The sequence below is a fragment of the Acomys minous genome (assembly GCF_964271855.1).
Source record: "Acomys minous genome assembly, chromosome: 15".
NCBI classification, from domain to species: Eukaryota; Metazoa; Chordata; class Mammalia; order Rodentia; family Muridae; genus Acomys; species Acomys minous.
In genome coordinates this window covers 51,018,670-51,298,637 of record NC_140497.1, presented here as the reverse complement: position 1 = coordinate 51,298,637, position 279,968 = coordinate 51,018,670, and the positions used below count along the sequence as shown (strand labels likewise).

At 43.3% G+C, this 279,968-nt stretch overlaps 14 protein-coding genes and 1 pseudogene across 23 annotated transcripts; all 15 read right to left on the bottom strand.

Moving 5' to 3' along the window:
* Nucleotides 1-377: 377 nt before the first annotated feature.
* LOC311583980 (uncharacterized protein) lies at nt 378-67,573 on the bottom strand. 6 transcript variants are annotated; one of them, XM_084757970.1, is made up of 15 exons: nt 65,504-65,585; nt 62,803-62,891; nt 55,611-55,737; nt 55,353-55,413; nt 24,671-24,785; nt 23,728-23,901; nt 22,770-22,876; nt 19,887-19,939; nt 17,436-17,478; nt 15,499-15,560; nt 13,380-13,410; nt 8,671-8,743; nt 7,250-7,372; nt 1,138-2,260; nt 378-553 (listed from the first exon to the last, which is right to left on the bottom strand). In XM_084757970.1, exons 3-15 carry the CDS (start codon nt 55,642-55,644, stop codon nt 531-533), a joined length of 2,022 nt encoding a protein of 673 aa, XP_084614096.1. In that variant the 5' UTR covers nt 55,645-55,737; nt 62,803-62,891; nt 65,504-65,585; the 3' UTR covers nt 378-530. The 6 variants fall into 6 exon arrangements, with proteins under 6 accessions (XP_084614096.1, XP_084614097.1, XP_084614095.1 ...); XM_084757971.1 differs by lacking the exons at nt 62,803-62,891; nt 65,504-65,585 and adding an exon at nt 67,475-67,573; XM_084757969.1 differs by lacking the exon at nt 62,803-62,891 and having other exon boundaries at nt 65,504-65,602.
* A 26,095-nt stretch (nt 67,574-93,668) lies between these two features.
* Nucleotides 93,669-101,252, bottom strand: LOC311583994 (tripartite motif-containing protein 60-like). The gene is made up of 2 exons (XM_084757996.1): nt 101,093-101,252; nt 93,669-96,051 (listed from the first exon to the last, which is right to left on the bottom strand). The coding sequence occupies exon 2, from the start codon at nt 95,648-95,650 to the stop codon at nt 94,481-94,483; it is 1,170 nt and encodes a 389-aa protein (XP_084614122.1). The 5' UTR covers nt 95,651-96,051; nt 101,093-101,252; the 3' UTR covers nt 93,669-94,480.
* Nucleotides 101,253-118,965: 17,713 nt separating this feature from the next.
* Nucleotides 118,966-119,541, bottom strand: LOC311584165 (tripartite motif-containing protein 75-like; the record flags this gene model as incomplete). Its single annotated transcript, XM_084758282.1, has 1 exon — nt 118,966-119,541. One exon carries the CDS (start codon nt 119,539-119,541, stop codon nt 118,966-118,968), a length of 576 nt encoding a protein of 191 aa, XP_084614408.1.
* Nucleotides 119,542-126,563: 7,022 nt separating this feature from the next.
* LOC311584002 (E3 SUMO-protein ligase TRIM60-like) lies at nt 126,564-130,505 on the bottom strand. The gene is made up of 2 exons (XM_084758015.1): nt 129,544-130,505; nt 126,564-126,665 (listed from the first exon to the last, which is right to left on the bottom strand). Exons 1-2 carry the CDS (start codon nt 130,338-130,340, stop codon nt 126,662-126,664), a joined length of 801 nt encoding a protein of 266 aa, XP_084614141.1. The 5' UTR covers nt 130,341-130,505; the 3' UTR covers nt 126,564-126,661.
* Nucleotides 130,506-134,970: 4,465 nt separating this feature from the next.
* On the bottom strand, nt 134,971-270,658 carry LOC311583989 (tripartite motif-containing protein 75-like). Of its 3 annotated transcripts, XM_084757984.1 has the most exons (3): nt 140,277-140,464; nt 137,421-137,506; nt 134,971-137,332 (listed from the first exon to the last, which is right to left on the bottom strand). In XM_084757984.1, the coding sequence occupies exon 3, from the start codon at nt 137,023-137,025 to the stop codon at nt 135,613-135,615; it is 1,413 nt and encodes a 470-aa protein (XP_084614110.1). In that variant the 5' UTR covers nt 137,026-137,332; nt 137,421-137,506; nt 140,277-140,464; the 3' UTR covers nt 134,971-135,612. The 3 variants fall into 3 exon arrangements, with proteins under 3 accessions (XP_084614110.1, XP_084614111.1, XP_084614109.1); XM_084757985.1 differs by lacking the exons at nt 137,421-137,506; nt 140,277-140,464 and adding an exon at nt 270,643-270,658; XM_084757983.1 differs by lacking the exon at nt 137,421-137,506.
* Nucleotides 148,743-150,637, bottom strand: LOC311585017 (tripartite motif-containing protein 75-like; annotated as a pseudogene). Its single transcript has one exon. The product of its transcript is annotated as a tripartite motif-containing protein 75-like (transcript).
* LOC311583984 (E3 SUMO-protein ligase TRIM60-like) lies at nt 162,245-164,061 on the bottom strand (the record flags this gene model as incomplete). Its single annotated transcript, XM_084757976.1, has 1 exon — nt 162,245-164,061. The coding sequence occupies one exon, from the start codon at nt 164,059-164,061 to the stop codon at nt 162,607-162,609; it is 1,455 nt and encodes a 484-aa protein (XP_084614102.1). The 3' UTR covers nt 162,245-162,606.
* On the bottom strand, nt 170,144-172,266 carry LOC311585016 (tripartite motif-containing protein 75-like; the record flags this gene model as incomplete). The annotated part of the gene is made up of 2 exons (XM_084759811.1): nt 170,144-170,667; nt 170,715-172,266. The coding sequence occupies one exon, from the start codon at nt 172,264-172,266 to the stop codon at nt 170,854-170,856; it is 1,413 nt and encodes a 470-aa protein (XP_084615937.1). The 3' UTR covers nt 170,144-170,667; nt 170,715-170,853.
* On the bottom strand, nt 172,655-185,943 carry LOC311584000 (tripartite motif-containing protein 75-like). 2 transcript variants are annotated; one of them, XM_084758012.1, is made up of 2 exons: nt 185,060-185,943; nt 172,655-172,740 (listed from the first exon to the last, which is right to left on the bottom strand). In XM_084758012.1, the coding sequence occupies exons 1-2, from the start codon at nt 185,668-185,670 to the stop codon at nt 172,674-172,676; spliced, it is 678 nt and encodes a 225-aa protein (XP_084614138.1). In that variant the 5' UTR covers nt 185,671-185,943; the 3' UTR covers nt 172,655-172,673. The 2 variants fall into 2 exon arrangements, with proteins under 2 accessions (XP_084614138.1, XP_084614137.1); XM_084758011.1 differs by lacking the exon at nt 172,655-172,740 and having other exon boundaries at nt 184,803-185,918.
* LOC311584005 (tripartite motif-containing protein 75-like) lies at nt 183,488-184,830 on the bottom strand (the record flags this gene model as incomplete). The annotated part of the gene is given in 2 exon segments (XM_084758019.1): nt 183,488-184,611; nt 184,615-184,830. Coding segments are annotated over 2 exon segments (558 nt in total), but the record flags the coding sequence as incomplete, so codon positions are not given.
* Nucleotides 197,521-203,553, bottom strand: LOC311584164 (E3 SUMO-protein ligase TRIM60-like). Its single transcript, XM_084758281.1, has 3 exons — nt 203,484-203,553; nt 198,158-199,358; nt 197,521-198,027 (listed from the first exon to the last, which is right to left on the bottom strand). Exons 2-3 carry the CDS (start codon nt 199,130-199,132, stop codon nt 197,677-197,679), a joined length of 1,326 nt encoding a protein of 441 aa, XP_084614407.1. The 5' UTR covers nt 199,133-199,358; nt 203,484-203,553; the 3' UTR covers nt 197,521-197,676.
* On the bottom strand, nt 219,827-220,907 carry LOC311585015 (tripartite motif-containing protein 75-like; the record flags this gene model as incomplete). The annotated part of the gene is made up of 1 exon (XM_084759810.1): nt 219,827-220,907. The coding sequence occupies exon 1, from the start codon at nt 220,883-220,885 to the stop codon at nt 219,827-219,829; it is 1,059 nt and encodes a 352-aa protein (XP_084615936.1). The 5' UTR covers nt 220,886-220,907.
* Nucleotides 232,670-234,280, bottom strand: LOC311583983 (E3 SUMO-protein ligase TRIM60-like; the record flags this gene model as incomplete). Its single annotated transcript, XM_084757975.1, has 1 exon — nt 232,670-234,280. One exon carries the CDS (start codon nt 234,278-234,280, stop codon nt 232,826-232,828), a length of 1,455 nt encoding a protein of 484 aa, XP_084614101.1. The 3' UTR covers nt 232,670-232,825.
* Nucleotides 253,868-258,190, bottom strand: LOC311585014 (E3 SUMO-protein ligase TRIM60-like; the record flags this gene model as incomplete). Its single annotated transcript, XM_084759809.1, has 2 exons — nt 258,074-258,190; nt 253,868-255,545 (listed from the first exon to the last, which is right to left on the bottom strand). Exon 2 carries the CDS (start codon nt 255,317-255,319, stop codon nt 253,868-253,870), a length of 1,452 nt encoding a protein of 483 aa, XP_084615935.1. The 5' UTR covers nt 255,320-255,545; nt 258,074-258,190.
* Nucleotides 264,696-265,999, bottom strand: LOC311585013 (tripartite motif-containing protein 75-like; the record flags this gene model as incomplete). The annotated part of the gene is made up of 2 exons (XM_084759808.1): nt 264,696-265,402; nt 265,605-265,999. The coding sequence occupies 2 exons, from the start codon at nt 265,997-265,999 to the stop codon at nt 264,826-264,828; spliced, it is 972 nt and encodes a 323-aa protein (XP_084615934.1). The 3' UTR covers nt 264,696-264,825.
* Nucleotides 270,659-279,968: the final 9,310 nt, after the last annotated feature.

Sequence of the window (279,968 nt, the reverse complement as noted above, 5' to 3'; positions counted from 1 at the left end):
GTCTTCTCATCCCTTCAAATTCTTTCTTGCTCATACCTTTTCTCACACATCTACTCCTCTTTATAAACATATCTCTTCGTCTTTGTCTCTATCAATAAGTCTCCCTCTGCTTTTTCTGCTCCTTTCCCCCTTCTCTCTGTATCCACCTCTGTCACTGCCTCTCTCTGAACTCTTTCTGCTTGTATTGTGGCCACATCCAGCCTGCTGGTTATGTCCAGCCAACTTCTCACTCTGCTCTGCTCTGGACACAGCAGATGCCTCTGTTTGTTCTTACTCTATAATCAAATCTTTACCCTTAACCCTACCTCTGACCAGTAATGTCATAAGTTTATGTAATTCTAAGAAGAAGCTTATAATTGTTTTATAATGAACTTTAATGGAAAATATTACAAAGTTAGGTACATAATTTACTATATAATGTCCTCATTCAGAGAAATATATAACTTTGAAATTTCTATATTTATATAATTCTTCATGACAGTTTACGTGCTCACTTGATGGTATGACATGATCCAGTCGGCTTCAAGGGATTAGTGAGCAGGTGCTGGAGCCACTAGAAAGAAAAGCAAGAAGTATCAGTAGTGTTACCCAGAGCATCATTGGTGGCATTGTCAGCATCATCAGTGTCATTATCAGTGCATCTTAGGAGTATCATCAGTATTCTTGTAATGAGAAAGAGTGAGAAGGTGGAGCCTTATTTTATTGCTTTGATTCTCAGAAGCTGCTTCTTTTGGAGTGTTTGTTACCAAGGTGATCCTATCCTCAGAAGTCTCAGTTCATGGAGACAGAAAAATAGACATTAACATTTAACAGTATTATCTCTCTGCTTAGCCATTTAGAAAACACAAGTTTCTCACTGGGATTAAAAATAATTACCTTATTCAAGAATAGGATAAAATTAAGAACCAGCCAGCATTTCTTGGTCAGTTTTGCTGGTCTAAACTGATTTTGTTATTTATGCCAAGTATTTCCAATAGAACTGCAAAAAGGAAACAAGAGTTTCTGGTTCTAGATAATGCCTAAGTAGCCTTTCATAAAACATGAAATTTATTAATCATAAGTACTAATACCAAAGAGAATTAAATTTCTGGTACAAAAATCTTCATCTATTTAACCCACTACTATGGTCTAACTCACCCTGTTCATCCTTTTTGTTACTGGGAGCTCTTTGGTAATTTTCTCCATTTTGCACTTGTCCAATTCGGTTTATCATCCGTGCCACTAAGAATAGGAATGTTAAAAGCCATAACAACAGCACTACCAGGAATAGTTGCATCTGTGGTTCCAGAAAGGGAACGGGTTTAATTTTGATGTCTCTGGTAGTGTCAGTGTGGTCGGATGGATGTGCAGCATGCAAAAGAAACTGATCTTCCTGAGCAGGGTCCAGAGATTCTTCTGCATCATGATCAAGAGCTGATCGCTGATAGGTAGTGAATTGATCATGCTTCTCTTCTGCTCTATAAGCTTTAAGAGCCAGGTCTTCATCATCAGTGCATTGACCAGCATCGGGCTGAGAGTCAGCATGTTTAGTGGGAGTTGCATCTTCAGGGCAAGCAGCTGTGGGGAGTGTGACATCCATGTTGGTGTCATGCGTTGCTCCAAAGTCATTTTCCTCATCGATGTCACCTGTGTCACCAGCACAAGCAGAAGGAATTGGCCAAAATTGAGTAGTTGGCCACCGCACAAGATTACTACGTGCATAGGGTACATGTGGTGCACCTATTGCATCCTCATTACAAGCGGCTGTGGGGGGTGAGTCATGCGTTGCTCCAAAGCCATTTTCCTCATCGATGTCACCTGTGTCACCAGCACACGCAGCAGGATTTGGCCAAATTTGAGTAGTTGGCCACTGCACAAGATTACTATGTGCACAGGGCACATGTGGTGCGCCTATCGCATCCTCATTACGAGCAGCTGTGGGGGGTGTGACATCCATGTTGGTATCATGCATTGCTCCAAAGTCATTTTCCTCGTCGATGTCACCTGTGTCACCAGCACACGCAGAAGGAATTGGCCAAATTTGAGTAGTTGGCAACCGCACAAGATTACTATGTGCACAGGGCACATGTGGTGCACCTATCGCATCCTCATTACAAGCAGCTGTGGGGAAAGTGACATCCATGTTGGTGTCATGAGTTGCTACAAAGTCATTTTCCTCATCGATGTCACCTGTGTCACCAGCACATGCAGAAGGAGTTGGCACAGTGTCACTCTGTGCAGAAAGTGCATATGGAAACTTCACTTTCTTCTTTTTATCAGCCTTTAAGGAAATTTTGAGATGTTAGTTTTCATTAAAAGTGCCACTGATTTTATTTGTTTTATCACCTATCTTATAACGTCAGAATCTTGATTTACAGTCCCCAAATGTTTGTGTGCTCAGTCTAATTTTGTCACTAGTCACTGATATTGAGAAACCTCTTCTTCCGTTCTGCTTGAGTAGAAGGCCAAGAGTTTCTAAAAACCTTAGACAGGAACATGGCCACAGTTATATCTTTCTTTCTCCTGCTTTTTTGCTACCTGACATCATCATTCTCTGTAAAATAGGAAGATATAAAAAGAAGCAGACATAATGTATCCTCTCCTGTCCTTACGACCTGAAGTTTACAATGCAGCCAGAATAAGAGAAAGCGCCAATGTGGGGCTTCAGGAACAAAAAGAACCTCTTTCTTCTGCGCTACATTAATCCTTTCCCCATGGCCTTTCACAAGTCCCATTAGGTTCTTGGGATAGCAGAATGGTGAGGATCATTTTGAAATGTCTGAGCCAAGTCTGCTACTACCCACAGCAGAGGGGACCTGCTGAGTGGCAAGTATGGATTCAGGAGCTGCCTTCCCAGTCTCACTCCTCAGCTATGATTGTTGATACATCATACTGTACATGTACCTGCTGGCCTGCTGCAGCACCCCTGTGCAGCTTGCATGAGGACAGTTTCAAAGGCTCATATATTTGAAATCTTTGTGTCCAGATGGTGGAATTATTTGGGGAATGAGTAGTAGGTGTGGCCTTTTTAAAGGAGATGTGTCACTGGGGTAGGCTTTAAGGTCCCAGAAGACTGATGCCATTTCCAGTGAGATCTCGGTTTCCTGTGAGTGTCAAGATGTGATCTCTCTGCTGCTGCTCCATGTTAATCTGCATGAACTATGATGACAATGGAACTGCATATATGCAATTGGAACCTTAAACTCCACTTCAAATAAACCCTTCCTTCTAGATGTTGCCTTTGTTCTGAGGGGGTGTTACACAGTAGGCCATGTCACAAAAAAATAAGAAAATCCCATAATTCTGCATTAGATAGACACCCAGAACACGCATTGATTTACTCAGATAAATTTGGGGAGACAAATATTGTCTCCATGTCTTTGTCATTCATTACACCTCAGTGAAACTCATGACTTAGAAGTCTACTTTTGCCTCTTAGTACCAGGGTTGAGGATGGTGTATGCTAATTAAGTGAGAGACTCGTACATTCCAACCCTTACCCAGCATCATCAAATAACATAACACCAAGATGATTAAGCAAATTAGCTTAAGAAACACTGTTGATCAAAGCAAAAAGTTAAGGAGGTATCTATTTTACATGTGTGTTCAAACTGTTCATATGGATCATGTCAGAATTTAAAATTCATAGATTTTATTGGGAAAGATGAACTTGAGCACAATATGTGATATTTGCCAGACATAGACATGTTTTCATATGGCACATGATTTTCCATTGACTGATTCCTACTCATTAACTAATTATGCTTCATCCAGTTAGCAAAAAGGAATGGAAAGGCCACATGTAAACAGAAACACTAAAGACAAATGAAAAGGTCCTAAAGATAGGTTTCTGAATTGTTATGTACACAACAGGACTAGTAATGACTATATGGACACCACTTATTTATCAGAATACACAATTTCATAGGATTCAAAAAGTATTATTGGGGTGTGTGTACATGTGTGTGCACATTTCTATACTTGTTTGTGCTGTTCTGGCATGTGTATGTGTGTGTTTGTGTGTGTGTGTGTGTGTGTGTGTGTGTGTGTGTGTGTGTGTGTGCCAGAGGACAACTTTCAGGAGCTGGCTTTCTCCTTCCACTGGGTTAGACAGGGTCTCTCATTGTTGCTCTGTGTGTCCCAGGATGGATGGCTTGCGAGTTATAGGACTGTTCTACTGTCTCAGCCTTTAATCTGGATTTAGGGGTGCTGGGGTTACATATGTGAGAAATTTTATGCTTATTGTGTTTTGTGGGATGGAACTTGGGTCATTAGGCTTGATAGGCAAGTGCTCTGACCCACTGCGCCATCTTGTTGGTATATGTATATATGTATATATATAATGTGCCTGTTTTTGTTTGTTTGTGTATATGTACATGTGCTTTAATTTTTAAATAAAAGATGAAAGAGAAACTGGAGAGAGAGAGAGAGAGAGAGAGAGAGAGAGAGAGAGAGAGACAGAGACAGAGACAGAGACAGAGACACAGAGAGACAGAGAGACAGAAACAGAGACAGAGACAGAGAGAGAAAGAGAGAGGAGAGAGAGAGAGAGAGGTTGGTTGTTAGCAGTTCAGAATGGAAATAATATGGAGACAACTCTGAACTTCTCATTGGAATGCAAGCTTTTTTTCCCCCCAACCCAGGCACAATCCTTATAACATGCCTCTGTCAATGTAAACCTTGTCTCTCGGTATCTTTTCATAAAGATTTCTATGTAGTATTCTGTTAGCATGTGGTGCAAAACTGACATTGTCCAGCTCAGGTCTGTAATTTCACACTCATTACACTGCAATGGCTAGGGAATGGCTTCTGTGAAAATTTTGTGTTAGTTGGGTTTTATGCAAGCTTGATATCAGAACATTGAGGTCTATTTTTATTTAAGTCACATGAGTTCTTTGAAAAATGAAAACCACTATGCTTTTGGGCTCAGGTATTGTTAACATCTCATTGCTATTAGTGGTGTTGTGGTTTGTATTCTAATTATTTGTATATCAAATATGTTGGTTCCTTTCATGCCAACTGTAACTACTCCATGGCCACCATACCCATCACCATTATTTACTTCTTGTGTCATCCTAAAAATTCAATCAGTGTAAAAATTCTTTCATATTTAGTATGTTTACTTATATTCTTAGGAGATGACTGGCAAGTGATTTTCTGTTTATTAAAAGTACTTGACATCTATCTGTTTGTTTTGTACTTGCTTGACTAATACTCAATGATCACATATAGTATTTAATATTAATTTGGAAACCAAATTGAATTAGACTTAAAAGAAAGAACATTTGAGTTTGGTTTCCGGCAATAGTAATGTTACAGTTACTAGAGGTTTCCTTAGGTGTAAGAAGCAGGTCTAATCTGCTCATTTTGCTCCTAATGATGAAGTTAGATGCTTCAATGTGTTTAGTAAGTCATTAACAGTCTGCAGTGGAGATAGCAATTGCTTTAAGTAAGATCTGCAAACAGACTCTTGTGTTCACTTTGTTCCTTCTGAATGGGGTTTAAAACAGAAAAGAGGGATATTAGTTTTGTAGTTGCTTTTGTAGCTGCCATGACGAAATATCTGACAGAAATTCTTTAATGGAGGAAAGTTCATGGCTGCAGGCCATGGAAAAGGAAAATGTAGTGTGTGTGGGGGAATGGGGTGACTTGGTTTGTGGATTTGGTCTGTTGCTTCTCACATAGCGGGAGACCGGGAAGCAGCTAATACAGAACTGGTACCCAAAGTAGTCACGCCCATCAAGACCCATCCCTGACAACCTTCTGCTTGCTAGGCTGAACCCCAAAAGTTAAACAATCTCCCAAACAGTGACAAAATGTTCAGACACATGATCCCCTTCTCACTCTGTTCCTCCCCCCCCCTCTCTGAGTGTGTGTGTGTGTGCGTGTGTGCATACGAGCATGTGTGTGTGTGTGTGTGTGTGTGTGTGTGTGTGTGTGTAAATTACTAAAATATTTTCAGTCAACTTGTACATCACAGTGCCAGTGAAATGGCTAAGTGCATAAAGGCTCTTGCCAGCATGATTGACAACCTGAATATGATCCCTGAAACTGAAATAGTGGAAGAGAGAACTGACTCCTATAAATTATCCTTTGATCTCCACACTTCTTCTATGGCACACATGTGCCTTGCCTTCTCCCACCCCCTGAAATAATTTGAGAACATTGAGTTCCTGAATTGACAGAGACCAGCCTGCCTCTGCTTCATGAGTGCAGGGATTAAGGGTGTCCACCAACTTTTCCAGCCTCCCATTGTGTGCTTCCTGCCTTTATGTCTCTGGATTTCAATGTGTAAAACTGGCAAGATATTGACACCTGGGGTCTAGGAAGATAGGAAACATCTTGAGCCTGCCTATTAAATCCCACTTATTAAAACTTGGCTTATACTTTAAGTATTTACATTATCAAAATTATTCATTCTGAGGGCTGGAAAAATGGCACAGGAGTTTATAACACTTCTTGCTCTTTCAGTGGACCTGGCTTGGTTCATAGCACCTACCAGTTGGCTGACAACCATCTGGAACACCAATTCCAGGAGATGAAATCCCCTCTTCTGGTGACTGTGGGAAACACACACAGAAACACATATACACACACAGACACACACACACACACACACACACTCTTAAGGTGCACAAAAGAATACATGTGAAACATTCATACACATTAAGTAAATCAATATTTAGCACACAAATATCTTGGTTACTTTCATGTTGGCCAAAACTATCCAGTGGTCTATATTATTTATTTGCTGTAGTTTTATGACTTCTCCTTACTACTATGAAAAACATGCTCACTTTTTGGTTTTTCTTTTGATTCCATAGTCTACTATCACTTAGATTTTAGGGCAGTGCTTCTCAACCTGTTGGTTGTAACCCATTTGGGGTGGTGGTGGTCATAGGACCCTTTAACAAAGATTGTTTAAGACCTTCTGAAAACACAGGTATTGACAATACAATTCATAACATTAGCAAAATTACAGTTATGAAGTAGCCACAAAAACACATTTACAGCTGGGAGTCACCACAACATGAAGAAACTGCATAAGGGTTGTAGCCATTATAGGTTTCACTAGGAAGGTGGAGAACCACTGCCTTATCACGTGACTGGCAAGGGTATTTCCCAGGAGTGTGGTATGAAGGAGGCAAAGAAAACGTTCAAGGCTGGGTTTCTCTTCTCGGACACTGCTGCAATACTGAAGACATACACCAACAGACTCATTCGCTTCACAACAAGCACATATGTTCCTTTTCAAATTAGTGCGAATTACCGTCAGGGGCGTTTCTTCTTCCCATGGATCAGGTATTGGCTCTCCACTAGAATGCGCATTCAGTTGAGACTTTCTAACAACTGCTTGCGCTCTTGCTCTTTCCTTTATTCTGCAGTACAATCCCTGCAATTAAAGGTAGAGGATTAACTTTTTGGGTTTTGTTCTGAAATTAACACTTTTGCTTTTGGACACATACTTTCAAATCTACTTTCTTCCTTACTAGTTACAGGATGTTGACTAGTTGAAAAGAGAAACTATTACTCTAGCCTAGATTAAAAGAAAATCATGAGTGGAGAAACTTGGCTTTGCCTTTTAGTTGAGACTAAACTTAACTATTTTAAAATTTCTAAATCGTGTATAAATGTTTATTAATAGTAATAGGCCTCTTTGAACAGTCTTTCTCTTCCATGGTTAGGAGGCAAAAAGGCCTATTATTTTCCACTTTTGAATAAACACTGATTTAGTTACTAGAGTCATTCATATCAAGTACCTGTGAAACTGCTTTAGAGAAACCCATTTGTCTGTTGAGTCACATCAATATTTATTAAAATTCCAATTATTATTCACACAGGCCCTCACTCCAGGGCTGCAGGTTACACCAACAGGTTTCCTAACCTCCTGCAGCTCATAGAGATGAAGCAGCTTTAGTAGGATTGCATAAGGATCTGATTAAAACCCTCAGGTATCTTAAGTGTTTCAATGTGGCACAAAGGGTGGGAGTATACATTATTTTCACATAAGAAAACCACCAGATTGTAAAGTGTTACTACAAGATATTGCATCCTTGCTTTAGAACTGCTGTCTAGTTGTGGGGAAAGACCCTTACTGTTTAACTAGATGAGGAGTTTTAAACATACTCTTAGTGGAAGCAAACAGAAAACACCGCGTAAAAACTCGACAAGGCAAATTTTGATGAACAGATTGCAAATGGCTTAATTTCCACAGTTTCCTGTTAGTCTAAATACAGAAGCAAAGGCAGAAACAGAGGAGATGCTCTTATATGTGATCCTGAAATAGGAGTGTCCAGGGGAAACCAAAAGCTCCCTGCATTTATCCTGAGGATAAAGGCAGCTGGGAGATTCCTGGATCATAGAAATAACTGGATCAATTAAAATATCTATTATCACAGCCATGTTTTAAAATCACGTTGATGTGTATTCATTTTTGCAAAGAATCTTTTTTCAAACATCAAGCATTTTTACTATGTGAGAACTGCACTCAACCACCCACTCACCATGAGTTTCTTATTGGGCCATGAAGACCTTTCAAAAACTTATGGCTCATTTATAATTGGTAGAAAGTTCTACATCTACAAAATGTTTTCCTCTGACCAACTTTCCATATTAAACTGAGGTAGGTTGACTACTGTTACATTTTAACAAAATTGATAAGAAAATAAATTTCACAAAAGAGACTTTTACCTTGGTAACAGAGATACTGGCATCACCTTGTATTGGACTCCCAGGAATATCAGGGATAGGTTTGTCATCAAGCCTTTAAAATAAAAACATGCCATAATGGGTGGGTTTGGTCATTTGAGCAACACCGTTGAAGATATATATATATATCTTCAGCCAATTCTGCATTCGTGTAATTTGAAGACAAGTGGTGTCCTAAACCTTTTGGTTGTCTTTATGAATGTTAACATCTCAATCTATATTATTGGTGGCTATGGTTAAGGGTGTTGTTTCCTTAATTTCTTTCTCAGCCCATTTATTATTTGTATACAGAAGGGCTACTGACTTTTTGCTGGATTTGGTTGAATTTTTGTGTTCACTTATGTATAGTATCATATCATGTGTGAATAGCAATACTCTGACTTCTTCCTTTCCAGTGTGTACCCCCTTAGTCTCCTTTAGTTATTGCTCTAGTGAGGACTTTAAGTTCTATTTTGAAGAGATACAGAGAGAGGAGGCAACCTTGTCTCTAACCAAGGAAGTGAATGAACAACCTTTATGACAAGAAATTTAAGCCTCTGTAGAAAGAAACTGAATAAGATATCAAAATATGGAAAGATTTCTCATGCTGATACATAGGTAGGATTAACACAGTAAAGAAAGCCATCTTACCAAAAGCAATCTACACAGATTCAAGGCAATCCCCATCAATATCCAACACAATTCCTTACAGACCTTGAAAGAGCAATTCTAAACTTTATATGGAGAAACAAACAAACAAAAAACCAAACCAAACAAACAAACAAAAAAACTGAGAATGGTGAAAATAATCCTACCCTATCAAAGAACTTTTGGAAGTAGCACCCTCCCTGATTTCAAGCTATACCACAGAGCAATAGTAATAAAAACCACATGGGATTGGCATAGAAACAGACTGTTTGATCAATGGAATCAAACTGAAGAGCCAGAAATAAACCCACACACCTATAGACACTTGATTTCTGATACACCCAAAACCATATAATGGAGAAAAAGTAAGCATCTTTAACAAATAGTGCTGGTCTAACTGGATGTCTTCATGTAGATGAATGCAAACAAATCCTATTCATCACCCTACACAAAATCAGGTCCAAGTGGATCAAAGATCTCAACATAAACCAGATACACTAAATCTATTAAAAGAGAAAATGGGGATCAGCCTTCAAGTCATTTGCACAGGAGATAGTTTATTGAACAGAATCTCAACAGCTCAGGCTCTGAGATTAAAAAATTAATAAGTGAGCCCTCATGAACCTGAAGAGCTGTGAGGCAAAGGACTCTGTCAGCAAAACAAAATGGCAGGCCAAAGATTAGGAAATGATCTTCACTAACCCTACATCTGACAAATGGCTAATATTCAAAATATGTAAAGAATTCAAGAATTTTAACAGCAAGAAAGCAAATAATCCAATTAAAAATGGAGTACAGTGCTAAGCTGAGAATTCTCAATAGAAGAATCACTAATAGCCAAGCAGCGCTTAAAGACATACTCAACATCCTTAGTCATCAGGGAAATACAAATCAAAATAACTCTGAGATTCCATCTTACACCCATTAGAAACTTGAGTGACAGCACATGCTGTTCAGGATCTGGAGAAAGTGGAATGCTTGTTGATTGTTGTTGGAGTGCAAACTTGTACAACCACTTGGCCAATCAATCTGACACTTTCTCAGCAAATTGGGAATAATTCCACCACAAGATCCAGCAATTCCACCTCTTGGTATACAATCAAAAGATGCTCCACTGTACCACGAGAACATTTAGTCAGCTATGTTCATAGCAGCTTTATTCCTAAGAGCCAGGAACTGGAAACAACCTAGTTGTCCCTCATCTGAAGAATGGATAAAGAAAATGTGGTACATTTATACAATGGAATAATACTCAGCTATTAAAAACATGGGAAGCATGAAATATGCAGTCAAATGGATGGAACTACAAAATATTATCCTCACTCAGGAAAATGACACTACAACCCACATACACAAGAAAGCTAAGGAACAAAGAGGATCCCAGTGGGGTTCCTTGAATCTCACTCGAAAGGGAAACAGAAGAGACATTGGAGTGAATGAAGAGACAGTGCAGTGTGGGTAGGAGATGATGTGGAAGGGAAATGAGGGTGGGTGGGGATTGGGCATGAGAAGTGAGAGGGCTGGAAGAGAGAAAGGAAACCGAGGGGGGTTTCCTCTGTGACAAGCTTCAGACCTACGACAGCGTAAGCTCCTGGGAAGATATGGGGGTGACTCTAGCTGAGGCTGTTAGCAGTAGGGTACATGGAGACTTACGTGGCCACCTTCTAGTCAGGCAGGACTTCTAGTGGAGGGAGGGGAACACCAACACACACACAACACGGAGCAGAAAATGAGGGAAGATCCAACCAATGATTGGCCTAGCCTGAGACCTACCCCATGGGAGAGAGCCAACCCCTGACACTATCAATGATGCTCTGCTATGCTTGCAGAAGGGAGTCTAGCATAGCTGTCTTCTGAGAGGCTCCACCCAACAGTGGATGGAAACAGATGCTGCTATTCAAAGCCAAAGATTAGGGGGTGCTCAGGGAGCCTAGTGGTAGTGTGGGGAGAAGGATTGAAGAACTCACAGGGGACAAGAATCCCACAAGAACACTTCACAGCCAACTAGCCTAGGCCCATGATGGCATACAGAGACTGAATCACCAACCAAAGAGCATGCATGCACTGTATGTAAACATATGTAACCAATGGGCAGTGTTGTCTTAAATGGATGCCCTAGCCAGCGGATCAGGGGCTGTCCCTGACACACACTCTTGTGGCCTGATTCTTCATCACTTCCCCTTATTGGGGTTGGCTTCCTGGCCTCTTCCTGGAAGAGGATGGGCTCAGTCCTTAAAAGGTGGTTTGATATGGAGATGGGCTTCCTTTTTCTGGGAAGAATGGAAGGGGGAAATGGGGTAGATGTTAGGAGGATGCGAGCCAAAGTAGAGGAGGGTGCAGGCTATGTTAGGGATGTAAAGGGAGTAAATAAATTTATGTAAAAATCCATAAAATAGCTAAATTTCATATTCAAATTAATAGCCTGTAATTTGTGAGATGCTGTAGTAAATAAGTACTTGCTGCCTACACACAACAACCTGAGTTTAAATTCTCAGCATAAAAAAAAAAAAAAACAAAAACCAAAAACCAAAACAAAATACCAAAACAAAAAAAAGCCCAAAACAAAAAAACCCTGGACACGGTCGAATGCATTTCTAAACACAGTCCTGAGGGTGGCAGAGACAGGGCATTATTTGGGCTTCCTGCTAGTGTAGCTCCAGTTTTAGCGAGAGTCTTTATGTATGTATGGTGAGTAACTTAGGGAACCATAGAACAAGACATCAATATCCTCTTCTTGTCTTCATCCCTGCACATAGACATATGCAAAACAGGCAACCTGAGAGAGAGAAAGATAGAGATAGATAGATAGATAGATAGATAGATAGATAGATAGATGGATAGATGGGGGAGGGGTCTTCCACACACCTGATGATTGCAGTCACTAGTAACTGATGGCTTTGTATTTATGTGCTCAATGTACATAATGTTCCTACTTCATTCTTCTTCCCACACGCGTAGGGAACCATGGCTGCTTCTCTGTCTATACAATTATTAGGCATTTCATTGAGTATCATGGTCTCTCCAAAGAAGTTGGTTTGGTAGAGCATGAAATTGACTATCTCTGAGCATCCATTTGCCAATGACCTTAGAAGCCATCACATTTTTGGTGATTTGAAGCTTCTTTTTGATAGTCTATCCACAAATATGTGATGAGACTGACATGACAATTTTTATGCTCACTTCTGTGTAATGCTTAATCTTTATAGTAACTAGAGGGCAAGTAACACTGTGCCCTCAGCTCCACCCTGTTCTCACTACAGCCAACAGCTCCAAATCTCAGGGCTTCTGGTTGGTAAACTTTGGACCAGCCCTTCTGCTTTCCTACTTTCCACAAACCTTGGGTTTCACCGCAGTTTTGGAACTTATTGAAGTTCCTGTTGAATAAAAGCATGTACATAGCCCATTCTGAAGTTGTTTTCAGCAAAACCTGGGGGAAGTCTTTAACTCACACTCTTCTCAGCAGACAACTCATCCCAAACATACTACTGACCTGAATTGTTGACATGAAAACTAATATTTTCAAATATTATATGCATGGCATGTTAAGTGCAGTGTATTTGTATGTGTGTGTGATTTTAGGTACATGCATTCCAGTGTGCAGGTGTGGTGATCCTAGTACAGACGGGGGCATCAAGCATGGCCTCCAACCTTAGTTTTGTGTCTGGGTCCCTTATTCATGAATGCAAGCCTCAGGCTAGCTATCCAGTAAACTCCAGAAGATTCTCTGTCACCACCTCCCATCTCACTACAAGGAGCACATGTGCACAGGAGACCATCAGGCAGCATGTGGATTCTGGGCATCTAAACTCCCATTCTCAAAGATGCTCACCAAGCATTTTATCTACTGAATCATCTCCCTGACCCTGGATTCCTAACAGTATTTCAGGCTGTATCAGAGGTGTAATCAGAAATTGCAACGTTGTGTGCTCCACAAATAATTATTCATCGTGTGATGATGGAATAAATAAAGGAGAAACTGTCTTACCAGAGGAAAACAGAGTGCCAGTTTCTGAACTCTACATTTTCTCCATACTCACTGTATGTTAAAATGCTCACACACTTACCAGAGTGAAGTTCTGTCTGTTTCACCAGCTACTAAAGAGAAAGGCATTGTTATTAAAGAACTGTAGAGAAGATGACGATTACATGGCAAGGCTAATCTTTTGTTACCACATACACTTGACACCAATTATGGATAGCTTTTAGAGTGAATATTGATTTTTAAACAATAACTACATGGCAATCTCTTAATTTGCATTTCTTTGTATGTTTAAAATTCAAAGAGACAAATTTATTAGAAGTTATTACTTATAATTGTTGACAAAGCACGTATGATCCTGAGCAGTATCAGGCAGAGGAAGTGGCATTTTAGCCAGGATTGTTGTCTCTGGACTAATGGTGCTGACAGAATCTAAGTGAGTGTACTCCTGCCATACAGAAGTGGAAAGGGTTTCAGGAAGTATTGAGTTGAACTTGCTCCACTGAGGATGAAAATTCCTGGCACAGGGAAGCTCAGTCTATGGTGACTGTTCTTGCAGCACAGCCAAACACAGGAGACACAAGGAGACCCAGGACTTAAACAGCTCTGTAAAGAATCTCCAGCTGCCAGGATGGCAAATACCCAGAGAGGTCAGTGTGTGTGCTGTTCTTGACCATTTCTGAGGAAGATGCTAAAGGTCCTTCAGTTCTAGCTCTAGTCCCTAGCTCATATGCAGTGCAAAGAAGCCCAGCGTCAGTTTCCATCGCTTTTCACGGTAAGAGCTAAAAAAGACTCCTCATCGTAGCAGTTGTGCACCCTGAACTGCATCTCCAGAGAGAGAAGCATAAAAGAACCTTGGGGATGGAGCAGCAATTCCAAGGAAGTAGTATCTCAAATGAAACTTTTGTTTCCACATATAAACCATTGAATGAATCAAGCTTTCACTGGGCCCTAACAGCCTTCTCTCCACAAAGGAAGAAAAACTAATCACGTTTACTTTACTTACAGTGGGTAAATCTCTAGTATACCTTTCCTGGCATTGCTCATGGGTGGGCCAGAACATTTGTCCCACAACAAATGTACTGGGAATGTGACTTCATGGTAAAGCCTAAGCTCAGCATGTGGGAGGCCTCAGTCAATCCTCATCACCACAAAGAAAAATCTACTGCTGAAATAATGTAAAAGAACGTCCTCCGGGTTGCAATAGTACTATTTCCTCTCACGCTTATGTGAAGAGGGTCATTCATATTTCTCTACATTATCCACTTGCTGGTGCTTTCAAAAGGCAATGTGGGGGTGAGAGATACTGTGATGACATTTGCTGAAAGCACAAACTGTAGTGTTGTCTCACTGTTACAATCTTATGCAGACCCAGTGGACCATCAGTGTTGTGTACTACAGAATGATGTGGCATTTTTCCCTGGAAATGATGTCTTGTATACTATATCTTATGCTAATTAGTAAAACTAAAGGAAAAGGGTGCTGGCAGATTATCCAACAGGGAGACCACTTGCTTAGAACACTTAGAATGGCGGTTTTCAGTCCCCAACACTGTCTACAAAACTCAAACTCCATTCACTTTTCAGAAAGTTGTTGAATTTGCCATTTATTATGCCAAGAAGTATTCACTTAAATGGCAGATAATCAAAAATAACAATAAAACAATATATGAATTACTTTATATATCTAAAGTAAGAAATTACAAAAAGGAAAAACCCAGATAACCCTAATCACATTTAGTCCTCAAAAACTTATTGAAATAATGAATATCGCATTTTCACTTTTTTTACATGATCACATTTATTGACACCGACATATATAATAAAATGTAGGAAAAACACAATGTGTTCATTGTAAAAACTGAAGTAAAAATTCATTTTATAACAAACCCAAATTGCTGTTATGTGCTTATAGAGGACACATAATGTGGACTAGGTTAAAAATACTTTTACTTATAAAAAGATACTACATGCACCAGTAGTGCTTGTTAAATAAACACGTCCCAGATGATATAATTTGAGATTTAAAAAATTTCAGAAACAAATTCTTAAATAATTCTGAATTCCCTAATATTTGGGAAGCTAACTAATAAAGAATAAACTACATTCATATTTTACTTTAGTTCTTTTTGTTTGTTTTTTGCAGAAACAAAACTTTTTTTGTAATTAGGGTAGACCCAGTAGAGTATTCACAGTCAGTCTTACCTGTACTGATCTGGGATGATATTTTCAGTATGGATTTTAGCGGTCTTGTTGGTCCCATTCCTCTGTGGCACATTTTAAAAAGTGATATTTTAACATTCATACGAAAACATTTACCAAATGCTTTGAATTCTTGTTGTTTTATTTGCTAACATACATTACATTAGAAGTTTACTATCAATTTTTACTTTGTTCTTAAACCAGCTGCTTATATTTGGTGATACTTTCCTTATATTTTTTTCTCATGTAGAAAAAAGGGAGGAATTTAGCCCACAAAATTAGCTCAACAATCAGCACACACAGACACAGACATGTATGTATGCGTGTGTGCACATGTACACACACACACACACACACACGTATGAAAAAAACACTAGCTTCTCACCACTCTTTGTTTTGATGGCTGTAGTAACTGATGGTTTTATATTCCTTTGCTCAATGTAACTAAGGACCCTGATTCTATTTCTCATGTCACTCTGGACCCCTAGAGCAGACAGCACCTTCTAGTTCACTGACTGTGGTATTACCTCCCAAGAGCTTGGTTTGTTGACCTTGAAATAGATTCCTGCGGCCAGGCATGGAAGATCAAACATGTCATCCCAGCACTCAAGGAGGGAGAGGCAGGGAGAGCTCTTTGAGCCCAAGGTCTGCCTAGTACAAAGAGAGTCTAACATAGCCAAGGCTATAAAAAGAAACCCTGTCTTGGAAAAAAAAATCGATTTCTATGTCTGCTAGCACTCTTACAGCCCACTGCATCTTTGGTTAGGTTCAGTCTATTCCTTGGGCCCATTCATGAGTGAATCCTAAAACCACTATCTGCTTGTTTGTATGGCAAACTAGCATTTCCATAGACTTAACAGGATAATATATAAGCAAATAATCATAAAAATTACTGGATAATTTTAGGTTTCTTTCTTTTCTTTTCTTTTTTTTTTAATTGTGAAACTGGTTAGAATTCCAAGTAGAACTTAAGATGTGTTTTTTGTATTGTATGTCTTAAACAGTTGTAGCTACTGGAAATTATAAACCTTAATTTTGGCCATCAGCTGTGATGACTTTTTTATATCTTTCAACTTGGAGTAACTAATCTATTTAATAATGTGTAACAAATATTTCATTGGTACATAGCTCCACCCATTGAAAATAAAACATAATTGTTCTCTATAATGGAAGTAACCAGTCACAGCGAACACAGAACTGTCTTGAAATAGAACTTTTCACTTTCTGCCAAAACAATGTCTGAGCTAAGCAATGGGCTTTCAGCCTCATGTTCACGCCTAACTGATATGGAAGATAAGGTGCTTTTTACACAGAGATGAATACTAGTTATGTTGTAGTTTGGCTCTCTATGTTCAGATAATCTGTTAGGAGTCAGAGAATTCATTACTGTGGAAAACAGGTCATGTGAATGGACAATTGATGGATGGAGCACTCGGATAGAAGGAAGACATGGAGGTCTCCCACCATCTAGGATAGAGTGCCACACCTCACAAAATGGGCCTTGGCATGGTAAGCTGGTGTAAACAGAGGAAAGAAATCTGCTGTCTTCTTGTAGTATGGTCTGCCAACCCAGAATGACTCCAAAGTATGTAAGCTCTCAGGAAAGACAAATGCCTGAAAGGATAACTAGACATGTGGGTCTGGTTTCATAAGATGATTTCAGAAAGATTTTGAAAAGGCCAGGAGTGTTAGTTGGACATCAGTGTTCATGGGTAACACCAAGAGGCTCATTTTCCAAAACAGAGAGTATAATCCTCATGTGCATATGAACAACACTGAGCAACATTTCAAGCTAAACATATATACATAATGCAGTGGGGACTGTGAGGCACAGGAAAAATTATGTATATAAAACAGTAAATGTTTCAGAGTACACCCAACAAGAATTAGCTTCTTATCTATGAATTTCCTTAGTATTAATGTATATTCTTAATCCTTACCTGCCGGAAGGTCTTTCTTCTGTACAATAATATATTTCTACAACTTAAAACAAAATATGTTTTATTACAAATCTAGAAAATGGAAGTTCTGAAATGACTAGACTCCTTGTTATTATCAGTGTCTTTGAGACTGATCTGGATACCATTCTAGAGTAAATGTTCATTTGTAGGAAACTACTCCATGTGGTACTCTTCCATTTTCTGTCTATTTCCAATAAAAAAGACAGTAATTTATCAAACAGTACTAGCTAAAAGTAAACACCCATAAGCAATTGTGGTGATCCTGAATGAACTGTTTCAGATTGCTAGAGAGTAGAATCCTTACAAGTATAAGTATATCAACTGACTGTGTCACAAAATAACTCTGGGCTAATGATAGTAGAAAAAAAATGTGTAGAACGTGAATCTCAGTACTCGGGAGGCAAAGCCAGGTAGATCTTGTGATTTTTAGTACAGACAGCTACATAATAGTGAGACTATGTCTCAACCACCAGCCCCCCAAAAAACCAGATTTGGAAAAGAAGTGGGAGTATATGCATATGTTTCCATCATGACAACAAAAGACCTCACCCAGTATTTAGTTGAAATTGTTCAGTTTATGATGAAAGTTTCTAACACAGGGACTACATGTATAGCTACTGTCGTTTGTACCAACAACCAAACACAGCAGAAAGAAACAGACCAAGAACAAAGACCATCACAATACAGCTCAAGGGTGGACAGCATGCTTCCTCTCCTTTTCCCTTTTGTGAGAAGAAGCTCTTTACTTCCAGCAGTGTTCCCAACGTTAGGATCAGCTTAATGGATGCTCATGAAAGCACCGTGATCTCTCGTGAAAAGAATTATTGTTAAGACCCATTCCTTGGTAGCAGTGCACCCTGAGCTTTACCTCACAGTGAGAGAGCAGCAGAGAAACAGCTATGGCCTGGACCAGGAAATTCCATGGGTCACCTTCAGACACAGAATCATTTTTGCATGTTTACACGCATAAACTATGAAACTATGAACTCACTCAGGCTCCTACTGTGCACCAGCAGTAGGCTTTCAGAGAAAATAAAAAAAATTTCATTTTCATCTTGTTTAAAGTAAGAGAATCTCAATGTCCTCCTCAGCATTCTTCATGAATGAAGAAGGGCACATGTCCTACCAACGAATGGGCTAGGACTGGGGCTCAGGAGTAAAGCAATGCTTACCTCATGGGAGCACTCAGTCATCCTCACCTCCAGGAATGCCAAGGACAACAAAATTCAGAGTAAAGTGACATAAAAAGTTACCTATATTACAATACTCTCTTCATCTTACCTTTTGAGGAAAGGTCATCTGAATTCAATACCTAGTGTGATTTCGCTATAAAAGACACTGTGAAGGCAGTTGCTGAAAGTACACATTCTGCAGAGTGTCCCACTGTCACAGAATCTCAATCGGGAAACAGTTAACACTTTGAAATACAGAATGACGTCATTTTCTCAATTCTCTTCTTGTCCATTTTCCCCTGCAAATAGTGCTTCACCTCACCCTGTTCTACTTAGCAAAACTAAAGGGAAGAGTTGAGAGTTCAAGGGCAAGCACCAGAGATGCCACCACAGCCTTGCCAGGCCACAGAGGAAGAGGACGCAAACAGTCCACATGAGACTTGATGTGCTGACGTCAGATGTTAGTGGAGGAGGAGGGCTCCCTTTCTGAGGACCAGGGAATGGGAGCATGGGACCTGGGGAGATGAAGGAGGGGTCTACAATCATGATGTAAATTGAACAGATTAAAAAGTGTGTGTGTGTGTGAGAGAGAGGGGGGTGGGAGGGAGGGAGGGAGGAAGGAAGGAAGGAAGAAAGAAAGGTGACAGGAAGGAAATGCAAACATGTAAGCATGGTAAGTGTGTCTAAAGTCTATTACACTCACTATGGCAGAACATTGCCAGCCCTAAATGGGAGGCGACTACAGAGAACAGTTGTAGAGTATGTGAAAACTGTCTAAATGAGAAATTGCAAACACATGTAAAAGCCAGGTGCTTTTAGTTACATCATTTGGTAAGAAGGAAATTAAAGTGATTATTCAAGTTATGTTTGTGGTGCATACCTTGTAATAATATGCCATACAAAGTACAAGGCACTTGTGATAAAATTCAAGGAAAAATCAGTATTTCTAACAATCCATTTGGCTATAATATGATTACGGAGGGTGTTGCCAGGTTGTTTTCTTATTTATTCAAAGACAGTACATGTATCAGGAGCAAAATCAAATAAGCAGCACACTGACAACATTTTCATAGTTGAAACTGCTTATCGATAATTTCCTGATTACATTTGATTTTTTGAGTATTAGGGGAAATTGAAAACAATATAACTGCATTTATACTTGATTTCCTTAACTCCTTTTGGGGAGCTAAAATCTCTACTCTTATTTTATTTAGGGTATGTAGAACTAGATTTAAGTAATTCACTATAAAAGTCTTACCTTTACTGAATCTAACGTGCTTCTCTTCTAGGTCTTCAGCTTGTGTTCCTTTACTGTGACATATGATTAAAAGTTATCATTTTACTATTATAAGAGAGCATCTAACAGGTGTTTTAAACACTTTATATTTGAGTGTTTACTATATCTTAGTTTAGATATTTACAACAATTTTTGAAACAGAATCTGTAGATGAATTTTATTTCAGAACATGGCTGCTCTGGCACAAGATCACATCCAAAATCCTTCTAGGACTGTGTGATCCAGCTCTAATACAGGCACATCTTTTATCCCAGGAAACAGAGGCAAGCAGATCTCTGAGTTCAAGGCCACCTGGGTACAGAGCAACTTTCGGGTATAGAAAAGCTTAGGTCCAGGTGTGGTGGTACAGGCTTGTAATCTCATCACTCAGGAGACAGAGACACGCAGATCTCTTTGAATTCTAGTCATTTCTGTTCAGGCAGCGTGGTTCATTCAGGCAGTGCAGTGAGGTTGAGTTTGTGGAAGCTCAGTTAGTGGAACTCAGAGGCATTTTTACTTGGAGAGTTTTACAGAGACAGGTTGAAGAGAGAACTTCAACCAAGTTAGGCACAGGTAAAGGCAGACCAAGGCATTGAATGAGAAGGAGCCAGAAGATTAGAACAGATTGTTAAAGTTAGTGAGGCCCAGCAGAGCAAATTCAGTGACAGACTGAGAGAAGCCATGTTGAATCAGTCAACTTGGAGAGGATTTTGAGCCAGAACAGCTGGGATGAACCAGCCAGCCAGAGTTCAGAAAGAGCTAGAAAGAGTGATCTTATTCAGCAGTAAGTCTCCGAGTCAGAAAACATTCTAGGCCTAGACTAGATTATATGGAGACTAGAAGCTTCCAGGACTAGGCCTAGGTTAGCAGACTGAGACAATAAGCCTCCAAGATGACAATTGCTTCAGCCAAATAAATGTTACTTTTACATTAGGTAGCCAAGCTATCCTGAAGCCCACTCCATGGACCATGATGCCCTTGAACTCACAGAGATCTGTGTGACTCAAGAATAATGTTTAGCTCTTTATTAAAACAATAAGACCAACACACATACACACAAGCACACACACACACATGCACATGCACACATACACACACACAATGTGGGCAGTGGTCCTTCTGTAGGTTTTGTTTTATGGCTGCAGTAACTTTGTATTTGTGTTCTCATGGAATTTGTGCTCCTGTTACAATCCTCGGCCTACGTCTCTAGGGTACCACAGCGCTGTCTCTGTTAGGACACTTTGGAGGCATTTCACTGAGGGCAATGCTCTCTACCAAGAAGGGGCTTCTGTAGATAATGAACATTTTTCTTGCTTCTAAGGATCCCTCTGCTTTCATTCTCAGAAGCTGCAGTTTTGATACCTTCCAGCGATTTTAAATAGTTCAAAGCACACCGCTTGAGTGGGCAATGGGAAGTTGTTGCCCATGAGGGGCAAGAGCAGTACAAGTTCTGCCACCACATGAAAAAAGGTGCTACACAGGATAGAAAGCAGTTTCTCAGGAAAATGTGGTGTGAAAGAAAGAAAACAATTCTAGTGTCTTTCCATAGCTTGATCTCATCATTGAGAATGGTGTTAATTCATGTCTATGGCCAGAAAAGACAAGGAAAAGCCTAAAGTTGTTCACTCCCCCTGAAGACCAGGCTCACACGTGCACTCCACAAAAGGTTGTGAATGTGATGATGAGTAGCTGGCTCAGTAGTGATGTCACCTAGCTGCTCATGCAGAAGAGGACCAAAGTTTGGTCCCAAGTTTGGTCGCCCATGCCAGATAGGTCATTAACATCCCTAACTCCAACTGCCCAAGATATGATGCCCTCTACTGTCCTCCTCAGATACTACATTTGGAGTACTCTTACATGCATGGACACACAGACACAGACACAAACTGACACACACACACACACACACCCTTGCACGCAATGCTGTTTTTAAAACATAAAAATTTTGAATAGGTAAGGGTTTGGTAGATTGCTATCAATAACGAGAGTGGTTAGCTTTAGCAAGGCTCATCTTAAAATACTGAGCTCTTACTTTGGAAATAATGGATAAACATAAAATAAGTACAATTGAACTAAAATGAAATTTTCAGCATGAAAAAGTGATTTCATATGGACTGAGGCATATGCCTTTGTAGGAACAAGCTGCTTCAGAGCTAAACATTAACAGAAATCGGGACAAGGCTTAAAATGCTGAAGTACCAGAATCTGCAGAAAGAAGCTAACTACTCATACATCCCATTTGAAAAGGTCATCTGAAATGGGGAGGAAAATGTGCACCTTGAACTTCAGAATAACGAAAGATTTCGGGTAATTAGAGGATGACGCTGTAGAGGACGTCACCTAGAGAAAGGTAGCTTTCTGTTGAGTTGAACATTACAAGATTCAAACGGATTTTAGGAAAACCCATTTGTTACATGTGATTACGGACTGTATAAGTCTAAAGAAATGGCTAATGCTGCAATCCTTAGAGTCAGACAGAGGTTATAAAATTTCTGGCTTAGGAACTGCGGATGTATATACATGGTAGAACACGTGTGGCTTTTTCTTTAGTGACACACACTGCCGAAAAGGCAGAAATTCTGCAGTGTAGCATCAAGCTACATTGATTTAGATCATTCTTTTGCTTGGCTGAATGCTCATAGTGTGAACTGGCTGATCCCCGATGCACACTGCTCTGCTGTGGTCAGAACAGCTCCTTTTCTAGCTCACACTCCATGTGTGCTAGGCATCCTCACTGCGTGTCTGTGGATTTCTGCCAACCTTCCTCCTTTCATTTTATGATTTCTGACTTAATCAATTATCCCCCTCAAGAACAGTACTGAAGAGTGGGGGGAGGAGGAAAAAAAGAAAAAGAAAAATCTGTACCTGTTCGGATCAGCTACACTATGTGCATTTGCACCTTTTGATGTTAAAAATTCTGCCATCTGGTGGTCGTTTTCACTTATGGCAAGCTGAATGGGCGTTAAGCCATACTGTAAAGGGAAAAAAATTTTACAAAATGATTCATTTCTCAACTGAAAATTCACCACCTATTTTGTAAACATATGTACATGCTGTAAAGAGTCACAAAGCATCAATGTTCCTAGAGCACTAGCGTACTTTCCCCCACACAGCAGCCTTCTTTCCTTTCACACAGCTTTCTCCTGTCCAACATGGCCTGTGAACACGACTCTTCTCCAGAATTCTCTGGAAACACTCACTGGTCAAGCTTCTTAGCTCTATGGAGGTGAGTTTCCATTTCCCCAACCCTAAAATATGGAGTAAAGGCTTGGCATGCCTCTGCTGAGTAGGTGTGCTCAGCAGGTGCCTGGAGCAGAGTTTCTGTCTCTATAACTCAAAATTTTTCTCTTCTTAACTAAGAATTGCCTACCAAACTCAAAAGCATTTCCTATGTTCACCAAAGAATTTTAAAAGTTACACAAATAACATCTTTTTGATATGTTTTCTTCAATGGTCACATGTCCAAATTTACTTGTGTGCCTGTTCCATTGTCCTTTCCACCCTCATCTCTGAACCAAAAACTATACTAGTAACTTCTACAAACAGATACATGAAAACATTTATTTATATTTGTAGCTGTGGTGTTTGACTGGGCCCAAATTCTCTATATTTTGAATTTAAAAATAAAGCCCAATTCTGAAACGAGATATGCTGTGTTTCGCGTTCTTACACTAACAACCAAAAATATGAAAAACACACTTGGAGACAAATGTTTTCCCGTGAATAGATTCAGTGAGACTGCTTGAGCTTTGGTGGGTGGAACATGGATCTGAGTGTCATGATAAGAGTGATTGGGAATAAAATGAAGTTGATTGATCTTTACCTCTGTTTCAGCTTCAATGTCTGCATTGAATTCAAGCAACTTCTCAACAGTTGTAGTGTTACCTCTCAAAACAGCATGGTGGAGGGCTGCATGCCCACTAAAATCTTGCACGTGGGGGTCAGCCCCCACCCACAGCATCACACATGTGCATTCCAGATTGTCTTCCTGGACAGCCTATGAGAATGGTAGAAAGGGACAGACCTTCAGTTCAAGGAAGTCAAGGTACTGCACGAGATAGTTACACTTAGATGAGACAAATTGTTTCAGGCATGCCTATCATCCCCTCTTTTTGAGACAGGGTCTTCTTAAGTATCACAAGCTTGCCTAAATTCATTCTCCTTAAATATACCCCAGCCTTGCCTGAATTTATAATCTCCCCACCCCAGCTTTCCAAGGGGGTAGAATTTAAGGAGTGTGCCAACACACCTAGATCATCTAAGCATTTAGATCTGTGCTGGGTGGGAGTTGTTATTGTAGACCAGAGGTTGTTTGTCCCTTTTTCCCCCAAATTGACCCAGGCTGAAAACACCTGGAAAGAGGGATCCTCACTTGAGGAATTGCCACTATCAGACTGGACTCTAGGCAAGTCCCTGGAGCATTTTCTCGATATGGATTCATGTGGGAGGGCCCACATTCTTAGGTATTGTGGCACATCCACACACATGCTCTTGCGTTGTATAAAAACTTAGCAAGCCTTGGAAAAAGCCATGGAAATGCAGCATTTCCCTGTCCCCTGTGGCCACTGTTTCAGCTCTTCCCTCGTGTTCCTGATTTGAGCTCCTGCCCTGGTTTCCCTCAATGATGGACTGAGATGTGAAAATTTAAGCCAAATAACCCTGCTCTTTCCTGGTTTGGTTTTGGTCAGTTCTTTATCACAACAACAGAAACCAAACAAGGACCAAATCTCATCTATTTCACACCAAAACTGATGGTCCACAGCTACCTTAATCAACGGTGTGCAGCCTTCGTCATCCTGGATATTAATGCTGCAGTCGTAGTCTAATAGCAGTGTCACGGCATCCACCTGATTGTTGGCACACGCGTAGTGCAGTGAAGTCCTACAGATTGGGAGGACATTTCAAGAAGTTATGACTACTATGTAAAAGCACATTCAGCTGTAAAGAGTAAATAGTATGATGTTCATTTCCTTCTCATATAAGTAGCTACTTAGCTGGAATTTCCTTATGTAATTCTGCCTCTACTCTTGTGCTCATTAGATATGCTAGGGATACAGTGCATGGCTGCCCCATTCTAGGTAAGTGCTCTATCACAACCATCCTCCCTGCTCACATCAGCCTGTCTGAATAACAAGAGAATACCTGCTTGATTTGAACTTTACTCTCTATTACTGACTTGCCTACGAGAAGTGTAGGGATTAAGATGGAGCAGAGACTGAAGGGATGGCAAATCATTGGAATGGCCTAACTTGAGATCTACCCCGTGGGTGAGAGCCAACCCCTGTCACTGTTAATGATATTCTAATATGGTTGCCCACAGGAAGCTAGCATAAGTGTCTTCTGAGAAGCTTCATCCAGAAGCTGAAGGAAACAGATGCAGAGACCCGCAAACAATAGGCAGCGCCTGGGGAGTTTTGTGGAAGAGTGAGAGGAAGGATAGATGGAGCTGGAGAGCTCAAGGACACTGCAGGAAGCCCTACAGAGTAAACTAACCTGGCACAGAAAGACTGAACCACAAAACAAAAAGCATGTATGGGCTGGACCCAGAGCCCCTACACATATGTAGCAGATGTGCAGCTTGGCCAACATATGGGTCCCCTAACAGTGGGGGTAGGTGCTGTTGCCTGACTCTGACTCTTGCCTGCCTTTGAGTCCCTTTCCCTTAGCTGGGCTGCCTTGCCAGGCCTCAGTGGGAGAGGTGGAGCTTAGTCCTGCTGTGACTTGAGGTGCCAGGATGGGTTGGTACCTCTTGGGGGCCTCCCCTTGTCTGAGAAGGTGAGGGGGACATGGGAGCAGGGGACAGCAGAGCGGGACTGGGAGGAGTGGAGGGGAAGGGTTGGTATCAGGCTGTAAAGTGATTAAACAAACAACAAAAATAAAGGGCCGAGGAAGAGACAACAGAAAAGGATTTGTAAAGGAGCTGAAGGTTTTTTTTTCCTTTCCTTATAGACGGCCTAGGAGCTGCCCTTCGAAGGTGTGTGGGTCCCCAATGCATAGGAGCGTAAAGCAGGCAGATAACCCAGGGGTCCGTGAAAGAAGCGACTCAGCATCCCTGGAAGGTCATGGCCCCGAGTGTCCCCACGCATTTTTGCCCTTCCCTGACTCCCCAGCCTTTTCAGAATGATTACCTGTTCTTCCTATCGCATTCATCAACATGAAAATATCTGCCGCTGAGGAGTTGCTGAAGTGTTTCGAAGTCACCCGTGCCGGCTGCTCTTTGGAGTGGCCCCACGGGGTTATAGCCAATGAGATGGTCTTGAGGTTTCTTCTTTTTGTTAGATAAGCACCCACAGCACAGGCATGCCCGCCACAGGCGGGTGTACCAGAGTGCTGACTTTTGGGCTGTAGAGGTCTCAGCAACGTATTCTATGTCCTCAAGCATGACTGAGCCTCAGGGCTGCCCAGGCCCGTCTTACCCTCTCTTCCCTCCCCTTTAACCTCCCTCTGACCCCCCAAATTCTACACTAATTCTTTGAAAAAACAGAAATATTTCCACCGAGCCAAACGCGCGTCCTGCTAGGGCAGGCACTTGGTTCAGTGTGAAAAGATCTATGCGTTATCGCTTAGAAGCATGGCTGCGCTGGCTCAGTCACCATGACAGGCTATGAGGTCACAACGATGCTTAGCAACTGAGCACCATGCCTGTGTTCTGTGCTTGCCCGGGTCAGACTCCAGTGACAGGAGCCTACCCTGCTCGGTGCATATGCAAAGCCAGGTCAATTGCCACTCTGGAGTGGACCTACAGGCATGGCGTCCAATGACAAAACACTGAGGGCAACTGGCTGATGGTTCAGATCTTTGTAGCCCGGCAGCCCTGACAATATGTGCCCCTGAGACTGGCCTGATTGCCCTAGGAAAAATAATCCTGAGTTAGCAAACCTCAACTCAAACACACAAATATTTTATGTTTTCTCCTTTCAGGATGGTAGTGTTTAAGGTTGTGATAAGGGAACTACAACCTGAATAGCCACAGAGGATTGTGACCTAGTAAGGATCAGCAGGGAGGAGAACATCTCCCTGGGAAGGGGGATTAACATGCACTGTTATGAAGAAATAAAAACTAGAACAGGAGGATTCAATGAGAGGAGGTGGGAGAGAAAGGTAAAGGAGGGGATCTGGGCAGGGACACCCAACACTAAGGGTCCTTTGAAAAACTATTTGGAAACTGAATACTCTAGAAGCTTCCCATACATACATGAAAGGAATCCAAATGGAGCCAAAATCTAACCAGGGAGGCGAGTCTCTAGCTGCACATCTTGGGCCACAGGGTTAACCTCCAGTGCCAGGAAAGGGTTTCAGCCTGCTGAATCATTAACCAAAAAGACACATGGAGAGCCGCAAATAGGCTATTGTCACGGCTATTGGTTGCTCTATGCAACCTGATGCTAAGTCCTGATTTCTGAAGGTTAACACTTCAGTTATTGAACTCAGGTAGGTTGATCTGGTGTTGAGCTAGACTATTGACCTTTCTAACCAGAGTTCATAGTACTGGAACTCTACATGCTACTGGAGGAGAAAAACAATCCTCAATATCTCTCAGCTACAAACCCCGTGACCTCAACATAACCCACATGGCAGCTCACAACCATCTGTAAATGCAGATCTAGGGAAACTAGAACCCTCTTCACAGACACCAGACATGCACACAGTGCTCATGCATGCATGCAGGCAAAACATACAAACACAACAAATAAATATAACTATTAAATAATAGCAATAATAGGTTTAGCAATATGCAATACACTTATGTAGTAAGTTCATTCTTTGGAAGTATACCATCTAATAGGGCTTACTTAGCATGTTATTAATGTTATGAACTCACCACCCTATTTGTTTTGAAAACATTTTTGCCATTTGAGAAGAACCCCTTTCCCCATTAGTAGGTACTCTTTATTTCTCCAGGCCCTCCGCCTTCCCCCACCAGCTAGTTAGGCACCAGCCCAGCCTGTTCATGATCAATGACAGAAGTGTTACCTTCAGAAGTCAGACCCATTCTTCAGGTTGTGCAGAGAAACCAATAGCCATGGTGTAGCCTTTTATATTCATGGTTTTCCATGGGTCTCTTTGGTTAATGACTAAACAGGCTGTAAACCAATCTAACTTTCTTATTTTTGTTTTGTCTTGTTTTATTTCTTTGTTCCTTTTCAGGCTCAAGAAGGAGTTTCTCTGTGGAGTCCTGGCTGTCCTGGACCTAGCTCTGTAGACAGCCTGGCATCAAACTCACAGACGTCCACATATCTCTGCCTCCTGCATGCTGGGATTAAAGGCGTGTGCCACCACCACCCAGATCATTCTGCGTTTTTAATAGAAATGAAATCACCTAACATAGAAATATCTCATTCTTATGGCATTTGGCTTCTTTCATAGTTTAATGTTTGTGATGTTTAGTCATGCTATAGGATGTATCAGTGTTCCACCTCTTTTTATGGCTGCATTCAAGTCCATTGTATTAACACACAATATTTTGTTTACCCTTTCCTCAAGCAGTATTATCTGGGGATTCTCCCTTTTGTCTTTTATAACTTCTGTGCACTTTTAGGTGCTAGAGGCTGTACTATTTTATATTGACAGCTTAAAGCAATAAAGGAAAGGATTGAGTTTCATTCCTCTCCATGGAACTGTCAATTCCCTATGTACTGTGGACTTCTTTGTTAGATGGCACATGGGTGTGTGGGTATAAATTTACGTATAGGTGCTTAACTATATTTCACTAGTCAATGAATCTTTTTAAAATATCAATACTACATGGTATTTTTTTTTTATTCCTAAATCTCTGTAGTCTAACTGGAAATCTGTGAAGGTAGTGCCTCAAGCAGTATTATTTTTGTTTGTGATTGCTTTGATTAATTTGGCTCTTTTTATATGCACCTATGAATTTTAAGATTTATTTTTCAGTTTCTTTGAAGTATTGTGGGATGGCACCTCTACCATATTACTCTTGCAGATCTGAGCATCAGAGGCCTTTCCAGCTTATTTTACCTTTTCTTTATTTTCACGAAGCTTAGAGTCTTCACTGTAGAAGTCATTCAGTTCCTTGGTCATGGTTATCTTATGATATTTGTGAGAATCTGTAAAAAATATTGATTGCTTCTTTATTTCCTTGGTGTGTTTGGTATTTTTATTTAAGAAGGTAACTATGTTTTGTGCATTAGTTTTTATTCTAATACAATGCTGAATATATTTATTAGCTGCCAGAGATTTTTGGTGGAGTCTTTAGTCTTTTATGTATATAAAGCTAACATGTGGAAATAAAGAGAACCTGACTTCTTCCTTTATTGTGTGTACCCCATCTAACTCACTCACTTCTGCTTTTATTCAAGGTACGACTTCAACTATTTTATTGGCCAATATGGAAGAAGAGACAAACTTGCGTTGTTCCTGATACAGCGGAAATACTTTGGGAGTTTGTTTGGGGTGGTGTTTACTGTGGGTTTTTCATATGTTATCTTTATTGTGCTGAACAGGATCCTATGCGTCCCTTTACTTCCAACTGTGTTTTCTAATAATTTCAAAAGTATTTTTGCATTGCATGAGTTGGTGATGTAATCCCTGTCCTTTATTAATACAGTAGATTATATTTAATACTTTGGGTATACTGGGGCCATGCCTGCCTCTCTGGGAGTAAGCCAACTTTATCATGGTGAATAATTATTTTGATGTGTTCTTGAATACAGTTTTGAAATATTTTATTGATACTTTTTACATCTACAGAAATCAAAGATATTTCTTATAATTATCTTATTATGATGATTCTTAGTCTGCTTTTGATTTCTGGGCAATGCTAACTTTATTGGAGGAATATGGGACTGTTCATCTGTTTCTTTTTTGCATAATAATTTGAGGAGACTGGTAAGTGTTGTTTTTGGGAGGTGTAGTTCACTACTACATGGCGTCAAGCTTGCCCTGCATTTTTGTTTGTTTTATTTTATAAACATTTTTATATATACATTTATATTATTACACATATATACAATAAACGACCTATAGCAAGAAGAACCATGACACAATCCGGAATCATATAATTGTTACATTCTTAGTTTCTGACTATTTGTATTTGACAGCCTTGAAGAAAACATCTTTCCTATCTTGGTGTGTCTAAAATTCTGAATGAAAATCAATCTCTATCCCATCTTGTCAACTTAAAATATCTATCTAGACCTAAAAATATCTTAACCCCTAAAGAACTAAGCTTCACTGTAAAAATAAGCGACCTGGTCATCAACTCGCTGAGAGACTTGAGAAGGAATAAACTTGATTACCTGAGTATGCCAGGAATGCAGGTAGTAGCTTTCCAAATGAGAAGATTTCAGAGACAGTTTGCTACCTGAATAGTCACCCAAAACTCTCTATTATGTTGGAGCATCTTCTTCAGCCTTCTGGCCCAATATATCTGACAGACATATTTGTGTGGCAGGAACTATTAAGGACCTTTTTACCCTGTCTTGGTAGAGTTTGGACATCGAAATTGCCTGCATCCAAGCTTGCCCTTTTTAAGGCAGAATTCTGTCTGTGGTAGAAAGGAGGACATTTTGCCCCGTAGCTTGTTTGCCACATTTGAAGCCATAGCCATAAGGAGGTTCTTTGATGCTCATCATCCTCTTTGATAATGAGGATATATATATATTGCCCAAGAAAGCAACCAAAAACCTTCCTGACCCCCTTTAAAGGAAATGTGGCATCATTCTCTTGAGGCTACTTCTGGCTGATTAGGGACAAATACTACCTAGTTGGGGCCCAAATAAAAGTGGGGAAATGGTCAAATAAGTTAGGAATCACATTTGTGGTCCAGTCTCTAAATGTGGAGAAATTCCAGGCTTAATTAAAGTCCTATGTGGGACAGTCTGAGATGCTGGACCAATTGGGATTGGAAGCTTTCTTTGAAAGTCTCCTGGGAGCTATCTGGTCTTATGAGGAACTGCAATTGAAGCACTTGGTGCTGGAACATAAAGGACACAGGATGTCAATGTCCAGTATGCTGTGAGGAATGCATCCTGTTATGTCTGATCCAATGTCAGTGTCCAGTCCTTTTTTCTGAAAGCATATAATTTCTCACAAGCATTATACAGTCCTAAAATTATAAGTGTATAAGGTGTGTGTGATGCACAGAACAATTAAGGCTGGTTTTCTGCTCTTTGTATGAGCAGAAAAAAGACATCTGTAAATTTTCATTCATGCCATATAAAGAATTGCATCTAATAGTAATTCATAGAGGTTCTGCAGCCAACAAGAAGCATTGTCTATGCCTAGACATTCATGTATCAGCCAGTCTCAGAACTATTCCAATATGCTGGAGTTAGCAACATAAGTTACCTGCTTGTTCTGCAATTTAAATTCTTCACATCTTGATTGTATCCCCCTCCCTCATTCCCTCCTGATACCCCTCTCCCTCTCTTCCTCTCTAAGTATTCAGAAAGGGGATCTGTCTTCCCATAACATCTGACTTTAGCATACCATCTCTCATCAGTACTACCCATAACTTCTTCCTCTGTAGCCCGGCGAGTGTGTCTTGACAGAAGGAAGCGATCTAAATTTGGCAGCCAGAGTGCATGTCCGAAGTAGTCTCTACTCTGCACACGTGGGATCCACAAGGAGACTGTGCTACCACATCTGAGCAGAAGGTCTAGGTCCACATCATACATGATCATTGGTTGATGTTTCAGTCTCTGTGTTGTAGTGTAGCTATCCTGTATTATGTGGCTAATGTCTGATTATCAGAGAGTATATACCATGTGTGTCTTTCTGGGTCTGGGTTACCTCACTCAGGATGATCTTTTTCCAGTTCCATCCATTTGTCTGCAAATTTCATGATTTCCTTGCTATTAATAGCTGAATAGTATTCCATTATGTAAATGTACCACAGTTTCTTTATCCACTCTTCAGTTGAAGGACATCTAGGTGGTTTCCAGGTTCTGGCTATTACAAATCAAGGTGCTATGAACATTGTTGAGCAAATGTCCTTGTTGTCCTTGTTGTATGCTGGAGCATCTTTTGGGTATATTCCCAGGTGTGATATGGCTGTATTCTGAGGTAGAGTTATCCCCAATATCCTGGGAAAGTACCATATTTATTTCCAAAGTGGTTGTACATGTTTGCACTCCCACCAGGAATGGAGGAGTGTTCCCCTTTCTCTACATCCTCACCAGCATGTGCTGTCACCTGAGTTTTTGGTCTTAGCCATTCTGATAGGTGTACGATGGAATCTCAGAGTCATTTTGAGTTGCATTTCCCTGATAAGTAGGGATGTTGAGCATTTCATTAAGTGTTTCTCAGACATTTGATAGTCCTCTGTTGAGAGTTCTCTGTTTAGTTCTGCCCATCACTTTTTAATTGGATTTTTTGGTTTGGTGGTGTTTAATTTCTTAAGTTCTTTATATATTTTGGATATTAGACCTTTGTCAGATGTAGGGTTGGTGAAGATCTTTTCCCAGTCTGTAGGCTGTTGTTTTCTTCTGTTGACAGTGTCCTTCATCTTACAGAAGCTTTTCCGTTTCATAAGGTCCTATTTATTAATGGTTGATCTTGGGGCCTGAGCTCTTGGTGTTCTGTTTAGGAAGTTGTCTCCTGTGCCAATGAGCTCAAGGCTCTTCCCCACTTTTTTCTAACATATTTAGTGTATCAGGTTTTATGTTGAGGTCTTTAAAGCATTTGGACTTCAGTTTTGTGCAGGGCAATAGATATGGAACTATATTCATTTTTCTACATGTAGCCATCCAGTTAGACCAGCACCATTTGTTGAAGATGCTGTCTTTTTTTCCCATTATATGGATTTGCCTTCTCTGTCAAAAATCAAGTGTCTATAGGTATGTGGGTTATTTCTGGGTCTTCGACTTGGTTCCATTGATCAACCAGCCTATTTCTATGCCAGTACCATGCTGTGTTTACTGCTATTGCCCTATAGTACAGCTTAAGATCTGGGATGAAGATACCTTCAGAAGATCTTTTATTGTAGAAAATCTTTTTAGCTATTCCAGGTATTTTGTTTTTCCATATGAAGATAAGAATTGTATCCTTAAGGTTGGTAAAGAATTGTGTGGGTATTTTGAAGGGAAGTGCATTGAATCTGTAGACTGCATTTGGTAAGATGGCCATTTTTACTATGTTGAGTCTCCCAATCCACGAGCACAGGAGATCTTTCTATCTTCTGAAATCTTCAAATTATTTCTTCAGAGATTGGTCTTTTTTCATACAAATCTTTCACTTTCTTGGTGAGAGTTACACCAAGATACTTAATATTATTTGTGGTTATTGTGAAGGGTGTAGTCTCTCTAACTTCTTTCTCAGCCTGTTTGTCCCTTGTATACAGAAAGGCTTCCGATTTTTTAAGTTGATTTTATATCCAGCCACTTTGTTGAAGGTATTTATCAGCTGTAGTTCCTTGATAGACTTTTTGGGGTCACTTATGTATACTATCATATCATCTTGAATAGTGATAGTTTGACTTCCTCTTTTCTGATTTGTATCCCCGTGATCTTCTTTAGTTGTCTTATTGCTCTAGCTAGGACTTCGAGTACTATATTGAAGAGATATGGAGAGAGGGCACAGCCTTGTCTTGTCCCTGATTTCACTGGAATTGATTTAAGTTTCTGTCCATTTAGTTTGATGTTGGCTATAGGCTTGGTGTATATTACCTTTATTATGTTTAGGTATGTGCCTTGTTTCTTTGCTCTCTCCAGGACTTTTTAACATGGATAGGTGTTGGATTTTATTGAATGCTTTTTCAGCTTCTAAGGAGATGATCATGTGGGTTTTTCTTTCAGTTTGTGTATATGATGAAGTACAGTGATGGATTTCTGTATATTGAACCATCCTTGCATGCCTAGGGTGAATGATAGTTTTGATGTATTCTTGAATTTGGTTTGAATTTTATTGAGTATTTTTTGCATCAATGTTCAGAAGAGAAACTGGCCTGAAATTCTCTTTCTTTGTTGAATCTTTCTGGGGTTTAGGTATCTAGGTGACTGTGGCCTCATAGAGTGAGTTCAGTAATATTCTTTCTATTTCTATTTTATGGAACAGTTTGAATAGAATTGGTATTAGGTCTTTTCTGAAGGTCTGGTAGAATTATACACTAAATCTATCGGGTCCTGGGCTGTTTTTGTTGTTGGGAGGCTTTTAATGACTGCCTCTATTTCCTTCGGTGTGATAGGACTATTCAATTTTTTTTTTTACCTGATCCTGATTCAACTTCAGTACTTGGTAGCTATCAAGAAAATTGTCCATTTCATTTAGGTTTTCAAATTTTGTGGCACTCAGAGAGAGGACAAGCAGGCTACTAGGATGACACTTGATAGGCTACGACCATATTTTGAGGAAAGAGGTCCCCTTCTGTCACAAACCTAGGGGAGGGGAAAAAGGTGAAAGGAGGTGGGAGGAAGCAAAGGGAAGATAAAAGTGAGGGGATAACAGTTTAGATGTAATTTGAATAAATTAATAAAATAAAAAAATTTGTGGTAGATAGGCTTTTGAAGTAAGACCTGATGATTCTTTGGATTTCCTCAGCATCTGTCATTTTGCCCCCTCTTCTCATTTCTGAATTTCTTGACTTGAATGCTCTCCCTCTGCCCTTTAGTTACTTTGGCTAAAGTTTTGTCAATCTCATTGATTTTTCTCAAAGAACTAACTCTTGGTTTTATTAATTTTTTGAATTGTTTTCTTTATTTCCAATTCATTGATTTCAGCCCTGAGTTTGATTATTGCTAGCTATATATCTACTCCTCTTGGGAGTGTCTGCTTCTTTTGTTCTAGAACTTTTAGATGTGCTGTTAAATTGCTAGTATGGGATCTCTCCAGTTTCTTTACAAAGGCACTTAGTGCTATGACCTTTTCTCTTAGCACTGCTTTCATTGAGTCCCAAAAATTTGGGTATGTTTTGTCTTTAGTTCCATTGATTCTAAGAAGTTTTAAATTTCTCTTTTTGTTTCATTCCTTACTGAGATGTCATTGAGTAGGGAGTTGTTAAGTTTTCATGAGTTTGTAGGCTTTCGGTTGTTTCTTTTGTGGTCGAGTTCCAACTTTAATCCATGTTGGTGTGATAAGATGCAAGTGATTCCAGTTTTCTTGTATCTGTTGAGGTTTGCTTTGTGACAAAGTATGTGGTCAGTTTTGGAGAAGGTTCCGTGAGGTGCTGAGAAGAAGGTATATTCTTTTGCGTTTGGGTGAAATGTTCTGCAGATATTAGTTAGGTCCATTTTTTTCATGATGTCTATTAGTTTCCTTGTTTCTCCATTTAGTTTCAGTCTTGATGATCTGTCTATCGGGAAGAGGGAGGTGTTGAAGTCTTCCACTATTAATGTGTGGGGTTCAATATGAGGCTTAAGCTTTAGTAATGTTTCTTTTACAAATGTGGACGTTCCTGCACTTGGTGCATATATGTTCAGAATTGAGACATTATCATGGTATATTTTTTCTTTGATGAGGATGTAGTGACCTGCCTCATATCTTTTTGAAAGCCTATTTTATTAGATACTAGAATGGCTTTCAGCTTGCTACTTGAGTCCATTTGCTTGAGTATTGTTTCCTTTACTCCAAGGTAATGTTTATCTTTATTGCTGAGGTGGGTTTCTTTTTTTCTTGCACTACATTTTAAAAATATATTTTATTAATTTATTCATATTACATCTCTATTGTTATCCCATCCCTTGTATCCTCCCATTCTTCCCTCCCTCCCATTTTCTCCTTACTCCCCTCCCCTATGACTGTGACGGAGGGGGATGAGGTGGGTTTCTTGTATGCAGCAGAATGATGGATCCTGTTTTCACATCCATTCTGTCAGCCTGTGTCTTTTTACTGGGGAGCTGAGGCCATTAATGTTGAATTGGAGTTTTCCTTCCAGTATCTTCTGTAGGGCTGGATTTGTGGTTAGGTACAGATTAAACTTGGTTGTGTCATAGAATATCTTATTTTCTCCATCTATCATGATTGAAAGTCTTGTTGGGTACAGTAGTCTGGGTTGGCATCTGTGGTCTCTTAATCTTTGCATAACTTCTGTCTAGGCCCTTCTAGCTTTCATAGTCTCTGTTGAGAGGTCAGGTGTAACTCTGATGGGTTTGTCTTTACATGTGACTTGCCCTTTTTGTCTGGCTTCTTTTAATATTCTGTCTTTGTGCTGTATATTTAATGTTTTGATTATTATATGATGGGAGGTTTTTCTTTTCTAGTCAAATCTGTTTGGTGTTCTGTAGGATTCTTGTATGTTTATGGACACTTCTTTCTTTAGGCTGAGGAAATTTTCTTCTATGATTTTTGTTAGAAGTGTTTACTGGGCCTTGGAGCTTGGCGTCTTCTTCTTCTATTCCTATTACTCTTAAATTTGGTCTTTTTATAGTGTCCCAGATTTCTTTGGTGTTTTGTGTCAGAAACTTTTTGGTTTTATCACTTTCTTTAATTGATGTATCAATAACTTTGATCATATCTTCCACACTTGAGAATCCTTCCCTTTTGTATTCAGTTGGCTTGGCTTGTGCCTATTATTCCTGTCCTCTTCCCTATGTTTTCCAACTCTAAGATTTCCTCAGCTTGTTTTTTCTTTGTTGCTTCTAATTCCGTCTTTAGGTCTTGACTAGTCTTATTCATTTCTTTCTCCCATTTGGCAAAATGGTCCTGTAATTCTTTATAGGATATACTCAGTCTGTTCAAGTGTATTTTCTTGTGTTTCTTTGAGTGATTTATTTTCTTCTTTCAAAGCTTCTATCTTTTTCATCACGTCAAATTTAAAGCCTTTCTTTGAGCCTCATGGGTATTCATATCTCCAGGGCTTGCTGTGTTTCTGGTGTTGTTATATGGTTCTGAGTTTTGTTGCTGGTCTTCTTGAGCTGTCCGCTAGCCATCTGGTTGTCTCTGGTGTTAGCAGGCCTAGAGTTTCCTCCAATGAGGTTGCTGTCTGTGTCCCACATTGGCTAGGCAGGATGGGAGAAAGTAAAGAGAGCTATAATCCTAAGGTTGTTTCCTTGGGATCCCCAGAGGCCTCCTCACAATGTTGGACAGAGGCTGTTAGAGTCTGTACTCAGCTCAGCTCAACTGGCTTTCTTGAATGTATCCCAGTTGGGTCTGGCAAGAGAGGAGTGGGCTGATAGATTTCTAAGCCCAAATTTGCTCAGGTGGCCTACAGTCCTTTTTCAGATGGCAGGGCTCTGTCTACCTGCTGTGTTCCAGATGGGCTAGGTCAGTAAGCATCTGGTCATGAGCGAGAGAGATTTGGGCTCAAAGTTGTTCACAAAATAGCATTTAATGCAGGGTGTGGCCCACACAGGTTTCTGCTCTGTGACCTGGGTGGAACAGGCCAATAGGCTGTAGGTGGGCGGGGTGAAATCAGAGGTAGAAGCTGCTAGCAGGATGGCAGCTAATGAGGATTGTGGCCCAAGCAAGTCTCTGTTCAGCCTGTTTATTTTATGTCTTAGCTGAGTCAGAACAGTATGCTTCAGGCAGGCAGGAAGAGACTGACCCAGTCCCGAAGTTGCTCAGAGGAGAGCAGCTAATGCAGATTGTGGCCTGCATAGTTCTCTGTTCAGCCTGTTTGCTTTGTGTCTTATTTTGAGTGAGCACTGTGCTTTAGGCAGGTGGGCAGAGACAGACAAAGGCCTGAAGTTGCTCTTAAGATGGCAGCTAAGTCGGACTGTGGCCAGAGCCTGGATTCAGCTCTGTCCTCCAAGGTCCTTCTTTAGATGGCAACACTACGCTTATGTGCTCTTGTAAGACTCATGTCAGTAATAAAGGAGAAAAGAAAAAAAAAAGAAAGACTCATGTCAGGAGAGTCTTTACCTGGTAATCCAATAAGAGACTGAGTTTGAGATCGATGCAAATGCAAGAGGCTTTTATTGATCCATCATGATGGAGTCTACCTGCCTTCAAGAAGGAGGAGACCCTGGGCAGCAAAAGCAGTGAGTATTCATACCCTTTACAGAAGCAGACTTCAGCAACAACGATTAGTACAAACTTGATTGGCTAACAGGGTGACTTTTAAGCTGATTGCCTAGGTGACCACATCTAAGCAAGGGGACCAGGGCCAGACTGGAGGAGGGAATTTTTCATTTGTTCTGGTCAGTGTGACTTGTAGCTCTGATTGGTTGGCCCCGGGGTGCAAGCTCCTAGGAACAGTTGCTAGCTCTGTGTCTGTAGCTCTCCCTGGAAACTCCAGGGGTGGGGGTGGGGTCAAGTGCTCAGGCCCTGAACACAAAATGTGTTGATTTGGTCTCTAGACTCTGTGATCCAGCTAGGCTAGGCCAGCAAGCAGCTGGGGTGCTGAGAAAGATCAGAGCTCCAAGGTGTTTGGGTACCCTGCCCTTTTTCTCAGGAGGCAGATAATGTGGGTTGTGTCCTGTGCTGGGATTCAGCTCTGCCTGTCTGCCACTCCCTGTCATGGATCTGGGAAGCAGTAGAAGGATGATGAGAGCCCTAGGCTGCATGGATCACCCACAGTCCTTCCATCCCAGATCCGGCAAGCAGCAGACAGGCTGGGAGAACCCTATGCTGCACGAATAACCCACAGTCCTTCCATCCCAGATCCAGCAAGCAGTATATGGGCTGAGAGAGTCCGAAGCTGCATGGATAACCCACAGTCCTTCCTAAGATGATGGTTAATGTGGACTGTCCCCTGGGATGTTTCTGTGGGCTAGCACCTGCCCATGCCCCACACAATGTGGATTCCCATCACCTGGGAATCAGCAGCACTGGTGTTTTGGAGTTCTCAGTTTGGTCTTTAGGTCGCTGTGCAGTCCTGGTTTTCCTGCTGATCAGATGCAGTGCGCGATCAGTACCACCATCTTAGAAACTTCATATTCTCTATTCTTTCTCAGCAGGAGAGAAAAACTCTAGGAACCTCATGAAATGTGATTCAGAGTTGTGTCCTCTCAATATGTTATTGTCTGATGTGAAATGATCTTCTTTGTTTCTCTCTGTTAAGCTCTTGCTTTTTGCCTCTATGTTTCAGTTGTCTAAACCTCACAGAAACAGTAATCTCTTGCTTGTCAGGTCCATCTGTCTGCTTCAGTTATGGTGCTTACTTCTATGTCCTCACCTGGCACTAGAGAGATATACATTCCAACACTAATCCTTACATAGAATGACCATCATTTTTTTTCAAGACAGGTTTTTTTTCTGTGTAGGTAGGCCTGTCCTGGAACTCACTCTATTGACCAAGCTGGCCTTGAACTCTGGCATAAACCTGTTTCTGCCTCCTACGTGCTTGGATTAAAGGTGTGTGTCACCACCATCTGAAGACAATACATTTTTTAGAAGGTAAAGATTTCATTGCATAATTTGGACAGAAATTTACAGTATCTTAAATTGGCCACTTTTGGCTTATATTTTCACAAACCAATTAACATGTTTATATGTCACTATTCACATGTAAAGTATTATCTAGGCTAATTCACTCAGTGTTTAAGGATTTATTGAGCAAATAGCATGAGTATGGCATTTTACCAGGTTGTATTAAGGGAGACTGTAGTACAGCCAGAGGAGTTCATTTCTTGTTAGGTGGAAATGTTTACATTTTAAAGTTTCTTTCTCTATATTTTCTATCTCCTTTTTACTTTAGATCATTTTCTACCTACATTATTTTCCCATTTTAGTTTATATTGTGCTTAGTGCCTTCTTATGGAGTCTTCTTGCACACAGCTTTCATGTCAAAAATATTACTCAACCCCCAAGATAATCAAACCACCAAAAGAACACTTCTCTGTTCTCTGCAGCATTTCTTACCTTAGTCTGTGCACACAGTGTTCTTCTAATTTCCTTGAATCAGCTGTCATGGGGATGACCAGAGACTTCTATCCCTGAGTTTCTCTTGCTATCCCAGAGACTTCCAGAACACAAGGCAAGAAGTTACAGATGTTGGCAGTAAACATTTACACTGGGAGGCCATCTTAGGTGGTTCCTCAGGTGATCTACGGTCCTCTGAACTGTAAAACCTCAGACTAATCGAGGAATTGTTACAAATAATTGTCTGGACAATACAAACTTTTCTCTTATTCAGGAGGATATGCTCATGAAAGCAGAACTCACTCTGTTGGTGTGAATGAGTCCCACAGACTCATGGACAGTGGCACTATTGTAGGCGTGGCCTTGCTGGAGGAAGTGTGTCACAGATGGGTGGGCTTCCAAAAGCTCAAGCCAGGCCTACTGGCTCACTGTCTCGTCCTGCAGACCCAGATGTAGAACTCTAGGCTTCTAATCCAGTACCATGTCTGCCCATCCGCCAGCAAGCTTCCCTCCATGATGATAGTGATGTAAACTCCATGAAACGATTTCCTCTGAAGAGTTGCCATGGTCACGGTATCTCTTCACAGCAGAAGAAACCCAATCAAGACACCTAGACAGGAACTATATTTCGTTTTTATCCTAAGATATGTGGTGACTGGCGTTTCCCCAATTATCTGCAGTTAGAGCTCACAATCTTATTGCCTCGGTGAATCTGAAGAACAGGAAATGAGGGAGGATTGTGGTAGTGATACTGCTCCAAGGAGAGAAGTGGCAAGCTCCAGGTCATAAAATATCTGGAATACAGGATAGAGCTTCTAAATAAACCCTGTCACTTACGGACCCACTGAATAGAACAGGCCACTACAAGTGAAGTGACTACTAAAAATGCACATTTATAAATAAATAGATCAGTGACATTGAGTATATATCAGAGAAACAGTATCAATAACATTAATATCAGAAAAGGATGGACAAGCTGGCTAAGGTGGCTCATGCTTTTAGTCTCAGAATTCAGGGAGCACTAGTGGCTAGTCACATGTTCAAACAAGGAGGTTAGTGTCACTAAGGAGAAGGCACTGGCTCTTCATTATAAGCATAGGAAAGACATCTTAAGGATAAGAGCCCACTCAGCTAAGCCTCAATTAGTAGAAGTAAAAGGCTAGCTGATTACTAGACACAAAATGAACTTCTTAAATCTACCGCTGCTCCAAGGGGAGCAGAGTCCATCCATACACAAATCCAAATATGGTGGGATCATCTGATTACTACTTTTCCTAGAAATATGAAAGATGTAAAATTTAAAGGTCATCAATTCTTCCTCTGTGGTTTCAGTTCAGCATTTTTGCAGCCATCTACAATTGACAGAGTCAAAGCCAAGGTGAGGAGAGACCCTGAAAGTGAATAGCACATAGTTGTGAGGATGAAGCCCAGGTTACATTTTGAGACCACGAGACAATTAGATAGCCAAGGTATGTTCTAAGACAGCTGGCATGGAGAATTGCGTATAGGTAGTGCAAGCAGTCAAAGAGAGAGTTGTATGAGAGGTTTTCTGGATAAAACCATCTAATGTCCTTTGAATCTGAAGCCTCAGGTATCTGAAACAAAGCTGTAGGATTTGGTATTTGCATTTCTGGGTTTCAATTTTCCCTGCATCTAATCTTTCCTAACTGTGTCTCCTGTCCTTTCCTTTGGGAAGGGAATGCATATTATGTGCTGTTTTATGTTAGAAAATAACAAATGTTTTACTGATTAAGTAAAAGAGCACCGTCAAGAGAATGGCATGCTAACCTAAATAATGTTAGTATCCATGATAAGCTAGGCAAAGTGTCCTTACAAAGAAATGGTGTAACAGTGCACATTTAGCCTCTGAGATGTCTGCATCCCACATATACAGTGCATGTTGAAGGAAGGGCTCACCTTAGCAGGGAGCTTGCTTAATGTTGAACAGAAGGCCATCAAATGGTTTTCTGCCATCATGACTTCTGAGCACATCAGGAAGGAAGCAGCTATGGAACTTGGCCTCCATTTCACTACTCGTTTCACTGAAAAGGTCAATAAAAATTGACCTCTTTGTTTACTGTAATGCCTTTACATAAGCAAGAATGGGGAAACCCATAAACATCCTGGTGTGCTTGAGCCATCAGGATATTACCACATTTATACTAAGAAGATGACACCAGATTTGCAGAATGTATATTTGGTTTATTTAATTTTAGACTTATTGCTTGATAAACTTTCTGGCTTCCATAGGGGACTGAAGAATTTCTTAGGAATATGCCTCCAGCACTAGCTAACAATCAAAGGAAGCTGACGCTTTGTTTTGTTTAGACTTGGAAGGCTCATGGGAATTTGCGTCAGCCTAGAGCCAGTCTGGGAAGCACACATAAAACAGAAATAAAAATAACAGATTGTTGGGTATTGCTACTGGGAGCTCTTACAGCTGGAGGTTGTAGATACAGGCTATGCTATACCTTACTGTGCTGTCCCATCCCCACGCTCCCTATGGATTCTCCCAGCCTCTTTTTTTTTTTTTTAAGATATTCAGGACTCTCGTGGTCCAGATCATTCTCTACTGTTTTATCTGCCAAGGCAGGCCAGGCAAACCCATGCTGTGATTTTTATCTTCAAGTTTCTGTGACACAAACATGCTATGGAAAAAGAACATGCTAATTTCTTTCTCCATTTTAGTACATTTTGTGTTTTCTGTGTCCTACATTCTCTGTCCCATAGGTACTTACTATAAGAATGCATATGGTAAATTATACTATGCATTCTCTAACTCACACAGCTTGACTGATAGAAATCCATCTCTAAAACTGGGAATTTAGCCTGAGTGCTGTCATTTTCACTTCTATTTAAATTGCAAAACATATCAAGTTTCAAAAGATTATAAATTTAGAGAACAGGGTTAAGAGGTTTAAGGGAAATATTAAAAGAATATTCTGCGAGGTGTCAACATTTTCCCAAAGTAAAATATTTAGAATTTTCCTCATTTGTTTGGCTTGTTGTAGAGGTATTTTAATGTAACAACAGGGCTACTCTGGCAAGTGATCACATCCACAGCCTTAGGTCTGTGTGATCTATCTGGAAGACAACCATGCTTTTAGTACACATCTTTAACCCCACGGCTGAAATAAGCATCCATAGTTCTTCTCGCTGGGTTATAAACATGGAACACCTTCAAACCATCTGTCTGCATTTGAGCCTAAACCTTTAATTCCAAACAATATTATCTATTTGAGTGATAAAGTAACGACTCAGAAAGATTTAACAGAATGAATGGTAAATTATGCATAATTCTCAGGAATGAAAAATATTTAAGAATAATGTGAAGAGAGAGAGAGACAGAGAAAGAGAGAGAGACAGAGAAAGAGAGAGAGATGGAGACAGATACAAGTAGACAGATTGAGAGAGAGACAGAGACATAGAGTGAGAGACAGAAAGAGAGAGAAGCAGAGATAGAGAGAGAGAGAGAGAGAGAGGAACAAACAGTCCAGTGTAACAGAGGAATACAGTAGGGTTCTTGGAGACAGCACAGTAGAGTTCAGGAGTATAATACAATTTAATGCAGTTTCATTCAGTTGAGTACATTTGAGTTTGTGCACTTGAGTTTGTGAATATCAGAGGCAGGTTTTCTAAGCAGAACAATTCCATATGAAGTAGAGAGAAGCCAGTTGAAATCAGTCAGCTTGAAGAGGAGTTTTGAGCCAGAACAGGGGACTTGAACCATGCAGCCAGAGTTCAGAAAGAAGTAGAAAGGGTCATTTGATTTTTCAGAAAGCCTGGGAGGCTGAAAACATTCTAGGCTTTGGTTAGCAGATAAAGGCTGGAAGCTTTCAAGGTTGAAGCCTGCAGAAGATTGGGTTTTAGGGATGCTAGAAGCTTCCAGGCTTTGGCCAAGCAAAGTCAGATAGAAACATGCTGAGTTCAGCTCAACCCACATACTCATAAGGCTTGGGTATGGCTCTCATTTCATCCCTCATCTGAGGAAATAAAAAAGTTCATAGTGTGTGAGTTTCAATTCATACATTCCAGAACACTTGCTGGATGAAGATACAGTGAAGACAGGCTAAAATCAGACAGATAAAAATTAAAGAATGTAGTAAGATCATGAGTATTATAGTCAAGTCTCTAGGAATAGATATTTCATACCGTCTGCAGCTCCTTTTTTACTAAGGAAGAAGAGAATGCTTGTACCCAGGCACGCACCATTAAAGCAGCTAAACTGGGAGTCATCTCTTTCTCAAGAGTAAGCATGAAAATAGGAATAGGAGCTAAGAACCTTCAAGAGGATGCTCTGGGAAATAAGTCAAAGATCAAGATGTTCCAAGTTACTTTTTCTCGAAAGATTGTTATTGGTCAATAAAGCTCCCCCTCACTGTATTTTTCACCATTTGCAAGGAGTGCTCTGGACCCTCCTCAATGCTGTGTCTGACCTCCAGTTCTCCCTGGGCGTTTGTCTGTATGTTACCAGGCAGGACCTGCAAAGTCCAGATTAGGGCACCAGATGCCCCGTGACTGGAATTACAGATATTTAGACGACGTATGAGTGGTCCTCTGCGATGCCACCCAATGGCCTTAAACACTGAGCCACCTCTCCAGCCACTCCTTTTTGTTCATTTTATTTTCATTCACTTTAACTAAAGTATAATCATGTATCATTCCTCCTTCCTTGCCACCATTCCACGCATTTCCAGTTTTCCAACTAGTACATTCTTCCTTGTCATTTTTGTATATACATGTGTGTTGCCAGCTGAAAAGATCTGTCAACAGACTCTGGGAGGAGATGTATAAATAAGCCAAAAACTGGAGGCGGGGCCTTTTTGGAGACTTCGAATAGTTTTGGCTGTTCAGCGCTCCACTTTGAGAGACTCCTAGAAGAAAACCACAAGGCTTTGGGACTCTGGCTCTTGCTGAGGTTCTGGGTTCTGGCTACTTCAGGTTCCAGCAGAGGAAATCCTGCTGATTTAACCAGGAGAATTGTTCCTCAGAAATGATATCCTTATGGTTTTGTTATTCCTTAATCCACTTTTCCTATTGTTTCGGATTCGGGTTATAAAGGACGTATGCTCGGTTAATAAATTTGTAACAAAATATATTGGTTAAGAAAATTGAGCCTACACATATGTCTGTATACATATGCAGAAATATATAGTTACGTCACACCAAGTTTTTTATTTTTTGATTGTGTGTATAAAGCTTCAAGACTTGCCTTATAACTACATACTGGGCAACCTGTTGGGCAATTAGTATCTGAATAAGGCTAAATATCCTATGTGATGGAGAATTCCACTCTTTAATTATGAACAGGAGTCTGATTCTCTAGTAACCTAGGCTGTCTTAGACAGGAAACATGGTCCAGAATAGAAAAATCAGGATGAAGAATTAGCTCAGCAGTAAACAGCACTGAAGACTCTTCCAAAGCATGCAGGATCCATTCCCAGGACATATACGGTGGGTCAAAACCACCTGTTACTCCAGTTCCAGAAGAATTGGATACATTTTTCTAGCCTCTGCCATTACCAGGCAAAAACAGGGTAAAGAGACATAGATACAGGAAAAACAACAATACACATAAAATAATAAAAACCCATTTCCTTAAAAAAAGAAAAGAAAAAGAGTAACTTGTAGTATACACTTATTTTTGAAGCCGGTCATGTAGTGCATAACTTTAATTCAAGCACTCAGAATGCAGAGGCATAAAGATAACTGTAAGTTTGAAGAAATCCTGTGCTACCTACACACACACACACACACACACACACACACACACACACACACACAGCTAGAAAGAAAACTGAATAGCAGGAAAAGGAACATTGCAGAATTTGAATAATACTTCTTAAAGCAGTTGTAAACCACTAGTTGCTGTATCAGCCATCACTTTCAAAAACAAAGTTTGTGTATAAAGTTAGTACATGCAGTTATTACCAGCACCTGGGAGACAGAGGCAGGCTCATCACCATGAAATTGAGGCCACTCTGGTCTAAATAGTAAGCCCCATCTCAAAAAACATACACAAAACTGTGACTATAAATTTGTGTCTTAGTCTGTGTTCTATTGCTGTGGAGGGGCAGCATGATTTTGGTACTCTCATAGAAGAAAGCATATAATTGGGGCTTGCTTATATTTTAGTCCATTACTGTCATGGCAGGGAACAAAGCAGACAGTACTGAAGAGTAGCTAAGAGCTAAGAATTCTACATCTGGATCCACAGCAGGCAGGCAGGCAAACACACACACACACACACACACACAGAGAGAGAGAGAGAGAGAGAGAGAGAGAGAGAGAGAGAGAGAGAGAGAGAGAGAGAGAGAGAGAGGCAGGCAGGCAGGCAGGCAGGCAGGCACAGACCAGAGACTCTGGGCCTAGATTGGCCTTCTGAAACCTCAAAGCCCACCTCCAGTGACATCCTTTCTCTGAAAAGACCACAGCTGATAATCCTTTCATATACTGCCACTCGCTAAGCATGGGCTATTTATCATGTTGGATTTTTGTGTGCAACTGTGCCCTGGTTGTTTCTTCTTGGAGAAAAATACTGGGTAACTTACTTTTCAGTTCTCTAGAGTTAGAAAACTGGATATTTGTCGGACGGCATCTGTAAAGGATCTCTGTCCACAGGCATTGCTCTCGTGCCCTTTGCTCCAGCATAAGAATCACATGAACTGCTGAGACCATGATGAGCCAAGATGATCTGTCAAGTACACACAAGGTCTTCAGACTTTCAGCATAAATACACTGTGGCCTCTAGGTTTAGAGTTGATTGTCCCCGCACCCAAGACAGAGAATGTGGGATAGAGAGATAGTAAAGCACTTGTCTAGCATGGCGAGGTCACAAATTCAATCCTAAGGCTGCTGTGCTATTGACTGCTACCCCTCCCGAACCTATCCTTTGTTCCTGACTGTTTCTTGCTTCTATTTCTTCTTTCTGTTCTTTTATTTTTTCTTAACCCTCACTCCCTGACCTAGGATCCGTTCGATGTTGTCAGAGCTGGCTATGGCAACTGGCGCCTGAACAGAGAGGGGAAGCCTAAACACCAGGGGTTCAGTAAAGGACATCGCTAGAGAAAAGTGAGCTCATGTCAAATAAAAAATAAAGGTGCAGTGATTATCTTTCATGAGTAAAAATGGGCCATGTTAATAGGTTCTTGCTGTTTGTACTATGCTAAAAAAATATGATCCAGGCTGGGGAATCAAAGGTAAGTCTACAACAGTTTTGTAAATTTTTAAAGTTTATAGAAAGTGCGTCCCCATAGCTCCATGAAAAAGAAGCAGTGTACTTAAAAACTTTGACAAATGTAAGAGGAAAGTTACAGGATCATTATGATACTTTTTGGACCTGAGAAGCTTCCTGTAAATACTTTTAGTTTATGGCCTTAGTTAGAGATAGTTCAGAGCCCAGACATAAGAGAAAAGTTAAACTGAGATTACAAGGGATGCCTCAAAGCTCAGAAAAAGTAAAACTAAGCCTCTGCTCTGCTGCCTGAACCTGTGTAACTTCAGGCCGCAGAGAACAAGAACAGCTTGAAAGGGGTCACATAGCTCCTGCTAATTCTCCCTGGCATCTGTATAGCTGCATGCTGTCAGTCTTGAGACACTTTTTGTTTTGTCTTCCCGTCCCACTGTCTCTCTTATGGCTGTCATCCCAAATTTTGTTTCTGTGTCTGTAAATGTGTTTAATTGTTTAAATGTCATTTTGTGTTTTATATTATAAGAAAAATGCCAAACTTTGCCTGCTGCCCATTAGGTCTAACTCATCTCTAAAATTAAAAAAAAAAAAGAAAAGAAAAAGAAAAAGAAAGAAAAGAAAAGGGGAAAAAAACCCTGATAAACACCCAGGCCTTTACATCTGGATGTTCTGGATGTTTCGTGACTAGATCAAACTGGCAAAAAGCCCAGTGCAGCTTGAAGGACATGCTATGAGCTCTGTAAGCCCAAAAGCCTCAACATACTAGGTACAAGGTCACTACCCACAACAGGGAGGACTAGGTGCCTGAGTAATGAGAGCTAATGTGGTGGGTCTTTCTGGGGGCATAAGCAGTGAGCAGAGGAAGCCATTGCTAAGGTCCCTTTCAGCCATAGTCATCCTTGCACTTCTTGGCAATGGGCTTTGCACAACTTCACTATGGGGGAACGTACTTGCTCAAAGCATTTACAACAAGGGCTTGGGTGTAGGACCATCCTGGGCAGGATGTCAAACTCAGCCCCAGTTTCTCTATTGTCTTCCACAACTTCTGCCTTTAGCATCTAACATTTAAGTGAAAATTCCATTTAGAGTTATACTGGGAAATTTAAATTAAAGAGAACTGTAATATGCTAACAGGCAGGCAGCAAGATGCTCCTCCCTTCAAAATACACCTAGGAAAAAATAAAGGCTTTGTCTGTTTTACTACACATTTGTTTCTGACTAGTCTTAAATTTACTGGGTTCCAGATATATTGGAGATATTATTGGTTATTGGATATGGTTAAAAATCTGCAACAACTGTTAACAAGATGTTAACTTAAACTCGTAATTTAAGGTTAAAGCCATTCTGAACAACAAATGGCATAAGTCAGCTAAAGTAAACAGTTCTCTATAGGTACTTTTGAATTAAGATAAATTTCTTATTTATTTCATGTCCTACTCGATTTATAAATAAGATTTAAAGCAATTTTTTTAGTCAGGTATTAGAGTTGCACCTCTAGTGTTGCTGACAGCCAAACTTCCTAACAAAATTATACAATTGGTATTGATTTTAAAGACACTAAATTGTTAACACTGCTAAAATTTGGTTTTATTTTATAAAAAAATATGGTTATGCTCTATGACTTCTCTCTTTAAATAAACTATATTTTTAGCTTATAGAAAAGTATTTTATTAACAGCCTGTACACATTTACATCATGTGTTAAAAAAACAGATTGTTATTGCTACACAAAAATTTAGCAGCAGCTCAAGTGGTTAAATTAATGGCTACGACAGCTGACCTTGTTACAATGGCTAATGCTTCTTTCAATTTATATACTGATAGGCAATATATAACTCAAGCCTTACAGATTTTAGAAATATTTCCATAGATTGAGACTCCTGATATTCCAATACAATTACTGTTCTCTCAAATACAGAGATGTTTACATACACGGATCCGTCCCAGGTATAGCAGTTATATTCAAGCTCATTCTAGATTTCCAGGTCCAATAGCAAAAGAAAATGATATGACGAAGCAAGCTGCAAGACAAGTGTATTTACTCAGGTTGAGCTTGCTCAAAAATCTCAGGCCTTGCAGCATCAAAAAACTCAAAGTTTAACAAGTTTCATATTACTGGAGAAACTGCTAGAGGAACTGTTGGACAATGTCCTATTTGCGCACAACTTCATTCCATTCATCCATATGGAATAAATACTAGGGGCTGGATTCCTAATAAATTATAACAAAACATGGTGTGCATATACCAGAATTTTAAAAATTAAATATGTACATGCTACCATATATATACCTATTCAGGGTTTATTATGGCTACTGCACAGACAGGAGAAGCAACGAAACATGCTGTTTCTAATTGCCTAAAGTGTTTCGCTATACTTGGTACACCTGCTGTTGTGACAACAAATAATGACACTGGGTATAAAGCCAAAAACTTCAACACTTTTTCTCGATTCTCAATCAGTCACAAGACTGAAATCCCTTGTAATCCCCAAAGACAGAGGATTGTGGGATGTGCTCATAGCACTTTGAAAATTGAATTACATAAAATTAAAAGGGTGGGTTTATACCCTCATTCACAACAGAATTCTTTAAGTAATGTTTTTGTTTTTAAATCTTTTAAAATGTGGATGCCCTTGGGCACTCAGCTGCAGAAAGGTTATAGCATCCTGAGTTGCAGGACACCGATGCTCAGGTTAAACGTAAACATCCTCTCAGTGGGGAGTGGCATGGCCCTGATCAGTGTTAATATGGAGACAAAGGCATGTTTGTGTTTTTCCACAGGATGCTGAGAATGCCGGATGGTTATGGAAAAAATGGTGCATTTTGCTGAAACTGAACATAAGATGGGCGATGGTATGGATAATAGGGACAATGTGTCACATGATGCAGGCTGATGGAGAGCTGTATTGGGTGTGCATTCCAGATCCTCCACTTCTACATCCTGCAGTTTGGGAGCTCAAGAAATCATAGTACTGGTGGATGACATGCATTTGTTGGCAAGACCTCCTCTAGGGTAAATACACAGCAACCATCAGGATTTAATTACTCAGATTTTGGAAGATGGTTACCCATCTGTTTTGCAAAATACACTTCTCTATCTGGTTGTGTTGGTGTATATAATTATAGTCTTGTTGGATGTGGAGGAATGCACACCAGAGCTGAACTACTTCTTCCCAAAGGTAGTCTGGTTGAGGAAAAGAATTCTCAGCAACTTTTTTTTTTTAACCACAGACATGATATATAGCATCCAACCTTTATTAGGGGAAAGGTGTCTAGGGGACAAATCATTACAATATAATGTGACTAAACGCAACACATTTCTATTGGACAAGTCCGGTAATCAAACAGGAAGTACTGAAGAGTAACCTCAAACATACATGGATACTTGGGAAAAACAGTATCTGCTGGACTGTGGTGGTCAGACTCAGGGCATCTTCAGATGTACATATGGAAAACTTGCTGTGGGCATGGGCCAAAGAAAGGACTCTTATGGAAACAACAGTTCTGCATACCCTCTATTGGGAATTATTAGACCATGTGTCAACCCACCTTATGTTTTGTGATTAGGGAACTTAACAATTGCTTTTCTTGATACATACTTTGCTAGCTGTGTTAATTGTACAATTACTACTTGGGTTTCTGAGATACCTAATGACACTCAAGTTATGGTATTTCAACAGCCTTCCTTTGTCATGGTGCCAGTTAAAGTTTCAGCGTCTTGGTATAGTGAACTGGGTTTACAAGTTTTGGAAGAGCAAAGAGATGCTTTACGTAGACCACAGAGAACATAGGATTAATTACAGCTGGGAGTTCTGATTTGATTAATCTTATAGCTACCACCCAGCACGGCTGCAATTGCTTTGTCTCCAGAAGGACAAACTGCTTCTTTCATAAATCAATTGTCTAGAAATGTCACTTTGGCACTTGGAACTCAAGAAGATATAGATGTTAAGCTAGAGCATAAATTGGAAGCATTGCAGGAGTTGGTACAACTTCCTGGAGATGAAGGTCTAGGAGTAAAACTTAGAGCTCATTTAAATTGTCCTACAGACTATGATTAGATTTTGTTACTTCTAAAGTGTATAATGAGAGTATATGTAGTGGGAGTTAAGGATCATTTTGGGGGATATGGAGTAGCACAAATATCTCCTTAGACCTGTTAAGGTCACATGAAGAAATTCTTTCTTTCTTTCTTTCTTTCTTTCTTTCTTTCTTTCTTTCTTTCTTTCTTTCTTTCTTCTTCAAGACAGGGTTTCTCTGTGTAGCCTTGGCTGTCCTGGACTCACTCTGTCTGTTCAGAGGCATTGCTCTCCTTCTCTCTACTCCAGCGTAAGAATCACATGAGTTAGTAAGACCATGATTAAACAGGATGTTCTGCCAAGTATACACTCAAGGTCTTCAGACTTTTACTTCTTCCAAATCCTCAGGATCTGATCGATTTTGTCAGCGTGCACTTTCGTAGATATTTTAAAGAGACATTGGACCTTTTCATTTCTGAAACACTGTTGTATTTTTAAATTTTGAACTGTGTTACTATATGTCATTAACATCTTGAGAATAAGGTGCAAATGACTGAATAGAATGTATGGTTTTCTAGTAAGCAGGGGTCAACAGTGATCACTAGGTTTTTGTCAACATAATAAATGCTAGACTTCTCTGGGAAGAGAAACCCTCAGGTGAGGAAATGCATATATTGGCCTGTAGGGAAGGTCGATGCAATTTCTTGAATAGGGTTTGGTGTGCTCATGTGGGAGTGCCACCCATGAGCAGGCAGTTTAGGGAGGTATAAGAACAGTCCGTAAGCATGAGTCTTCAGAGCAAGCCAGTAAACAGCATTCCTCCATAGTGTCTGCATCAATTCCTGCATCCAAAATTTATCTTCTGCTTGAGTTTCAGCACTGGCTTCCTACACTGATGGACCGTGTTCTCAAAGTATAAGCCAAAAAAATTCCTTTCAGCCTCAAGTTGTTTTGCTTATGCTCTTTATCAAAGCAATGGAAAGCAGAGTAAGATGTGACCTCCTTCTGTGTGTCGGAATGTATGTGTCAATGTGTGTTTGCTGTCAGGAAACATTTTATAGTTTGTCATTTACCAAGTGTGACACTAGTTTTTATATGTTGTCATCGTTTGTTGTGTATTCCCGAGTGGACTGCTTTCAGTTTCCAAGCCCTGTCACCTCTCACACTTCTATATTCCTGCAGGAGTACTAGGAATGGATATGTACACTACACTGTGTGCTCTGGACATGTGGTGTGTGGATCAAATTTGGGTTTTCAAACATTTGTTGTGAGCACATTTCCCACTGAGCTACATTCCCACTGAAGTAACCTGGTTGATCAGATGGATGTTCTTGGCCTTGGAAAGATGTGGAAAGAACACACTTTAGGGAATAACATTCTTTAAAACAAGGAGGACCTACTCTAGGAGGTGCTAATGATAAATGGTAGGATGTAAATTATTACCCAAAAGAGGTTGGATAACATTCTTAGGTTTCACGGCATGAGGTTGGGGATGACTGTGCAGTGCAAATGTTTTGCCACATTTACTATAGTCACAAACTTTCTCTTAAGCATAAGTGCTTTCATGTTCTCAGACATGAACCTCTTGTGAAAAAGCCTTCCACATCAATTACATTTATAGTGTTTCTCTCCCATATGAATTCTTTCATGATTTTGAAGAAGAATGTGACCTGCAAAGGCTTTACCATGTTGATTACATTTGTGAAATATTTCATGCCCTTGAAGAGTAGTATGAAATATAATGGCTGTACAACATTGATATTCATAGGGTTCCCTTTTCAGTATGAAATTTTCATGACTTTCAAGACTACTGTGATGAGCAAAAGGTTTGTCCCATTAACCACTTTCATATGGTTTCTCTTTACCATGCATTCTTTCACGTGTTTGAAGGATACTGTGATGTGAAAAAGCTTTAGCACATTCACATATTTCATTGGGTTTCTCTCCTGTATGACTTCTTATATGCCTAAGAAGATAACTGCGATATGTGAAGGCTTTACCACATTTGCTGCATCCATGGGGTTTCTCTCCAGCATGAATTCTTTCATGATTTAGAAGACTAGTCTGATAGGCAAAGGCTTTACCACATTGACTACATTCATAGGGTTTCTCTCCGGTATGATTTCTTTCATGACACTGAAGACTATAGTAATGTGCAAAGGCTTGACCACATTGATTACATTCATAGGGTTTCTCTCCAGTATGATGTCTTTCATGACGTTGAAGACTATAGTGATATGCAAAGGCTTTACCACACTGACTACATTCATAGGGTTTCTCTCCACTATGAATTCTTACATGCCTTTGAAGTTTACTGACACGTGCAAAGACTTTACCACATTGACTACATTCATAGGGTTTCTCTGCCATATGAATTTTTTCATGCCTTTGAAGATGACTGCGACATGCAAAGTCTTTACCACACTGAACACATCCATAGGGTGTCCCTCCTGTATGAACTCTTTCATGATTTTTAAGATTACTAAGATATGTAAAGACTTTACCACATTCACTACATTCATAGGGTTTCTCTCCAGTATGAATTCTTTCATGATTTTTAAGAGTACCGTGACATGCAAAGGCTTTACCACATTGACTGCATTCATAGGGTTTCTCTCCAGTATGAATTCTTATATGCCTTTCAAGCTTACTGTGACATGGGAAGGCTTTACCACACTGATTACATTCATAGGGTTTCTCTCCACTATGGATTTTTTCTTGCCTTTGACGATGACTGAGATCTGTACTACAATGAATATATTCATAGGGGTTTTCTCCAGTATGCTGTCTTTCATGATTTTTAAGAGTACTGTGCCATACAAAGGATTTACCACATCGATTACGTTCATAGGGGTTTTCTCCAGTAGGAATTCTTTCATAATTTTGAAGATTAGTGTTATGTATAAAGCCTTTATCACATTGGGTATATTCATATGGTGTATCTCCAGTGTGACTTATTTCATGCCTGTGAAGATAAAGTGCAAGTGTATGAATGTTACCACATTGATGATATGGATGAGTTTTGTTTTTTTATTCTGCATGATTTAATTTTACAATTTGGTCTAATTGTAGAAAGGAATTAGATCTTAAAGTTTTATCTCCCATCGTTTTACTCATAAGCTACCTCCTCATTTTGGGTTATTTTCTGTGTTTGAAAATACCTATGAACTATGGCACACCAGAGTCATGCAAAAGTCAGTCCCTACTCTCCACTAAACTGTGGAGAATGTCCTGTCCATTGGCTAGATCTGAGTAGGGGTTTGAAGTTTACTGCACGTATTGTCCTTGGCTGATGCCATAGTTTGAGCAGGACCCCCGGGCCCAGATCCGCCCGTCATAATGTCCCCTGGATGGGGAGGCCTGGTGGCACTCAGAGGAAGGATCAAAAGCTACCAAGAAGAGACTTGATATCCTACGAGCATACACAGGGGAAGGAGGTCCCCCTCAGTCACAGTCATAGGGGAGGGGAGTAGGGGGAAAGCAGGAGGGAGGGAGGAATGGGAGGATACAAGGGAGGGGATAACAATTGAGATGTAACATGAATAAATAAAAAATATATATGAAAAAAGAAAATACTTATGCACATTAGAGCATTTAGTACAAAGTTCAAACTTATAGCATCCCTTTTCTAGGTGGGTTTTTTCACATCTTTGAAGAGAACTGGTAGAACTCAGGGCTTTACTACAGTGATTGAATTCATTGCATTTTCCTGTAATGCCCTGACTCGGACTACATTTGCAAAGTGAACCAGGACAAATCAAAGAATATCCATATTCTCTCTACTCACAGGACTTTTCTTGCTGAGTGGTTTGTGGATGTATTACCAATGAAGTTGGACACTCAATTGATTGTGCACTTTTTATAACATTCACTAAGAATCTGAAAAGAAGATTCCCTCATATCTTCTAATCATTCTGGGCGAGAGGTCCTGTGCTTCTTCCCATATCCCTTATGCGCTCATGACTTGCATCTAATGTGAACTATAGTATAAGTATGAAAGTAAGAATACCAAGTAAATGCTATCCACACTGCAGTAATACAGTTTATTGTTTTGCTCATCATAGATATAATAGAGAGATTAGGCTTTCTCCACCATAATATTCTTGACTCCCATAAACTGCTCACTAAACTTTAGTAAGTCACTCCAAGTATATGAGTAACATGGGACTTACTACAAACTATTCGTATATTAGAAAGGTTTGTATATATATATATTTACTATCTAATCTATTTGTATGTCTATTGCAGTACTGGGGAAGCATAAAACTAAAGGAATTGGCAGTCTACAGAGTAAGTTTCAAGTGGTGAAGATTAAAACACTGATAGCTGTTAAAGCATTGCTTCTCTGTCTTGTTTCTTAGAGAAACACCTTGTAAACATGGATAATCTACTTGACATTGAGGTACATGGATTTGGAGAATTTACTAATCATCAGTGTACTTAAAGCTCTGCTTTTTTACACTGTTGCTTTTCCTTAAAACTTCCAGGATACATTCAAATGTCTTCAACGGTACATCTGTATCAGCTGGCACATGAAACTCACCTTCCAGGTATTTGAGAATTTTGAAAATGTTCTTCGATATTGTGGTCTTCCCATTTATGACCTAAAACATATTACCAGGAAATAAATATTATTGACAATTACTCAAAATTTAAGTTACTATCCTCAGTGAACCTTAGAATTATGCCTTATATCTCTACCACATTCTGCTTCTTTCTCAATCGAAATTACAGAATAGCATCAATAACCCAGAAAAACTTTCCCCCATATTTTAAAAAGTGAAAGGAAATTCAGTCTTACCTATAGCAGTAAGGTTTCTGTAGGTCTCCAGCATCACTTCTTTGTAAAGACTCTTCTGGGAAGGATTCAACAAAGCCCATTCCTCCAGAGTGAGGTTTATGTGAACATCGTCATAGGTCACTACATCCTAAAATATCCCATAGATGTGGACAACAGATAGCTTAAAACAGACAACATTGTGAACGTGCACATCTTTGACAATAAATGTATATCATTCTCGTGCTCTCCATACTTATTCATGATACCCAAGTTCTAATGTAATCACGAAGTCATTTTAGGACAAAACTTAAGAGGAGGTTTGTACACATCATTTCTAAGTATTTATATAGGATATAGCCTTCAGATAGAAATGCCTGTTAATAAATATATAGACAATACAGGCCATAAACTTCAAACCCATACCCAGATCTAGCCAATGGATAGGACACTCTCCACAGTTGAGAGGAGAGTGGGGTCTGACTTTCACACGTACTCTGGTGCCTCATATTTGACCAAGTCCCCTGGATGGGGAGACCTGGTGGCACTCAGAGGAAGGATAGCAGGCTACCAAGAAGAGACTTGATACTCTATGAGAATATAAAAGGGGAGGAGGTCCCCCTCAATCACAGTCATAGGGGAGGGGAGTAAGGGGAAAAAGGGAGGGAAGGAGGAATGGGAGGATACAAGGGATGGGATAACCACTGAGATGTAATAAGAATAAATTAATAAAATAAAAGTAAAAAAGTAAATATATAGATAGAGAAAAAGAAACATAAACCAATAAAACCAAGCCTACCATAATAAGTACTCATCAGAGAAATTGGATGAATAATTTACTAACTGAAAAAATCAACATAAAAGAAACAAAAAACCATAGGTAAGCGGGGTATATTGGTGCATGCATTTAACCTTAGCACTCTGAGTCAGAGGCAGATGAATTCCACTGAGTTGGAGGCCTGGCAGATCTGTGAAATGCATTCAAGGACAACCTGAGGTATATCTTAAAGCCTTGTCCTCACTCACCACCCCTAAAAACACCCAAACAATCAACCAACAAAATAAACAAAAAAGATAAGACAAATATTCTGAAGGTTTCATTGCAGTTCTTTAGGAAAAAACTTATGTGTTTCCTCCAGTTCTTCATATGTCTCCCAGAAATGTGAATTGTCACAGTTTATCATGTCAAACTAATAAGACCTTACAAAATGGAATGCATATGCAAACAGCTTGTGCTGAACAGATGAAAATGTAAGCAATACATGTGTGTATGTATATAGATATATGAATGTATGTCATTAAAATAATAACAGGAAAGGACAGGACAAAAGACATGGGTCGAGAATTAAGAATATTTTCTAGTATTCTAGAGGAGATGAGTTCAATTGACAGTACTTATACGGGGGCACACAACTATCAATTAGTTTGTGTTCAGAGGTTCTGAGACTGTCTTCTGACGATTCCAAGCACCAGACACAGAGCATCCATGCTTACATTCAAAAGATATATTTAATTTTTTTAAGGTTTCTGTGTTATTTATCTATGCAATAGTGGGTTAGGGGGTACGTGCTGTATTGTTTTATATGATTATTACATTTTTAATTATTATTTTTATTTTTACTTTGTTCACTTAATACTGGTAGCCTCATCTCTTTTCACTTCCCTGTCCAAACCTCACCCCCCCCCTGCTGCCTTGTCTCCTCCCAACCTCCTCATGTCCTCAGAAAGAGGAAGACCTCCTCCCCTTTCATCTGACCTCAGCCTATCAAGTCTCATCTGAACCGGCTGTATCCTCTTCCTCTGTGCCCTGGCAAGACCACCCCACCAGGGGGAACTGATCAAAAAGGCAGCACCAGAGTCCATGTCAGAAGTAGCCCCTGCTCCTCATATTATGGGACCCATAAGGGAGCTGTGCAGAGGGTCTACCTCCTCAACTATTCATGGTCCTTAGTTGGTGCATCACTCTCTGAAGCACCACCTCCTCCACCTGGATTTGTTGGCACCATTAGTCTCCTTGTGGAGCTCCAGCCCCCTCCAGGTCCTTCTATGTCCCTACTCTTCCATAAAACACCCTGTGCTCCACCCTGGCTGTGAGTCTCAGCATCTGCTTGGATGTCCTGCTGGGTGGAGTCTTTCAAAGGACCTCTATGGTAGGCTCCTGTCCTCTTCCGTTTCTTCCATGCTTTCTGGTGTATACCGTACTTGCCCTCCTGAATAAGAATTGAGCATCCTCTCCAGGGTCTTTGTTGTTCTTTAGTTTCTTTATGCCTACATAGTGTAGTGTGGTTATCCTATATGGCTAACGTGCGCTCTTAATTGAGTATATACAATGGCGTCTTTATGGGTCTCGATCACCTCACTCAGGATGATTATTTCTAGTCCCATCCATTTGCCTGCAATTTTCACATTCTCCTTGTTTTTAAGAGCTGAGTAGTATTCCATTGTTTAAATGTACCACAGTTTCTCTATCATTTCTTCTGTTGAGGCACAGATTCTGGAAACAATCTAGAGGTCCCTCAACTGAAGAATTGATTTTTAAAAAGCTGTGTTACATTTTCACAATGGAATACTACTCAGCTTTTTAAAACAAGGAAATTATAATCATTTTTAATAAAACATATGAAAGGTAAAAAGAATGTCATGTATCTTCAATCCAATGACATAGGAGGCTCAGGCAGTATTAATATGAGAAGATAGCAACCTCAGAAACAGGATGATATCTTCTGGTGAAAGTTGAAAATTCAAGAAGCAGGTGAAACTCAAGACAACAGCAAATGCTTGTCACCTACAAAATCCTGCATTAAAGGCACATCTTCCAAAAATATAAAAATAAAAAAGCCAGGCATGTGGTCTCACACCTTTAGTCCCAAGACTTGGGAAGCAAAATCAGACAAGTCAAGGACAACTGAGTCAACAGAGCTAATTTTAAGACAGCCAAATTACATGGAGAAAACTTGTCTTCAGAAACAAAACAAAACAAAATAAAAAGTAAAAAAATAAGGCTGTCAAATGACTTTACAGTAAAAAGCAAATGGTTCTAATCTACCTTATGTTATTTAGCAATACTCTATACTGGACCACAGAATGGATGCAGGCTTATCAGTTAAAATCACACACACACACACACACACACACACACACACACACACACACACACACACACACAAAATAGGCACCATGAACTAACTGGACATAAAGTGAGGCTATAGACAACTCCTATCCCCAATCCCTAAGTTTATCCAGAAATCTTTGCATACTCATGACCCATTAGCACCCCAAAGGAAGCCACCAATGAGAGACAAACGCTCAAACACATAATTCTATCTGGGTAGTATTTCACTCAATCTACTAGTATGACAAAAGTCACTATAGGCTTCTGGTCATCCCAAGATGAAAATGTGTTTAACTTCAAAGATCCTTATGGTCTATACCTGCCCAATGCTATTCAAATGTCCAAAATCTCTTATGAAAATCAAAGCAATCTCTTGACTGACACATCTTGTAGAATCTGGTTGTCTCAAGTATGGCTGGTGGTCCCTGTGGGACTCTGGGTTCTAGGAATACATAAAGGTGTGTGGCCCAGCATATGGAACTTTTAGGGGGACTAGGTGTAGCTCATAGCTACTGTGTTTACCTTGCAGCCCTGTTCTAGAAGGGTGCTGGCATAGAGCGATCTCACCTATCTTCCCCACGTGGCTGCCAAGGGCCAGCAGGGATCAGTGTGCTGGACCAGGAATTGAGTGCACAGGGAAAGAGGTGTAGAAAATACTTTGAATATAAAAAGTATCTACTTTTCTTATGATAAATGAAACACATCAGGTTTAAAAAAAAAACAGGGAATGATTTGTATTGTACACCTAAAGCAAATTGTTTTACACTAATTGCTGTGTAAGCCATAAGGACAATCAAAACATGTTTATCCACACTTTCATGTGTATGGTTGTATGTAAGTATATATCTTTATGTATATACATATGGATATATGTAGTCTATTTATATACACATGACACACAAAAGAAGATGGTGCCAGTTGGCTTGGATGCAGAGTTGCAGAAAATTATGAGATTCCTGATTGTAGTATTGAGATCAGAACTCAGGTAACCTCAAAAATAATAAGTGCTGAGCAACTTGCACAACCTCCATAACATTTTTATGCAATAAACCAAATGTCTTTTATAAATTAACAAAAATAGCAAACGTAAGAAAATAAAGAAGTAAATAACTGATCCTTGGGGATATTTTATTAATATCATCATTACTAAAATGTTGGCTACGGTCAATTTATCACATAAATGTATTGTAATGCGAAGAAAGTTGCCAATGATTTACTACAGGAAAGCTGATTTCAAACCCACACGGAAACTAATGCCAACTGATTGCTAAATAGGATTATTAAAAACTAGTACACATCGACAGAATATGATTTCTATTGTTACTACAGAGTTACAACAATAAAGATTGTATAGAATATTTGTGAAAGAATAAAGCAATGGAGACAGAAAGTCCTGAACAAAAGCACAAATGGACAAGTTTTAATCAAAAGTTCTAAAAAAATGTCAGACTGAAAAAATAGAATCTTGACCACTATTACCCAACTTACAGTGATTCTGTCTGAAGACCACTCTGACTCTCCCGTGTCTCCCAGGGAGACATCCATGCCTAGCCAGAGGCCATACCTAACAAAAATCTAAATAGGCCACTCATCCTAGACCGAGTACCCCTCCCCTCCTCATCAACACATCCTAGTCCTCAAGTTGAGTGGCCATTCAGGGCTTAACCACAGGACACACTGGCCATACAAGTCCAACCTCCAACTCAGCTGGAGACGACATGTTGGATCAGAGGCTACACAGGCCTGAAGAACTTCTGTCTCAACTCGGGTGGAGACCCTCTGTTCAAGCATAGACCACATAGTTCGGGAGACCAGAGATGAAACGTAAGCCAAGCAATATAACATTATTCCAAAAGAGACAAACCCAAAAATCAGCAACCATGTAAATAATCACCCCAAATGCAGATGCCAAAACACCAGGACACGAATACAGCGGAAAGAGCCAGGTCAGTAAGTTAACAGCTATTCTATTACAGCAAGCCATGGATGTACCAGCATAGCAGGATTACATGAGAAAGACCTTAAAACCACCTTTATGAAGATCATAGAGATCCTTAAAAAACTGAAAAAAACACTTAAGGACATCAAGTGAAAACAAATAAAAAAAAACCCACAAAAAATTGGAGTAAATCCCTTAAAGAAAGCAAAAATGAAACAAATAGTTGAATGAAGGAAATAAATGTGTTAAGAACCAGAAAAGGGAATTAAAAACAATAGGAAAACACAAACTGTGGGGATTACAGAAACAGACAATCTAGACACGTGAAAAAGAATAGATGCAAGAGGATCAAAGAGACAAAAGAGAATGTCATGTGTATAAGAGACTACGGGAAAAATAGGTATACTGGTCAAAGAAAATGATAAATCTAAAAAGATTCTAATGACAAACCATACAGAATATCTGGGACATCATGAAAAGTCTTAACCTAAAAATAATAGAAACACAGGAATAATAGCAGTTGAGTGGCACAGAAAATATTTTAAAGAAAAGATTACAATACCTAGGAAAATGTTAAATCATGAAAGATGGAGAATATAAGATATTCCAAAATAAGGTCAAATTTCAACAGTATTGATCCACAAATCCAGTCCTATAGACAATGTCAGAAGAAAAACTCCATACCAAGGAAGTTAACTATGCCCATGAAAACACAGGTCATTTCACAGCAGCAAATCTTAAATAAGGGAAATACACACACACACACACACACACACACACACACACACACACACACACACACACACACCCATACACACAATTACCAAAACATCAACAAAAAACACAGAAATTAACATACATTGATTGTTGACATCTCTAAACATCAATGGACTCAATTCCTAAAAAAAGACTCAGACAAACAGAATGTGAAAACACTTCCCATCCTTCTGCTCCATGCAGGAAACACACCAGAACATCAAAGACATTCATTACCTCAGAGCCACAGATTTCAAAAAGGTTTTCCAACCAAATGGACCTAAGCATCAAGCTGGTATAGCCAAATCAATGTCTAACAAAATAAGACTTTAAACCAAAGTTTACTGAAAGAGTATTCAAAGGAAAAATACATGAAACTGACATCTCAGTTCTAAACATACTTGCCAGAAAATGCAAGGACACGCACATTAGTTAACAAAACAACAAAAACAAAGCCACACTGGACCTTATGTAAAAAACCATAGATCAGCATCATTTGTTGAAGACACTATCCTTTTTCCATTGAATAGATTTGGCTAGAAAAATGCAATTAGACCCATTATTTGTCACCATGAACAAAACTCAAGTCCATATAGATTGAAGCCCAGGCCTTACGGTCAACTATTAACAAATGGGACCTCATGAGGTTGAGAAGCTTCTGTAAGGCAGGAGACACTGTCTAGAGAACAAAGCGACAGCCTACAGACTGGGAACAGATCTTCATCAACCCTACATCTGACAAAGGTCTAATATCCAAAATATATAAAGAGGTCAAGAAATTAAACACCACCAAACCAAATAACCCAATTAAGAAATGGGGCTCAGAACTAAACAGAGAGTTCTCAACAAAGGAATATTGAATGGCTGAGAAACACTTAAGAAATGCTTAACATCTTTAGTCATCAGAGAAATGCAAATCAAAATGACTCTGAGATTCCATCTTACCCCGATTAGAATAGCTAAGATAAAAAATTCAACTGACACCACAGGCTGGCAAGGACGTGGAGAAAGAAGAACACTCCTTCATTGCTGGTGGGAATGCAAACTTGTATAATCACTTTGGAAATCTATCTGGCGCTTTCTCAGAAAAATGGGAATAGGGCTTCCTCAAGACCCAGCTATTCCATTCCTTGGAATATACCCAGAAAATGTTCCACCACACAACAAGGACATATGCTCAGCCATGTTCATAGCAGCCTTATTCATAATAGCCAGAACCTGGAAACAGCCTAAATGTCCCTCAGTTGAAGAATGGATAAAGAAATTGTGGTACATTTATACTATGGAATACTACTCAGCTATTAAAAACAAGGAAATCCAGAAAGTTGTGCACAAATGAATGGAAGCAGAAATGATCGTATTGAGTGAGTTAACCCAGAAGTAGAAAGACTCACATGGTATATACTCACTTAAATTGCGCACTACCCCAAAAGACGTGTCCCATGAAAGTCTTCACTTTGCAGGAGATTGGGATAAACGTGAGGACATCCTACTGGGACTTTAGGTAAGAGAAATATAGGAGATGGGGAATTAGAAAGATCCAGATGATCTTAGAAACCTACAAGAAGAACATCGTGATGGGTGGGTTGGGGCCCAGGGAGGTCTGCTCAAACTATTGCATTAACCAAGGACAATACAAGTAGTAAACACCGAACCCCTACTCTGATCTACCCAATGGACAGGACATTCTCCACAGTTATGTGGAGAGCAGGGACTAACTCGAACATGAACTCTGGTGCCCCATATTTGACGACCTCTCCTTGGTGGGGAGCACTGGTGGCACTCAAAGAAAGAACAGGCAGGCTATCAAGATGAGACTTGATAGCTTGTGACCATAAAGTGGGGGAGTAGATCCCCCTCAGTCATGGACCTAGGGGAGGGGAGTGAGGTGGGGATGGGAGGGAGGGAGGAAAGTGAAGATAGAAATGATAGGATAACAATTGAGTTGTAATTTGAATAAATTAATTAAAAAATAAATAAACCATATATCAATCTTCACATACTGATAGTGGGATACTTCAAGATTCCACTCTCACTAACCAACAGATCATATACACAAACACCGGTGCTAACATGTTACAAATCAAATGGCCCTAACAGATATCCATAGAATACTGCACCCAAACACAAAAGAATATTCCTTCTTCTCAGCATCGTGGAGCTTTACTCCAAATTTAAAACACATGCAGTCACTTAGGTCGTCTCAAAGACACAGGAAAACTGAAATAACTGCTGGTATCCTACCAGTCCACCAAGATTAAAGCTGGACTTCAACAACAACAAAAGAACAAAAAGCCTACAACTCATGCAAACTAAACAACCCTCTTCTCAATGACTATTGGGATAAGACTGAAACAAAGAAGGAAATTAAAGACTTCCTGGAATTCAATAAAAATGATTGCACACAAAAATTCACTTATGGGACCCAATGAAAGCAGTAGTACAAAGAATATTAATAGCACTAAGTGTCTACCTAAGAAATGGAGCTACCACACGCCAGCAAATTAACAGCACTTACAAGAACTACAGAACAAATAGAGGAACGCACAACAGGAGGAGACTGCAAGAAATAATCAAACTTAGGGTTGAAATAAATGAAATAGAAAAAAAAGGATCATTATAAGTAATCACGGAAACAAAGTCTTGAGCCTTTGAAAAAAAAAATCAAGGACAAAGCCTTATCCAAACTTACCAAAAAGTAGAGGGAGAATATCCAAATTAACAAAATCAAAACTGAGAAGAAGGACATAACAAAGGACACTGAGGAAATCCAGAGAATAATCACATCATACTCTAAAAACTTGTTTACCATGAAATTGAGAAATCTAAAAGAAATCAACGCTATTGTCAAAAGATATCATTTACCAGTGTGAAATCAAGATGCCCCTGCCCAAAACCATTTAAATAGAGCTATAGCATCTAAGAAGTAGTGAGTAAATTTTTCCAAACAAATCACTAAACAAAATGCAAACAAACAAACAAACAAACAAACAACAAAAAAACAAAGCAAAACAAAACACCCAGGACCAGATGGTTTAGTGCACAGTCAGAGAAGCTAAGGGGCCAAGAGACACTGTGCAGGTCACCACACAGGGGGAACAACAGTCTGTTTCACATTCCAGTCCAGCACCTGGAACTCTGACAGCTCAACTGGCTGCTACCCCTGCCCTGAGTACAGTGGCCTCACATTCACCACGGTATGGCTGCTGCTCTCCCTCACAGCTTCCTTCTGCTAGTGCATAAGGTTGTTAGGCCTTCCCAGAATCTCTCCTAAACTAGAGCCACCCACTGGGCCACAGGGCAGTAGCACATCCCCTACTGGATGAGCAGGGATCAAATGACTAGGACTCACAGCCTCCTAGCTCAGCCACTTTATTCTATGGTCAGAAAAGACTCTAGTCTGAAATTTTTTATTTTAGTAGAAGTTCTTTCAGTCTCTAAAAGCACTTCCTGTTCATCTCCGAGGACACAGGGTCCCTTGTACACACGTGCCATTTCAAACACAGTATCTAGAGGAGCCATCCTGGCTTCACTGCTGGAAAGTCCTGCACCAAATCTTGGGTCAAATTCTAACAGCAACAATAATAAAAGCAAAGAGGTAATGAAATTTAATGCAAGGAGGAGTACGTTGGAGGGAAGAAAAAGAATTTTGAAAATGATACAATATAAATTTCAAAAAAATAATTTAAAGTTGAAACCTGTGGTATGGCCCATGTGCTCGAGGGACTAGCAATCTGTACAACAACACAGAAAGGATTGCTCCCACCTTTTCTCTCAGGCTGTCCATCTTCAGCCAGAAAAATAACGGTCCTGTTAGGCATGGCCTGAGTTTGGTACCCTGGCATCTTCTGATGCACAGAAAGCACTGTGATGCTGACTACAAGGTGTTTCTACACACAGCCCCTGTTCCCGATGCTCTGCAGAGACACAGAGCACAGAGCTCAGTTATGCTGAGGCCACCACTTCGGTCCAGGGAGTTGCAAGAACCACAAAAGACTTCACAGGACGCCAACGATAGCCACTGCTTCCGGCCCAGCGCCGGGAAGGACCACAGCACGGACACCAGAGGCTCAGCCGCCCACTCCTCGCCAGACAGCGCCCCACGCTCACCATATCCAGGCTTCTAGGACGCCCTGTGGACCCCTCACAGCTTCTTACAGAGATCTGACTAGCAGTTACTCAGCTTCAGAACTGAGCTCGAGACCGGAAGAGCCCGCCTCCTTTTCTGACTGGCAGTCCTCCTGCACCTTCTGATTGGCTAGTAATCCCTGACAGACAAAAGTCCCTCTCTCAGGATTTGAGTCTGCAGAAGGGACAGTTTAATCTGGGGCCCTTTCCAGCTTTGGGCAGGGATTTTGGAGATTTGCATTTCAGTAGCCCTGCCCCTGGTTTCCAATAGCTGACTCTTCTGTCTTTCAGCACTTACTAGGTGTTGGGTTGGGGAGGAAACTGAGAAAACTCACACCAGACGCTGAAGTTTAAAAATGAAGGCTTCAGGCAGGTTCTGTCCAGTGTGAAGGCGCTAGGGAGGGGGTGTGGACGGGGATCTGGTGGCTGGCTAGGTTTTCTGCACTATCCCCTCAGGCTGGTTCAGTTTCTCCTGAGAGCTTGGGAGTCCCTGCTGGGCTGTGGAGACTGGCAAGGCTTCCACAGGATTCCATTCCAGCGCGGTCAGATCAGCCCAAATGTGCAGGCACAGTCCCCTGGAGTGGCCAGCTAGGTTTCTGCCCTATCCTTTCAAACCTTGCCACTGTAGCCCCTGGGTCCCTCCGTGGATTAGCTGGATGATCTGGTGGGATCTGTCCTAAATAACACACTATTGGCTCCCCCTGGGCCAGTATGCACTGGCGCTGTTTTTCTGTGGACCACATTTCAGTCAAGAAGGCGGGGGGGGGGGGGGGGGGGGCCGGCAGCACGGGGGGGGGGGGAGGGGCGGCAGGGGGGGTGTCTCAGTTACTGCTGGGCAAGCTAGGCAGCACCAGCTTGGTTGCTGGCCCCTGGGGCTTTCTGTGGAGTCCATGTGTCTTTCACATGAATTGTGACTGTGGAAGCCAAACACTGTCAGCTAGGCATTTTACCTTTCAGTTTCCAGGCCCAAGAAGATGCTTGGCCCCATTTTATTCCAGTTGAGTATGCTGTGGGCAGAGATAAGAAAGTCTCTGACCTTCCACATGGGCTGAAATTTAAAACATTTGGAAACACATTTGTTGAAATAGTTCACCCTAATTAAAAGTGTGGCAGACTTTTGCAACCTGTTTACTCAAACAGCAGTGTTGCTTAGCATTACCAAAGAGAACCAGACTTAACCAACCCTTGATGGAATTCAGGAATAGCCACTTAAACACTGTACTCAGATTGATGGACGCTTATTTGAACAGTAAACAAGAACAGCAACTTTTGAGCCATTTTGAATGGTCCCAGGTAAGGTTTTTGCCCAAGGAAAAGAGAAGTTGTAACCAGGAACTGTAGCGCACGCCAATGGCTCCAGCTGCTCTGGAAGGCGAGGCAAATAGGTCACCTGTGCAGGAGGCGTGAGTTCTAGCTTTAGTGCTTCAAACAAAGAAATTCACATTTTTTAAAAGGAACCCTCCTCGCCAATGCCAAATCAAATGAAAAATACAGAAGAGGAGCAGGGCCGGGGCACAGGGCAGCAGTCCTTGTTCCAGGGGCAGCTGTGATTGGGCCTGACTGGATCAGGCTCCTAGTGACGGGTCTGCAGCTGAAGGGAGAGCACAGGTGAGCCTAGGATGCCAAGCGCTGCCCTACTCTGCCATGGTGGGGTGGAGGGCTGGCCCTGGGTGCTGGACAGGCTTCTGCAGTTCCGAGGAGAAAGTGCCGCCCAGATGCCAGGTGCTTATTCTCACGAGGTCACTTTAAGACCAGCAAACTGGCTTCAGGGAGCTAAGAGATTTTCTCCTCAGTCCCTCAGGCATCTGTGAGAAGTCAGGACTCCAGCCATGCAGCTACAGGCCCTGCTCCAAAAGGACCACCACACGCCACAAAGGGAGCCACCCCAGTTTTCTTGGCATCCAGCAGGTGAGCTCTGACCTGTATCCTTGACAACAGGAGTTGCTTACTCACCTCCCAGGAAGGATCCCTTTACTCAGGAGAGCCAGGCTGAGAGGATGAGGGCTGGCCAGGTCTGGACTATGCCATCCAAGTCAGCTTTCCTGCATCACATGGAGACACCTGGGCAGCGGGAGGACAGAATACTCCAGGGACAGCTTCTAAACGCTGAAAAGAAGCTCACCCCAACACCAGGCTCCCTACCAGCCACAGAGTCTCAAGGTTCAGAGACAAACCCCATACCTCCTTTCAGCATTCCAGCAAAACCAAGCGACCAGCACCCACAAGCCGAGGCAAACCTCATCACCCCCCGGGCACCCATGAGACCCAAGTTGGAGCGAACCCTGTCCCTCGATGATGACAAGGGCTGGAGAAGGAGGCGGTTCTGAGGTAGTCAGGAGAATCTGGCTGTCCAGAATGGGCCAGTCGGTGCAGGGGTTCCATAGAGGACTCTGCCGCCCAGTCTTTTGTAGATCTAGTTGGCCTCCTGGTCTTAGAGATTCAACTGTCTGAGCCTCCAAGGGCTGGGATTAAAGGCATGCAGCATGCCTGACTTGATTCCGTTGTTTCTTAAAAGTCACTCCAGAGTATAAAGAGAACAAATAGCTCACATTCTGTACTCCTATGGTTTCTGCACCTTGTTATGCTCTCATCAACCCTTTCTAAGCTCCTGCCCAACCAATGCACAGCCCAGTTTACCTGAAGGAGGCACTAAGGTAGCCCCAGGGAGAAGCTGAGACACACAGACCTTTCAGTGTCAGACAATGAATATCAGGAAGTGGGAGGGGAAAGGACCTGCGCATGCCCAGTGGGCCTAGATGAAAAGGAACACCTGCTTTTAGGAGGAGATCCTTGTTTGCATTACCAAGGACAAAAAAAAAAGAAAAAGAAAAAGAAAAGAAAAGAAAGTTGTCATCTGAGCACAACAAGTATCATGGTAAGCACATACTTCCTCACACCTCACACAAACAGGATAAAAACATTTTTTACAAAATTGGACAGGCTGGCCTTGAAATAACTCTGTAGCTCAGGCGGGTCTTTACTCTTTGGATTTTTCTGCCTCACCCTTCGAGGAGCTGAGATGTGCGGCCCTGCACTATGGATCTAGAAACGATCATGTGCTACTTTTTTAAAAATAATGTGAACATTATTTTGTGTGTGAGCATTTTCCTACATGTATATTTGTGAACCATGCGTGTGCAGTGCCCTGCAGAAACTGGAAGAGGCCTGAGGTCCTCTGGGACTGAGTAACAAATAGTTCTGAGCTGTCCTATGGATTCTAGAAATTGAACATTGGTCCTCTTCAAAAACATCCAGTGCTCTGAACCTGATAAGCCATCTCTCCAGCCCTTTCTTATTAGTGAATTTTTATTCCCAGGAACAATTTGGGCCTCAGGCCTAAACATTTCATGGGAGGCTGGTGGGTCTCTGTGAGTTGAAGGCCAGCTTAGTCTACATTGAGATACATAGGGAGACCTTGTCTCAAACAACAACTGTAGCTCACAGGAGGAGCTCGCTGAATATTCCAAAACAGCTAGAAGAATTAATTCTGAATATGAAGAAATGATGTGGGTCTGGGGATCTGAGGACACAGTTTACTCAGTAGAAGGCTACTCTTCTGGAGGAACCAGAGTTCAATTTCTCAGGGACACACAAAGATACCCTGTCTCAAAAAACCAAAAACCAAAAAAACCAAAAAACCGAAAACCAAACCCCAGAATGGTGGAAGGCAGCCAGGAATGGTGCATGCCTATAATCCCAGCACCCAGTGAGGAGGTTGGAGGAGCAGAAGAGGCAGGTTGATCTCTGGGGATCTGAAGTCAACATGGTCTACATAATGAGTTTCTGGCCAACCAGAGAGATGGGATGACCTTGTCTCAAAACAGAAACCAGCAACAAAATGAAAGGGTAAGAACCAACTTCCACAAGTTGTCTCCTTACCTTTACATACTCTCTTTCTCCCACAAACAAACAAACCCTCAAGACCTCCCCCTTCAGTGATCCACCCCTCCACTGTGACCCCACCTTCCCCAACTGCACCTTTGGGTGTGTCGCGAGCAGAGAGTTTACACTCAGAATCCGGAACAAAAGAGTCAGGCCAAGAGCAAGTGGTACGATTTAGCAAGAGAGGTTTATTAGCAATACAAAGGCAACTACAACAAAAGGCAGCGGCTAAGGCTCCAAGGCCAAGCCACCAATACCATTTCATTACACTCTTAAAACTATCTTAATTCTAATAGGAGTAGCATTTAGCATCTTATAATATCAATGTTCTGGGAGCTTATGCCATTAGGGTATACGACCTGATATCGCGAAGTTCTGTCGAACAGGTTCGCTGCTGCGACTTGAATCAGTTCTCGGGTTGTTATTGACAGCATGTCTGTCTGCTCAGTCCGGGGGGGGAGCGCCCCGTTGGCTGGCAGCATTTCAAGTGATCATGGTGGCAGAGAGAGAGAGAGAGAGAGAGAGAGAGAGAGAGAGAGAGAGAGAGAGAGAGAGAGCTAGAGAGCTGGCTGCTTCTTCTCAGGGTTTTTATACTTAACTTTAGCCTTACCCTCTCTAATTCACACATCTAGCTTTCTGCGTCACTCTTATCACCAACTTGCAGTCGTGGCTGTGTAAGACCCCCGACACGGCGGTCTTAACGCGGAGACCCCCACCAAGAACCAACGAGACCAAGGCTTCGGCTGCAACAAGCAAGAGGCTTTATTATTAAAGGAACGGGTACCCGGGCGTTTTAGTCTCCGGAGAGGCTGGCGCGCCCAGCGAGTTTTTAGGGGGTCCTTTATAGGGAGTTTGGCAGGAAGCTCGGTTACAGAAGCGAAAAGCATAGTTACAGGGCTCTGATTGGTAAATTTAAATGAGGCGAGGTTATAGTCCGGTCATTAGGTGGGCTTTGGGAACAGGGGAGTTTATCCGTTCTCTGGGCCAGGTGGCCATCCATAAATATCTTGTTTGACATGGAGCGAGGTTATGGCCCGGCCATCGGATGGGAACAGGGGAGTTTGCCCACTCCCTGGGCCAGATGGCCGACCATAAATATCTTGTTTGACAAGGACAAGCACGCTTTTATCTTTTTTTCTCTGAGCCCCAGGCCTTATCTTATCCCGGGAACCTATTATTCTAGTCTTGCCTTGCAAGATAGCATTACTGCTGCTATGCTTGCTATGTCGGGTGCACAGGGGAGGGGGTCTTACAGCTGCTCCTAGGTCAGAACTTACTACTAAGGTTTTATCTATCACTCACACATCTGGTCAGACGTCAGCTTTTTGGGCTGTCAGCTATTTTCTACGCTGGGCTTTGAAACAAGCCCTGGCATGTAGCTGCTTCCTACACTGGGCTTTGAAACAAGCCCTGACATGTTTATTACATTCCACCCCCTGACACCTGAAATGATGTCAACATGAAAGGTGTCATCCTGGTTAAGCCATCAATTGTTGGCTATTGACGGTTAAACAGTTGCCTCGCAGGGCTGGGGTTTACAAAGTCATAATGGCGCAAACTTCTAGTAATTAAAGTAAATGGTTTCCTCAACTTAGCTTCCATATGCAAATGTTTTAAAATTCTATATCTTCTATTCATTTCATACCATGTTTTAAAGGCTGCAAATTCTAATAACATTTCATCTATCATTGGTGCTATCAGGGCTCTAATTGCCCATGATTGTAAGCTATTTGGGGTATAAACATGTTCTACTGCACAACTACAATAATAATCTCCATATAATAACATTCTAGCTTTATAAGGGTCATGTCTTATCATTGCCTTACATAAACTATAATGAGTGTGAGATCCTTTCATAATATAACAAGATAATAAGCTTGCTAACATATGCACTATTTTTTCTACTGGGTGACTTCGCATATTATCCAAAGGGTGATGTACAAAATGATTCATTAAAAATAACAATTTATCATCATCCGAGGGGCCTGAAAGGAACATGGATGAGAATCTGTGTCGACAGAAATGACAAGATTCTTCTCCAATGTGTCCAGTTGCCAATCCCATTCTATGTAGAAGGTCATTGATTTGGTCAAAATGCCTGTGGTAGAAGTGTGAGATGAAAATGCGGGGTCCGTTGCACTGTAATGGGTCACACCGTCGTCCACTGGGTCCTTATCCGAAGTTTGGCATATTTTCTTCTATTTCTGCATAATAAAGCAAATTTTGCAAGAATAATGACAACAATAGCAATGCCTGCTACCATTACCATTTCTTTAAACCATTCCCACCATCCATATAGTGGGGAACATATCCTATTTTCCTGCTTTGTTTGCCTAGCCGCCAATAATGCTGCAATTACTTCTGCGTGTTGCGCTGACTTTCCAGTTCCTTGGTCAGTTATGACCTTACCATCTTCTGGCCTATAGGCTGCAGCTTTCCACTTCACTATATTATTAGTAGTTGTTGATGACCCATCCGTAAACCATGCATTTGGTATATTCTTAGTGCCCCACAGACCAATGATCTGATCTGGGCTAGGTTCAGCGCCCTTAGGTATAAGACTGGGTGGTATCAACCAGGTTGGGTTTTCTGTATTCCCTGATCTCAGAACTTCTTCTGAGGCTTGGGATATACAACCCTGGGTGGATACTTTATTGTGTCTGAAAAAGTCTGACAGGTACCACTTCCAGTGAAGTACTTTGCCTTCCATGGGTAGTCCTGCCCAGGCCTCTCCAGGTGCTTTAATCCAGTCTATAATGGGCATTTCAGTACGTATTATGGTTGGGTTATTCTTTATTAGTGAGTGGGCAGTTCTGCATGCCTCATATGTAGCCCAGATGGTCCTCTCAAATAGAGAGTATTTATTTTCTGACCATGGGAACTTTTTGCAGTAAAAGCCAATTGGTGTTAATCTACTTCCTTTTGCAAAGATATTCCAATTACCATATCCCTTTGTATACAATACTTCTATTATTACTGTATCTTCCTTATTAATATAGCCAAGGGATTGGTACTGTCTGATTAGGTCAATCATGGTTCTGACCGCCTGTTCCTGTGCTTCTGACCATTCAAAGTCTTGAGCTTTTTTGATAATTTTGTAAAGAGGCTGCAGTAGGAGTTGCTGATAAGGAATGTGTTGGCGCCAGTAGCCAAACAGTCCTATCAGGTGCTGCGCCTGCTTCTTATTTTTAGGCTGTTCCAGAGTATCTAGTTTACTAATAACTTCTTCTGGTATTTTAGGTCCTTCTGTGGACCAATGTACTCCTAGAAATTTTACTTGTTTGCTAGGTCCTTGAACCTTGGTTTGATTAATAGTCCATCCTTTATTTCTTAAATGTTGTATTAAATTTTTTACTGTGTCCTGAATTTTGTCTTTGTCCTGTCCATAAATCATCAAATCATCAATATAAGATACTAACTCCACCCCCTGACTATCAAAGTCCTCCAGGGTTTTCATTAGGGTGGTGTGGGCTATAATTGGACTGTTTAAATAGCCTTGAGGCAGTCTGAGAAATTTATATTGCTTGACTGCCAGGTAAAAGTTGTTATTTCTTGTGATGCTGGATGCAATGGTATTCCAAAGAACATATCTGAGAGATCTATAGTTGCCATCCACTTTGGTGCTGCTTGTCTTATTCTTAAAAACATATCCTCAATGTCAGGTAAGGTTCCTGGCATTTTTGGACTTAATTCATTAATTTTTCTATAATCTACTGTAAATCTCCATTTGCCATTTGGCTTTAATACTGGCCAAATGGGTGAATTATAATTAAAGCTTTGGGTAGGTGTCACTATGCCTTCTTTAAGCAGTTCCCTTAAGGTGTTTGTAATGTCCTCTATTCCCCCTTTTATAGGATATTGTGGGGTGAAGGAGGGCTTAATTTCTGGTAACCTTACGGGTTCTATTTTTACTTCTGCTAAATTAGTGAAAAAAATTTTTTAATGTTTTTGATTTGCAAAAATTTTGGAAAAAGCATCTTAATATGATCTATTCCTAAAACACTTGAGGGTGCAGTAAAGCTTGCCATGTCTAACTCATATTTTTTACCAAATAAGTCTACTGTTACCTTAATAACTGGTACTGTTTTAGTTAAATTTACTCCTTGTACCTGATTATTTTTGAATCCTTTATTTTGGTTTGGGTGACAGTTTATAATACTAATTTGACTTCCTGTATCCAGTAGCCACCTTACTGGTTGTAATTTCCCATTTATATCTATTGGGAAGTTAACAAATGGTCTGGAGTCTAGGTCCTGCCATTCTGGTTCCGTTGCCATTGTCTGACTTGTGCTTGTGGGTGAGGGGCCCTGCAGCCCCTGTTGCCTAAAAAAGGTCTTGTCCTCAAGGAAAGGTCTTATCACTGCTCTTGGGCGGTTGGAATTGTAGTTAAAAGGTCTTATTGGCGTGCCCCTGAAACTATTGAACATGCTGGACTTATTTTTAGGTCTTATAGGCATTTGGAGATTTTGTCTGCCAAAGGGTTTTAATTTGATATTCTGGAATGGTCTGAATCTTGGTTTTTGCTGTCTAGGTTTGACTTTCGCTTGGAAAGATACCACTCGTTCTTGTTCTAATTCTCTGAAGCCTTTAAAGAAGTTAATAGCTTCTGCCACTGTTTGGCAGCCCTGAATGCTTCCTGTCAAGCTCATTTTTAGATGTTGTGGAGCTCCTTTAACTATAATTCGCTTGAAGGATGGCAAAAATGGTGCTGCCTGGGGTGTGTTAGCCTCATTATATATGAACCATAGAATACCCAGTTTTCTGCAAATGTTAATTGCCTCTGCATAAGTTGTCCATCTACCTGCTGTTTCAAATTGTGTTAGATCTAGGGTGGGGAAAGCTAAGCACCAGGCTGCAGTTATCCAATCCAGGAGTGGGTGTGTGTCACCTTTAGCGGTGTCCAACACATGTTCCAATGCTTCATAGATAGACGGGTTCTCTATGATTCCCCTAATTTGTCCCATCTCCTGTTCTGTTAGAATGATTGTGTCAGCCCCTTTTTCCCACAATCTGACCATGTATTGTGCATCTTTCTGACCATTTTGGGCATATTCCCGTCTTAAATCTGCCATCTCCTGTGGGGAGTATGGTCTGGACTCTTTGACCTCTGTTCCCGGGGTATAATGGGGCTGTCTGCCATCGCTGAGGGGATTCAGACGACTGGCAATGTTCCTGATTGGAGTCCTTTTACTTGTGGTTACTACTGGGAAAGAGTATGAGGGTTCAGATGAACTGGCCAGGTTCTTCTGTTTCCTCACTATATTCATGGCTAGCCTTTTGCCCATAATTCGGTCCTTGTCTATATCCTGTATAGTTTTCACCAAAATTGCTGGTACTTCATTCTTAGGTGCCTGTTCACCAGCAGTTGCACTACTGATGGGTCAATAAGATCTATTTTTACATCAGTAGGTTTCATGCCAATTCTATTTTTAACTGCCTGGGCTGTTCCCAACCATTTCTATTCCTCTGCAGTTTCTGGGGGGCTTCCTGTGGCTGGATTTAGATGTAAACCTCTCGTTTTTTTAATTAAAGACTTCATTTCCACAGCTTATTTGCCAACCAGTATAGCAGTTTAATCTCTCTTTTCCTAAGGTACCACTGAAGGTTACTTGTTTGAGTGCTCTTGATTAATTTTTCAAATTTTAGATCGGCCAATCTTTCAATTCGTTTACTGAAAAATTTCAGCATTTGTTTGAATTTTAGTTGCCTTATATTGAGTTTCTTTCCTCTGTGCCATTAACCAGCTCTTTCTCTAGCGAACCAGAGTTGGCATCAGGCACTGAGTTCGTCCTACTTCCTCACCCTTAGGGAGGGTGGTGTTTTCGGACCCAGGCTTTCCCCGCTCCTATATCCCCGCTCTTCCTCCAGCAAAATAGCCAGAGTTGGCATCGAGGAGTCCGGTAATCACCTGGTAACTCGATATAAGTTTTCAGCCAGATTACATGCAAGCCTTTTGTAAATTGGGGAAAGTTAGCATAAACTAATCCTTTCCCTAGCCTTGTTCCAGATCCTGCCGACTACGCTAGCTGTCGCGAGCAGAGAGTTTACACTCAGAATCCGGAACAAAAGAGTCAGGCCAAGAGCAAGTGGTACGATTTAGCAAGAGAGGTTTATTAGCAATACAAAGGCAACTACAACAAAAGGCAGCGGCTAAGGCTCCAAGGCCAAGCCACCAATACCATTTCATTACACTCTTAAAACTATCTTAATTCTAATAGGAGTAGCATTTAGCATCTTATAATATCAATGTTCTGGGAGCTTATGCCATTAGGGTATACGACCTGATATCGCGAAGTTCTGTCGAACAGGTTCGCTGCTCAGTCCGGGGGGGAGCGCCCCGTTGGCTGGCAGCATTTCAAGTGATCATGGTGGCAGAGAGAGAGAGAGAGAGAGAGAGAGAGAGAGAGCGAGCTAGAGAGCTGGCTGCTTCTTCTCAGGGTTTTTATACTTAACTTTAGCCTTACCCTCTCTAATTCACACATCTAGCTTTCTGCATCACTCTTATCACCAACTTGCAGTCGTGGCTGCTCCTAGGTCAGAACTTACTACTAAGGTTTTATCTATCACTCACACATCTGGTCAGACGTCAGCTTTTTGGGCTGTCAGCTATTTTCTACGCTGGGCTTTGAAACAAGCCCTGGCATGTAGCTGCTTCCTACACTGGGCTTTGAAACAAGCCCTGACATGTTTATTACAGGGTGACACTCACATTCAAGCTATGGCTGCTTATATAATGTTTTTGTGAAAAACAGTTAATCTTCAATCAGTTATAAATTCTGTCATACAAGCATCACAGATGCAGTGTTTCCAGTTTTCCTGTTAGAGATGGCAGATTCTGAGGCTTACAGCAGGCACTGAGGGAATAGTGGGAGCTGCAGAGAACAGACCTAGGCCCATCCAACCACACCTGGGGCGTTCCTGCTTGTGACTGGTCCTGCCTGCACCATGATTGGCAGCTCCATGGCAAGCAGGCAGGGATTGGGACTGCACATGCCTGATACCCCTCAGCTTGCTGTGTGCCTGAAGAGCAGCAAGGGGCTGCCCTGGTGGACCAAGCCAAGGACTCAATCATTTACTTCCTTCTGGCAACCTTCTCTGAGTCTTGCTACACTGTTTTGTTTGTTTGTTTGTTTCAGGGCAGCCACAGGACCACCGTAAAGCTACAAGTAGATATAGACTCTTCCTTTGGTGTAGAATGACCATTTTCATTAATTCACAAAATAGACAAGAGCAAAGAGAGAGAAAAGGCATCCAACGTTTCAGAGAACATGGAGTTGTTCCTTTGACCACATAGATGAGATGGTTCAATAGAAATGCTTTGAATGTCATCATGGCAAGAGAGAAGGGTCTAAACAAGCTAAAGTTAAGGGCAGGATTCTTGCCAAGACCTTAGAGCTGATGACCTAGCTGAGCCAGCTTCCTAAAACAGGCGAGGGAACCTGCTAAGAAAGAAGCCAAAGAGAAAGGCTATTTGGCTCAGGTGGATGGCCTGGGCCCCAGAGACACACTCTACTTTGAGAACTAAGGGACACCCTAACTTGCTAGAGCCTATCTCTTGCCTTATGTCAAAATAACATGTAAAACAGCAAAGTAAAAAAGCCAGACTGTAAAAAAAAAAAAAGTTAAACCCTATTCTCTCAGAAGTAGAAGAGATCCCTGCAGCAAAGCTACTCCACACAGCCAGGAGTGCAAGGTAAGGTGATGGAGCAGGAACCAGGTGGCTGAGGTTCCATCTCAGTGGGCCACCTGGTGGGGCAAGATACTCCTTTGTGGAATTTTGATCCATTTCCAAAGTTCAGATTCACCAGAATTGAAGGATGATTATGACATGGTTGGAGAAATTTGGGGGTAAATCAAGTAAAGCCTGTAAAAAGTTTCATGGCTTCAAATAATTTAACTCCCAAAGTGCTGAAAGAGGTCCTTCACTCTCAGGAAGTAGGGACAAGCCATACACAGGAAATGTGAAGATGCTGAGATGGGTAAGTCAAAGCCTGACATTCTTCCGGGCTTTTGTTTAAATTCAGGACAATGAAATAATTTAAATATTATGTAACATCTGGCATTGGAGAGATGGCTGGAGCACTGGTTGCTCCTGCGGCGCATCCACATTGGCTTCTCATTGCCCACTGCTGAATCACACTACCCAGAACTCCAGCTCTGGGGATCTGATGCCCTCTTCTTGCTTCCAAGAGTGCCAAGAAGACAAATGGTACAGACAGACAGACAGCCAAAACACTCATACACATAAGTAGTGATAAATCATTAAACAAGGTCTCACTGTGTGTCCTGGAAGTTGATCTATAGATCAGGCTGGCTTGAACTCAGAGGTCTGTCTGCCTCCACCTCCTGAGTGCTAGGATTAAAGGCACTTACCGCCATACCTCAATGTATTTGAATCTTGTAAAGGATATCTAGAAAGAACTGAAAGAGATCTTTTGATACATTTAAAAGCCTCAAGAATCAAGACAGAGGTATGTAGACTTGAGTGAGTTCAAGGCCAGCCAAGTCTACATAGTGAGTTACTAGACAGACAAAAGCACACAGAGCTCCCCTGTCTCAAAAAATGTAAACCAAGATGATAAATAAGTGAATAAATTAATTAAAGCCACTAAGAAGAAGCTGGTGGTAAGCTGTTGGACAGAAAGATGTGTGAAGAAGAGAAGCAATGGTTTGGTATTGGTAAACCCTAGTTCTTCATATATGCTTAAGTGTGCAGGTGGGTGCTGAACATGTGGGGGTAGGAATGTAGGTCGTAGTAATCCGTTCTCTCCATCCACCATCCCACCATGTGTGTCCTTGGGACTTGGCAGCAAGTGCTTTACCAGCCCCACATACACTTCTTTTATGAAACAGATTCATAGTATAGACCTCTGGCTGGCCTGAAACTTGCTGTATAGAAAATCAGACCTCAAACTCATAGTGGTCTTTCTGCCTCCTGAGAACTGGGATTAAATGTGTGTTTGGAATATATAAAAGAAATGTTTGGAATATATGTATATTTTGGTGTGTGTATTTACGTCTCAGTACCTATCACTGAGTTTGCCCCAAGGTTACCTATTAAATTTATTTATTTATTATTTTACACTTTTATTTTTGTTTTGTACATGTAGGTGTTCTGCCTTACCTGTATGTCTGTGCAGCATGTGTTCATGCAGTACTTACTATGACCAGAAGAGAGCATCAGATTCCATGAAGTAGGAGTAACAGTTGTGAACCATTTAGATGCTGAAGAATGGACCCTGTATGGGAAGTAAACTTTGTATTATAATTGAGTTATATGGTTACAATATCTCATATTACAGTAGAAATATATATTATTTCTGTGCCACATGTGCCACAGCAACCCGTCAAATTCTTATGTAATAGCCTCAGAAGTGTTTATTAATAATTAGGGGTGGGTGCTTCAATGGTTTCTCTCACTCTGTAACTCGTACAAATAAAAAATTCCAATAAACTTGTGAATTTGTAAATTTATTTGGCGTTTGAGAAAAGGTGTCCTTATATTGCCTACGCTGGCCTCCAACTCCCAGCAATCCTCCTGACTCGGTCATCTAAGTAATGAAAGCACATGCGTACAGCACCATACCTGGCTTGGATTTATAAATTTCTTATCTGAAACTAAGTTCAGAATGTGTGTTATTCAGCTGTCAGTGTTTCAGTGAGTTCACACTAAGAACAAGAGTGATACTTGGAATCCTAGAAACCAGTTAATATGGAGAGGGGATAGTGTCCTCCATGCTAATCAGACACCTACATTCTGAGTGATGCTTTATTGCTTGTCTTCTCACCACCGGTTTTTACCCCCCTCCCCACAAAAAAGGAATGTACTATGGGTGTATCCTGGAAATTAGTTCAAGGAGCTGGTCAATTGCCTACAAAGATTCAGGCTGAGATTGACACAGCTTTCACTCTTGCCAGACAAGAATGAGACCATAATACTGATGCAGGTAAGGACAGGCTACGGGTCTCCCACCAGGTTCTCACGGGAGTGAGCCCCTGAGAAGCTGCCAGACAGCTCACAAATTTCTCTAAATTTAGCCAGATAGTACAGGGAAAAGACAAGAGCCCAGCAGCTTTCTTGGAAAAATTAATGGTTTCTTACACAGTTTACACTGCCTTTAACACCTCAGCTCAGGAAAACCAAAATGCAATTAATATGGCTTTTGACAGTGCCAGACCCACATACCATGTTGAGAAGCCTGCCATAGGAACAGGAAGCTACACAGGATGTCTTTAGGACATTGAGGAGCCTTCTTTGGCCTATCAAATGGCTAGCCCTCTAGCCAGCTCTTGTTTGCCTTTCAATGGCATGGCCCAGAAGGAGGCTTCAATAGACAGGTACTCTAGACCAGAATGCCACAAGGAAATAAGAATTCACCCCCCATCTTTGATTAGGCACTGCATGAGATCCTGGGTGAGTACATTCGTTGCCCACTACAAAGTCAGTCTCTTATAGACGGCCTCCTTTTGGCAGCTCCAAACCGGGAGGCTTGTCATCAGGCCATAGCAGACCTACTACAGGAATTCTCCTGGCTGGGCTATTGAGAGTCACCTAAAAAGGCACAAGTGTGTCAACAAGAGGTAATTGACCTTGGGTACATTCTTAAAAGGAGGCAATGGATGCTGTCCAGGCCCAGAAAGAGACCATCCTGAACATCCCATCCCCCTCCAAAAGAGGCAAGTGTGTGGATTTCTGGTGACAACATGTTTTTGTTGCCTGGGTTCCCAGGTTTACTGAATTTGCTAAATTACTCAACAAGACCACTAGGGGACAGGAAGACCTTGTGGGTTGGACACCTGAAGTGAATAAAGCCTTTGAAAAACTTAAAAACAGCTTGCTTGAACCATAGGCCCTAGCCCTGCCAGACATTTGTAAACCTTTCCACCGGAATGTAGATGAAAATCAAGAAAGGGAGTGCTGACACAAACATTAGGTCCCTGGAAAAGACCAGTAGCTTATCTATCCAAGGAGCTGAACCTGATGGTTAAGGGATGGCCACCATGTCTCTGTACAGTCACAGCCACTGCCCTCTTGCTTAAGGATACAGACGGAATTACTATGGGCCAGGAACTGATCACATTCACCCTTCACACTGTAGAGGGCATTTTGAAAAACCCTCTAGACTGTTGGCTATCCAGTGCCAGGTTAGCCCATTATCAGTCCCTGCTTTTGAGCCCACTTCACATCCTTTACAACCTTTCATCAGTCCTGAACCCCACTGGTTGGGAATAGTAGGCCATATGGCCAATGTTCAGCCATCTTGTCAGAGCCTAGGTTCCTATTTCTCCAGCACTCTGTCATTTACCAGAAACCAGCTGACCCTGTCATGGTTCGGCAGTTAGACTAAAGATAAGATTTAGACGGAGCCACCCTGTTGTAGTTTAACAGTTATTTTAGATAAAGATAGCAAAATATTCGGTGTGGGAGAACATTGTTACCTGTTTGGAATTCCTCGTATCTTGAGATAGCCTGCAGCTGGGTTGCCATAACAATATGCTTCCCTGCCTTCTGCCTTATAAAACCTTCTACCTGAACAATAAAGTCTGAGATCTTGATCAAAGACTTGCTCTTCTTCATGTCTTGTGCTCTGTCCCTATACAGGAGAATACTCCTGAGCATTAGTCGAACCCCAGCAGGCCGGATCACCGGTCGGCTACCAAACCTGGACATGACTATTGAGCATGAATGCTCCATCATACAACATGTCTGAATCTCCAGGCTACCTGACTATTATATCTTGGCTGGACACAGAAAGTATAACTTTCACAGATGGGATCAGCTTCATAAGTGATGGCAACAGGACTTTGTAGAACAATTTGTTCAGCAAATCCATCAAAACACTCACTTTAGCCAAAGAGATATCAAAAAACGAATGAGGGGAGCCACATATAAGGTTTTAGAATTATCAAAGATGGTAAAAAAAACAAACAACAAACAAACAAACAACAACAACAAAGCTATCACTGCCCCATCTGCCTGCCTGTTAATTCTAGCTCCAGTCAAAAACTTTCAAGGTCTCAGATCAGGAACCATCATCCTGGAGCTAACAGGGAGATAGATTACACTGAAGCAAAACCAAGAATATACAGCTATAAATATTTGTTAGTTTTTGTAGATACCTTTTCATGATGAGTGGAAGCTTCTCCCACCAAAAAGGAGACTGCTAATGTCATGGCAAAGGAAATATTAGAAGACATCACTCCCAGGTATGGATTTATACACTCTACTCGGTCAGACAATGGACCAGCATTCATCTCTCAGGTAACACAGTTTCTTGTGAATATGGGGACCATTTGGAAGCTACATTGTGCATATCATCCCCAAAGTTCAGAATATGTAGAAAAGATGATCAGACCTTGAAGGAGCCTTTGACCAAATTAAAGCTGGAGACTGGCTTGGCCTGGGTGACTCTTCTTCTATATGCCCTGTATAAAGCTGGAAATATCCCTTACTCCTTGGGTTTTACCCCTTTTGAGATCCTCTATGGAAGACCCCTTCCACTTCTACCAAAACTTCAGTCTGCACTTCTTGCTGAGTTTGATAACCAGAAGTTTCTAGTCCTTACAAGCCCTACACAGGACTCAGAAGAATCTCAGGCCCTTCCTGAGAGGGATTTAAGAGTCTATTCCAGCCACCAATCCCCATTTCTTTGAACTAGATGAAGAGGTCTGGATCAAGAGACATAACCATAGGACCTTGGAACCCAGTGGCCTTGACCACTGCTCTGGCTATAGAGGCAGAAGGGATCCTGACCTGGATACATCACTCTCATGTCAAGCCTGCAGGACTTGAAATCTCCCAACAGCTGAGACACCCCCTCGAGCAAGACTTCCAGAAGACTTGACAGAAGCCCAACAACAATGGAAACCTAGTGCCCACCCTACAGACCCACGGAAGTAGCAACTTCAGTTTTCATAGCTTTGCTCACTGACTTCTTGATGGCCCTGACCACCTTCCCTCCCCTGATCTCTCATGCCAAGAGCCGCCCTGTTGAGGGGGCTCACTAGGCATGTGGGCTGTCTAGGAGGTGATCTGGTGTTTGCAAGGTCTTATACCATGATGTACCCCGAAACTACTTCCAGCCTCTGACATGCTGTCAGGAGCCATTGATTTGGGAAAATCCAGGAAGCATGAGAGATCTCTGGAGGTGATCTGATATTTGCAATGTCTGTATCGTGATGTGCCCCAGAATTGCTTCCAACCTCTGACTACCCTGTCAATTGTGCACTGCTGCATCTCTCTGAAATCTGGCATTAGAGCCGGGCACGGTGGTGCGTGCCTTTAATCCCAGCACCCAGGGAGGCAGAGGCAGGTGAATCACTGTGAGTCTAAGGCCAGCTTGGTCTACAAAGTGAGTCCAGGACAGCCAGGACTACATTCATGGCCAGCCCGGTCTACAAAGCGAGTCCAGGACAGCCAAGATTACACAGAGAAACCCTGTCTCGAAAAACCAAAAATAAGTACATCTGGCACTGGTGTGAATTGTTATTTTCTGGGTACTGACCAGCTCTGATTAAGCAAACTTCCTAGAGGTTCTTATTGAAGATGTACTTTTTGTTATCCAGATGAATTAATCCCTGATTATGGAATTCCTGATTTGGCTCAATTAGTTTTAAAAGTTAAAGTTAGTTTATGGCTGCAATAAATACCTTTGTGGACCTCCAAATGCCTCACTAGGATAGCCTACCAGCAGATTTGTGGCTTCAGATAAGCCTCCACCGCAGATGGCACCACGAATCCTGGTATTTGACCATAAATATAGCCAACTTTGTTTAAACTCCATGTGAACCTATGTGGAATGAAGTTACCTAGAGATGTCTGAATTTACTCTGTTTCTTAGAATGAAAGACAGACAAAATTATTGTCCTGAGCTCATACGAACTAAGAGATAGCTGGATAATGTATAGTCAGGTCTATCCTAACTGATAAGTTGTATACTCTTGTAAGTTTCTGACCCTATTAACCTTAGACCCTGTCAACCTTTGTCATTCTGAACTCGCCATGAACTTATGTAATGGATACATAGATAAGAAATGTTTAGATTTAAAGCATGTAATCTGTTGTATTTTAGAATTCATCTGCTTTTGTAATTAATTGTACTCTTCTGGCTATGAGGTAATTCCCTTTTCTCAGAAGTATAAGTATGGTCTTCTACAATAAACGAGGAAGGAGAGAAAAGAGAGAGAGAGAAGGGAGAAAGGAGAGAGAAAGGAGAGAGCGAGAGAACAGAGGAGAAAAAATGAAGCAGCTCAACTTCAGTTGAAGTTAAGATGCCCGACTTCATTCACCTTTTCTCCTGATCCTCTTTTCTTGAATGTATGTGTGTGAGTGGTTTATTTTCTATCTCTCTCTTACTTCTTATTTCTCTATAGGTTAGCAAATAAGTTAGCAGACTCAGAGCCATCAGCCTTCTATAGCTATCAAGCCTAAGTTTACACCAACTTATTGGAGATCTCCGTAAAGAGGCCTATCCACAGATCAAAGAGCCTCCTTTTACGACCCCGTGCAGTTTCTAGCCAGAAGCCGCTTTTACAGCATCAGCCATAGGAAAAAAGGTGGTCAGTTTAAGTTCTCCTCAGCCGCGGTACAGCCAGTCCCTAGAGAAGAAACCTTGGGCTCTTTTTCCCTTTCCTTCCTTTTTCTTCTTTCAATCCTGATCGGTTGCCTGAGCCATCAGCTCTGGCCACCCTAGAGACAAAGTGAACAAGAAGGGCACCCGCAATCCAACCCAAGAGAGAATCTACCCTGGACCCTCACCAGAGCACCAGCCGGGCATTAACACTCTCAATAAACCTGCACAATTTTTCTTTGCCTTACTGGGCATGGGCAATTGCTCCCCATGGCATGTTCGACATCTGCCCTGGACACAGCATAAATAAGGCACAGAGGGGCAAATGTGGAGAGGCTTCAGATTATTTACAACCCACTTCTTATCCCAACTCAGGCCCACTGGAACTTCTAGAGGCAAGCTACCATGTCCTGGCATCAGCTAGCCCAGACCTCATGAGTACCTGCTGGTTATGTCTAAACACTAAGGCCCCCTATTGTGAAGGTGTTGCTGTATATGAAAACTATTCAGTAACGTCTGAGGTTTCAACCTGTAGATGGCAGCAATCAGGAAAGGGAAAAATTACCCTGAGAAGACCTGGTGGGCTTGTGCTTCTGGGGTAATTCCTTCTGTTGATTTCATAATTCTATATGGTACTGATGATTTCTGTGTTTTTGGTACTACTAGTCCCTAAAGTAATCTACTACCCTGAGGAAGAAATTTATTCTGCCCTTGAACCATCTACAAGTAGGATAAAAAGAGAGGTTGTTGCAGCCATACTTTTGTCGTCCCTCTGAAGATTAGGAGTAATAGGAGCCATTGGTACTGGATCTTCGGCACTAATATTACAAGACAAAAAAATATAGATTCCCGAGGTCAACCATAGATACAGATATAGAACAACTGGAACCATCTATTACTAATATACAAGGGTCTCTTTCCTTTGTATATGTAGTAGTACAGCTGTGGCAGTACTACTAAATAGAAGAGGCTTAGATCTATTATTTCCACAAGTAGGATTATCTGTGGCTTTGAGAGGAGAATGTTGCTTCTATGGCAACCAATCAGGGGTATTTAAAGAATCTATGGCCCTGTTCAGAAAAGGCTTCACGAAACACAACCAGTATGAGGACACCCTAAGGAGTGGTATGAGTCCATTTTTCATTGGTCCCACTGGCTAACACTTTAGTATCGGCCCTCGCTGGACCCATCATTCTTTTACTGTTTGCCCTTACATGTGGCCCTTGTAGTATTAATGATTTAGTTAAATTTGTTAAAGAACGCATTTCTACTGTATAGCTGCTGATTCTTTAGCTCAGTACCAGCCTCTGACTACCCCTCAAGGATTTGAGATGAACCATTTTCGAGGGGAGGAATGAGGAGGACAAGTTTTTTACAAGCCAGGCTGACACCATGTCAGACTTCAGTTCTCCACTAGGCCTGAGTTTCTGTTTCTCAGAACTCAGGAAAACAAATCCTGGAAACTCAGGCAGCCAATCAGCTTACAGATCAGGTTGACCAGAATCTATGTTTACATTACTTTATGGCATTGCTGTTCCCAGGCATGAACACAGCTGGCCCTAACCAATCAGTTTAAGAGTCATCACAAGACCCTTTGACTGTCTATAAACTGATCCTGTGTGTTCACTTTGGGGTTGCCATATTGTGAAGATGGTGACCTCTGCATGCTAGAACTCTCTGCAGAATAGGTGCTCTTTGGTTTTGGACACCGCCTGAGTCTGAGGATTTCCTCAGCAGCTCACTGGAACCCTAAAAGATTAGTGAATCAAGTATTTTCTCTTTACAAAGCTAATCTAAACAAATGATCACCTCCTTCCTATCTTTCTATCTTTTCTTTTTTTCCAAGACAGGGTCTTTAGCCCTGGCTGTCACGGAACTCACTCTACAGACTAGGCTGACCCCAAATTCACAGAGATCTGCCTCCTATGTGCTATGAGAAAGGTATGAGCCATCATGCCAAAACGCGCACTCTCTCTCTCTCTCTCTCTCTCTCTCTCTCTCTCTCTCTCTCTCTCTTTGAGGTCTCCTACAACATAGGCTTGTTTGTCTATGTTTCTGCCGCCCCTGCCTCTATCTCCTAAGTACCTACACTACAGGTCTGCACTACCATATCTAGGCCGCAGTTGATTTTAGATTTCATATTTTGAAAACAAAACAAAAATTCAAACATACAAAATTCAATCATTATAGGAGTCTGAACAAGTCTTAATATGTGGCCCAAGATTTTCTAGAATTCCCTGTGTAGATTAAGCTGGCCTTGAACTCAGGTCCAGCAGCTTCAGCCTCCACAGCTGAACTTGTACTCAGTTTTGACAGGATTTCCTGTATCTTAGGATGCCCTCACACTAACTAGCCAGAAGTAACCTTGAGCATTTTGATTCTCCTGCCTATGTTGTTCCACTCAAGTCTGGTGGCATGTGTGGACCACACATACATCAGTGTCGGCCTAGTACGATTTTACCATCATTTCTCATTTTATTCAGTGTTGGTAATTCAACTAGGGCTGGCCCCACTTTGTTCATGGGTGCTAGTGAAAACGTAAACTTTTCACCGTCTTGGGGGTGCAAAAAGATATAAACAAAGCAGTCTTTTATATCTATTGCTAACAAAGGAACATTGGCAGGAATGGCTGAGACACGGACTCTGACGTCACGCCTTCCCATCGAACATTTTTAAGGATGTGGTATCTGCGGACTCAATAGTATTTCTCTCTACACTTGGTTTGGCTCTCAGGATAAAATCAGATAAAGCATCTCCTTGTTTTTGTGGAGAGAGAGAGAGAGAGAGCAGTTAGAAGGTAGGATCCTGTGACCCTGAGGGTGGGGTTATATTCCAAGCTTGGAGCACACAGAAACTTGTCTGGTCAAAACAACCTGCTGGCAAAGGTTGCCTGTTGTGGCCCGGAAGAGCAGGGCCCCTGGCCAAAAGCTCATCAAAGCCTCATTAGGGCAGCACTTTGGTCCTGATTTCTGGAAACCTGTTGGATACATTTGTCTCTGAAATAGGCCTCCCATTGTAGAAATAGTGTCCCAGGTGGGGAGGAAGGACAAATATTTCACCAATCATTGGGTGTATTTAAGGTGGTGATAGGCGCTGTAAGAGCGATTTGGTCCAAGGTGCATGAATGTCATCTTCTCCTACTGCCTGAGCTCTTTTAGATCTGCAGGTTGGTATGGACTCCAGTTGAGTGGCTTGTTTCTTGTGAGGTTTATATTAACCAGGAATGCTTGGGGTTCTTGATTCTCTGGTTCCGAGTCAGAGACCCAAGTAGGGGGAGAGGTATCTTTAACTTGGGATAATTTTGTTATTTTAATAGAATCATGGCAATTACAAATCTGCTCCATAGTAGAGGTGGGGGGGGGATGAGAAGCTGTAAAGCTGTTTGGTTTTTGTTTTTTGTTTTGTTTTTTTTTTGGTGGGATTCTGAGGGCGGTGGTTTTGTTTATCAAGAGTGAGGAGTAGGTACTGTTCCCACTCTCGCCGCGGCAGGAAGTGAGGAGGGCTGTTAGATCTGAGATAGGCAAGGACTTAGGGTCTGGAATTTTAGACTCAGCTGACTGGAGAGGAGCGGCATTTTCTGTGGGGTCCGTAACTGGTGGTAAGCCTAGGAATTAGTTCTAAGGTGAACAGGAACTTGGGAGAGGTTATCATCCCCTGGCTGCTAAGAGCAGTAATCTGCGCCCATGCTCAAGAGCTGTAGATGATATTTGTGAATATGAAGGGTGCTGATTGGAGTACTTCCTCCCAAAACGGAGACATCTCCTTTTTGGTCACTTTTATGTCCCACCCTTTTAAGAGGTTATGAATTTTAAACCTAGGATCCTTTCCATGTGATGAACTGATTCCCATGGTGACAGAAAGAGATTGGAAGTGTTGCTGATGATGGTCAAAGTTCTCTGAACCATTTCTTGTGAGAGGGATTCGCCGTCTCACCAGACACAAGCCTAGGCAGATTAAGAGACTGGCGACTGACCCAGATGGCTTTTACGTGGTTGCTGAAGTGGATGAAGGAACAGACCTTAAACATAACTGAACAATATACAAAAGTTTGCATATAGACCTTGAGATGTACATGAAAGAGTTGAAGGTAAAACAAAGGAAATGAAAGTCAAAAGAATAAGTATAGAGTGAATTCCTAGCTCAACCTAGCAGAGTTGAAAAGGTAATTTCCCAGAGCCCTCTGCTCTGGGGCCAGAGCCATTGATCTCTTGCAGCTTCACTGTTCTTGGGGATCTCTGTAGATGTGGGAGCAGGAGACCCGTTTCCCAGGTGTTCTATGGTACCAAAACACTCTCTGGTCTCCAGGAGTTTGTTCATTTCTCAGTTTTGATATGGATACTGAAGACTGAACTGGCCTGAAAATCACTGTGTAGCCCAGATCTTGTACTTAGAGTGATTCTGCCTCTGCCTCTGCCTCCTCTGTCTCCCCTGCCTCCCCTGCCTCCTCTGCCTCCTCTGCCTCCAGTGCTGTGGTCACAGGCAGCACCATCATGCCCAGCTTTTGATACCTGTCCTTGTGTGAGCAGGCTTGCTTCCATTACATTAGTCATTCCTCAGGAGGTGGTTCTCTGGACTTCTGTAAGTTTGTTTGTTTTCTCCTCTCTCCCTCCTCCCTCCTTGCTTCCTTTTAGGAACTTTTTGGAACCTCTTAAGAACTCACTCATGCTAATCCAATTCTCTCTCTCTCTCTCTCTCTCTCTCTCTCTCTCTCTCTCTCTCTCTCTCTCTCCTCTCTCTCTCTTTTCTCTGAGACAAGGTTTCTCTGTGTAGCCTTGGCTGTCCTAGGCTCGCTTTGCAGACCAGCATGGCCTCGAACTCACAGCGATCCACCTGCCTCTGCCTCCTGAGTGCTGGGATTAAAGGCATGCACCACCACACCAGGCCACTAATCCAATTCTTTACCATGATCAACATCACCAGTCTCAGAGAGGTTCACACCAAGTCACTCTGGCTGGACTGGAATTCATGCTCACTCTGTAGTAGATATTTGCTTTTATTTTTGATCCCTCTCAACCTCCCTAACCCACCTCAACACAATGTTTCACTTTGTGGTTTTGGCTGGTCTCAACCACACCTGGATTCCCTTGTCCTGAGATTAAAGGCATGTTCCACCACACCTCATCCGGTCTATTCGGAAAAGCAGCAACTGCTGCTGTTGCCTGAAGGACACTGATTGCAATAGTCCTGATACTCAGGGCCATAGAGAGATCCACTCAATCTTCTGTGCTGAGTGATGTGGTAAGTTCCAGGCCAGTCTTGGCATCTTGAACTCTGACAAGGCTTTAGGAGAGAATAGTAATTTTCTTATTACTGCCTAGAGTGGTTTTAGAGCAAGATGATGAGGGGCAATCTGTGACACATGTCAGGTTACCCCAAAATAAAAAGGAGGGAACTCACTTTAAAAAGTAGAAACAGAAAAAAAAAAGTAGAAACAGAGGGCCACATTTTTATCTGACTGAAAAACTAAGGTTACTGAATTGTGTACAATTCAAGTTTCAAAAGCCCTATGTTTCACCTGCCTGTAGTCCCAGCACTTGGGAGGTAGAGCCAAGAGGACCAGAAATTCCATTGCAGTTTTGGCTAAAGATTACACAAATGCACAGCATCTGTAATTACTCTCAGGAGATACTGCACAAGATTGGGTTCCTTTAACCATTGGTCATGGAGGAAAGGAAGGGCTCATGTGGCTGGTCCTCTGTGGGAGGTCTACAAAAGGTTAAAGGAATGGCAGCAGGTTGAGATTTTATTGATGATCTTTTAAGCTGTGGGTGCTCCAATAGGGACACTCTTACCTACATGCCTGTATGTAACTTTAATTGAATTCATTGGTTGTTCAAGATTAGGGTGAAATTTTCTTTGCTCTGTCTGGGGTAAAAAGATGGTCTGTCCCTCCCCCCTATTAAAAAAAACAGAAGGCTTGATTTAGTAGAAAAAGGCATTTAAAACCAGCAGAGGCAGAGGGAGTTGGGTGTCTGAGTTAGAGGCACACACCGTCTATCTGTACCTCCCAGGTCAGCCAGGTCTGCATAGTGAAGCCCTCTCTTTAAAGCAAAGCCCAGGCTAAAGAAATGGCTCAGTGGTTAAAGCACTCACTGGGCAGTAATGAAGATCAAAGTTGAACATCTATAGCCCACTAGAAATATGGGTTCCACATACAAACACCTGGAGAAACGGGTACACATTGAGTGGAGACAGGAGGACGCAAAATCCAAGTCCCAGGTTCAGGCAGAGGGCACGCCTCTGAGGAAGAGAGAAAGAATAAAAGAGGATTCCTACTATCCTCCTCTGGTCTCTGCCCATGTATTGGTACACCTGCCACTCCCATAATGTATCCATACAGTGCTCTTTAAAGAACACTGCTTGACTGTATAACTCTACAACTAATATGATTTCAATGAGCATCCATAAATTTAAACAATGTGTCTCCTCTATAATGGTGGTTACTGAATATCAAATATAACGTATGAGTCCACACGGCTTGTGCTGGGAATCACACCAAGGTTTCAGAGATGTGAGGGAAGTGTTCTGAGTCTAAACTCTACCCACAGCCTCTTTCACGTACCTTGTCATGAACACATGGTACTACTCAGAATCATTCAGGGGGAGGCTGTGTGAGAGTCCCCTCCTCCCTAGTTTGGTGACTCTTGAGTATGTAGTTTTAAGACTTGGAACCCTGCCCCTGAGCCCTTGTGTGACCTAGGACCATGGCCTGCTGAGCTTCAGTTTTCTTAGCTAGGAGCTCAGGATTGCAAGAGACCTAATTCCTAGGTTTCAGGTTGGAAAGGCAGGGGCAACAGTCTAAGGTGCTCCACACCCCTGGCCTGAGATGGGGTTGCTCTCTGTCTAACTAGCCCAGGGAAGTGTTGTCTGGGATAATAGAACAGGATGGAGCTTGGGCAGGCCCAGTAGACCTCCAATTCCTTGCAGGTGTGTGTCTGGGTTTCAGCCTGTAGCTTTGAGATGCCTGTGCTCTGGGAAACACTCCTTAGTGCTCCATTGTGCACAGGACAGGGGCTCAGTGAGCACACACACTGCTGGCTCTGGGGCCTTACTCTGTACTTGATACTGAGTAAAATTAGGACATGCCTCACTGGGACATAAGTCTCAGAGGGTTGTGAGCCACCATGTGCTGCTGTAAAGGACTGGTTTTCTTTAAGCATAACCATTATCTTAACCCCAGAACCATCTCTCCAGGCACCAATTTCCAAGCATTTATTTATTTATTCTCTCATTTATTTTAAAAGCAGGGTATAAAATGAATGACTTATTCTGTATATATTAGTTAAGTGCAGGAAATTATTATAGCAGCAGCTATGTATAAACCACCTATTTTCCAAATAAAAGACATAGAAGTGTGTTAGATTCATAACTAGCCTTAAAATACTAGGGATGGGCAGATATCAGCCCTCTAAACGATCTTGTCTACTTCCATCCAAATTCCCAAATACTTGCACATACTCCATTTGGGCTTCTTTGGCTCCATTGTCCCAGTCCTCAGAGCAAGCTGATCTTGGCCATGTGCTGCTCCTGGTTATCCCATGACAACATCCTGTCTCCTCTCCATCTCTGGCCTCCTCTGGCTCCATCTTCTGTTCCTTCTCCTCCTCCTCCCTCATGGTCTCTGGACCCTAATCCCTGGAACCTAAACTCCATCTACCTGTCTTCTGCCCAGCCCAGGCTGTCAGGAACTTTATCAGGCAATTGGGGGGTAACCGGGGAGCATTCTTCACATCACATGGATACAGGAGATGATTCAATATACATAACAATGTCCATGGCAGGACACTAAGCAGTTCTTAGGTCACTGACCCAGCATCTGGAAACACAGTGCACAAGACCCTCCTCCAGCAACAGGGCTTTGGGTGGTAACACACAGTCTCCAGGTTCCACGTCAGACTTGGTACCCAATCAGATAATAGAAACAAAACAGTACAAAACAGGGTCTGAGGAGAACACTGGTTCTGGTCGTCTGAAAGATTTGGGTAAGCTGCCAGCCACACAGGTAGCTCACAAAAGCCTTTTAACTCCAATCCCAGGTGATCTAATGCTCTCTTCCTGCTTCTGTGGGCACTATATACTCATGGAGTATGTCCACACAATCAGGCAACACAGCCACATGCATAAAAATAATCTTGAAAAAATAAAATAAAACCAAGTTCCTGTTATGTTGCCCAAATTGGCCTCTAGCTCAAGGCATTCTTAGGTTCTGCGCATGTGCCATTGAGCAGATCCAACTGAAACTGGCTCTCAAAATTTAAAATCCATTCTTGAAGAGATATTTTGGTGTGCTGGGAATTGAACCTGGGACCTTACAGATATCAGGCAAGAGCACTACTGCTCAATAACACTCCTGGCTAAGAACCATGCATAGATAGTATCACTGCTTATCACAACAGCTTGGTGTTTTTAGGGATATACAAGTTTTGAGATTATGTAGACTCAGCCTCTCAATTACTGGGATAGCAAGGGTGTGCCACCAATGCTCAGCTTCAACAGTTTCTTTCCTTGCCTGGCTGTTGCCCACAATGGCTTCTAACCTGGGATAGTCCTTTAGTACCTGCAGTACCTGGGACTGCGAACTTCCCACCTGTAATGTAGAGTTTATTGTGTATCTACATGAACAGATGTAAGTGGCGATGAGAATGGTGAGTGAGCTGCTTTTCCATAGCAGAGTCAATAAAACAGACCAACTCAGTCCTCAGGACTGCAGCAGCAGCTCCCTGTGTTCAAAGCCAGCCTACTCCACACAGTGATATCGAAGGAGGGAAGAAAGGGAGGAATGGAGGGAGGGAGGAAGAAAAAAAGAAACAAAGGAAGGATGGAAGGAAGGAATAAAGGAAGGAAGGATGAGAGAGAGACAGAGGGAGGGAGGGAAGGAAGGAGAGAGAGGAAGAGAGAAAGGAGGCAGCAAAAGAAAAGAACTGGGAGTGGCACATATTTGGTGAGAAAAACTGAGAGAAACCAATGAATGGTGACAGGTCCTAACTTCAAATGCCAGCATATACCTTTCAATACAGTCCTTGGAAGAAACACAGGAGGATAACAAGCTTCTGACCAGCCTGGACTACATAGCAAGACCTATACAAAATGAAAAGTGACCACTTAAAGGAGCACATGTGTCGGCCATGAGTAAAGGGGCTTTCTTTACATTAAAAAAGAAAACTTAAGGTTCTATTTTTAATTACGTGTGTGTGTATGTGTGTGTGTTTGTGTCTTAATTCCCATTGTTGGAAATTATTTCATCAAACACACTACCCATATAACAATTTCATAGGAAAAGGGGGAAAAGATATTTCTATCTTTGGTTTTTTTTAGCTATCTCATGTAAATCAACAATTTATGGTACAGCCAGGCATATGCAACAAGTGACTGCAATGCTTGGAATACGTTGTTGTTGTGGTTGTTGTTTTAAATGAGTTGGTTTTTTTTTGTATTTGAGATTTTAAATGAGAAGTAGGACAGGGAACACTCTAAGTGATCATGTGGTAACTAGTCACCATTTAAAATGACTGACTGTAACACAAGTACAAAAACATTAATTTCAAATTTTGAAAATTCAAATAATCCCTTTAAAAAGGGGGAAGCAGAGACTTGCAAGTTTGGGCTCATTTCCCACCTGCTCCCCATCTTGTTGCAAATTACCTTTGTGGTTTTGCTGGAGTGATATATGGTACACGCCACCTGTGGGTGGCACTGTCTAACAAGGGAGGTGGGCCTGTTTCTCTTCTTAAAGGTGACCATGCTGAGATCCAAGGACAGGAAGTGGAAAACAGCTAGATCACAGTGGCCTTTCAAGTGACCTTTTCCTGCGTTGTTTTCTAGATACTTCATTAGACTTCTGCTTCTTGGCGTCGACCATTCTCCCCACCACCAGCTGCCTGCTTGCACACAGTTGCTCCATTCTCCACATCTTCCTCCACATCCTCCTCATCCTCACCACCACCTTCTTCTTCCTTTTCCTCAGTCTCACTGTCAGCCTGATGCTCCCCATTTTTCTCATTAGCCCTCCAAGTGGCAGGTGCATCTCCTCTTTCCTGTGCCTCCTTCATGCACTTGGTGGGGGAAACTTATAAATGGTGTCCAAACCTAGTCTGATAAACAACAAGTTCAAGGTCTTTGGTGAGGAGGAGATGGGTAGTGACTCTGACTGCCGAAGAGCGTAGAGTGAAAACACAGGAACAATGGAAAGATGGCTTTTCAAGCAGCTAGTGAGAGGCTTAATTTGTATTAAAGGGAAAAGATGTAGGCGATTAGTGTGGACTGACAACAATGAGGTCTTATCTAAGTTACCCTGGAGTGGGCCGTGCTTTTCAATTACTTTAAGCATCAGGAAAGCACTTTTTAATTGGGCCCATGCTTTATAAATTAGGTACTCTAACTTCTTAAAACTTCTTGAAGCAGATTAAAAACAGAATACGTATTGTGATTGATATAATGAAAACTAAAAACAACAAAATAAAATCACCCAGGCCTGATGACGCTATTCATTGGTGGTTCTGTCTTCTCATCATTTATGATCTGTGACTGTGCAGATCTTCAGAGGATAGACTTTATATCCAATGTAAAAATAAGGCCAAAATGTGCCATTAGGCAAGTCACTAAAACTGTACAGAGGAGACCTGTCACTCAAATTGTAAAATGAAACCTCATGCATTTTAGCATCTAAAAAAACTCCAATCCTGATAGGTGCTACATTTGGCATAAAGTTGACTTTCTTATGGCCCAATGCAACATAATTTTTGGGATATTCAAGAGCAACTCCCCAAACTCCATCCTGCACTGAGAACCCTTCATTTTTACTGGCCGTTGTCCTGCTCGTGGGAAAAGGCTCTTTACAGACTCCCAGGATCCATTTGAACTTTCCTTCTACATTTACCTCCCAGTATTGTCTGTCAGAACTGTATCCCTCAGACCCCAGAACAACTGGTTCCTGAAATCTTCTTGGGCTATTGGGTACCATTTGCTTAGAACAATAGTGCACAGATTTTCTATCTTCTGAGATTCGCAGATTACAGTTTGCTGTTTCAGGATCCAGAATTACATCAACTTGAAATCGCTGGATAATTCTGTCCAAGGCAGGATACTTTTGAGGAAACTGGAAGCCATACTCTTTCAAGGTAAATGGAAATATCCTAGGGCGTTTTAAGTCTTTGTATCTCTCATGTGAATCATTAACACTTGCCAGCAGTGCCAGGTCTGACTTTTCATACTCGCTCTTTACCTCTGCCAACATACGCTTTAACGAAGAAATGTGCTCTGAGAGTTTCGCTAGGTTTTCATTTTGTTTGGCTATGCCGTCCATCTTATCACTTTGTAACTGCCTAAGAATTTTCTCTCGTTGATACTGGATAGAGAACTTATATTCTATGTATTTAGCCTGAATTACTTCTCTTTTGTATGCCGATCTTTTTTTCAGTTCTAACAATGTTCGCCTTTGTGTGGCGATTGCTTTCTCAATTGACTCCCCTTTCTCCTTCCACAGATTAATGTAACACTCAATTTGTTTCCAATGACAGAGCTTGGCATTCTCCAGGAACCAATCAAAGTGGTTTGTGTGACGGGGGGAACAGCTGCTCTGTGGACTGTTAAAGTGGCAAGAAGGGCAGGAGAAACCACCCTTCGGATCCTTCTGCAATGCACTGAGGCAGGAGAGACAGAATTTATGCCCACACTCCATGGTCACTGAGTTCCTGAAGTATTCCTTACAGACAGGTCAACGAGACTCTGCTTGGAGGACAGCCAGCCCTGCTGTGAGCTCCACTGAGCCTTGAGAAAAAGATGAAGGGGAGGACGTGCTGCTTCTCAAAGGCCTGATGCTCCGTAGCTAAAACGAGCAATCACTTGTCCTCCCTTAGATCTGGAAGACTCACCACTACCTTGTTGATGTTGGCTTTGAAAAACCAGGGGATGCCTCTAGACCCTGGCACCAGAGGCAGCTGACAGAGTCTGGCGTCCACAGCCTCCTGTAGATCAGAATACACTAGCTAGGTTGTTGTTTTCCCAGCTGAGAGATCTGAAGACAAGCAATGTTTTTCTTATTCAAGAAATGTGCCTCACCTCCCAGGAAAGAAATCCTTCCTATGGGTGAAATAAGAGATAGTTTAAAAATTAGACTGTAATTACCAGTGTACCAAAACACCCTCTGTACATGGGACACTAGTTCAAATCCTGAGACCCACATTGTGGGAGGAACCCACTCTTTGACCTGCATAGTCATGCTCTTATGTGCATTTACCTGATCCAGAGCACACATTCACACATGTACTAAAAACATGTAAAAAAATTGGTGAGTACAAAAAGCATTGGGCGAAACCACTGAGAAATACAGGATATGTATGCGGCAGAGAATTAACTGACAAATACACACACACACACACACACACACACACACACACACACACACACATGCCTGGAAGTGGTGCCATAGCCTTGAACACAAGCACTTGAGAGAAAGAGGCAATTAGATCTCTGTTAGTTTGAGGGCACGCTGGACTACAGAGATAGTTCTAAGACAGCAGAAGCTACACAAAGAAACATAACAAAAAAATCTGTAACTCAAGCTGGTGAGAAGGCTCTGTGGTAAAATGGAGCATCTTTTGGGTATACGCCCAGGAGTGGGTCTTGTGGTAGATATATTCCCAGCTTTCTTAGAAAACTCCAGATTGATTTCTGCAGTGGTTTTAAAGTTTTCACACCCACCAGCAGTGGAAGAGTGTTATTTTTCCCACATCCTCACCTGTGCATATCCAATGGACATGGATGAAAATGAGAACAAGCTTTAATAAAGAGATCCTTGTTTGCATTAACAATGAAAAAATGTTGTTTTCCAACCACTGGAACCATCATGGTATGCACATGCCCCTACATATTTCACAAAACACAATAACTTTTTTAAAAAAAAAAATTGAACAGTGTGGTCTAGAAAAAATTCTGTAGCTCAGGCAGGCCATTACCTTTTGGAGTTTTCTGCCTCAGCACACTGAGGATTTGGGATGTATGGCACTGCTCCATGGATCTAGAAACGATAATGTATTTCTTAGTACTTTAAATATTATTTTGTGTTTGGATAGTTTTCTACATGTACATCTGTCCAGCACATGCGTGCAGTGCCCGGCAGAAGACAGAAGAGGGCATGAGGAACTCTGGGACTGCAAGCACATCACAAATAATTGTACCTCAAGTTCCTAAGGACCTAACATCGTCTTCAGGATTTCTAGAACATGTGCCACATACGTAGCTCACAACTGCCTGGAAGTCCAGTGTGTGTGCATCCATATCTTATGGCCTATGCAGGCCTTTGCATGCACACAAATAACTGAAAAAACAAAAAGCTAGTAGGAATAATCCAGCCCACGGAGTTTAACCACACCCAAGAAAACACAAGAAATAAAAAATTCCACAGCAGGAAAAACAGAAGAAGGGAATCACACACAAACACACATACTATCATTTCCAACATCAAATTAACAGAGTTAACAACCACATGTCATTAATACCTCTCAACCTCAGTGTATTCAATTCCCTGATTTAAAAAAAAAAGACAGACTAACAGAACTGAGGAGAAAGCAGGATCCCGTATTCTTCTGCTTACAAGAAACACACCTCAAGAACAAAGACATTTCTTCAGAGCAATCATCTGGAAAAAAGTTTTCTAAGCAAATGGATTAAAGAAGCTCTAGATCAAAATATACTGGCAAACCGAATACAAGAACATATCAAATATGTCATCCAACATGATTGCATAGGCTTCATCACTGGGATTCAGTGATGGTTCAATACATGAAAATCCATCAATGTCATTCACTGTCTACACAATCTGAAAGGGGAAAAAAGCCCCCAATGATCTCACCTTTGACAAAATCCAACACCACTTCATGATGAAAGCACTGGAGAGATATGGGATACAAGGCACATATCTAAACACAATGAATGCAATAAACACTTAGCCAATAGCCGATGTCAAGGTGAATGGAGAGAAACTGAAAGCAATTCTGCTAAAATCAGGGACAAACAAAGCTGCCTACTCTCTCCATCAACGTAGTGCATGAAGTTTTAACTAGAGCAATAAGACAACTAAAGGAGATCAAGGGAATTCAAACTGGAGAGAAGATGTTAAAGCATCCCTATTTGCAGAAGATATGATAGACAGCAGGAGAAGATAGATGGATAAGTAATTCACAAAATTCTGCTCCAGAACTCCTACCACAGATAATCACATTCAGCCAAATGATAGGTACAAAATCAACTTTAAAAAAGCCAGTATATCTTCTTGATACAAATGATAAACAGGCTGAGAAAGAAATTAGGGAAGCAATACTTCACAATAGCCACAAATAATATACAATATTTTGGTGTCACTCTAGCCAAGCAAGTGAAAGACCTGTATGGCCAAAACTATATGCCTCAGAAGGAAGAAACTGAAGAAGATATCAGAAGATGGAAAGACCCCCCATGCTCATGAGTCAGTAGGATTAACATAGAAACAATGGCCATTTTATCTAAAGCAATCTACAGATTCAATGCAATTCTCATCAAAATGCCTACCCACTTCTTTACAGACTTGGAAAGAGCAATTCTCAACATTTTATGGGAAACTAAAGGACCCAGGACAGCTAAAACAATCATGCAATAAAAGAACTTCTGGTGGTATCAACATCCCTGGCTTTGAACTGTACTACAAAGCAATAGTAATAAAAGCTGCATGGTATTGTTATGAAAACAGACAAGTAGATCAGGGAAACTGAATCAAAGACCCAGAGCTAAAACTAAACACTTATGGACACTTGGGTTTTGACAAAGAAGCTAAAAACCCTACAATGGCAAACCAATGACTGGCCCAGCTTGAGACCCTAGCCATGGGAGACTGCCAACCCCTGTCACTTTTAATGATGCTGTGCTATGCTTGTGACAGGAGCCTAGGACAACTCTCCTTTTAGAGGCTTCATGTAGCAGCTGATGAAAACAGATGCAGAGACCTACATTCAAAAATAGGCCAATCTCAGGTAGGGCTGTGTAAGAGTGGGAGGAAGGATGGAGGGAGCCACAGAGGTCAGGGACACCACAAGAAGACCTAGACGGTCACCTAACCTGGGTATATGTGTCATTTCAGAGACTGAACCACCAACCCAAGCCTTTGCTTAGACTGGGCTTAGAGCCCCTACACACTTGTAGCAGATGTGCAGTGTGGTCATCACGTGGTTCCTCTAATAATGGGACTAGGGGCTGTCTCTAATTCTGTTGCCTACCACTGGATCTCTTTCCCCTAGCTGGGCTAAGTAATCAAGCCTCAGTAGGAGAATATGTGCTTATTATTCCTGTGGCTTGAGGGGCCAGGGAGTGTCAATACCCCTTGGGGGCCTCCCCTTCTCTCTATATACGGGGAATAGTGAAAAAAAAAAGGCAAAAAAGTGGTGGTATAAACTTTAATAGAAACACTCTGAAGACAGAGGTAAGCAGACAGATCTCTGTCAGTTTGAGGCCAGCTTGGTCTACAGAGCTAGTTTTAGGATAGCTGGGGCCACACAAGAAACCTGTCTCAAAAAAATAATCAGCAAAATAAGCCACTGAGAGTTTGGTGGTAAGAGCATGTGCTTTAGCAGACGACCAGGCCTCAGTTTCTAGCACCCACAGAGTGGCTCAAAATCACCCATATCTCCATTTCCAAGGGACCACACTCCTTCTGAATTTGGGGTAGCAGCACACTTGTGGTGTGTATACATATATTTTAGCAAACCAGCTATACACAAAATAAAACCAGTAAATCTAACACAACAGGAAACAAAACAAAACACAAAATTCAGCATTATAAGCCAGACTTAGTGGTGTATTCCTATAACCCCAACACTTGGGAGCTAGAGACAAGAGGATTGGGGATTAGGCCTGCTAGACCATCAGGCCAGTCTACACAATCTTTCATTGCATCAAAAAATAAAATAAATAGAAATTAAAACTACAATAAGAAAAGATGTCTGTGATCTAGAAAACCTACAGTTACATCACAAGGGAGGTAGGAGGAGGAGGCAGAGGAGGAGGTAGAATTCCAGACAGCTTTGGCTACACAGTGAATTCCAGGACCACCTGAAGTAAATGAGACACTATCTCAAATAAACAAATCTGTAAAAATCTATAAACAGAGGCCCTGGTTCTGGCCCCTTCAGGTACCAGGCATTCACATGGTACAGATATATACATAAATGTAGGCAAAATACTTACAAACATAAATTAAACAGCAGAAACCCAAACAGCACAGGTGGTAATCTCGCAAGATGGCTGGGCAGGTTAAGGCACTTGCTGTCAAATCAGACAGCCTGTGTTTAATCCCCGAGACCCATGTTGTGGAAGAAGATGACCCACACCTGGAAGTTGTCCTTTGACCTTCACACCTGGGCCATGGTGTGTACGGATCCACACACATTTAATACATAAATTAATAAAGACAAATTTTAAAGGTGGAAAGCAGAGCTGACTGTGGCAGCCACCTTTTATTCCAGCCCTTTGGAGGCAGAGGTGGGCATATCTTTGACTTTGAGGCTTCCTTAGTCTACAGAGGTAGTTCCAGGACAGACAGGGATACACAAAGTAATTCTGTCTTGAAAAAACAAAAGCAAAATGGAAGGGAAAAAACCCGTAGAAGGCAGCCAGGTGTATTGCATGCCTATAATTCCAGCACCCACTTTGGGGGTTGAGGGAAGCAAAGGGGCAGGTTGATCTCTGTGGCTCTGAGATCAGCCTGGTCTACATAATGTGTTTCAGACCAGCCATGGAGACAGAGGGACCATGTCTAAAACAAAAATGAACAACAAAAGGCAGAATGTAACAACCGACTTCCACAAGTTTTCACATACCCCTCTTTGCCCCACAAACAAATGAAACTAGAGTGACCATGATCATGACATGGGTTGGACTACAAATCCTCAAGACTTGCACCCCAGTGATCCAACCTTCCTTTGTTACTCCACTTTCCACAACAGCATCCCTGGCTGCAGACTTAGTGTCTAAATACAGGAGCCTGTGTGAGACACATTCAAACCTCAGCTACCCACTTAATATTATTGTGAAAAACAGTTCATCTTAACACAATCGTAAGTCCTGTCAGACACACATAGCATTCCCAGTTTACCTTATAGAGATGGCAGGTTATGAGGCTTACACCGGATACTGCAAGGAGCAAAGAGAGCTGGTAGGAACAGAGCTAGAACCAACCAACTACATATAAGGCATTCTGGCTTGTGGCTGGTCCTGCCTACAACGTGATTGGCAGCTCATGGAAAGTGGGCAGGGATTGTGACTGCACATGCCTGGTACCCCTCAGCATGCTGTGTGCCTAATGAGCAGCAGGTGGCTGCCCTGATTAGTTAAGCCAATGAAGGAAACCTGCAATTCCTCCTGGTGACCTTCTCTGAGTCTTGCTACAATCTTTTTGTTTTTCAGGGCAGCCATAGGACCTTAGTAAGGCTGCAGGCTGATTTAGAAAAATCCTTTCATCTAAAATAGACATTTTCATTAATTCATTAAAAAGGCAAGCACAAAGTTGAGAAAAGTCAAGTGATTTGTGTTCTCTTGGCCTTGCAGTGAACATGGAGTTGTTCCTTTGTCCACATAGATGAGATAGTTCAAAAGGAATGCCTTGACTATCACCAGGTCAAACTGGAAGGGTGCAAACACGCTAAAGGCACAGGCAGGATTCTTGCCATGACCTTAGAGCTGACTATCTAGCCGAGAAAGCTTCCTAAAACAGGTGAGGGAAAGAGTCAAGAAGGAAGCCAAAGAGAAAGGCTATTGGGCTCAGCTGCATGGCCTGGGCCTATCTATTGCCTGATGACATACCTACATGTAAGAAAAACAGGACATAGAGTCAGACCATTAAAAAAAAAAGCTAAACCCCATTCCCTTAGAAGAGGAGATCCCTGTAGCAAAGCTACTCCACACAGCCAAGACTGCAAGTAAGGGGATGGAACAGGAACCCGGGGTGAGTTTCCGTCTGTGTGGACCACTGGGTGGGGCAGTCTACCCCTCTGTGGAATCTGATCCAGTCCAAACTTCAGATTCACCAGGGTTGCAGGGTGGATATGAAATGGAGAAATTTGATGTTAAATTGAGCAGAGCTGGCAAAATGCTTCCTGGCTTCAAATAATTTCACTCCCAGCGTACTGAAAGAGGTCCTCACTATCAAGAAGTAGAGACGAGCCCGACACAGGAAATGTGAAGACACAGGGAAGGACAAGTTAATGCCTGAGGCTCTTCAGGGCTTTTATTAAGATCAGGACTGTGAAATAATATAAATGCAATGTAGCGTCTGTGGTTGGACAGATGGCTGGAGCACTGGTTGCTGCTGTGGAGCGTCCACATTGGCTTCTCATCACCCACACGCTGGATCACACTACCCAGAACTCCAGCTCGACGGATCTGATGCCCTCTTCTTGCTTCCACGAGTACCAAGAAGACAAATGGTTCAGACATTCATACAGACAATACACTCATATGCATAAACAGTAATAAATCATCAATTCAAAATTAAACCAGGAAAAATTTTGTTGTGTAGCTTTGGTTGTCCTGGAAGTTGATCTATACATCAGGCTGGCTTGAACCCACAGGACTGTCTGCCTCCACCTCCCGAGTGCTAGGATTAAAGACACTTGCGTCATACTTAGAAATATTTGAATCTTGAAAGAACATGTATAAAGAACTAAAAGAGATCATTTGATACCATTAAAAACTTCCAAGAAGGCAGGCAGAGGCAGACAGATCTCAGTGAGCTCAAGGCCAGCCTGGTCTCCATAGGGAGGTCCTGGTCAGCCAAGGCTACATAGTGCACCCCTGTCTCAAAAACCAAAATAAAATAAAGAAAATAAAAGTTCCAAGAAGGAGCTGGCCATGAGCAGTTAGCCAGAAAGAAGTGTGAAGTCCAGAAAGAATGATATGGGATGGATAAAGCCCTGGTCCTTCATGTATGTGTCTAAGTGTGTGGGTGTGCGTGATGCACGTGTGGAAGTCAGAGCACAGCTTGTGGTAATCCGTTCTCTCCATCCACCCTTCCACCACGTGTGTCCTGGGGACTTGGCAGCAAGTGCTTTACCAGTCCTGTATATGCTTTTATTTTTGAGTCAGGGTCATACTCTATAACTCTAGATGGCCTGCAACTTGCTCTATAGAAGAGGTGGCCTCAAACTCATAGAGATTTTCTTGATTCTGCCTCCAGAGAATTGGAATGAAAGGTATGTGTGGAATTAGGGCACATCCATATATGTATGTATGTATATCTATATACTTACACATATATGTGTATATATGTATGTATATATATACATATATGCTGTAAATGATATTTGGCAAATGGAAAAAGGGCAGCTAACTACCACTCTGCTGTCAGTGGGTAAGAGGCTGGCTGTGGAACGTTCAACTCCAACCAACGCGCAAGCCCATCAGGGGAAAGCAGCAGCAGGTGCTGGACGCTCATCGCTCACGGAGGTTAACATCATGGTGGCACTCAGAGAAAGGATAAGCAGGCTACCAAGATGAGACTTGATAGGCTGTGACCATGTGGTGGGGGAGGAGGCCCCCTTCTGTCTCAGACCTAGGGGAGTGGAATAGGGTGAAAGAGGGAGGGAGGGAGGAATGGGAAGATAGAATTAAGGGGATAACAATTGAGATGCAATCTGAATAAATTAATTTAAAATGATATTTGGGTTTGGGCGTGTGCTTATTTTGAGACTAAGTCTCAGCATGTAGCCCAGACTAGCCTCAAACTTATCCTCTTAAATTTATTTTTTTATTTTAAAGTTTTATTTATTTTTGTTTTATAAATGTAGGTGTTCTGCTTACCTGTATGTCTGTGCAGAATGTGTCCATGCAGTACTGACTGAGGCCAGAAGAGGGCATCAGATTCCTTGAAACTGGAGTTAAGAGATGTGAGCCATTGTGTAGATGCTGAAGAATGGAATCCTGACTCTTTGGAAGAGCAGCAAGTGCTCTTAACCACTGAACCATCTTTGCACTCCCAACTTTATCCTCTTGCCTTAGTTTCCCATGTGCTATGATCACAGGCCTACCGCAGTGCACCTGGCTAACACTCAAACTGTCAACTGAACTAAAGCAATTTCTCCATCCCAGATGGCAAAACCCAAGGCTTAAGACCTCCATGTGTGTTCTGTGACTTGTGCATGCCCACAGATCTGCACATACACACAAAAGTAAATGAGTAATATTGTTTGCTAACTATAAAAATGACTTCAATCCAGGCAGTGATGGCACCTGCCTTTAACCCCAGAACTTGGGAGGCAGAGGCAGGCAGATCTCTTGAGTTCTAACCCAGTCTGCACAGGAGCTTGTCTACACATCTGCCTTTAACTCTAGCTCAGATCTGAAAATACCATAAATAATAAGAGAGATGATTTTATAAACATTTTAAGAATAACCTTACACCTTAAAGATAATTTGTGTTTTGTAGGTTGAATGCTGTCTTGGGGTGTGGTGGATAGGTGCTTGGTTCTATTTATTTACTTTTTGTTTATTTTTGAGGCAAGGTTTTACAAGTATCTTGACTGGCCTAGAACTTAAAATGTTGCCCATGCTAACTTGAAACTCAAAACAATGGTTCTGCCTCAGCTTCCCAAGTTCTGGGATTACAGGACTGAGCTAGTATGCCCAGGCCCCGAAGACTTTTAATCAAATTCTTATACAAAAAGAGTGTAATGATATTGCCAGGTTACTAATTTTCAGGATTTTTTGGGGGGAGGGCAGTGTTAAGGATGGTCAAGTTTAAAAAAAAAAGGCTGGTCAAGTTCTTAAAAAAAAAAACCAGAATATCTTTTATATATTCTTTAATGATTATTCTTATGTACAACCAATTCACATTTAGTATGGGGGTTGCCTAGGTTGGCCTTGTTTTTTTCATGAACTTCCTGAAGGAGCTGCTTCAGAGCTTCCCACTGACATGTGCCACTACAACCTGCCACAATCTTTATGTAACAACCTCTTTGTTAATAAGAGTAGATGTTTTAGTGGATGCTCTCATTCTGTAACCATAAAAAGCAAAAATTCTAGTAAATTTGTGAATTTGTAAATGTATTTGGCTTCTGAGAAAGGGTATCTTTGTGTTGCTACTCTGTTCCCCAACTCCCAGCAATCCTCCTGACTCAGTCAGCTAAGAAATGAATTTGCATGCTGTGCCACTGTACCTGGCTTGAATTTGTAAATATCTTATCTGAATCTAAATTAAGAATATGTGTTGCTTGGCCGTCAGTGATTCAGTGAGTTCACATTAACAACATGCTTGATACATGGGAATCCACAGAACCCAGTTAGTATGGGAGAGGATAGTGTCCTCCATGGGAACCAGACACCTACATTCTGAGTGATGCTTTATTTGCTTGTCTTCTCACCACTAATTAGAACCAAACAGAGCTGTGGGAATGATGGGCAGGCAGCTATGAGATGCAGATCTTACAGATAATTGTATTTACTCATTGACTTTAGGGAGGTCTCTATATAGTATTGCTGTTTACACTTATTTGTTGTTTATCAGTGAGTGTCTGTATACCATCAAGCATATAGGGATGTCAACTTGTAGGAATCTGTTCTCTTCTTCTAGCATGTGGGCCAAAAGTTAGAACTCATGTCCTCAGGTATGGTTGTAAGAACCCTTATCTACAGAACCATCTTGCTGGCACCTACACATTTTTTGGGGGGGGGGAGAGAGAGACAGAGATAGATAGATGATAGATAGATAGATAGATAGATAGATAGATAGATAGATAGATAGACAGAGACAGTGACAGTGACAGAAAGAGAGAGGGTAAGGCAGAGACAGAGAGACAGTGAGAGGAAATTGGGTCTCATTATGTATCACTGACTGCTTGTAACTTGCTATGTTGACTAAGTGGCCTCAAACTCAGATATCCATGTGCCTCTGTCTCTTGCATGTTGGCATCAAAGGTGGGTACCACATTTCCTAGCCTCTGGCACATCTCTTTTTAAAGTGTTTTAATGTCTTTCAAATATACATAAATGTATGTGCCTTTGTGTAGATATGGGCATCAGAGGGTAGATGTGAACTAACTATTTTGGCTGCTATAAACTGAATTTTTGTCTTCTGCAATCTCCCCAGACCCTAGGCTATTCACAAAATAATCAGATATAGTTTGCATTCCCACCAGCAGTGAAGGAGTGTTCCTCTCTCTCCGCATCCTCGTCAACATGTGGTGTCATTTGAGTTTTTGATCTTAGCCATTCTGATGGGTGTAAGGTGGAATCTCAGTGTCGTTTTGATTTGCATTTCTCTGATGCCTAACGAGGATGAGCATTTCTTTAAGTGTTTCTCAGCCATTTGATATTCCTCTGTTGAGAATTCTCTGTTTAGTTCTAAGCCTCATTTCGCAATTGGGTTGTTTGGTTTTGTGGTGTTTAATTTCTTGAGTTCTTTATATATTTTGGATATTAAACCTTTGTCAGATGAAGGGTTGGTGAAGATCTTTTCCCAGTCTGTAGTAGAAGAATGGACTAAGAAACTATGGTACATTTACAATATGGAGTATTACTCAGCTATTAAAAACAAGGAATTCCAGAAGTTTGTGGACAAATGGATTGACCTAGAAATTATCATAATGAGTGAGTTCACCCAGAAGCAAAGAGAGACAAACGGTATATACTCACTTATATCAAAACACTAGTCCAAGGGATACGTCCCATGAAAAACTTTACTTACCAAGAAAGTGGGTCAAAGGAGAGGACATCCTATTGAGACGTTAGGCGAGTGTAGCATGGAAGAATGGGGAAATAATAGGACCCACAGTGTCCTGGAAACCTACAAGAAGAACTTTATGACAGGCAGATCTCGGTCCTGGGGTCCTCCTCAAACTAAGGCACCAGCCAAGGAGAAATAGGCAGTAAACTTCGAACTCCTACCAAGACCTAGCTGACGAACACAATATTCTCCACTGTTGAGTGGAGAGTGAGATCTGATTATCACATGAACTCTGGTGCCCCTTTTCTGACCATGTCCCCTGGATGCAGAGGCCTGGTGGCATTCAGAGGAAGGATAGCAAGTTACCAAGAAGAGACTCGATAATCTTAGAGCATACATAGGGGGTGGAAGTCTCCCTCAATCACAGACATAGGGGAGGGGAGAAGGGGGGAAGTGGGAGGGAGGGAAGAATGGGAGGAAACAGGGGAAGGGCTAACAATCAAGATGTAATATGAATAAATTAATAAAAATGGTAAAAAAAATAATCAGATATAGAACAGAACTTCAAATATCTGGATATCTGAGTTGAGGACACTTAGTCAACATAGCAAGTTACAGAAGCTGAGAAAAAGGTTCTTGACTTCAAGGACATATGACAGGAGAAAATAGGAGTTCATTGACTTCTACATGAGTCTGGTGACATGTGTAGAACTTCAAGAGTATCAGCTATTGGCTTCTTGCCGTGTGAAGCGGCACACACTTATAATCGCAGGATTTTGTAAACTGAGGCAGGAGGATAAATGAGTTTGAGGCCAGCATAGACTAAAGTGACAGACCATGTCTCAAATACACAGGCTGGCAGAATAGCAGAGAAAAAGGTCCTTGCCTCCAAGTACAAAGAAGAAATAGAAAATAGAAGGTCCTTTGACATCTACATGAATCTGAGGATATGTGTAGAACATACACATAGACATAAGTGCATGCAAAATACATATTAAATATAAAATATTTAAAAAGCCATTGGCTTTTTTTGAAAAATAGCTATTTATTTTTGAGTTTCGCATGCATACAATGCATTTCAGTTATATTTGTTCACTATACCATTGACTTTTTAAAATTACATAAAAGAGCAAGAAATTAATCAACATTTCCATTTTGAAATAAGATGACATATAACTAATATTTTAATTTACTTTTATAACCTTAAATGGATATTGCTCATAAAACAAACATTCATAAGCCCTAAATAAAAACAACATAAAATGGTAGCAATTTTTATTTCAATAAAATAAATGAATCAACTATTTTTCTTTATAAAGCTAGTCAGCAAAATTAATTGCCTTTCTTCTCTCTCTCTCTCCCTTCTTTCCTTCCTTCTTTTCTTCCTAAAGACCTACATTATAAGTCTGCATCATGATATCTAGGCTGCAACTGATTTTAGATTTCACATTTTAAAATCAAAACAAAAAATTTCAATGTACAAAATTGAATAATTACAGGAGTATGACCTAAATTAAGTTTTAGTATTTTTTTTAATCTCTGAGAGAAATCTTACTACACACCCCAGGCTGCTCCAAAATTCCCTATGTAGACTAAGCTGGACTTGAACTCAGGTCCAGCAGCCTCAGCCTCCACATCTGAAGTATGTACATCACACTCAGCCTAACTCCTAGGTACTTGAGACAGGCTCTCCTATATCATAGAATCCCCTCACACTACATAGCAGGAGGTAACATTGAGTATTTTCATCCTCCTGCCTCAACTGTTCCACATGAGTCTGGTGGCCTGTGTGGACCCCACAAACAAACATTGGCATAGTAGGTGTTTTGCTATCATTTCTCTTTTTTTCAGTCTTGGTGATTAAACTAGGGCTTTGTGCACACTAGCCAGTCCCTATACTAAATGAGCTCCATCCACAGTCCTACTTGAGCTAATGAGATTTCTCAGCAAGTAAAGAATTGTTTGCAAGCCTGACAACTTGACTTTGACCTGTGTACCCCACCTGGTAGAAGGAAACTGGCTTTTGAAAGGTGCCCTTTGAGCTCCACACAGTGCCATAATACAGAAGCACCCATCCACAAACAGTAAACATAATACTAAAGAAGTAGTTTTCTATGCTGGTGAGGATATGGAGAGAAAGGAACACTCCTTCATTGCTGGTGGGAGTGCAGACTAGTACAACCACTTTAGGAATCTATCTGGCGCTTTCTCAGAAAAATGGGAATAGGGCTTCCTCAAGACCCAGCTATTCCACTCCTTGGAATATACCCAGAAAATGCTCCACCACACAACAGGGACATATGCTCAACCATGTTCATAGCTGTCTTATTCATAATAGCCAGAACATGCAAACAGCCTAAGTGTCCTTCAGTAGAAGAATGGATAAAGAAAGTGGTACATTTACACTATGGAATACTACTCAGCTATTAAAAACAAGGAATTCTCAAAATTTGTGGACAAATGGATTGAACTAAAATTATCATAATGAGTGAGTTCACCCAGAAGCAAAAAGAGTCAAATGGTATACACTCACTTATATGGAGACACTAGCCCAAGGGGCATGTCCCATGAAAGTCTTCACTTACCAGAAAAGTGAGTCAGAGGGGAGGACATCCTATTGGAACTTTAGGTAAGAAAAGCATGGGAGAATGGGGAAATAGAAGGACCCAGAGGGTCCTAGAAACCTACAAGAAGAATATTATGATGCATGGATCTGGGTCCGGGGGTCCTGTTCAAACTATGGTACTAGCCAAGGACAATACATGTAGGAAACTTCTAACCCTACGCAGATCTAGCCAATGGACAGGGCATTCTCCAGTGTTGAGTGGAGAGTGGGGTCTGACTTTCATGCAAACTCTGGTGCCCCATTTTTGACCACATCCCCTTGATGGGGGAGGCCTGGTGGCACTCAGAGGAAGGATAGCAGGTTACCAAGAAGAGACTTGATACCCTATGAGCATGTACAGGGGGAGGAGGTCTCCCTCAGTCACACTCATAGGGAAGGAGAGTAGGGGGAAAGCGGGAGGGAGGGAGGAATGGGAGGAAAGAATGGATGGGCTAACAATTGAGATGTAATATGAATAAATTAATAAAATATTTTAAAAAAGAATAATATTACCCAATAAAATCATTCATTTGTGTATGCCATTACCTAGAAACAAAGTCATCTTCGTGAGTGAAACAGACAATGAAGAAGGTGAATTGAAAGGGGGAAATACATATATGTAAATACTCAATGTACATAATGCATAGTCATGTAAATGTAGCCAATACACATGACATACATGTGTCCATAGTCAATGTATATGTTGTACTTGTATATATATATATATATATATATTGTCATTACACATGATGTACTTGTATATAAATACCTTTATGAAACCCATCACTTTGTATATATGACAATATATGAATATATGACAATGAAATAATGTACAGGAAAAGATAAGATATTGTTATACAGACAGCTGAATGTGCTTCAGCCTCGTCCATTTTCCATTCATGTTTCTTTCTTGACAAAGAAAATAAATCCAGAAAGAATAGTCTCTGGAGCTAAAAAGCCATCTGAGATACTATGAAAGCAAATTCTGTTGCATAGTCACTCCTGAGCTGCCAGACGGTTGCCATACTGAAATCATTTTAGGGTGGTTGTGTATCTTTCACGTTTTTTTTTTTCTCATCGAACAATCAAAATCAGAGATATTTTTCCTCTTTGGGAACCAATAAAGGAATAAACACAATAGAGTAAAAAATTCTATCTTACCTGTACTTAATTTTTATTTATTATCTTAAGCTATTTTTTATTTCATATTTTATGTGTGTGCGTGCTTTGCCAGCACATAAGTCTATGCACATGTGAGCAGTGCCAGCAGAAGCCGGAAGAGGACATGAAGCCAGCTGGAGGAAAGTTACAGGTGCTAATTTAGCATGCAGTAATCCGCTGATTCCGAGAAGGCACTGCCATATTAGGAGTCGGCTGTCTTATTTTAGCTTCTGACCTTCATGCTAGGCACACACACACTGTCCATCCTCAACATCTCCAGCAACGAGCTGGCTAATTCATTGCACAGAAACTGTTTCCTCCAACCACATGGGAATGGGGTATGTAGACGCAGACACTTGGATTCCCTGTTAGTGTCCAGAAGATGCCAAACAAAGCACTCAAACACCAATCTCAGTTAGATATGCATGGTTTATTGAAAACAACACTCCAAGACTTACCATGGTCAGGGACATAGTGGATTGGGGAGTCATACTGTGACATCAATGTGTTTCCCAGAGTCAGTTTTTAAAGATAATGATCTCTTACAGGGGGGCAGATGGTAGAATAGGGTGGTGGGCTATGACTCAAGTTATTTTGCTACCTAGCTATACAGTTCTAGTGAACCTCAAAAATGCGCCTGGCAGCTAGGGACAGCTACCTTTATAGCTGGGGAATTTCTAGGACCAACAAGGCCACAGAGTTTCTCACTGATCATAAACATAGTTTATGGCTAACTTGAACTTGTACAGTGACTCTTTTATGCCAGCATGAGCTAAAATGATGTGGCTTTGTGGAATTGAAGTAAAATAGATATAGTTATGGAACTCAAAAGAAGCAGGCTTCTGATTGCTGGTCTTTCTGGTGAGAGGACCCATGCTACGTAGAGCCCACCCTGACTAGCATACACTCTACTTGATCCTAAGTGTTTGCTATTTATAACAACACAATTCTATCGCTTAGGAAATCAAAAGGACTTACAGAAATTAGATAAAGATAGATAGATAGATAGATAGATAGATAGATAGATAGATAGATAGATAGATAGACATATAGACAGACAGACAGAAAGATTATAGGTGATAGGTATATATGTATGTATGTAGGTAGGTGGGTAGACAGATGAGAAAGAGAGAGGGGCGAAGTTATGCAGAGCAAACCAAAAAGAGCTTTGTGCAGACTGAAGAGCAGCATCCCATCCCTGTCTGTGTCCCTCCCTCCCTCAGGCAACACAGCACTTCTCCTCCTCCTCCTCCTCTGCCTGCAGCATTCCTTCCCTGAGCCCAGCTGGCTGTACCTTGAACTGAGTCTGCCCATCCTGGCCCTCTCAGATGATCTGGTCCCTGAACTGTCTCCTCTTCTCTACAGGTGCGAACACAAGGGAAGCAGGAAAGGAAGGCGCTGGCCTGTGACCTCTGCCTGCCTTCTTGCACAGTTGGAAGCGTAGCCTGGTATGTTAGTGAAAAACCTTCCCCCTTAGCTGAGGACTCCATTCGTACCCCTGTCATCCACTTCTGATCACTACAGGTCTTCTCTCCTATCTGACCAACAGAAAGAGAGAGACAACCACTTCCTGTCAATTTTCTTCACTTGTGTCACTCATAGACTTTTGGGACCTTTGAGCTGGAGAGATGGCTCAGCAGAGTACTTACTGCTCTTAATCCTGTTAGGAGGATCACAACTGCCAGTGACTACACCCTATTAGATCCAGTTCCTGTGGTCTCCTGAAAGCACAGGCCCATCCCCTTTCACACATGCATGTTATATTCAAATCTTTAAACAATAAAGAATTTTCAGCAGAATGAAGTAAAGCTTTCATAGAAAACAAACCAGCAAACTTGCTTCCTAGAAGGCATTGGTTTTCAACTGCCTAATGCTGCAACCCTTTAATGCAGTTCCTCACGTTGTGGTGACCTCCAACCACAAGATTATTCCATTGCTACTTCATAACTGTCATTTTCTACTGTGAAGAAGTGTAAGGTAAATATTTGATGTGCAGAATATCTTGTGACCCTTGTGAAAATGTCATTTGACTTCCAAAAGTGTCACAACCAACAGGCTGCGAACAGCTGCTATAAGGCAAGCAGAATGGCCTTGAACTCATAGCCAGCTTCCTGCTTCTGCCTCCCAATTGCTGGGATTATAGCCGAGTCTAGCAAGTCAGTTAGGCCATGCATGTAAATGGAAAACAAAGGCCAGGCCTGATGGCACATATATTTAATCCCAATATTTGGAAGACAGACACACATTAGTCTCTTTTGAGTTTGAGGCCAGCCCAGTCTGCATAGTGAGACCCTGTCTCAAGAAAAAGAAAAGAAAGATGAGTACCCATTTTATGAGGTAGTCACGAGAACAGAATGAGGTCACCTATCTAGGACAGTTAAGCTCATGTGTCGGAAGGACAGTGTCTCATGTGTTGTAAGTGTCACCTACTGCTGTTGTGATTTTGGTACTACTGATGATCTGCACACTCCCCGTGACTAGTCCTGGCTTAGTAGGCTTTGAAATGTGTATGTTGATAAATAAGCAGCAAACTCTTTACTTGGTATACAAGCTCATGTATATTATACATGCAAAAGAGTAACATATTATCCATGCAAAAAGAATAATTGATTAGTATAACATGAATAACTGAATATAGAAATTTCTGGAGATAAAGGTAACCAGAATAAAAATAATCTTATATAGTGAAAATTAGGAGGTTTAATATACCCAAGTCCCAACGTGATGTCCTTGAAGAAGAACAAACTGTATGCTTACCCTAGCCATATTGCCTCAGAGACTGGTTTCAAGTTAGGCTTGAATTGGCAGTGAAAATCTGAATTAACTTTCCCCTTCGTTTACTTTGTGGGATGTGCCTCTGACTCTACCTACTTGAGAGGCACCAGCAAGGTAGATTCCTAGCCAGACTAATATAGCAAAGCCTGGCCCAAAGTATTTTTTATGTTTTTACAAAGGCTGAGAATGTGGTAAGAGGTTCTATATTTGAGTATTAGGGCTCATCCCTAGTATCAAGAGTTCACACAGACACAAACCTTGGAGGCTGAGCTGACCCCAAGTGTGATTTCATCAGACAGAATGTTATTTCAGAAAAATAAGCATTTTCTTCCCGTATTGCAATCTTCTGTACTGTAATATATCCAACAATATTATTTTGGGGTTGTTTTAAACAGGGTAGTCTGTTTTACGTATAGAGTATGGAGTTCTGGCTGGCCCTGAACTCAAAGATCCATCTGGCTCTCTGTCCTTTCGGATCAGAGGCATCACCAGGACTTCCAGCTTTATGATAAGTTTTTTTTTTTGTTTTTTCACAAGGTTTCTTTGTGTAGTCCTGGCTGTCCTGGACTTACTTTGTAGACCAGGCTGGCCTCAAACTCACAGCAATCTGCCTGCCTCTGCCTCCCAAGTGCTGGGATTAAAGGCGTGCGCCACCACGTCTGCCTTATCATAAGTTTTTAATGTGGCTTTGTTGCTGAAATAATTAGATCTTTGTAATAGAGCTGGTGGACTGACCAGCTCAGCTTCCACCCATACCCAGAAAGAAGGACTAGAATTGGCCCACCCAAGCATATACCCCATCTCCAAACTACTGTGGAAAATGAAGGGACCAGTCCCGTAGATGCAAAGCTGCAGGCTCTCCATGACACAGGGCCACACTAGGGTATCTGAGTGAGGATCCAGTATTGATAGCGTAGAAGAAGGCAGATGCCTTGAACCAGACCTATGAGTCATTGCACTGAACAATTGCATTTAAAGATGTACGTACCAAAGTGAAACTCTGGGGAACACCATGACACACTACAGCTTATACAGGATGATTTGTTGTTGTTGTTTTCTTTTCGGGGGGGGGGTTGTGAGGGTGGAGACCAGATACGATGGAATAGGGAGATGAGGGGGATTTGGGTGCATGACATGAAAATCACAAAGAATAAGAAGTTTAAAAAAAAGTGATCATTCACTCCAGAGCAAAATCCATGTCAATTTTAAAATGAGCAAGCATTACTCCTAGAGACACAGAAGTTTATGGATGAAATATAATAGTAGACATTATATTAGCTTAGCTCTGAAAATGGCTTTCAGAGTTATAATGTAGATTCGAAATATGGATTTAACATGAAATTGTAATATAATTCACTGGATTGAGAGGATTGTCATGTGTGATGTGAATATGGAGCCGGGGAGAGGAGGAGCTAAACCGTGCTATTCTTTGCTTTGGTTTTAGGATTGCATCTCACTGTGCAGTTGAGACTTGATTCTAGTTTGCTGTGCTGCTATGTAGCTGAGGGTAGACTGAGACTCTTGATTCTCTTCCTTAGCCTCCTAAGTACTGGAAATCGGTATAGAGACCAGGCTGGCTCCCAACTCACAGAGATCCACCTACCACTTGCTGTGCAGCTGTGCAGGCCAGGGTGTGAACTCCAGGAGAGCCAGAGCTACTTATTAACTCTCTCTCTCTCTCTCTCTCTCTCTCTCTCTCTCTCTCTCTCTCTATCTATCTATCTATCTATCTATCTCTGCAGTTTTAGTAGACTGGCTTACAGGCTGCGGTCTGAGGAGTCCAACAGTGGCTGTCTTAGAGCACACAGGCCCGGGATCTGGTTGTTCAGTCCGTTAGACTGGATGTCTGGGCAGTCCCAGTCTGGTTCTGGACTCCAGTGAAGTCCTAGAGAGCTACTTGTTGTCAGTGCACATTGGAATCCTGAAGAACTCAGTTCCATGATCAGGAAGGGATGCCTCAAGAACAGGGTAGAAGCAGGCAGAAATCAAAAGTTCCTCTGTCCATGTTCTCTATGTGGGTTGCCAGCAGGAAGTGTGGCCCAGATTTAGAGTGGGTCTCTACCTCAAATAACCCAGCTGGGGAAAATCCCTCCTAGGTGTGTCAAGCAGCTTTAATTTTATTAAATTTGACAACCAAGATTGAGAGGCTGTTATTAGGGGGTTGTGGTAGGGGCTGAAGCAGGGTCTCACTATTTAGCCCTGGCTGTCCTGGAATTTTCTAGGTAAACCAGCCTGGCATTGAACTCACAGAGATCTGGCTGCCTCTGCCTTCTGAGTGCTGGGATGAAATGTGTACAGCAACATGTCCTGGTTCATATGTTGACTTTAAATTCTAAAAACTTTAACAATTTTTCTGGTTGGTCAGAAATAAAATAATATAAGTAAATGCACCACATACAAAACAGATCAATTCAGAGGGAAAAGTTCATTCATGAAAGACTGTTTCTGGAATAGATCTGCTGTATGATACCTCAGGGAAAGCACTATGACCTACTGAATGCACCATAGGGACAACAAAAGACATTACTAGCTGCTTACTGAAAGTGTGATCTGTTCAAACCTACCCATCAGGTTCACCACCTCCTGACAGCAGCAGGTCAGAGGCAAAGACCAGCTCCAGACTAGAGAGCACCAGTGTCCATGAGGGCTGCTACTGGTGGAAGCATTGGTGATGCTCTTGGGTCCTTTGCTGACTGAGGAAGTGCATATATTTCAAAATTATTTTATGTGTATGAGTGCTTTGTCTGCATGTATGAATGTGTGTGCGCCGTATGCATGTGAATTGCCTACGGAGCCCAGTACAGGGCATCCCACTCCCTATAACTAGAGGTAGATTCCTGGAGGCCACAAGGTGGAGGGAGAGAACTGATTCCAGGAAGTTGTCCTGTGTCCTCCACTTGGCTGTCATGGCACAGGGGCCCTCACATAAACACACAATATAGATGTGTTTTGGGTTTGTTTGGTTTGGTTTTGAGACAGGGCTTCTTTGTGTATCTCTGGCTGTCCTGGAACTAGCTCTGTACACTAGGCTGTCCTGGGATTCACAGAGATGTGCCTGCCTCTGCCTCCTCAGTGTTGGGAATAAAGTCCTGTGGCACCACCACCCAGCACTAAATGTAAAAGGAAGTTCATCTCTGGACTTGAGATACAGCTCAGTTGGTAGACTGCTTGCCTGGTATGCATGATGCCCCGGGGCCTGCACAGTGCATAGAGCTATGCAGGGTAGTACCTGCCTGTGATCCCAGCACATGATCAGTGGAAGCAGGAAGGTAAGCACCAGAAGCCACTCCTGCTCCTTCCCACAAAAAGCAATAAGGTTCTCCTGCTTCTGACTCCTAAGTGCAGAGATGCATCCTGAGCCACCAATGCTGGACATTTTAAGAATTAAGTGAAAAATTGTGAGAAGGCGAAAGTGATAACCCAAGACCCCGAGGAACAGTCTTCTTGCATACAAAGAGCCACTTTACCTTTATTAAAATTAATTCCATGGAAAAAATAATTTCTTGGATTAAAACAGTGCATTAATGGGAACCTTGTCACATTTCACCACATGAACATAGGTAGTGTTTACATCAGCTTACAACCATCTCCTCCAACATTTGTATCTTTCTGGTGACATCATCCCAAATGCTTTCTTGCAGCTTTTCAACTCTAAAGGACATTATCACTGTCTACACTCACCCCGCTTTGCACAGATACAGGGTGTGTCTTGTTTGATCTAGGTCTAACTGAGCAGCCACTCATCAGTCCCCTCCTTTCCCTTGTTTTCCTTCTCTATCAGAACCAATTTTAGGTCCTGAGATGGCTCAGCAGGTGAAAGTGCTTGCCATGCAAACCTGATTACCCAAATGCAATCACGGGGATATAAGATGAAAGAGGGGGAGTTTTCCTCACCTTCACACCCTCAACTCTAGTCTGTCTGTCTGTCTGTCTGCCCCCTCACATACAGAAATATTAATTTTCAAACAACAATTGATAAAACTGTATTGAGGCATAAAGACATTTGCCTGCAATGCCAGCTACTTTGAAGGCTGAAGGGTACGAATGACAGGTTCAAGGTCAGCCTGGACACCTCAGCAAGACTACATCAAAATCTAACAGGGCTAATGATGTTAGCTCCCGGAACCCATTCCCCAGTCCTGGAAATGGGAACAGAGAGAGAAGGAGGGAGGGGGCAGCAGGTAGAGAAGGCAACACTGATTACTTGATTACTAAAATGAAAGCCCAGGAACATTTTTAAACATTGTAAGACTCTACTATTGTCATCTTATTCCTTTTTAATATGTAAAATGTTTCTATGACTATAGAGAAACTAAGGAACTTTTTACAGATTTCAAAGTTTGGGCAATCATAAGACAGAGGTTAGGCCATTGGGAATTCAAGGTCAGCCTCTGCTGTGTATCAAGTCTGAGGCTACCTTAGACTACATAAAATCCTATTGGTTATAAAGTAGATAAAAAACATTCTTAAACCACCTATCACTTCCTGAGGAAGGTGGGGCTACTGATGCAAGCCTGTAATGCCAGCTACATGGCTTGCCTGGTTTGCTTAGCAAGACTGTCTCAAAGTTGAAAGGGCTGAAGTATATAGTTCAGGCCTATATCATTGCTAGGCATGCGGTACAATGGCAACATATTTTTCCAATATAAGAATCAGAAGTTTAAAAACGCATCTGCAGCCCAGAATAAAGGAAGCTTTGAAGAAAACATTGCTGACAGGTGGTTTCCAAAGCAATCAGCATACAAAACTCCAGGTTAATGGGGCTTACATAGCAAGAACATGTCTCAAAAAAAGTGTTGAGTACAGATACTCACAGCCATAATCCTAGCATTAAGACAGTGCAGAGAACCACACATTCAAAATTCTCTTCAGCTGGACAGCAAGCTAGTGGCACATCTGTGTTGGGGGCAGAGGCGTTTAGAACATGAACAGACCTCATAAGGCCACCATGTGGGGCTTCACTCAGAACCTGTGGCAGAACAGAGTCTAAGAGGTTCTGAATGAGGTCCTAGGTAGAAATAAGGACGAACAGGACCAGTAAAAATGTCCCTGAAGGTGTAGATGTGACATCTCTCAGGCATGCAATAGAAGGAAAGCTCTCCCAGTTCACAGTCCAGGAAAACACCAATGGCTCTGGCATGCTCAAATTGAGAGTCAGGGTCAGCTCCTGAGATATCGAAGTGGTCCCCCTGCCAGACAATCCTCCAGCATCCCTGGGGGATAGAGGACTGCCTTTCCCTGATGGGCAAATCAGCCTTGCAGATACCAACAGCCCATTCAGCCTTCTTTCCTACCTGCACCTCCCAGAAATGTCTCCCAGAAGAAAAATGAGGAAAGCCCAACACAACAGGGCACTTGGTAAACCTTTTTGAAGAAGCAGAACCACATTGTCTTTCCTTCACAAATGTTGCACATTTCTTATCTTCAGAAACAAGCAGGATTGGATGGGCTGTTTCCAGGTCTAGAGTTACTAGCTCTGTAAATTGCTCTATAACTTTTTCTAGTGCTGAATACTGGAGAGGAAAGTTGTAAGTGTCTCTTCTTATATTAAATGAAAAAACAGGTGGGCTGATGTGGCTCAAATTCCAGCAGAAATCATTGAGTGTGGTACCTGAGGGAGCTTTCTATTAGTCAATACCTGGCTCAGGAAAGCCCCCTAATCACGGAACCAGTTTTGTATTGCTGCTTTCTTTTCACACAGTTTCTATTCAATATCCATCTCCTGGTCCTCTAACCTGGAGAATGCTGCCCCATGTTCCTCATCTAAAAATCAGTTCAGCTGCTCAAATTCAGCAGTCAGTTTCCCCTTCTGAGCTTCTGCCTCCTCACTCAGGGTGAAGGTTCTTTCCTTCTGAACGCTGATTGACTCTTCAGCTTCTCTCATTTGAGACTTCAGCAGCTTGATGAAACCCTGAAGCTTCTCCCTGTGGTGATATGCAGCCTGTGCAATGGGTGTCACCTGGCGGCCATTGTGACTAGCAGGCCCAATGCACTGGTCACACAGCAGCTGCAGGTCATCCTCACAGAAGAGGGTCAAGGCCTGGTTGTGCTTCTTACAACTGATACTGCTCTCCCGCCCCTTCCTTTTGTTCTTCCTGCTATGGAGCTGCTGGGCAGCTTCAATTATCCTTCCAAGCTGGGCATTGCTTCTGAGGTTCCTCTTCAGGCACTGGTGTCCGCAGACAGGACAGGAGAACTTGTCCAACAGCTCTGCCCAGAAGTCCTTGATGCAGGAGTGACAGAAGTTGTGTCCACATTCGACGGTGACTGGGTCTGTCAGGATATCCAGACAGATGGGGCATTTGGTCTCTGCCTGGAGTCTGGCCAAGGCTTCTGCCTGAGCCATCAGATTGGGAATACAGGAGTGGACTCTGGCCGGCTTCCTTCTGAGGGTTGGCTCTGGGGTACTGTGCAGGGACAGGCACACTCCCTTGTCCTTCAGTTCTCACAGTCCCTCCTGGAAGCTGCTGTTAACTCATTGATGTCTCCTGCTTTCCCTACAGTGGTGGAAGCTTTGAGTTGTTTCCACTTTTAGGCTGGATAATTCCAGCTCCCAAGAAGGTTTTTTGCATGGGCCCACAGCCAGTGACAGCTCAGGTGGACAGCTACCTTTGTGGACCCTGGCAACTCAGTTGTTTTGAGAGAAAATAAATTTCTTTAAAAAAAAAAAAAAAGAAAGAATTAATTACTTCCCACTCAATGCCTGGCTTCAGTTAAACCAATAGCTGCATCACACCTCCCAGTCTGTCCTTCCCAAGCCTGTCAGTCTGAGCCCTAGCTCCTCTGCCCACTTGGCCCCAGAGCCCATCTGCTCACCAGTCCCTCCAACAAGAGCTGTGGGAAAAACAGAGAATAAACCAGGCACAGAACAGCCCTTATTAAATATCCCTTCCTGTAACCTCTGACCATCAGGCTTCCACCCTCCTCATGCTCCAATCAGATGGCTGGGATCACAGAGCCCTGCTGGGGATCAAACCCAGGACCTCATGCATGCTGAGCAAACACTCCATAAACAGATTTATCCATAGCCTGTTGTTTTTTTCTTTGGATTTGATTTTTCAACACAAGGTCTCTATGTAGCTCTGGCTGTCCTGGAGCTCTCAGTGTAGACTATGCTGTCTTGACTTCACGGAGACCCGGATCTTTTGATAAGGTCTCATTCTGGTTTTGCTGGGTGGTTCTTGAGCACGCCTTTAATCCCAGCACTTTGGAGGCACAGGCATCCAGTTCTCTGCATTCGAGGAGAGCCTGATCCATTGAGTGAGCTCCAGGACAGGCAAGGCTACACAGAGAAATCCTATCTTCAAAAAGGAAAACAAAACAAAAAAATAGAACACACAAGCCTACAAAAATATTTTCCATGTTTGTTCTCTCTCTCTCTCTCTCTCTCTCTCTCTCTCTCTCTCTCTCTTTTCTTTTTCTTTTTTAACCTTCATATTTTTTATTTTATTTTTAAATATATTTTATTAATTTATTCATATTACATCTCAATTGTTATTCCATCCCTTGTATCCTCCCATTCCTCCCTCCCTCGCATTTTCCCCTTACTCCCCTCCCCTATGACTGTGACTGAGGGGGACTTCCTCCCCCTGTATATTCTCATAGGGTATCAATTCTCTTCTTGGTAGCCTGCTGTCCTTCCTCTGAGAAACTGTCGTACATTTACACTATGGAATACTACTCAGCTATTAAAAACAAGGAATTCCCAAAACTTGTGGACAAATGGATTGAACAAGAAAGGATCATAATGAATGAGTTCATCCAGAAGCAGAAAGAGTCCAATGGTATATACTCACTTATATCTGGACACTAGCCCAAGGGGCAAGTCTCATGAAAGTCTTCACTTACCAGGAAAGTGGGATAGAGAGGAGGACATCCTACTGGGACTCTAGGTGAGAGAAGCATGGGAGAATGGGAAAATAGAAGGATCCAGAGGGTCTTAGAAACCTACAAGAGGAACATGATGATAGGCAGATCTGGGCCCAGGGGTCCTGGTCAAACTATGGCACCAGCAAAGGATAATACGTGCACTAAACTTCGAACCCCTACCCAGATCTAGCCAAAGGACAGAATGTTCTTCATATTTGAGTGGAGAGTGGGGTCTGACTTTCACACGAACTCTGGAATCTCTTTTTTCTTTTAAACAGGGTCTCGTTGCTTGCTTCCCTGGAACTTGCTATGTAGACCATGTTGGCATCTGCCTCCCCAGCGCTGATCTTAAAAGTGTACAGCACTATGCCCAGCCTAAGTGTTTACAATTAAAATGCCACTACCTTAGTGGTGTTGTTTTTCAGGGAGTAAAACAAAAAATGTAAAGGCTGACCTTGGCTATTTACTGAATTTGAGGACAACCTTGAGTACTTGAGACCCTGTCCTCACCAAAACAAAGACAGTTAGATGTGGTGGTTCACAAATGTAGTATCAGGACTTAGGAGCCAGGGGCAGATAGAGAGAAGCTACTTTACCTAGTGTTCACATAGATTTCCAGACCAGTTAGTCAATGTCTACATAGCAGACCCTGTCCTGACACCAAAACTACAAACTCATCTAGGTTTCATTTTGATCCAATTAAGGGGACTCGTCAGGGTGCTGGCTGGCTTTAACACATGCAGCAGTCTTCAGAATGGAGGGTGCCTCAGTTGAGAAAATGCCTCCATAAGATCAGGCTGTGGGCAAGCCTGTGGTACATTTTTTAAAATTAGTGATTAAGAAATGGGCCCAGCTCATTGTGGATGGTGCTATCCTTAGGCTGGTAGTCCTGGGTTCTGTAAGAAAGTAGGCTTAACAAGTCAGGGGAAGCAAGGCAGTAAAGCAGCCTCCCCATCAGCTCTGGCCTCCAGGTTCCTGTCATGTGTGAGTTCCTGCCCTGACTTCCTTTGATGATAAATTGTAATGTGGAAGCAGAAGCCAAATAAACGTTTTCCTCCCCAGCTTGCTTTTGGTCATGGTGCTCTTCACAGCAACAGTAACTCTAAAATAATCAGAGTCCCCCTTTTGCCAAAAATATCATTCTATATGTCAAGATTTGTTTCTTCACTAACTATCCAAACAGGAACAGCATATGGCTGACAGTAAGAATCATACACAGTCCAAGGCCTGACTTCTGGTAGGGACTAGTTCACCATTTCTTGATGCAGCATGGTTACACAGGCCTAAAGTGCCAGTGCTTGGGAGATTAAGGCAGGAGGATTATAATCTTGAACACAGCTTGGCTATCTGGCAAATGATAGTCTCAAAAACAAATGGTTGAGCCAGGAGGTGGTGGCAAACGCCTTTAATCCCAGCACTCAGGAGGCAGAGGAAGGGGGATATTGAAGTTCAAGCCCAGCCTGGTCTACAGAGTGAGGTCCAGGACAGCCAAGACTACATAGAGAAATTCTGTCATGAAAAGTAAAACTAATTTAATAGATAGGTAAATGTTTGAATACATATGTGTCAAATTTGAGTTTTGGTGAATCATGTTTTTGGCATTCTATGGGTTGTGCAGTCTTGGACAAGGTGCTGGACTCTACATGCTTTAGTCTGTCCTTTGTAGGCAACCACAACAGTTACACTCAGAGAAATGAATCGAGACTCGTCAGGCTCTTCAGACACAGCACCATATCAATTAGCACCATGTTAGGGCTCTAACCCTACCTCCACCCTCTCTTCCTGGCTGTGAACAGAAATCATGCCTCTCTGTAACCTCCTGGAAGAGGGATCCAGCCTCCCTTCACCGAAGCCCTGAGTGATGCTGCCTCACCTCCATTCAACCTTTCAGAATTCCTGAAGATGTCTTTTAAGCATTGAGGTGCCAAAAGCCACAACAAACAGCGTAAGGTTTAAACAGATTCCCTGGAGAGGCAGATCTTATTTTACCCAGCCTCCCCCTCCCACTTCACCCCAGCACCCTACTTATTTTGAGGAGTCCTCCCAGGGCAGCCCCATGGCTAGTAGCAGAAGTGATGTCCTGGTGTTTCCACATACACTTAAGTAAAAGATGCCAGCAGTGAGGACTCCATCCAGAAATAAAGCAGTGCATCCTGGGAGTGAGTGTGAGGAGGGGCAGGGAAAGAGATGTTGGTGTGAGTATTATGTGAGTTATTGAAGCTCAATCAAAGCTAGAAGCTGTGTTCTTCTTCCTACCCCAGTCTCTGGGATTAGAGGCAGGTTTACACAATGCTAGAAATCAAACCATGGGTCTCTTCTGTAGGTGCACGCTACTAGGCAAGCACTGCACCAGTGGAGAAGCATCCCTACTCCCCTCTAAGAAATGTAAGTGCTGCACACCTAGAAGCAGGCAGCTCTCTGAGTTCTGGGCCAGCCAGACGACAGAGCAAGTTACCTACCAACCTTCATTTAGTATGGGTCTGTTCAGTTCTTTTTGGCTTAGGGAACAAATACAAATCTTTGCCCTAAACTTGCAGTCACCTTGGATTCCAGGAAGAAGAAAACCTCCCAGGGTGGAAACCCGACCCCTACATACCAGATGGAAACAGTACCTTCCAGGATGGTGAGAGGCCGTACCCTGGGGCATGACTCATCATCTTCCAAGAGCCACATGTGATGAGATGACAGTTATGAGACTGATTTTGGAAAAAAATATTCTCTCTGTTTCTGTTTCTGTCTCTCTGTTTCTCTCTCTGTTTCTCTGTCCCTGTCTCCCTGTCTCTCTGTCTCTCTGTTTCTGTCTGTCTCTGTCTGTCTCTGTCTGTCTGTCTGTCTGTCTGTCTGTCTGTCTCTCTCTCTCTCTCTCTCTCTCTCGTTGTGTGTGTTTATGTGTGTGTGTGTGTGTGTGTGTGTGTGTGTGTGTGTGTGTGTGTGTGTGTTGGGGAGTGGTAGGTGTGCCTAATGTCATTCAGGCTGACCTAGAACTCACATTCCTGGATGACCTTGAACTTCCTACCCTCCTGCTTCCATCCATCAGTCCTAGGCATGCACCATCACATCTGTTTCACTTAGTGCTAAGGACTGAAGCCAGGGTTCCCTGCATGCTAGACAAGCTCTCTGCCAAATGAGCTGTACTCCCAAGCCCTTGTAAGCACCGTTTACCTACATGTACTTCAGGCCACAGATATATAAGATTTCCTCACACCAGCAGGTCTCTTAGTACTGTCTGTCTGTCTATAATTTAATCGACTTCTGTCATTACCTGGAAAAAGTTAGATGCCACTAAGTGTTAGACCACAAAAAGCCATCGCTCAGGATGCCCATTTTATATTCACATGTCTTATGCTGACCAACCAAGTGTACATGAACTCTGGGTTTTGCTGACCTTCTCCTAATGTCTAACTCCTAGGACAGCACGTGGGTGTTAGGGAAGCAGTAGGGAGTGCTGCCTTAGCTAGGGAATGCCTTACATTCCCAGTTCATCGAACAGTCATTGGCGATAGCACAGACCATTACAGATCCACGTCACATTGTTCTGGGGGATGTTTTATTTTGTTTTTTGTTTTGTTTTGTTGAGTAGATTTTTGTTTTTGTTTGACCTGGAACTCCAAGCAATCTTCCTGCCTCAGCCTCCCAAGTGTTGGGATTAGAAGTGTGTGCTGCCATGCTTAGCTTTTTACTCTATATCTGATCTACATCACTGGACTGTGGCTCCTTTAAAAATATCACAATGAGCACACTTGTCTTTGGTGAAGGACTAGCAGGCAGTGAAAGCACAAGTGTTCTGTCTTCAATCGTGGATGTTGGCTGTGTTAGCTTTCCCTCAGGTGAAGTGAACCAATAAGTCATCAACCTAGATAAACCAAAGAATTGATCTCACCGAAGTCTCTCTTGGAGAACCAATCAGTTTGATGGGAATTATATTCAAAGCACAGGTAACCCACAGGCAGCTACACCATCAAAGAAAATAAATTGTTATTCCAGCAATGAGGCTAACCACTGACAGACACTGGGAGAGCAGCTGGACCTTGTGAACTTACAGAGTTGCCACTGAGACCTTAACGTGACCTCCTGTGTCTGCCACTGCCCCCTCGCTCCCCACAAGAGAAAGCTCAGGGTAATCCTAGCTGCTTTGATTTGAACACAGCAATGACCATATCATGCCTAAAGGATAATTTCACTGTATTGTGTGCTCAGGTGCTTTGTATTCACCATCTGAATTATACAAAATATCCTCTGATTTTATAAAATTACATTTTACTTTATGTGTATGTGTATCTGTGAGAATGTGCATGGGTGGAATGTACACGGGTGGTATGAAGGCCAAAGGTTATCCTCTGTGTTCTCCACATGTACAACATGGAATGCATGTGTCCTATACAACATACACCTGCTGTTGAGGCCTGCTTTGTCTACAGGAGACTGCATCAAACACTGAATTAAAAAATGAGTTGTGGGAGGTTGAGGTGGAGAAAAATCCATGTATGATAACTCATCTATTCAGTGGCCTCTATTTATATTTTTGGTCATGATAAGGCTTTGTAAGAGCTTTAAAAAAAAAAGATCTCCAGGAGAGGTGAGATATAAAACAAGGGCAGCTGCCTAGGGGAGGCAAATGGAGGAGAGAAAGGAAAAGCCACACTACTGAAGCTGGAGTGGAGGTCAGATTCATGGCTGGCAGGCAGCGGGGCATGAAGAGCAAGAAGGGTTTAGAGAGAGCATAAGGAGGACTGAAATGATATAAAGGAAGCAGAGGGTGTGTGTGTGTGTGTGTGTGTGTGTGTGTGTGAGTGTGTGTGTATAGGCAGGACACAGGAGGTGAAGGGATGTTGCTGCAAGACAGGGTACAATGACCATGTCACACACACACACACACACACACACACACACACACACACACACACACACACACTCAGGCAAACACAAACAAACCTAAACTGTTAAAGACCAAGTACTTACAATACAGAAGAAAGAGAAGTTATACTTTTCTATGCTATTCAGATAACTGGGCAAACTTACAACCTCGTAGCCCTCTAAGATTTGGCCTGTGGGTATTTTTTACTTTTTATTTTTAGAAAAAGAGTTGGGATTCAATAAAAATATTTTAGGGGGCCAAAAAGATGGTTTGTTGGTAGAGTGTGCTTGTTCCTCTTGCAAGTGTTTGAGTTCAGTTTCCAGCATCCATGCCTGGTGGCTCACAATCACCTGTAGTAACAGCTCCAGAAGATCTGGCACACATATCGTCTGAGCTCTGCACACACGGCAATCTCTCGCATGTGTGCACATGTGTGAACATGCTCATATACAAATGGAAATGCTGAGGACTAAAAGGCACTCATAAGTGACACACACACACACAGGAAATCTGAGTGTGACCTTCCTGAGAAGGCAGATGGCATAACGTGTGTCAAGTGTGGGTACAAACTCATGAAGTGAGAGATGCCCAATTACACTGCTTGTTTTCAGATGAAATCTTCTATGTAGCCCAGGCTAGGCTGGAAGTTGCAGCAATCCTCCTGCTTCTGTATCCTGAGTGCTGGGATTAGAAGTGCACTTCATGTGTAACCCATCTGCTTCACCAAATGCATTTCTCAAGTTCACCTGTGAAGTAAATGTGAAATGAACACAAGAATCTGACAACTCTGTCACTTTTTTAAAGGAATTTTTATTTAGTTTTTGAGATAGGGTCTCACTATGTGGTCTCTACTTTGACCAGGCTAGCCTCTGACTCAGACATCCACCATGTCTGGCACATATGGTTTTTTTTAAAAATAATCTTTTTTGCCCACCAAAGTCATACATATGTACAGAAACATGAAGAATACATTTGAGTCCAGCTAGTTTATCATGGAAGACCTAAGTCTGAGGACATGACCACAGTTTAAATGTAACTGCAATTACCATCACTTGCTGCCCCATTTCAGTCTCAAACTGCAGGATCAAAATATTTACCCCAACAATTACAAGTGACCTTTTGTTTACATTTTTAGAGCCAGGGTCTCCCTCATTCTAGGATGGCCTGGAACTGGCTGTGTGTCTAAGGAGAGCCTTCAAGTTTGGATCCTCCTGTCCACACCTCCATGAATGCCAGGAACATAGGCTTTTATTTTATTGTATGCATTGTATTTTATAGGATGTTGATACAGAGCCCAGGCAGAATTCCTGGGACTTTCTAGCTCTAGTGTAATTGTGCAGGTCCAGGCCATAAGAGACCCTCTCTCCAAGGAGGTGAACAAAATCCCTGAGAATGACAGTTGTGGTTGTCCTCTGGCCTCTATATATATACACTTACTTACAGGTGCTCATCCCTTCATGCCACACACAATAAACATGTCTGTCAGAGGACAACATATAGAAGGAAGAATACACACTGAATGGACCAGTTATAGGAAGAAAACAGTGACTCAGGTGAGAGATGCTGCTGCCCAGTTGGGAGACAAATTGAAGATGAGGTGGCTTGACTTGTGTGAATGGACCATTCACACAAAAATAATCACTGTAATGTAAGATGGTAGAAAAAACCATGCACCATGTGAAGGATTAGTGGTCGAGATGATGGGTTAGAAGAACCAGTAAGAGGCCAGGTGTAGCTCAGGGGTGCAGTGCTCTACTTCTTTATGCCCTGGTTCCAATCACTCCGTACTGGGGGGGAAAACTCAACAGGAGTTTGTGTGGTTTTTTTTTTTAAATTCTAGATACCATGCCAACACGTGGGATGCTGGGAATATTGCTTCAAGTTCTTCAAACTAGTTACAGAGTAAGAATCTGTCTCACAAACAAAAGGCTGGTAACATAGATCTGAGGACCTGAGTTTGATATCTAGAACAACTTAAGAGGGATAATCAACTCATAAATATTCACCTGACACCTGCACATGTGCTGTGGTGCTCTCCAATTCCCCAAAAGCAAAGAAACACAAAACCATAGGTTATCTCAAAGAGAAACAACTCTAGTAAGCATTGACCTTTATGCCCGGAGACTGGGAAGGAGTGGCAGGAAAACTGGGAGGTCCGTGTCAATTTCAACCTTTGGTTGGTTAGACGCCCATGCTTTAGCTACATGAAATGACCTCAAGTGTCAACAAAGTGATACTGAAAACAGGGAAGAAGATTAGTGAGGAAAGTGCTTGCCTTGTGTGGTCTGATGCCTTGTCCTCAGGTAAAGCAAGACTGTAATGTGTGTCTGTAAACCCAGGAAGAGAAGAGAAGGAGGAAGGGAAAAAGGAGGAGGAGGAGGAAAAGGAGGAGGAGGAGGAGAGCACAGAGGAGGAGGAGGAGATCATAATCTGAAAAAACTCACAAGCTCACAAGGCAGCTAGCTGGGATAGGCTGTGCTAGACAAGGGACCCTACCTCAGACAAGGAGGAAGGAGAGGGTCAGTGCCCGGTGGTTGTGCTCTATTCTACCTCCACATGTGCATGGTAGCATGTCCATGCACACACACACACACACACACACACACACACACACACACACACACACACATTAAAAATTAAAAAACATTTTTAAAAAGAAAATATGAGGTCTCTCGCTTTCTACTTTGGATGTCCTGATCTTTAAAAATGAAGGTTAAAAATAACACATGTCAATAACTCATTTCAAATCTGCTGAGTAGCTGAGAGGTCCTTGGCTGGTCTGTCTTACTCTTGAAAGCTAAATCTCCTGGGTGCTGGCATGGGGCAGGTGTGTGTCACACTTGTGGCAACATCATGTGTCTCAGAGCTACTGAAAAGGAGAGAGAAGAATGCAGTCTGGTGTGTAGTGGTTAAGCTTAGAAGATTTGTGGCTCTTGTTGTTGGATCCTGTCAATTGTTTGCTTAATTGCTAGCTTAAATGTGCTACCTATGTTAGGCTAGAATGAAGATCCTGTGTCTGTCGACACAGTGGTAAGATTTTAAGAGGTTCAGAATCTGTTCCTGTGTAGAAGTAAGGCCAAAGGATGCTGGTAAAAGTAGTACTGAAAGTGTAGAGAAGAGACCTGTCATCCATATTATAGAAGGAGAGCTCACCCAGTTCGTAATCCAAAAATATCCCGATCTTGCTGGCCCACACCACTGGCAGAAAATCCATTCTTTGGAGCTCAGAGGTGACATAGCCACTGTCAGTGTCTCTCCCAATGGGGCCTGCTCCAGGCCCCATGAAGCGAGTTTTGAGATATACCCAATGCCCAACTAGGCTTGTTTCCCACTTTTACCCCCCAGAACCATCACCCTGAACGAAATCCATTCCACCCCTGGACAACAGGCAAGAAGTCAAATCCCTCAGCGCTAGCTTGAACACTTGGTCCTCTTTCTTTATAAAAAACAGATTTTCTATCCTCAGAAAAAACAAGCTGAGGATGTGCGGTGTTAACATCAAAAGTCACATTTATTTGAAATTGCTTGATGATCTTATCCAAGCCAGAATACTGTGGTGGGAGGCTGAGGCCATGTTGCTTTGCCCCAGATGACAAGGGTTTGGGACATGAAAGGTTTTTGAACCTGTGGTAGGCTCTGGGAACTGTTGTCAAAAGTGTGAGATCTGATTCTCCCTGGTTGGCCTCTGCTTCCTTCAACAGATCGTTTAATGTGGAAATATGGTCTGACAGGGCTTGAAGATATTCATTGAGTTTTGAGAAACCCACCAGCTCCTCAATGTGGATCTCATTTAGAAGTGCCTCCAGCTCATTCTGCAGAAACAGCTTCATTTGCCTAAATTCATAACTTATCTGTTGTTTTTTATATTCAAATGTCATCTTCCATATAAGAGGGATTCTGTCCTGTGGAGCTACCATGTGCTCACTTTCCTTCACTTTGATCTTCAGAAGCTCAGTGACCATGTCCAGTATTTTCCTGTGATACAGGGCATCTTTCTCAATGGGGCAGGTGTAATGGTCCTGGTGTTCCACAGAGAAGCTACACTGGGCACATAAGACTTCTAGATCCTTCACACAGAATAAGACCAGAGGCTGATTGTGCTTCTGACACGGGGCTTGTTCTTCCTGCTGCTTCCTCTTGCTCTGTGTCTCCTGCAGGAGCCTGATGGTTTCACTCAGGTCACGAAACTGGGAGTTCCTGCTGAAGCTTCTCTGTGGAAAGCATGTCTTGCAGACAGGACAGAGGAAAATGTCCTTTACGTCATTCCACCGCAAACTGAGGCAGGCATGACAGAAGTTGTGCCCACAGGTAGTGGTCACTGGGTCTAGGAAGAAATCCAAGCAAATGGGACAGGCACATATAATGTGCAAGTTCTCCAGGACTAGGAAGTCCATTTTTCTAAGAGGAAAGTAGGTGGACATGGTCCTGTGGCAGGGTCTGTCTCCCAGGAGCTTTGAGTTGCTGTGTCCTTCCAAGTCTTTGTAGGCTTCCGTGGCCTGTTATAGCGATGTTGGCCACTGATAGCTAACCGAATTGCCTTAACTTAGCTCAGAAGATGAGAGAGATTCAAAGTTTGCAACTGTCTCACAAACTACGTCATGAGCTTGGGTTTAGAAAGCAGACACATGTGTAATGAATCTGATATACCTGTGGATGAGAAAAAATTCCCTTTAGATTTCTTTTTATCATTATATATTACATGTGTGTCTGCATGTGGGAAAGGGAATATTACTGCAGTTGCCAATGGGGCTAAAGGCATCAGATCCCCCTTGGAGCTAGATTGACAGGTGGTTATGAGCCCCCCAAAAGCATGCATAGATAGCAGAGAGCCAACAAGATAACTCAATGAGTCCACATACTTGAGGCCAACACTGGTGACCTGGGTTCTATCCACAGAACCACAAGATGGAATGAAGGAATGATTCTATAATTGCTTCTTTGGGTCACACAGGTGGGCTATGATATGTGTATAAGTACACAAACACACATACACTCTCCAAACAACTATTTTAAAATAAAGTAAAAGTAAAAGGTGGGTGCCAACTCCAGAAAGTTGTTCTCTGACCTCCAAATGCAATGTCACTCAAACACCTATACAGCTCATTTTAACAGTGTGTAAATATGCAATATAAATTTATTAAAACTATGGGACTATGTTAAAGAAAACTACAGTCATGTTCTTACTGGCTTTACTTTCTTCTTCAAAACATCTTTTCTTCACATAGAAAAATAAAATCTAAATTAAAAAAATCAAGGCGACAAGGCTGACAAATCCAGCCCACAAAGACCTGCATGAACTGATGCCCCAACCAAGGATGTTGGAAACAGAAGACTGGGGGGGGGATGGGGCATAGGAGCTGAGTGTAAGGCTGGGGTGGGGGAGTATGGGGCACTGGAGCTGAGTGTAAAACAGGAGCGGGGGAGTGTGGGGCACAGAGGCTGAGTGTAAGCCTGGGGCAGGGGAGTGTGAGGCAGAGGAGCTGAGTGTAAGGCTGGGGTGGGGGAGTGTGGTGCACAGGTGCTGAGTGTAAGGCTGAGGTGGGGGAGTGTGGGGGAACAGGTGCTGAGTGTAAGGCTGGGGTGGGGGAGTGTGGGGCACAGGTGCTGAGTGTAAGGCTGGGGTGGGGGAGAGTGGAGTACAGGAGCTGAGTGTAAGGATGGGGTGAAGGTGTGTGGGCAACTACAGCTGAGTGTAAGGCTGGGGTGGGGAAGTGTAGGGCACAGGTGTTGAGTGTAAGGCTGGGGTAAGGGAGTGTGGGGCACATCTGCTGAGTGTAAGGCTGGGGTGGAAGAGTGTAGGGCACAGGTACTGAGTATAAGGTTCAGGTTGGGAAGTGTGGGGGCATAGGAGCAGAGTGTAAGCTAGGGGTGGGGTTTGTGTAACTATGTGGTGTGTAAGATAGGGTTGGCATGTGTAGAGCACACCTGCAGTCTCAGCACTGGAGAAAGACACTCACACAGAATCCTTGCCAAGATAAAGGTTTAGCTGGCTTTCCTTATGAGACACATACATTTTAATTGTTTTTAACTATATTTATTTCTTCCCTGGATTCTATGGCCAGGGCCATGCCCCTGTCATTGTCCCTATATAGATGACAGATGACAAATAGCAAGAGTTGTCTCTCTCTTTCCACAGTGTTGACCCTGGAGATCCAAGTCATTTCCCAGAGGTCACAAAACCAGGTAACGGGATAAAGTTTGAGGGCACCAAACACTCAGACTTTCCTGGAATCACACACCTTCTTTATGACCATAATTCTCTTAGTCAGTCACCTCTACAATTCAAGTCATGTTCAGCCCCAAGTGGATTCCTTTCCCAACATCAATAATATAGTAAGATCTGTCTAACTCATTTGACCCAGTCTTCCTGAACACTGACATTCTCCAACTCCCAATCATTTCTACACGGTCATACATTTTCCTAAAACCTGTCTAGTACATTTCCACATTTCTACCATGGAACAGCTTCTCAGGAGGGTAAGAGAATAAGATAATGGGCATCCGCACAACACAGCCTCCTCACAGACCTGATTTTACTTGCGTCTGCTTGGTTAAGAATACCAGATTGCCCAGTTCATTACTTAAATACTCTTCACAGCTCAGTGTTTTTAACAGTATCCCTTCCACTCTAGCATTCTAGAGACAGATATGGGCAAGGTTATTCTGAGTTCCAGGTCAGCTAGGAGACTAAGTGCAAAGCTGTGTCAAAAGCAAAGCCAACTAACCAACAAAAAAGAGTGCAGAAGTCAGATAGGTTGGGCCAAGGACATAGCTCAGGGAGTAAAAGTGTTTGCAGGCATAGGATGAATAGGACCACCTGAATTCAATCTCTAGGGTCCACCTAAAAGCTGCAAAGAGAGACTACACAGAATTTTATTTCAACCTCCATAAGCACCACGATAGATAAATGTCCCCACCACACACACACACATCACATAGACACATTAATAAAGTGGCTTTCTTTTTAATGCTGCCCTTGAAGTCATTATGTGTAATTCAAACTGGCCTTTGTTTTCTCCTGACTCTACCTCTGGAGGAGGTGAGATCTGACCTGGAGGACTACAGGAAGATCCACAAGTGATCATGTCTTAATTAGTTAATTTATCTAGAGACCAGGTCTCACTATTAAGCCTAGAAGGGGTTGGCCTGAAACTCCTCATGTAGACCAGGCTGGCCTCCTGGCCCCAGAGATTCATCTGTTTCAGCCTCCAAGTGTGTACCACCAGCCAACTTGATTCTGTTTTTTCTTAAAAGCCACTCCAGAGTCTAAAGAGACCAAAGAGTACACAATATGCACCCCTAAGGGTTCTGCACTTAGTTATGGCCTCATCAACTGTTTATATGGCACCCCACCACACCCCACTCCTACCAACAGCCCAGTTTACCTGCAGGAGGCACTCAGGCAGCCCCAAAGAACAGCTGAGACCAGCACAGAGCACACCGACCTCTCACTGTAGAGATTGCATATCCGAAAGAGGGTGGGGAAAGGACCTGCACATGTTCAATGGGCCTTAATGAAATGAGCACCTGCTTTGAAGAAGTGACCCTTATTGGCATTAACTGAAAAAATAAATTTGTGTCCAACTTCTGCAAGCATCATGGTATGGACATGCCCTTCACACATCTCACAAAACCTAGTCTCTTCTAGTCTCTGCCTGAGTTGGTTCACTTCCGTCCTCCCCTCCCTCCCCACTGACACTCCCATAAAATATACATGCTGGATTCTTTAAAGAATAGCTTGACTGTATAATTCCACCTAACATGATTTAAAGGAGACTTCACACATTTAAACATGATGTCTCCTGCATAATACTGGTAACTGAATATAAAATACAACTTATGAATCCATGCCAATTGTTCTGGGAATCACAACAAGGTTTCACAGAGGCCAGGCAAGTACCCTAAGTCTAAACTCTATCCACAACCTCTTCCATGTGTCTTACTGTGAACATCAGAACTATTAAGCCGCAGGCTGTGTGGGAGTCCCCTCTTCCCTCATTTGGGGACTCTGGAATATGGATCTTCAAGACATTGAACCCTGCCCCTGTGCCTTCGTGTGAAATAGGAACCTGGCCTGCTGAGCTTCAGTTTTCTCAGCCAATAGCTCAGGACTGAAAGAGACCTTACTCCCAGGTTTCATGTTGGAAAGCCAGTTGCTACGAGTCCAAGGTGCTCAATACCATTGACTTGAGATGGTGCTGCTATCTGTCCTACTGGCCCAGAGAAGTGTAGTCTTATTCTGGGATAATAGAACAGAGAGGAGCTTGGGCAGGCTCAGTGGACATCCAATCCTTGCAGGTGTGTGTCTTGGTTTCAGCCTGTAGGTTTGAGATGCCCCATTACGGAGCCCCAGCTGACTTTGAATTCCATGTGTAACCAAGGTAGCTCAATCTCTTTAACAACAACCTGTAGACCTAGTACTGGGGCTCTAGCTCAGGGACATAGTATTTGCCTGGAGTAGTCAATCTAGAAGTTAGGGTATCCCAGTACTACACAGTCATCAATCAGAACATCAGCCAGAGGACCAGAATGCATGTTCACCCTAAAGGCTGTACCTGTCCCCAGTAGCGATATCAGGTGACTCACATCTGCCTGCTGGACCTCTAGCTATAGAAAATCTAACAAGACTGTCTGGCCTGACACATGCACATACCTAAACACAGATGTGCCTACCTATACATTAATAAAAGTAAATCTTCTTTCACAGAAGAAATTCATGGGACCTGGGCATCGTGGCTCCAATCAATGGTCTCAGCACCCAGGAAGCTGAAGCAGGCTTGCTGTGGGTCTGAGGCTAGCCTCTCCCAAAGTGAGCCCCTCTCTCAAAACCAAGTCACAACTAAATACTATTTCAACCCAGCCTTGTTGCCCAGGCCTGTAATGTCATCATGTGGAGGTTTAAGAATCTTTATCATCCTAACTATACAGTGAGTCCAGAGCCAGAGTGCAGTGCAGAGATACACCCTGAGACACCAAGCCTGGACATTTTAAGAATTAAGTGGAAAATTGTAAGAACGTGAAAGTAATAACCCAAGACCCTGAGGAACAATCTTCTTACATAAAAAGAATCACTTTACCTTTATTAAAATTAAATTTCATGGACAAACAAGTGCACTAATGGGAACCTTGTCACATATCACTACATGAACATATGTAGTACTTACATCAGCTTACAACCATCTCCTCCAACATTTGTCTCTCACTATTGACATCATGCCAGATGCTTTCAAGCAGCTTTTCTACTCTAAGGGACATTACCACTGTCTACACTCACCCTGCTTTGCAAAGATGTAGATACTTCTTGTTTGATCTAGGTCTAACTCATCAGTTCCTTTCTTTTCCTGGTTTCCCTTCTCTATCCAGAGCCAATTTCAGGGCCTGAGATGGTTCTTTAGGAAAAAGGGCTTGCTGTGCAAATCTGATTACCTAAATGCAAACCCTGGGACATAGGATGAAAGAGGGGAAGTTTTCCTGACACCCACATCCTCAATTATAGTCCATCTGTGTGTCCCTCTCTCACACACATACACACACACACACACACACACACACACACACACACACTAATTTTTAAATACAATTTGATAAAATATATTAAGGCATAACAAGGTATAGCAAGCTAGTGGCACATCTGGATTGGAGGCAGAGGAGATTAGAATACGAACAAATATCATAAGAACATCATTTGGGACTTCACTCAGAACCTGTGGCAGAACAGAGTCTAAGAGGTTCTGAATGAGGTCCTAGGTAGAAATAAGGACAAACAGGACCAGTAAAGGTGTCCCTGAAGGTGTAGATGTGACATCTCTCAGGCATACAATAGAAGGAAAGCTCTCCCAGCTCACAGTCCAGGAAAACACCAATGGCTCTGGCATGCTTAAACTGAGAGTCTGGGTCAGCTCCTGAGACATCGAAGTGGTCCCCCTGCCAGACAATCCTCCAGCATCCCTGGGGGATAGAGGACTGCCTTTCCCTGATGGGCAAATCAGCCTTGCAGATACCAACAGCCCACTCGGCCTTCTTTCCTACCTGCACCTCCCAGAAATGTCTCCCAGAAGAAAAATGAGGAAAGCCCAACACAACAGGGCACTTGGTAAACCTATTTGAAGAAGCAGAACCACATTGCCTTTCCTTCGCAAATGTTACCGATTTTTTATCCTCAGAAACAAGCAGGTTTGCATGGGCTGTTTCCAGGTCTAGAGTTACTTGCTCTGTAAATTGCTCTATTACTCTTTCTAGGGCCGAATTCGGGAGATATTCAAGAGGAAAGTTAAATAAGTCTCTTCTGAACTGAACACAAAAAGGTGGTGGGCTTATCGCAGTCTCCAAATTCTGGTGGAAATCCTTGACTATCGACAGTAGTTCTGCTTCAGAGAGTTCCCTCTTAGTCAACAGTGGGCTCAGGAGATCTCTGAGCTTGCAGCCATAGTTTTCAAATGCTGCTATGTTGTCAAGCAGTTTCTGCTCAGTATCCCTCTCCTGGTCCTCTAACCTGTGCAATGCTGCCAGTTGTTCCTGATATAAAACCTGGTCCAGCTGCTCAAATTCAGCCGTCAGTTTCCCCCTCTGTGCTTCTGCCTCCTCACTCAGGGTTGCGATTCTATGATACTGAACACTCATTGACTCTTCAACTTTTTTCACTTTACACTCCAAGAGCTTGATGAAGCCCTGAAGCTTCTCTCTGTGGTGAGATGCAGCCTTGGCAATGGGTGTCACCTGGTGGTCGTTGTGAATAGCAGGCCCAATACACTGGTCACACAGCAGCTGCAGGTCATCCTCACAGATTAGGGTAAAGACCTGGTTGTGCTTCTCACAACTGGTACTGCTCTCCTGCCCCTTCCTTTTGTTCTTATTCATGCTGTGGAGCTGCTTGGCAGCTTTAATCATCATTTGAAGCCGGGTGTTGCAACTGAGGATTCGTATCTGGCAGTGGTGCCGACAGACAGGACAGGAGAACCTGCCCTGCTGCACTGCCCAGAAGTCTTTGATGCAGGAGTGACAGAAGTTGTGTCCACATTCGATGGTGACTGGGTCTCTCAGGGTATCCAGACAGATGGGGCATTTGATCTCTACCTGGAGTCTGTCCAAGGGCTCTGCCTGTGCCATCAGACTGGGAATACAGGTCTGGACTAGACTGGTTTCCGTTTGAGGGTTGGCTAGGGTACTGTCCAGGGACAGGCACACTCACTCCTCCTTCAGTTCTCACAGTCCCGCTTGGAAACTGCTGTTAACACATTGATGTCCCCTGTTTTCTCCACAGAGGTGGAAGCCTTGAGTCCTTTGTGGTTTTAGGCTGGATAATTCCAGTTGCCAACAATGTCCATTTCGGGGGGCCCACAGTCAATAACAGCTCTGGAAGAGGGCTAGTCTTCTTGACTCTGGCAACTCAGTTGTTTTGAGGGAAAATACGTATCTTCAAAAAAAAAAAAAGAAATAATAAATTAACTTCAGATGTCCCCACTCAATGGCTGGCTCCAGTTAAACCAACAGTTGCATCATACCTTGTTCTTCCGAAGCCTTCTGATCCCTAGCTCCTCTGCCCACTTGGTCCCACAACCCATCTGCTCTCCAGTCCCTCCAACCAGAACTGTGAAAATAAACAGAATAACCAAGGCACAGAACAACCTTGGTTAAATATCCTTCCCTGTAACCTCTGACCATCAGGCTTCCACCTCCTAAGTGTTCAGATCAGAGGGCTGGGATCACAGGGTGCTCCCTGGTATTGAACCCTGACCTCAAGCATGCTGAGCAAACACTCTACAAACTGAGATACACTTTAGCCTTTTTTGGTTGGTTGTTTTTATTTGGTTTTTGTTTGTTTGTTTGTTAGTTAAATACTGGGTCTCACTATGTAGCTCTGGGTACCCTGGAACTCACTTTGTAGACTTGGCCATCCTGGACTACACAGAGATCCTCCTGCCTCTGACTCCAGAATGGTGGGCTTAAAAAGCTGTGTACTCAGCTTTGATCTGTTGACACAGTCTCATCCTGGATTTCCTGGAAGTTGTTGAGCATGCCTTTGATCCTAGCACTGGGGAGGCAGAAGCAGGCAGTTCTCTGAGTTGGAGGCCAACTTACTCTATAGAGTGAGCTCCAGGACATCCAAGATTACACAGAGGAACCTTGTCTCTCCAGAAATAAAAACAAAACAAATATGTTGTATAAACAAGCCTAGAAAAACATTTTTTATTCTATCCCTGTCTCTCTCTCTGTCTGTCTATATCTGTCTCTGTCTCTTTCTCTCTCTGTCTCTTTCCCTCTCTGTCTCTTTCTCTCTCTGTCTCTCTGTCTCTGTCTCTCTGTCTCTGTCTCTCTCTCTTTCTCTCTCTCTCTCTCTCTCTCTCTCTCTCTCTCTCTCTCTCTCTTTCCATCTCTCTCCTTTTAAACAGTGTCTCATTAAGCCTTGCTTATTCTCTGGAACTTGCTATCTAGACCAATGGAGGCATTTGCTTCCACAGTGTATGCCACCACTACCTGGAGGATGCAACTTTATAGGGAGAAAAACCACAAAATGCAAGGCTAAACTTAGCTGTTTACTGAATGTGAGGACAGTCTGTATTAATTGAGACCATGCCCCCACCACAATAAAAACAGCTGTGTGTGTCGAGTCAAAAATGTAATATCAGGTCATAGGAGGCAGGGGCAGATGTATACTAGCTAGTTCAACTGAGTGTTCATATAGACTTCCAGACTAGTTAGTCAATGTCTACATGAGCAGACCTTGTCCTGACACCGAAACAACAAAAGCTGCCATAATCCATGAGGAAATAATACCTACAAGTGGGCAAGGCTCTTGCTTCTGAGCCTGAGGGCTTGAGGTCAATTCCCAGGACCCACAAGATGGAAAAAATGACGCTCACCAAATGGTTCTGACTTCCGTGAATGTGCAACACTTGTCACTAAACATGAAAGCCAGAGTCCTGGGGATGGACATCATGGGTACAGCACTTGGGCTGAGCATAGTCAAAGCTCTGGGTCCCATACCTAACCCCTCCCAAAAACATCATGTTAGAGACAGAATCCCTCCCTGTTGCCCCTGATCTACAACTCCCTTTGTAGCCCAGACCCATCTGGATGCTGGGATTACAGGAATGTACCACCTAGTCAGCTTGATAGGTTCTTTTAAAATCCCTAGAAGAGTCTGGGAAGGAAACCTACTCAAACAGAAGCGCTAGTGTCAGACCGTGCCAGGTACAGTGCTACAGCCCCAAAGGCCAGATCTACCCGGACCTGTTCCTTTCTAGTCTCCCTTCCTTCAGCGCTCACTCATCCAGGTTCCCTTTTGATCCAACTAAGGTCACTCATCAGGGTGCTGACCCGACTGAACACAAGCTACAGACTTCAGAATGGAGGGAACCTCAATTGGGAAAATGCCTCCATAACATCAGGCTGTTGGCAAGCCTGTGGTACATTTTCTTAATGAGTGATGAAGAAATGGGCCCAGCTCTTTGTGCATGGTGCTATCCATGGACTGGTGGTCATGGGGTTCTGCAAGAAGGTAGCCTGAACAAGCCAGGAGAATCACCCCATCAGCTCTGGCCTCCAGGTTCCTGCCATGTGTGAGTTGCTGCCCTGACTTCCTTTGATGATGAACTGTAATGTGGAAGTAAAAGCCAAATAAACCGTTTCCTCCCCAGCTTGCCTTGGTCATCGTGTTCACCAAGCAACAGAACCTCTAAAACAATCAGACACCCCCTTTTGCCAAAAACTAAGAATATTTACGTCAATATTTGGTTCCTCACTAACTATCCAAACATAAACAGTGTGATCTGTCTCACAGTAAGAATCGTAATTAGTCCAATGCCTGACTTCTGGTACAGACTACTTCAACATTTCTTGACGCAGCATGGTTACACAAGCCAGAAATGTAAATCTGAATGCAGATTGGCTATGTGGGAAATGATAGTCTGAAAAATAAGTGATTGATCCACACTTTTGGTACATGTGGCTTTAATCCCAGCACTCAGAGGAGAGACAGGGGCATCTTGTTGAGTTAGAGTTCATCCTGGTCTACAGAATGAGTTGCAGGACAGCAAAGGCTACACAGACAAACCCTGTCTCAAAAACTAGAATAGAAAGAGAGATGATAGATAGATGGATAGATAGATAGATAGATAGATAGATAGATAGATAGATTGATAGATAGATGGATGGATAGATAGGTAGATAGGGAGAGAGGGGAGGAAAGAGAGAGAGAGAGAGAGAGAGAGAGAGAGAGAGAGAGAGAGAGAGAGAGAGAGAGAAATGGATGGATTCCATGGAGAGGCACATCTCCCCCTTCTCACAGAAGCCTCAGGAAACCCACATCTTATTTTACCCACCCCCCACCTCCCACTTCATCACAGCTCCACACTTACTTTGAACAGTCCTCTCTGGGCAGTTCCCTGGCTAGTAGCAGAAGTGATGCCCTGATCTTTCCAAACACATCTAGATAAATGATGCCAGGAGTGAGAACTCCACTGAGAAAATAAGCAGTGCTTCCTGGGAGTGGAAGGGAAAGAGAATTGAGGGTAAAGTCCTGTGAGATCTTATAACTCAGTCAACCTTAGAAGCTGTGTTCTTCCTACCCCAGCTTTTGCAATTAGAGGCAGGTGTATGCAATGCTGGGAATCAAACCATGGGCTTCTTCTATAGGTGCATGATACTAGGCAAGCACTGTACCAGTGGAGAAGCATCCCTACTCTGCTCTAAGAAATATAAGTGCTGCACACCTAGAAGCAGGCAGATCTCCGAGTTCTATCCCAGTCTGGACTACAGAGCAAGTTACCTACCTCCCTTCACTTTCTATCTGTCTGTCCGATTCTCTTTGGCTTAGGGCCTAAATGCAAGTTTTTTCACTCTAAACTTACAGTCACCTTGGATTCCAGGAAGAACAAAACTTGCCAGGACAGAAACTCCACCCCTACATACCAGATGACAACAATAGCTTCCATGATGGTAAGAGCCCATACCCGGGAGCATGAGTCATCATCTTCCAAGGGCCAGATTGGGTCCCTTCAAGAATAAGAAGTGATGAGAGCTTGTGACCACATTACACAACCATGACTGATTTCACCAAGAATACACACCTCAACTAGGACCTATTGGTTATGCCTGCCTGTCCCCAACCCTAATTTTTCTCTACTGAGACAAGGGCATGGCAAGGTAGCAGCCAGCCTGAGCTAGACTGAGAGAACTTGTCTCCTAGCAAAACATCCTCCACCACAATATGCCACCAGGCCACAATACTCAAAAATTTGTGGTCATTCTAGACTACGTAGGGAATTTGAGGCCAGCTTTATATACATGACACCTTCTTTAAAAATAGATAGATAGATAGATAGATAGATAGATAGATAGATAGATAGATAGAAATACTAGCTGGAATTGATGATACTAATATATTTGGCTCATTATCCTTTTTTGTACTCATATATTACTATACAACTTTCAAAACTAATACTGAGCCAGGTGGTGGTAGTAGCAGCGGTAGCCATGGTGGCAGCTATAGTGACGGATTCCTTTTAGCCTAGTATTTGGGAGGCAGAGGCAAGTTGATGCCTGTGAGTTTCAGGCCAGCCTGTTCTACAGAGCCGTTTTAAGGACAACTAGGGCTATTACACAGAGAATCCCTGTCTGGAAAAACCAAAATAACTTGTTTGGATGTTGTATCAGGGGAGTGCCTCTACTTGTATACCCGTGACCAAAGACCTATCCTCCTCAATTAATGGAAGGTCATCCTTTTCTACTGAATATGCAGCTTCAAGGGGAACTCAGATGGATCTAAAATGGAGTAAAGGGACCCTTACCTAGCCAGCCAGATGAGCCAAATCAACCCTGGTGATCCATGAGGCAACAGAATCCACTTCCAGATAAGACCAACAAACCAAAGAACCCAGTGAAAAATGGGGTGTAGAGCAAAACAGACAACGTTCAACAGAGGAATATCTAATGGATGAGAAGTACTTAGAGAAATGTTCAACAGGCTTAGACATCAGGGAGATTTCTAAGAAACTTTGAGATAAATCAACTTCAAGACCCAACTATAATATTCCTGGGCATATACCCAAAAGATGCTCCACAAAACTACCAGGGCACTTGCTCAACTAAGTTCTTAGCAGATTTATTTTTAACAGCCAGAAACTGGAAGCAAGCTAGATGTCCTTCATCAAAGGATGGATTTAAAAAATATGTGGTTCAATTACACACTATTATACTGCTCAGTATTGCAGGCAAATACATGAAACTAGAAAGAGTCCTCCTGTATGAAGTATCCAAGACCTGTAAATACCCACATGGCATGTACTAAGTTATAGGTGGATATCAGCCAGGTGAGTTGGGTCATGCCTGTAACCCCAGCACAAGGGAAATCAGAGGCAGGGGGATCTCTGTGAGCTGTAGGATAGCCTGGTGTACAAAACAAGTCCACGTCTATAAAGTGAAATCCTATCTGAAAAACAAAACCAAAAAATAAATAAATAAATAAATAAATGAACAAATCAAACAAATAACAACCTCAAGTAAATAGACATTATCAATGAAGTACAGGATAACCATGCTGCCAGCCACAGACTCAAAGTAGTCAAGCAAGGCCCAAGGAAGGATGCTTGAATCTTAGAAAAGGAAAGAAAACAGACACCTGAAGTAGATGGAAGGAGAGAACTGGTTGAGGAGGGTAATAGGGGTGGAGATCAGGTGTGGGGAGAGTTAGAGGAGAGGGTATGGGGGGAGCATGGGGGAAGAGAATGGAATTCAGTGGCAGGGAGCATCTCTGGTCAGAAGACAGCATGTAGAAGTAGAAAGGGATCTTTAGCTTTTAGCTCTTTAGCTCTTAAGCTGAGCTAGTGAGCCTTATGGGCCATTTCTATAGGGAGGTGAGCACAGTAGCAAGATGAGCTGGGATCTTTCTCTGCCTCTCTGACTTAGGAGGGTTTTCAGCCCAGCTTCTGGCTCCTGATTTAATTGATAAAACAGAAGAATCTGGGATTTTCTTTTAAAACTGTTCATGCCACACACACCCACTCTCTCCATCCTCACAGTCTCCAGCAACAGGCTGCTCATTCCATTCCATAGAAAGTGTCTCCACATACCACATGACAATGATGGATATAGGGGTTGACACTTGTAATCCATACACTTGAGAAAGTGGTGTCAGTAGGAATTCAGGGGACTGTAGCCCGCCATTCTAATCCATCTGATGCACTCCAAGCCTGTGAGAACCCCCGTCTCAATGAAGATGGACAGTGTTCCTGAAGATAACAATTATGATCCTTCCCCATCCTCCACAGGCACATGTAGGAATGTGCTTGTGCACTCCCACAAAATTACACACATACATACACATACACTGATTGTTGACTCAGTTTCCTCTTTTGACCTTAGAAAATCTGCTTGGGTTCTACTGAATGAATGTGTCTTGTATATTCTGTTAGGGTGTTACCAAAGGGAAACCACAGGCTCATCCACTCCCCAGAGGCTCAGGGAGCACACTACAGTACAGAGAATACAGTGAGGACCCCAGAGCTATTGATGGAGGCTAAGGGAGCACACTTCAGGAGAGAGAGAAGACACAGTGAGGATGGGTGACCTCTTGTTTGTTGTTTGGTTTTGGTATTGTTGTTTTCCAGACAAGGTTTTCCTGTGTGATAGCCTTGGCTGTCCTGGAAATCACTTCATAGACCAGGCTGTCCTCGACCTCAGAGAGATCGACCTGCCTCTGCCTCCTGACTGCTGGGATGAGTGATCCTCACAGAGCCTGGATGGGTGGGCAGAGCTTCTTGCTCACAGGCTCCACCAGGGGAAGTTTGTGGGTTCTAACTCCTGCTTTTTGGAGATGAGGGCTCATGGAGGAATGTTGGCTTAATCCTCCTGCCACTACCTTATGAATTCCAGGGTTACACGTCCAATCTTTGATTTCATGCAGTTCTGCAGGAAGAACCCAGTTGTCATCTATGTTGGACAAACATTCCACAGGCCAAACTATATGGGCCATCATCCAGGTTTTACTAATATTTTTTTAAAAAAATAAAATTTCTATTCTCTAGGGCAAGTGGAGTGGAAGTTTCAAGCATGTGATTTCTGGTCTTTCTGGTAAGCAGACACATGCTTAGGCTATGTACAGTGCATTCTGATTAGTATAAACTCTTGCTTAATGTTAAGCATATGTTATATATAACAAAAAAATTCTATCACTTAGAAAGTCACAAGTGTTTAAGGTAATTGGATAAACATAAGACAGATAGATAAGTAGATGATATATAGATAGATAGATAGATAGATAGATAGATAGATGATAGATAGATACATGATAGATAGATAGATAGATAGATAGATAGATAGATAGATAGATAGATGAGAGTGAATAAGATAGGGAGAGTGACAGAGACACTGAGAGAGACAGAGAGAAAGAGAACAAGCTAGGGAGAGCAAACTGAAAGGAACTTTGTGCAGACAGAAGAGCAGCATCCCAACCCTGTCTGTGTCCCTCCTTCCCTCAGGGAATACAGCACTCCTCCTCCTCTTCCTCTGCCTGCAGCATTCCTTCCCTGAGCCCAGCTGGCTGAACCTTGAGCTGATTCTGGCATCCTGGCCCTAGAGATGATTTGTTCCCTGGCCTGTCGGCTCTTCTGTACAGGTGAGAGTGGAAGGGAGCCTGAAGGGGAGCCACTGTCCTGTGACCTCTGTCCCCTCTCCTGCACAGTCAGAAACATACCCTGATATTTTAGTGAAAAGTCTTCCCCTTAACACTGTTGTCATGCACAGCTGAGCACTTCCAGTCTTCTCTCCTTTCAGACCAACAGTGAGTGAAAGACAACAACTACCAGTCAATTTTCTACATTCCTGAATTTCATAAGTTATTGGTAACATTTGAGCTGGAGATGTAACTCAGACATTAATAGTTTTTACTGTTCTTAATCCCGTCAGCGGGCTCATGACTGCCTGTTATTACACCTCAGGTTATCTGGTGCCCTTGGCCTCCTGAAAGCCCAGGCCCATACCCTTACACACATGTGTATGAAATTAAAATCTTTGAATAAGAAAGAATTTTCAGCAGACTGAACTAAAGCTTTCACAGAAATCAAAACAACAAGCTTGTTTCCTGTTCCATTCTAAAGACTCCTGTTTCCCTTAAATACAGCCAAGGCTGTGACTACCTACAAGGGTTCTTCGTCCAAGATGAACATGGCCATGCCTTCTGCTGGTAATGTAGGTGAATCACCAAAAACAAATAACATTCCCATATGGAAGCCATATGTTAACAGTTCCCAGGGTCTAGAAAGGAGGCTCAGTGGGTAAGTGTGTGTACAGAGCTTACAGAAGATGGAGTTCAGTTCCCACACCCAGGTTGCCATTTCTTATGACTATGAATGAAACTGGTACCTAATCCAAAGCTGTGGCTGTTCACAACTCTCTTGTGATATACATCCTAAACCCTGTGCTCAACTTTCTCCTGCGATATTCTTGTGTGATATTATTTTTGTTGTTGTTCTTGATACATGCAGCATGGTCTCATGTAGCCTAGGCTGACCCCATACTCCATATGAACCCAAAGAATGACTTTGAACTTCTGATCCTTCTACCTCTACCCCTCAAGTGGTGGAATTACAGGTGATCCAGATCCTTGTCCACTTTGTGGAATAGGAATAGAACTCAGGGATTCCTGCATGCTACCAACTGAGCTACCTCACCAGCCCCTGTATTCCTTTTCTCTTAGGTTGGTTTTTAATTTTAATTTTCTATGTATAAATATCTACCAGCTAATATGGACGTATAGTGTGCATGCCTGTTGACAGAGCATACCAGAAGATTCAATCAGAACTCCTGGACTTGAATTGACAGGTGGTTGTGAGTCACCAAGTGTGTGGTGAGAATCAAACCCAGGTCCTTTGGAGGAGCACCAAGTGCTGGTAACCACTGAGCCATTGAGCCATAGTCTGACATCAGAAGGTCTGCTTGTGAGCATCCCATATATCTCCCTCTCTAAATGTTTATATCTTAACTCACCAGCCAGAGGTCTCTTTTATTGTAAATTCTTGTTTTATGGTATGGGTCTGGGTGTTTTGCCTGCAGGTATGTCTCTGCACAGTGTGCATATCTGCTGCCTGATGTGTCCCTTGATGAGGAAGCCCCTCTAAAGTGGGGCCTTAAAGCCTAGGGTAAGACTATACCCCTAGGATTCATGAAGTGAAAGCAGCAGGATTAAATTCACACCTCTCTTGGCTACACACGGAGCTGGGGCTCCAGGATGCCCGACCTCAGTAACAACAACCTGTATCCTTATTACTGGGTCTCCAGCTCAGGGACATAGGGTTTGGCTGGAGCATTCCACCTAGAGATTGCATGCCATCCAAGCACCACACAGTCAGTCATCAGTCCCTCAGTCAGAAGACTAGATTGCAGATGGATGCTCATCCTCAAGGATGTAGCTATTCCCTGTACCCATGTCAGGTGGCTCAAAACTGGCTGCTGTACCTCCAGCTCCAGGTGATCTGACAACACTGGCTGGCCTGAAACATGCACATACCTACATGCAGATGTGCATACCTACACATATATCAAAATTAATCTTCTTTAAAAAAAGAAATTCAAGTGACCTGTGTGTGGCTCATAACAGTGGTCTCTGTACCCTGGAAACTGAAGCAGGCTTGCTCTGGGATGAAGGCTAGCCTTTGGTATAGTTAGACCCTGCCTAAAAACAAGCCATAACTAAGTACTATTTTCACCGGGCCTTGTGGCCAAGGCCTGTAATATCAGCATGTGGAGAATCAACACTTTGCATAGTGAGTTCAAAGCCAGCCTGGGACAACAAAAGGCACTACTGGATGCAAACTGAAAATGTTACTTGTTCAAATCTGTCCGTAGTTTCACCACCTCCTGACAGCACCAGGCCAGAGGCAAAGGCAGTTCCAGACATAAGCACCAGTGTCCATGAGTGATGCTACTAAAGAAAGCAATGGGGATGCTCTTGGGTCCTTTGCTGACTGAAGAAGAGTATATGTTTTAAATTATTTTCTGTGTATGAGGGTTTTGCCTGCATGTATGGATGTTCCTGTGTGCCCTCTATGAGTGCCTAATGCCTACAGAGGCCAGTAGAGGGCATCCGAATCTCTGGAACTAGAGGTAGTTATCTGTAGCCCACAAACTGGAGGGAGACAACTGACTCCAGGAAGCTGTCCCATGTCCTCCACTTGGCTATCATGGCACAAGTGCCAATGCATAAACACACACAATACATTGTCATTTTGGTTCATTCGTTTTGGTTTTCAAGACCGGGCTTCTTTGGTATATCTCTGGCTCTCCTGGCTGTAGTTCTGAACATCAGATTACCCTGGCACTCACAGAGATCCTCCTTCCTCTGCCCCCTGAGTGTTGTGATTAAATTCTTCTGCCACAACAGGCTGGCAATAAATGGAAAAGAAAATTCACTTCTGGAATTGAGACACAGCGCACTTGTTAGCTAGCCTCGTATGTATGACAACGCGGGCTCCGTATTGAACAGTGCATGCGGCTGGGGGTGGCAGCACCTGCCTGTGATCCCAGCTTTCTGGAGGTGGAAGCATGAAGAGAAGTGCCAAAAGCCACTGTCACCCCAAAATCAAAAAACATTCTCCTGCCAGAAATGCAGCCTGAGCCGCCAAGCCTAGACAAATTTAAGAATTAAGTGAAAAATGGTGAGAAGGTGAAAGTGATAACACAAGACCCTGAGGAACAGTCTTCTTGCATACAAGGAGACACTTTACCTTTATTAAATTAATTTCATGGAAAAAATATTTCTTGGATTAAAACAGTGCATTAATGGGAACCTTGTCACATTTCACCACATGAACAAGGGTAGTGTTTATATCTGCTTACAACCATCTCCTCCAACATTTGTCTCCTTCTGGTGACATCATCCCAAATGCTTTCCTGAAACTTTTCCACTCTAAAGGACATTACCACTGTCAACAGTTACCCCGCTTTGCACAGATACAGGGTGTGTCTTCTTTGATCTAGCTCGAACTCAACAGCCACACATGAGTCTCCTTTATTCCCTTGTTTCCCTTCTCTATCAGATAGAATTTTAGGGCCTGAGATGGCCCAGCAAGTGAAAGGGCTTGCCATGCAGACCTGATAACCCAAATGCAAGCATGGGGACATAAGATGAAAGAGGGAAGGTTTTCCTGCTCTCCACACCCTCAACTCTAGTCTGTCTGTCCCACTCTCTCACACACATACAGAAATACTATTTTTTGAATAAAAATTGATAAAACCATATCAAAGACTAAAGGCATTGGCCTGCAATGCCAGCTGCATGAAAAACTGAAGACTAAGGATGACAAGTTCATGTTCAGGCTGGACAACATAGCAAGACTACACCTAAATCTAACAGGGCTGATGGTGTTAGCCCCCTGAACCCAATGCCTAGTCCTGGAAGTGGGAAAAGAACGAAGCTGGGGAGGCAGGGAGTGGGGAGAAAAGGTAACCTTGATGATTTGAGTACTTAAATGAAAACCCAGCAACATCACTCTACTTTTGATAATCTAATTTTTTAATAATATTTACCGTGTTTCTACAGTTATAGGGAAACTAAGGTTGTATATTTGTGAGACAGAAGTTAAACAATCTGGAATTCAAGGTCAGCCTCTGATATATATATATATATATATATATATATATATATACATATATATATATATTTATATATATATATTTATAAATATATATTTATATATATATTTATAAATATATATTTATATATATATATATAAAATTTAAAGCTAATGTGGACTAAGGAAGGCCCTCTTGGTTATAAAGTAGACAAAAAAATCTTAAAATTCCTATAACATTCTGAGGTAGTTTTGGGCACTGATGCAAACCTGTAATGCCAGGTACACAAGATGGCTATTCCAGGACAGCCTTCAAAGTTAGTTAAGGCTAGCCTGGTAGACTTACCAAGACAATGTCAAAGATGAAAACATTGAAGTGTATAGCTCAGCCTTATATCATTGATAGGCATGGGGTTTAGAGGCAAAATATTATTTCTGTTGCCTAATGTGTTGTTCCATGTTTGTGAACCCAGAATACAGGAAGTTTTGATGGAACAATGCTTGACACCTTGATCACAGCCTGATCAGCATACAAAGTTATGGGCTAATCAGGTTACATAACAAGAACATGGCTAAAAATTGTTGGGCAGAGAAGCTCACACCTATAATCCTAGCAATAAGACAGTGCAGAAAAACACACATTCAAAGTTGTCTTCAGCTGGACAGCAAGGTAGTGACACATCTGTGTTGGGGGCAGAGGAGTTTAGAACATGAACAGACCTCATAAGGCCACCATGTGGGGCTTCACTCAGAACCTGTGGCAGAACAGAGTCTACTTGGTTCTGAATGAGGTCCTATGTAGAAATAAGGACAAACAGGACCAGGAAAGGTGTCCCTGAAGGTGTAGATGTGACATCTCTCAAGCATGCAATAGAAGGAAAACTCTCCCAGTTCACAGTCCAGGAAAACACCAATGGCTCTGGCATGCTTAAACCGAGAGTCAGGGTCAGCTCCCGAGACATCGAGTGGTCCCCCTGCCAGACAATCCTCCAGCATCCCTGGGGGATAGAGGACTGCCTTTCCCTGATGGGCAAATCAGCCTTGCAGATACCAACAGCCCATTCAGCCTTCTTTCCCACCTGCAATTCCCAGAAATGTCTCCCAGAAGAAAAATGAGGAAAGCCCAACACAACAGGGCTCTTGGTAAACCTTTTTGAAGAAACAGAACCATATCGTCTCTCATTCACAAAGGTTACCCATTTTTTATCCTCAGAAACAAGCAGGTTTGGATGGGCTGTTTCCAAGTCTAGAGTTACTTGCTCTGTAAATTGCTCTATAACATTTTCTAGTGCTGAATACTGGAGAGGAACGTTGTAAGTTTCTCTTCTAAACTGAACTGAGAAAAGGGGAGGGCTTATCTCAGTCTCCATATTCTGGTGGAAATCCTTGAGTGTGGACAGCATTTCTGCTTCAGGTAGCTCTATGTTAGACACCGCCTGGTTCAGCAGATCTCTGAGCTTGGAGCCATAGTTTTTGAATGCTGCTATGTTTTCAAGCAGTTTCTGCTCAGTATCCTTCTCCTGGTCCTCTAACCTGGAGAATGCTGCCCGATGCTCCCGATCTAAAAACCGGTTCAGCTGCTTAAATTCAAAAGTCAGATCCCACATCTGTGCTTCTGCCTCCACACTCAGGGCCAAGGTTCTTTCCTTCTGAACGCTGAGTGACTCGTCAGCTTCTTTCACTTGAGACTTCAGGATCTTGATGAAGCCCTGAAGCTTCTCCCTGTGGTGAGATGCAGCCTTTGCAATGGGTGTCACCTGATGGCTATTGTGACTAGCGGGCCCAATGCACTGGTCACACAGCAGCTGCAGGTCATCCTCACAGAAGAGGGTCAAGACCTGGTTGTGCTTCTCACAACTGGTACTGCTCTCCTGCCCCTTCTTTTTGTTCTTCCTGCTATGGAGCTGCTGGGCAGCTTCAATTATCCTTCCAAGCTGGGCATTGCTTCTGAGGTTCCCGTTCTGGCACTGGTGTCCGCAGACAGGACAGGAGAACTTGTCCAACAGCACTGTCCAGCAGTGTTTGATGCAGGGGTGACAGAAGTTGTGTCCACATTCGACGGTGATTGGGTCTGTCAGGATATCCAGACAGATGGGGCATTTGGTCTCTGCCTGGAGTCTGACCAAGGCCTCTGCCTGTGCCATCAGAATGGGAATACACGAGTGGACTCTTGTCGACTTCCTTCTGAGGGTTGGCTCTGGGGTACTCTTTAGGGACAGACACACTCACTTACCCTGAGCTTCTTACAGCCTCTCCTGGAACCTGCTGCCACCTCACTGATGTCTCCTGGTTTCCTCACAGTGGTGAAAGCCTTTAGTCCTTTGTGATCTTAGAGTCAATAAATTCCAGATGTCTAGAAGGTTTTTTCTGTGGGCCTACCACCAGTGATAGCTCACGTGGACAGCTAGTCTTATGGACCCTGTGAACTCAGCTGTTTTGAGGGAAATGAATTTTCTAAAAAAAAAAAGAAACAAAGTAATAAATTACTTCAGACAGTCCCACTCAATGCCTGGCTTCATTTTACCCGATAGCTGCATCACACCTCCCAGTCTGTCCTTCCCAAGCCTGTCAGTCTGAGCCCTAGCTCCTCTGCCCACCTGGCCCCAGAGCCCATCTGCTTGCCTGTCCCTCCAATCAGAGCTGTAGGAAAAACAGATAATAAACCAGGCGCAGCACCGCCCTGATTAAATATCCCTCCCTGTAACCTCTGACCATCAGGCTTCCACCTCACTTATGCTCCAATCAGATGGCTGGGACCACAGAGCCCTGCTGGGCATTGAACCCAGGGCCTCAAGCATGCTGAGCAAACACTCTACAAACAGATCTGTCCCTAGCCTGTTGTTTTGCTTGTTTCTTTTGATTTGTTGTTTTTGAGACCGGCTCTCACTATGTTTCTCTGGCTGTCCTGGAACTCACTACATGGACTAGCCTTTATTTAACTCACAGAGATCGACCTGCCCCTGCTCCTGGAGGCTGGGCTTACAGCTGTGCACTCAGCTTGACACAGTCTGGTACTGTAGTTGGGTATGAACTGGGACTCCTGGTGTACACACACAGCTTAGGGCTGACCTGGAACTGGAAGAAATGGTGTTTGTTTCAGCCTCCCAAGGGTTTGTATTACAGCCTAGTACCAGTGGGTGGGGCTTTGTTGCAATGATGCTGTGATGAGATGCAGCTAGGATTAAGCAGGAGGTACACCTAGGATGAGTTACATCCCAACCACCAGATGACTCTTGACTTCAGGTAAACGAGGACCATCTTGTCCTATCCTTTTATCGTTTTTTCTTTCACTGCTTTCTGAAACAACAACAAAAATCAACCAAACACCACCACCCCCTAAAAAAAACCCTTCATACCATTCATGTTCCTTTTTTAAATAATTAAATGTACCACAGAAGAACTTATAAGGTAAAATCCCAGAGGTAAAATAGTTAAAATGTTTCTGATTTTGCTAGGTGGCCATGGAACATGCCTTTAATCCTAGCACTCAGGGGACAGAGGGAGGCAGTTCTCTGAGTTCATGACCAGTCTGGACTTTAGAGTAAGATCTAAATCATCCAAGGCTACATGGAGAAACCCTGTCTCCAAAACCCAAAAGTAGATAGAGGGTGAGAGAGGGTGGGGCGGGGACCCAACCTGGGCTTTGACTAAAACTCAGGAGGGAGGTCTCCTGTTGAGAAGGCAAGACACAAGAAAGGAGAGCAAGTCTGATTGATTAAAATTTAATCGTAAGGCAGCAGCTCTTATAGTCTGAAGGCAGGGAAGCATAATGCTATAGCAACCCATCAGCAGGCTTTTCTCAAAACACAGGGAATTCCAGGCAGGGGCATCATGTCCTGCCACACAGGGTATCTTGTTTTGTGTTCATCTAGCTTTAGTCTAACTGCTGACTCACAACAGGGTCGCTCCATCCCTATCTGTCTTTAGTCTAACTGCTGCCTCACAACAGGGTCAGCTAGTTACTGGTGAAAGGCAAGCTCTGGGAAAAACAGAGACTTAAAGGTGCAGGCTCTGACAAGATGGCTGAACATTGGCTCTATGGCCTATTGTCTCCAACAGGACAGAGAAAAAGAGAGGGAGAGTAGGTAGATAGATAAGAGAGAGAGAGAGAGAGAGAGAGAGAGAGAGAGAGAGAGAGAGAGAGAGAGAGAGATAGACAGACAGACAGACAGACAGACATAGAGTTAGTTGAATACATACTTGTCAGATTTGACTTCTGGCAAATTACATTTTTAGCATTTTATGGGTTGTGTTATCTTGAACAAGGTACTAGTCTCTTCATGCCTTAGTCTGTCTTTTGTAGGTTCCTAGACCAGTTACACTCAGAGAAATGAACTGAGCATCTTCAGGCACTCCAGACACAGCACTATATCAATTAGAGCCACAGTAGGGATATGATCATACCTCCACCCTCTCTTCCTGGCTTTGAACATAAACCACGCCTCTCTGTAACCTCCTGGAAGAGGGATCCAGTCTCCCTCCACAGGAGCCCTGAGTGAAGCTGGCAAACATCCATTCATCCTTTCGGACTTCCTGAAGTAATCTTTTAAGCATTGAGGTGCCAAAAGCCACAACAAACAGCATAAAGTTTAAGCAGATTCCCTGGAGAGGCAGATCTCCCCCTTGACACAGAAGCCTCAGGAAACTCAGGTCTCATTTTACCCAGCCTCTACCCCCAGCTCTCCACTTACTTTGAACAGTTCTCTCTGGGCAGTCCCCTGGCCAGTAGGAGAAGTGATGCCCTGGTCTTTCCTCACTCATCATGTAAATGGTGCAAGCAGTGCTTCCTGGGAGTGGGAGGAGTGGGGGCAAGGGAAAAAAGTTTGGAGTGAGTATTGTGAGATCTTGTAGCTCAGTCAAAGCTAGAACCTGTGTTCTTCTTTCTACCCAACTTCTGGGATTAAAGGCAGGTTTATTCAATGCTGGGAATCAAACTGTGGGCTTCTGTAGGTGCATGGTACTGGGCAAGCACTATACCAGTGGAGAAGCATCCCTGCACACCTATACGCAGGCAGACCTCTGCGTCCTGAACCAGCCTGGTCTACAAAAACGTTTACTTCCTTCCATCATTTTGTAAATTTCTGTCCTGTTCTCATTATCTTAAACCATAAATGTCTTTGACCTAAACTTGCAGTCACCTTGGATTCTAAGAAGAACAAAACAGCCCAGGAGAGAAGCCCCATACCTGCACAACAGATGACAATAGCACCTTCCATGGTGCTGATGCTGATCCGGGAACTTGAGTCATCCTCCCCCAAAAGTCAGATTTGATTTCTTCATTGGCAACAGTGATGAGGGCTTGTCACCAATTAATGCAAGCAAGACTGATATTGACCAGCCATCCACACCTCAATTAATTAGGCATGCCTGTGCCCATACCTAGTTTTTTCTCTAAAAAAACCTGGACTCACACCTCTAGCCCAGGATTCCTTACATGATGAGCCAGCATTTTGCCAACTTCGTTCCGTGCACACAGCTATGTAATTACATTAATAGCAGAGGCGTGACCTGGGAACTGGATTCTTTGTCTCTCTAGGAGCTGGAATTAAAGCCCTGAGCTACTACACCTGGGTTCAATTTCCATCCCTATTCCTCAGGGTTCAGGTCTCTTTTGTTTATACATGGTAGACCCTCGGTGGAGCCTAGCCTGCTGAGCCTATCTTCGTCAGGTTTTCCTTCTGAAAACCTTAATAACAACAGCAGACATTTCTCTCTTGCAGGGGTATTTTGTAGCGCAGTCTGTGCTGCAGGCATCCTATTTGCACCTGTGGCTGACATCGCCAGAGACACAATTCTGAAACAATAAATCAGGGTTGTCCTCCAACTCATAGAGAAGTAGACTGTACCTGCTTCTCCTAGAACCTGCTCCTTCCCTGAGCAGCATTGACTTCTTGGCTCTGGCAAAACTCCTTAGCTTTTAGGCTTCTGGACTTTACTCATTCCTTTACTGGAATGTCCAGAGGGCCCCTCCATACTGTGCCCTTAAATGTCACAGCCTTCTACTAAATATTACACCCTCTACAAGGACTCCTGGGATGCCTGACTGACCCCTTACTGACTCCTTAGAATTACAACTGTCTCAGAGTGTGTCACTTTGGGGAGTGTTTTTTGCTTCATTTAGGCACAGGCACAACACAGATCACTGACTGAGGACAGACCTTATGATGGAAGGAGTTTTTTGTTTGTTTGTTTGTTTCTTCTTTGTTTTTTTAAAGATTCATTTATTCATTAAAATCTCATTATATATGATTGTGAGCCACCAAGTGGTTGCTGCGATTTGAACTGAGGACATTTAGAAGAACAACAAGGGTTCTTAGCCTCTGAGCCGTCTCTTCAGCTCAAGGAAGGAGATTCTTAGAGGTAGGGACAGGAAAAGCTATGTTCCAAAGGCAGCTGGCAGGAGACAATGGCATTGACATGAAATTCTGAAATTTGCTAAGGCACTTCTAGATTTGAGAAATTTCCATAGTGTAACAGAGAATTTTCTATAATAAGTGACTGTATTGAAGTCATTAGGGTATAATTATTTGAGACAAAAGTCTCACAGTGTATGTAGCACCAGTTGTTGGGGAGACAATTGTGGCAGTTGAGCAGGAGTCCTGCTCAAGCCTCTAGCACTGAGCTTTCTCCCTGTGTCTCCTACTGCTACGCACACTCCTCTGGCACTGTTGCAGGCACAGGCATCATAGAACAGGAATGGGAGGGACTGAGGTCAGAGGACAATGGACCTTATGTTGATTCTCTTTTTCTACCATCACATGCATATACCTGAGAGCAAACTCAGGTCCTCTGGCTTGGACTGCTATAGAATGCATCTTTACCAGCTGAGCCATCTCCCTGGCCCATTATTATCTTTTTAAGAGTCTCCTTATCTTTCAGGGATACATTTGGAAATATCCCTGTAGTCCAAGTTGGTCAGGAACTAGTTTACCCCTGTAGCCCAGACTGACCTTGAACTTAGTCTTTCTGCTTCAGCACTCAAGAACTATAATTGCAGGTGTGCACCCAACACTCAGAGGGACACTTCTCTTTCTTGTGTTTATGGTTTCTTTAATATATGTAGATGCATGTGTGCCATGTGCTTGACTTGCCTAAGGCTCACTGGAGTTAAAGGTGTTTGTCAGCTGCCTAATAGGAAAATGCAAGAACAGCAAGTGTTTTGAACCACAGAGGCATCTCTGCAGCTCCCATGTCTTCATACTGTAGACTGCAAGAGTGCGCCTCCTGTCCCTCTTGGCCACCTCTTGTGTCTCCAGACTGTAGACTGTGAGAGTGCCCCCTCCTATCGCTCCTGGCCAATATCAGGAGCTCAACCTCCTGGGTGTTTGGGATCACAAGCCTGAGCCACCAGGCCCAGTGTGGCCACTCCTGAACCTGGCTTGTATTAAGTATCCAGGAACAATTTCTTCTTAGGGCCACTCACCACACCTGCCTGTTACTATGTGAAAAAATACCCTAATAAACAAGCCAAAATACAATAAAACTCAACATATTGTGAAGAACTCATTTCATGTTAAACACTTAACACCTGACCATAGGGCCCTTGTCCCCCTTAAGAAAGCTTTCCTCTCTGAGTCACTTTGTTTGTTTGTTTCTGTGATCCATGTGTAGACACCCCCATACCCATTCGTTCTCAGTTCGTAGATCCAACCAACCTCAGGGTTAAAACACTGGAGAAAGTAAGGCTTGTTCAGTTATAGCTTAGAATCTCTGTGCTTGGCAGGCTGAGGCTGAAGAGCAGTCCTGGGAGTGCCAGGCCAGTGTGGAGAGCCAATCACAAAAGCACAGTAACATAAGTTATTTTGAGAGGTATAAAGTCATGTGCCCCTGACATATACACTGTTGGTAGGTCTCACATAGTTTTCTTGTTAGTTACATTGCACTAGTTATTATAAGTCATATTGAAATGTTGTAGAAGCTTGTGAAAGAGTTTATGGACACCTCTCATTTTATGTAGCCAACTGACCTTGAACTCCTGCCTCAAAGTTCTGCTCGCTGTGATTAGGAGCATGGTATTCATGCCAGTTTCACTCTGTCATTCTACAGAAGGGCCTTGGCCATGCATGACTTTGGATATTAGGGGGACGTCAGGCAGCCAATTCTCTCGGAACCCCTTAGATGACTATATATGACTCCCAGAATCTTAGCATCTTCTCTATTAATGGAAGGACAGATCGCCAACTTCCTTAGCCTGTTGCTGACAGATATGACTAGTCTTCTGGCTCAGCCAATCATTGCTGAGTGATTTTTTTCTCTGATATCTCTCAGACTTTTAGCTCCAGATCGTTCTTTCCACACTACAACAGTCCCTTCTAAAACATTCTATCGCCGGAATCACTGCAGAAGAAACACACTTGTAGATCCTGCTACTCAGAAGACTCCTGAGTCCAAGGCTATGGGCAGCTGGTCTCAAAAACAAAACAAGTGGGGAATAGGGGATGAAGTGAACAAGGCTGTGCTCAAAGTCTAATGGTGGAGTCTGCGCCCTGGACCAACATAAGGGTGAAAGAGCGAACTGACTCTACAAGGCTGGTTCTGAATGCATGATACCTTAGAGTAGTATATGCTTATTAGTACACCACAGACATTAGCTCCTTAACACTGATGGGAATCTATTTAAAGGATTAGTAGTAGCTCTGCATATCTTGAAGTATTCTGTAAAATTAAATGTATTTTTCTTAATTGTTTAAAGAGATAACTTTACAGATAGAGACATAATATGGTCTTACTATCTGTAGCTAACAGATCAATTCTAAGACAGAACGTTAAACAAAATCACAAATTTCTCTCTCTCTCTCTCTCTCTCTCTCTCTCTCTCTCTCTCTCTCTCTCATCTTTTTTTCTGTTTTCTTAACTTTTCCGCCTATGTTTCTTATGCTAGCCTAATTATCAAATTCCTGCTGCCACAACCTTGAGAGGATAGATGGTCACTGTGGCTGCCCTGACATTGGACTGACCAGTGGAAATGTTCTGTACAGGGGGTACCCCATACTCAGCAGTGGGAGCTAACAATAGGTGTGATGAGATGACAGTAATAGGACTGATTCTGGAGAAAAATACTCTCTCTCTCTCTTTCTGCTGAGTGTGTGTGTGTGTGTGTGTGTGTGTGTGTGTGTGTGTGTAGGTGTGTGTGTGTGTGTGTTGGGGAGGGGAGTGGGGGGGTCTAATATGCTCAAGGCTGACCTAGAATGTGTATTCCTAGATGACCTTGACCCTCCCACCCTCCTGCTTCCATCCATCAGTCCTCGGCATGCACCATCACATCTGTTTCATGTAGTGCTAGGGATTGAGGCCAGGGTTCCCTGCATGCTAGACAGCACTCTGCCAGATGAGCTGTACACCCAAGCCCTCATAAGCACCGCTTAACTACATGTCCTTCAGGAAGCAGTTACATCAGATTTCCCTCACACCAGCAGGTCTCTTGATACTGTTTGTCCAGAAATTAATTGACTTCTGACATTACCTGGAAAAATTGTGATGCCAGAAAGAGCTCAGATGCAGAAGAGGGAGCCCGGGCTCAGGGTGTCTTGTATATCCACACCTCTGACACTGACAATCCAGCTGTGCCTCAACTCTGGGTTTTGCTGACCTTCTAATGTGTAAGTTCTAGGAAAGCTCAGAGCAGTGATGTTAGCAGAGGTGAGTCCTGCCTTATCTAGTGAATGGTTTACACTTTCATATTCCCAGTTCATCATGCAGGTCATTCAGTATAGCTTCGGTTTTTTTCTTTTGGTTTGGTTTTTTGTTTGTTTGTTGTTGCTGTTGTTTTTTGCTTTTTTGTTTGTTTTTGCCTCATTTTGTTTTGTTTTGGGGGGAATTTTCATTTTTGTTTTGGGGACAGCACTCTGTCACCCAGGCTGACCTGGAACTACAAGCAATCTTCCTGCCTCAACATCCAAAATGCTGGGATTAGAAGTGTGTGCTGTCATGCTTGGCTTTTCACTCTATGCCTGATCTACATCACTAGGCCATGGCTCCTTTAAAAATATCACAATGGGCAGACTTGTCTGTGTTGAGGGACTAGCAAGCCGTGGAACCACAAATGTTTTGTCTTCAGTTGTGGATGTTGGCTGTGTTAGCTTTCCCTCAGGTGAAGTGGACCAATGAGTCATCAACCTAGATAGACAAAAGGATTGATCTCACCTTAGTATTGCTGGGAGAACCAATTGGTTTGATGGGAGCTCTATTCAAAGCACAGGTAACCCACGGGCAGCTACACCGTCAAGAAAATAAATTGTTATTCCAGCAATGAGGCTAACCACTGATAGACACTGGGAGAGCAGCTGGACCTTGTGGACTTACAGAGTTGCCACTGAGACCATAACGTGACCTCCTGTGTCTGCCACTGCCCCCTCGCTCCCCACAAGAGAAAGCTCAGGGTAATCCTAGCTGCTTTGATTTGAACACAGCAATGACCATGTCATGCATAAGGGATACTTTCACTGTATTGCTTGCTCAGGTGCTTTGTAGTCAGCCACTGAATTATACAAAATATCTTGTGATTTTATAAAATTACATTTTACTTTATGTGTATGTGTATCTGTGAGAATGTACATGGGTGGAATGTACGCGGGTGGTATAAAGGCCAAGGTTATCCTCTGTGTTCTCCACATGTACAACATGGAATGCATGTGTCCTATACAACATACACCTGCTGTTGAGGCCTGCTTTGTCTACAGGAGACTGCATCAAACAATCAATTAAAAAACGAGTTGTGGGGGGTTGAGGTGGAGAAAAATCCATGTATGATAACTCATCTGTTCAGTGGCCTGCATTTATATTTTTGGTCATGAAAAGGCTTTGTAAGAGCTTTAAAAAAAAGATCTCCAGGAGAGGTGAGATATAAAACAAGGGCAGCTGCCTAGGGGAGGCAAATGGAGGAGAGAAAGGAAAAGCCACACTACTGAAGCTGGAGTGGAGGTCAGATTCATGGCTGGCAGGCAGCGGGGCATGAAGAGCAAGAAGGGTTTAGAGAGAGCATAAGGAGGACTGAAATGATATAAAGGAAGCAGAGGGTGTGTGTGTGTGTGTGTGTGTGTGTGTGTGTGTGTGTAGGCAGGACACAGGAGGTGAAGGGATGTTGCTGCAAGACAGGGTACAATGACCATGTCACACACACACACACACACACACACACACACACACACACTCAGGCAAACACAAACAAACCTACACTGTTAAAGGCCAAGTGCTTACAATACAGAAGAGAAGTTATACTTTTCTATGCTATTCAGATAACTGGGCAATCTTACAACCTCATAGCCATCTAAGATTTGGCCTGTGGGTATTTTTTATTTATTATTTTTAGAAAAAGTTTTGGGATTCAATAAAAATATTTTAGGGGACCAAAAAGATGGTTTGGTGGTAAAGTGTCCTTGTTCCTCTTGCAAAAGTGTTTGAGTTCAGTTTCCAGCATCCATGCCTGGTGGCTCACAATCACCTGCAGTAACAGCTCCAGAGGATCTGACACACATATCATCTGAGCTCTGCACACACAGCATACTCTCGCATGTGTGCACATGTCTGAACATGCTCATATACAAATGGAAATGCCGAGGGCTAAAAGGCACTCATAAGTGACACACACACACAGGAAATCTGAGTGTGACCTTCCTGAGAAGGCAGATGGCATAACATGTGTCATGGGTACAAACTCATGAAGTGAGAGATGCCCACATACACTGCTTGTTTTCAGATGAAATCTTCTATGTAGCCCAGGCTAGGCTGGAAGTTGCAGCAATCCTCCTGCTTCTGTCTCCTGAGTGCTGTAATTTGATGTGCACATCATGTGTAACCCATCTGCTTCACCAAATGCATTTCTCAAGTTCACCTGTGAAGTAAATGTGAAATGAACACAAGAATCTGACAACTCTGTCACTTTTTAAAGGAATTTTTATTTAGTTTTTGAGATAGGGTCTCACTATGTGGTCTCTACTTTGACCAGGCTAGCCTCTGACTCAGACATCCACCATGTCTGGCACATATGGTTTTTTAAAATAATCTTTTTTGCCCATCAATGTCATACATATGTACAGAAACATGAAGAATATATTTGAGTCCAGCTAGTTTATCATGGAAGACCTAAGTCTGAGGACATGACCACAGTTTAAATGTAACTGCAATTACCAGCACTTGCTGCCTCATTTCAGTCTCAAACTGCAGGATCAAAATATTTACCCCAACAATTACAAGTGACCTTTTGTTTACATTTTTAGAGCCAGGGTCTCCCTTATTCTAGGATGGCCTGGAACTGGCTGTGTGTCTAAGGAGAGCCTTCAAGTTTTGATCCTCCTGTCTCCACCTCCATGAATTCCAGGAACATAGGCTTTTATTTTATTGTATGCATTGTATTTTATAGGATGTTGGTACAGAGCCCAGGCAGAATTCCTGGGACTTTCTAGCTAGCCATCTGCTGTATGTGTGCAGGTCCAGGCCAATAAGAGACCCTCTCTCAAAGGAGGTGAACAAAATCCCTGAGAATGACAGTTGTGGTTGTCCTCTGGCTTCTATATATATACACTTACTTACAAGTGCTCATTCCTTCATGCCACACACAATAAACATGTCTGTCAGAGGACAGCATATAAAAGGAAAAATAGGCAGTGAATGGACCAGTTATAGGAAGAAAACAGTGACTCAGGTGAGAGATGCTGCTGCCCCAGTTGGGAGACAAACTCAAGATGAGGTGGCTTGACTTGTGTGAATGGACCATTCACACAAAAATAATCACTGTAAGGTAAGATGGAAGAAGAAACCATGCACCATGTGAAGGATTACTGGTCAAGATGATGGGTTAGAAGAACCAGTAAGAGGCCAGGTGTAGCTCAGGGGTGCAGTGCTCTACTTCTTTACGCCCTGGTTGCAATCACTCCATACTGGGGTGGAAATCTCAACAGGAGTTTTGGTTTTCTTTAAGTCTAGATACCATCCCAACACGTGGGATGCTGGGAATATTGCTTCAAGTTCTTCAAACTAGTTACAGAGTAAGAATCTGTCTCACCAACAAAAGGCTGGTAACATAGATCTGAGGACCTGAGTTTGATATCTAGAACGACTTAAGAGAGATAATCAACTCATAAATATTCACCTGACACCTGCACATGTTCTGTGGTGCTCTCTAATTCCCGAAAAGCACAGAAATGCAAAACCATAGGTTTTCTAAAGGAGAAACAAGTCTAGTAAACATTTACCTTTATGCCCGGAGACTGGAAAGGAGTGGCATGAAAATTGGGAGGTCAGTGTCAATTTCAACCATTGGTTGTTAGACACCCATGCTTTAGCTACATGAAGTGACCTCAAGTGTCAACAAAGTGATACTGCAAACAGGGAAGAAGACCAAGTGAGGAAAGTGCTTGCCTTGTGTGCTCTGATGCCTAGTCCTCAGGTAAAGCAAGACTGTAATGTGCGTCTGTAAACCCAGGAAGAGAAGAGAAGGAGGAAGGGAAAGAGGAGGAGGAGGAGGAAGAGGAGGAGGAGGGCAAGGATGAGGGGGAGGAGGAGGGGATCATAATCTGAAAAAACTCACAAGCTCACAAAGCAGCTAGCTTGGATAGGCTGTGCTAGACAAGGGACCCTACCTAAGATAATGAGGAAGGAGAGGGTCAGTGCCCGGTGGTTGTGCTCTATTCTACCTCCACATGAGCATGGTAGCATGTCCATGCACATACACACACACACACAAACACACACACACACACACACACACACACACACACACACACACACACACGCGCGCGCGCGCGCGCACCCACACATTTAAAAAATTTAAAAACATTTTTAAAAAGAAAATATGAGGTCTCTCGCTTTCTACTTTGGATGGCCAGTTCTTTAAAATGAAGGTTAAAAATAACACATGTCAATAACTCATTTCATAACTTCTGGGTAGCTGAGAGGTCCTTGGCTGGTCTGCCTTACTCTTGCAAGCTAAATCTCCTGGGTGCTGGCATGGGGCAGGTGTGTGTCACACTTGTGGGAACATCATGTGTCTCAGAGCTACTGAAAAGGAGAGAGAAGAATGCAGTCTGGTGTGCACTGGTTAAGCTTAGAAGATTTGTGGCTTTTGTTGTTGGATCCTGTCAATTGTTTGCTTAATTGCTAGCTTAAATGTGCTGCCTATGTTAGGCTAGAATGAAGATCCTGTGTCTGTCTTACACAGTGGTAAGATTTTAAGAGGTTCAGAATCTGTTCCTGCATAGAAGTAAGGCCAAAGGATGGTGGTAAAAGAAGTACTGAAAGTGTAGAGAAGAGACCTGTCATCCATATTATAGAAGGAGAGCTCACCCAGTTCGTAATCCAAAAATATCCCGATCTTACTGGCCCACACCACTGGCAGAAAATCCATTCTTTGGGGCCCAGAGGTGACATAGCCACTGTCAGTGTCTCTCCCAATGGCAAAGAAGCACTTAGCAATGGAGGGCTGACTGCTCCAGGCCCCATGAAGCGAGTTTTGACATATACCCAATGCCCACCTGGGCTTGTTTCCCACTTTTACCCCCCAGAACCATCGCCCTGAACGAAATTCATTACACCCTCTGACAACAGGAAAGAAGTCAAATCCCTCAGCACAAGCTTGAACACTTGGTCCTCTTTCTTTATAAAAAACAGATTTTCTATCCTCAGAAAAAACAAGCTGAGGATGTGCGGTGTTAACATCAAAAGTCACATTTATTTGAAATTGCTTGATGATCTTATCCAAGCCAGAATACTGTGGTGGGAGGCTGAGGCCATGTTGCTTTTCTCCACATGACAAGGGTTTGGGACAGTTGGGAAAGTTTACCAACCTGTGGTAGGCTCTGGGAACTGTTGTCAAAAGTGTGAGATCTGACTCTCCATGGTTGGCCTCTGCTTCCTTCAACAGATCGTTTAATGTGGAAATATGGTCAGACAGGGCTTGAAGATGTTCACTGAGTTTTGATAAACCCACCAGCTCCTCAATGTGGATCTCATTTAGAAGTGCCTCCAGCTCATTCTGCAGAAACAGCTTCATTTGCCTAAATTCATAACTTACCTGTTGTTTTTTATATTCAAACGTCATCCTCCATATAACAGGGGTTCTGTACTGCTGAGCTAAGATGTGCTCGCTTTCCTTCACTTGGATCTTCAGAAGCTCAGTAACCGTGTTCAGTATTCTCCTGTGAAACACGGCAGCTTTCTCAATGGGGCAGGTGTAATGGTCCTGGTGTTCCACAGAGAAGCTACACTGGGCACATAAGACTTCTAGATCCTTCACACAGAATAAGACCAGAGGCTGATTGTGCTTCTGACATGGGGCTTGTTCTTCCCGAAGCTTCCTTTTGCTCTGTGTCTCCTGCAGGAGCCTGATGGTTTCACTCAGATCCCGAAACTGGGAGTTCCTGCTGAAGCTTCTCTGTGGAAAGCAAGTATTGCAGACAGGACAGAGGAAAATGTCATTTAGGTCATTCCACCACAAACTGAGGCAGGCATGACAGAAGTTGTGCCCACAGGTAGTGGTCACTGGGTCTAGGAAGAAATCCAAGCAAATAGGACAGGCACATATAATGTGCAAGTTCTCCAGGACCTGGAAGTCCATTGTTCTAAGAGGAAAGTAGGTGGACATGGTCCTGTGGCAGGGTCTGTCTCCCAGGAGCTTTGAGCTGCTGTGTTTTTCCAAGTCTTTGTAGTTTTCCCTGGACTGTTATAGTGATGGTGGCCACTGACAGCTAACCAAAGTGCCTTAACTCAGCACAGAAGATGAGAGTGATTCAAAGTTTGCAACTGTCTCACAAACTAGGTCATGAGCTTGGGTTTAGAAAGAAGACACATGTGTAATGAATCTGATATACCTGTGGATGAGAAAAATTTCCTTTTAGATTTCTTTTTATCATTATTTATTACATGTCTGTCTGTATGTGGGAAAGGGAATATTACTGCAGTTGCCTATGGGCCTAGAGGCATCAGATCCCCCTTCGAGCTAGATTGACAGGTGGTTATGAGCACCCAAAAGGATGCATAGAGAGCAGAGAGCCAACAAGATGACTCAATGAGTCCACATACTTGAGGCCAACACTGGTGACCTGGGTTCTATCCACAGAACCACAGGATGGAATGAAGGAATGATTCTATAATTGCTTCTCTGGGTTACACAGGTGGGCTATGATATGTGTATAAGTACACAAACCCACAAACAATTTCCAAACAACTATTTTAAAATAAAGTAATAGTAAAAGGTGGGTGCCAGCTCCATGAAGTTGTTCTCTGACCTCCAAATGCAAAGTCATTCAAACACCTATACAGCTCTTTTTACCAGTGTGTAAATATGCAATACAAATTTTTTAAAACTATGGGACTATGTTAAAGAAAACTACAGTCATGTTCTTACTGGCTTTACTATCTTCTTCACAACATCTTTTCTTCACATAGAAAAATAAAATCTAAATTAAAAAAAATGAAGGCGACAAGGCTGACAAATCCAACCCACAAAGACCTGCATGAACTGATGCACCAACCAAGGATGTTGGAAACAGAAAACCTAGACCCCCTGTTCAGATGTAACTAATGGACTGCTCATTCTCCACAGGGGGACTGCCTCTCACAGGAACTCTGGTGCCCTTGATTTGTCCCCTTGAAGGGGACACAGGCTATTCAGAGGAGACCTGATAGGCTGCAATCATATGGTGTGGGAGGAGGGCCTCCTTTTCTCAGAGGTCTAGGGGAGTGGAATAGAATGGAAAAGGGAGGGAGGGTGGGAACCGGAAGACAAGAAGGAGGGGATTACAATTAGGATGTCATGTGAAGAAACAAGGACAGGAACAAGAGAACAATAAAAAGAAGAACAAGAAGAAGAAGAACAAGAAGAGGAAGAAGAAGAAGAAGAGCAAGAACAAGAACAAGAACAAGAAGAACAAGAAGAAGAACAAGAACAAGAAGAACAAGAACAAGAAGAACAAGAACAAGAACAAGAAGAAAAAGAAGCACAAGAAGAAGAAAAACAAGAAGAAGAACAAGAAGAGGAAGAAGAACAAGAACAAGAGGAACAAGAGGAACAAGAAGATGAATCCGTATTATTGAAATGTTTTGTTGGACAAGCAAAATAAAGTTCCTGTAAGTACCACCATTAAGTGCTCAGATTCTATGTCATCATAGGGAGAAACTAAATTCAAGAGCCCATGTCCAAGGAGAGCTGGGGACTTCCAAATAGCTGAACAGCTTCTGTTGTAAGGAGACAGTTGTCTGAGTCCAGCCATCTCAGGGACAACTTGTAGGAGGCTATAGTCTGAGTCCAGCCATTTCAAGGACAGCTTCTCCATCTTGGTGGCAGTGCAACTAAGGTCATGTTCCCTGACCCAAGATCCTACTTCTATCCTGGATGACAAAAACTGCCTTGCCCAACCCCTAAAGTACAAATATGATTAAACAATGCTACAAGCCATCATCTCTCCTCTCCATGGTCTCATCCTATAAAAATACTGTATAACGTCCCTTCAGGCACATGGTTTATATCCTAATCACAGTCCATTCTGTGGCCCTGATTGAACAGTAGCAGCTTGATTACAATAAATTTTTGTCACCTGCATTGACCTGATTTTGAAATCTGTTGTTTTTAAGAGGTTCCCCACAACACCTTCATACAATATCCTGTCATAATCCACTGGTTGGAGTTGCTAAAATCCTAAATATATCTAAAGAGGATTTCACAAGAAAAGGAACATAGCTATACTCTCTATGGTGATGTGAAGAGATACAACTGGACAGTGGGTTCTAACACTGTGTTCTACCTCACACTACCACTGGCATAGCTACATGTCCCTGATGAACTGGATTTCTATGGCCTTGAGTCTCTACTTCAGGACGTTGGGTGCATTAAGTAAGACAGGTGATCAACAAGCTGAATGGATGGTAAAGTTGTGGAGGAAGTGGAGCACAGGTGCAGAGTGTAAGGAAGGAGTGGGGGTGTGTGGAGCACAGGAGCTGAGCTTAAGGCTGGGGTGGGGGAGTGTGGGGCACTGAAGTTGAGTGTAAGTTAGGAGAGGGGGTGTGTGGGGCACAGGAGCTGAGTGTAAGGTTGGGGTGGGGGAGTATGGGGCACTGGAGCTGAGTGTAAAAGAGGAGCAGGAGAGTGTGGGCACAGAGTGTAAAAGAGGAGCAGGAGAGTGTGGGGCACAGAGGCTGAGTGTAACGCAGGGGCAGGGGAGTGTGAGGCACAGTGGCTGAGTGTAAGGCTGGGTTGGGGGAGTATGGGGAACAGGTGCTGAGTTTAAGGCTGGGGTGGGGGAGTGTAGGGCATAGGTGCTGAGTGTAAGGATGGGGTGAAGGAGTGTGGGCAACTGCAGCTGAGTGTAAGGCTGGGGTGGGGAAGTGTAGGGCACAGGTGTTGAGTGTAAGGCTGGGGTAAGGGAGTGTGGGGCACATCTGCTGAGTGTAAGGCTGGGGAGGAAGAGTGTAGGACACAGGTACTGAGTATAAGGTTCAGGTTGGGGAGTGTGGGGGCATAGGAGCAGAGTGTAAGCTAGGGGTGGGGTTTGTGTAACTATGTGGTGTGTAAGATAGGGGTGGCATGTGTAGAGCACACCTGCAGACTCAGCACTGGGGAAAGACACTCACACAGAATCCTTGCCAAGATAAAGTTTTAGCTGGCTTTCCTTATGAGACACATACATTTTAATTGTGTAAACTATATTTATTTCTTCCCAGGATTCTATGGCGAGGTGCATGGCCCTGTCATTGTTCCCATATAGAGGACAGATGACAAATAGCAAGAGTTGTCTCTCTCTTTCCACCATGTTGACCCTGGAGATCGAAGTTATTGCCCAGAAGTCACAATACCAAGAAAGGGGATCCATTTTGAGGGCACCAAACCCTCAGAATTTCCTGGACACACAAACCTTCTTTATTACCATAATTCTCTTAGTCAGTCACCTCGACAAAGTCAAGTCATGTTCAGCCCCAAGTGGATTCCTGTCCCAACGTCAATAGTATAGTAAGATCTGTCTAACTCATTTGACCCAGTCTTCCGTAACACTGACATTCTCCAACAACCAATCATTTCTACACGGTCATACATTTTCCTAAAACCTGTCTAGTACATTTCCACATTTCTACCATGGAACAGCTTCTCAAGAGGGTAAGAGAATAAGATAATGGGCATCCGCACAAGCACAGCATCCTCACAGACCTGATTTTACTTGAGTCTGCTTGGTTAAGAATACCAGATTGACCAGCTCATTATTTAAATACTCTTTACAGCTCATTGTTTTTTAACAGTATCCCTTCCACTCTAGCATTCTAGAGACAGAGACGGGCAAGATTATTCTGAGTTCCAGGTCAGCTGGGAGACTAAGTGCCAAGCTGTGTCAAAAGCAAAGCCAATTAACTGAGAAAAAAGGGTGCAGAAGTCAGATAGGTTGGGCCAAGGACATAGCTCAGGGAGTAAAAGTGTTTGCAGGCATAGAATGAATGGGACCACCTGAATTCAATCTCAAGGATCCACCTAAAAGTTGCAAAGGGACTACACAAAATTTTACTTCAACCCCCACAAGCACCACTATAGATGCACGTGTACACACAGACACATCACATAGACACATATATAAAGTGGCTCTTTTTTTAAAGCTGCCCTTGAAGTCATTATGTGTAATTCAAACTGGCCTTTGTTTTCTCCAGACTCTGACTCTGGAGAAGGTGGGATCTGACCTGGAGGACTGCAGGAAGATCCACAAGTGATCATGTCTTAAGTAGTTAATTAATCTTGAGATCAGGTCTCACTATTTAGCCTAGAAGTGGTTGGCCTGAATCTCCTCATGTAGACCAGGCTGGACTCCTGCTCCTAGAGGTTCATCTGTTTCAGCTTCCAAGTGTGTACCACCAAGCCGACATGATTCTGTTTATCTTAAAAGCCACTCCAGAATCTACAGAGACCAAACAGCGCACAATCGGCACCCCCTAAGGGTTCTGCACTTAGTTATGGCCTCATCAACTGTTTCTATGGCCCCCCACCGCACCCCACTCCTATCAACAGCCCAGTTTACCTGCAGGAGGCACTCAGGCAGCACCAAAGAACAACTGAGATCAGCACAGAGCACACAGACTTCTCACTGTAGAGATTGCATATCCGGAAGAGGGAGGGGAAAGGACCTGCGCATGCTCAATGGGCCTTAATGAAATGAGCACCTGCTTTAACGAAGTGATCCTTGTTGGCATTAACAACAGCAAAAATGCAGTTCTGTTCCAACTTCTGAAAGCATCATGGTATGCACATGCCCTTCACACATCTCACAAAACCTAGTGCCCTCTTCTAGTCTCTGCCTGAGTTGGTTCACTTCCGCTCTCTCCTCCCTCCCCACTGACACTCCCATAAAATACACATGCTGATTTCTTTCAAGAATAGCTTGACTGTATAACTCCACCTAACATGATTTAAAGGAGCATTCACACGTTTAAACATGGTGTCTCCTGCATAATAGTGGTAACTGAATATAAAATACAACTTATGAATCCATGCCAATTGTTCTGGGAATCACAACAAGGTTTCACAGAGGCCAGGCAAAGTCCCTAAGTCTAAAATCTATCCACAAGCTCTTCCATGTGTCTTACTGTGAACATCAGAACTATTCAGCCGCAGGCTGTGTGGGAGTCCCCTCTTCCCTCATTTGGGGACTCTGGAATATGGATCTTCAAGACATTGCACCCTACCCCTGTGCCCTCTTGTGAAATAGGAACCTGGCCTGCTGAGCTTCAGTTTCCTCAGCCAATAGCTCAGGGCTGAAAGAGACCTTACTCACAGGTTTTCATGTTGGAAAGCCAGTTGCTGCGAGTCCAAGGTGCTCAATGCCACTGACTTGAGATGGTGCTGCTATCTGTCCAACTGGCCCAGAGAAGTGTAGTCTTATTCTGTGAGAATAGAACAGAGTAGAGCTTGGGCAGGCTCAGTAGACCTCCAATCCTTGCGGGTGTGGGTCTTGGTTTCAGCCTGTAGGTTTGAAATGCCCCATTATGTAGCCCCAGCTGACTTTGAATTCTATGTGTAACCAAGGTAGCACAATCTCTTCAACAACAACCTTTAGGCTTAGTACTGGGGCTCTAACTCAGCGACATAGTGTTTGCCTGCTGTAGTCAATCTAGAAGTTAGAGTCTATTCCAGTAATACACAGTCATTCATCAGAAGAGCAGCCAGAGGACCAAAATGATGTTTACCTTCAAGCCTGTAGCTTTCCCCAGCAACGATGTCAGGTGGCTCATATCTGCCTGCTGGACCTCTAGCTATAGAAAATCTAACAAGATTGTCTGGCCTGACACATGCACATACTTAAACACAGATGTGCCTACCTATACATAAATAGAAGTAAATCTTCTTTCACAGAAGAAATTCATGGCACCTGGGCATCGTGGCTCAAATCAATGGTCTCTGAACCCAGGAAGCTGAAGCTGGCTTGCTGTGGGTCTGTGGCTAGCCTCTCCCAAAGTGAGCCCCTGTCTCAAAACCAAGTCACAACTAAATACTATTTCTACCCAGCCTTGTTGCCTAGGCATGTAATGTCAGCATGTGGAGGTTTAAGAATCTGATCATCCTAACTATACAGTGAGTCCAGAGGCAGAGTGCAGTGCAGAGATACACCATGAGCCACCAAGCCTGGACATTTTAAGAATTAAGTGGAAATTTGTAAGAATGTGAAAGAAATAACCCAAGACCCTGACGAACAATCTTCTTACATAAAAAGAGTCACTTTACCTTTATTAAAATTAAATTTCATGGACAAACCAGTGCATTAATGGGAACCTTGTCACATTTCACCACATGAACATATGTAGTATTTACATCAGCTTACAACCATCTCCTCCAACATTTGTCTCTCTCTAGTGACATCATCCCAGATGCTTTCCTGCAGCTTTTCTACTCTAAGGGACATTACCACTGTCTACACTCACCCTGCTTTGCAAAGATGTAGATACTTCCTGTTTGATCTAGGTCTAACTCAGCAGACACTCATCAGTCCCTTTCTTTTCCTTGTTTCCCTTCTGTATCCAGAGCCAATTTCAGGGCCTGAGATGATTCTGCAGGAAAAAGGGCTTGCTGTGCAAATCTGATTACCTAAATGCAATCCCTGGGGCATAGGAAGAAAGAGGGGAAGTTTTGCTGACACCCACATCCTCAATTATAGTCCATCTGTGTGTCCCTCTCTCTCTCTCTCTCTCTCTCTCTCTCTCTCTCTCTCTCTCTCTCTCACTCCTCTCTCTCTCTCTCTCTCTCACACACACACACACACACATACACACACACACACACTAATTTTGAAATACAAATTGATAAAATATATTAAGACATAACAAGGTATAGCAAGCTAGTGGCACATCTGCATTGGAGGCAGAGGAGATTAGAATACGAACAAATATCATAAGACCATCATGTGGGGCTTCACTCAGAACCTGTGGTAGAACAGAGTCTAAGAGGTTCTGAATGAGGTCCTATGTAGAAATAAGGACAAAGAGGACCAGTAAACGTGTCCCTGAAGGTGTAGATGTGACATCTCTCAGGCATGCAAAGGAAGGAAAGCTCTCCCAGCTCACAGTCCAGGAAAACTCCAATGGCTCTGGCATGCTTAAACTGAGAGTCTGGGTCAGCTCCTGAGACATCGAAGTGGTCCCCTTGCCAGACAATCCTCCAGCATCCCTGGGGGATAGAGGACTGCCTTTCCCTGATGGGCAAATCAGCTTTGCAGATACCAACAGCCCACTCAGCCTTCTTTCCTACCTGCACCTCCCAGAAATGTCTCCCAGAAGAAAAATGAGGAAAGGCCAACACAACAGGGCACTTGGTAAACCTATTTGAAGAAGCAGGACCACAATGCGTTTCCTTTGCAAATGTTACCGATCTTTTATCCTCAGAAACAAGCAGGTTTGAATGGGCTGTTTCTAGGTCTAGCGTTACTTGCTCTGTAAATTGCTCTATTACTCTTTCTAAGGCCGAATTCGGGAGATATTCCAGAGGAAAGTTAAATAAGTCTCTTCTGAACTGAACACAAAATGTTGGTGGGCTTATCTCAGTCTCCACATCCTGGTGGAAATCCTTGACTATCGACAGCAGTTCTGCTTCAGATAGTTCCCTCTTAGTCACCACTGGGCTCAGGAGATCTCTGAGCTTGCAGCCATAGTTTTCAAATGCTGCTATGTTGTCAAGCAGTTTCTGCTCAGTATCCCTCTCCTGGTCCTCTAACCTGTGCAATGCTGCCAGCTGTTCTTGATATAAAAACTGGTCCAGCTGCTCAAATTCAGCAGTCAGTTTCCCCCTCTGTGCTTCTGCCTCCTCACTCAGGGTTGTGATTCTATGATACTGAACACTCATTGACTCTTCAACTTCCTTCACTTTACACTCCAAGAGCTTGATGAAGCCATGAAGCTTGTCTCTGTGGTGAGATGCAGCCTGTGCAATGGGTGTCACCTGGTGGCAATTGTGACTAGCAGGCCCAATGCACTGGTCACACAGCAGCTGCAGGTCATACTCACAGATTAGGGTAAAGACCTGGTTGTGCTTCTCACAACTGGTACTGCTCTCCTGACCCTTCCTTTTGTTCTTCTTCATGCTGTGGAGCTGCTGAGCAGTTTTAATCATCATTCTGAGCTGGGTGTTGCAACTGTGGATTCGCATCTGGCAGTGGTGCCGACAGACAGGACAGGAGAACCTGCCTGGCAGCACTGCCCAGAAGTCTTTGATGCAGGAGTGACAGAAGTTGTGTCCACATTCGATGGTGACTGGGTCTGTCAGGGTATCCAGACAGATGGGACATTTGGTCTCTGCCTGGAGTCCGGCCAAGGGCTCTGCCTGTGCCATCAGATTGAGAATACAGGTCTGGACTATGACTGGTTTCCTTTTGAGGGTTGGCTAGGGTACTGTCCAGGGACAGGCACACTCACTCCTTCAGTTCTCACAGTCCCTCTTGGAAACTGCTGTTAACACATTGATGGCCCCTGTTTTCCCCACAGAGGTGGAAGCCTTGAGTCCTTTGTGGTTCTAGGCTGGATAATTCCAGTTGCCAACAAGGTCCATTGCGTGGGCTCACAGTTAATAACAGCTCTGGAAGAGGGCTAGTCTTCTTGACTCTGGCAACTCAGTTGTTTTGAGGGAAAATACGTTTCTTTAAAAAGAACGAAATAATAAATTAACTTCAGATGTCCCCACTCAATGGCTGGCTCCTGTTAAACCAAGAGCTGCACCATAACTTGTTCTTCCGAAGCCTTCTAGGCCCTAGCTCCTCTGCCTACTTGGTCCCACAACCCATCTGCTCTCCAGTCCCTCCAACAAGAGCTGTGAAAATAAACAGAATAACCAAGGCACAGAACAACCTTGGTTAAATATCCTTCCCTGTAACCTCTGACCATCAGGCTTCCACCTCCTAAGTGCTCAGATCAGAGGGCTGGGATCACAGGTGCTCCCTGGTATTGAACCCTGGGCCTCAAGCATGCTGAGCAAACACTCTACAAACTGAGATACACTTTAGCCTTTTTTGGTTGGTTGGTTTTATTTGGTTTTTATTTGTTTGTTTGTTAGTTACATACTGGGTCTCACTATGTAGCTCTAGCTATCCTAGAACTCACTTTATAGACTTTGCCATCCTGGACTACACAGAGATCCTTTTGCCTCTGACTCCAGAGGGGTGTGCTTAAAAAGCTGTGTACTCAGCTTGGATCTGTTGACACAGTCTCATCCTGGTTTTGCCTGGAGGTTGTTGAGCATGCCTTTAATCCTAGCACTGGGGAGGCAGAAGCAGGCAGTTCTCTGAGTTGGAGGCCAACTTACTCTATAGAATGAGCTCCAGGACATCGAAGATTACACAGAGAAACCTTGTCTCCAAAAATAAAAACAAAACAAATATATAGTATAAACAGGCCTAGAAAAACATTTTTTATTCACTCACTGTCTCTCTCTCTCTCTTTCTGTCTATATCTGTCTCTGTCTCTGTCTCTTTCTCTCTATGTGTCTCTCTGTGTCTCTCTATATATCTCTCTGTCTCTCTGTCTCTGTCTCTCTCTGTCTCTCTCTCTCTCTCTTTCTTTCTCTCTCTATCTTTCTCCTTTTAAACAGTGTCTCCTTAACCCTTGCTTATTCTCTGCAACTTGCTATCCAGACCAATGGAGGCATCTGCTTCCACAGTGTATTCCCCCACTACCTGTAAGATGCAACTTCATAGGGAGAAAAACCACAAAATGCAAGGCTAAACTTAGCTGTTTACTGAATGTGAGGACACTCTATATTAATTGAGACCATGCCCCCACCCCAATAAAAACAGCTGTGTGTGTCGAGTCAAAAATGTAATATCAGGTCATAGGAGGCAGGGGCAGATGGATACTAGCTAGTTCAACTGAGTGTTCACATAGACTTCCAGACTAGTTAGTCAATGTCTACATGAGCAGACCTTGTCCTGACACCCAAACAACAAAAGCTGCCATAATCCATGAGGAAAGAATACCTACAAGTGGGCAAGGCTCTTGCCTCTGAGCCTGAGTGCTTGAGGTCAATTCCCAGGACCCACAAGATGGAAAAAATGACTCTCACCAAATCGTTCTGACTTCCGTGATGTGCAACACTTGTCGCTAAACATGAAAGCCAGGGTCCTGGGGATGGACATTATTGGTACAGCACTTGGGCTGAGCATAGACAAAGCGCTGGGTCCCATCCTAACACCTCACAAAAACATCATGTTAGAGACAGAATCCCTCCCTGTTGCCCCAGATCTTCAACTCCCTTTGTAGCCCAGACCCATCTGGATGCTGGGATTACAGGTATGTACCACTTAGTCAGCTTGATAGGTTCTTTTAAAATCCTTAGAAGAGTCTGGGAAGGAAACCTACTCCAACAGAAGCGCTAGTGTCAGAGCGTACCAGGTACAGTGCTAGAGCCCAAAGGCCAGATCCAGCAGGACCTGTTCCTTTCTAGTCTACCTTAGTTCAGCGCTCACTCATCCAGGTTCCCTTTTGATCCAACTAAGGTCACTCATCAGGATGCTGACTGGAGTGAACACAAGCTACAGACTTCAGAATGGAGGGAGCCTCAATTGGGAAAATGCCTCCATAACATCAGGCTGTTGGCAAGCCTGTGGTACATTTTCTTAATGAGTGATGAATAAATGGGCCCAGCTCTTTGTGGATGGTGCTATCCATGGACTGGTGGTCATGGGGTTCTGTAAGAAGGTAGCCTGAACAAGCCAGGAGAAGCACCCCATCAGCTCTGGCCTCCAGGTTCCTGCCATGTGTGAGTAGCTGCCCTGACTTCCTTTGATGATGAACTATAATGTGGAAGTAAAAGCCAAATAAACCTTTTCCTCCCCAGCTTGCCTTGGTCATCGTGTTCACCAAGTAACAAAACCTCTAAAACAATCAGACACCCCCTTTTGCCAAAAACCAAGAATATTTACGTCAATATTTGTTTCCTCACTAACTATCCAAACATAAACAGTGTGATTTGTCTCACAGTAAGAATCATAATTAGTCCAATGCCTGACTTCTGGTAGAGACTACTTCAACATTTCTTGACGCAGCATGGTTACACAAGCCAGAAATGCCAGTAATTGTGAGGCTCGGGCAGGAGGATCATAAATCTGAATGCAGATTGGCTATGTGGGAAATGATAGTCTGAAAAATAAGTGATTGATCCACACTGGTGGTACACATGTCTTTAATCCCAGCACTCGGAGGAGAGACAGGGGCATCTTGGTGAGTTAGAGTTCATCCTGGTCTACAGAATGAGTTGCAGGACAGCAAAGGCTACACAGACAAACCCTGTCTCAAAAAATAGAATAGAAAGAGAGATGATAGACAGATGGATAGATAGATAGATAGATAGATACATAGATAGATAGATAGATAGATAGATAGAGAGATGGATGGTTGGATAGATAGGTAGATAGGGAGAGAGGGAAGGAAAGAGACAGAGAGGGAAAGAGAGAGAGAGAGAGAGAGAGAGAGAGAGAGAGAGAGAGAGAGAGAGAGAGATGGATGGATTGCATGCAGAGGCACATCTCCCCCATCTCACAGAAGCCTCAGGAAAACCACATCTTATTTTACCCACCCCCCACTTCCCACTTCACCACAGCTCCACACTTATTTGAACAGTCCTCTCTGGGCAGTTCCCTGGCTAGTAGCAGAAGTGATGCCCTGATCTTTCCACACACATCTAGATAAATGATGCCAGGATTGAGAACTCTACCAAGAAAATAAGCAGGGCTTCCTGGGAGTGGAAGTAGGAGGGGAAGGGAAAGAGAAATTGAGGGTAAAGTTCTGTGAGATCTTATAACTCAGTCAAAACTAGAAGCTGAGTTCTTCCTACCCCAGCTTTTGCAATTAGAGGCAGGTGTATGCAATGCTGGGAATCAAACCATGGGCTTCTTCTATAGGTGCATGATACTAGGCAAGCACTGTACCAGTCTAGAAGCATCCCTACTCTGCTCTAAAAAATATAAGTGCTGCACACCTAGAATCAGGCAGATCTCTGAGTTCTATCCCATTCTGGACTACAGAGCAAGTTACCTACCTCCCTTCACTTTCTATCTGTCTGTCCTGTTCTCTTTGGCTTAGGGCCTAAATGCAATTTTTTTCCTCTAAACCTACAGTCACCTTGGATACCAGGAAGAACAAAACTTGCCAGGACAGAAACCCCACCCCTACATACCAGATGACAACAATAGCTTCCATGATGGTAAGAGCCCATAACCTGGAGCATGAGTCATCATCTTCCAAGAGCTAGATTGGATCCCTTCAAGAATAAGAAGTGATGAGAACTTGTGACCACATTACACAACCATGACTGATTTCACCAAGAATACACACCTCAACTAGGACCAATTGGTTATGCCTGCCTGTCCCCAACCCTAATTTCTCTCTACTGAGACAAGGGCATGGCAAGGTAACAGCCAGTCTGAGCTAGACTGAGAGAACTTGTCTTCTAGCAAAACATCCTCCACCACAATATGCCACCAGGCAACAATACTCAAAAATTTGTGGTCATTCTAGACTACGTAGGGAATTAGAGGCCAGCTTCATATACATGACACCTTCTTTAAAAATAGATAGATAGATAGACAGATAGATAGATAGATAGATAGATAGATAGAAATACTAGCTGAAATTGACGATACTAATATATTTGGCTCATTATCCTTTTTTGTACTCATGTATTACTGTACAACTTTCAAAACTAATACTGAGCCAGGTGGTGGTAGTAGCAGCGGTACATGGTGGCAGCTATGGTGATGGATTCCTTTTAGCCTACTATTTGGGAGGCTGAGGCAAGTTGTTGCCTGTGAGTTTCAGGCCAGCCTGTTCCGCAGAGCAATTTTAAGGAAAACCAGAGCTATTACACAGAGAATCCCTATCTGGAAAAACCAAAATAACTTGTTTGGATGTTCTGTCAGGGAAGTGCCTCTGCTTGTATACCCTTGACCAAAGACCTATCCTCCTCAATTAATGGAAGGTCATCCTTTTGGACTGAATGTGCAGCTTCAAGGGGGACTCAGATGGAGCTAATAGGGAGTAAAGAGATACTTGCCTAGCCTGCCAGATCTACCAAATCAACCATGGGGCTCCATGAGGCAACAGAATCCACTTCTTAGATAACGCCAACAAACCAAAGAACCCAGTGAAAAATGGGGTGTAGAGCAAAACAGACAACGTTCAACAGAGGAATATCTAATGGATGAGAAGTACTTAGAGAAATGTTCAACAGGCTTAGACATCAGGGAGGTTTCTAAGAAACTTTAAGATAAATCAACTTCAAGACCCAACTATACTATTCCTGGGCATATACCCAAAAGATGCTCCACAAAACTACCAGGGCACTTGCTCAACTAAGTTCTTAGCAGATTTATTTGTAACAGCCAGAAACTGGAAGCAAGCTAGATGTCCTTCATCAAAGGATGGATTTAAAAAATATGTGGTTTATTTACACACTATTATACTGCTCAATATTGCAGGCAAATACATGAAACTAGAAAGAGTCCTCCTGTGTGAAGTATCCAAGACCTGTAAATACCCACATGGCATGTACTAAGTTATAGGTGGATATCAGCCAGGTGAGTTGGGGCAGGCCAGTAACCCCAGCACAAGGGAAATCAGAGGCAGGGGGATCTCTGTGAGTTGTAGGATAGCCTGGTCTACAAAACAAGTCCACGTCTATAAAGTGAAACCCTATCTGAAAAAGAAAACCAAATAAATAAATAAATAAATAAATGAACAAATCAAACAAATAAAAACCTCAAGTAAATAGACATTATCAATGAAGTACAGGATAACCATGCTGCCAGCCACAGACTCAAAGTAGTCAAGCAAGGCCCAAGGAAGGATGCATGAATCTTAGAAAAGGAAAGAAAACAGACACCTGAAGTAGATGGAAGGAGAGAACTGGTTGAGGAGGGTAATAGGGGTGGAGATCAGGTGTGGGGAGAGTTAGAGGAGAGGGTATGGGGGGAGCATGGGGGAAGAGAATGGAATTCAGTGGCAGGGAGCATCTCTGGTCAGAAGACAGCATGTAGAAGTAGAAAGGGATCTTTAGCTTTTAGCTCTTTAGCTCTTAAGCTGAGCTAGTGAGCCTTATGGGCCATTACGATAGGGAGGTGAGCACAGTAGCAAGATGAGCTGGGATCTTTCTCGGCCTCTCTGACTTAGGAGGGTTTTCACCCCAGCTTCTGGCTCCTGATTTAATTGATAAAACAGAAGAATCTGGGATTTTCTTTTAAAACTGTTCATGCCACACACACCCACTCTCTCCATCCTCACAGTCTCCAGCAACAGGCTGCTCATTCCATTCCATAGAAAGTGTCTCCACATACCACATGACAATGATGGATATAGGGGTTGACACTTGTAATCCATACACTTGAGAAAGTGGTGTCAGTAGGAATTCAGGGGACTGTAACCAGCCATTCTAATCCATCTGATGCACTCCAAGCCTGTGAGAACCCCCGTCTCAATGAAGATGGACAGTGTCCCTGAAGATAACAATTATGATCCTTCCCCATCCTCCACAGGCACATGTAGGAATGTGCTTGTGCACTCCCACAAAAGTACACACATACATACACACACTGATTGTTGACTCAGTTTCCTATTTTGACCTTAGAAAATCTGCTTGGGTTCTACTGAATGAATGTGTCTTGTATATTCTGTTAGGGTGTTACCAAAGGGAAACCACAGGCTCATCCACTCCCCAGAGGCTCAGGGAGCACACTACAGTACAGAGAATACAGTGAGGACCCCAGAGCTATTGATGAAGGCTAAGGGAGCACACTTCAGGAGAGAGAGAAGACACAGTGAGGATGGGTGACCTCTTGTTTGTTGTTTGGTTTTGGTATTGTGTTTTTTCCAGACAAGGTTTTCCTGTGTGATAGCCTTGGCTGTCCTGGAAATCACTTTGTAGACCTGGCTGTCCTCGACCTCAGAGAGATCGACCTGCCTCTGCCTCCTGACTGCTGGGATGAGTGATCCTCACAGAGCCTGGATGGGTGGGCAGAGTTTCTTGCTCACAGACTCCACCAGGGGAAGTTGGTGGGTTCTAACTCCTGCTTTTTGGAGATGAGTGCTCATGGAGCAATGTCGGCTTAATCCTCCTGCCTCTACCTTATGAATTCCAGGGTTACACGTCCAATATTTGATTTCATGCAGTTCTGCAGGAAGAACCCAGTTGTCATCTATGTTGGACAAACATTCCACAGGCCAAATTATATGGGCCATCCTCCAGGTTTTTCTAATTTTTTTAAAAAAAATTTAAATTTCCATTCTCTAGGGCCAGTGGAGTGGAAGTTCCAAGCATGTGATTTTTGGTCTTTCTGGTAAGCAGACACATGCTTAGGCTATGTACAGTGCATTCTGATTAGGATAAGCTCTTGCTTAATGTTAAGCATATGTTACAAAATTCTATCACTTAGAAAGTCACAAGTGTTTAAAGTAATTGGATAAACATAAGACAGATAGATAAGTAGATGATAGGTAGATAGATAGATAGAAAGATAGATAGATGAGAGTGAATAAGATAGAGAGAGTGACAGAGACACTGAGAGAGACAGAGAGAAAGAGAACAAGCTAGGGAGAGCAAACTGAAAGTAACTTTGTGCAGACAGAAGAGCAGCATCCCATCCCTGTCTGTGTCCCTCCTTCCCTCAGGCAACACAGCACTCCTCCTCCTCTGCCTGCAGCATTCCTTCCCTGAGCCCAGCTGGCTGAACCTAGAGCTGATTCTGGCCATCCTGGCCCTGGAGATGATCTGTTCCCTGGCCTGTCGGCTCGTCTATACAGGTGAGAGTGGAAGGGAGCCTGAAGCGGAGCCACTGTCTTGTGACCTCTGTCCCCTCTCCTGCACAGTCAGAAGCATACCCTGATATTTTAGTGAAAAGCCTTCCCCTTAACACTGTTGTCATGCACAGCTGAGCACTTCTAGTCTTCTCTCCTTTCAGACCAACGGTGAGTGAAAGACAACAACTACCATTCAATATTCTACATTCCTGAATTTCATAAGTTATTGGGAACCTTTGAGCTGGAGATGTAGCTCAGACGTTAATAGTTTTTACTGCTCTTAATCAGGAGGCTCATGACTGCCTGTAATTACACCTCAAGGGATCCAGTGCCTCTGGCCTCCTGAAAGCCCAGGCTCATACCCTTACACACATGTGTATGAAATTAAAATCTTTGAATAAAAAAGAATTTTCAGCAGAATGAACTAAAGCTTTCACAGAACAGAAAACAAGCTTGTTTACTATTCTGTTGCAAAGACTCCTGATTCCTTTAGATACATCCAAGTCTGTGACTACTAAAATGTACTTCATCCAAGATAAACATGCCCATGCCTTCTACTAGTAATGTGAGTGAATCTCCAAAAAAGAATAACATTCACATATGGAAGCCACATTGTAAACAGTTTCCAGGTTCTAGGAAGAAGGCTCAGTGGGTAAGTGTGTGTACAGAGCTTACAGAAGATGGAGTTCAGTTCTCACACCCAGGTTGCCATTTCTTATGACTATGAATGAAACTGGAACCTCATCCAGATCTGTGGCTGTTCATAACTCTCTTGTGACATACATCCTAAATCCTTTGCTCTTCTTTTTCCTGGGATATTCTTGTGTGATATTATTTCTTTTGTTGTTCTTGATACATGAGGCATGACCTCGTGTAGTCTAGGCTGGCCTCATACTCCATATGAACCCAAAGATTGACCTTGAATTTCTGACCCTTCTACCCCCACTTCTCAAGTGGTGGGATTACAGGTTATCCTGATCCTTGTCCACGTTGTGGAATAGGAATAGAACTCAGGGATTCCTGCATGCTACCAAATGAGCTACATCTCCATCCCCTGTATTCCTTATCTCTCAGGTTGGATTTTTGACTTTGATTTTACTATGTATAAATGTTTACCTGCTAATATGCATGTATAGTGTGCATACCTGGTGCTCAAGCACACCAGAAGAATTGATGAGATACACTGAGCTTGAATTGCCAGGTAGATATGAGTCATCAAGTGTGTGGTGGGAATCAAAGCCAGGTCCTTTGGAGGAGCACCAAGTGCTGGTAACCGCTGAGCCATTGAGCCATAGTCTGACCCCAGAAGTTCGGCTTGAGAGCATCCCAAAATATCTCCCTCTCTAAATTTTATATCTTAACTCACCAGTCAGAGGTCTCTTTTATTGTAAATTCTTGTTTTATGGTATGGGTCTGGGTGTTTTGCCTGCAGGTATGTCTCTGCACAGTGTGCATATCTGCTGCCTGATGCGTCCCTTGATGAGGAAGCTTCTATAAGCTGTAGCCTTAAAGCCTAGGATTCAGGAAGTGAAAGCAGCAGGGTTAAGTTCAGAACTCTCTTGGCTACACATGGAGCTGGGGCTCCATGATTCCTGATCTCAGTAACAACAACCTGTAGCCTTAGTACTGGGTTTCCAGCTCAAGGACATAGGGTTTGCCTGGAGACCTCAACCTAGAGGTTGCATGCCATCCAAGCACCGCACAGTCAGTCATCAGTCCCTCAGTCGGAAGACTAGAATGCTGATGCATGCTCACCCTCACGGATGTAGCTATTCCCTGTACGCATGTCAGGTGGATAAAACTGGCTGCTGTACCTCCAGTTCCAGGTGATCTGATAACACTGGCTGGCCTGGCATAGGCACACACCTCCACTCAGATGTGCATACCTACACATAAATCAGAATTAGTCTTCTTTAACAAAATAATTCAAGGGACCTGCATGTGGCTCATAAGAGTGGTCACTGTACCCAAGAAACAGAAGCAGGCCTGCTGTGGGTTGAAGGCTTGTCTTTGCTATAGTTAGACCCTGTCTAAAAAACAAGTCATAACTAAATACTATTTTTGCTTTGCCTCGTGGCCCAGTCCTGCAATCTCAGCATGTGGAGAATCAATACTTTGCATAGTGAGTTCAAAGACAGCCTGGAACAACAAAAGGCACTACTGGATGCAAACTGAAAATGTTACTTATTCAAATCTGCTTATAAAGTTCACCACCTCCTGACAGCACAAGGCCAGAGGCAATAGTGGCTCCAGGCTAAATCACCAGTGTGCATGACTGATGCTACTAATGAAAACTATGGGGGATGCTCTTGGGTCCTTTGCTGACTGAAGAGGAGTATACATTTTAAATTGTTTTATGTGAATGAGGGTTTTGCCTGCAAGTATGGATGTGCCTGTGTGCCCTCTATGAGTGCCTAATGCCTACAGAGGCCACTAGAGAGCATCCCATTCTCTGGAACTAGAGGTAGATTTCTGAGACCCACATTGTGGAGACAGACAACTGATTCCAGGAAGCTGTCCCGTGTCCCCCACTTGGCTATCATGGCAAAAGTGCCAACGCATAAACACACACAATACATTGTATTTCAGGTTCATTTGTTTTGGTTTTCAAGACCAGGATTCTTTTGTATAACTCTGGCTCTCCTGGATATAGTCCTGTACACAAGTCTGGCCTGGAACTCACAGAGATCCCCCTTCCTCTGTCCCTGGAGGGCTGTGATTAAAGTTTGCACCACCATCAGCTGCCAATAAATGTAAAAGAAAACTCACTTCTGGAATGCGACAGAGCGCAGTTGTTAACTTGCCTCATATGTATGACACCGCGGGCTCCGACCTGCTCAGTGCATGTGGCTGGGGGTGGCAGCACCTGCCTGAGATCCCAGCCCTTGGGAGGTAGAAGCATGAAGAGAAGGGCCAAAAGCCGCTGTCACCCCAAAATCAAAAAACATTCTCCTACCAGAGATGAAGCCTGAGCCGCCAAGCCAGGACATATATAAGAATTAAGTGAAAAACTGTGAGAAGGAGAAAGTGATAACACAAGACCCTGAGGAACAGACTTCTTGCATACAAGGAGCCACTTTACCTTTATTGAATTTAATTCCATTAAAAAATAATTTCTTGGTAAAATCATTGCATTAATGGGAACCTTGTCACATTTCACCACATGAACATAGGTAGTGTTTACATCAGCTTACAACCATCTCCTCCAACGTTTGTCTCCTTCTGGTAACATCATCCAAAATGCTTTTCTGCAGCTTTTAAACTATAAAAGACATTACCACTGTCTACAGTCACCCTGCTTTGCACAGATACAGGGTGTCTCCTGTTTGATCCAGTTCTAACTCAGCAGCCACTCATCAGTCCCCTCCTTTCCCTTCTTTCCCTTCTCTATCAGAACCAATTTTAGGGCCTGAGATGGCTCAGCAGCTGAAAGGGCTTGCCATGGAGACCTGATTACCCAAATGCAATCATGGGGACATAAGATGAAAGAGGGAAGGTTTTTCTGACCTCCACACCCTCAACTCTAGTCTGTCTGTCCCACTCTCTCACACACATACATAAATACTAATTTTAGAATAAAAATAATAAAACTGTATCAAAGACTAAAGGCATTGGCCTCCAGTGCCAACTACTTGAAAAACTGAAGATCAAGGATGACAAGTTCACGTTCAGCCTGGACACCTCGGCAAGACTACACCTAAATCTAACAGGGCTGATGGTGTTAGCCCCCTGAACCCAATGCCTAGTCATGGAAGTGGGAAAAGAGAGGGGTAGGGAGAGACAGGGGAGAGAGGGTAACACTGATTGTTTGATTACTTAAATGAAAACCCAGCAACATCACTCTACTTTTGTTAATTTAATTTCTTATTAATATTTAAGGTGTTTGTACAGTTATAGAGAAAATAAGGTTGTATATTTGTGAGACAGAAGTTAGACAATCTGGAATTCAAGGTCAGCCGCTGATATATATAAAGTTTAAAGCTAACTTGGACTAAGGAAGATCCTCTTCGTTATAAAGTAGACAAAAAAATTCTTAAACCTCCTATAACATTCTAAGGTAGTTTGGGGTGCTGATGCAAACCTGTAATGCCAGGTTCACAGGATGGCTACTCCAGGAGAGTCTGCAAAGTTAGTTCAGGCTAGCCTAGGAGACTTACCAACCAATCTCAAAGATGAAAACATTGAAGTGTATAGCTCAACCCTATATCAATGCTAGGCATGGGGTTTAGAGGCAAAATATTTTTTTCTGTTGCCTAATGTGTTGTTCCATGTTTGTGAACCCAGAATAAGGAAGTTTTGATGGAACAATGCTTGACACCTTGATCACAGCCTGATCAGCATACAAAGTTATGGTCCAATCAGGTCACATAACAAGAACATGGCTAAAAAATTGTTGAACAGAGAAGCTCACACCTATAATACTAGTAATAAGACAGTGCAGAGAAACACACATTAAAAGATGTCTTCAGCTGGACAGCAAGGTAGTGACACATCTGTGTTGGGGGCAGCGGAGTTTAGAACATGAAGAGACCTCATAAGGCCACCATGTGGGGCTTCACTCAGAACCTGTGGCAGAACAGAGTCTAAGAGGTTCTGAATGAGGTCCTAGGTAGAAATAAGGACAAACAGGACCAGTAAAGGTGTCCCTGAAGGTGTAGATGTGACATCTCTCAGGCATGCAATAGAAGGAAAGCTCTCCCAGTTCACAGTCCAGGAAAACACCAATGGCTCTGGCATGCTCAAATTGAGAGTCAGGGTCAGCTCCTGAGATATCGAAGTGGTCCCCCTGCCAGACAATCCTCCAGCATCCCTGGGGGATAGAGGATTGCCTTTCCCTGATGGGCAAATCAGCCTTGCAGATACCAACAGCCCATTCAGCCTTCTTTCCTACCTGCACCTACCAGAAATGTCTCCCAGAAGAAAAATGAGGAAAGCCCAACACAACAGGGCTCTTGGTAAACCTTTTTGAAGAAACAGAACCATATTGTCTCTCGTTCACAAATGTTACCCAATTTTGATCCTCAGAAACAAACAGGTTTGGATGGGCTTTTTCCAGGTCTAGAGTTACTTGCTCTGTAAATTGCTCTATAACATTTTCTAGTGCTGAATACTGGAGAGGAAAGTTTTAAGTTTCTCTTCTAAACTGAACTGAGAAAAGGGGAGGGCTTATCTCAGTCTCCATATTCTGGTGGAAATTCTTGAGTGTGGACAGCATTTCTGCTTCAGGGAGCTCTATGTTAGACACCGCCTGGTTCAGCAGATCTCTGAGCTTGGAGCCATAGTTTTTGAATGCTGCTATGTTTTCAAGCAGTTTCTGCTCAGTATCCATCTCCTGGTGCTCTAACCTGGAGAGCGCTGCCCGATGCTCCCGATCTAAAAACCGGTTCAGCTGCTCAAATACAAAAGTCAGATCCCACATCTGTGCTTCTGCCTCCTCACTCAGGGCCAAGGTTCTTTCCTTCTGAACGCTGAGTGACTCGTCAGCTTCTTTCAGTTGAGACTTCAGGATCTTGATGAAGCCCTGAAGCTTCTCCTTGTGGCAAGATGCAGCCTGTGCAATGGGTGTCACCTGGTGGCCATTGTGACTAGCAGGCCCAATGCACTGGTCACACAGCAGCTCCAGGTCATCCTCACAGAAGAGGTTCAAGACCTGGTTGTGCTTCTCACAACTGGTACTGCTCTCCTGCCCCTTCCTTTTGTTCTTCCTGCTATGGAGCTGCTGGGCAGCTTCAATTATCCTTCCAAGCTGGGCATTGCTGCTGAGGTTCCCGTTCTGGCACTGGTGTCCGCAGACAGGACAGGAGAACTTGTCCAATAGCACTGTCCAGCAGTGTTTGATGCAGGGGTGACAGAAGTTGTGTCCACATTCGATGGTGACTGGGTCTGTCAGGATATCGAGACAGATGGGGCATTTGGTCTCTGCCTGGAGTCTGGCCAAGGGCTCTGCCTGTGCCATCAGACTGGGAATACAGGACTGGACTCTGGCCGGCTTCCTTCTGAGGGTTGGCTCTGGGGTACTCTTTAGGGACAGACACACTCACTTACCCTGAGCTTCTCACAGTCTCTCCTCGAAACTGCTGCCACCTCACTGATGTCTCCTGGTTTCCTCACAGTGGTGGAAGCCTTTAGTCCTTTGTGATTTTAGAGTCAATAAACTCCAAATGTCTAGAAGGTTTTTTCTGTGGGCCTACCACCAGTGATAGCTCACGTGGACAGCTAGTCTTATGGACCCTGTGAACTCAGCTGTTTTGAGGGAAATGAATTTTCTAAAAAAGAAAAGAAACAAAGTAATAAATTACTTCATACACTCCCATCGATGCCTGGCGTCATTTTACCCGATAGCTGCATCAGACCTCCCAGTCTGTCCTTCCCAAGCCTGTCAGTCTGAGCCCTAGCTCCTCTGCCCACCTGGTCCCAGAGCCCATCTGCTTGCCTGTCCCTCCAATCAGAGCTGTAGGAAAAACAGATAATAAACCTGGCACAGAACACCCCTGATTAAATACCCCTCCCTGTAACCTCTGACCATCAGGCTTCCACCTCACTTATGCTCCAATCAGATGGCTGGGACCACAGAGCCCTGCTGGGCATTGAACCCAGGGCCTCAAGCATGCTGAGCAAACACTCTACAAACAGATCTGTCCCTAGCCTGTTGTTTTGCTTGTTTCTTTTGATTTGTTGTTTTTGAGACCGGCTCTCACTATGTTTCTCTGGCTGTCCTGGAACTCACTACGTAGACTAGGCTTTATTTAACTTCACAGAGATCGACTTGCCCCTGCTCCTGGAGGCTGGGCTTACAGCTGTGCACTCAGCTTGACACAGTCTGGTACTGTAGTTGGGTATGAGTGGGGACTCCTGGTGTACACACACAGCTTAGGGCTGACCTGGAACTGGAAGAAATGGTGTTTGTTTCAGCCTCCCAAGGACTTATATTACAGCCTAGTACCAGTGGGTGGGGCTTTGTTGTAATGATGCTGAGATGAGAGGCAGCTAGGATTAAGCAGGAGGTACACCTAGGATGAGTTACATCCCAACCACCAGATGACTCTTGACTTCAGGTAAACGAGGACCATCTTGTCCTATCCTTTTATCTTTTTTTCTTTCACTGCTTTCTGAAACAACAACAAAAATCAACCAAACACCACCACCCCCAAAAAAACCCCCTTCATACCATTCATGTTCCTTTTTTAAATAATTAAATGTACCACAGAAGAACTTATAAGGTAAAAGCCCAGAGGTAATGTAGTTAAAATATTTCTGATTTTGCTAAGTGGCCATGGGACATGCCTTTAATCCTAGCACTCAGGAGGCAGTTCTCTGAGTTCATGACCAGTCTGGACTTTAGAGTAAGCTCCAAATCATCTAAGGCTACATGGAGAAACCCTGTCTCCAAAAACCAAAAATAGATAGAGGGTGAGGGGGGGGGAAGGGACCCAACCTGCGGTTATAACTAAAACTCGGGAGGGAGGTCTCCTGTTGAGAATGCAAGAAACATGAAAGGAGAGCAAGTCTGATTGATTAAACTTTATTCCTAAGGCAGCAGCTCTTATACTCGGAAGGCAGGGAAGCATGTTGCTATTGCAACCCAGCTGCAGGCTTTTCTCCAAACACTGGGGAATTCCAGGCAGGGGAATCATGTCCTGCACACAGGGTATCTTGCTTTGTCTTCATCTAGCTTTAGTCTAACTGTTGACTCACAACAGGGTCGCTCCATCCCTATCTGCCTTTAGTCTAACTGTTGACTCACAACAGGGTGGCTCCATCCCTATCTGTCTTTAGTCTAACTGCTGACTGACAACAGGGTCTGATAGTTTCTGGTGAAAGGCAAGCTCTGGGAAAAACAGAGACTTAAAGGTGCAGGCTCTGAAAAGATGGCTGAACATTGGCTATGTGGCCTATTGTCTCCAACAGGACAGAGAAAAAGAGAGAGAGAGTAGGTAGATAGATAAGAGATAGATAGATAGATAGATAGATAGATAGATAGATAGACAGACAGACATAGAGATAGTTGAATTCATACTTGTCAGATTTGACTTCTGGCAAATTACATTTTTAGCATTTAATGGGTTGTGTTATCTTGAACAAGGTACTAGTCTCTTCATGCCTTAGTCTGTCTTTTGTAGGTTCCTAGACCAGTTACACTCAGAGAAATGAACTGAGCATCTTCAGGTACTCCAGACATAGCACTATATCAGTTAGAACCACAGTAGGGATGTGATCATACCTCCAACCTCTATTCCTGGCTGTGAACAGAAACCACGCCTCTCTGTAACCTTCTGGAAGAGGGATCAAGTCTCCCTCCACAGAAGCCCTGAGTGAAGCTGGCAAACATCCATTCATCCTTTCGGACTTCCTGAAGTAATCTTTTAAGCATTGAGGTGCCAAAAGCCACAACAAACAGCATAAAGTTTAAGCAGATTCCCTGGAGAGGCAGACCTCCCCCTTGACACAGAAGCCTCAGGAAACCCAGGTCTTATTTTACCCAGCCTCTACTCCCAGCTCTCCACTTACTTTGAACAGTTCTCTCTGGGCAATCCCTTGGCCAGTAGGAGAAGTGATGCCCTGGTCTTTCCACACCCATTATGTAAAAGATGCAAGCAATGCTTCCTGGGAGTGGGAGGAATGGGGCAAGGGAAAAAAGTTTGGAGTGAGTATTCTGAGTTCTTGTAGCTCAGTCAAAGCTAGAACCTGTGCTATGCTTTCTACCCCAACTTCTGGGATTAGACGCAGGTTTATTCAATGCTGGGAATCAAACTGTGGGCTTCTGTAGGTACATGGCACTGGGCTAGCACTGTACCAGTGGAGAAGCATCCCTGCACACCTATACGCAGGCTGACCACTGAGTCCTGAGCCAGCCTGGTCTACAAAAAAGTTTACTTCCTTCCATCATTTTGTATCTGTCTGTCTTGTTCTCATTAGCTTAAACCATAAATGTCTTTGCCCTAAACTTGCAGTCGCCTTGGATTCCAAGAAGAACAAAACTGCCCAGGAGAGAAGCCCTATACCTGCACAACAGATGACAATAACACCTTCCATGGTGCTGATGCTGATCCTGCAACTTGAGTCATCCTCCTCCAAAAATCAGATTTGATCTCTTCATTGGCAACAGTGATGAGGGCTTGTGACCCATTAATGCAAGCAAGACTGATATTGACCAGCCATCCACACCTCAATTAATTATGCATGCTTGTGCCCATACCTAGTTTTTTCTCTAAAGAAACCTGGACTCACACCTCTAGCCCAGGGTTCCTTACATGATGAGCCAGCATTTTGCCAACTCAGTTCCGTGCACACAGCTATGTAATTACATTCATAGCAGAGGCATGACCTGTGAACTGGATTCTTTGTCTTTCTAGGAGCTGGAATTAAAGCCCTGAGCTACCACACCTGGGTTCAATTTCCATCCCTATTCCTCAGGGTTAAGGTCTCTTTTGTTTATATACGGTAGACCCTCGGTGTAGCCTAGCCTGCTGGGCCTATCTAGGTCAGGTTTTTCTTCTGAAAACCTCAGTAACAACAGCAGACATTTCTCTCTTGCAGAGGTATTTTCTAGCCTAATCTGTGCTGCAGGCATCCTGTTTGCGCCTGTGGCTGACATCGCCAGAGACACAATTCTAAAACAATAAATCAGGGTTGTCCTCCAACTCATAGAGAAGAAGATTGTACCTGCTTCTCCTAGAACCTGCTCTTTCCCTGAGCAGCATTGACTTCTTGGCTCTGGCAAAACTCCTTAGCTTTTAGGCTTCTGTACTTTACTCATTCCTTTAATGGAATGTCCAGAGGGCCCCTCCATACTGTGCCCTTAAATGTCACAGCCTTCTACTAACTATTACACGCTCTACAAGGACTCCTCGGATGCCTGCCTGACCCCTCACTGACTCCTTCTTAGAATTACAACTGTCTCAGAGTGTGTCACTTTGGGGAGTGTTTTTTGCTTCATTAAGGCAAGGGCACAACACAGATCACTGACCCAGGACAGACCTTATGATGGAAATAGTTTTTTGTTTGTTTGTTTGTTTCTTTTTTGTTTTTTTAAAGATTCATTTATTCATTATGTACATGGTGTTATGATGCCTGCACACCAGAAGAGGGCACCAAATTTCATTCTACATGATTGTGAGCCACCAAGTGGTTGCTGGGAATTGAACTCAGGACATTTGGAAGAACAACAAGGGTTTTTAGCCTCTGAGCCATCACTTCAGCTCAAGGAAGGAGATTCTTAGAGGTAGGGACAGTAAAATGTATGTTACAGAAGAAGCTGGCAGGAGCCAATGGCATTGACATGAAATTCTGAAATTTGCTAAGGCACTTCTAGATTTGAGAAATGTCCATAGTGTAACAGAGAATTTTCTATAATAAGTGACTGTATTGAAGTCATTAGGGTATAATTATTTGAGACAAAAGTCTCACAGTGTATGTAGCACCAGTTGTTGGGGAGACCACTGTGGCAGTTGAGCAGGAGGGCTGCTCAAGCCTCTAGCACTGAGCTTTCTCCCTGTGTCTCCTACTGCTATGCACACTCCTCTGGCACTGTTGCAGGCACAGGCATCATGGAACATGAATGGGAGGGATGGGGTTCAAAGAACAATGGGCCTTATGTTGTTTCTCCTTTTCTACCATCACATGCATACAGCTGAGAACAAACTCAGGTCCTCTGGCTTGGACTGCTATGGAAAGCATCTTTACCAACTAAGTCATCTCCCTGGCCAATTATTATCTTTTTAAGAGTCTCCTTATCTTTCAGGGATATGTTTGGAAATATCCCTGTAGTCCAAGACGGTCAGGAACTAGTTTACCTCTGTAGCCCAAACTGACCTTGAACTTAGTCTTTCTGCTTCAGCACTCAAGAACTAGGATTGCAAGTGTGCACCCAACACTCAGAGGAACACCTCTCTTTCTTGTGTTTACGGTTTCTTTAATATATGTAGATGCATGTGTGCCATGTGCTTGCCTTGCCTCAGGCTCACTGGAGTTAAAGGAGTTTGTGAGCTGCCACATAGGAAAATGCAAGAGCAGCAAGTGTTTTGAACCACAGAGACATCGCTGCAGCTCCGATGTCTTCATACTGTAGACTGTGAGAGTGCCACCTCCTGTCCCTCCTGGCCACCTCCCATGTGTCCAGACTGTAGACTGTGAGAGTGCCCCCTCCTATCGCTCCTGGCCAATATCAGGAGCTCAGCCTCCTGGGTGTCTGGGATCACAAGCCTGAGCCACTAGGCCCAGTGTGGCCATTCCTGAACCTGGCTTGTATTAAGTATCCAGGAACACTTTCTTCTTAGGGCCACTCACCACACCTGCCTGTTACTATGTGAAAAAAAACCCAATAAACAAGCCAAAATTCCATAAAACTAAACACATTGGGAAGAACTCATTTTATGTTAAATACTGACACCTGACCATAGGGGCCCTTGTCCCCCTTAAGAAAGCTTTCCTCTCTGAGTCACTTTGTTTGTTTGTTTCTGTGATCCATGTGTAGACACCCCCATACCCATGAGTTCTGAGTTCATAGATACAACCAACCTCAGAGTTAAAACACGGGAGAAAGTAAGACTTGTTCAGTTATAGCTTAGAATCTCTGTGCTTGGCAGGCTGAGGCTGAAGAGCAGTCCTGGGAGTTCCAGGCCAGTGTGGAGAACCAATCACAAAAGCACAGTAACAGAAGTTATGTTGAGAAGTATAAAGTCATGTGCCCCTGACATATACACTATTGGTAGGTCTCATATACTGTTCTTGTCACTAGTTATTATAAGTCATGTTGAAATGTTGTAGAAGCTTGTGAAAGAGTTTATGGAAACCTTTCATTTTGTGTAGCCAACTGACCTTAAACTCCTGCCTCACAGTCCTGCTCGCTGTGATTAGGAGCACGGTTTTCATGCCAGTTTCACTCTGTCATTCTACGGAAGGGCCTTGGCCATGCATGACTTTGAATATTAGGGGGACGTCAGGCAGCCAGTTCTCTCAGAACCCCTTAGATGACTATATATGACTCCCAGAATCTTAGCATCTTCTCTATTTATGGAAGCACAGATCACCAACTTCCTTAGCCTGTTGCTGACAGATATGACTAGTCTTCTGGCTCAGCCAATCATTGCTGAGTGATTTTTTCCCTGATATCACTCAGACTTTTAGCTCCAGATTGTTCTTTCCACACTACAACAGTCCCTTCTAAAACATGCTATCACAGAAACCACTGCAGAGGAAGCACACTTGTAGTTCCTGCTACTCAGAAGACTCCCGAGTCCAAGGCTAGGGGCAGCTGGTCTCAAAAACAAAACAAGTGGGGAATTGGGGATGCAGTGAACAAGGGCGTGCTCAAAGTCTAATGGTGGAGGCTGAGCCCTGGACCCACATAAGGGTGAAGGAGTGAACTGACTCTACAAGGCTGGATCTGAACTCACGATACCTTAGACCAGTATGTGCTTAATAGTACACCACAGACATTAGCTCCTTAACACTGATGGGAATCTATTTAAAGGATTAGCAGTAGCTCTGCATATCTTGAAGTTTTCTGTAAAATTAAATGGATTTTTCTTAATCGTTGAAAGAGATAACTTTACAGAAAGAGGCATAATATGGACTTACTATCTTTACTAACAGATCAATTCTAAGACAAAAGGTTAAAAAACATCACAAATTTCTCTCTCTCTCTCTCTCTCTCTCTCTCTCTCTCTCTCTCTCTCTCGTCTTTTTTTTTATCTTTTCTTAACTTTTCCCCCTATGTTTCTTATGCTAGCCTAATCATCAAAGTCCTGCTGCCACAACCTTGAGAGGAATGAGGTGATTATAGAGATGGTCACTGTGGCTGCCCTGACATTGGACTGACCAGTGGCACCTCATACTCAGCAGTGGGAGCTAACAATAGCAGGTGTGATGAGATGACAGTAATAGGACTGATTTTGGAGAAAAATACTCTCTCTCTCTCTCTCTTTCGGGTGAGTGTGTGTGTGTGTGTGTGTGTGTGTGTGTGTGTGTGTGTGTGTGTGTTGGGGAGGGGAGTGGGTGGGTCTAATATGCTCCAGGCTGACCTAGAACATGTATTCCTGGATAACCTTGACCCTCCTACCCTCCTGCTTCCATCCATCAGTCCTCGGCACGCACCATCACATCTGTTCATGTAGTGCTAGGGATTGAGGCCAGGGTTCCCTGCATGCTAGACAGTACTCTGCCAGATGAGCTGTACACTCAATCCCACATAAGCACCGCTTACCTACATGTCCTTCAGGAAGCAGTTACATCAGATATCCCTCACACCAGCAGGTCTCTTGATACTGTTTGTCCAGAAATTAATTGACTTCTGACATTACCTGGAAAAATTGTGATGCCACAAAGAGCTCAGATGAAGAAGGAAGAGCCCTGGCTCAGGGTGTCTTGTATATCCACACCTCTCATGTTGACCATCCAGCTGTGCCTCAACTCTGGGTTTTGCTGACCTTCTAATGTGTAAGTTCTAGGAAAGCTCAGAGCAGTGATATTCACAGAGGTGAGTCCTGCCTTATCTAGTGAATGGTTTACATTTTCATATTCCCAGTTCATCATGCAGGTCATTCAATATAGCTGTGGTTTTTTTGTTTTGTGGGTTTGTTTTTTTGTTTGTTTGTTGTTGCTGTTGTTTTTTGCTTTTTTTGTTTGTTTTTGCCTCATTTCATTTTGTTTTGGGGAAAATTTTCATTTTTGTTTTGGGGACAGCACTCTGTCACCCAAGCTGATCTGGAAATACAAGCAATCTTCCTGCCTCAACACCCAAAGTGCTGGGATTAGAGTGTGTGCTGCCATGCTTGGCTTTTCACTCTATGTCTGATCTACATCACTAGGCCATGGCTCCTTTAAAAATATCACAATGGGCAGACTTGTCTGTGTTGAGGGACTAGCAAGCCGTGGAACCACAAGTATTTTGTCTTCAGTTGTGGATGTTGGCTGTGTTAGCTTTCCCTCAGGTGAAGTGGACCAATGAGTCATCAACCTAGATAGACCAAAGGATTGATCTCACTTTAGTATTGCTGGGAGAACCAATTGGTTTGATGGGAGCTCTATTCAAAGCACAGGTAACCCACGGGCAGCTACACCGTCAAAGAAAATAAATTGTTATTCCAGCAATGAGGCTAACCACTGATAGACCCTGGGAGAGCAGCTGGACCTTGTGGACTTACAGAGTTGCCACTGAGACCATAACGTGACCTCCTGTGTCTGCCACTGCCCCCTCGCTCCCCACAAGAGAAAGCTCAGGGTAATTCTAGCTGCTTTGATTTGAACACAGCAATGACCATATCATGCCTAAAGGATAATTTCACTGTATTGTGTGCTCAGGTGCTTTGTATTCACCCACTGAATTATACTAAATATCTTGTGATTTTATAAAATTACATTTTACTTTATGTGTATGTGTATCTGTGAGAATGTGCATGGGTGGAATGTTCACAGGTGGTATAAAGGCCAAGGTTATCCTCTGTGTTCTCCACATGTACAACATGGAATGCATGTGTCCTATACAACATACACCTGCTGTTGAGGCCTGCTTTGTCTACAGGAGACTGCATCAAACACTGAATTAAAAAACGAGTTGTGGGAGGTTGAGGTGGAGAAAAATCCATGTATGATAACTCATCTATTCAGTGGCCTCTATTTATATTTTTGGTCATGAAAAGGCTTTGTAAGAGCTTTAAAAAAAAGATCTCCAGGAGAGGTGAGATATAAAACAAGGGCAGCTGCCTAGGGGAGGCAAATGGAGGAGAGAAAGGAAAAGCCACACTACTGAAGCTGGAGTGGAGGTCAGCTTCATGGCTGGCAGGCAGCGGGGCATGAAGAGCAAGAAGGGTTTAGAGAGAGCATAAGGAGGACTGAAATGATATAAAGGAAGCAGAGGGTGTGTGTGTGTGTGTGTGTGTGTGTGTGTGTGTGTGTGTGTGTGTGTGTGTGTGTGTGTGTGTAGAGTCAGGACACAGGAGGTGAAGGGATGTTGCTGCAAGACAGGGTACAATGACCATGTCACACACACACACACACACACACACACACACACACACACACACACACACTCAGGCAAACACAAACAAACCTACACTGTTAAAGACCAAGTGCTTACAATACAGAAGAGAAGTTATACTTTTCTATGCTATTCAGATAACTGGGCAATCTTACAACCCCATAGCCATCTAAGATTTGGCCTGTGGGTATTTTTTATTTATTATTTTTAGAAAAAGTTTTGGGATTCAATAAAAATATTTTAGGGGACCAAAAAGATGGTTTGGTGGTAAAGTGTCCTTGTTCCTCTTGCAAAAGTGTTTGAGTTCAGTTTCCAGCATCCATGCCTGGTGGCTCACAATCACCTGCAGTAACAGCTCCAGAGGATCTGACACACATATCATCTGAGCTCTGCACACACGGCATACTCTCGCATGTGTGCACATGTGTGAACATGCTCATATACAAATGGAAATGCCGAGGGCTAAAAGGCACTCATAAGTGACACACACACACACAGGAAATCTGTGTGTGACCTTCCTGAGAAGGCAGATGGCATAACATGTGTCATGGGTACAAACTCATGAAGTGAGAGATGCCCACATACACTGCTTGTTTTCAGATGAAATCTTCTATGTAGCCCAGGCTAGGCTGGAAGTTGCAGCAATCCTCCTGCTTCTGTCTCCTGAGTGCTGGAATTTGATGTGCACATCATGTGTAACCCATCTGCTTCACCAAATGCATTTCTCAAGTTCACCTGTGAAGTAAATGTGAAATGAACACAAGAATCTGACAACTCTGTCACTTTTTAAAGGAAGTTTTATTTAGTTTTTGAGATAGGGTCTCACTATGTGGTCTCTACTTTGACCAGGCTAGCCTCTGACTCAGACATCCACCATGTCTGGCACATATGGTTTTTTAAAATAATCTTTTTTGCCCATCAATGTCATACATATGTACAGAAACATGAAGAATATATTTGAGTCCAGCTAGTTTATCATGGAAGACCTAAGTCTGAGGACATGACCACAGTTTAAATGTAACTGCAATTACCAGCACTTGCTGCCTCATTTCAGTCTCAAACTGCAGGATCAAAATATTTACCCCAACAATTACAAGTGACCTTTTGTTTACATTTTTAGAGCCAGGGTCTCCCTTATTCTAGGATGGCCTGGAACTGGCTGTGTGTCTAAGGAGAGCCTTCAAGTTTTGATCCTCCTGTCTCCACCTCCATGAATTCCAGGAACATAGGCTTTTATTTTATTGTATGCATTGTATTTTATAGGATGTTGGTACAGAGCCCAGGCAGAATTCCTGGGACTTTCTAGCTAGCCATCTGCTGTATGTGTGCAGGTCCAGGCCAATAAGAGACCCTCTCTCAAAGGAGGTGAACAAAATCCGTGAGAATGACAGTTGTGGTTGTCCTCTGGCTTCTATATATATACACTTACTTACAAGTGCTCATTCCTTCATGCCACACACAATAAACATGTCTGTCAGAGGACAGCATATAAAAGGAAAAATAGGCAGTGAATGGACCAGTTATAGGAAGAAAACGGTGACTCATGGGAGAGATGCTGCTGCCCCAGTTGGGAGACAAACTCAAGATGAGGTGGCTTGACTTGTGTGAATGGACCATTCACACAAAAATAATCCCTGTAAGGTAAGATGGAAGAAGAAACCATGCACCATGTGAAGGATTACTGGTCAAGATGATGGGTTAGAAGAACCAGTAAGAGGCCAGGTGTAGCTCAGGGGTGCAGTGCTCTACTTCTTTACGCCCTGGTTGCAATCACTCCATACTGGGGTGGAAATCTCAACAGGAGTTTTGGTTTTCTTTAAGTCTAGATACCATCCCAACACGTGGGATGCTGGGAATATTGCTTCAAGTTCTTCAAACTAGTTACAGAGTAAGAATCTGTCTCACCAACAAAAGGCTGGTAACATAGATCTGAGGACCTGAGTTTGATATCTAGAACGACTTAAGAGAGATAATCAACTCATAAATATTCACCTGACACCTGCACATGTTCTGTGGTGCTCTCTAATTCCCGAAAAGCACAGAAATGCAAAACCATAGGTTTTCTAAAGGAGAAACAAGTCTAGTAAACATTTACTTTCATGCCCGGAGACTGGAAAGGAGTGGCATGAAAATTGGGAGGTCAGTGTCAATTTCAACCATTGGTTGTTAGACGCCCATGCTTTAGCTACATGAAGTGACCTCAAGTGTCAACAAAGTGATACTGCAAACAGGGAAGAAGACCAAGTGAGGAAAGTGCTTGCCTTGTGTGCTCTGATGCCTAGTCCTCAGGTAAAGCAAGACTGTAATGTGCGTCTGTAAACCCAGGAAGAGAAGAGAAGGAGGAAGGGAAAGAGGAGGAGGAGGAGGAAGAGGAGGAGGAGGGCAAGGATGAAGGGGAGGAGGAGGGGATCATAATCTGAAAAAACTCACAAGCTCACAAGGCAGCTAGCTTGGATAGGCTGTGCTAGACAAGGGACCCTACCTAAGATAATGAGGAAGGAGAGGGTCAGTGCCCGGTGGTTGTGCTCTATTCTACCTCCACATGAGCATGGTAGCATGTCCATGCACATACACACACACACAAACACACACACACACACACACACACACACATACATTTAAAAAATTTGAAAATATTTTTAAAAAGAAAACATGAGGTCTCTCACTTTCTACTTTGGATGGCCAGTTCTTTAAAATGAAGGTTAAAAATAACACATGTCAATAACTCATTTCATAACTTCTGGGTAGCTGAGAGGTCCTTGGCTGGTCTGCCTTACTCTTGCAAGCTAAATCTCCTGGGTGCTGGCATGGGACAGGTGTGTGTCACACTTGTGGCAACATCATGTGTCTCAGAGCTACTGAAAAGGAGAGAGAAGAATGCAGTCTGGTGTGCAGTGGTTAAGCTTAGAAGATTTGTGGCTTTTGTTGTTGGATCCTGTCAATTGTTTGCTTAATTGCTAGCTTAAATGTGCTGCCTATGTTAGGCTAGAATGAAGATCCTGTGTCTGTTGTACACAGTGGTAAGATTTTAAGAGGTTCAGAATCTGTTCCTGCATAGAAGTAAGGCCAAAGGATGCTGGTAAAAGAAGTACTGAAAGTGTAGAGAAGAGACCTGTCATCCATATTATAGAAGGAGAGCTCACCCAGTTCGTAATCCAAAAATATCCCGATCTTACTGGCCCACACCACTGGCAGAAAATCCATTCTTTGGGGCCCAGAGGTGACATAGCCACTGTCAGTGTCTCTCTCAATGGCAAAGAAGCACTTAGCAATGGAGGGCTGACTGCTCCAGGCCCCATGAAGCGAGTTTTGACATATACCCAATGCCCACCTGGGCTTGTTTCCCACTTTTACCCCCCAGAACCATCGCCCTGAACGAAATTCATTACACCCCAGGACAACAGGCATGAAGTCAAATCCCTCAGCGCAAGCTTGAACACTTGGTCCTCTTTCTTTAAAAAAAAACAGATTTTCTATCCTCAGAAAAAACAAGCTGAGGATGTGCGGTGTTAACATCAAAAGTCACATTTATTTGAAATTGCTTGATGATCTTATCCAAGCCAGAATACTGTGGTGGGAGGCTGAGGCCATGTTGCTTTACTCCACATGACAAGGGTTTGGGACAGTTGGGAAAGTTTACCAACCTGTGGTAGGCTCTGGGAACTGTTGTCAAAAGTGTGAGATCTGACTCTCCATGGTTGGCCTCTGCTTCCTTCAACAGATCGTTTAATGTGGAAATATGATCAGACAGGGCTTGAAGATGTTCACTGAGTTTTGATAATCCCACCAGCTCCTCAATGTGGATCTCATTTAGAAGTGCCTCCAGCTCATTCTGCATAAACAGCTTCATTTGCCTAAATTCATAACTTATCTGTTGTTTTTTATATTCAAACGTCATCCTCCATATAACAGGGGTTCTGTACTGCTGAGCTAAGATGTGCTCGCTTTCCTTCACTTGGATCTTCAGAAGCTCAGTAACCGTGTTCAGTATTCTCCTGTGAAACACGGCAGCTTTCTCAATGGGGCAGGTGTAATGGTCCTGGTGTTCCACAGAGAAGCTACACTGGGCACATAAGACTTCTAGATCCTTCACACAGAATAAGACCATAGGCTGATTGTGCTTCTGACATGGGGCTTGTTCTTCCTGAAGCTTCCTTTTGCTCTGTGTCTCCTGCAGGAGCCTGATGGTTTCACTCAGATCCCGAAACTGGGAGTTCCTGCTGAAGCTTCTCTGTGCAAAGCACGTCTGGCAGACAGGACAGAGGAAAATGTCATTTAGGTCATTCCACCACAAACTGAGGCAGGCATGACAGAAGTTGTGCCCACAGGTAGTGGTCACTGGGTCTAGGAAGAAATCCAAGCAAATAGGACAGGCACATATAATGTGCAAGTTCTCCAGGACCTGGAAGTCCATTGTTCTAAGAGGAAAGTAGGTGGACATGGTCCTGTGGCAGGGTCTGTCTCCCAGGAGCTTTGAGCTGCTGTGTTTTTCCAAGTCTTTGTAGTTTTCCCTGGACTGTTATAGTGATGGTGGCCACTGACAGCTAACCAAAGTGCCTTAACTTAGCACAGAAGATGAGAGTGATTCAAAGTTTGCAACTGTCTCACAAACTAGGTCATGAGCTTGGGTTTAGAAAGAAGACACATGTGTAATGAATCTGATATACCTGTGGATGAGAAAAATTTCCTCTTAGATTTCTTTTTATCATTATTTATTACATGTCTGTCTGTATGTGGGAAAGGGAATATTACTGCAGTTGCCTATGGGCCTAGAGGCATCAGATCCCCCTTCGAGCTAGATTGACAGGTGGTTATGAGCACCCAAAAGGATGCATAGAGAGCAGAGAGCCAACAAGATGACTCAATGAGTCCACATACTTGAGGCCAACACTGGTGACCTGGGTTCTATCCACAGAACCACAAGATGGAATGAAGGAATGATTCTATAATTGCTTCTCTGGGTTACACAGGTGGGCTATGATATGTGTATAAGTACACAAACCCACAAACAATTTCCAAACAACTATTTTAAAATAAAGTAATAGTAAAAGGTGGGTGCCAGCTCCATGAAGTTGTTCTCTGACCTCCAAATGCAAAGTCATTCAAACACCTATACAGCTCTTTTTACCAGTGTGTAAATATGCAATACAAATTTTTTAAAACTATGGGACTATGTTAAAGAAAACTACAGTCATGTTCTTACTGGCTTTACTATCTTCTTCACGACATCTTTTCTTCACATAGAAAAATAAAATCTAAATCAAAAAAAATGAAGGCGACAAGGCTGACAAATCCAACCCACAAAGACCTGCATGAACTGATGCACCAACCAAGGATGTTGGAAACAGAAAACCTAGACCCCCTGTTCAGATGTAGCTAATGGACTGCTCATTCTCCACAGGGGGACTGCCTCTCACAGGAACTCTGGTGCCCTTGATTTGTCCCCTTGAAGGGGACACAGGCTATTCAGAGGAGACCTGATAGGCTGCAATCATATGGTGTGGGAGGAGGACCTCCTTTTCTCAGAGGTCTAGGGGAGTGGAATAGAATGGAAAAGGAAGGGAGGGTGGGAACAGGAAGACAAGAAGGAGGGGATTACAATTAGGAGGTCATGTGAAGAAACAAGGACAGGAACAAGAGAACAATAAAAAGAAGAACAAGAAGAAGAAGAACAAGGAGAGGAAGAAGAAGAAGAACAAGAACAAGAAGAACAAGAAGAAGAACAAGAACAAGAAGAACAAGAACAAGAAGAACAAGAACAAGAACAAGAAGAAAAAGAAGCACAAGAAGAAGAAAAACAAGAAGAAGAACAAGAAGAGGAAGAAGAACAAGAACAAGAGGAACAAGAGGAACAAGAAGATGAATCCGTATTATTGAAATGTTTTGTTGGACAAGCAAAATAAAGTCCCTGTAAGTACCACCATTAAGTGCTCAGATTCTATGTCATCATAGGGAGAAACTAAATTCAAGAGCCCATGTCCAAGGAGACCTGGGGACTTCCAAATAGCTGAACAGCTTCTGTTGTAAGGAGACAGTTGTCTGAGTCCAGCCATCTCAGGGACAACTTGTAGGAGGCTATAGTCTGAGTCCAGCCATTTCAAGGACAGCTTCTCCATCTTGGTGGCAGTGCAACTAAGGTCATGTTCCCTGACCCAAGATCCTACTTCTATCCTGGATGACAAAAACTCCCTTGCCCAACCCCTAAAGTACAAATATGATTAAACAATGCTACAAGCCATCATCTCTCCTCTCCATGGTCTCATCCTATAAAAATACTGTATAACGTCCCTTCAGGCACATGGTTTATATCCTAATCACAGTCCATTCTGTGGCCCTGATTGAACAGTAGCAGCTTGATTACAATAAATTTTTGTCACCTGCATTGACCTGATTTTGAAATCTGTTGTTTTTAAGAGGTTCCCCACAACACCTTCATGCAATATCCTGTCATAATCCACTGGTTGGAGTTGCTAAAATCCTAAATATATCTAAAGAGGATTTCACAAGAAAAGGATCATAGCTATTCTCTCTATGGTGATGTGAAGAGATACAACTGGACAGTGGGTTCTAACACTGTGTTCTACCTCACACTACCACTGGCATAGCTACATGTCCCTGATGAACTGGATTTCTGTGGCCTTGAGTCTCTACTTCAGGACGTTGGGTGCATTAAGTAAGACAGGTGATCAACAAGCTGAATGGATGGTAAAGTTGTGGAGGAAGTGGAGCACAGGTGCAGAGTGTAAGGTAGGAGTGGGGGGATGTGGAGCACAGGAGCTGAGCGTAAGGCTGGGGTGGGGGAGTGTGGGGCACTGAAGTTGAGTGTAAGTTAGGAGAGGGGGTGTGTGGGGCACAGGAGCTGAGTGTAAGGTTGGGGTGGGGGAGTATGGGGCACTGGAGCTGAGTGTAAAAGAGGAGCAGGAGAGTGTGGGCACAGAGTGTAAAAGAGGAGCAGGAGAGTGTGGGGCACAGAGGCTGAGTGTAACGCAGGGGCAGGGGAGTGTGAGGCACAGTGGCTGAGTGTAAGGCTGGGTTGGGGGAGTGTAGGGCATAGGTGCTGAGTGTAAGGATGGGGTGAAGGAGTGTGGGCAACTGCAGCTGAGTGTAAGGCTGGGGTGGGGAAGTGTAGGGCACAGGTGTTGAGTGTAAGGCTCGGGTAAGGGAGTGTGGGGCACATCTGCTGAGTGTAAGGCTGGGGAGGAAGAGTGTAGGACACAGGTACTGAGTATAAGGTTCAGGTTGGGGAGTGTGGGGGCATAGGAGCAGAGTGTAAGCTAGGGGTGGGGTTTGTGTAACTATGTGGTGTGTAAGATGGGGTTGGCATGTGTAGAGCACACCTACAGTCTCAGCACTGGGGAAAGACACTCACACAGAATCCTTGCCAAGATAAAGTTTTAGCTGGCTTTCCTTATGAGACACATACATTTTAATTGTGTAAACTATATTTATTTCTTCCCAGGATTCTATGGCGAGGTGCATGGCCCTGTCATTGTTCCCATATAGAGGACAGATGACAAATAGCAAGAGTTGTCTCTCTCTTTCCACCATGTTGACCCTGGAGATCGAAGTTATTGCCCAGAAGTCACAATACCAAGAAAGGGGATCCATTTTGAGGGCACCAAACCCTCAGAATTTCCTGGACACACAAACCTTCTTTATTACCATAATTCTCTTAGTCAGTCACCTCTACAAAGTCAAGTCATGTTCAGCCCCAAGTGGATTCCTGTCCCAACGTCAATAGTATAGTAAGATCTGTCTAACTCATTTGAACCAGTCTTCCGTAACACTGACATTCTCCAACAACCAATCATTTCTACACGGTCATACATTTTCCTAAAACCTGTCTAGTACATTTCCACATTTCTACCATGGAACAGCTTCTCAAGAGGGTAAGAGAATAAGATAATGGGCATCCGCACAAGCACAGCATCCTCACAGACCTGATTTTACTTGAGTCGGCTTGGTTAAGAATACCAGATTGACCAGCTCATTATTTAAATACTCTTTACAGCTCATTGTTTTTTAACAGTATCCCTTCCACTCTAGCATTCTAGAGACAGAGACGGGCAAGATTATTCTGAGTTCCAGGTCAGCTGGGAGACTAAGTGCCAAGCTGTGTCAAAAGCAAAGCCAATTAACTGAGAAAAAAGGGTGCAGAAGTCAGATAGGTTGGGCCAAGGACATAGCTCAGGGAGTAAAAGTGTTTGCAGGCATAGAATGAATGGGACCACCTGAATTCAATCTCAAGGATCCACCTAAAAGTTGCAAAGGGACTACACAAAATTTTACTTCAACCCCCACAAGCACCACTATAGATGCACGTGTACACACAGACACATCACATAGACACATTAATAAAGTGGCTCTTTTTTAATGCTGCCCTTGAAGTCATTATGTGTAATTCAAACTGGCCTTTGTTTTCTCCAGACTCTGACTCTGGAGAAGGTGGGATCTGACCTGGAGGACTGCAGGAAGATCCACAAGTGATCATGTCTTAAGTAGTTAATTAATCTTGAGATCAGGTCTCACTATTTAGCCTAGAAGTGGTTGGCCTGAATCTCCTCATGTAGACCAGGCTGGACTCCTGCTCCTAGAGGTTCATCTGTTTCAGCTTCCAAGTGTGTACCACCAAGCCGACTTGATTCTGTTTTTCTTAAAAGCCACTCCAGAATCTACAGAGAACAAACAGCGCACAATCGGCACCCCCTAAGGGTTCTGCACTTAGTTATGGCCTCATCAACTGTTTCTATGGCCCCCCACCGCACCCCACTCCTATCAACAGCCCAGTTTACCTGCAGGAGGCACTCAGGCAGCACCAAAGAACAACTGAGATCAGCACAGAGCACACAGACTTCTCACTGTAGAGATTGCATATCCGGAAGAGGGAGGGGAAAGGACCTGCGCATGCTCAATGGGCCTTAATGAAATGAGCACCTGCTTTAACGAAGTGATCCTTGTTGGCATTAACAACAGCAAAAATGCAGTTCTGTTCCAACTTCTGAAAGCATCATGGTATGCACATGACCTTCACACATCTCACAAAACCTAGTGCCCTCTTCTAGTCTCTGCCTGAGTTGGTTCACTTCCGCTCTCTCCTCCCTCCCCACTGACACTCTCATAGAATACACATGCTGATTTCTTTAAAGAATAGCTTGACTGTATAACTCCACCTAACATGATTTAAAGGAGCATTCACACGTTTAAACATGGTGTCTCCTGCATAATAGTGGTAACTGAATATAAAATACAACTTATGAATCCATGCCAATTGTTCTGGGAATCACAACAAGGTTTCACAGAGGCCAGGCAAGTACCCTAAGTCTAAAATCTATCCACAAGCTCTTCCATGTGTCTTACTGTGAACATCAGAACTATTCAGCCGCAGGCTGTGTGGGAGTCCCCTCTTCCCTCATTTGGGGACTCTGGAATATGGATCTTCAAGACATTGCACCCTACCCCTGTGCCCTCTTGTGAAATAGGAACCTGGCCTGCTGAGCTTCAGTTTCCTCAGCCAATAGCTCAGGGCTGAAAGAGACCTTACTCCAGGTTTTCATGTTGGAAAGCCAGTTGCTGCTTTCCAAGGTGCTCAATGCCACTGACTTGAGATGGTGCTGCTATCTGTCCAACTGGCCCAGAGAAGTGTAGTCTTATTCTGTGAGAATAGAACAGAGTAGAGCTTGGGCAGGCTCAGTAGACCTCCAATCCTTGCGGGTGTGGGTCTTGGTTTCAGCCTGTAGGTTTGAGATGCCCCATTATGTAGCCCCAGCTGACTTTGAATTCTATGTGTAACCAAGGTAGCACAATCTCTTCAACAACAACCTTTAGGCTTAGTACTGGGGCTCTAACTCAGCGACATAGTGTTTGCCTGCTGTAGTCAATCTAGAAGTTAGAGTCTATTCCTGTAATACACAGTCATTCATCAGAAGAGCAGCCAGAGGACCAAAATGATGTTTACCTTCAAGCCTGTAGCTTTCCCCAACAACGATGTCAGGTGGCTCATATCTGCCTGCTGGACCTCTAGCTATAGAAAATCTAACAAGATTGTCTGGCCTGACACATGCACATACTTAAACACAGATGTGCCTACCTATACATAAATAGAAGTAAATCTTCTTTCACAGAAGAAATTCATGGCACCTGGGCATCGTGGCTCAAATCAATGGTCTCTGAACCCAGGAAGCTGAAGCTGGCTTGCTGTGGGTCTGTGGCTAGCCTCTCCCAAAGTGAGCCCCTGTCTCAAAACCAAGTCACAACTAAATACTATTTCTACCCAGCCTTGTTGCCTAGGCATGTAATGTCAGCATGTGGAGGTTTAAGAATCTGATCATCCTAACTATACAGTGAGTCCAGAGGCAGAGTGCAGTGCAGAGATACACCATGAGCCACCAAGCCTGGACATTTTAAGAATTAAGTGGAAATTTGTAAGAATGTGAAAGTAATAACCCAAGACCCTGAGGAACAATCTTCTTACATAAAAAGAGTCACTTTACCTTTATTAAAATTAAATTTCATGGACAAACCAGTGCATTAATGGGAACCTTGTCACATTTCACCACATGAACATATGTAGTATTTACATCAGCTTACAACCATCTCCTCCAACATTTGTCTCTCTCTAGTGACATCATCCCAGATGCTTTCCTGCAGCTTTTCTACTCTAAGGGACATTACCACTGTCTACACTCACCCTGCTTTGCAAAGATGTAGATACTTCCTGTTTGATCTAGGTCTAACTCAGCAGACACTCATCAGTCCCTTTCTTTTCCTTGTTTCCCTTCTGTATCCAGAGCCAATTTCAGGGCCTGAGATGATTCTGCAGGAAAAAGGGCTTGCTGTGCAAATGTGATTACCTAAATGCAATCCCTGGGGCATAGGAAGAAAGAGGGGAAGTTTTGCTGACACCCACATCCTCAATTATAGTCCATCTGTGTGTCCCTCTCTCTCTCTCTCTCTCTCTCTCTCTCTCTCTCTCTCTCTCTCTCTCTCTCTCTCCTCTCTCTCTCTCTCTCTCACACACACACACACACACACACACACACATACACACACACACACTAATTTTGAAATACAAATTGATAAAATATATTAAGACATAACAAGGTATAGCAAGCTAGTGGCACATCTGCATTGGAGGCAGAGGAGATTAGAATACGAACAAATATCATAAGACCATCATGTGGGGCTTCACTCAGAACCTGTGGTAGAACAGAGTCTAAGAGGTTCTGAATGAGGTCCTATGTAGAAATAAGGACAAAGAGGACCAGTAAACGTGTCCCTGAAGGTGTAGATGTGACATCTCTCAGGCATGCAATAGAAGGAAAGCTCTCCCAGCTCACAGTCCAGGAAAACTCCAATGGCTCTGGCATGCTTAAACTGAGAGTCTGGGTCAGCTCCAGAGACATCGAAGTGGTCCCCTTGCCAGACAATCCTCCAGCATCCCTGGGGGATAGAGGACTGCCTTTCCCTGATGGGCAAATCAGCTTTGCAGATACCAACAGCCCACTCAGCCTTCTTTCCTACCTGCACCTCCCAGAAATGTCTCCCAGAAGAAAAATGAGGAAAGGCCATCACAACAGGGCACTTGGTAAACCTATTTGAAGAAGCAGGACCACAATGCGTTTCCTTTGCAAATGTTACCGATCTTTTATCCTCAGAAACAAGCAGTTTTGAATGGGCTGTTTCTAGGTCTAGCGTTACTTGCTCTGTAAATTGCTCTATTACTCTTTCTAGGGCCGAATTCGGGAGATATTCCAGAGGAAAGTTAAATAACTGAACTGAACACAAAATGTTGGTGGGCTTATCTCAGTCTCCACATCCTGGTGGAAATCCTTGACTATCGACAGCAGTTCTGCTTCAGATAGTTCCCTCTTAGTCACCACTGGGCTCAGGAGATCTCTGAGCTTGCAGCCATAGTTTTCAAATGCTGCTATGTTGTCAAGCAGTTTCTGCTCAGTATCCCTCTCCTGGTCCTCTAACCTGTGCAATGCTGCCAGCTGTTCTTGATATAAAAACTGGTCCAGCTGCTCAAATTCAGCAGTCAGTTTCCCCCTCTGTGCTTCTGCCTCCTCACTCAGGGTTGTGATTCTATGATACTGAACACTCATTGACTCTTCAACTTCCTTCACTTTACACTCCAAGAGCTTGATGAAGCCATGAAGCTTGTCTCTGTGGTGAGATGCAGCCTGTGCAATGGGTGTCACCTGGTGGCCATTGTGACTAGCAGGCCCAATGCACTGGTCACACAGCAGCTGCAGGTCATACTCACAGATTAGGGTAAAGACCTGGTTGTGCTTCTCACAACTGGTACTGCTCTCCTGACCCTTCCTTTTGTTCTTCTTCATGCTGTGGAGCTGCTGAGCAGTTTTAATCATCATTCCGAGCTGGGTGTTGCAACTGTGGATTCGCATCTGGCAGTGGTGCCGACAGACAGGACAGGAGAACCTGCCTGGCAGCACTGCCCAGAAGTCTTTGATGCAGGAGTGACAGAAGTTGTGTCCACATTCGATGGTGACTGGGTCTGTCAGGGTATCCAGACAGATGGGACATTTGGTCTCTGCCTGGAGTCCGGCCAAGGGCTCTGCCTGTGCCATCAGACTGAGAATACAGGTCTGGACTATGACTGGTTTCCTTTTGAGGGTTGGCTAGGGTACTGTCCAGGGACAGGCACACTCACTCCTTCAGTTCTCACAGTCCCTCTTGGAAACTGCTGTTAACACATTGATGGCCCCTGTTTTCCCCACAGAGGTGGAAGCCTTGAGTCCTTTGTGGTTCTAGGCTGGATAATTCCAGTTGCCAACAAGGTCCATTGCGTGGGCTCACAGTTAATAACAGCTCTGGAAGAGGGCTAGTCTTCTTGACTCTGGCAACTCAGTTGTTTTGAGGGAAAATACGTTTCTTTAAAAAGAACGAAATAATAAATTAACTTCAGATGTCCCCTCTCAATGGCTGGCTCCTGTTAAACCAAGAGCTGCACCATAACTTGTTCTTCCAAAGCCTTCTAGGCCCTAGCTCCTCTGCCTACTTGGTCCCACAACCCATCTGCTCTCCAGTCCCTCCAACAAGAGCTGTGAAAATAAACAGAATAACCAAGGCACAGAACAACCTTGGTTAAATATCCTTCCCTGTAACCTCTGACCATCAGGCTTCCACCTCCTAAGTGCTCAGAACAGAGGGCTGGGATCACAGGTGCTCCCTGGTATTGAACCCTGGGCCTCAAGCATGCTGAGCAAACACTCTACAAACTGAGATACACTTTAGCCTTTTTTGGTTGGTTGGTTTTATTTGGTTTTTATTTGTTTGTTTGTTAGTTAAATACTGGGTCTCACTATGTAGCTCTAGCTATCCTAGAACTCACTTTATAGACTTTGCCATCCTGGACTACACAGAGATCCTTTTGCCTCTGACTCCAGAGGGGTGTGCTTAAAAAGCTGTGTACTCAGCTTGGATCTGTTGACACAGTCTCATCCTGGTTTTGCCTGGAGGTTGTTGAGCATGCCTTTAATCCTAGCACTGGGGAGGCAGAAGCAGGCAGTTCTCTGAGTTGGAGGCCAACTTACTCTATAGAATGAGCTCCAGGACATCGAAGATTACACAGAGAAACCTTGTCTCCAAAAATAAAAACAAAACAAATATATAGTATAAACAGGCCTAGAAAAACATTTTTTATTCACTCACTGTCTCTCTCTCTCTCTTTCTGTCTATATCTGTCTCTGTCTCTGTCTCTTTCTCTCTATGTGTCTCTCTGTGTCTCTCTATATATCTCTCTGTCTCTCTGTCTCTGTCTCTCTCTGTCTCTCTCTCTCTCTCTCTCTCTCTCTCTCTCTCTCTCTCTCTCTCTCTCTTTCTTTCTCTCTCTATCTTTCTCCTTTTAAACAGTGTCTCCTTAACCCTTGCTTATTCTCTGCAACTTGCTATCCAGACCAATGGAGGCATCTGCTTCCACAGTGTATTCCCCCACTACCTGTAAGATGCAACTTCATAGGGAGAAAAACCACAAAATGCAAGGCTAAACTTAGCTGTTTACTGAATGTGAGGACAGTCTGTATTAATTGAGACCATGCCCCCACCCCAATAAAAACAGCTGTGTGTGTCGAGTCAAAAATGTAATATCAGGTCATAGGAGGCAGGGGCAGATGGATACTAGCTAGTTCAACTGAGTGTTCACATAGACTTCCAGACTAGTTAGTCAATGTCTACATGAGCAGACCTTGTCCTGACACCCAAACAACAAAAGCTGCCATAATCCATGAGGAAAGAATACCTACAAGTGGGCAAGGCTCTTGCCTCTGAGCCTGAGGGCTTGAGGTCAATTCCCAGGACCCACAAGATGGAAAAAATGACTCTCACCAAATCGTTCTGACTTCCGTGATGTGCAACACTTGTCGCTAAACATGAAAGCCAGGGTCCTGGGGATGGACATTATTGGTACAGCACTTGGGCTGAGCATAGACAAAGCGCTGGGTCCCATCCTAACACCTCACAAAAACATCATGTTAGAGACAGAATCCCTCCCTGTTGCCCCAGATCTTCAACTCCCTTTGTAGCCCAGACCCATCTGGATGCTGGGATTACAGGTATGTACCACTTAGTCAGCTTGATAGGTTCTTTTAAAATCCTTAGAAGAGTCTGGGAAGGAAACCTACTCCAACAGAAGCGCTAGTGTCAGAGCGTGCCAGGTACAGTGCTAGAGCCCAAAGGCCAGATCCAGCAGGACCTGTTCCTTTCTAGTCTACCTTAGTTCAGCGCTCACTCATCCAGGTTCCCTTTTGATCCAACTAAGGTCACTCATCAGGATGCTGACTGGAGTGAACACAAGCTACAGACTTCAGAATGGAGGGAGCCTCAATTGGGAAAATGCCTCCATAACATCAGGCTGTTGGCAAGCCTGTGGTACATTTTCTTAATGAGTGATGAAGAAATGGGCCCAGCTCTTTGTGCATGGTGCTATCCATGGACTGGTGGTCATGGGGTTCTGTAAGAAGGTAGCCTGAACAAGCCAGGAGAAGCACCCCATCAGCTCTGGCCTCCAGGTTCCTGCCATGTGTGAGTTGCTGCCCTGACTTCCTTTGATGATGAACTATAATGTGGAAGTAAAAGCCAAATAAACCTTTTCCTCCCCAGCTTGCCTTGGTCATCGTGTTCACCAAGTAACAGAACCTCTAAAACAATCAGACACCCCCTTTTGCCAAAAACTAAGAATATTTACGTCAATATTTGTTTCCTCACTAACTATCCAAACATAAACAGTGTGATTTGTCTCACAGTAAGAATCATAATTAGTCCAATTCCTGACTTCTGGTAGAGACTACTTCAACATTTCTTGACGCAGCATGGTTACACAAGCCAGAAATGCCAGTAATTGTGAGGCTCGGGCAGGAGGATCATAAATCTGAATGCAGATTGGCTATGTGGGAAATGATAGTCTGAAAAATAAGTGATTGATCCACACTGGTGGTACACATGTCTTTAATCCCAGCACTCGGAGGAGAGACAGGGGCATCGTGGTGAGTTAGAGTTCATCCTGGTCTACAGAATGAGTTGCAGGACAGCAAAGGCTACACAGACAAACCCTGTCTCAAAAAATAGAATAGAAAGAGAGATGATAGACAGATGGATAGATAGATAGATAGATAGATAGATAGATAGATAGGTAGATAGATACATAGATAGATAGAGAGATAGATAGATGGATAGTTGGATAGATAGGTAGATAGGGAGAGAGGGAAGGAAAGAGACAGAGAGAGAAGAGAGAGAAAGAGAGAGAGAGAGAGAGAGAGAGAGAGAGAGAGAGAGAGAGAGAGATGGATGGATTGCATGCAGAGGCACATCTCCCCCATCTCACAGAAGCCTCAGGAAAACCACATCTTATTTTACCCACCCCCCACCTCCCACTTCATCACAGCTCCACACTTACTTTGAACAGTCCTCTCTGGGCAGTTCCCTGGCTAGTAGCAGAAGTGATGCCCTGATCTTTCCACACACATCTAGATAAATGATGCCAGGATTGAGAACTCTACCAAGAAAATAAGCAGGGCTTCCTGGGAGTGGAAGTAGGAGGGGAAGGGAAAGAGAAATTGAGGGTAAATTTCTGTGAGATCTTATAACTCAGTCAACCTTAGAAGCTGAGTTCTTCCTACCCCAGCTTTTGCAATTAGAGGCAGGTGTATGCAATGCTGGGAATCAAACCATGGGCTTCTTCTATAAGTGCATGATACTAGGCAAGCACTGTACCAGTGGAGAAGCATCCCTACTCTGCTCTAAAAAATATAAGTGCTGCACACCTAGAATCAGGCAGATCTCTGAGTTCTATCCCATTCTGGACTACAGAGCAAGTTACCTACCTCCCTTCACTTTCTATCTGTCTGTCCTGTTCTCTTTGGCTTAGGGCCTAAATGCAAATTTTTTTCCTCTAAACCTACAGTCACCTTGGATACCAGGAAGAACAAAACTTGCCAGGACAGAAACCCCACCCCTACATACCAGATGACAACAATAGCTTCCATGATGGTAAGAGCCCATACCCTGGAGCATGAGTCATCATCTTCCAAGAGCTAGATTGGATCCCTTCAAGAATAAGAAGTGATGAGAACTTGTGACCACATTACACAACCATGACTGATTTCACCAAGAATACACACCTCAACTAGGACCAATTGGTTATGCCTGCCTGTCCCCAACCCTAATTTCTCTCTACTGAGACAAGGGCATGGCAAGGTAACAGCCAGTCTGAGCTAGACTGAGAGAACTTGTCTTCTAGCAAAACATCCTCCACCACAATATGCCACCAGGCAACAATACTCAAAAATTTGTGGTCATTCTAGACTAAGTAGGGAATTAGAGGCCAGCTTTATATACATGACACCTTCTTTAAAAATAGATAGATAGATAGATAGATAGATAGATAGATAGATAGATAGATAGAAATACTAGCTGGAATTGAAAATACTAATATATTTGGCTCATTATCCTTTTTTGTACTCCTGTATTACTGTACAACTTTCAAAACTAATACTGAGCCAGGTAGTGGTAGTAGCAGCGGTAGCCATGGTGGCAGCTATGGTGATGGATTCCTTTTAGCCTACTATTTGGGAAGCTGAGCAAGTTGTTGCCTGTGAGTTTCAGGCCAGCCTGTTCTACAGAGCAATTTTAAGGACAACCAGAGCTATTACACAGAGAATCCCTATCTGTAAAAACCAAAATAACTTGTTTGGATGTTCTGTCAGGGAACTGCCTCTACTTGTATACCCTTGACCAAAGACCTATCCTCCTCAATTAATGGAAGGTCATCCTTTTTGACTGAATGTGCAGCTTCAATGGGGACTCAGATGAAGCTAATAGGGAGTAAAGGGATACTTGCCTAGCCTGCCAGATCTACCAAATCAACCCTGGGGATCCATGAGCCAACAGAATCCACTTCTTAGATAACGCCAACAAACCAAAGAGCGCAGTGAAAAATGGGGTGTAGAGCAAAACAGACAACGTTCAACAGAGGAATATCTAATGGCTGAGAAGTACTTAGAGAAATGTTCAACAGGCTTAGACATCAGAAAGGTTTCTAAGAAACTTTGAGATAAATCAACTTCAAGACCCAACTATACTATTCCTGGGCATATACCCAAAAGATGCTCCACAAAACTACCAGGGCACTTGCTCAACTAAGTTCTTAGCAGATTTATTTGTAACAGCCAGAAACTGGAAGCAAGCTAGATGTCCCTCAATCAAAGGATGGATTTTAAAAATGTGGTTCAATTACAAAATATTATACTGCTCAGCTACTTAAAAAAAAAAAAGACATGATGCAATTTGCGGGCAAATACATGAAACTAGAAAGACTCGTCCTCTGTGAAGTATCCAGGACCTGTAAATACCCACATGGCATGTACTAAGTTATAGGTGGATATCAGCCAGGTGAGTTGGGGCAGGCCAGTAACCCCAGCACAAGGGAAATCAGAGGCAGGGAGATCGCTGTGAGTTGGAGGATAGCCTGGTCTAAAAAGCAAGTCCACATCTATAAAGTGAAACCCAATCTGAAAAACAAAACAAAAATAAAATAAAATAAATGATCAAATCAAACAAATAAAAACCTCAAGTAAATAGACATTATCAATGAAGTACAGGATAACCATGCTGCCAGCCACAGACTCAAAGCAGTCAAGCAAGGCCCAAGGAAGGATGCTTGAATCTTAGAAAGGGAAAGAAAACAGACACCTGAAGTAGATGGAAGGAGAGAACTGGTTGAGGAGGGTAATAGGGGTGGAGATCAGGTGTGGGGAGAGTTAGAGGAGAGGGTATGGGGGGAGCATGGGGGAAGAGAATGGAATTCAGTGGCAGGGAGCATCTCTGGTCAGAAGACAGCATGTAGAAGTAGAAAGGGATCTTTAGCTTTTAGCTTTTTAGCTCTTAAGCTGAGCTAGTGAGCCTTATGGGCCATTAATATAGGGAGGTGAGCACAGTAGCAAGATGAGCTGGGATCTTTCTCTGCCTCTCTGACTTAGGAGGGTTTTCACCCCAGCTTCTGGCTCCTGATTTAATTGATAAAACAGAAGAATCTGGGATTTTCTTTTAAAACTGTTCATGCCACACACACCCACTCTCTCCATCCTCACAGTCTCCAGCAACAGGCTGCTCATTCCATTCCATAGAAAGTGTCTCCACATACCACATGACAATGATGGATATAGGGGTTGACACTTGTAATCCATACACTTGAGAAAGTGGTGTCAGTAGTATTTCAGGGGACTGTAGCCAGCCATTCTAATCCATCTGATGCACTCCAAGCCTGTGAGAACCCCCGTCTCGATGAAGATGGACAGTGTTCCTGAAGATAACAATTATGATCCTTCCCCATCCTCCACAGGCACATGTAGGAATGTGCTTGTGCACTCCCACAAAAGTACACACATACATACACATACACTGATTGTTGACTCAGTTTCCTATTTTGACCTTAGAAAATCTGCTTGGGTTCTACTGAATGAATGTGTCTTGTATATTCTGTTAGGGTGTTACCAAAGGGAAACCACAGGCTCATCCACTCCCCAGAGGCTCAGGGAGCACACTACAGTACAGAGAACACAGTGAGGACCCCAGAGCTATTGATGGAGGCTAAGGGAGCACACTTCAGGAGAGAGAGAAGACACAGTGAGGATGGGTGAGCTGTTGTTTGTTGTTTGGTTTTGGTATTGTTTTTTTCCAGACAAGGTTTTCCTGTGTGATAGCCTTGGCTGTCCTGGAAATCACTTTGTAGACCAGGCTGTCCTCAACCTCAGAGAGATCGACCTGCCTCTGCCTCCTGACTGCTGGGATGAGTGATCCTCACAGAGCCTGGATGGGTGGGCAGAGTTTCTTGCTCACAGAGTCCACCAGGGGAAGTTGGTGGGTTCTAACTCCTGCTTTTTGGAGATGAGTGCTCATGGAGCAATGTTGGCTTAATCCTCCTGCCACTACCTTATGAATTCCAGGGTTGCACGTCCAATCTTTGATTTCATGCAGTTCTGCAGGAAGAACCCAGTTGTCATCTATGTTGGACAAACATTCCACAGGCCAAACTATATGGGCCATCATCCAGGTTTTACTAATTTTTTTTTAAATTAAATTTCCATTCTCTAGGGCCAGTGGAGTGGAAGTTCCAAGCATGTGATTTCTGGTCTTTCTGGTAAGCAGACACATGCTTAGGCTATGTACAGTGCATTCTGATTAGGATAAACTCTTGCTTAATGTTAAGCATATGTTATATATAACAACAAAATTCTATCACTTAGGATGTCACAAGTGTTTAAGGTAATTGGATAAACATAAGACAGATAGATAAGTAGATGATAGATAGATAGATAGATAGATAGATGATAGATAGATAGATAGATAGATAGAAAGATAGATAGATAGATGAGAGTGAATAAGATAGAGAGAGTGACAGAGACACTGAGAGAAACAGAGAGAAATAGAACAAGCTAGGGAGAGCAAACGGAAAGGAACTTTCTGCAAACAGAAGAGCAGCATCCCAACCCTGTCTTTGTCCCTCCTTCCTTCAGGGAACACAGTACTCCTCCTCTGCCTCTGCCTGCAGCATTCCTTCCCTGAGCCCAGCTGGCTGAACCTTGAGCTGATTCTGGCCATCCTAGCCCTAGAGATGATCTCTGGCCTGTCGGCTCTTCTGTACAGGTGAGAGTGGAAGGGTGCCTGAAGGGGAGCCACTGTCCTGTGACCTCTGTCCCCACTCCTACACAGTCAGAAGCATACCCTGATATTTTAGTGAAAAGTCTTCCCCTTAACACTGTTGTCATTCACAGCTGAGCACTTCCAGTCTTCTCTCCTTTCAGACCAACAGTGAGTGAAAGACAACAACTACCAGTCAATTTTCTACATTCCTGAATTTCATAAGTTATTGGGAACATTTGAGCTGGAGATGTAACTCAGACATTAATAGTTTTTACTGTTCTTAATCCCATCAGAGGGCTCATGACTGCCTGCTATTACACCTCAGGTTATCTGGTGCCCTTGGCCTCCTGAAAGCACAGGCCCATACCCTTACACACATGTGTATGAAATTAAAATCTTTGAATAAGAAATAATTTTCAGCAGACTGAACTAAAGCTTTCACAGAAATCAAAACAACAAGCTTGTTTCCTGTTCCATTCTAAAGACTCCTGTTTCCCTTAGATACAGCCAAGGCTGTGACTACCTAAAAGGGTTCTTCGTCCAAGATGAACATGGCCATGCCTTCTGCTGGTAATGTAGGTGAATCTCCAAAAACAAATAACATTCCCATTTGGAAGCCATATTTTAACAGTTCCCAGGGTCTAGAAAGGAGGCTCAGTGGGTAAGTGTGTGTACAGAGCTTACAGAAGATGGAGTTCAGTTCCCACACCCAGGTTGCCATTTCTTATGACTATGAATGAAACTGGTACCTAATCCAAAGCTGTGGCTGTTCACAACTCTCTTGTGATATACATCCTAAACCCTGTGCTCAAATTTCTCCTGCGATATTCTTGTGTGATATTATTTTTGTTGTTGTTCTTGATACATGAAGCATGGTCTCATGTAGCCTAGGCTGGCCCCATACTCCATATGAACCCAAAGAATGACTTTGAACTTCTGATCCTTCTACCTCTACCCCTCAAGTGGTGGAAATACAGGTGATCCAGATCCTTGTTCACTTTGTGGAATAGGAATAGAACTCAGGGATTCCTGCATGCTACCAACTGAGCTACCTCACCAGCCCCTGTATTCCTTTTCTCTCAGGTTGGTTTTTAATTTTAATTTTCTATGTATAAATATTTACCAGCTAATATGGACGTATAGTGTGCATGCCTGGTGACAGAGCATACCAGAAGATTCGATCAGAACTCCTGGACTCGAATTGACAGATGGTTGTGAGTCGCCAAGTGTGTGGTGGGAACCAAACCCAGGTCCTTTGGAGGAGCACCAAGTGCTGGTAACCGCTGAGCCATTGAGCCATAGTCTGACATCAGGAGGTCTGCTTGTGAGCATCCCAAATATCTCCCTCTCTAAATGTTTATATCTTAACTCACCAGTCAGAGGTCTTTTTTATTGTAAATTCTTGTTTCATGGTATGGGTCTGGGTGTTTTGCCTGCAGGTATGTCTCTGCACAGTGTGCATATCTGCTGCCTGATATGTCCCTTGATGAGGAAGCCCCTCTAAAGCTGCAGCCTTAAAGCCTAGGGTAAGACTATGCCCCTAGGATTCATGAAGTGAAAGCAGCAGGATTAAATTCACACCTCTCTTGGCTACACATGGAGCTGGGGCTCCATGATGCCCAATCTCAGTAACAACAACCTGTAGCCTTAGTACTGGGTCTCCAGCTCAGGGACATAGGGTTTGGCTGGAGCGTTCCACCTAGAGGTTGTATGCCATCCAAGCACCGCACAATCAGTCATCAGTCCCTCAGGCAGAAGATTAGATTGCAGATGGATGCTCATCCTCAAGGATGTAGCTATTCCCTGTACCCATGTCAGGTGGCTCAAAACTGGCTGCTGTACCTCCAGCTCCAGGTCATCTGACAAAACTGGCTGGCTTGGCACATGCACATACCTACATGCAGATGTGCATACCTACACATACATCAAAATTAATCTTCTTTAAAAAAAGAAATTCAAGTGACCTGTGTGTGGCTCATAACAGTGGTCTCTGTACCCTGGAAACTGCAGCAGGCTTGCTGTGGGATAAAGGCTAGCCTTTGCTATAGTTAGATTCTGACTAATAACAAGCCATAACTAAGTATTATTTTCACCGAGCCTTGTGGCCCAGGTCTGTAATATCAGCATGTGAGGAATCAATACTTTCCATAGTGAGTTCATAGCCAGCCTGGGACAACAAAAGGCACTACTGGATGCAAACTGAAAATGTTACTTATTCAAATCTGCCCGTAAATTTCACCACCTCCTGACAGCACCAGGCCAGAGGCAAAGGCAGCTCCAGACTAAATCATCAGTGTGCATGAGTGATGCTACTAAAGAAAGCAATGGGGATGCTCTTGGGTCCTTTGCTGACTGAAGAAGAGTATATGTTTTAAATTATTTTCTGTGTATGAGGGTTTTGCCTGCATGTATGGATGTGCCTGTGTGCCCTCTATGAGTGCCTAATGCCTACAGAGGCTAGTAGAGGGCATCCCATTCTCGGGAACTAGAGGTAGTTTTCTGTAGCCCACAAACTGGAGGGAGACAACTGATTCCAGGAAGCTGTCCCATGTCCTCCACATGGCTATCATGGCACAAGTGCCAACGTATGAACACACACAATACATTGTCATTTTGGTTCATTCGTTTTGGTTTTCAAGACCGGGATTCTTTGGTATAACCCTGGCTCTCCTGGCTGTAGTTCTGAACATCAGATTACCTTGGAACTCACAGAGATCCCCCTTCCTCTGCCCCCTGAGTGCTATGATTAAATTCTTCTGCGATCACAGGCTGGTAATAAATGGAAAAGAAAATTCACTTCTAGAATTGAGAGACAGCGCAGTTGTTAGCTAGCCTGCTTTGTATAACGCCGCAGGCTCCATCATGAACAGTGCATGCAGCTGGGTGTGGAAGCACCTGCCTGTGATCCCAGCCCTCTGGAGGTGGAAGCATGAAGAGAAGTGCCAAAAGCCATTGTCACCCCAAAATCAAAAAACATTCTCCTGCCAGAAATGCAGCCTGAGCCGCCAAGCCTACACAAATTTAAGAATTAAGTGAAAAACGGTGAGAAGGTGAAAGTGATAACACAAGACCCTGAGGAACAGTCTTCTTGCATACAAGGAGCCACTTCATCTTTATTAAATTAATTTCATGGAAAAAATTATTTCTTGGATTAAAACAGTGCATTATTGGGAACCTTGTCACATTTCACCACATGAACATAGGTAGTGTTTACATCAGCTTACAACCATCTCCTCCAACATTTGTCTCCTTCTGGTGACATCATCCCAAATGCTTTCCTGCAACTTTTCAACTCTAAAGGACATTACCAATGTCAATAGTCACCCTGCTTTGCACAGATACAGGGTGCTTCTTTTTTGATCGAACTCTAACTCAACAGCCACACTTGAGTCCCCTCCTTTCCCTTGTTTCCCTTCTCTATCAGATCAAATTTTAGGGCCTGAGATAGCCCAGCAAGTGAAAGGGCTTGCCATGCGGACCTGATAACCCAAATGCAATCATGGGGACATAAGATGAAAGAGGGAAGGTTTTCCTGACCTCCACACCCTCAACTCTAGTCTGTCTGTCCCACTCTCTCACACACATACAGAAATACTAATTTTTGAATAAAAATTGATAAAACTGTATTAAAGACTAAAGGCATTGGCCTGCAATGCCAGCTGCATGAAAAACTGAAGACTAAGGATGACAAGTTCATGTTCAGCCTGGACAACTTAGCAAGACTACACCTAAATCTAACAGGGCTGATGGTGTTAGCCCCCTGAACCCAATGCCTAGTCCTGGAAGTGGGAAAAGAATGAGGCTGGGAAGGCAGGGAGTGGGGAGAAAAGGTAACCTTGATTATTTGAGTACTTAAATGAAAACCCAGCAACATCACTCTACTTTTGATAATCTAATTTCTTAATAATATTTACAGTGTTTCTACAGTTATAGGGAAACTAAGGTTGTATATTTGTGAGACAGAAGTTAAACAATCTGGAATTCAAGGTCAGCCTCTGATATATATATATATATATATATATATATATATATATATATATATATATATATATATAATGTAAAGCTAATGTGGACTAAGGAAGGCCCTCTTGGTTATAAAGTAGACAAAAAAATCTTAAAACTCCTATAACTTTCTGAGGTAGTTTTGGGCACTGATGCAAACCTGTAATGCCAGGTACACAAGATGGCTATTCCAGGACAGCCTTCAAAGTTAGTTAAGGCTAGCCTGGTAGACTTACCAAGACAATGTCAAAGATGAAAACATTGAAGTGTATAGCTCAGCCTTATATCATTGATAGGCATGGGGTTTAGAGGCAAAATATTATTTCTGTAGCCTAATGTGTTGTTCCATGTTTGTGAACCCAGAATACAGGAAGTTTTGATGGAACAATGCTTGACACCTTGATCATAGCCTGATCAACATACAAAGTTTTGGGCTAATCAGGTTACATAACAAGAACATGGCTAAAAAATTGTTCGGCAGAGAAGCTCACACCTAAAATCCTAGCAATAAGACAGTGCAGAAAAACACACATTCCAAGTTGTCTTCAGCTGGACAGCAGGTAGTGGCACATCTGTGTTGGGGGCAGAGGAGTTTAGAACATGAACAGACCTCATAAGGCCACCATGTGGGGCTTCATTCAGAACCTGTGGCAGAACAGAGTCTAAGAGGTTCTGAATGAGGTCCTATGTAGAAATAAGGACAAACAGGACCAGGAAAGGTGTCCCTGAAGGTGTAGATGTGACATCTCTCAGGCATGCAATAGAAGGAAAGCTCTCCCAGTTCACAGTACAGGAAAACAACAATGGCTCTGGCATGCTCAAATTGAGAGTCAGGGTCAGCTCCTGAGACATCGAAGTGGTCCCCTTGCCAGACAATCCTCCAGCATCCCTGGGGGATAGAGGACTGCCTTACCTTGATGGGCAAATCAGCTTTGTAGATACCAACAGCCCATTCAGCCTTCTTTCCTACCTGCACCTACCAGAAATGTCTCCCAGAAGAAAAATGAGGAAAGCCCAACACAACAGGGCTCTTGCTAAACCTTTTTGGAGAAACAGAACCATATCGTCTCTCATTCACAAAAGTTACCCATTTTTTATCCTCAGAAACAAGCAGGTTTGGATGGGCTGTTTCCAGGTCTAGAGTTACTTGCTCTGTAAATTGCTCTATAACTTTTTCTAGTGCTGAATAATGGAGAGGAAAGTTGTAAGTTTCTCTTCTAAACTGAACTGAGAAAAGAGGAGGGCTTATCTCAGTCTCCATATTCTGGGGGAAATCCTTGAGTGTGGACAGCATTTCTGCTTCAGGTAGCTCTATGTTAGACACCGCCTGGTTCAGCAGATCTCTGAGCTTGGAGCCATAGTTTTTGAATGCTGCTATGTTTTCAAGCAGTTTCTGCTCAGTATCCTTCTCCTGGTGCTCTAACCTGGAGAATGCTGCCCGATGCTCCCGATCTAAAAACCGGTTCGGCTGCTTAAATTCAAAAGTCAGATCCCACATCTGTGGTTCTGCCTGCACACTCAGGGCCAAGGTTCTTTCCTTCTGAACGCTGAGTGACTCTACAGCTTCTTTCATTTGAGACATGAGCATCTTGATGAAGCCCTGAAGCTTCTCTCTGTGGTGAGATGCAGCCTGTGCAATGGGTGTCACCTGGTGGCCATTGTGACTAGCAGGCCCAATGCACTGGTCAAACAGCAGCTGCAGGTCATCCTCACAGAAGAGGGTCAAGACCTGGTTGTGCTTCTCATAACTTGTACTGCTCTCCTGCCCCTTCTTTTTGTTCTTCCTGCTATGGAGCTGCTGGGCAGCTTCAATTATCCTTCTAAGCTGGGCATTGCTTCTGAGGTTCCCGTTCTGGCACTGGTGTCCACAGACAGGACAGGAGAACTTGTCCAACAGCACTGTCCAGCAGTGTTTGATGCAGGGGTGACAGAAGTTGTGTCCACATTCGATGGTGACTGGGTCTGTCAGGATATCCAGACAGATGGGGCATTTGGTCTTTGCCTGGAGTCTGGCCAAGGCCTTTGCCTGTGCCATCAGACTGGGAATACAGGAGAGGACTCTGTCCGGCTTCCTTCTGAGGGGTGGCTCTGGGGTACTCTTTAGGGACAGACACACTCACTTACCCTGAGCTTCTTACAGCCTCTCCTGGAACCTGCTGCCACCTCACTGATGTCTCCTGGTTTCCTCACGGTGGTGAAAGCCTTTAGTTTACAGTCAATAAATTCCAGATGTCTAGAAGGTTTTTTTTGTGGGCCTACCACCAGTGATAGCTCCCGTGGACAGCTAGTCTTATGGACCCTGTGAACTCATCTGTTTTGAGGGAAATGAATTTTCTAAAAAAGAAAAGAAACAAACTAATAAATTACTTCAGACATTCCCACTCAATGCCTGGCTTCATTTTACCCGATAGCTGCATCACACCTCCCAGTCTTTCCTTCCCAAGCCTGTCAGTCTGAGCCCTAGCTCCTCTGCCCACCTGGCCCCAGAGCCCATCTGCTTGCCTGTCCCTCCAGCTGTAGGAAAAACAGATAATAAACCAGGCACAGCAACAGCCCTGATTAAATATCCCTCCCTGTAACCTCTGACCATCAGGCTTCCACCTAGGTTATGCTCCAATCAGATGGCTGGGACCACAGAGCCCTCTGGGCATTGAACCCAGGGCCTCAAGCATGCTGAGCAAACACTCTACAAACAGATCTGTCCCTAGCCTGTTGTTTTGCTTGTTTCTTTTGATTTGTTGTTTTTGAGACCGGCTCTCACTATGTTTCTCTGGCTGTCCTGGAAATCTCTACGTAGACTAGGATTTATTTAACTCACAGAGATCGACCTGCCCCTGCTCCTGAAGGCTGGGCTTACAGCTGTGCACTCAGCTTGACACAGTCTGGTACTGTAGTTGGGTATGAACTGGGACTCCTGGTGTATACACACAGCTTAGGGCTGACCTGGAACTGGAAGAAATGGTGTTTGTTTCAGCCTCCCAAGGGTTTGTATTACAGCCTAGTACCAGTGGGTGGGGCTTTGTTGCAATGATGCTGTGATGAGATGCAGCTAGGATTAAGCATGAGGTACACCTAGGATGAGTTACATCCCAACCACCAGATGACACTTGACTTCAGGTAAACGAGGACCATCTTGTCCTATCCTTTTATCTTTTTTTCTTTCACTGCTTTCTGAAACAACAACAAAAATCAACCAACCACCACCACCCCCTAAAAATACCCTTCATACCATTCATGTTACTTTTTCTTAATAATTAAATGTACCACAGAAGAACTTATAAGGTAAAAGCCCAGAGGTAAAATAGTTAAAATATTTCTGATATTGCTAGGTGGCCATGGAACATGCCTTTAATCCTAGCACTCAGGGGATAGAGGGAGGCAGTTCTCTGAGTTCATGACCAGTCTGGACTTTAGAGTAAGATCTAAATCATCCAAGGCTACATGGAGAAACCCTGTCTCCAAAACCCAAAAGTAGATAGAGGGTGAGAGAGGGTGGGGTGGGGACCCAACCTGGGCTTTGACTAAAACTCAGAAGTGAGGTCTCCTGTTGAGAAGGCAAGACACAAGAAAGGAGAGCACGTCTGATTGATTAAAATTTAATCGTGAGACAGCAGCTCTTATAGTCTGAAGGCAGGGAAGCATATTGCTATAGCAACCCAGCTGCAGGCTTCTCTCAAAACACAGGGAATTCCAGGCAGGGGCATCATGTCCTGCCACACAGGGTATCTTGCTTTGTCTTCATCTAGCTTTAGTCTAACTGCTGACTCACAACAGGGCCACTCCATCCCTATCTGTCTTTAGTCTAACTGCTGTCTCACAACAGGGTCAGCTAGTTACTGGTGAAAGGCAAGCTCTGGGAAAAACAGAGACTTAAAGGTGCAGGCTCTGACAAGATGGCTGAACATTGGCTCTATGGCCTATTGTCTCCAACAGGACAGAGAAAAAGAGAGGGAGAGTAGGTAGATAGATAAGAGAGAGAGAGATAGATAGATAGATAGACAGACAGACAGACAGACATAGAGTTAGTTGAATACATACTTGTCAGATTTGACTTCTGGCAAATTACATTTTTAGCATTGTATGGGTTGCGTTATCTTGAACAATGTACTAGTCTCTTCATGCCTTAGTCTGTCTTTTGTAGGTTCCTAGAACAGTTACACTCAGAGAAATGAACTGAGCATCTTCAGGCACTCCAGACACAGCACTATATCAATTAGAGCCACAGTAGGGATATGATCATACCTCCACCCTCTCTTCCTGGCTGTGAACAGAAACCATGCCTCTCTGTAACCTCCTGGAAGAGGGATCCAGTCTCCCTCCACAGGAGCCCTGAGTGAAGCTGGCAAACATCCATTCATCCTTTCGGACTTCCTGAAGTAATCTTTTAAGCATTGAGGTGCCAAAAGCCACAACAAACAGCATAAAGTTTAAGCAGATTCCCTGGAGAGGCAGATCTCCCCCTTGACACAGAAGCCTCAGGAAACTCAGGTCTCATTTTACCCAGCCTCTACCCCCAGCTCTCCACTTACTTTGAACAGTTCTCTCTGGGCAGTCCCTTGGCCAGTAGGAGAAGTGATGCCCTGGTCTTTCCTCACCCATCATGTAAAAGGTGCAAGCAGTGCTTCCTGGGAGTGGGAGGAGTGGGGGCAGGGGAAAAAAGTTTGGAGTGAGTATTGTGAGTTCTTGTAGCTCAGTCAAAGCTAGAACCTTTGCTCTTCTTTCTGCCCCAACTTCTGGGACTAAAGGCAGGTTTATCCAATGCTGGGAATCAAACTGTGGGCTTCTGTAGGTGCATGGTACTGGGCAAGCACTGTACCAGTGGAGAAGCATCCCTGCACACCTAGAAGCAGGCAGACCTCTGCGTCCTGAACCAGCCTGGTCTACAATAACGTTTACTTCCTTCCATCATTTTGTACATATTGTCCTGTTCTCATTGGCTTAAACCAAAAATGTCTTTGACCTAAACTTGCAGTCACCTTGGATTCCAAGAAGAACAAAACAGCCCAGGAGAGAAGCCCCATACCTGCACAAAAGATGACAATAGCACCTTCCATGGTGCTAATGCTGATCCGGGAACTTGAGTCATCCTCCCCCAAGAGTCAGATTTGATCTCTTCATTGGCAACAGTGATGAGGGCTTGTGACCAATTAATGCAAGCAAGACTGATATTGACCAGCTATCCACACCTCAATTAATTAGGCATGCCTGTGCCCATACTAGTTTTTTCTCTAAAGAAAACTGGACTCACACCTCTAGCCCAGGATTCTTTACATGATGAGCCAGCATTTTGCCAACTTCGTTCCATGCACACAGCTATGTAATTACATTAATAGCAGAGGCGTGACCTGGGAACTGGATTCTTTGTCTCTCTAGGAGCTGGAATTAAAGCCCTGAGCTACCACACCTGGGTTCAATCTCCATCCCTATTCCTCAGGGTTAAGGTCTCTTTTGTTTATACATGGTAGACCCTCGGTGGAGCCTAGTCTGCTGAGCCTATCTTCGTCAGGTTTTCCTTCTGAAAACCTCAAAAACAACAGCAGACATTTCTCTCTTGCAGGGGTATTTTGTAGCGCAGTATGTGCTGAGGGACATCCTATTTGCCCCTGTGGCTGACATCGCCAGAGACACAATTCTGAAACAATAAATCAGGGTTGTCCTCCAACTCATAGAGAAGTAGACTGTACCTGCTTCTCCTAGAACCTGCTCCTTCCCTGAGCAGCATTGACTTCTTGGCTCTGGCAAAACTCCTTAGCTTTTAGGCTTCTGGACTTTACTCATTCCTTTACTGGAATGTCCAGAGGGCCCCTCCATACTGTGCCCTTAAATGTCACAGCCTTCTACTAAATATTATACCCTCTACAATGACTCCTGGGATGCCTGACTGACCCCTCACTGACTCCTTCTTAGAATTACAACTGTCTAAGAGTGTGTCACTTTGGGGAGTGTTTTTTGCTTCATTTAGGCACAGGCACAACACAGATCACTGACTGAGGACAGACCTTATGATGGAAGGAGTTTCTTGTTTGTAGGTTGGTTTCTTCTTTGTTTTTTTAAAGATTCATTTATTCATTATGTACAATGTGTTATGATACCTGTACACCAGGAGAGGGCACCAAATCTCATTAGACATGATTGTGAGCCACCAAGTGGTTGCTGGGAATTGAACTCAGGACATTTGGAAGAACAACAAGGGTTTTTAGCCTCTGAGCTGTCTCTTCAGCTCAAGGAAGGAGATTCTCAGAGGTAGGGACAGGAAAAGCTATGTTCCAAATGCAGCTGGTAGGAGCCAATGGCATGGACATGAAATTCTGAAATTTGCTAAGGGACTTCTAGATCTGAGAAATTTCCATAGTGTAACAGAGAATTTTCTATAATAAGTGACTGTATTGAAGTCATTAGGGTATAATTATTTGTGACAAAAGTCTCACAGTGTATGTAGCACCAGTTGTTGGGGAGACAACTGTGGCAGTTGAGCAGGAGTGCCGCTCAAGCCTCTAGCACTGAGCTTTCTCCCTGTGTCTCCTACTGCTACGCACACTCCTCTGGCACTGTTGCAGGCACAGGCATCATGGAACATGAATGGGAGGGACTGGGGTCAGAGGACAATGGACCTTATGTTGATTCTCTTTTTCTACCATCACATGCATATACCTGAGAGCAAACTCAGGTCCTCTGGCTTGGACTGCTATAGCAAGCATCTTTACCAGCTGAGCCATTCCCTGGCCCATTATTATCTTTTTAAGAGTCTCCTTATCTTTCAGGGATACGTTTGGAAATATCTCTGTAGTCCAAGTTGGTCAGGAACTAGTTTACCCCTGTAGCCCAGACTGACCTTGAACTTAGTCTTTCTGCTTCAGCACTCAAGAACTAGGATTGCAGCTGTGCACCCAACACTCAGAGGGACACCTATCTTTCTTGTGTTTATGGTTTCTTTAATATATGTAGATGCATGTGTGCCATGTGCTTGACTTGCCACAGGCTCACTGGAGTTAAAGGTGTTTGTCAGCTTCCACATAGGAAAATGCAAGAACAGCAAGTGTTTTGAACCACAGAGGCATCTCTGCAGCTCCCATGTCTTCATACTGTAGACTGCGAGAGGGTGCCTCCTGTCCCTCTTGGCCACCCCCTGTGTCTCCAGACTGTAGACTGTGAGAGTGCCCCCTCCTATTGCTCCTGGCCAAAATCAGGAGCTCAACCTCCTGGGTGTTTGGGATCACAAGCCTGAGCCACCAGGCCCAGTGTGGCCACTCCTGAACCTGGCTTGTATTAAGTATCCAGGAACACTTTCTTCTTAGGGCCACTCACCACACATGCCTGTTACTATGTGAAAAAAACCCTAATAAACAAGCCAAAATACGATAAAACTCAACACATTGTGAAGAACTCATTTCATGTTAAATACTTAACACCTGACCATAGGGCCCTTGTCCCCCTTAAGAAAGCTTTCCTCTCTGAGTCACTTTGTTTGTTTGTTTCTGTGATCCATGTGTAGACACCCCCATACCCATGCGTTCTGAGTTCATAGATGCAACCAACCTCAGGGTTAAAACACTGGAGAAAGTAAGGCTTGTTCAGTTATAGCTTAGAATCTCTGTGCTTGGCAGGCTGAGGCTGAAGAGCAGTCCTGGGAGTGCCAGGCCAATGTGGAGAGCCAATCACAAAAGCACAGTAACAGAAGTTATTTTGAGAGGTATAAAGTCATGTGCCCCTGACATATACACTATTGGTAGGTCTCACATAGTGTTCTTGTCAGTTACATTGCACTAGTTATTATAAGTCATATTGAAATGTTGTAGAAGCTTGTGAAAGAGTTTATGGAAACCTCTCATTTTATGCAGCCAACTGACCTTGAACTCCTGTCTCAAAGTCCTGCTCGCTCTGATTACGAGCATCGTTTTCATGCCAGTTTCACTCTGTCATTCTACAGAAGGGCCTTGGCCATGCATGACTTTGAATATTAGGGGGACGTCATGCAGGCAATTCTCTCGGAACCCCTTAGATGACTATATATGACTCCCAGAATCTTAGCATCTTCTCTATTTATGGAAGCACAGATCACCAACGTCCTTAGCCTGTTGCTGACAGATATGACTAGTCTTCTGGCTCAGCCAATCATTGCTGAGTGATTTTTTTTCTGATATCACTCAGACTTTTAGCTCCAGATCGTTCTTTCCACACTACAACAGTCCCTTCTAAAACATTCTATCACCGGAATCACTGCGGAGGAAGCACACTTGTAGTTCCTGCTACTCAGAAGACTCCCGAGTCCAAGGCTGGGGCAGCTGGTCTCAAAAACAAAACAAGTGGGGAATAGGGGATGCAGTGAACAAGGGTGTGCTCAAAGTCTAAGGGTGGAGGCTGAGCCCTGGACCCACATAAGGGTGAAGGAGCAAACTGACTCTACAAGGCTGGTTCTGAATGCATGATACCTTAGACCAGTATGTGCTTATTAGTACACCACGGACATTAGCTCCTTAACACTGATGGGAATGTCTTTAAAGGATTAGTAGTAGCTCTGCATATCTTGAAGTATTCTGTAAAATTAAATGGATTTTTCTTAATCGTTGAAAGAAATAACTTTACAGAAAGAGACATAATATGGTCTTACTATCTGTAGCTAACAGATCAATTCTAAGACAGAAGGTTAAACAAAATCACAAATTTCTCTCTCTCTCTCTCTCTCTCTCTCATCTTTTTTTCTCTTTTCTTAACTTTTCCCCCTATGTTTCTTATGCTTGCCTAATTATCAAATTCCTGCTGCCACAACCTTGAGGGGATAGATGGTCACTGTGGCTGCCCTGACATTGGACTGACCAGTGGAAATGTTCTGTACAGGGGGTACCCCATACTCAGCAGTGGGAGCTAACAATAGGTGTGATGAGATGACAGTAATAGGACTGATTCTGGAGAAAAATACTCTCTGTCTCTCTTTCTGGTGAGTGTGTGTGTGTTTGTGTGTGTGTGTGTGTGTGTGTGTGTGTGTGTGTGTTGGGGAGGGGAGTGGGTGAGTCTAATATGCTCAAGGCTGACCTAGAACGTGTATTCCTAGATGACCTTGAACCTCCTACCCTCCTGCTTCCATCCATCAGTCCTTGGCATGCACCATCACATCTGTTTCATGTAGTGCTAGGGATTGAGGCCAGGGTTCCCTCCATGCTAGACAGCACTCTGCCAGATGAACTGTACATCCAAGCCCTCATAAGCACCGTTACCTACATGTCCTTCAGGAAGCAGTTACATCAGATTTCTCTCACACCAGCAGGTCTCTTGATACTGTTTGTCCAGAAATTAATTGACTTCTGACATTACCTGGAAAATTTTTGATGCCACAAAGAGCTCAGATGAAGAAGAGGGAGCCCTGGCTCAGGGTGTCTTGTATATCCACACCTCTTATGTTGACCATCCAGCTGTGCCTCAACTCTGGGTTTTGCTGACCTTCTAATGTGTAAGTTCTAGGAAAGCGCAGAGCAGCGACGTTAGCAGAAGTGAGTCCTGCCTTATCTAGTGAACGGTTTACACTTTCATATTCCCAGTTCATCATGCAAGTCATTCAAGATAGCTTCGGTTTTTTTGTTTTGTTTGGTTTGGTTTTTTTTTGTTTGTTGTTGCTGTTGTTTTTTGCTTTTTTGTTTGTTTTTGCCTCATTTTGTTTTGTTTTGGGGGAAATTTTCATTTTTGTTTTGGGGACAGCACTCTGTCACCCAGGCTGACCTGGAACTACAAGCAATCTTCCTGCGTCAACATCCAAAGTGCTGGGATTAGAAGTGTGTGCTGCCATGCTTGGCTTTTCACTCTATGTCTGATCTACATCACTAGGCCATGGCTCCTTTAAAAATATCACAATGGGCAGACTTGTCTGTGTTGAGGAACTAGCAAGCCGTGGAACCACAAATGTTTTGTCTTCAGTGGTGGATGTTGGCTGTGTTAGCTTTCCCTCAGGTGAACTGGACCAATGAGTCATCAACCTAGATAGACCAAAGGATTGATCTCACCTTAGTATTGCTGGGAGAAATAATTGGTTTGATGGGAGCTGTATTCAAAGCACAGGTAACCCACGGGCAGCTACACCTTCAAAGAAAATAAATTGTTATTCCAGCAATGAGGCTAACCACTGATAGACACTGGGAGAGCAGCTGGACCTTGTGGACTTACAGAGTTGCCACTGAGACCTTAACGTGACCTCCTGTGTCTTCCACTGCCCCCTCGCTCCCCACAAGAGAAAGCTCAGGGTAATCCTAGCTGCTTTGATTTGAACACAGCAATGGCCATATCATGCCTAAAGGATAATTTCACTGTATTGTGTGCTCAGGTGCTTTGTATTCACCCACTGAATTATACAAAATATCTTGTGATTTTATAAAATTACATTTTACTTTATGTGTATGTGTATCTGTGAGAATGTGCATGGGTGGAATGTACACAGGTGGTATAAAGGCCAAGGTTATCCTCTGTGTTCTCCACATGTACAACATGGAATGCATGTGTCCTATACAACATACACCTGCTGTTGAGGCCTGCTTTGTCTACAGGAGACTGCATCAAACACTGAATTAAAAAACGAGTTGTGGGAGGTTGAGGTGGAGAAAAATCCATGTATGATAACTCATCTGTTCAGTGGCCTGCATTTATATTTTTGATCATGAAAAGGCTTTGTAAGAGCTTTAAAAAAAAAGATCTCCAGGAGAGGTGAGATATAAAACAAGGGCAGCTGCCTAGGGGAGGCAAATGGAGGAGAGAAAGGAAAAGCCACACTACTGAAGCTGGAGTGGAGGTCAGCTTCATGGCTGGCAGGCAGCGGGGCATGAAGAGCAAGAAGGGTTTAGAGAGAGCATAAGGAGGACTGAAATGATATAAAGGAAGCAGAGGGTGTGTGTGTGTGTGTGTGTGTGTGTGTGTGTGAGTGTGTGTGTGTGTGTGTGTGTGTGTGTGTGTGTAGGCAGGACACAGGAGGTGAAGGGCCGTTGCTGCAAGACAGGGTACAATGACCATGTCACACACACACACACACACACACACACACACACACACACACACACACACTCAGGCACACACAAACAAACCTAAACTGTTAAAGGCCAAGTGCTTACAATACAGAAGAGAAGTTATACTTTTCTATGCTATTCAGATAACTGGGCAAACATACAACCTAATAGCCATCTAAGATTTGGCCTGTGGGTATTTTTTATTTATTATTTTTAGGAAAAGATTTGGGATTCAATAAAAATATTTTAGGGGCCCAAAAAGATGGTTTGGTGGTAAAGTGTCCTTGTTCCTGTTGCAAAAGTGTTTGAGTTCAGTTTCCAGCATCCATGCCTGGTGGCTCAAAATCACCTGTAGTAACAGCTCCAGAGGATCTGACACACATATCATCTGAGCTCTGCACACACGGCATACTCTCGCATGTGTGCACATGTCTGAACATGCTCATATACAAATGGAAATGCCGAGGGCTAAAAGGCACTCATAAGTGACACACACACACAGGAAATCTGAGTGTGACCTTCCTGAGAAGGCAGATGGCATAACATGTGTCATGGGTACAAACTCATGAAGTGAGAGATGCCCACATACACTGCTTGTTTTCGATGAAATCTTCTATGTAGCCCAGGCTAGGCTGGAAGTTGCAGCAATCCTCCTGCTTCTGTCTCCTGAGTGCTGGAATTTGATGTGCACATCATGTGTAACCCATCTGCTTCACCAAATGCATTTCTCAAGTTCACCTGTGAAGTAAATGTGAAATGAACACAAGAATCTGACAACTCTGTCAGTTTTCTAAAGGAATTTTTATTTAGTTTTTGAGATAGGGTCTCACTATGTGGTCTCTACTTTGACCAGGCTAGCCTCTGACTCAGACATCCACCATGTCTGGCACATATGGTTTTTTTAAAATAATCTTTTTTGCCCATCAAAGTCATACATATGTACAGAAACATGAAGAATATATTTGAGTCCAGCTAGTTTATCATGGAAGACCTAAGTCTGAGGACATGACCACAGTTTAAATGTAACTGCAATTACCAGCACTTGCTGCCTCATTTCAGTCTCAAACTGCAGGATCAAAATATTTACCCCAACAATTACAAGTGACCTTTTGTTTACATTTTTAGAGCCAGGGTCTCCCTTATTCTAGGATGGCCTGGAACTGGCTGTGTGTCTAAGGAGAGCCTTCAAGTTTTGATCCTCCTGTCTCCACCTCCATGAATTCCAGGAACATAGGCTTTTATTTTATTGTATGCATTGTATTTTATAGGATGTTGGTACAGAGCCCAGGCAGAATTCCTGGGACTTTCTAGCTAGCCATCTGCTGTATGTGTGCAGGTCCAGGCCAATAAGAGACCCTCTCTCAAAGGAGGTGAACAAAATCCGTGAGAATGACAGTTGTGTTTGTCCTCTGGCTTCTATATATATACACTTACTTACAAGTGCTCATTCCTTCATGCCACACACAATAAACATGTCTGTCAGAGGACAGCATATAAAAGGAAAAATAGGCAGTGAATGGACCAGTTATAGGAAGAAAACAGTGACTCATGGGAGAGATGCTGCTGCCCCAGTTGGGAGACAAACTCAAGATGAGGTGGCTTGACTTGTGTGAATGGACCATTCACACAAAAATAATCCCTGTAAGGTAAGATGGAAGAAGAAACCATGCACCATGTGAAGGATTACTGGTCAAGATGATGGGTTAGAAGAACCAGTAAGAGGCCAGGTGTAGCTCAGGGGTGCAGTGCTCTACTTCTTTATGCCCTGGTTCCAATCACTCCATACTGGGGTGGAAATCTAAACAGGAGTTTGTGGTTTTTTTTTTAAGTCTAGATACCATCCCAACACGTGGGATGCTGGGAATATTGCTTAAAGTTCTTCAAACTAGTTACAGAGTAACAATCTGTCTCACCAACAAAAGGCTGGTAACATAGATCTGAGGACCTGAGTTTGATATCTAGAACGACTTAAGAGAGATAATCAACTCATAAATATTCACCTGACACCTGCACATGTTCTGTGGTGCTCTCTAATTCCCGAAAGCACAGAAATGCAAAACCATAGGTTTTCTAAAGGAGAAACAAGTCTAGTAAACATTTACCTTTATGCCCGGAGACTGGAAAGGAGTGGCATGAAAATTGGGAGGTCAGTGTCAATTTCAACCATTGGTTGTTAGACGCCCATTCTTTAGCTACATGAAGTGACCTCAAGTGTCAACAAACTGATACTGCAAACAGGGAAGAAGACCAAGTGAGGAAAGTGCTTGCCTTGTGTGCTCTGATGCCTAGTCCTCAGGTAAAGGAAGACTGTAATGTGCGTCTGTAAACCCAGGAAGAGAAGAGAAGGAGGAGGGAAAGAGGAGGAGGAGGAGGAGGAAGAGGAGGAGGAGGGCAAGGATGAGGGGGACAGGAGGAGATCATAATCTGAAAAAACTCACAAGCTCACAAGGTAGCTAGCTGGGATAGGCTGTGCTAGACAAGGGACTCTACCTAAGACAATGAGGAAGGAGAGGGTCAGTGCCTGGTGGTTGTGCTCTATTCTACCTCCACATGAGCATGGTAGCATGTCCATGCACACAGACACACACACACACACACACACACACACACACACACACACACACATTTAAAAAATTTAAAAACATTTTTAAAAAGAAAACATGAGGTCTCTCGCTTTCTACTTTGGATGGCCGGTTCTTTAAAATGAAGGTTAAAAATAACACATGTCAATAACTCATTTCATAACTTCTGGGTAGCTGAGAGGTCCTTGGCTGGTCTGCCTTACTCTTGCAAGCTAAATCTCCTGGGTGCTGGCATGGGGCAGGTGTGTGTCACACTTGTGGCAACATCATGTGTCTCAGAGCTACTGAAAAGGAGAGAGAAGAATGCAGTCTGGTGTGCAGTGGTTAAGCTTAGAAGATTTGTGGCTTTTGTTGTTGGATCCTGTCAATTGTTTGCTTAATTGCTAGCTTAAATGTGCTGCCTATGTTAGGCTAGAATGAAGATCCTGTGTCTGTTGTACACAGTGGTAAGATTTTAAGAGGTTCAGAATCTGTTCCTGCATAGAAGTAAGGCCAAAGGATGGTGGTAAAAGAAGTACTGAAAGTATAGAGAAGAGACCTGTCATCCATATTATAGAAGGAGAGCTCACCCAGTTCGTAATCCAAAAATATCCCGATCTTGCTGGCCCACACCACTGGCAGAAAATCCATTCTTTGGGGCCCAGTGGTGACATAGCCACTGTCAGTGTCTCTCACAATGGCAAAGAAGCACTTAGCAATGGAGGGCTGACTGCTCCAGGCCCCATGAAGCGAGTTTTGACATATACCCAATGCCCACCTGGGCTTGTTTCCCACTTTTACCCCCCAGAACCATCGCCCTGAACGAAATTCATTACACCCCCGGACAACAGGCAAGAAGTCAAATCCCTCAGTGCAAGCTTGAACACTTGGTCCTCTTTCTTTATAAAAAACAGATTTTCTATCCTCAGAAAAAACAAGCTGAGGATGTGCGGTGTTAACATCAAAAGTCACATTTATTTGAAATTGCTTGATGATCTTATCCAAGCCAGAATCCTGTGGTGGGAGGCTGAGGCTATGTTGCTTTACTCCACATGACAAGGGTTTGGGACAGTTGGGAAAGTTTACCAACCTGTGGTAGGCTCTGGGAACTGTTGTCAAAAGTGTGAGATCTGACTCTCCATGGTTGGCCTCTGCTTCCTTCAACAGATCGTTTAATATGGAAATATGGTCAGACAGGGCTTGAAGATGTTCATTGAGTTTTGATAAACCCACCAGCTCCTCAATGTGGATCTCATTTAGAAGTGCCTCCAGCTCATTCTGCATAAACAGCTTCATTTGCCTAAATTCATAACTTATCTGTTGTTTTTTATATTCAAACGTCATCCTCCATATAACAGGGGTTCTGTACTGCTGAGCTAAGATGTGCTCGCTTTCCTTCACTTGGATCTTCAGAAGCTCAGTAACCGTGTTCAGTATTCTCCTGTGAAACACGGCAGCTTTCTCAATGGGGCAGGTGTAATGGTCCTGGTGTTCCACAGAGAAGCTACACTGGGCACATAAGACTTCTAGATCCTTCACACAGAATAAGACCAGAGGCTGATTGTGCTTCTGACATGGGGCTTGTTCTTCCTGATGCTTCCTTTTGCTCTGTGTCTCCTGCAGGAGCCTGATGGTTTCACTCAGGTCACTAAACTGGGAGTTCCTGCTGAAGCTTCTCTGTGGAAAGCAAGTATTGCAGACAGGACAGAGGAAAATGTCATTTAGGTCATTCCACCACAAACTGAGGCAGGCATGACAGAAGTTGTGCCCACAGGTAGTGGTCACTGGGTCTAGGAAGAAATCCAAGCAAATAGGACAGGCACATATAATGTGCAAGTTCTCCAGGACCTGGAAGTCCATTGTTCTAAGAGGAAAGTAGGTGGACATGGTCCTGTGGCAGGGTCTGTCTCCCAGGAGCTTTGAGCTGCTGTGTTTTTCCAAGTCTTTGTAGTTTTCCCTGGACTGTTATAGTGATGGTGGCCACTGAGAGCTAACCGAAGTGCCTTAACTCAGCTCAGAAGAGGAGAGTGATTCAAAGTTTGCAACTGTCTCACAAACTAGGTCATGAGCTTGGGTTTAGAAAGCAGACACATGTGTAATGAATCTGATATACCTGTGGATTTAAAAAAATCAAGGCGACAAGGCTGACAAATCCAACCCACAAAGACCTGCATGAACTGATGCACCAACCAAGGATGTTGGAAACAGAAAACCTAGACCCCCTGTTCAGATGTAGCTAATGGACTGCTCATTCTCCACAGGGAAACTGCCTCTCACAGGAACTCTGGTGCCCTTGATTTGTACACTGACCCTGGGGGGAGAGAGAGGCCCTGTTGGAGCACAGAGGAAGGGGACACAGGCTATTCAGAGGAGACCTGATAGGCTGCAATCATATGGTGTGGGAGGAGGACCTCCTTTTCTTCGAGGTCTAGGGGAGTGGAATAGAATGGAAAAGGAAGGGAGGGTGGGAACAGGAAGACAAGAAGGAGGGGATTACAATTAGGATGTCATGTGAAGAAACAAGGACAGGAACAAGAGAACAATAAAACAAGAAGAAGAAGAACAAGAAGAGGAGGAGGAAGAAGAAGAAGAAGAAGAAGAAGAAGAAGAAGAAGAACAAGAACAAGAACTAGAACAAGAACAAGAACAAAAACAAGAAGAACAAGAACAAGAAGAACAAGAACAAGAAGAAGAACAAGAAGAAAAAGAAGCACAAGAAGAAGAAAAACAAGAAGAAGAACAAGAAGAGGAAGAAGAACAAGAACAAGAGGAACAAGAGGAACAAGAAGATGAATCCGTATTATTGAAATGTTTTGTTGGACAAGCAAAATAAAGTTCCTGTAAGTACCACCATTAAGTGCTCAGATTCTATGTCATCATAGGGAGAAACTAAATTCAAGAGCCCATGTCCAAGGAGACCTGGGGACTTCCAAATAGCTGAACAGCTTCTGTTGTAAGGAGACAGTTGTCTGAGTCCAGCCATCTCAGGGACAACTTGTAGGAGGCTATAGTCTGAGTCCAGCCATTTCAAGGACAGCTTCTCCATCTTGGTGGCAGTGCAACTAAGGTCATGTTCCCTGACCCAAGATCCTACTTCTATCCTGGATGACAAAAACTGCCTTGCCCAACCCCTAAAGTACAAATATGATTAAACAATGCTACAAGCCATCATCTCTCCTCTCCATGGTCTCATCCTATAAAAATACTGTATAACGTCCCTTCAGGCACATGGTTTATATCCTAATCACAGTCCATTCTGTGGCCCTGATTGAACAGTAGCAGCTTGATTACAATAAATTTTTGTCACCTGCATTGACCTGATTTTGAAATCTGTTGTTTTTAAGAGGTTCCCCACAACACCTTCATACAATATCCTGTCATAATCCACTGGTTGGAGTTGCTAAAATCCTAAATATATCTAAAGAGGATTTCACAAGAAAAGGATCATAGCTACACTCTCTATGGTGATGTGAAGAGATACAACTGGACAGTGGGTTCTAACACTGTGTTCTACCTCACACTACCACTGGCATAGCTACATGTCCCTGATGAACTGGATTTCTGTGGCCTTGAGTCTCTACTTCAGGACGTTGGGTGCATTAAGTAAGACAGGTGATCAACAAGCTGAATGGATGGTAAAGTTGTGGAGGAAGTGGAGCACAGGTGCAGAGTGTAAGGTAGGAGTGGGGGTGTGTGTAGCACAGGAGCTGAGCGTAAGGCTAGGGTGGGGGAGTGTGGGGCACTGAAGCTGAGTGTAAGTTAGGAGTGGGAGTGTGTGGGGCACAGGAGCTGAGTGTAAGGTTGGGGTGGGGGAGTATGGGGCACTGGAGCTGAGTGTAAAAGAGGAGCAGGAGAGTTTGGTCACAGAGTGTAAAAGAGGAGCAGGAGAGTGTGGGCACAGAGTGTAAAAGAGGAGCAGGAGAGTGTGGGGCACTGAGGCTGAGTGTAACCCAGGGGCAGGGGAGTGTGAGGCACAAGGGCTGAGTGTAAGGCTGGGTTGGGTGAGTGTAGGGCATAGGTGCTGAGTGTAAGGATGGGGTGAAAGAGTGTGGGGCACTGCAGCTGAGTGCAAGGCTGGGGGGGGAAGTGTCGGGCACAGGTGTTGAGTGTAAGGCTGGGGTAAGGGAGTGTGGGGCACATCTGCTGAGTGTAAGGCTGGGGAGGAAGAGTGTAGGACACAGGTACTGAGTATAAGGTTCAGGTTGGGTAGTGTGGGGGCATAGGAGCAGAGTGTAAGCTAGGGGTGGGGTTTGTGTAACTATGTGGTGTGTAAGATGGGGTTGGCATGTGTAGAGCACACCTACAGTCTCAGCACTGGGGAAAGACACTCACACAGAATCCTTGCCAAGATAAAGTTTTAGCTGGCTTTCCTTATGAGACACATACATTTTAATTGTGTAAACTATATTTATTTCTTCCCTGGATTCTATGGCGAGGGGCATGGCCCTGTCATTGTCCCTATATAGAGGACAGATGACAAATAGCAAGAGTTGTCTCTTTCTTTCCACCATGTTGACCCTGGAGATCGAAGTCATTGCCCAGAAGTCACGATACCAAGAAAGGGGATCCAGTTTGAGGGCACCAAACCCTCAGAATTTCCTGGACACACAAACCTTCTTTATTACCATACTTCTCTTAGTCAGTCACCTCTACAAAGTCAAGTCATGTTCAGCTTCAAGTGGATTCCTGTCCCAACGTCAATAGTATAGTAAGATCTGTCTTACCCATTTGACCCAGTCTTCCTTAACACTGACATTCTCCAACTCCCAATCATTTCTACACGGTCATACATTTTCCTAAAACCTATCTAGTACATTTCCACATTTCTACCATGGAACAGCTTCTCAAGAGGGTAAGAGAATAAGATAATGGTCATCCGCACAAGCACAGCATCCTCACAGACCTGATTTTACTTGAGTCTGCTTGGTTAAGAAGACCAGATGGCCCAGCTCATTATTTAAATACTCTTCACAGCTCAGTGTTTTTAACAGTATCCTTTCAACTCTAGCATTCTAGAGACAGAGACGGGCAAGATTATTCTGAGTTCCAGGTCAGCTAGGAGACTAAGTGCCAAGCTGTGTCAAAAGCAAAGCCAATTAACTGAGAAAAAAAGGTGCAGAAGTCAGATAGGTTGGGCCAAGGACATAGCTCAGGGAGTAAAAGTGTTTGCAGGCATAGAATGAATGGGACCACCTGAATTCAATCTCAAGGATCCACCTAAAAGTTGCAAAGGGACTACACAAAATTTTACTTCAACCCCCACAAGCACCACTATAGATGCACGTGTACACACAGACACATCACATAGACACATTAATAAAGTGGTTCTTTTTTAATGATGCCCTTGAAGTCATTATGTGTAATTCAAACTGGCCTTTGTTTTCTCCAGACTCTGACTCTGGAGGAGGTGGGATCTGACCTGGAGGACTGCAGGAAGATCCACAAGTGATCATGTCTTAAGTAGTTAATTAATCTTGAGATCAGGTCTCACTATTTAGACTAGAAGTGGTTGGCCTGAAACTCCTCTTGTAGACCAGGCTGGACTCCTGCTCCTAGAGATTCATCTGTTTCAGCCTCCAAGTGTGTACCACCAAGCCGACTTGATTCTGTTTTTCTTACAAGCCACTCCAGAATCTACACAGACCGAATATCGCACAATCTGCACCCCCTAAGGGTTCTACACTTAGTTATGGCCTCATCAACTGTTTCTATGGCCCCCAACCGCACCCCACTCCTACCAACAGCCCAGTTTACCTGCAGGAGGCACTCAGGCAGCACCAAAGAACAGCTGAGACCAGCACAGAGCACACAGACCTTTCCCTGTAGAGATTGGATATCCGGAAGAGGGAGGGGAAAGGACCTGCGCATGCTCAATGGGCCTTAATGAAATGAGCACCTGCTTTAACGAAGTGATCCTTGTTGGCATTAACAACAGCAAAAATGCAGTTCTGTTCCAACTTCTGAAAGCATCATGGTATGCACATGCCCTTCACACATCTCACAAAACCTAGTGCCCTCTTCTAGTCTCTGCCTGAGTTGGTTCACTTCCGCCCTCTCCTCCCTCCCCACTGACACTCCCATAAAATACACATGCTGATTTCTTTAAAGAATAGCTTGACTGTATAACTCCACCTAACATGATTTAAAGGCGCGTTCACACGTTCAAACATGGTGTCTCCTGCATAATAGTGGTAACTGAATATAAAATACAACTTATGAATCCATGCCAATTGTTCTGGGAATCACAACAAGGTTTCACAGAGGCCAGGCAAAGTCCAGAAGTCTAAACTCTATCCACAAGCTCTTCCATGTGTCTTACTGTGAACATCAGAACTATTCAGCGGCAGGCTGTGTGGGAGTCCCCTCTTCCCTCATTTGGGGACTCTGGAATATAGATCTTCAAGACATTGCACCCTACCCTTGTGCCCTCCTGTGAAATAGGAACCTGGCCTGCTGAGTTTCAGTTTCCTCAGCCAATAGCTCAGGGCTGAAAGAGACCTTACTCACAGGTTTTCATGTTGGAAAGCCAGTTGCTGCGAGTCCAAGGTGCTCAATGCCACTGACTTGAGATGGTGCTGCTATCTGTCCAACTGGCCCACAGAAATGTAGTCTTATTCTGTGAGAATAGAACAGAGTGGAGCTTGGGCAGGCTCAGTGGACCTCCAATCCTTGCAGGTGTGTGTCTTGGTTTCAGCCTGTAGGTTTGAGATGCCCCATTATGTAGCCCCAGCTGACTTTGAATTCTATGTGTAACCAAGGTAGCACAATCTCTTCAACAACAACCTTTAGCCTTAGTACTGGGGCTCTAGCTCAGCAACATAGTGTTTGCCTGGTGTAGTCAATCTAGAAGTTAGAGTCTATTCCAGCACTACACAGTCATTCATCAGAAGAGCAGCCAGAGGACCACAATGCATGTTTACCTTCAAGCCTGTACCTATCCCCAGCAGCGATGTCAGGTGGCTAATATGTGCCGGCTGGACCTCTAGCTATAGAAAATCTGACAAGATTGTCTGGCCTGACACATGCACATCCCTAAACACAGATGTGCCTAACTATACATAAATAGAAGTAAATCTTCTTTCACAGAAGAAATTCATGGCACCTGGGCATCGTGGCTCAAATCAATGGTCTCTGAACCCAGGAAGCTGAAGCTGGCTTGCTGTGGGTCTGAGGCTAGCCTCTCCCAAAGTGAGCCCCTGTCTCAAAACCAAGTCACAACTAAATACTATTTCTACCCAGCCTTGTTGCCTAGGCATGTAATGTCAGCATGTGGAGGTTTAAGAATCTGTATCATCCTAACTATACAGTGAGTCCAGAGGCAGAGTGCAGTGCAGAGATACACCCTGAGCCACCAAGCCTGGACATTTTAAGAATTAAGTGGAAATTTGTAAGAAAGTGAAAGTAATAACCCAAGACCCTGAGGAACAATCTTCTTACATAAAAAGAGTCACTTTACCTTTATTAAAATTAAATTTCATGGACAAACCAGTGCATTAATGGGAACCTTGTCACATTTCACCACATGAACATATGTAGTATTTACATCAGTTTACAACTATCTCCTCCAACATTTGTCACTCTCTAGTGACATCATCCCAGATGCTTTCCTGCAGCTTTTCTACTCTAAGGGACATTACCACTGTCTACACTCACCCTGCTTTGCAAAGATGTAGATACTTCCTGTTTGATCTAGGTCTAACTCAGCAGACACTCATCAGTCCCTTTCTTTTCCTTGTTTCCCTTCTGTATCCAGAGCCAATTTCAGGGCCTGAGATGATTCTGCAGGAAAAAGGGCTTGCTGTGCAAATCTGATTACCTAAATGCAATCCCTGGGGCATAGGAAAAAAGAGGGGAAGTTTTCCTGACTCCCACATCCTCAATTATAGCCCATCTGTCTCTCTCTCTCTCTCTCTCTCTCTCTCTCTCTCTCTCTCTCTCTCTCTCTCTCTCTCTCTCTCTCTCTCTCACACACACACACACACACACACACACACACACACACACACTAATTTTGAAATACAAATTTATAAAATATATTAAGACATAACAAGGTATAGCAAGCTAGTGGCACATCTGGATTGGAGGCAGAGGAGATTAGAATACGAACTAATATCATAAGACCATCATGTGGGGCTTCACTCAGAACCTGTGGTGGAACAGAGTCTAAGAGGTTCTGAATGAGGTCCAATGTGGAAATAAGGACAACAAGACCAATAATGGTGTCTCTGAAGGTGTAGACATGGCATCTCTCAGGCATGCAATAGAAGGAAAGCTCTCCCAGCTCACAGTCCAGGAAAACACCAATGGCTCTGGCATGCTTAATGAGAGAGTCTGGGTCAGCTCCTGAGACATCGAAGTGGTCCCCTTGCCAGACAATCCTCCAGCATCCCTGGGGGATAGAGGACTGCCTTTCCCTGATGGGCAAATCAGCTTCGCAGATACCAACAGCCCACTCGGCCTTCTTTCCTACCTGCACCTCCCAGAAATGTCTCCCAGAAGAAAAATGAGGAAAGCCCAACACAACAGGGCACTTGGTAAACCTATTTGAAGAAGCAGGACCACATTGCGTTTCCTTTGCAAATGTTACCGATGTTTTATCCTCAGAAACAAGCAGGTTCGAATGGGCTGTTTCTAGGTCTAGAGTTACTTGCTCTGTAAATTGCTCTATTACTCTTTCTAGGGCCGAATTCAGGAGATATTCCAGAGGAAAGTTAAATAAGTCTCTTCTGACCTGAACACAAAAAGGTGGTGGGCTTATCTCAGTCTCCACATTCTGGTGGAAATCCTTGACTATCAACAGCAGTTCTGCTTCAGATAGTTCCCTCTTAGTCACCACTGGGCTCAGGAGATCTCTGAGCTTGCAGCCATAGTTTTCAAATGCTGCTATGTTGTCAAGCAGTTTCTGCTCAGTATCCCTCTCCTGGTCCTCTAACCTGTGCAATGCTGCCAGCTGTTCTTGATATAAAAACTGGTCCAGCTGCTCAAATTCAGCAGTCAGTTTCCCCCTCTGTGCTTCTGCCTCCTCACTCAGGGTTGCGATTCTATATTACTGAACACTCATTGACTCTTCAACTTCCTTCACTTTACACTCCAAGAGCTTGATGAAGCCCTGAAGCTTCTCTCTGTGGTGAGATGCAGCCTGTGCAATGGGTGTCACCTGGTGGCCATTGTGACTAGCAGGCCCAATGCACTGGTCACACAGCAGTTGCAGGTCATCCTCACAGATTAGGGTAAAGACCTGGTTGTGCTTCTCACAACTGGTACTGCTCTCCTGACCCTTCCTTTTGTTCTTCTTCATGCTGTGGAGCTGCTGGGCAGTTTTAATCATCATTCTGAGCTGGGTGTTGCAACTGTGGATTCACATCTGGCAGTGGTGCCGACAGACAGGACAGGAGAACCTGCCTGGCAGCACTGCCCAGAAGTCTTTGATGCAGGAGTGACAGAAGTTGTGTCCACATTCGATGGTGACTGGGTCTGTCAGGATATCCAGACAGCTGGGATATTTGGTCTCTGCCTGGAGTCCGTCCAAGGGCTCTGCCTGTGCCATCAGACTGGGAATACAGGAGTGGACTCTGGCCGGCTTCCTTCTGATGGTTGGCTCTGGGGGACTCTTTAGGGACAGACACACTCACTTATCCTGAGCTTCTCACAGTCTCTCCTGGAAACTGCTGCCACCTCACTGATGTCTCCTGGTTTCCTCACAGTGGTGGAAGCCTTTAGTCCTTTGTGATTTTAGAGTCAATAAAATCCGGATGTGTAGAAGGTTTTTTCTGTGGGCCTACCACCAGTGACAGCTCACATGGACAGCTAGTCTTATGGACCCTGTGAACTCAGCTGTTTTGATGAATTTTCTAAAAAAGAAAAGAAACAAAGTAATAAATTACTTCATACACTCCCACCAATGCCTGGCTTCATTTTAACCGATAGCTGCATCACACCTCCCAGTCTGTCCTTCCCAAGCCTGTCAGTCTGAGCCCTAGCTCCTCTGCCCACCTGGCCCCAGAGCCCATCTGCTTGCCTGTCCCTCCAACCAGAGCTGTAGGAAAAACAGATAATAAACCAGGCACAGCACAGCCCTGATTAAATATCCCTCCCTGTAACCTCTGACCATCAGGATTCCACCTCGCTCATGTTCCAATCTAATGACTGGGACCACAGAGCCCTGCTGGGCATTGAACCCAGGGCCTCAAGCATGCTGAGCAAACACTCTACAAACAGATCTGTCCCTAGCCTGTTGTTTTCCTTGTTTCTTTTGATTTGTTGTTTTTGAGACCAGCTCTCACTATGTTATTCTGGCTGTCGAGGAACTCACTTCATAGACTAGGCTTTCCTTGACTTCATAGAGATCCACCTGCCCCTGCTTCTGGAGGGCTGGGCTTACAGCTGTGCACTCAGCTTGACACAGTCTGGTACGGTAGCTCGGGATGAACTGGGACTCCTGGTGTACACACACAGCTTAGGGCTGACCTGGAACTGGAAGAAATGGTGTTTGTTTCAGCCTCCCAAGGGCTTGTATACAGCCTAGTACCAGTGGGGGGCTTTGTTGTAATGATGTTAGGATTAAGCAGGAGGTACACCTAGGATGAGTTACATCCCAACCACCAGATGACTCTTGACTTCAGGTAAACGAGGACCATCTTGTCCTATCCTTTTGTCTTTCTTTTTTTCTCTGCTTTCTAAAACAACAACAACAAAAATCAACCAAACACCACCACCACCCAAAAAACCCCCTTCATACCATTCATGTTCCTTTTGTAAATAATTCAATGTACCACAGAAGAACTTATAAGGTAAAAGCCCAAAAGGTAATGTAGGTAAATTTTTCTGATTTTGCTAGGTGGCCATGGGACATGCCTTTAATCCTAGCACTCAGGAGGCAGTTCTCTGAGTTCATGACCAGTCTGGACTTTAGAGTAAGCTCCAAATCATCCAAGGCTACGTGGAGAAACCCTGTCTCCAAAAACCAAAAATAGATAGAGGGTGAGAGAGGGGGGGAGGGACACAACCTATGGGTTTAACTAAATCTCAGGAGGGAGGTCTCCTGTTGAGAATGCAAGACACAAGAAAGGAGAGCAAGTCTGATTGATTAAAATTTATTCCTAAGGCAGCAGCTCTTATAGTCTGAAGGCAGGGAAGAATATTGCTATAGCAACCCAGCTGCAGGCTTTTCTCCAAACACTGGGGAGTACCAGGCAGGGGAAGCATGTCCTGCCACACAGGGTATCTTGCTTTGTCTTCATCTAGCTTGAGTCTAACTGCTGACTCACAACAGGGTCAGCTAGTTTCTGGTGAAAGGCAAGCTCTGGGAAAAACAGAGACTTAAAAATGCAGGGTCTGACAAGATGGCTGAACATTGGCTATATGGCCTATTGTCTCCAAAAGGACAGAGAAACAGAGAGAGAGAGTAGGTAGATAGATAGATAGATAGATAGATAGATAGATAGATAGATAGACAGACAGACAGACATAGAGATACTTGAATACATACTTGTCAGATTTGACTTCTGGCAAATTACATTTTTAGCATTCTATAGGTTGTGTTATCTTGAACAAGGTACTAGTCTCTTCATGCCTTAGTCTGTCTTTTGTAGGTTCCTAGACCAGTTACACTCAGAGAAATGAACTGAGCATCTTCAGGCACTCCAGACATAGCACTATATCAATTAGAACCACAGTAGGGATGTGATCATACCTCCACCCTCTCTTCCTGGCTGTGAACAGAAACCACGCCTCTCTGTAACCTCCTGGAAGACGGATCCAGTCTCGCTCCACAGAAGCCCTGAGTGAAGCTGGCAAACATCCCTTCATCCTTTCGGACTTCCTGAAGTAATCTTTTAAGCATTGAGGTGCCAAAAGCCACAACAAACAGCATAAAGTTTAAGCAGATTCCCTGGAGAGGCAGATCTCCCCCTTGACACAGAAGCCTCAGGAAACTCAGGTCTTATTTTACCCAGCCTCTACCCCCAGCTCTCCACTTACTTTGATCAGTTCTCTCAGGGCAGTCCCCTGGCCAGTAGGAGAACCATTATGTCAAGAATGCAAGCTGTGCTTCCTGGGAGTGGGAGGAGTGGGTGCAGGGGAAAAAAGTTTGGAGTGAGTATTCTGAGTTCTTGTAGCTCAGTCAAAGCTAGAACCTGTGTTCTTCTTTCTACCCCAACTTCTGGGATTAGACGCAGGTTTATCCAATGCTGGGAATCAAACTCTGGGCTTCTGTAGGTGCATGGTACTGGGCAAGCACTGTAGTAGTGGAGATGCATCCCTGCACACCTATACGCAGGCTGACCACTGAGTCCTGAGCCAGCCTGGTCTACAAAAACGTTTACTTCCTTCCATCATTTTGTATTTGTCTGTCCTGTTCTCATTGTCTTAAACCATAAATGTCTTTGCCCTAAACTTGCAGTCGCCTTGGATTCCAAGAAGAACAAAACTGCCCAGGAGAGAAGCCCCATACCTGCACAACAAATGACAATAGCACCTTCCATGGTGCTGATGCTGATCCTGGAACATGAGTCATCCTCTTCCAAGAGTCAGATTTGATATCTTCATTGGCAACAGTGATGAGGGCTTGTGACCAATTAATGCAAGCAAGACTGATATTGACCAGCCATCCACACCTCAATTAATTATGCATGCCTGTGCCCATACCTAGGTTTTTCTCTAAAGAAACCTGGACTCACACCTCTAGCCCAGGGTTCCTTACATGATGAACCAGCATTTTGCCAACTCAGTTCCGTGCACACAGCTATGTAATTACATTAATAGCAGAGGCATGACCTGAGAACTGGAATCTTAGTCTCTCTAGGAGCTGGAATTAAAGCCCTGAGCTACCATACCTGGGTTCAATTTCCATCCCTATTCCTCAGGGTTCAGGTCTCTTTGTTTATACATGGTAGACCCTTGGTGGAGCCTAGCCTGCTGGGCCTATCTAGGTCAGATTTTTCTTCTGAAATCCTCAATAACAACAGCAGACATTTCTCTCTTGCCGGGGTATTTTCAAGCTCAGTCTGTGCAAAGGCATCCTGTTTGCACCTGTGGCTGACATCGCCAGAGACACAATGCTAAAACAATAAATCAGGGTTGTCCTCCAACTCATAGAGAAGTAGACTGTACCTGCTTCTCCTAGAACCTGCTCTTTCCCTGAGCAGCATTGACTTCTTGGCTCTGGCAAAACTCCTTAACTTTTAGACTTCTGTACTTTACTCATTCCTTTACTGGAATGTCCAGAGGGCCCCTCTATACTGTGCCCTTAAATGTCACACCCTTCTACTAAATTTTACACCCTCTACAAGGACTCCTGGGCTGCCTGCCTGACCCCTCACTGACTCCTTCTTAGAATTACAACTGTCTCAGAGTGTGTCACTTTGGAGAATGTTTTTTGCTTCATTTAGGCACAGGCCCAACACAGATCACTGACCCAGGACAGACCTTATGATGGAAGGAGTTTTTTGTTTGTTTGTTTGTTTTTTGTTTTTTTAAAGATTCATTTATTTATTATGTACACTGTGTTATGATGCCTGCACACCAGAAGAGGGCACCAAATCTCATTAGACATGATTGTGAGCCACCAAGTGGTTTCTGGGAATTGAACTCAGGACATTTGGAAGAACAACAAGGGTTTTAAGCCTCTGAGCCGGCTCTTCAGCTCAAGGAAGGAGATTCTTAGAGGTAGGGACAGGAAAAGCTATGTTCCAAAGGCAGCTGGCAGGAGCCAGTGGCTTTGACATGAAATTCTGAAATTTGCTAAGGCACCTCTAGATTTGAGAAATTTCCATAGTGTAACAGAGAATTTTCTATAATAAGTGACTGTATTGAAGTCACTAAGGTATAATTATTGGAGACAAAAGTCTCACAGTGGATGTAGCACCAGTTGTTGGGAAGAACACTGTGGCAGTTGAGCAGGAGGCCTCTCAAGCCTCTAGCACTGAGCTTTCTCCCTGTGTCTCCTACTGCTACGCACACTCCTCTGGCACTGTTGCAGGCACAGGCATCATAGAACATGAACGGGAGGGATGGGGTTCAAAGAACAGTGGGCCTTATGTTGAATCTCCTTTTCTACCATCACATGCGTACAGCTGAGAACAAACTCAGGTCCTGTGGCTTGGACTGCTATGGAAAGCATCTTTACCAACTAAGTCATCTCCCTGGCCAATTATTATCTTTTTAAGAGTCTCCTTATCTTTCAGTGATATGTTTGGAAATATCCCTGTAGTCCAAGACGGTCAGGAACTAGTTTACCTCTGTAGCCCAAACTGACCTTGAACTTAGTCTTTCTGCTTCAGCACTCAAGAACTAGGATTGCAAGTGTGCACCCAACACTCAGAGGAACACCTCTCTTTCTTGTGTTTACGGTTTCTTTAATATATGTAGATGCATGTGTGCCATGTGCTTGCCTTGCCTCAGGCTCACTGGAGTTAAAGGAGTTTGTGAGCTGCCACATAGAAAAATGCAAGAGCAGCAAGTGTTTTTAACCACAGAGACATCGCTGCAGCTCCGATGTCTTCATACTGTAGACTGTGAGAGTGCTGCCTCCTGTCCCTCCTGGCCACCTCCCATGTGTCCAGACTGTAGACTCTGAGAGTGCCCCCTCCTATCGCTCCTGGCCAATATCAGGAGCTCAGCCTCCTGGGTGTCTGGGATCACAAGCCTGAGCCACTAGGCCCAGTGTGGCCATTCCTGAACCTGGCTTGTATTAAGTATCCAGGAACACTTTCTTCTTAGGGCCACTCACCACACCTGCCTGTTACTATGTGAAAAAAAACCCTAATAAACAAGCCAAAATACGATAAAACTCAACACATTGTGAAGAACTCATTTCATGTTAAATACTGACACCTGACCATAGGGCCCTTGTCCCCCTTAAGAAAGCTTTCCTCTCTGAGTCACTTTGTTTGTTTGTTTCTGTGATCCATGTGTAGACACTCCCGTACCCATGAGTTCTGAGTTCATAGATACAACCAACCTCAGAGTTAAAACACGGGAGAAAGTAAGACTTGTTCAGTTATAGCTTAGAATCTCTGTGCTTGGCAGGCTGAGGCTGAAGAGCAGTCCTGGGAGTTCCAGGCCAGTGTGGGGAACCAATCACAAAAGCACAGTAACAGAAGTTATGTTGAGAAGTATAAAGTCATGTGCCCCTGACATATACACTATTGGTAGGTCTCATATAGTGTTCTTGTCACTAGTTATTATAAGTCATGTTGAAATGTTGTAGAAGCTTGTGAAAGAGTTTATGGAAACTTTTCATTTTGTGTAGCCAACTGACCTTAAACTCCTGCCTCACAGTCCTGCTCGCTGTGATTAGGAGCACGGTTTTCATGCCAGTTTCACTCTGTCATTCTACGGAAGGGCCTTGGCCATGCATGACTTTGAATATTAGGGGGACGTCAGGCAGCCAGTTCTCTCAGAACCCCTTAGATGACTATATATGACTCCCAGAATCTTAGCATCTTCTCTATTTATGGAAGCACAGATCGCCAACTTCCTTAGCCTGTTGCTGACAGATATGACTAGTCTTCTGGCTCAGCCAATCATTGCTGAGTGATTTTTTCCCTGATATCACTCAGACTTTTAGCTCCAGATTGTTCTTTCCACACTACAACAGTCCCTTCTAAAACATGCTATCACAGAAACCACTGCAGAGGAAGCACACTTGTAGTTCCTGCTACTCAGAAGACTCCCGAGTCCAAGGCTAGGGGCAGCTGGTCTCAAAAACAAAACAAGTGGGGAATTGGGGATGCAGTGAACAAGGGCGTGCTCAAAGTCTAATGGTGGAGGCTGAGCCCTGGACCCACATAAGGGTGAAGGAGCGAACTGACTCTACAAGGCTGGATCTGAACTCACGATACCTTAGACCAGTATGTGCTTAATAGTACACCACAGACATTAGCTCCTTAACACTGATGGGAATCTATTTAAAGGATTAGCAGTAGCTCTGCATATCTTGAAGTTTTCTGTAAAATTAAGTGGATTTTTCTTAATCGTTGAAAGAGATAACTTTACAGAAAGAGGCATACTATGGACTTACTATCTTTACTAACAGATCAATTCTAAGACAAAAGGTTAAAAAACATCACAAATTTCTCTCTCTCTCTCTCTCTCTCTCTCTCTCTCTCTCTGTCTCTCGTCTTTTTTTTTATCTTTTCTTAACTTTTCCCCCTATGTTTCTTATGCTAGCCTAATCATCAAAGTCCTGCTGCCACAACCTTGAGAGGAATGAGGTGATTATAGAGATGGTCACTGTGGCTGCCCTGACATTGGACTGACCAGTGGCACCCCATACTCAGCAGTGGGAGCTAACAATAGCAGGTGTGAAGAGATGACAGTAATGGGACTGATTTTGGAGAAAAATATTCTCTCTCTCTCTTTCTGGTGAGTGTGTGTGTGTGTGTGTGTGTGTGTGTGTGTGTGTGTGTGTGTGTGTGTTGGGGAGGGGAGTGGGTGGGTCTAATATGCTCCAGGTTGACCTAGAACGTGTATTCCTGGATGACCTTGACCCTCCTACCGTCCTGCTTCCATACATCAGTCCTCAGCATGCACCATCACATCTGTTTCATGTAGTGCTAGGGATTGAGGCCAGGGTTCCCTCCATGCTAGACAGCACTCTGCCAGATGAACTGTACACTCAAGCGCTCATAAGCACCGCTTACCTACATGTCCTTCAGGAAGCAGTTACATCAGATTTCCCTCACACCAGCAGGTCTCTTGATACTGTTTGTCCAGAAATTAATTGACATCTGACATTACCTGGAAAAATTTTGATGCCACAAAGAGCTCAGGTCCAGAAGAGGGAGCCCGGGCTCAGGATGTCTTTTATATCCACACCTCTCATGTTGACCATCCAGCTGTGCCTCAACTCTGGGTTTTGCTGACCTTCTAATGTGTAAGTTCTAGGGAAGCTCAGAGCAGTGATGTTAGCAGAGGTGAGTCCTCCCTTATCTAGTGAATGGTTATACTTTCATATTCCCAGTTCATCATGCAGGTCATTCAAGATAGCTTTGGTTTTTTTGTTTTGTTTGGTTTGTTTCTTTGTTTGTTTGTTGTTGCTGTTGTTTTTGGTTTTTCGTTTGTTTTTGCCTCATTTCGTTTTGTTTTGGGGGGAATTTTCGTTTTTGTTTTGGGGACAGCACTCTGTCACCCAGGCTGACCTGGAACTACAAGCAATCTTCCTGCGTCAACATCCAAAGTGCTGGGATTAGGAGTGTGTGCTGCCATGCTTAGCTTTTCACTCTATGTCTGACCTACATCACTAGGCCATGGCTCCTTTAAAAATATCACAATGGGCACACTTGTCTGTGCTGAGGAACTAGCAAGTCGTGAAAGCACAAGTGTTCTGTCTTCAGTTGTGAATGTTGGCTGTGTTAGATTTCCCTCAGGTGAAGTGGACCAATGAGTCATCAACCTAGACAGACCAAAGAATTGATCTCACCTTAGTATTGCTGGGAGAAACAATTGGTTTGATGGGAGCTCTATTCAAAGCACAGGTAACCCACAGGCAGCTACACCATCAAAGAAAATAAATTGTTATTCCAGCAATGAGGCTAACCACTGATAGACCCTGGGAGAGCAGCTGGACCTTGTGGACTTACAGAGTTGCCACTGAGACCTTTACATGATCTCCTGTGTCTGCCACTGCCCCCTCCCTCCCCACAAGAGAAAGCTCAGGGTAATCCTAGCTGCTTTGATTTGAACACAGCAATGTCCAAGTCATGCCTAAAGGATACTTTCACTGTATTGCGTGTTCAGGTGCTTTGTATTCACCCACTGAATTATACAAAATCTCTTGTGATTTTATAAAATTACATTTTACTTTATGTGTATGTGTATCTGTGAGAATGTGCATGGGTGGAATGTACACAGGTAGTATGATAGCCAAAGGTTATCCTCTGTGTTCTCCACATGTACTACATGGAATGCGTGTGTCCTATACAACATACACCTGCTGTTGAGGCCTGCCTTGTCTACAGGAGAGTGCATCAAACAATCAATTAAAAAACGAGTTGTGGGGGGTTGAGGTGGAGAAAAATCCATGTATGATAACTCATCTGTTCAGTGGCCTGCATTTATGTTTTTGATCATGAAAACATTTTGTAAGAGCTTTAAAAAAAAAGATCTCCAGGTGAGGTGAGATATAAAACAAGGGCAGCTGCCTAGGGGAGGCAAATGGAGGAGAGAAAGGAAAAGCCATACTACTGAATCTAGAGTGGAGGTCAGATTCATTGCCGGCAGACAGCCGGGCATGAAGAGCAAGAAGGGTTTAGAGAGAGCATAAGGAGGATCGAAATGATATAAAGGAAGCAGAGGGTGTGTGTGTGTGTGTGTGTGTGTGTGTGTGTGTGTGTGTGTGTGTGTGTGTGTGTATAGGCAGGACACAGGATGTGAAGGGATGTTGCTGCAAGACAGGGTACAATGACCGTGTTCTCTCTCTCTCTCTCTCTCTCTCTCTCTCTCTCTCTCTCTCTCTCTCTCTCTCTCTCTCTCTCTCACACACACACACACACACACACACACACACACACACACACACACTCAGGCACACACAAACAAACCTAAACTGTTAAACACCAAGTGCTTACAATACAGAAGAGAAGTTATACTTTTCTATGTTATTCAGATAACTGGGCAAACTTACAACCTCATAGCCATCTAAGATTTGGCCTGGGGGTACTTTTTATTTTTTATTTTTAGAAAAAGAGTTGGTATTCAATAAAAATATTTTAGGGGACCAAAAAGATGGTTTGGTGGTAAAGTGTGCTTGTTCCTCTTGCAAAAGTGTTTGAGTTCAGTTTCCAGCATCCATGCCTGGTGGCTCACAATCACCTGTAGTAACAGCTCCAGAAGATCTGACACACATATCGTCTGAGCTCGCCACACACAGCATACTCTCGCATGTGTGCACATGTGTGAACATGCTCATATACAAATGGAAATGCCGAGGGCTAGAAGACACTCATAAGTGACACACACACACACAGGAAATCTGAGTGTGACCTTCTTGAGAAGGCAGATGGCATAATATGTGTCAAGTGTGGGTACAAACTCATGAAGTGAGAGATGCCCACATACACTGCTTGTTTTCAGATGAAATCTTCTATGTAGCCCAGGCTAGGCTGGAAGTTGCAGCAATCTTCCTGCTTCTGTCTCCTGAGTGCTGGAATTTGATGTGCACATCATGTGTAACCCATCTGCTTCACCAAATGAATTTCTCAAGTTCACCTGTGAAGTAAATGTGAAATGAACACAAGAATCTGACAACTCTGTCACTTTTTTAAAGGAATTTTTATTTAGTTTTTGAGATAGAGTCTCACTATGTGGTCTCTACTTTGACCAGGCTAGCCTCTGACTCAGACATCCACCATGTCTGGCACATATGGTTTTTTAAAATAATCTTTTTTGCCCATCAAAGTCATATGTATGTACAGAAACATGAAGAATATATTTGAGTCCAGCTAGTTTATCATGGAAGACCTAAGTCTGAGGACATGACCACAGTTTAAATGTAACTGCAATTACCAGCACTTGCTGCCACATTTCAGTCTCAAACTGCAGGATCAAAATATTTACCCCAACAATTACAAGTGACCTTTTGTTTACATTTTTAGAGCCAGGGTCTCCCTCATTCTAGGATGGCCTGGAACTGGCTGTGTGTCTAAGGAGAGCCTTCAAGTTTGGATCCTCCTGTCCCCACCTCCATGAATTCCAGGGACATAGGCTTTTATTTTATTGTATGCATTGTATTTTATAGGATGTTGGTACAGAGCCCAGGCAGAATTCCTGGGACTTTCTAGCTAGCCACGCTAGTGTAATTGTGCAGGTCCAGGCCAATAAGAGACCCTCTCTCCAAGGAGGTGAACAAAATCCCTGAGAATGACAGTTGTGGTTGTCCTCTGGCCTCTCTATATATACACTTACTTACAAGTGCTCATCCCTTCATGCCACACACAATAAACATGTCTGTCAGAGGACAACATATAGAAGGAAGAATAGGCAGTGAATGGACCAGTTATAGGAAGAAAACAGTGACTCATGGGAGAGATGCTGCTGCCCCAGTTGGGGGACAAACTCAAGATGAGGTGGCTTGACTTGTGTGAATGGACCATTCACACAAAAATAATCACTGTAAGGTAAGATGGAAGAAGAAACCATGCACCATGTGAAGGATTAGTGGTCGAGATGATGGGTTAGAAGAACCAGTAAGAGGCCAGGTATAGCTCAGGGGTGCAGTGCTCTACTTCTTTATACCCTGGTTTCAATCACTTTGTACTGGGGAGGAAAACTCAACAGGAGTTTGTGTGGTTTCTTTTTAAGTCTAGATACCATCCCAACACGTGGGATGCTGGGAAGATTGCTTCAAGTTCTTCAAACAAGTTACAGAGTAAGAATCTGTCTCACAAACAAAAGACTGGTAACACAGATCTGAGGACCTGAGTTTGATATCTAGAACAACTTAAAAGAGATAATCAACTCATAAATATTCACCTGACACCTGCACTTGTGCTGTGCTGCTCTCCAATTCCCCAATAGCAAAGAAATACAAAACCATAGGTTTTCTCAAAGAGAAACAACTCTAGTACGCATTTACCTTTATGCCCGGAGACTGGGAGGGAGTGGCATGAAAATTGGGAGGTCAGTGTCAATTTGAACCATTGGTTGGTTAGATGCCCATGCTTTAGCTACATGAAATGACCTCAAGTGTCAACAAAGTGATACTGCAAACAGGGAAGAAGACCAAGTGAGGAAAGTGCTTGCCTTGCGTGCTCTGATGCCTTGTCCTCAGGTAAAGCAAGACGGTAATGTGCGTCTGTAAACCCAGGAAGAGAAGAGAAGGAGGAAGGGAAAGAGGAGGAGGAGGGCAAGGAAGAGGAGGAGGAGGGGAAGGCGGAGGGGGAGGAGGAGGAGATCATAATCTGAAAAAAACTCACAAGCTCACAAGGCAGCTAGCTAGGATAGGCTGTGCTAGACAAGGGACCTTACCTCAGACAAGGAAGAAGGAGAGGGTCAGTGTCTGGAGGTTGTGCTCTATTCTACCTCCACATGTACATGGTAGCATGTGCATGCCCATACACACACACACACACACACACACACACACACACACACACACTCACACACATATTTTAAAAATTCAAAAACATTTTTAAAAAGAAAATATGAGGTCTCTTGTTTCTACTTTGGATGGCCTGATCTTTAAAAATGAAGGTTAAAAATAACACATGTCAATAACTCATTTCATAACTTCTGGGTAGCTGAGAGGTTTTTGGCTGGTCTGTCTTACTCTTGCAAGCAAAATCTCCTGGGTGCTGGCATGGGGCAGGTGTGTGTCACACTTGTGGGAACATCATGTGTCTCAGAGCTACTGAAAAGGAGAGAGAAGAATGCAGTCTGGTGTGCACTGGTTAAGCTTAGAAGATTTGTGGCTTTTGTTGTTGGATCCTGTCAATTGTTTGCTTAATTGCTAGCTTAATGTGCTGCCTATGTTGGCTAGAATGAAGATCCTGTGTCTGTTGTACACAGTGGTAAGATTTTAAGAGGTTCAGAATCTGTTCCTGCATAGAAGAAAGGCCAAAGGATGCTGGTAAAAGAAGTACTGAAAGTGTAGAGAAGAGACCTGTCATCCATATTATAGAAGGAGAGCTCACCCAGTTCGTAATCCAAAAATATCCCGATCTTGCTGGCCCACACCACTGGTAGAAAATCCATTCTTTGGGACCCAGTGGTGACATAGCCACTGTCAGTGTCTCTCCCAATGGCAAAGAAGCACTTAGCAATGGAGGGCTGACTGCTCCAGGCCCCATGAAGCGAGTTTTGACATATACCCAATGCCCACCTGGGCTTGTTTCCCACTTTTACCCCCCAGAACCATCGCCCTGAACGAAATCCATTCCAGCCACGGACAATAGGCAAGAAGTCAAATCCCTCAGTGCTAGCTTGAACACTTGGTCCTCTTTCTTTATAAACCACAGATTTTCTATCCTCAGAAAAAACAAGCTGAGGATGTGCGGTGTTAACATCAAAAGTCACATTTATTTGAAATTGCTTGATGATCTTATCCAAGCCAGAATACTGTGGTGGAAGGCTGAGGCCATGTTGCTTTACCCCACATGACAAGGGTTTGGGACATGTAAGGTTTTTGAACCTGTGGTAGGCTCTGGGAACTGTTGTCAAAAGTGTGAGATCTGATTCTCCCTGGTTGGCCTCTGCTTCCTTCAACAGATCGTTTAATGTGGAAATATGGTCTGACAGGGCTTGAAGATATTCATTGAGTTTTGATAAACCCACCAGCTCCTCAATGTGGATCTCATTTAGAAGTGCCTCCAGCTCATTCTGCAGAAACAGCTTCATTTGCCTAAATTCATAACTTATCCATTGTTTTTTATATTCAAACGTCATCCTCCATATAAGATGGTTTCTGTCCTGTAGAGCTACCATGTCCTCACTTTCCTTCACTTTGATCTTCAGAAGCTCAGTGAACTTGTCCAGTACTTTCCTGTGATACACGGCAGCTTTCTCAATGGGGCAGGTGTAATGGTCCTGGTGTTCCACAGAGAAGCTACACTGGGCACATAAGACTTCTACATCCTTCACACAGAATAAGACCAGAGGCTGATTGTGCTTCTGACACAGGGCTTGTTCTTCCTGATGCTTCCTTTTGCTCTGTGTCCCCTGCAGGAGCCTGATGGTTTCACTCAGATCCCGAAACTGGGAGTTCCTGCTGAAGGTTCTCTGTGGAAAGCATGTCTTGCAGACAGGACAGAGGAAAATGTCCTTTACGTCATTCCACCGCAAAGTGAGGCAGGCATGACAGAAGTTGTGCCCACAGGTAGTGGTCACTGGGTTTAGGAAGAAATCCAAGCAAATGGGACAGGCACATATAATGTGCAAGTTCTCCAGGACTAGGAAGTCCATTCTTCTAAGAGGAAAGTAGGTGGACATGGTCCTGTGGCAGGGTCTGTCTCCCAGGAGCTTTGAGTTGCTGTGTCCTTCCAAGTCTTTGTAGGTTTCCGTGGCCTGTTATAGAGATGCTGGCCCCTGATAGCTAACCGAAGTGCTTTAACTCAGCTCAGAAGATGAGAGAGATTCAAAGTTTGCAACTGTCTCACAAACTAGGTCATGAGCTTGGGTTTAGAAAGCAGACACATGTGTAATGAATCTGATATACCTGTGGATGAGAAAAAAATCCTTTTAGATTTCTTTTTATCATTATTTATTACATGTGTGTCTGCATGTGGGGAAGGGAATATTACTGCAGTTGCCTATGGGGCTAAAGGCATCAGATCACCCTTAGAGCTAGATTGACAGGTGATTATGAGCCTCCCAAAAGCATGCATAGATAGCAGAGAGCCAAGAAGATGACTCAATGAGTCCACATACTTGAGGCCAACACTGGTGACCTGGGTTCTATCCACAGAACCACAGGATGGAATGAAGGAATGATTCTATAATTGCTTCTCTGGGTGACACAGGTGGGCTATGATATGTGCATAAGTACACAAACCCACATACACTCTCCAAACAACTATTTTAAAATAAAATAAAGTAAAAGGTAGGTGCCAACTCCAGAAAGTTGTTCTCTGACCTCCAAATGCAAAGTCACTCAAACACCTATAAAGCTCATTTTAACAGTGTGTAAATATGCAATATAAATTTATTAAAACTATGGGACTATGTTAAAGAAAACTACAGTCATGTTCTTACTGGCTTTACTTTCTTCTTCAAAACATCTTTTCTCCACACAGAAAAATAAAATCTAAATTAAAAAATAAAGGCGAAAAGGCTGACAAATCTGACCCACAAAGACCTGCATAAACTGATGCACCAACCAAGGATTTTGGAAACAGAAGACTGGGGGTGTGTGGGGCATAGGAGCTGAGTGTAAGGCTGGGGTGGGGGAGTATGGGGCACTGGAGCTCTGTGTAAAACAGGAGCGGGGGAGTGTGGGGCACTGAGGCTGAGTGTAAGCCTGGGGCAGGGGAGTGTGAGGCAGAGGAGATGAGTGTAAGGCTGGGGTGGGGAATGTGGGGCACAGTAGCTGAGTGTAAGGATGGGGCAATGGAGTGTAGGGCACATATGCTGAGTGTCAGGCTGGTATGGAAAAGTGTAGGGCACAGGTGCTGAGTATAATGTTCCGGTTGGGGAGTGTGGGGGTATAGGAGCAGAGTGTAACCTAGGGGTGGTGTTAGTGTAACTATGTGGTGTGTAAGATGGGGTTGGCATGTGTAGAGCACACCTACAGTCTCAGCATTGGGGAAAGACACTGACACATAATCCTTGCCAAGATAAAGTTTTAGCTGGCTTTCCTTATGAGACACATACATTTTAATTGTTTTAAACTATATTAATTTCTTCCCTGGATTCTATGGCGAGGGCCATGCCCCTGTCATTGTCCCTATATAGATGACAGATGACAAATAGCAAGAGTTGTCTCTCTCTTTCCACCATGTTGACCCTGGAGATCCAAGTCATTTCCTAGAGGTCACAAAACCAGGTAACGTGATCCAGTTTGAGGGCACCAAACACTCAGACTATCCTGGACTCACTCACCTTCTTTATGACCATAATTCTCTTTTCAGTCACCTCTACAATTCAAGTCATGTTCAGCCCCAAGTGGATTCCTTTCCCAATTTCAATAGTATAGTAAGATCTGTCTTACTCATTTGACCCAGTCTTCCTTAACACTGACATTCTCCAACTCCCAATCATTTCTACATGGTCATACATTTTCCTAAAACCTGTCTAGTACATTTCCACATTTCTACCATGGAACAGCTTCTCATGAGGGTAAGAGAATCAGATAATGGGCATCCGCACAAGCACAGCATCCTCACAGACCTGATTTTACTTGAGTCTGCTTGGTTAAGAATACCAGATTGCCCAGTTCATTACTTAAATACTCTTCACAGTTCAGTGTTTTTAACAGTATCCCTTCAACTCTAGCAATCTAAAGACAGATATGGGCAAGATTATTCTGAGTTCCAGGTCAGCTAGGAGACTAATTGCAAAGCTGTGTCAAAAGCAAAGCCAACTAACCAACAAAAAAGGGTGAAGAAGTCAGAGAGGTTGGGCCAAATACATAGCTCAGGGAGTAAAAGTGTTTGCAGGCATAGGATGAATAGGACCACCTGAATTCAATCTCTAGGGTCCACCTAAAAGCTGCAAAGAGAGACTACACAGAATTTTATTTCAACCTCCATAAGCACCACGATAGATAAATGTCCCCACCACAAACACACATCACATAGACACATTAATAAAGTGGCTTTCTTTTTAATGCTGCCCTTGAAGTCATTATGTGTAATTCAAACTGGCCTTTGTTTTCTCCTGACTCTACCTCTGGAGGAGGTGAGATCTGACCTGGAGGACTGCAGGAAGATCCACAAGTGATCATGTCCCAATTAGTTAATTTATCTAGAGACCAGGTCTCACTCTTAAGGCCAGAAGGGGTTGGCCTGAAACTCCTCATGTAGACCAGGCTGGCCTCCTGGCCCCAGAGATTCATCTGTTTCAGCCTCCAAGTGTGTACCACCAAGCCAACTTGATTCTGTTTTTTCTTAAAAGCCACTCCAGAGTCTAAAGAGACCAAAGAGCACAGAATATGCACCCCTAAGGGTTCTGAACTTAGTTATGACCTCATCAACCATTTCCTTAGCCCCCCCACCACACCCCACTCCTACCAACAGCCCAGTTTACCTGCAGGAGGCACTCAGGCAGCCCCAAAGAACAGCTGAGACCAGCACAGAGCACACAGACCTCTCACTTGCAGAGATTGCATATCCGGTAGAGGGAGAGAAAAGGACCTGAGTATGCTCAATGGGCCTGAATGAAATGAACACCTCCTTTAATGATGAGATCCCTGTTGTCATTAACGACAAAAATAAAGTTACGTTCCATCTTCTGCAAGCATCATGGTATGCACATGCCCTTCACATCTCACACAACATGATAACAAAATTTTTGCAATGTTGCACAGTCTGGGCTGAAATAATTCTGTAGCTCAGGCAGGTCCTTACCATTTGGATTTTTGTGTCTCAGCCTCCTGGGGAGTTTGGATGTGTGGCCCTGCATCAGAGATCAAGAAATGACCTTGTGTTTTAATACTGTAAATTGTGCTTTTGTGTTGGGTAGTTTCCTCCATGTCTACCCATGCACCAGGTGTTTGCAGGGCCCTGCAGAAGCTAGAAGCGGGGATGAGGTCCTCTGGAACTGCACTGACAGTGTTGAGCTGCTCTGTGAGTCTAGAAATTGAACACTGACTGGGTCTCCTGAAAAACATCCAGTGCTCTGAATCCAAAGAGCCATCTCTCCAGCCCTTTCTTATTAGTGCCTTTTTATTCCTAGGAGCTACTTGATAGTCAAAGTTCAGCCAAAACATTTCATTGCAGACTGCTTTTTCTTACTTCTGCCAGGGATGGAGAGGTAGCCCAGCAGTTGAAATCACTGGTATTTTCTTAGAGTATTGAGGTTTGAGTTCTAGCAACCATGTGACAGCCTACAATCATCTGTACCTCCAGTCCCAGAGGAATCCAACAAGCATTTCTGACTTTTGAGGGCCCCACACCGATGTGGTATGCAGACCTAGATGCAGGCAAACACCCATACATATGAAAATAAAGGATTTTTTGGTTTGTTTTAAAGCAACTTGCTTCTGCCTCTCCCTTCTGTTCCCAGATGTCAAGGAACGGGGAAATCTCTATGGTAGCAATTTCCAATCTGCTGGGGTCGTTGCTGGTGCAGATGTGAAGGCAGCGTTAGTTTTGACTTTCATGAAATAGCTAGAAATACAGATCCCAGAGCAAAGCGTCTTCCACACCCCAGATGCAGAAGCAGACCTCGGAGAGGATGATGGGTATTGAGGTCAGTGAACGTAGCTTTGTCTGTTTGAAGTCAGAAACTGAGGCTCTGAAAGAGACTAATATTTGCAGAATGAATAATAGAATTCTGTGTTGGTGGGGGCCAGCGGGATGTAGACAAGATAGCTAATGAATTCAAGGATGCAGTCAGGTTGTACACAATATGATGCCAATGTGAAAAAGAGAATGCTGGGGTAAGATGACATACGCAAAAAAGAGGTGCAGAGGGATTGGAGGGTAAAGAATTATCCATAATCAAGTAGGTATTAAATTGACCAAAGAAAAATATAGTGCATGGGGGTGCACACTTGTTGGTTGCAGAACTCAAAACAGATGCATGGCCTGGTGGGTCTCTGTAAGCTCAAGGCCAGCTTAGTCTACATAGAGAGTTCCAGGCTGTCCAGGGAGACATAGTGAGAACGTGTCTTGAACAACAACAACAACAACAACAATAACAACAAACAACAAACAACAAACAACTGCAGTTAAGAAGGGAAAGCTGAGATATTGTTAGGGGCTGTGGATCCTAAGGATTGTTAAAGTTATAGAAGGTTATTGTTAAGAAGTAAAATGGGCTGGGGAAAAGGATGAAAGAGACAAGACAGGAATAAGCAGGGTTCAGAAAATGCAATGTGACTAAAGGTAAGGAACACTTTCAACTGAATTGGATTAAAAAAAAAAAAGACCTAAATCAAAACTGAACAATATACAAAAGGTGGCACATACAACTTGTGATACATAAGCAAGGTTTGAAGTCAAACAATAGAAAATGAGAGACAAAAGGATACCTATGGAATTAATTGTTGTATGTGGGACACCGATTGCAATAGTCCTGATACCCAGGGCTATAGAGAGATCCACTCAAGGTTCTCTGTGCTGAGTGACATGGTTAGTTCCAGGCCAGTCTTGGCATCTTGAACTCTGACAAGGCTATAGAAGAGAACGGTAATTTTCTTATTACTGCCTAGAGTGGTTATAGAGCAAGATGATGAGGGGCAACCTGTGACACAGGTCAGGTTACCCCAAAATAAAAGTGGAAAAAGAGAGCCACATTTTCATCTGACTGAAAAACTAAAGTTACTGAACTGGGTTCCACTCATGTTTCTTAAGCCCCGTGTTTTATCTGCCTCTAGTCCCAGCACTTTGGAGATAGAGCCAGGAGCACCAGAAATTCCATCTCAGTTTTGGCTAAAGATTACATATATCCTCAGCATCTGTAATTACTCACAGGAGATCTGCACAAGATTGGGTAATAACCTTGAGTCATGGAAAAGTGAAGGGTTCAGGAGGCCTCCCCTCCGTGGGAGACTCTATGAAAGGTTAAAGGGTTCTCAGAGGGTTGAAATTTTGTTGATGATCCATTTCCTGTGGGTGCTCCAATGGGCATAACCGTACCTACATGCCTATATGTAGCTCCAATGAGTGCATTGGTAATCCACGATTTGGGTGAAATCTTCTTTGGTCTGTCTGGAGTGAATAGATGATTTTCTCCCCATATTAAAACAGACAGATGGAGAGACAGACAGACAGACAGACAGACACAATTCCCTGGTGTAATGGGAAAGGCCTGGGGAGTCTGCAGCACAGGAGTTGAGTGTAAGGCTGGGGTTGGGGACTGTGGGCACAGGTGCTGAGAGTAAGGCTGGGGCAAGGGAGTGTGGGGCACAGGTGCTGAGTGTAAAGTAGGGGTGGAGAACTCTGGGGCACAGGTGCTGAGTGTAAGTTTGGGGTTGGAGAGTGTGGGGGCATAGGATCTGAGTGTAACCTAGGGGTGGGGTTAGTGTAGCTATGTGGTTTGTAAGATGGGGTTGGCATGTGGTGAGCACACCTGCAATCTCAGCACTGGGGAAACACTGACACAGAATCCTTGCCAAGATAAAGGATTTGCTTGCTTTCCTTATGAGACAGATATATTTTAATTGTTTTTAACTATATTTACTTGTTTCCTGGCTTCCATGGGGAGGGTCATGCCCCTCTTATGGTCCTCATACAGATGACAAATAAAAAATAGCAAGAGTTTCTCTTTCCACCATGTTGACCCTGTAGATCCAAGTCATTTTCCCGAGGTCACAAAAACCGGTAGGAGGATCCAGTTTGAGGGCACCAAACCCTCAGAGTTTATCATATTTCAGACTTTCCTGGACTCACACACTTTCTTTATGACAATAATTCTCTTAGTCTCCTCTACAAAGTCAAGTCATGTTCAGTCCCAAGTGGACTCCTTTCCCAACTTCAATAGTATAGTAAGATCTGTCTTACTCATTTGACCCAGTCTTCCTTAACACTGACATTCTCCAGCTTCCAATCATTTCTATAGCGTCATACATTTTCCTAAAACCTGTCTAGTACTCACATTTCCAGATTTCAACCTTGGAACAGCTTCTCTCGAGTGTACGAGAATAAGATAATGGGCATCCACACAAGCACAGCATCCTCACGGACCTGATTTTACTTGCATCACGCTTGGTAAAGAAGACCAGATTGCCCAGTTCATGGTTTAAATTCTGTTTACAGCTCAGTGTTTTCAACAGTATCCCTTCAACCCTAGCACTTTAGAGACAGAGATGGGCAAGATTACTCTGAGTTCCAGGTCAGCTAGGAGACTAGGCACAAAATCGTGTCAAAAACATAGCAACTAACTGAGAAAAAAGGGTGCAGAAGTCAGATAGGTTGGGCCAAGGACATAGCTCAGGGAGTAAAAGTGTTTGCAGGCATAGGATGAATAGGACCGCCTGAATTCAATCTCAAGGATCCACCTAAAAGTTGTAAAGGGACTACACAATATTTTACTTCAACCCCCACAAGCACCACTATAGATGCACGTGTACACACAGACACATCACATAGACACATTAATAAAGTGGCTCTTTTTTAATGCTGCCCTTGAAGTCATTATGTGTAATTCAAACTGGCCTTTGTTTTCTCCAGACTCTGACTATGGAGGAGGTGGGAACTGACCTGGAGGACAGCAGAAAGATCCACAAGTGATCATGTCTTAAGTAGTTAATTAATCTTGAGATCAGGTCTCACTATTTAGCCTAGAAATGGTTGGCCTGAAACTCCTCATGTAGACTAGGCTGGCCTCCTGCTCCCAGAGATTCATCTGTTTCAGCCTCCAAGTGTGAACCACCAAGCCGACTTGATTCTGTTTTTCTTAAAAGCCACTTCAGAATCTACAGAGAACAAACAGCGCACAATCTGCAACCCCTAAGTGTTCTAAACTTAGTTATCGCCTCCTCAACTGTTTCTATGGCTCCCCACCAAACCCCACTCCTACCAACAGCCCAGTTTACCTGCAGGAGGCACTCAGGCAGCCCCAATGAACAGCTGAGACCAGCACAGAGCACACAGACCTCTCACTGTAGAGATTGCATATCCGAAAGGGGGTGGGGAAAGGACCTGCGCATGCTCAATGGTCCTTAATGAAATGAGCACCTGCTTTAACGAAGTGATCCTTGTTGGCATTAACAACAGCAAAAATGCAGTTCTGTTCCAACTTCTGAAAGCATCATGGTATGCACATGCCCTTCACACATCTCACAAAACCTAGTGCCCTCTTCTAGTCTCTGCCTGAGTGGGTTCACTTCCGTCCTCCCCTCCCTCCCCACTGACACTCCTATAAAATACATATGCTGGATTCTTTAAAGAATAGCTTGGCTGTATAACTCCACCTAACATGATTTAAAGGAGTATTCACACGTTTAAACATGGTGTCTCCTGCATAATAGTGGTAACTGAATATAAAATACAACTTATGAATCCATGCCAATTGTTCTGGGAATCACAACAAGGTTTCACAGAGGCCAGGCAAAGTCCCTAAGTCTAAACTCTATCCACAACCTCTTCCATGTGTCTTATTGTGAACATCAGATCTATTCAGTGGCAGGCTGTGTGTGAGTCCCCTGTTCCCTCATTTGGGGACTCTGGAATATGGATCTTCAAGACATTGAACCCTGCCCATGTGCCTTCCTGTGAAATAGGAACCTGGCTTGCTGAGCTTCATTTTCCTGAGCCAATAGCTCAGGACTGAAAGAGACCTTACTCCCAGGTTTCATGTTGGAAAGCCAGTTGCTGTGAGTCCAAGGTGCTCAATGCCACTGAGTTGAGATGGTGCTGCTATCTGTCCAACTGGCCCAGAGAAGTGTAGTCTTATTCTGTGAGAATAGAACAGAGTGGAGCTTGGCCAGGATCAGTGGACCTCCAATCCTTGCAGGTGTGTGTCTTGGTTTCAGCTTGTAGGTTTGAATGCCCCATCATGTAGCACCAGCTGACTTTGAATTCCACGTGTAACCAAGGTAGCTCAATCTCTTTGACAACAACCTTTAGCCTTAGTACTGGGGCTCTAAACCAGCGACATAGTATTTGCCTGGAGTAGTCAATCTAGAAGTTAGTGTATCCCAGTACTACACAGTCATCAATCAGAACATCAGCCAGAGGACCAGAATGCATGTTCACCCTAAAGGCTGTACCTGTCCCCACTAGCGATGTCAGGTGACTCACATCTGCCTGCTGGACCTCTAGCTATAGAAAATCTAACAAGATTGTCTGGACTGACACATGCACATGCCTAAACACAGATGTGCCTACCTATACATTAATAAAAGTAAATCTTCTTTCACAGAAGAAATTCATGGGACCTGGGCATCGTGGCTCAAATCAATGGTCTCAGCACCAAGGAAGCTGAAGCAGGCTTGCTGTGGTTCTGAGGCTAGCCTCTCCCAAAGTGAGCCCCTGTCTCAAAACCAAGTCACAATTAATACTGTTTCAACCCAGCCTTGTTGCCCAGGCCTGTAATGTCATCATGTGGAGGTTTAAGAATCTTTATCATCCTAACTATACAGTGAGTCCAGAGCCAGAGTGCAGTGCAGAGATACACCCTGAGCCACCAAGCCTGGACATTTTAAGAATTAAGTGGAAATTTGTAAGAAAGTGAAAGTAATAACCCAAGACCTGAGGAACAATCTTCTTACATAAAAAGAGACACTTTACCTTTATTAAAATTAAATTTCATGGACAAACCAGTGCATTAATGGGAACCTTGTCACATTTCAGCACATGAACATATGTAGTATTTACATTAGCTTATAACCATCTCCTCCAACATTTGTCTCTCTCTAGTGACATCATCCCAGATGCTTTCCTGCAGCTTTTCTACCCTAAGGGACATTACCACTGTCTACACTCACCCTGCTTTGCAAAGATGTAGATACTTCCTGTTTGATCTAGGTCTAACTCAGCAGACACTAATCAGTCCCTTTCTTTTCCTTGTTTCCCTTCTCTATCCAGAGCTAATTTCAGGGCCTGAGATGGTTCTCCAGGAAAGAGGGCTTGCTGTGCAAATCTGATTACCTAAATGCAAACCCTGGGACATAGGATGAAAGAGGGGAAGTTTTCCTGACTCCCACATCCTCAATTATAGTCCATCTGTGTGTCCCTCTCTCACACACATACACACACACACACTAATTTTTAAATACAAATTGATAAAATATATTAAGACATAACGAAGTATAGCAAGCTAGTGGCACATCTGGATTGGAGGCAGAGGAGTTTAGAATATGAACAAACCTCATAAGACCATCATGTGGGGCTTCACTCAGAACCTGTGGCAGAACAGAGTCTAAGAGGTTCTGAATGAGGTCCTATGTAGAAATAAGGACAAACAGGACCAGTAATGGTGTCCCTGAAGGTGTAGATGTCACAACTCTCAGGCATGCAATAGAAGGAAAGCTCTCCCAGTTCACAGTCCAGGAAAACACCAATGGCTCTGGCATGCTTAAACAGAGAGTCAGGGTCAGCTCCTGAGACATCGAAGTGGTCCCCTTGCCAGACAATCCTCCAGCATCCCTGGGGGATAGAGGACTGCCTTTCCCTGATGGGCAAATCAGCCTTGCCGATACCAACAACCCATTCAGCCTTCTTTCCTACCTGCACCTCCCAGAAATGTCTCCCAGAAGAAAAATGAGGAAAGCCCAACACAACAGGACACTTGGTAAACCTATTTGAAGAAGCAGAACCACATTGCCTTTCATTTGCAAATGTTACCGATCTTTTATCCTCAGAAACAAGCAGGTTCGAATGGGCTGTTTCTAGGTCTAGAGTTACTTGCTCTGTAAATTGCCGAATTCGGGAGTTATTCCAGAGGAAAGTTAAATAAGTCTCTTCTGACCTGAACACAAAAAGGTGGTGGGCTTATCTCAGTCTCCACATTCTGGTGGAAATCCTTGACTATCAACTGCAGTTCTGCTTCAGATAGTTCCCTCTTAGTCACCACTGGGCTCAGGAGATCTCTGAGCTTGCATCCATAGTTTTCAAATGCTGCTATGTTGTCAAGCAGTTTCTGCTCAGTATCCCTCTCCTGGTCCTCTAACCTGTGCAATGCTGCCAGCTGTTCTTGATATAAAAACTGGTCCAGCTGCTCAAATTCAGCAGTCAGTTTCCCCCTCTGTGCTTCTGCCTCCTCACTCAGGGTTGCGATTCTATGATACTGAACACTCATTGACTCTTCAACTTCCTTCACTTTACACTCCAAGAGCTTGATGAAGCCCTGAAGCTTCTCTCTGTGGTGAGATGCAGCCTGTGCAATGGGTGTCACCTGGTGGCCATTGTCACTAGCCGGCACAATGTACTGGTCACACAGCAGCTGCAGGTCATCCTCACAGATTAGGGTAAAGACCTGGTTGTGCTTCTCACAACTAGTACTGCTCTCCTGCCCCTTCCTTTTGTTCTTCTTCATGCTGTGGAGCTGCTGGGCAGCTTTAATCATCATTCCAAGCTGGGTGTTGCAACTGTGGATTCACATCTGGCAATGGTGTTAACAGACAGGTCAGGAGAACCTGCCTGGCAGCACTGCCCAGAAGTCTTTGGTGCAGGAGTGACAGAAGTTGTGTCCACATTCGATGGTGACTGGGTCTGTCAGGATACCCAGACAGATGGGGCATTTGGTCTCTGCCTGGAGTCTGGCCAAGGGCTCTGCCTGTGCCATCAGACTGGGAATACAGGTCTGGACTCTGACTGGTTTCCTTTTGAGGGTTGGTTAGGGTACTGTCCAGGGACAGGCACACTCACTCCTCCTTCAGTTCTCACAGTCCCTCTTGGAAACTGCTGTTAACACATTGATGTCCCCTGTTTTCCCCACAGAAGTAGAAGCCTTGAGTCCTTTGTGGTTTTAGGCTGGATAATTCCAGTTTCCAACAAGGTCCATTGCATGGGCCCACAGTCAATAACAGCTCTGGAAGAGGGCTAGTCTTCTTGACTCTGGCAACTCAGTTGTTTTGAGGGAAAATATATTTCTCTAAAAAGAAAGAAATAATAAATTAACTTCAGATGTCCCCACTCAATGGCTGACTCCAGTTAAACCAAGAGCTGCACCATAACTTGTTCTTCTGAAGCCTTCTAGGCCCTAGCTCCTCTGCCTACTTGGTCGCACTACCCATCTGCTCTCCAGTCCCTCGAACCAGAGCTGTGAAAATAAACAGAATAAACAAGGCACAGAACAACCTTGGTTAAATATCCTTCCTCGTAACCTCTGACCATCAGGCTTCCACCTCCTAAATCCTCAGATCAGAGGGCTGAGATCACAGGATGCTCCCTGGTATTGAACCCTGAGGCTCAAGCATGCTGAGCAAACACTCTACAAACTGAGATACACTTTAGCCTTTTTTGGTTGGGTGGTTTTATTTGGTTTTTGTTTGATTGAAATTTTGTTCATTTGTTTGTTTGTATGTTTATTATATACTGGGTCTCATTATGTAGCTCTGGCTATCCTGGAAATCACTTTGTAGATGGCCATCCTGGACTACACAGAGATCCTCCTACCTCTGACTCCACAGTGGTGTGCTCAAAAAGCTGTGTACTCAGCTTGGATCTGTTGACACAGTCTCATCCTGGTTTTGCCCGGAGGTTGTTGAGCATGCCTTTAATCCTAGCACTCAGGAGGCAGAAGCTGGCAGTTCTCTGAGTTGGAGTCCAACTTGCTCTATAGAGTGAGCTTCAGGACATCCAAGATTACATGGAGAAACCTTGTCTCCAGAAATTAAAACAAAACAAAAGTATAGTATAAACAAGTCTAGAAAAACATTTTTTATTCTCTTCCTGTCTGTCTCTCCGTCTGTCTATATCTGTCTCTGTCTGTCTCTGTCTGTCTGTCTGTCTGTCTGTCTCTCTCTCTCTCTCTCTCTCTCTCTCTCTCTCTCTCTCTCTCTCTCTCTGTGTGTGTGTGTGTGTGTGTGTGTGTGTGTGTGTGTCTTTGTCTCTCTCACTCTGTCTCTCTCTCTCTCTCTGTCTATCTCTGTTCGTCTGTCTCTGTCTGTCTCTGTCTGTCTCTGTCTGTCTCTGTCTCTGTCTGTCTCTCTCTCTCTCTCTCTCTCTCTCTCTCTCTCTCTCTCTCTGTCTCTCTCTCTCTCTCTCTCTCTCTCTGTCTCTCTCTCTCTCTCTCTCTCTCTCTCTCTCTCTCTCTCTCTCTCTCTCTCCTTTTAAACAGTGTCTCATTAACCCTTGCTTATTCTCTGGAACTTACTATCTAGACCAATGGAGGCATCTGCTTCCACAGTGTATGCCACCACTACCTGGAGGATGCAACTTCATAGGGAGAAAAACAGCAAAATGCAAGGTTAAACTTAGCTATTTACTGACTGTGAGGACAGTCTGTATTAATTGAGACTATGCCCCCACCCCAATAAAAACAGCTGTGTGTGTCGAGTCACAAATGTAATATCAGGTCATAGGAGGTAGGGGCAGATGGATAGAAGCTAGTTCAACTGAGTGTTCACATAGACTTCCAGACTAGTTAGTCAGTATCTACATGAGCAGACATTGTCCTGACACCAAACAACTAAAGCTGCCATAATCCATGAGGAAAGAATACCTACAAGTGGGCAAGGCTCTTGCTTCTGAGCCTGATTGCTTGAGGTCAATTCCCCAGGACCCACAAGATAGAAAAAATGACTCTCACCAAATCGTTCTGACTTTTGTGTATGTGTAACACCTAAATCACTAAACATAGAAACCAGGGTTCTAGGGATGGACGTCATGGGTACAGCACTTGGGCTGAGCATAGACAAAGCTCTGGGTCCCATCCTAACACCTCACAAAAACATCATGTTAGAGATAGAATCCCTCCATGTTCCACCTGATCTAGAACTCCCTTTGTAGCCCAGACCCATCTGGATGCTGGGATTACAGGTATGTACCACCTAGTCAGCTTGATAAGTTCTTTTCAAATTCCAAGAAGAGTCTGGGAAAGAAACCTACTCAAACAGAAGCGCTAGTGTCAGACCATGTCAGGTACAGTGCTAGAGCCCCAAGGGCCAGATCCAGCAGGACCTGTTCCTTTCTAGTCTCCCCTACTTTAGCACTCACTCATCCAGGTTCCCTTTTGATCCAACTAAGGTCACTCATCAGGGTGCTGACCCAAGTGAACACAAGCTACAGACTTCAGAATGGAGGGAGCCTCAATTGGGAAAATGCCTCCATAACATCAGGCTGTTGGCAAGCCTGTGGTACATTTTCTTAATGAGTGATAAAGAAATGGGCCCAGCTCTTTGTGGATGGTGCTATCCATGGACTGGTGGTCATGGGGTTCTTTAAGAAGGTAGCCTGAACAAGCCAGGAGAAGCACCCCATTGGCTCTGGCCTCCAGGTTCCTGCCATGTGTGAGTTGCTGCCCTGACTTCCTTTGATGGTGAATTGTAATGTGGAAGTAAAAGCCAAATAAACCTTTTCCTCCCCTACTTGCCTTGGTCATCGTGTTTACCATCGCAACAGAACCTCTAAAACAATCAGACACCCCCTTTACCATAAACTAAACTCCTGCATTGCTGGTGGGAATGCAAACTAGTACAACCACTTTGGAAAGCTATCTGGTGCTTTCTCAGAAAAATGGGAATAGGGCTTCCTCAAGACCCAGCTATTCCACTCCTTGGAATATACCCAGAGGATGTACTACCACACAACAGGGACATATGCTCAACCATGTTCATAGCTGCCTTATTCATAATAGCCAGAACTTGGAAACAACCTACGTGTCCCTCAATAGAAGAATGGATAAAGAAACTGTGGTACATTTACACTATGGAATACTACACAGCTATTAAAAACAAGGAATTTCCAAAATTTGTGGACAAATGGATTGAACTAGAAATTGTCATAATGAGTGAGTTCACACAGAAGCAAAAAGAGCTAAATGGTATATACTCACTTATATCGAGACACTAGTCCAAGGTGTACGTCCCCATGAAAAACTGTACCTACCAGAATAGTGGGTAAGAGGGGAGGACATCCTATTGAAACTTTAGGTGGGAGAAGCCTGGGAGAAAGAGGAAATGGAAGGATCCAGTGGGTCCTGGAAAACTATAGGCGAGTCTGGGCCCTGGGGTCCTCTGCAAACTGTGGCGACAGCCAAGGAAAAAATAGGCAGTAAAAACCTTGAACCCCTACCCGGACTAGCCGATGGACATTCTCCACTGTTGAGTGGAGAAGGAGATCTAACTTTCACACAAACTCTAGTGCCCCATATTTGAACATGTCCCGTGGACGGAGATGCCTGGTGGCACTCAGAGGAAAGATAATAGGTCACCAAGGAGAGACTTGATACCATATGAGCATATTCAGGGGGAGGAGGTCCCCCTCAGACACAGACTTAGGGGAGGGGAGGGGAGTAGTAGGGGGGAAGTGGGAGGAAGGGAGGAATGGGAGGATACATGGGATGGGCTAACAACTGAGATGTAATATGTATAAATTAATAAAAATGTATTAAAAAAAAGAAAATAAATTTAACTTAGAAACTGAAAAAAAAAAAAAAGAATATTTACGTCAATATTTGGTTCCTCACTAACTATCCAAACATAAACAGTGTGATCTGTCTCACAGTAAGAATCGTAATTAGTCCAATTCCTGACTTCTGGTAGAGACTACTTCAACATTTCTTGACACAGCACGGTTACACAAGCCAGAAATGCCAGTAATTGTGAGGCTAAGGCAGGAGGATCATAAGTCTGAATGCAGATTGGCTATGTGGGATATGATAGTCTGAAAAATAAGTGATTGATCCAAACTGGTGGTACACATGCCTTTAATCCCAGCACTCAGAGTAGAGACAGGGGCTTCTTGGTGAGTTAGAGTTCATCCTGGTCTACAGAATGAGTTGCAGGACAGAAAAGGCTACCCTCAAAAAATAGAATAGATAAATAGATAGATAGATAGATAGATAGATAGATAGATAGATAGATAGGGAGAGAGGGAAGGAAAGAGAGAGAGAGAGAGAGAGAGAGAGAGAGAGAGAGAGAGAGAGAGAGAGAGAGATGGATTCCATGGAGAGGCACATCTCCCCCATCTCACAGAAGCCTCAGGAAACCCACATCTTATTTTACCCTCCCCCCACCTCCCACTTCAACACAGCTCCACACTTACTTTGAATAGTCCTCTCTGGGCAGTTCCCTGGCTAGTAGCAGAAGTGATGCCCTGATCTTTCCACACACATCTAGATAAATGATGCAAGGTGTGAGAACTCCACCGAGAAAATAAGCAGTGCTTCCTGGGAGTGGAAGTAGGAGGGGAAGGGAAAGAGAAATTGAGGGAAAAGTTCTGTGAGATCTTATAACTCAGTCAACGCTAGAAGCTGTGTTCTTCCTACCCCAGCTTTTGCGATTAGAGGCAGGTGTGTGCAATGCTGGGAATCAAACCATGGGCTTCTTCTATAGGTGCATGATACTAGGCAAGCACTGTACCAGTGGCGAAGCATCCCTACTCCCCTCTAAGAAATGTAAGTGCTGCACACTTAGACGCAGGCAGATCTTTGAGTTCTATCCCAGTCTGGACTACAGAGCAAGTTACCTACCTCCCTCCACTTTCTATCTGTCTGTCCTGTTCTCTTTGGCTTAGGGCCTAAACGCAAATTTTTTTCTTCTAAATGTACAGTCACCTTGGATTCCAGGAAGAACAAAACTTGCCATGACAGAAACCCCACCCCTACATACCAGATGACAACAATAGCTTCCATGATGGTGAGAGCCCATGCCCTGGAGCATGAGTCATCATCTTCCAAGAGCCAGATTGGATCCCTTCAAGAATAAGAAGTGATGAGAGTTTGTGACCACATTACACAACCATGACTGATTTCACCAAGAATACACACCTCAACTAAGACCATTGGTTATGCCTGCCTGTCCCCAACCCTAGTTTTTCTCTACTGAATCTTGGAGCTCAAACCTCTAGCCCAGGACTCTCTGCATGATGAACCAGCACTCTGCAAACTTAGCTACATGCCCAGAGCCATGCTATATAATTAAATTAATAGCAGAAGCATGACCCTGCAAATGGATTTTTATTTCTTTCTAGAAGCTGGAATTAAAGCCCTGAGCTACCACACATGGGTTCAATCTCCATCCCTTTCCTTTAGGGTTCAGGTCTCTTTTGTTTGTAAATAGTGGACTCTTAGTGGAGCCTAGCTTGCTGGGTACCTAGGTCTGGTTTTTCTTCTGAAAACATCAGTAACAGCAGTTGAACATTCCTCACTTACAGGAGTATTTTCTAGCTGTCTGTGCTGCAGGCATCCTGTTTGCACCTGTGGCTAAGAGCGACAGATTCACAGTTCCAAACAATAAATCAAGGTTCTTCTCCAAGTCATGGAGGACAGGACTTTGCCTGCTCCTCTTCCAACCTGCTCCTTCCCTGAGGAGCATTGACTTCTTTGCTCTGACAAAATGCCTTAGTTGTTAGGCTTCTGTCCTTTCTCTCATTGCTTTGCTGGAAAGTACAGAGAGCCCCTCCACACTGTGTCCTTTAACGTCACACCCTTCTACAAAGACACCTGGGCTGCCCGACTGACCCTCACTGACTCATCCTTAGAACCAGTACTGCCATTAATGTGTCACGTTTGGGGAGGTTTTTTGTTTTACTTTTTTTTCTTCATTTAGATTCCACAGAGGCACAGGCATAACACAAATTCGAACCCAGGAGAGACCTCATGAAGGATGGATTTTTTAAAGCTGTATTTATTTAGTGTGTATACAGTGTTATGTATACATGTATGTCTGCATGCCAGAAGAGGGCACCAGATCTCAAATAAAGGGTTGTGAGCCACCAAGTGGCTGCTGGTAGGCAGAGCTCTCAAGCCTTGAGTAATCTGTCAAGCACACATTAGGAGATTTTTTAAGAGGTAGGGACAGGAAGAGCTCTATTCCGAAGAGCCTGAAAGGTAGGTGGCAGAAACAGACAACATTGATATTCTGAAGAGATTCTGAAAATTATCAAGGCACTTATATATTTTACCAATTTCCATAGTGTCACAGGGAATTTTCTGCATTAAGTGACTATTTTAAAGTCATTGGAGTATAATTACTTTGAGACAGAACTCCCTTGGTTCATGTAGCTGCAGTAGTTGGGGAGACCACTGTGGTAGTTGAGCAGGATGGCTGCTCAAGCCTCTAGCACTGAGCTTTCTCCCTCGGTCTCCTACTATTTCACATGCTACTCTGGCACCATTGCAGCCACAGGCTTCATGGCACATGTATGGAAAGGACGGAGGGCACATGGCTATTTTCCCGAAGTTGTTTCTCTCTTTCCCCGTTCTCATGCATACACCTAAGATCAAAGTCAGGTTTTCTTGCTTGGACTGATGTGGCAAGTCCTGGTATGTACTGCCTGTGTCCTCTTCTTTGTAGCCTAGCCAGGGGTAAGTGATCAACACTGGATGGCCAGAGTCCATGCCAGAAGTAGTTCCTACTCCCCATATTGTGGGACCAACAAGGAGACTGTGCTGCCTTTCTACTACATCTGAGCAGAGGATCTAGGTATACATCATACATATTTCTGTCTTTCACTAATTTCTTTAAGCAATTTGTTCAATTCTCTCACCTCTTTCTTTGAATATTGCTGTGCTAGTTTGATGCAATTATCTTCCTCCTTTAAGGCCTCTATCATTTTCTCAACCTCAGATTGGAAATCATCCTCTCTGTGCATCATATGTCATAGTATCACTTGGGATTGCTGTGGTAGGACTACTAGATTCTTGTGTTGTCAAATAGCCCTGGGAATTGTTACTCATGTTCTTACACTGACCTATCCCCATTGTGGTGTCTCTGGTAGTAGCATGTTTTGTGGTCTCTGATGGTCTGGGTGCTGCAGGGTAGGTGTAGACATTTAGTCTTTGGTCCTCTACAAATCACCTCCACTAGGTTCACTATCTCTACAGATAAATGTATTCGTAGCCTGGCTGACCTCCTCAAGGCAGAGGACAATGGGACTTTGGTTCTGTGCCAAGTCACCTCCTCTGTGTTCACTGTCCTTCCTTTCTTGCTTAGTCTGACATAGTTGGACAGACATCTGGGGAACAGGCAGAAAGATATACAAGCAGAGAACTATTCTGGTGGCCTGGCCAACTTCCTTGTGTAGAGGACAGTGGACAATGGTCTTTTGTAGTCTTGAGTTCAGTTTGATACCTGGAGAGCAAAGGTACTACACACATGCAGGCAAGTGCCTAGACTTTGGACAGTGCACACATGCTTTCCAGGTCCCAGGGACTCTTTTGTGAATTAGCCAGTGGCCCAAAGCAGGACCTACCCATACTCCACACAGCGTGGACTCCTGACACCTGGGAAACACTAGTGCTGGTGCTTTATATCTCTCTGTTTGGTCCTTACATCACTCTGCAGTCACTGCTCTCCTGCCCACCAGACACAGTGTGTGGTTGGAGCGACCATATTGGATGTCCCCCTTAGGTGACTATCTTAAAGAAACTCACAGCCATGCTCTTGGTGGCTTTACTTTCTTCTTCAACACATATCTTCTCTTCACATTAAAAAAAAAATCTATATTAGAAAAATCAAGGCTGGGGTAAAAACTCAGCAAGTTCCTTTTTGCTTAGCATGCCCCAAGCTCTGGATTTGGTCCCCAGTGTAGCATGCACTGGGTAAATTCCTAAAATCCATGCACTTGGGAAGCTGACACAAGGGCATGGCAAGGGAGCAGCCAGTCTGAGCTAGACTGAGAGAACTTGTCTTCTAGCAAAACATCCTCCACCACAATATGCCACCAGGCAACAATACTCAAAAATTTGTGGTCATTCTAGACTACGTAGGGAATTAGAGGCCAGCTTCATATACGTGACACCTTCTTTAAAAATAGATAGATAGATAGATAGATAGATAGATAGATAGAAATACTAGCTGAAATTGACGATACTAATATATTTGGCTCATTATTCTTTTTTGTACTCATGTATTACTGTACAACTTTCAAAACTAATACTGAGCCAGCTGGTGGTAGTAGCAGCGGTAGCCATGGTGGCAGCTGTGGTGATGGATTCCTTTTAGCCTAGTATTTGGGAGGCAGAGGCAACTTGATGCCTGTGACTTTGAGGCCAGCCTGTGATACAGAACATTTTTAAGGACAACCAGGGTGGTTACACAAAGAATCCCCGTCTTGAAAAACCAAAAGAACTTGTTTGGATGTTGTAACAGGGTAGTGCAGCTACTTGTATACCCTTGACCAAAGACCCATCCTCCTCGATACATGGAAGGTGTCCTTTTTTGACTGAGTGTGCAGCTTCGGGGTGAGGGGATTCAAATGGAGCTGATAAGGACTAAGGGGACACTTGCCTAGCCAGCCAGATCAGCCAGATCAACCCTGGTGATCCATGAGGTGACAGATCACACTTCCAGATAACATCAACAAACCAAAGAACCGAGTGAAAAATGGGGTGTAGAGCAAAACAGACAACTCTCAACAGAGGAATATCTAATGGCTGAGAAGTATTTAGAAAAATGTTCAACAGGCTTAGTCATCATGGAAATGCAAGTCAAATCAACTCTATGATTCCATCTTATACCTGCAGAATGGCTAAGATAAACAACTCCAGTGACACCACAAGCTGGTGAGTACGTGGAGAAGGGCAAACACTCCTGCATTGCAGGTGGGAGTGGCAACTTTTAAAACCACCATGGGGACCAACCTGGAGGTTTCCAAGAAATTTAGAGATAGATCAACTTCAAGACGCAGCTATACTACTCCTGGGCATATACCATAAAGATGCTCCACAAAACCACCAGGGCACTTGATCAACTAAGTTCTTAGCAGATTTATTTTTAACATCCAGAAACTGGAAGCAAGCTAGATGACCCTCAATCAAAATATGGATTTTAAAAAAATTGTGGTTCAAGTACACAATGTTATACTGCTCAGCTATTAAAAAAAGACATCATGCAATTTGCAGGCAAATGGATGAACCTAGAAAGGGTCATCCTGTGTGAGGTGTCCAAGACCTGTAAATACACACATGGCATGTACTACGTTATAGGTAGATATCATCCAGGTGAGGTGGGAAATGGCAGTAACCCCAGCACAAGGGGAATCAGAGGCAGGGGGATCTCTGTGAGTTGGAGGACAGCCTGGTCTGCAAAGCAAGTCCAAGTCTATAAAGGGAAACCCTATCTGAAAAAAAAACAAAATAAATGAACAAATCAAACAAACAAAAACCCAAATAAGTGGACGTTATCAATAAAGTACAGAATAGCCATGCTGCCATCCACAGACCCAAAGAAGTCAAAGAAGCCCGAAGGAAGGATGCTTTAATCTTACTTAGAAAAGGAAAGAAAATAGACACTTTAAGTAGATGGAAGGAGAGAACTGGCTGAGGAGGGGATTGGGGGTGGAGATCAGGTGTGGGGAGAGTTGGAAGAGAGGTTATGGGGGAACATGGGCTGAGACAATGGAAGTCAGTGGAGGGGAGCATCTCTGGTCAGAGGACAGCATGTAGAAGAAAAAAGGGATCTTTAGCTTTTAGCTCTTTAGCTCTTAAGCTGAGCTAGTGAGCCTCTTGGGCCTTTCCATAGGGAGGTGAGCTGAGTAGCAAGATCACCTGGGTTCATTCTCTGCCTCTCTGACTTACGAGGCATTTCACTCCAGCATCTGGCTCCTGACTTAATTGATAAAATAGAAGAATCTGGGATTTTCTTTTAAAACTATTCATGCCACACACACCCACTCTCTCCATCCTCACCGTCTCCAGCAAAAAGCTGGTCATTCCATTCCACAAAAAGTGTCTCCACATACTACATGAGAATGGTGTATATAGGGGTTGACATTTGTGTCCGTGCACTTGAGAAAGTGGGGTCAGTAGGATTTCAACGGACTCTAGGCAGCCATTCTAATCCATCTGATGCATTCCAAGCCAGTGAGAACCCCCTATCAATGGAGATGGACAGTGTTCCTGAAGATAATAATTATGATCATTCCCCATCCTCCACAGGCACATGTAGGAATGTGCTTGTGCAGTCCCACAAAAATGCGCACATACATGCACATACACACATACACATACACTGAGTGTTGACTCACTGTCCTATTTTGACCTTAGAAAAAACTCTTTGGTTCTACTGAATGAATGTTTCTTGTATATTCTGTTAGGGTGTTACCAAAGAGAAACCACAGGCTCATCCACTCCCCACAGCTATTAATAAAGGCTAAGGGAGCACAATTCAGTACAGAGAACACAGTCAGGATTCCAGATCTATTGATGGAGGCTAACGGAGAACACTCCAGGAGAGTGAGAACATAGTGAGGGTCCCAGAGCTACTGATGAAGGCTAATGGAGCACACTCCAGGAGAGCAAGAACATAGTGAGGATCCCACAGCTATTGATGGAGGCTAAGGGAGCATATTCCAAGGGAGAGGGAACACAGTGAAGATCCTAGAGCTGGTGATGCAGGCTAAACAAGCACACTCTGGGAGAGAGAACACAGTGAGGATCCCAGAGCTATTGATGGAGGCTAAGAGAGCACACTTCAGGAGAGAGAGAAGACATAGTGAGAATGGGTGACCTTTTGTTTGTTTGGTTGGTTTTGGTGTTGTTTTTTCCCAGACAAGGTTTCTCTGTTTGAATAACTTTGTAGACCAGGCTGTCCTCAAACTCACAGAGATCCACCTGCCTCTGCCTCCTGAATGCTAGGATGAGTGATCCTCACTGAGCTTGGATGAGTGGGCAGAGGTTCTTGCTCCCAGACTCCACCAGGGAAGTTTGTAGGTTCTAACTACTGCTTTTTTGGAGATCAGGGCTCATGTAGCTATGTTGGCTTCATCCTCCTGCCCCTACCTTTTGGATTCTTGGGTTACACGTCCAATCTTTGTTTGCATGCCGTTCTACAGGAAGAACCCAGTTTCCATTCATGTTGTAAAAACATTCCACAGGTCAGACTATATGGGCAGCCCTCCAGGTTTTACTAATTTTTAAAAAAAGAATTTTAATTTTCATCCTCTAGGGCCAATGGAGCAGAAGTTTCAAGTATGTGATTTCTGGTCTTTCTGGTAAGCAGACACATGCCTAGGCTATGTAGAGTCCATTCTGATTAGGATGAACTCTTGCTTAATGTTAAGCATTTGTTATATATAAAAACAAAATTCTATCACTTAGAAAGTCATAAGAGTTTAAGATAATTGGATAAAGATAAGAAAGACAGATGATGAGTAGATGATAGACAGATAGATAGATGATAGATAGATAGATAGATAGATGATAGATTGATAGATGAGAACAAATAAGAGGAGGAAAGAGTGACAGACACACAGAGAGAGACACATAGAGAAAGAAAACAAGCTAGGGAGAGCAATCTGAAAGAAACTTTGTGCAGAGAGAAGAGCAGCATCCCATCCCTGTCTGTGTCCCTCCCTCCCTCAGGCAACACAGTACTCCTCCTCCTCTGCCTCTGCCTGCAGCATTCCTTCCCTGAGCCCAGCTGGCTGTGCCTTGAGTTGATTCTGCCCATCCTGGCCCTAGAGATGATCTGTTTCTTAGCCTGTCTGCTATTCTATACAGGTGAGAGTGGAAGGGAAGCCTGAGAGGAGCCACTGTCCTGTGACCTCTGTCCCCTCTCCTGCACAGTCAGAAGCATAGCCTAATATTTTAGTGAGAAGTCTTCCCCTTAACACTGTTGTCATTCACAGCTGAGCACTTCCAGTCTTCTCTCCTTTCAGACCAACAGTGAGTGAAAGACAACAACTACCAGTCAATTTTCTACATTCCTGAATTTCATAAGTTATTGGGAACATTTGAGCTGGAGATGTAACTCAGACATTAATAGTTTTTACTGTTCTTAATCCCGTCAGTGGGCTCATGACTGCCTGTTATTACACCTCAGGATATCTGGTGCCCTTGGATTCCTGAAAGCACAGGCCCATACCCTTACACACATGTGTATGAAATTAAAATCTTTGAATAAGAAAGAATTTTCAGGAGACTGAACTAAAGCTTTCACAGAAATCAAAACAACAAGCTTGTTTCCTGTTCCATTCTAAAGATTCCTGTTTCCTTTAGATACAGCCAAGGCTGTGACTACCTAAAAGGGTTCTTCATCCAAGATGAACTTGGCCATGCCTTCTGCTGGTAATGTAAGTGAATCTCCAAAAGCAAATAACATTCCCATATGGAAGCCACATTTTAATAGTTCCCAGGGTCTAGAAAGGAGGCTCAGAGGGTAAGTGTGTGTACAGAGCTTACAGAAGATAGAGTTCAGTTCCCACACCCAGGTTGCCATTTCTTATGACTATGAATGAAACTGGTACCTAATCCAAAGCTGTGGCTGTTCATAACTCTCTTGTTATGAACACATCCTAAACCCTGTGCTCAACTTTCTCCTGCGATATTCTTGTGTGATATTATTTTTGTTGTTGTTCTTGATACATGAAGCATGGTCTCATGTAGCCTAGGCTGGCCCCATAGTCCATATGAACCCAAAGAATGACTTTGAACTTCTGATCCTTCTACCCCCACCTCTCAAGTGGTGGGATTACAGATTATCCTGACTTTTGCTCACTTTGTGGAATAGGAATAGAACTCAGGGATTCCTGCATGCTACCAAGTGAGCTACATGTCCAGCCCCTGTATTCCTTATCTCTCAGGTTGGTTTTTAATTTAATTTTCTATGTATTAATGTTTACCAGCTAATATGGACGTATAGTGTGCATGCCTGGTGATAGAGCATACCAGAAGATTCAATCAGAACTCCTGGACTTGAATTGACAGGTGGTTGTGAGTCGCCAAGTGTGTGGTGGGAATCAAACCCAGGTCCTTTGGAGGAGCACCAAGTACTGGTAACCGCTGAGCCATTGAGCCATAGTCTGACATAAGGAGGTCTGCTTGTGAGCATCCCAACTATCTCCCTCTCTAAATTTTATATCTTAACTCACCAGTCAGAGGTCTCTTTTATTGTAAATTCTTGTTTTATGGTATGGGTCTGGGTGTTTTGCCTGCAGGTATGTCTCTGCACAGTGTGCATATCTGCTGCCTGATATGTCCCTTGATGAGGAAGCCCTTCTAAAGCTGCGGCCTTAAAGCCTAGGGTAAGACTATGCCCCCAGGATTCATGAAGTGAAAGCAGCAGGATTAAATTCACAGCTCTCTTGGCTACACATGGAGCTGGGGCTCCAGGATGCCCAATCTCAGTAACAACAACCTGTAGCCTTAGTACTGGGTCTCCAGCTCAGGGACATAGGGTTTGGCTGGAGCGTTCCACCTAGAGGTTGCATGCCATCCAAGCACCGCACAGTCAGTCATCAGTCCCTCAGTCAGAAGACTAGATTGCAGATGGATGCTCATCCTCAAGGATGTAGCTATTCCCTGTACCCATGTCAGGTGGCTCAAAACTGCCTGCTGTACCTCCAGCTCCAGGTCATCTGACAAAACTGGCTGGCTTGGCACATGCACATACCTACATGCAGATGTGCATACCTACACATATATCAAA

What these genes read in the sequence shown, in the direction of transcription:
- LOC311583980 (XM_084757966.1), bottom strand. Translation starts at nt 26,286, where the DNA reads ATGCTTGAGGACATAGAATACGTTGCTGAGACCTCTACAGCCCAAAAG. An exon ending in GAATGCGATAGGAAGAACAG is followed by an intron (nt 24,786 to 26,032) that starts GTAATCATTCTG and finishes CCCAATCTGTAG; the next exon opens with GACTTCACTGCACTACGCGT. An exon ending in CCAGTATCTCTGTTACCAAG is followed by an intron (nt 7,373 to 8,670) that starts GTAAAAGTCTCT and finishes CTTTAATTGCAG; the next exon opens with GGATTGTACTGCAGAATAAA.
- LOC311583994 (XM_084757996.1), bottom strand. Translation starts at nt 95,650, where the DNA reads ATGGAGTGTGGGCATAAATTCTGTCTCTCCTGCCTCAGTGCATTGCAG.
- LOC311584002 (XM_084758015.1), bottom strand. Translation starts at nt 130,340, where the DNA reads ATGTCCACCTACTTTCCTCTTAGAAAAATGGACTTCCTAGTCCTGGAG.
- LOC311583989 (XM_084757985.1), bottom strand. Translation starts at nt 137,025, where the DNA reads ATGGCACAGGCAGAGCCCTTGGACAGACTCCAGGTAGAGATCAAATGC.
- LOC311584000 (XM_084758011.1), bottom strand. Translation starts at nt 185,670, where the DNA reads ATGGCACAGGCAGAGCCCTTGGCCAGACTCCAGGCAGAGACCAAATGC.
- LOC311584164 (XM_084758281.1), bottom strand. Translation starts at nt 199,132, where the DNA reads ATGTCCACCTACTTTCCTCTTAGAACAATGGACTTCCAGGTCCTGGAG. An exon ending in TTTCTGAGGATAGAAAATCT is followed by an intron (nt 198,028 to 198,157) that starts GTTTTTTTTTAA and finishes GTGGGAAACAAG; the next exon opens with CCCAGGTGGGCATTGGGTAT.